Genomic DNA, 243,793 nt, shown 5'->3' with positions numbered 1-243,793 from the left:
GAGCGGTATACACAGGTTTCCATTTGGGATTTAAGTGGGAGGTTGCTATTTATGGAACTTAAAAATTGTAGACAGATTTTAGCTTTAAAACTGAGGAAAATCAGAGTGGTGATATCAAGTGAATTTGAGCAGAAATGGAGCATTTTAAAAAGATTGTTTTTTGCACAACGGAGAAGAAAAAAATACCCAGTTTTCCCTGGCTGTAGCCCCTTAAGGACTCACAGAGAGTGTTTTTCTAGCCCTTCCTTACTGCCTATGCAGACTAGTAAGGGAATGATTTCTTTCCAAAAACTATAACCAGGGGAGGGGGCTGGGAAGATGGCTCAGTGGTTAAGAATGCACTTGTGGTACAGTCATGAGAACCGGAGTTCAGATCCCAAGAAACCCACATATATGTTAGGTAGGCGTGGTAACCTACGTATTAGTCTAGTTCCTAAAGGCAGACACACGGAACTCCCAGGGCAAGCTGAGCTATCAAGACTAGCCATCTCCATGAGTTCTGGGTTTGACTGGCACACCCTGCCTCAGGGTGTAGGCTTTGATTTTTTTTAAAAACCTACTTTAATAAGGGTTCTCAAATGCTTCTATGCCCTATTCTAGCCCATTATCCAAAGGTAGGGGAGAAAAGATGGTGAACAGGACAAGGGGATGTGGACCTGTTTGGAACTAATTCCTTCTGGCAATTCCAATCCCTGTCAGAATACCAACAGTCCAGTTCAAAATTGTCACCAAATATGAATCAGCAACTGGGGGGGTGGGGGGAGACAACAATCCAGCAGAAACTGCCAGGCCTCTGCAGAATCTGCTTGAGTGAGTGGGAGTGGGAGCGACCAGGACCAGCTGGGATGCTAGGAGACGTTCTCTGCCATGCCTCTCTCACTGAAGTGAAGATCAGCAAAGATGCTAGACCAAGGAAGAGTCGCATAGCTATACAAGCGCCCTATCATTGTCTATTGAGTCCTATTTATACTTTCTCCAAACATCACGTGTCCTCCTACACGTCTTGCCTCATCACTATGTGAGTCTGCATCACATGACATGACTTCCACTTCATCAGTGAAAAAGAGAGTCATTTGAAGGTATTCTGGGCAACAATTTTGGGCTTCCATATGCACACACTCCCAGGTACAAGCAAAAATGTGCATATACACATACACATCACACATATAAAAATAGGAAAAAATATACAGGATGTATTTATAAAAACTTACAACTGCATTTTCTTAAGTAGCCTTCTGACTAGAGTAAGTGGCACTTTTGACTGTAAAGACCTTACTTTTTTTTTTTTTTTTTTTTTTTTTGCCCACACACATCTGTTTTAGAAGTACTTAAACACAGAAAATAAAAGAAATTGATTGCAAAACAATAGCAGCTTTTATAAATAATTAAGAGTGAGGCACTGCAAAGAGAAGGCAGCCTGTAAGCAACGGCTGGAGACAGAAATGGCCAGGAGCATGTGAATGAAACCACCAACCTTTGTTGATCAAAAGTGCCCCCAGCACTCAGGGCCAGAATAATTGCTCAGCAGTTAATAGTACTTGTGGTTCTTCCAGAGGCCCTGGGTTTAGTTCTCAGCACCCAACTTACCCAGCTCGAAACTGTCTGTCACTCCATTTTTAGGAGATCTGATGCCCTCTTCTGGCCTTTGTGGGTACTAGGTACAAAAGTGCAACACATACATACATACATACATACATACATACATACATACATGCAGACAAACACATACATAAAATAGTACCTTAAGTAAGTGGGGTCAGCTGCAGATAGTCTGAGATTCTCGCTTACGTATAGAAAATGTAGGTACATGTTTTGTGACAATTTATGTACTTAGAGCAATGTAGAGTCCAGTTAGTCCAGTTAGAGTTACCTCCCTGTCTCCTCCAGAGCTTTTTACTTCTCTCATACAGGGCATTTACCAGACCTGGCCCACCCTCATTTTCCTAAACCATTGCCTATATCTGTGTATTTGTTGGTTCATTTGAGACAGACCCGTAGGACGTCATCCAGGCTATCCTCATACCCAAAGGCTCAACCGCTCCTGTGTTCTCTGTCTCCTGAGCAGCTGAGACTACAGATACACATCTGGCAACCTGCCTCCAGGTAGTACTTACTTTTTCATATTGGTGTTAAAAAAATCTCAGGAGATTTCTGTGGGGAAAAAAATCTCGCAGGCGGGGGTGGGGGGGTGGGGGGGGAAGTCCGGCGGCAGGGTCCCAAGGCGGTCCGGCATCAGGGTCCCAGGCGGGCTTCCCGCGGAGCCAGCGGAGGATCCCACATTCACGCAGCTGTCGGTGGGCAGGCCAGCAGCTGCATCGGCAAGGTTCCAGGGTTCCAAAAGCTGGGAATCAGGCGGAGAGACCATGGACACGTGGAGTCCGGTTTTCCAAAGCTTTTATTGTTCATGGCATGGTGAATAGATGCAAGTGGTAAGCGCTTCCCCCTCCCCTCCCCCCAAAAGCCAGGGGAGACCAATCTTATAGGGAAGGGAGAAAGGGGAGGGAATAACTTAATTAGCTACGCCCCTGGCCTTTTGATAATTCATTAATATTTAAATCTCTGGAGGTGGAGACTTGTTAGTCACACCCTCTACCTGTCCTACGTGACTGAAAGTAACAGGTTAAATGGAGTTACCTCGTCCAAGGCCCAACAGATTTCCAGGCCAATGAGACAGCTCTGTGGTTAAAGACATTGCAGGTAAGCCAGGCTACCTGACTGGTGGGAGGGGAGAGACTATCCCTGCAAGTTGTCCTCTGACCTCCACATACATCTCATGATATGAATACCTTTTCACATCCCCCCTCCCAGAAATAGACTAATAATTCTAAAAAGCTTCTGAGTCTTAACCATATTTTGAAAAACACTTATTAGACAAAAATAATCTCATTAGTAAATTTGCAAAAAGACGACACATGTGTAGGGCAATTAAAAAGTTCTAAACTACTAATATTTCTAAATCAAAGCAAGTGGCAAGATGCATGCTGACAAACTGTTCTTTGAGTGACAGGGTTGTCTGGTATTACTGACAGGTTCAGTGGCTCAGCTCTCAGATACCAAGCTCAGGTGTAGGATATCGAGGGTGGGTGAAAGTTCCTGGGGATCACTGTAGGGAAAGGAAACAAACCTACCTTCTAGGTGGTGATGGAGACTCAGGCTGTGGGGAGATGAAAAAAATTCAGCCCAGTAGACTTACCACTTGGTACAAAACCATAATGGTAAATAAACAGGCATTGGTTCACAGGCATGGGAGGCTACACAGGGAAGGAATCCACTCTGAAGCAATAGGTAGTAGGACTCCATTTATTTTAACTCAGGATGCCATGAGCCTGGCCATATTTCAGAGAGAGTTTTGTGTATACATAAACACATGCATAAGCGCATGCACGCATGCACGCATGCACGTGTGTGAGCATGCACACACACACACACACACACTCAGGTTACAAGAAAACTGTAGTGGATGCTGGGTGGAACACAAGCAGTTGAAAACTAACACAGATATTTATCTAGAGACTCAAGGTCATGGCTCCAGTGATAGCAACTTGAATTAGTTTTCAATGTTGCACGAGGAACTATTAGCAGAAAGCAATATAAATTATTATTTCCACAAGCAAAATGGAACTAGGCTGCTTCTCCAGGCCTCACATGGCTGAAATCAAAGTGGTGGATGGGCTGTGACCTTATCTGAGGCTTAAAATCCTTTACAACCTGATACGGGTTGGCATCGATAGCAGGGACGGAGGGAGGTACATCTCCAACCTGTCACTGGCAGCACCCCAAGGAGTTCCTATCATCCTTCAGGGGTCTGAACCCAGATAAATCAAGATTAATCACTTTGCCACACAAAATAATTTTAAGACCAACCAGTACGGAGTAGAGTTGAAGTTTATTAAAGATGCTTTTATAAGCGCCAGCGTTAAAAGAAAGAAAGATGCTTGGGAAGAGAAGCAGTCACAGTTAAGGGTCTTGACTGTTGCCATTACTGAGGTTTGGGTAGCTTCTGAAGCTGCATGTTGAAGGTGTTGGAAGGAAGCAGAATGAGATCACAGGAGGGTCCTGTGTGACTAGAATTGCAGCTCACAAGGTAAAAACACCCTAGGACACAGGTATGGGGCAGGGGGTTAAGATGTTTTTAGTATACACAGAATCTTAGTGTTGTTTGTGAGTGTCCAAGAAAACATCTGTGAAAGAAAAAGGTCATATCGTGGAAGGACAGAGAGACAGGAGCATGCGTGAAGGGGAGAGCATGAGAAAGAAGACCAACCACTGGTCCTGCTGACGATGCTGGGAATTCAAGGCTCCACTGATTAAGCCAGAGTTGCCTGTGGAGAGAGTATGTTCCCAGAAGACATCTGGTCAAGGACAGTAAGAAAACTGCACTTCTTAGGGCCCAAATGGTGTAGAACTTCATGTGGATGCTTCAATCCTTCTTAGAAGGGGAAACACAATACTCACAGGCAGTAGAGGGTGGGAGGGACTTGGGAGGAAGAGAGGAGGGGGAGGGGAAAAGGGCGGCAGGATCAGGTAGAGGAGACAGGGATGATATACAGATGGTCATGAATTTGAACAGAGATGTATAGCAGTGGGGGATGGGTAACTGGGGATAGCCACCAGCAGTCCCAAGAGGCTCCCAGGACCCAATGAGGATAAGATTAGCCAAAATGCCCAACAAAGGGGAGGGAGAACCTGTAAAGACAGTTAGGGAGAACCTCCTTCCAGAGGTTAGGGAAGGGCCCCCTGGTTGGGAGATGGGGCCACCCACTCATCTCCAAATTTTTAACCCAGAATTTCTCCTGTCTAAAGGAAATACAGGGACAAAGTGTGGAGCAAAGCCTGAAGAAAAGGCTATCCAGAGACTGCCCCACCTGGGGATCCATCCCATATACAGACACCAAACCCAGACACTATTGCAGATGCCAAGAAGTGCTTGTTGACAGGAGCCTGATATAGCTGTCTCCTGAGAGGCTCTGCCAGAGCCTGACAAATACAGAGGCAGATGCTTGCAACCAACCATGGGACTGAGCATGGGGTCCCCAATGGAGGAGTTAAAGAAAGGACTGAAGGAGCTGAAGGGATTTTCAATCCCATAGGAAGAACAACAATATCAACCAACCAGACCTCCAGAGCTCCCAGGGACTAAACCACCAACCAAAGTGTACACATGGAGGGACCCATGGCTCCATCTGCATATGTAGCAGAGGATGGCCTTGTTGGGCATCAATGGGAGGATCGGCCCTTCATCCTGTGAAGGTTCGATGCCCTATTGTAGAGGAATGCCAGGGTGATGAGGTGGGTGGGTAGGAGAACACCCTCATAGAAGCAGGGGGAGGGAGAGATGGGATAGGGGGTTTCCAGAGGGGAAATCAGGAAAGAGGATAACACTTGAAATGTAAATAAATAAAATATCCAAGGGGAAAAAAAAAGAACTTCGACTTTCTGGCACCCACACCCCCATAAATCCACCTTACAATGTGCTTACAGAAAAGGATTCTTTAGTTTTTTTTTTGTTTTTGTTTTTGTTTTTTTTTTTTTCTAGAGACAGGGTTTCTCTGTGTAGCTCTGTCTGTCCTAGAACTCACTCTATAGACCAGACTGGTCTCAAATCTTAGATCTGCCTGCTTTTGCCTCTCATGTGCAGCATTCTTTGACTTTTAACCTTGCTATAACATGGACTCTGCAAGTTGAGGAAAGGGAGAGGAGAGACAGTCATTAGAAACCTGTAGTTTATTTTCCTACTACTTGACCAATCAGAATGGTTAAATGGCTGGTGTCACTCTTGTCCTGTACTTGCAAAATTCCAGTCCTACTATAAAGTTATCTATCCTTCAGATGCTGGCAAACTATTAGTAATTGCTATCACAAAGTTTTCTCTCCCTGTAAACTAGTCATTAAAAAAAAAAAAAAAAAAAAAAAAAAAACCCTCGTTAGCAGTACAATATAGTGTAGCGTAGCGCAGTCAGTCTTTAGTTGTAGTGTGTGTGCCTGCACATGTATCCCATGATGCACTAAAGGTCAGAGGACAACTTTGTGGAGTCAATTCTTTCTTCTTTCACATGGATTCTGAGGTTTGCACTCTGGTCGTCACATTTACATGCTTTTACTTCTTAAGCCATCTCACCAGCCCTACACCAACCTTTTCATCTGACAAACATTTACCTTTTACTAAGAGAACATGGTTTGAGATTTGTCGTTACAAGTTCGATAATAGGCACTATTATATTCTGGCCCCTGGTCAGCCTAGCAACAGATTTCAAAATAAACAAAAACACTGGGCAAAATTCAGTTCAGTAGAAGTAGTAAATATGAAGATACCCAGGTTCATGCCTTAAACCTAAAATACTGGCTTACGACTGTATAGAGATCTTGCAAGAAATCTGAAATTACTTAAATTATGATTATGCTACAAGTGGCCACACGCTTTGTGCTACATTTTTTGACTGACTATTATAAATTTTTCTTTGTAATTTACTCATGTTAATTTGGGTTCTCTAAGAAACAGATAGCAAGACAGGATCAAAACTGAAAGAGTTTTATTGGGGGAAACATCTGTGAACTATCAAGATGGGGGTGGGGGGAGACAAGTTGTAGGGGTCTCTGTAATTTCCAGTCAGCAAGCGATGACTGAGCCATGGGAGGGTGAAGGCAGTTCAGTCCATCATATTCAGTGGCTGGTGTTGATTCAAACTTCTGACTCTGACCTTGAGTGGTTTATTTGAGGCATATTTGAGCCCAGCAAATTTTGATGAATTTTTCTAGTGATAATGAATTCAATCCCATGTGCCCAATAAAGCATACGTAAAGCTCTCTGAGGAACAAAGCAAGCTAAATAAGAATCAGACATGACGACAGGGAAACGCTTTGTAGAGTACATGTGGCTGCTTAAAGATAGGGTCTACAGATGGACGACATCTGACAGCTCCCATAAATATGGGTTCTATAGATTGACTGAGGAAAAAAACAAGCTTATGATAAGGTTCTGGGTTTCAGTGAGGTTTCCAGAGCCACATGGCACAAATGTCACTAGGGTAGAATGCTTGTCCACTCCCAGCCCTCTGGGTGGATGACAGGTATAGAATTCCTTCCCTTGAAGGGACAAGCCTGTGTGCTAACGTTCCCATAGTTCTCTGGTGCTTATCTGTGAGCACAAGGACCTTCATTTCTCCCATACCAGGTGTGGCCTGACTTCAGTGAAACAGAAGTAAAGGCACAGAAGATTGGATACACAGGGCCTCAGACAGGAGCACAGTACAAACTTCCGGGCAGTCAATGGTATAGCCTAACAAGGCTTCTGTTAGAGGGTAGAAGAGAAGGCTACATGAATAGCCCCGTGTATTCGCCACTTTTCCCAGTGAGGTGGTAAGATACTGATAAAAGCAACGTCAGGGAGAAAATATTTAGGCTCATAATTTCATAGTCCATTGTGGTAGAAATCACAGCAACAGAAGCACGGGGCAGCCGGTCACACTGAATCCAGTCGGGAGGCAGGAGACTTAAAAGGATGAATGCCCGTTGTATTGGCTAGGTTTGTCAACTGCATGTAAGCTAGAACCGTCTGAAAGGAGGAAGCCTCAGCTGCGAAAATGCCTCCATGATACTGGGCTGTAGGCAACCCTGCTGGATATTTTCTTAATTAGTGATGGATGGCATCCAGTCTATGGTGAGTGGCGTCATCCCTGGGCTGGTGATCCTGGGTTCTAACATGGGTGCTCCCATAAGCAAGCCATGGGGAGCATGCCAGTAAGCAGCACCCCTCCATGGCTTCTGCATCAGCTCCTGCCTCCAGGTTTCTGCCCTGCCTGAGTTCTTGTCCTGACTTCCTTTGAAGATGGACTGTGGTGTGGAAACAGAAGTTGAATAGATACTTTGAGCCCCAAGTTTTTTGCTCAGGTTGTTTCGTCACAGCATCAGTAAACCTAACTAAGACACCCATGTTCAACAAGTTTCCTTTTTAGGCAGTCAGGACCCAAGCATAGTGATGGGGCTGCCCTCCTTCAGGGCGGGTCTTCTATCTCAGTTGACTTAATCTAAGTGATCCCACACAGGTGTGCCTGAGAGCATGTTTCCTAGGTGATCCAGATCCTGTCAGGATGATCATCCACATAACATCATCCTGCCATATTCATCTATGGCTGGAAAGCAGGAAGGCAATGGCGGATCACGAGGAGCGGAAGAGGGGGAGCCAAGTCAACTCCACTTCCGGTTGGGTACTGAGCGCAGTTATTTTCACATCGAACTGATAGTCTTTAAGTTTTCTCATTAATGTTTGATGGGTGTGAATACAAGCATTGCCATGCCATTAATATTACCCGATAACTGACATAAGATATATTAGTTTAAAAAGAACTTTTATATTCATTTTTCTTGTGTGTCCCTATGGAGGTCAGAGGACACACAATCTGAGGGAGTCGGTTCTCTCCTTTCACCATGTGGGTCCAGGGAATTGAACTAGGGTCATTAGGCTTGGTGACAAGTGTCTTTACCTGCTGAGCCATCTCACTGTCCTAAAATATGGTATTATTAGCAAAGGTTTTCATTATCTTATATTTTGCTTACTGCATGTGTGAGTGTGCACAAGAGCATCTGTGTTTGTTTTCCTAAGACAGGATCTCTCCACATAGCCCTAGTTGTCCTGGAACTTATAATATATACAAGGCCAGCCTCGAATTCACAGAAACACAACGGCCTCTGCCTCGCATAAGCTGGGATAAATGGAATGACCCTCACTTATTGTATTTTTGAAGTATATAAACTCTTTATCACATATTGTGATAATTAGTATAGACCAGCACAGTTTGGATTTCTTATGGTCTTTTACTAACAATTCAAAAATAATTTAACATAGTATTTTTCAAAATGTTAATTTAGTAAATGTTCACTAATTTGGTGGACTAAATTACAGAATATTTTCAAAATATTTTTACTTACCAGAAATGACAAGAATAAGAACAAATGTTGTTCATGGCTCACAAACATTTGTAACTCCAGTTCCTGGAGCTCTGCCACCCTATTCTGTTCTCCAAGGCCACTGCACACACATAGTGCCCCTGGACACATGCAGGTAATGGTGATATACATAAAATAAAAATATCTTTTTTAAGAAAGGAACTTATATTGACTCATAGGTGACAAAGGCAAATTTAGTTTAATTAACATGCAAATTAGCTTCTGGTTACAGTTAAGAATGTTCATCCATCGGCCGGAGAGTTGGCTCAGAAGTTAAGAGCAACTGTTGATCTTGCAGAGGACCCAGGTTTGATTCTTGGCACCCACATGGCAGCTCAAAATCATCTATAACTCCAGTTTCAGGGAATCCAGTGCCTTTTTCTGACCTCTTCAGGCACCAGGCATATATACATGCAGGCAAAATACTCACACACATAAAATAAAATAAAATAAAATAAAATAAAATAAAATAAAATAAAATAAAAATAAATACATCTAAAAACTTTAAAAAGTTTACCCTCTTCAATGGTTTCAGCTATACTCATATCAAATTGCACTTACAATTCACATCATTTAATGATCAGCCCACTCACTGTCTGTCTGTCTGCAGTGTTTATCAACTCTGCACACCCATTTTTTTCTAAGCAATTAACATAGCCAGGGGTCTGAAGGCCCAGCCTCAGCACCAGAGGACACAGAGAAAAGATGCTTGAGGTGTGCAGTGCACCTGACCCAGCTATCCCATGGGATAGGAGCTGTTATCAAGATGAACTGAACAAAACTTCTACCCCCCACTTTTCTAGTCTGATGTCTTCTAATACATATTTCATTCCACCCACCCAAATGATCGCTGCTTTCAACTAATGATTCTTTCATGTGAATATATCAAAGTATTTTAATGCAAATAGTTCAAATTTTGCTTTTCCTGATCATTCCCACAGAAGGCCTAGAGATCTGGAAAAATCCATTCAGGGTTCAGAATAGTGAACACAAGGAAAGCCATGTCTCCTGCTCTGCTGTGAATGGCACACACGTACACTGCGACTGCCTGTGGACATCCATCTACGAGTGCCTCAGAAAGGAATTCTTGCTTTTTTGCTGTTTTTGTTCAGTTTTTCGTTTGTTTGCTTGAAAGGGAGTAGGTTCTTACTATGTTGTCCTGGCTCTTTTTCAGATTCTATCTCAAGGTTAGTGAGATGGCTCAGCGGCTAAAGGCACTTGTTGCTAAAAGCACGACGACCTAAGTTCCATCCCCGGAATCTACATGGTGGAGAAAGGACCTATTCCTGTATTTGTTCTTCATAACCTGTCCATGTGCATGTGCGCGCACACACACATAGCAGGATACTTCTTCTGCTACGTTGTACTTGCAGTGGTGTTCCCTGGTTAGGCAGAAGAAAAGGAAGTGGAGCTGGGAGAGAAAGAGAGGAAGGGGAGGAGAAGAAGGAGAACCATGGATGGGTCAAAAGCTGTCCTGAGTAGCAACTTCTATCACAAGGTTAGATATTGGGTAACAACTCTAATTGTGTGGGCATCTTGTTGATTGAGCATTTCTAAATATAGAAATCCTTTAGATAATCATTAAGCTTTAAGAGTCTCATTTCTACCGGGTACTGTGAGGATGGCAGATATTGTCTGGGGTTCAGCCGAGCTTTGTGGATGCAGCGTGGTGGGTTGGCAGAGCCATCCACCACATTGGTGTCTCATGGGTGCCAGGGCCTGCTCATTTAGCTAGCCGGAGCCCTGGTCAGAGAGGAAGAGCAGCAGAAACATGGTGGCTGCCTGGGAACAAGCTGGACTGGGCGCCATTTTCGAAATATCACCCCTACACACACACACACACACACACACACACACACACACACACACACACACACACGTATGTACGCACATGCAAACAGCCCCTCCCCTCCTCCCCATGGTTTCGTTTCTCTCAGGAACTCTAATATGCATGGATTCATTTATTTAATTTACTCAACTGTCCTGTCCACCACTATCATCGCCCATTTACACAAAAGGATACAGATGTACAAGGACATTTAATAACATGTTCAGGATTACATAGACATTAAGGAGTGGGGCCAGGACTGGATTTAGCTCATTTAGCTCCAAATTATGTATTCTGTATCATTATGGTGGCCTGCATGAACTCTACTGTATTATTTAACCTACATTTTAAAAGTCACTATCAGGCCTGGGAGGTGGCTTACTGGGCAAAAGGCTCACTGCACAAACTTGATGACCTCAGCTCTTCATTCCTGGAACCTAGGCCAGGAGGGGAACTAACCTCCTCAGTTGCCCTCTGACCTCCATACATATGCTCACATACTCGCTTTCTTTCTTGCATACATGCATGCACGCATGTGCATACACAATTCATAAAAGCTACTATTCTAGTGTCCTAATTTGGCTCCTGTTGCTTTAATAAAACACTTACTAGAAGCCATTTGGGGAGGAAAGGGTTTATTCCGTCTCATGGATTACACAGATGTAAAAGTCTGTCACAAAGGGAAAAAAATCAAGGCGGAAGTAAAGGCAGTTCCTGGAGGCAGGAACTGAAGCAGAGGAAAGCCGTTTAGTGCTCCCTAAGGCTAATTCAGCTTGCTTTTGTATATAATCCAGGACCACCTGCCCAATGGTGGCACTGCCCACAGTAAGCTGGGCCCTCGCACCTCAGTCATTCATCAAGAAAGTGCTCCACAGACTTACCTACAGGCCAGTCTGATAGAAGCATTTTATTAACTGGGGTTCCTTCTTCTAAGATGCCTCTAGCTTACGTAAAGTTGACCCAAACTTACCAGCACACCTAGTCATAGCAACAATTGTGTAAAAGCCACTTGACTGGGGCTGAGAAGAGAGAGAATGGCTTTACAGAGGACCTGAGCTTGGCTCCTGGCAACCCAGTGCAGGAAGGAGACTCACACCAGCCTGTAAATCCAGCCCCAGAAAAATCTAACACCCTTTTCTGGCTTGTGAGGGCAACTGCAGTCACATGTGTGCATATACAGACATACGTATGTAAACATAGTTAAAAGTAACAATACCAGCTCTTAGGGGAGGGAGAGATGGCACAGAGGTTTGGTGCACTTGTTGCTCTTGCAGAAGTCCTGGCAACCAGATGGTGGCTCACAACCATCCACAACTCCAGTGGGGGAGGGTGTGATGCCCTCTTCTGGCTTTCATGGGCTCCAATCACATACTTACATACAGAAAAAAAAAAAAAAAAAAAAAAAAAACTCATGCTTATAAAAATAAAATAATGACTCTAAAGAAAATCTTAAAAAGGTATTTATTTACATGTATATTTTATAAGCAACTGATTAAATAAATTTTAAAAAAATCATAGCAAAGGCTTGTAGCCCTCGTCACAGGCTCTCTGCCCTGACACACTTAAGCTGAAGTTAACACACTAATGGAAAAGTGTTTCCACGTTCTGTCTACAGCAGTATTTACCCCTCAAAGCTATCACATGCATTTTAAAACATAAGATGGAAATTACACACTTAAAGGACACAGAAAAAGAAAACAACATGAAGTAAATGATTCGGGAAGTGACTCTGCAGTCGTGAGACTGCGAGACTTAAAAGTCAATACAGCGTCCTTTCCGTTCCCAGTCTCCGTAGCGGGTAGGCTCTGGGCCCCTGGGTCCACCTTTTTCCTTGGTGACTGGATTAACATCATCTGGAAACTCTACGGAAGACAGAGATATGAAGAAGGCAGTCAGCAGAGCTGGAAGGAAACGACGTGGTCAGTTTTGAGGACAGGACTGCGTAAGGTAAGTGTGAGCGCCTGGGTTATCAGTCTCCCAGGGAACTGTAACGTGGCTCCACCCTTTCTGCCCCCAGAACTTGAGTAACGGGTTTTTCACATTCAATCAGCTTTACTACTAACACTAACGACTCCCAACTCTTGGCATGCTTTCAAGTCTAGAAACTACTAGACAGGAGCTTCCTAAGTGGTGCTGGACCCAACAGGAGGGAAGGAGCGAGAACGGACTGCAGCTTCACCGGCCTTGGAAGGTTTAGAAACCAGATCAGCATCTCCATTTTCTTTCCAATAAGATGTGTGTGCTGGGGAATGGGGGGGGGGGGGGGGGGGGGGGAGGACCTCACTTGCCTTATAGTGTTGAACAGAACAAGGCATGCATGTAAAGGGTCTAGCCTAGTGATAGGAACAGAACAAGGCATGCATGTAAAGGGTCTAGCCTAGTGACAGGTGTGTACTGGTACTGACAGATTCTATTTGTGAGCATCCCTGCTGTTTAACCGGATGTTGGCTTCAGCAGATGGTTTTAGAAATATCAGGTACGGTCATTGGTCCTAACACTGTGTGTTCATGGAGCGGGGACACAGCTCAGTAATGGAATGCTTGTTTTCACACATGCATGTATGCGTGCACAGACACAGGCATGCACTGCATGTTCCTGATGGAAGTCCTCAATGTAAGTCCAGCCAAATTCTGAGAATTTTAATTTTTTTCTTTTTCTTTCTTTTCTTTTTTAAAAAAAAAATAGGGTCGGAGCAGGAAGACAGAGTATGAATGATATGGGATCCCATACCCGGCATGGGCAGTCTGCAGAAAGCGGGCCCCATGGACTCCCAGAGGGGGCTCTCCGCACCCCACTCCCTCACGCCCCCAACCGCAGCCTTGGAGCAGTGGCGGTGGGAGGAGTCTTTGAGTTTGAGGGAGCCAGAAGAGGAGGAACCTGGAAGCCCTCCCAGAATCAGCGTTCAATTCTGGAATGGGAACCTAAGAAACATTTTTTTTTTTTTCTTTTTTGAGACAGGGTTTCTCTGTGTGGACCTAGGTGTTCTGGAACTCACTCCACAGACTGGGCTGGCTTTTAACTCACAGAGCTCTGCCTGCCTCTGCCTCACAAGTGCTGGGATTTGCCACCAAACCCAGGCAAGGATTTTAACGTTTGATTAATCAGTCAATTTGGTATTATTACTGTCTGGCGTTAGAAGTCATTAATACTGCCCAGGTTAGTGTTAAATGTTGGGGTCAAACAATTCCTTCTGTTACAACCTGATTCTGGGCTTTCAGTTCTCAGCTTTTTAGACACAGTAACTCACTCACTCCACAGAATAACCACACAAGACAGGAAACAATACTGTCCCCATGGCACAGGTGTACAAAGTCGTTCAGTGTCACACAGTGACTGAATGCTGAGACCCAGCCTGAAGGCAACCCACACGCCATATTGTTTTGTGTGCAGAAAGAACAGATGAAAAACCAGCCTCCGATCTTAAGTGGTATATTTTTAGAAAACTAAAAGATCACTCCCCCTAAATTATGCAGCCCCTCTGCAGACAAACCAAAGAAAATACCGAATCTCACCTTGAAACTTTCCAAAGGTTTTGTCCATTTTTGCTGCACCACGACTAACTTTCCCTGCCCTTGGCATTATTCTATTCTTTGGAAATCATCTGTGATGTCCCCGTGAATCCCTGTAGTGGAAGCTTGTCTGTGTCCCCCATTTCTGGGGCTCTCTGAGTATGATAGCTGGGAATGCTGAGGCAAAATACACAGCCTGTGAGAGGCCTCTTCCTGACCTGTGGATTGTCCCTTCTTTCTGGGTCATCCCAGGGAAGGAGGGAGACAGTGAGGTTCCCAGTGTCTCTCAGAAGGGTCCTGGCCTCACCACAAGGTCCTCACCCATATGATCTGAACCTAATTATCTCCAAATGCCCTCACATTTGGGGGTCAGGGCTTTAACAGCGCTGGGAGAGAAAAAAAAAAAAAGACTAAGCTGAGGTGGGTTTAGTGTGTGCTTGCAGCCCAGCTATTCAGGAAATGAAGACGGGAAATTCTTGAGCCTAGTAATACCAGGTTAGTCTAGACTGAGACCCTTACCACACACACACACACACACACACACACACACACACACACGCACGCGCGCACACACACACACACACACACACACACACACACACACACACAGACACAGAGGAATTGTGATACCCCTTCTCATTGCTGACCTCTACCACCAAACCTTGACAGCTTCTCTTCTGCTGGATCTCACACCACGTGTCTGCCCAATGCTTGCCTTTAGTGTGGAGCAACTCAGACTTTTCTATCTTTGCTCTAAAGATGAATATCAGGACTATGCCTTCATCCACCGCTCCCACAGCCCCACTCCTTTTTGTTTGTTTGTTTGTTTGTTTTGTTTGTTTGTTTGTTTGAGACAGGGTTTCTCTGTATAGTCTGGGCTGTCCTGTAACTCACTCTGTAGACCAGGCTGGCCTCGAACTCAGAAATCTGCCTGCCTCTGCCTCCCAAGTGCTGGGATTAAAGGCGTGCGCCACCACCGCCCGGCAGCCCCACTCTTCATCAACATCCACACCAGGGACCATCACACACTAAGGCAATGGAGGGTCACGTCACTTTGACTGCCACTGGACTTTCTTATCCCCCGAATGTTTCTTCTTTGAATCTCCTGCACTTTAGTTTTCTCCTCTATGAGCACACTTTTCCCTTTTCTCATCTCTGCAATTGTTTAATTTCTGTGCTTGTTATACCCAGAAGTTTCCTGAATTTTCCTTCTACTACCACCTGCCTGCTGTCGTAATTTGCTAATCCACCTGTTTTCTACCTCTGCTATCTCCAGCACACAGGCACAGAAGCTAAAGTATCTTTCTAAAGCAGGCGGCGCTCTTGCACAGTAGACTGAGTGAAAGGCGCCAGACACAAAAGACTATATATTCTCTCATTTATCTAATCCTACAAAGAGCAAAGTGACAGGGGTTGGGGACAGATCAATGGGTCTGGTATAGGAAGAGGCAGGGATAAAGTTGATTAAAAAGACACAAAAGATCACCCTGTCATGTTAGCCTCATGCTACATCTACATACTACATCTACATGCTACATAGATGACTGCAAACATCTGGGAAAACTCATGGACCTGCATACATAAATCTCACTTTAATAAAAATGGTTAACTAATCCCCAGCCCACTGTATTTTTAAAAATGTCACCACCACATGTGGTGGCGCACGCCTTTAATCCCGAACACAGGAGGCAGAGTCAGGAAGATCCCTGTGAGCTGGAGGCCAGCCTGGGCTACACAGGGAGCTTCAGGTCAGCTAGCCAGGGAGACTCTAACCAAAATAAACAAACAATTCACCAAGAAGTCGTTCTTTCCTCCCTGAGGCAGGATGTCATGTAGCTCAGACTACATGCCTTCGACTTGCGACTCTGTTTCCATCTTCCTTCTGTTTGCATCAGAGGCCTGTGCCGTGATGTCATGCATGTGCTTGGAAGGAGGCCGGGCCTCTCCCAATGACTTACCCCCACCTCCAAAGCCTTAGCACTTTCCTCTCCGACCACGCCCAGATTTAAAGTGCTTTAATTACATTGATTGCCTATGCTTGTGTATATGTGTGTTGTGTTTTGTGGGTATGCGTGCACGCATGCTATAGTGTGAGTGTGGAGGTCAGAGGATGATACTCAGGAACTGGTTCTCTCCTTCTACAGTGGAGTCCCTGGGACTGAATTTTCCAGGCTTGGTAGGATGTAAGTATCTTTATCCACTGAGATATCTTGCCGGCCCCTCCCCTCAGATTTGACATGAAAAGGCCTGACATTCTATTGATCTAGCGCTGCTTATACTGTATGCTGAAGCCAAATAGGTCAATTAGCCATGTCTGGCGTGTGCCATGTTCTGTGGTCTCTGTGCATGGCCATGCCTTCCTCTCTCTCAAGCACCTTCCAGCTCATCTATTTGTCAAGGTTTTATTTTTCCTTTAAATTTCACCGCCCCACCCTTTTCTGATCTATTAAGTCGGCCATGCTAATTACCACCAGATGTTCATAAATAGCTAAAATCTCATCTTCTATTTACTTTATTTATTTATTTATTTATTTATTTATTTATTATCATGAGACAGAGTCTGGTGATGTGTCCTATGTTGACCCAACAATCCCTATACCACACTGGCAGCCTTCTGGGTGCCTGATTCCGTGTGTAAGCCATCATGCCTGGCTCTTTATCGTCCCAGTAGTGACACACACATATGCTCTGCAACAGGACAGACTAAAAATTTGCCTTAGTAGGAAACCAAAACTTGAAGGAACTAAGTTAGATATAGCTTGCCTTGGGGCTCTACTGGGAAGGAGTCTGAGGAGAGTCAAGGGAGAATCAAAGAGATTTGGCTTATTACTGGCTATAGGAAACAGCGGGGGCACTAATGACTGACCCTGGACATTAGGTTTCTATGAACTGGTGTTGAGAACCGCACTAGTCCCTGTTCGGGCGCCAAAAAATGTCGCGGCCCAAGCAAAATGTTGAAGACCCACGTTTGGGCGGCCACTGTATCCCGGCCCAAGCTGCCGCTCCGGTCAGCGGGTCGGGGTTCAGCAAGATCGAGAGTGAGGACGGACTCGAAGAATGCAGACCAGACAGAGTGTAATTCAATCCCGTTTATTCTTCAGTCTAAGTCCTAAGTCTTGAGTTCCTAGTGCCTAGTCCCTAGCTCCTAGTCCCTCCAAGTTCCAAGTTGCTTCTTCCAAGTTCTCTTCCAAGTGCCTGCTACCTGTCTTCTCTCTGCTGTGTCTGGTTTCTCCTCTGTGTCTCCCTAATGTCTGAAGTGTCTACTGTCTGCCTCTGCTTTTTATATGTCTTACTTCTAAGCCACGCCTCTAAGTTACACCTTTAATCATGCCCTTAGGTCTTGTCTCTAAATCTGATCTCTACACTTCTAAGTCATACTCTTAAATCACACACCTTTAATCTCACGCACCTTTAATCTCAAGGTATCTAAACCAAGATTATCGGAGTGTGCTCAGCTCTTGTAGGCTATTGTAATCCAAGTCTCATATCAGGGTATATGGCTCAAGATGGCTGCAAAGCTGATAGCCGCTTTCTGCTAAAAATTGGCCCCCAACAAACTGGAAGACGGAGTCTACTGCAGAGAGAGCAGAAGGAAACAGGCTGGTGGAGGAATAAAGGCAGGGTGAAAGCACGGGCACAGGGTACGTTTAATTTTAGAAGCAGTCATTTTGAGATGTTTGGAACACGCACACATCAGACAGGACAACTGAGAAGCACACAGGAGATATTTAAAGTCGTCTGAGGAAAACACGGGGTCTTCTGAGAAACGCTTAGGGCAGATGTGGATGGAGGCCTTGCAAAACCCACATCCAGGTGTTGGCTTGATACAAATGAGTTTGCAAACAGCCCCAGAAGAAACAGCAGCAGCAGTGGAGAAGATGAGAAACTGAACTAGAAATTTCCAGAAGCAGTGGGTGGCACTGCTTAAGGTTGTTGACTGTTCAAGGAAGGCTGAAAGGTTGTCTACTGGCACTGAGTGTTCGCCATTTTCTAAGGAATGGTGGTTTGAATGGGTTCACCAGGCACTAATGAATGAAGATGTGCATATATGGACACATACTGCCTCGTGTTTGCACGGGCAGTCCTATCTCCTGACCCCTTTCTGACGCGTAAAACTTGATGCCTGGATGCCAGCACTCGGCTTTTCACATCTCAGCTCCAGACTGTAAGCCAAAAACGAACTTCTTTCCTGCTTTTCATTTGCTCATATTTCTGTAAGCAGCCTCATGGGACATTTAATCTCAACTGTCAAAATGACAAGATGTAAAGTGGCCCAGGGGACACATCGATGGGTGTTTCTACTGGAGAGATCGACCCCAGATTTCCACCCCATACCATGGCCGAGATCCTGAGGAGCGAAAAAGCTGAGCACTGGCATCTGCCTCTCTGTTTCCTGACAACAGACGCAGTGTGACTGTCAACTCACGCTCCTGCCAGCACGTCTTCCATCACAACAGGCTGCACCCTCTCTTAGGTGTGAGCCTAAACACACCCTTACTTCCTTTAGTGGCTTTTGTCAAGAATTCCTTTCTAGTGATAAGAGAAAGCAACCACTACACTCCTGTCCCATGCTTCTCCCGCCAATCCCAAACCATTCATTGACAAGTCAATTACACAGAAGCATTTCATTGATCTATTGGTCTATTGAGGTGGACTGAGTTCTTAAAATGTCTCCCCATGAGAAGCCTCCCAACACAATCAAAGAACAACAGGGCTGGAGCGATGGCTGGGAGAACCACAGTTTGCTTTCTAGGTGACCCACGACTATTTTGACTCCAGCTCCAGGGAATCCATGGTTCTGGCTACATGCACATACCCAGACAGAAAGAGATGTGCATGTACATATATGCATAATTAAAGTCATAAAATTTAAAAAAAGAAAAACAATGACAAATTATGTTTAGTCTAGTATTACACTTAAAAAAGCTCTTTATTTTGTTGTTTTTGTTTGTTTTGTTTTGTTTGAGACAGTGTAGCCCTGCCTGGCCTGTAACTTGCTGTGTAGACCAGGCTAGCCTTGAATTTAAGAGATTCACCCTGAGTGCTGCCTCCTGAGTGCTGGGATTAAAGGTGTGCATGAACTCTCCTTTGCAAAACTATTTATTCTTAAAACTACCCTGCCTCTGTCCTTAGCTACAATGTCACAATGAGATCAATCCTGTTCAGGTGTTTCCCATCTAAATGGTCACTCTGAAGGATTCAGCTGTGGATATCTGAGCTGAGCTTGCTTAAAGGCTTTCTCCTGGGGACAGGGAGCTTAGAATCAGAAGTGAGAGGCGGAGCCCCAGTGTGGCTGTTCTGGAATGACAGTAGCTAAGAAATGCTCCTTTCTTTCCAGCGGACAGATGACTGGGTATGAAGGAAGGTTATTAGAGTTAAGACAATGAGAGATGTCTTCCCTTGAATATGCAGTTCCCTGTCGTTTTCTGAGGCCCAGCTTCTGAACTGTACCCTAATGCCTCGGCTTTACCCTGTACAGTAATGATGATCCTACTGCTGCTGATTCGTTTTCTTAACAGCTGACAGTTTTCTCAACAAATGTAGATTTGTTATTTGTATCAAAGAAGAGATCATCTTATATGCTTTACCTTTTGAATAATAAAAGCATAGTAAAGATAAATAAATAAAATAAGCAACCCCTCCTCCACCCAAAACCAAGTCAGTACAAAAAACTTAGAAGCCCTTTCTTTGAGACAGTCAATGCTGTCTCAGGGCTGGCCTCACATTCCTGATTCTCTGGCATCTGCTTCCTGAGCGCTGGTATTGCAGACATGCGCCACCATTTCTAGCTCTAGAAAGACGATTTTTGGGAGGTTATATATGTACATGTGTATGTACATGTGTATGGATGTTTGATGTGTGTGTGCTCTTGTGTGTGTACACCCATGTGCTTGTATGCATGTGCATGCTGAAATCAGAGACTGACTTCAGGTGTTTCCCTTCACTGTTCTCGACCTTAGACATTGAAGCAAGGTCTCTCATTTGAGCCAAGAGATGGTCAATTTAGCTAGTCTAGGTAGCCAACCTGCCACAGGAATCCTCTATATCTTCGGAGTATGAAATTACAGTGGGTTGTCATAGCCCCCAGCACAAGGGTGATGGGATCTGAACTCTGGCTCTCATGCATGTTCTGTAAGTACTTCATGCACTGTGGCATCTCACCAATCCAAAATGTTTTTTTAAAGAAGTAACAACCATCCATATGGATAGTCCGTATGGTATTTTTACTCACTAAATATCCTTTACATCTGTTAATAACAATTATGAGCATATTTTGCTTCTTTTCCCTTTTCCAGTAATGAACATTGACCTTGCCAAGTTAAGCACTGACAGCAGTTTACTAACCACTACTCACTCTGCAGTGGGTCTCTCTCCTCAGACGAGTCCTCTGGTGAGTCAAAACGACCGACTGGCAACTTTGACTTCTTGAGGGCTTGCTTCGCAGGCTCAGGCTTTCCTTCTTGATAACTCATCTTCCTCAACGAATGATTCAGAAGAGATGATCCTAATGGAGAAAGGACAAAGGCATACAGTGAAAGCTCTTCTCTGCACCCCTACATTCTACATGGATAGGATGTTTCCCTTCCTTGGAGATAACCAATGTTACAAGTTTACAAGAAGAGCTATAAAGCAACGAGACAGGCAAGCATAGGGGATAGTTTAGTAACCTCGGACTCCACCTGTTTTGGAATAATCACAGGGTCTTCTAATAATGCGCTTGGCAACTTAGTTTCCTTACTTGTATATACTTGCACACACACCTCTCTCCAAGAGATGCACCTAACCTCTTAGTGACATAAGACACCCCAAAACACCAGGATGCATGTTCATCCCTCTTCAAACAATTGGATTTTTCTCCTTTCTCAATAACAACAAACGTAGACAGACTCTATTTAGTTGCACTCTCCTCATGTTCTAATACAGAGCCAGAAAGGCACATCTGGTCTACACTGGGTTTGGGTGCTTACTCAGTAATGTAAATTAAGATAAAAAGTGTATTTTTTTAAAGGAAACTCTTTTATTTACCATCTTATGCCTATTTTGGCAGGTGTATGATTGAAGTCAGATGCATTATGAGAAGGAACATACACAGAAAATAATAATGCTGCCTAAAATATCCATCAAAACGAGAACCACCCAAGCTATGCACCTTACTGACCATCCTTCTCTTCCTGTAGACTTCATAAAAGACCCGAGGCAACGAATTTAGGCCTTCTTCATTGTGGCCTACTAATTTCCTGTAGTGCAAGGATTTAAATAAGTGTCCTCTTTACTTTATAATTAGTGTGGGATTTTCTTTCAACTCCTTGATTAAGGAAACACCAGGTTTGCCCCAACCCTGACACCAGAATCCATAAAACAGCAGCCATTAGGGACTCACATCTTGTGCTGTGGCATGGAGAAACACACCAGCAGGTGTAGCAGCCTCTGCTGGTGTTTCTAGAATTGTCCAAGTATCCACAAGGAGGATGAGAATGTATCACATACGGGTGAAAGGTAAGGCCTCACATTTCAGTGTGGGGTGATCTTGAACTATGAGTGGTTAGAAAAAGCAATGAATACAAACAGTATCAAATCATTACCATGAAGAAAACAGCATACAGGCACTTCATGGAAATGGCCTATCACATTGGAAAACGGGTTCATTAATGTTTCTTTTGTTTAAAAACAGTGGAATGCTGGATAAGCAGTAATAAGGTTTTGGAGCGAGCCTTTCGGTTTCTATAATTCCCACAGATTACTTAAGATTTTAACAGACAACAGGTAATGAGTATTTGAAGGGGAATTCACTAAAAAGTAAAATAAAAATCAGGTCACTTGTTACGAAAGCAGTAATTCTGTCTTCAGTTTACATAACTTCTCAGGGTTATCAATTAAACTCGCATTCTGCGTGCTCTTTGGGATGATAATTGAGGGATATATTGAGGGAAAAAATGCAATAGTTTTGAAAACGTCAGTTTCTACAGAAAGACGAGGGCATCTCTTCTAACAGTTCTTGGCTTTGTGCAATTTTCATTTTATGTTCTTCGCACTACGTTTGCACTTCCCGAACATTTGGACCAGGCTGACCTTGAACTCAGGGATCCTCATGCCTCTGCCAGCCTAGTGCTGGGTCTATAGGCATGCGCCCCCTGCCCTGGTACAAATTATTCTTGATGTAAACAAACAAGTAAATTAATGACACCAATCTTTCCCATACTTTTCTAGCCGCATCTAAGAGCGAGGTGCTTCTTGAAAACCACCCGCCAAGCCCCGTGAATGCTTCTGCAGCCATGGCGGCCGGGTCTCCGCGCCTGCGCTCTCGCATTTCGGAACTCGGTTTCCCCCGCGGGCTCCCCACTCTCCGGACCCCGGGCAGATTGCCTTACTTGTTACTCTCCATACGAGAGCCATCCGTGACGCGGAAAGAGCCGTAGAGACCATAGCGGCGGCTCCCACAGCGTCCGCGCACGCGCACCCAGGTGGGCGGGGCTAGCGCCGCTCCACACAGCGCACCCGCGCCGTCTGAGCAAGCGTCAACGAGGGCAGAGTAGGGCGGAGCTTCGCTGTGTCCCTGGCTACCCTGGTCAACAGTTCAACTGCCTTGGGTAATCCTGCAATGGCCACTCCTCAACCTGGGGAACGCTCTTAGCCATTCAGATGGACTTAAAAGACAAACCCGAAAGCCTGCACGAAAGTAATAAACTCTAGCGTTCACACCACCCTACTGTATGGTGTCTGGAGGATTAAAGGAGGGAAGTTCAAAGTCCAACACAGAGATGAAAACTTTGAATCACCCTAATTTGATCATTACGGACATGTATTAATACCGTGTGTGTGTGTGTGTGTGTGTGTGTTTACTAAATACTAGTGATCGTTAAAATTTTGGCACATTTCATAGGCGTGCCAAAGAATTGCTCCATAAACCTTTAGTTAAAATACCAAATATAAAACATTTAATTACATTGAAGATTCCCAGATTTTGAAAACAAATTTTTAGCAATTTCAAAATATTCAGTCATGTGAATTGATTGTTGAGACTTTTCCATGACAGGGATCTCTGTTAGAAATGAATTGAAAACACTGAGGGGCTGGAGAGATGGCTTCTCTTTCAGAGGACCTGTGTTTTATTCCTAGCACCCACATGGCAACTACTAAGTTTCTAACTCCAGTTCCTGAATGTCTGACACATTCTTCTGAATTTTGTTGGCAGTAGGCATGCATATGACATGCGAACAAGCAAGCAAGCATACAAACATACAAACGTTGCAAACATACATATGCCATGCCAGCAAAACACTCAAACAAAATACAAATAAATCTTTTTTTTTTTTTTTTTTTAAGTTTTTTTGTTTTTGTTTTTTTTCGAGACAGGGTTTCTCTGTGTAGTTCTGGCTGTCTTTGAACTCAGAAATCCACCTGCCTCTGCCTCCCAAGTGCTGGGATTAAAGGCGTGCGACACCACTGTCCGGCAAAAATAAATCTTTTAAAAATATTGAGCTTAAAACCTTTTAAATATGACAAAAACTTCCCCCATTACTAGAAAACAAAACAAACCCATAGCTGGTTGAGTAATCTATTAAATCCTCATCTTGCAGTCAAAAGTGCTGACCACCAAGAACAGCTTGATCACCACACCTTCCTCTTAGCACAGCTGTGTTCCTCAGTGGATCCACTAATACAACAGCCATAGTGGTAAGAAGAAAGACACCTATGACATTTAACTGTCTTTCTCCTCCTAGGACTGACTGACTGGCTAGCACCACTACTTAGCAATTCTAATGACTAACTTGACCTGTGCCTTTATTTGCTTTTTTGTCTTTTTTTGTTTGTTTTGGTGGTTGGTTTTTTTTTTTTTTTTTTTTTTTTTATTATGTAGGAGTGCTGTCTACATGTACACCTGCATGCCAGAAGAGAGCATCCAATCCCTTTATAGACAGTCCTGAGCCACCATGTGGTTACTAGGAACTGAACTCAGGTCCCCTGGAAGAGCAGCCAGTGCTCCTAACTGCTGAGCCGTCTCACCAGCCCCCAATCTGCACTATAGTCTTAAGCAGCCTGGGAGACAGGTCTGACTTCAAGAGAATCAATTCGATTATCCAATTATGAAGAAGGCAGCAATTTGCTTTTAAATAATTATGTTTAAGCTGTGTTAGTTTACAGGAGATTCCACTAGACTCCTCCCAGGGACCTAGCAACAACTTGTCTTCACCTGCTGCTACCAGGTTCCCAGCTCTCTGTTCCCACGTTATCCGCTGGTCTCTTTCCACTTTCTGTCCTTCTCTGAGCCCCATCTTCTTTTCTGCCCTCATGGCTCTGCTCCTAGTCTGTCTGCCTGTCTACACATCTATTCTTCTGCCTCTACCAGGTCCTCACTCCCCTCCTCTACCCTAAATAAACCCACTTTATAGGAGATCTGTTGTAAGGTATAAATTCTCAGGTGCACACCTTAGCATGTGCCCACCAGGTATGCCTTTACTGCATTATATTTCATAACAAACTGTTTTCTTGATTTATCTTTCATTTCATACAGTTCATCTGTGGCCTTAATGGACACTTTGTACTATATAAAGTGTCCCACACAACACTGTTTATCAAAAGAACTTTTTCCTGTAGATGTAAGTCAGGGGACTGCTATCGAGAGGATGCACAGATCTTATCAATTATTCCATCTTCCTGACACTGGCCTTACAGGATGATGGACAGTTCTACAGGCTGGGTTTTGGAACCAGTAGTGTTAGTTAGTGGACTGTTTTGGGAGTGATTAGGAGGTGTAGCTTTTTTGAAGGAGGCTGTCACTGGGAGTGGCCTTTGAGATTTCAAAAGCCAATGCCAGGCTCAGTGCCACTCTCTGTCTATGGATCAGGATGTAAAAATAAATAAATGTTCTTTTTGAGTTTGAGAAGCGATAAAGCACCTGGAAATGCCATGTGGGAGCCAAGCCCTGTACTCATGCAGATAAAACCCTAAAAGCCCTAATTCAAAATGGAATAAAACAAACACCTTTGTATCCCACTCAGTAAGCTCCCAACTCTTGAAAAGGAACAAAAGCGAAGTTTAAGCAACAAAGAAAATCATCAATGAAAAGTTTATGCAAATATAATTCAAGGAGGGGCCAGGTTCCAGCAACAAAAAGCAGAACTTGGCAATTTGGGTCCTGTGGTTCTGGAATTGGCATCCAGAGGATACAGAAAAAGGATTATTGTATCTTCCTCCACAATTAAAAGGCTATGCTTGTAGCAGGGGAGTCTGGGTATGGAGAAACCAGAGACCAGCCATTTTGGGAAGCTGTGAAGGGGAACCTGGATCGCCTGCCTTGGAGATCCCAGAGCTGTGGACTACCTGTCAAGAAAGCTATAGAATCAGCCCAAGAAAATATACTGCAGTCAGCAAGGATAGAGGGGAACAAGAGTCATCTAAGTCCTTTGCCATAGGACACAGGCTATGGAGTGTGCTCTGCCTCCTTACTGTCTGTCTTGCCCCCTGTAGAATGGGAATGTATATTGTGTGCCACTGTATGCTGGAGTATGATTTGCTTTTATATGGCGGTTAAGAGATTTCCTTGAGACTCAAGAGAAATTGATTTTGAAACAGTATTGAAACGGAAAGACTATGGAGACTTAAAATTGGGCAGAATACTTTTTTCATTATATGGCTATAAGCCTACAGGGGTCAGCGAGTGAACCATGGTGATTTGAATGAGAATGGCCCCATCCACAGGCTCGTACATCCGAATGTCTAGTCCCTAGGTGGTAGAGCTGTTTTGGGAAGGATTGCAATGTGTGTTCTTGCCCAAGGAGGTGTTACTGGGGGTGGGCTCTGATTCAAAAGCTCATGCCAGATTCAGTACCATGCCTGTCTGCATCCTGCCGTGATAATCACAGACTAGCTAACCCTTTAAAACTGTTAAGTTCCCAAGTAAATGCTTTCTTTTTAAGTAATGCTTTGGCCATGGTGTCTTGTCAAAGCAAAAGAAGAGTAACTAAGAAACTGTTATTGTATACAGAAGAGATGGTTCTGATCCTAATTGTTAGACTAATCACTAAAGAAGCAAACGCTACCCATAGTGAATGGCAGAGATCAAGGGAGGACACACTTTACATGCTTAACTGGTTTGGGTTTGGTACACAATTGGTATCATTCTGTCTTTTCTTAGAGATGAGGTCTAAATGACTGTTTTAAATCAAAGAATTTGTCCAAGATCCTACATCTACAGAGAGGTCAGTTTATGCTAGAACTCAGGATCAACCTGTTTTGAAAGTTTAAACACCCTCCCTGGACTAAACCACTCAAGCAGTACCTATGGAACTTCTAGGCGTTAAAAAGTGGGACGAGCAGCATGATTCTTTTTAGATTTGCCCATTTCCTACTTTGGAAACCCAGGGTCAGATACATTTGATGTCTTCCATGACCCTAGCATGTGACTACAAAACATCACCCTGGTCAGCTGGGCATTACCACCAGACTCTGAAATCTGAGGGAGTATTTGAAAGCCAGTCTCCACAGGTTCTCTGCCAGCAAGTACATGCATCTTCCTTCACTCTTCTCATGGTCAGATGACATCGGAATAGCATTTTCCTTTGGCTGTTGTCCTCCAATCCTGTTCTCTAGCTTTTCATCCATTCCTTGACAGACCTGCTAGTCTTCCAATACATTCTTTTATTCTGCATAAGTTAATCATAACTATTCACTGTTTCCAACCAAGAATTGTTACTAGTATATACTGATGGGGTTCATTCTAAGAGCAATTGTACCATGTAAGATAATCATATTCCCTCTCTTTCAGAATGTCACTTTATGGAGGTAATTGATATATGATGATTTTTCTAATAAATCAGAAATTAAGCATTAGATTTTAAACCACAATCACTTAAAACAATATCGGAATGAACAAGACCCAGTTAACTACGATCCTAAGAGCTTTCCTTAGGAATGGCTTATATTAAGAGGCCTGTCAAGTCAGAAGATGTTTAAATGTAAAAGATCAACTATCCAACCTATCCAAACATAAAAAATAGGTAGCAAAACTATATGGTTGATAATGAATGCATTGATGTTTTCCAGCTACAATTTGGTAAATTTATTGCTTAGTTCAGTTCATAAAAATCTTGAATAATCTTTAAAAAGTAAACAATTATAAAAAAATCATCAATGAAACTCTTTAAAAACTTGGAATATATTACAATATCTAGTTATGGATGAAGTCATAGGCAGCCATTTTTTCACTTAATGATGAGAGCACATTCTAAGAAGAGATCTGGGTGCTGGGCAGCATCAGGATGTGCTCACACACTTACAACACACTAGTCCATGACTCCCTGAGGCAAGATGGCTATGCCACTGTAGACTGATCCATCACGGACAGAATGGTATTCAGGCCACGGCATTCCAGGAGCAAGCAAGCATTACAAATGTCATTGCTATCCCTCCAGAAAGGCATTTGCTCATTTATTAACACCAGAGGCAATTAACACGATACTAAAAATAAACATGCACCAATTGTACATGACACAGACTCAACAACTCTTTGCCCACAACAACCGGTGAGTGGAAACAGACCTTCCCACCCACCCGCAGTGCATTACTGTTTTCACAAGTAAAACAGGAGGAAAAATAGTGAATTTAATGCTAATAAGCACCTTTTGTAAAGACTCAATATCTCCATATATCAAAAACATCTGCATCTGTACTACCAAACACATAAAGTTAATCATCTCTCAATTTTATACTGAATATTCGATTTACATGATTTTTTAGCCTGATAAATTTTAATAGTATCTAAAAATTATCTAAATTCATAAAAGTACTTCATAAATTTCAACATTTAATTATTATATACAAGGAACTCTATGAAATGGGTTACAGAGCTGCTGTGAGAAAGTTCAAGCAACATTACTAAGTTTAACAAAATTCCAACCAAATCAAGGCAGCGGGCATTCAAAAATCTGTATAAGCTCGTAATGAACAAGAAAAGTTCCAGTAATAAAAGTCAATATGAGAAATAATGTTGAAATTACCAGTAAAAATATATTTTAATAAGCATGACACATGTTTAATAGCAACAATATGATTTTATAGAAAACCTTTAAAACATTGGCATGTATGAACCACCTGGTTTGATCAAATGTAAATTTAATATCTTAGGATTAAACAAGTTGATTTCAAAAATACATTCTAGCAGCCATTATTTTACTTCCAGTTAAAACAGAATTAAGTGTTAAAAGAAAAATTTATTGTCTACTAAAAGCCCCACATTAGAGAATTTAAAATACTATTCTATTCTAGCAATGGCAGCCATTAATGTGATACAGTCTGAATAAGGATCGTGGAAGCCAATAATAAATGATCAGACACACACCGGCACAAGGGTCACTGAAACACTTAGGTAGCAAAATATATGAAAAATAGAAAAGTAAAAAGATAAAATTAAAAAAATATTGCACAGCCACATTACCTAGAAAGTAAAGTTGATGTTTAAAAGGCTCTACACATGGATGATATAAATTATCTTCCATATAAAAAGGTATAAATATGTGATAAACTTAGCATCTACACAACTATAATACATTATTTAAATCATTGCTGAATGAGGTAATTGGTAAGTCTCTAATGATGCTTCAGTCCTATTGAAAATATTTGAGGGCAGCAACCAGGAAAAACTTCTCTAAAAATATCTCAGAATCAAGAACAGCTATGTGTGCAGCTCTCCCAATGAGCGAATCGGCCGTGTTGGGCAGTGCATTAATGACATTGTATCGAACCAAATTACAGCCTTTGCTTTGTAGAACTGGGCGAAGCAAATTGTGGATCATCTCGGAATAGATTTGTCCTATGAAACAGACAAAACGAAAAATTATTTGCAAAACTTAAAAAAAGTCTATGTCAACTTTTCTCTAATTTATACAATTTATATTATTCCCACATAAAGCAGAAAAGTATCAAATTTGTACTTCAGCTATTATTTTGAGAATGTTTAACAAGGAATATTTACAGAAATATTAATAATAATAATACCTTACCTGGCCAGTTCAAATTTATTATACACTATTTTTGTCAATTTTTAAACTCAGAACAAAGCATGTGAAACAGTTTCTTTGAATGTAGTCAATTATAATTTGCTAAACAAGGAAAATAAGCTGACCATGATAATGTTTTCATTAGATAAAATACTTTATAGCCTACTGAGGACTTTTTGACAAAGCACAGCACCTTCCTCTGACCGGTCAGAGTACGAGCTGGCTTGCAGAGTTGGCTTTTGTGGTCTGAGAGGTTTTAGCACTTTTCATGCTCTCCACCATGTATTTAAGTTTGAAGTTTAATTTGAAGTTTGATTCTTTCACCCATCATTAAAGGAAAGCACGGCGTTTTTCTTTTTGAGCCAGGCTTATTTCATTTAACATGGTGATATCAGATTTATCCATTTCACATGGATGCCATGATTTCGTTCTCTTTTATAACTGAATATGCACCACACTTTCAGAGGTCAGAAAAGAAGGAAAGAAACAAGAATAATAAAATATGTACTTCATAGAAGCAGAACAGAAGAGGAAGGGGATCAGGAAGGGCGAGGAAGGGTGAGAGAGGGAACATGGGAAAGACAACATCACAACAGATCCCTTTTCTCTGTAGACAACACAGACAAACCCCCGAATCTGCTTGAATTTAAAGTTGTACTCCTGCTCCCTGCTCCTTTTTAAGTTAATTCATACAAGGGGTTTAGCAAGTCATGTTAAGTAAAAGAGATAAAGATTAGATACAGCATGTTTGTGTGTAATAAGTATGGCTCTAAGGTGCTAACACATTGTTTATAGTGTGTATATACTACTTATCATCGATGGATAAGTAGCTAATGTTTCCAAGGGAGGAGCCAGTGTAAGCATGAGAGATTAGAAGCAGGATGCAGTCCTGAGGAATGACAAGAATGGAGTATATAGAAAAATAAAGTCAAAGAGACAAGCATTAGAAGGAGACTAACAACACATAAGTTAATCGCCCCCAATCCAAAACAATAAAACCCACAACCAACCAACCAACCAACCAACCAACCAACCAACCAACCAACCAATCAACCAGCCAGCCAGCCAACCAACCAACCAGCCAACCAACCAGCCAACCAAAACAGCTACAACAGCCCTTTTCATTCTCTTCCTTCCTCAGTTTTCAATGGGAGTCAAACTGGCTTTGTAAGTCCACGGTATTCCTAAAAGTATGTTTAAAAAGGAACACTTTTTGTTGTTACTGTTAGGTAATACAGGAAGCAGTCCTGCAGCTCGGAATCTCACTGTTAAAAGACATTCATTTTCTTTTGTCTGCCCATGAACATCTTTTGTACTTCCCCTATGTAGGCTCTAGTTATTTGGATGTCACAACAAATGTGAGACGAACCAAGTACCACACTAGGCTCTGCCAATGCACACATGTATTAAAAGCCCCTGCTGTAAGGAGCTGTTTGCTGTCATGTTATGCACTGAGAAAAGGATCAAGTGTTTAAAAAGGGAACAGAGACAGCACTAAAGGGAGAAGACCTGGATCCTTGACTTAGTCCTGTATTTGTCAGTATCTTTGAGCTTTAGTGACTAAATGAGCAACTAAGACTCAGGTTCCCTCGAAGCTTCAACTAGCTATGAGTTAAATGTTACCAAGCAGCAAAGGAAGCAGGAGCGCTCAGGGCATTATACAGGGTGCAGTCCTTGCTGCCTTCTCCACCTAAGCGTGTACAGAAAGTGTGAAGCACAAACACTACGTAACAACCAAAGCCCAACAATGGAGGGAAGCCAAAGATCAGATTCCTTTCCAGAGAGCGGAATGCAGATGCATTACTTACACAAAAGACAGCTCACATATCAGGAAGGGAAACTGACATGGAGAACAGCTTTTGTCACAGGAGGGGAGGGGAGGGAAGGGAAAGAAGTGACTTCAAGGCGTATTGGGAGCAGTTCATTCACAGACAAAGCTGGTGGTGGTTCTGATCTACTTCATTACCTGACTGCTTGTCCTTTAAAGCTGTTTTACACATTTCGATGCGGGCAGAATGATAAGGAACATAGCGATCCTGCAGAGATCCGACCAGCACAACGTTCTTGAAATAATGAAGCCCTACAGGTAGAAAATAATGAATCACAATGCAAAACTTAACCAGATTTAAAACTTACTAATATCATAAAAATTAAATTTCCTCACCAGTATTTAGTTTTTGACTTTTAAAATAATTATGAATCTACTCTTCAAATTTTTACATACTCTTTAGAAAAAGCCTGTTTCAATGTATGCAATCTGCGATCTAGGACAAATCCACGTTTACACTGACAGCACAAGGACTCCGACATGGCAGACTTGAGGACTCAGATGTGGGCCTCTAGGGTTCTGTAGGAATATATGATGGCATTCTTACCTCCCAGAACATACTTCCTAACATTTATGGATACTCCCAAAGACACAAAGTCACATTCTTCATAAAAGCATACCATTCCACTTAAAAGTATTTAAAGCTTTTTCTTCTGTTTTCCCTCATAACACCTGTCTATCATCACTCACATATTCTGCTTATTTGACTAAGGACACATCCTTAGATTTTCTTAGTGGCAATAGTAATGGATTCTGTGACCTAGTCACACTTTTGTCAGCATACACACACCCTTTTTTTTTCTATAGAGGTGAGTTCAGATTATGGACAGGAGTTACCTGACGACTGAACTAACCCATGTAGTACTTAACCTTTTAGCATCATCAACATTAAAATTTGATGTTCGCCTTGATTAATAAATAAAAATTCTTGGGATTATTAAGTAAGATAATGGCAATCAATTAGAACTGAAGTATGTAGACATGGTGTTTTGTTCTAGAATGTTCCACAGTAAAATTTTGTTATTTTATGCTTGAGTCAGAATCTTAGGATAAGTTAACTGTGGGGATGACTGTTGATTCTGAATGAAGGACTTTGGAGTCATCTTTTTTCTTTTGTAACTCAAGGAGAGTGATTCTTAAAAGGCTGAACCTACAGAAAGACCAGTAAAGACTCGTAGCCACATATGCAGAAAATAAAGCCACTCTACACTTTTCCTCATGAAAAGCTAACAACTGTTCTGAATGACAAGCTGAAAACCACGATTCTCAAGCAGTAATAGAAACAATCGAATATCTATAAAGGAATTAATCATCTGCACACATACATAAACACAAATATTCCATAAAAATATCAAGAATAAATGATTGCCTTCTTCACAGTCACATTTGATAAATCCTATCTGTTCTCCCCTGGGCACACATGATAGGGCAGGTCCCAATCCATGCCCAGGCCTGCACACTGACTAGTCACTCCTTGGATAACCCAGTCTCTCTGGGCACAGAGGCATGCAGAGCACCATGGGCACTTATATTTCAACATTTTCTAACGATGATTTGTTTATTCCCACTTAAACAAAAGAATTTATCCATTTTATTTTCTCCGTGTAACTATTTTGCCCACATGTATATATGTATAAACTTGTGCCTGATGAGGCCCCCAGGGGCCAGAGGAGAGTATAAGATTCTCTGGAACTAGAGTCACAAATGTCTGTGAGCGGCTGTGCTGGTTCGAGGAATAGAACCTGGATCAGTAAGAACCCTTAACCCGGGAGGCATCTTTCCAGCCCCCTCATCGTCTTTTCCTACTCTATAAGGACAAGGCATTTCATCACTTTTACATGAATGTTCAACATCTTTAGCCAAAAGGGAAACAGAAATAAGTAGCCTTCTAATATACAAACGACCCACAAAGAAATCAAGCAAACAGTACTTTTCATAATAGCATAAAAAATAAACTATTGGGATCATTAACTAAACAAATAAAAGAATTTTATAATTAAAAACTTTAAGACACTAAAAAAATTTTGAGGAAAACACCAGAAGATGGAAAGATTTCCCATGTTCATGGATCAGTAGGATTAATGTAGTAAAGATGGCCATTCTACTGAAAGCAACCCACAGATCAAATGCAACCCACAGATCAAATGCAATCCACAGATCAAATGCAATCCACAGATCAAATGCAATCCACAGATCAAATGCAATCCACAGATCAAATGCAATCCACAGATCAAATGCAGTCCACAGATCAAATGCAATCCACAGATCAAATGCAATCCACAGATCAAATGCAATCCACAGATCAAATGCAATCCACAGATCAAATGCAATCCACAGATCAAATGCAATCCACAGATCAAATGCAGTCCCCATAAAGATTCCAACAGAATTCTTTTAGAGAAATTGAAAAGAAAAATTTAAGCTTCACAAAAAGCTTAGAATAGCTAAAACAACAACAACAACAACAACAACAACAACAACAACAACAACAACAACAACAACAATAATGATAAAAACAACAGCATCATGCTGGAAGTACCATAACCCCTGATTTAAGCTGTACTGCAGAGCTATAGTAACAGTTTACTAAGTATGATATCAGCATAAAAACAGACGCATTGATCAATTGGGATTGAATTAAAGATCCAGACATAGTCCACACACTTACGGAAACCTGATCTGTGAGACAGAAGTCAGAAATAGACACTGGAGAGGCCAGTAGCCAGTATCTTCAAATAGTGCTGACCAAATTGGATGGCTACACCTAAACGAATGCAAACGGATCCCTATCTATCATTTTGAGAAAAACTCAACAGTGAATTATCTGAGACCTCAGTATAAGAGCAGATACCCTGAATCGACCAGAAGAGGAAGTGGCGATTAGGCTTGAACCCACTGGCACCGGAAAGGATATTTTGAACAGAACACCAACATCACAGGCACTAAGACCAACAGTTAATCAACAGGATCTCATGAAACTGAAAAGCTGCCATATGGCAAAGAACATGATCTGGACAAAGCAACAGGCTATAGAACAGGAAAAAGATTTTTATCAACTACACATCTATAGCATGCTAATATCTAAAGTGTATAAGGAACTAAGAGAAGAACATCAAGAAAAGTAACTTAATTGAAAATGGGGTTCAGAACTAAAGAGAGAGTTCTGAAAAGAGGACACACAGATAGCTGAGAAATAGAAATGTTCAACACCAGTCAGCAGGGAGAGGCAAAGCGCAACTCCTGAGATTCCGTCTCACCCCACCGAGAATGGCCAAGAGCAATGAAACAAATGACAGCACATGGCGGTGAGGAGGTGGGAAATCACAACACTTATCCATTGCTTTTGAGAGTGAAAATGTGTGCAGCCCCTATGGAAATCAGTGCAGGCAGTATTCAGGAAGCTGGGAATAGATACACATCAAGATCTAGCTGTACCATTCTTGAATATACATCCAAGGATGCTTCATCCTACCAAAGAGTCATTTGCTTAACCATGATTATTGCTGGTCTCTTCATAAAAGCCAGAATTATATAAAGACCAGATATCCATCAGTGGATGAATGGATAAATAAAACATTTACACAATGAAATATTATTCAGTTCCTAAGAAAAATGAAATTCACAGGTAAATAAATGTAGCTATATATATTTAAAAAAAAATCATCCTGAGTGAAGTAACCCAGAACGTAAAAGACAAGCATTGTATGTTTTCTCTTCCATGTGAACATTAGCTTTTACGCTTCAATGTGTGCTGTAATCCATATAAACACAGAGGCCAGGTACTTAGTAAGGTATCAGGTAAGAGAAGATCCTCCAAGGAAGGGTCAATACAATGCAGTGTCATGAAGATAAAGGAGAAACTAGAATGCAGGGCTGAGGAGGAAGGGGATGCAAGAGAAGAGCAAAGGCTGGAATATGGGGAGGACCAGCACACACTGAAGACCATTTAAAAACCAAATGGAGACTTAAGTATATAAACATATAAACAATCTGGACTGAGTCACTGAGCAATACCCCAACTGTGTATCTTTTGCTACCAAGTAAAACTTCCAACATCAGAAATGGGTTAAGTCACTGACCAACTCCTACACATCACAGGCTATTGCCAGAGCTTTTGGATGCCCTCCATAACCTGATGGTAAAGCTCTATTATTAAGACAACACTTATGTATGTTATCAAACAGAGAATTTAACCTGGTGCCAACCTAGAAGCTTCACCTCTACTGACTAGCATTCGTGGTATTTTAAGGTATTCTGTATGCTACCAGAGAAAGAAAAGCATCAATGCCTCCCAGCTACAAAGTCTGCAACCCACAACAGCAACTTGCTACAAGATACACTTGTGCAATAATACACTTGTGCAAACAAATGTTAAGGGAGTAACCACCACTTTCTGTTTGAATTTAAGGCTCACTCCTTGTTAGAACCTATACCTCCCACTGCTAAAGTGGCTGAGATCCTGAGATTATATAGGTCATGAGACTCTGAGAAACCCGACACTATTATTCTGCAGACATTTTGCTATATGCATAGACTGGTACCTCACTCAAACCATATCAAAAATCTTCTTGCAGTAGAATTAACTTTTCTTCTTGCAAGGAATTAACACAGAGACCCACAACTGGACAATGTGCAAAGTGAAAAACTTTGGAGCACTAAGTCATAAATAAGATGTCTACATCAAACCCCATCCCTCAATATTGGCTCAGGGATCTATGTGGAAGAGAATGATTCTGTAAGTCAAAAGTAATGGATGACTTCAAGCAAACAGTATTTGTAAGACAGGACTGATGCACATAAGAAATCAGAGAGACAGTGGCAGCACGCACAAGGCCTGTGCAGAGACCCATTCCTGAGAGGACACAGTGGACACAGGCTCTTGCCTCTAATCTAGAGGCTATTTGTAATTGATACCTGCTGACAACAGGAAAATTTTTTTCTTCAGTGGAGACCCACTAGATGTATTAACCACAGTTCAGGGCAAGTCTTGGGCCCAGGAGTAGTTGGCCAAAACAAAACAATCGTAATTTTTTTTGTATTTATATTTTGGGTTTTGTGGGGTTTTACTGTCTCTTGCTTATTCTGATTTTCACTTCTGTGTTTCTGCTGGGTTTTTGTGTTTTGAAAGAAAGAGGGAAAAGAACACACAGTTGAGTGAGTAGGGAGACGGGAAGCATCTGGGAGGAGTTGGAGGAGAAAAAAACATGACTTTAAAAAAAGAAGAAAGATGAAATATTATAGCACTATCCCCAAAGAAAGTGCAATTCTTGACATTTTAAAAACATGTTTGAGAGCCAAGAAACAAGAAAGTAAAGTATTTGGAAGTTTATCAACAGGGCTGAAGGCTGTGGTGGGGGACAGCTAGAAGAACACAGAGATGGACAGAGATCGTGCTAGAAAATACTGACTAATAGAGACAGTACTAATAGACAGACTAATAGGTCAGGTAAAAGTGCTAGCTGATCCAGGCAGAGAACGGGAATTCAACCTCCAAACCCATATGGAGGTGGAAGGACACAATTCCACCATGTTGTCCTCTGACTTTCAAATGTGTGTTGTGGCATGCATGTGTCCACCACACACACACACACACACACACACACACACACACACACACACACACACACACACACACACACACACAATTTAATACAGCTTGTAAACAAACAATCATATCACAAAATTAAGAACTACTTTAATAGCTTAGCATTAGATTCTGCTATTTCTTTCTAAAATTATGCCAGAGTTCCATCATCAGAAAGACACCTGACAATCTGTTAGCCCACAAGCCTATCTTCTGAACTGTTGCTACATACTCACCTGCTTTATTACTAAGCTTATACAAAAATGTTTGGCGAGGATCTGAATGATCTCGACATGTCAGCTGTAAAAGAGAACCTGATTTTTTCCATTTCTGCATAAACCAGAGACCTAGAAAGTTGAATATGATATGTGAGCACATATGGGAAGCTAGAAATACATACTAAGATTATTAATGTTAATATATACTCTTTAAAAATAACATTTAATAATTAACATTCTGTTGGTTAATAAAAACTTATTTGCCAAGAACTTCTACTCCCTGATAAACATATTTACATGTATAGTTTAATGGTGGCTCATGGAGGTTTCTGTAGTAACAAAATATGTAATGGTATACAAACAGCAACTTTGGAATGATTGTATCTTTAGACATCCTACTTAAAACTATAAAACAGAGCTGGGCGGTGGTGGCACACGCCTTTAATCCCAACACTTGGGAGGCAGAGGCAGGTGGATTTCTGAGTTTGAGGCCAGCCTGGTCTACAGAGTGAGTTCCAGGACAGCCAAGGCTATACAGAGAAACCCTGCCTCGAAAAAAAGAAAAAAAAAAGTATAAAACAGAGAGAACAAAACTTTAACCACAGCAGGTCCAAATGTTTATGCACTGAACTTTCAGGGTAAAGGACATTAAAGAACAAACAGAAGACTAATTTAAACAGCACTTGGAATGAATGACTTATCAACATTTTCTTCTAGTGATAATCTGAAATCACTGGTTGGAAATGGGTACAAAAGAAACTGAAATGATTCACCAATGAAAATTTAAATGTATTTTTACAGTGGGAATCTGACTAAGCTATCATATTAGAAAAATCCAAGGAAAAAATTAACTCAACCTATAGGCAAAGTAAGGACCTGTCATATCTTAATAAACAATTTATATTGGTTTGGCATTATGCCACATAACCTTTAATCCTAAAGTTATGCTTCTTTAATTGTTTACATTTCTTTAGTTTTCTGAGTATGAACGTTTACCTGCATATAGGTATGTGCACCCCATACATGTGTGTTAGAAGTCCCTAGACCCGGAGTGAGAAACCACGTGGGTGTTGAGATTCAAACTTGGATTCTCTGCAAGAGCAACAAGTACCCTGAAGTGCCGAGCCATCTCTCCAGTCCCTCTGTTATGCTTTTATAGGTAAAGCTCAGAAAAGTGGCCAGCTAGCTAGTAGGGAAGATCCGTAAGGAACTACTATAACAATATTTTTATTAAATTACTTCATATACACAACAAGATAAAAAATGAGCTTTATTTTATATTTTATAAGACTTCAGGTACGTGACAAATTGCCTCTAAATATAAATAGCAAAAAATCTTAAAATTATCTGCCTATGTCACATTTTTTATACAGAACAACAAACCTTTCTACCTGTATTGACGAGAGCACTGCTGTTGTAGAGTGTACCGAGGTGAGGTCCAGAAAGAGAGAGGAAGGTATGAAGTTTGCTGAGGTAATACTTAAACCTTGGCCTTGTAAGCACTGAACGGATTATTAAATTGCCTAATGAATGTCCAATAAAGCTGTAAGAAAGAAACAGAAAAGTCTATTTACCACACAATATTCATTTTAAAGCAAGAGACAAACCAACAAAAACCCCATAAAAACCCTTGAGCCTGATACACAAGACATTATTTTGAAATATTAAGAATTGAGATTTTGTTTTTAAATTATAGTTTAATACTTGAAATACTTTAGCTTATAAAGAAAAAAATGTAAGAATTGGATCTCAATTATTATAAGAAATAGAATTTTATAACACCTATCATAATTAGTAACTGTGTAGAAATCAGTATATTTAAAAATATTTGGAAGAACTAGATAGATCATAGATGGCTCAGCAGTTAAAAATACTTGTTGCTCTTGCAGAGGACCCTGGTTCAGATCCTAGCAATTGTTCTAGAGCTTGCAAGTATTTGTAACTCCAGTTTTTGGAGATCTGATACTCTCCTCCAGCCTTCATGGCTATAGGCATACATAAGACATACATGCATTCATGAAGATAAAACATTTGTATACATGATGTAAATCTTTAAAAAAGTCATATAATAACTAGGTCATAATTTTTCCTCTTTAGGTACACATCCAAATTATTTACTTGTTAAGCCTCAAATCTAACAATGAAATTGTACATGTAGCCGGGCAGTGGTGGCGCATGCCTTTAATCCCAGCACTTGGGAGGCAGAGACAGGCGGATTTCTGAGTTCGAGGCCAGCCTGGTCTACTGAGTGAGTTCCAGGACAGCCAAGGTTACACAGAGAAACTCTGTCTCAAAAAACTAAAAAAAAAAAAAAAAAAAAAAAAGAATATGTGCTAAAAAAAAAAAAGAAATTGTACATGTAAAAGACAACTTTTAAGAAATTATCTATTTGCTGCTCTTATGCTGTTGCCAGTTTAAAAGTAATGGAATGGAGAGACAGTGTAGTTGCCGAAATGCTTGCCTAGGAAGCGTGAGGACTGGAGTCCAACCAGCAAACGCACATCTAAAAACAATGCTAGGAATATAATCCCTTGGAAGCCACATGATGGAAAGGGAAAACTGAACCTGGCTAATTGTCCTGCAGTCACCATATATCCTTCCCTCCCCCCAAAAAAACTCCACAGAGTAAATACATTTTATTAAAAAAAAAAGAAAGAAAGAAAAGAAAAAGATATGCGTTTGGGTGCTTCCTTGCAATCCCAGTGCTGGAGAGGTAGGGACAGGTGGACTACTGGTGTCTGCCAGCTAACCACTCTGGTCTACTTGGTGAGGTTACAGATAGGGAAAAAGCCTGTCTAAAACACAGGTAGACAGTGCCTGAGGATTGACACCCATGTCTGTCTTCTGGTCTCCATGTGTGTGTGAATATACATACATGTGCATGCACATATATACCCCCAAAACTTTAAGGAAAAACAATTTAAAATGTTAACCGACATGTATTACTATGTATCTGAAGGTTACAATGTATTGGTTCAAAACATGTATGTAATGTATCATCACCAAGTCAGGGTAGTCAGCATTTGCATCTCCTCAAACAACCATCATTTCAATCTGTTGGAAGCTTCTAGCTCTCCTGGTTATTGTCTATGAAATTAGACTGTTTTCAAGGCACAGGGATAATATCTGCTACTACTGAGCTAGTTTCTGTCCCTAAAGTTTATTCTGAACACTTTATACAATAAAATAATATAACCTTTCCTCAATGTTGAGTGGCTGTGTGTATGTTTCTGTGCATATACATACAGGTACATATATATGCATGCACGTGTTAAAGTCAGGGATTGACATCAATTATCTTATTGTTTTCCATTTTGTTTCTTGAGACAGGGTCTCTCAATGAACCCAGAGCTCACAAACTGACTAGATAGACTGGCCAGTGAGTTCCAGGATCCACTTACTTGTCTCTGGTCACCAGCACTAGACTGACAGCTGTGCACCACCATGCCTGGCTTTTACATGGTGTTGGGGATCTGAACTTAGATCCTCATTTTTTGCATAGCAAGAAACAAAGCAATTTACTAACTGAGACAATCTTCCTAGCTCTAAAATATAGTTATATATTTTTACATTTGACTACACTAACATAAATTATTTTGTGTGTGTGTGTGTGTGTGTGTGTGTGTGTATGTACATACGTGTGTGCCGCAGCTGTGAATGTGGAAGTCAGAGGAAAACGCATGGATGTCGGCTCTCTCCACTGTACCACTTGGCTGTAGGCCTTGTTATCAGCTCAGTTACCTTTCAAGACCCAGTTCCTAGACTACAGATTAGGTTAATAGTACTACAGATTGTTTTGTTCTTTAAGTCACAAAAACAAAAATAGACATTGTAGTAATATAAGTTACCTTATTTTTGAGACTGTTAAACTATATATCTGAATATACTGTATGATCTCATCCAAAAGGCGGTCAGTCATGCAGTCAAAATCAGCAAAAGTATCATTCTAAACAAGAGGAAAATATATTATATACAAATATATGTACCACAACATGAAAAACTGAATACAATCATATATTTTTAAAATTCAGGTATTATCAATATAATTGAGTTCATTTTTAGGCAAGTTCATGATGGTAGCATTCATTATATTAAAATGAACATTGATATTTCTAGGGAAAGGAGTCTCAGTATCTATAAAAGCATTGCTTTGCTTAGCTAGGTCTTAGGCCTCATATAATGGCTTAATTAACAAAATTTTTGTACAGAAATGTAAACTCTAAAATGTTTTAAGCACGAAGAGAACTCTTAAGTCAGAATGTATGTCCTTTGTATATGAACTAATGGTAAATTTCACAGAAGTCAGAAGTGTTTGCAGGACCACAGGCATTCTGTAGAAAGCAAAATGTAGGAAATGGCACAAGAATCTTTGATGCCACTGAAAATACTGCCTTATTGTACCTGGTTTCTCTCAGACATAAGAAAATCAACTCTTCCCCCAGGCAGTCCAAGTTCAATGTATGTTTTTACTAGTCGGAGATCTGCACTGTTTCCTAGAAAATGAAGAGTGATGTTTAAAGTCGACGAGGAGGAAAAGGTGTCACATACACTATTATGCATTTTCATGATTTTTGGAAACAGAAAGTTCATGTCTTAATATACTTGCTGATAGACAATATGTTGTGTAAAAGAGTTTCCAGCGGATATTCTTTAGCAGTTGAGTTCTTAAGAAGTTTGGTTCACTATCTACCAAGCAGCACAGCCCATTAGAGACTGACTGGAAACCACAGCAGTCAACGAATGACTTGCTCTCTCTCTATCACTGCCCTAGGTGACTGTGTAACAAATCTTGAATGCAATTTAGATTTAGATTTAGTCTGTTGACTTTCCTTTGGTGGCTACAGTTTAATAATCATTAAATAAACACACATCAGTAGGTATAGTTAAAAAGAGAGATAAAATATACAGATATAAAATATGGAACATCTTTAAAACTAGTAGATTTTTCTGATTCCTTTGGTTTGCTAGGAATACGTACACATTATTATCAGGTGTTCAATTTTACTTTACCCTTCTAATATTTACTGCTTGGTATTTCATAATCAATGTGTAGGCATGTTATGATTTTTTATTTCTAATTTTAAAATGAACACCTCTAACTTTCACTATTAAGTGTAAGTCCTACATGGCTTAGAAACATCCAAGTCATCACAACTATGGGCTAGAGAGTAGTTCCACCTACAGCCTAATGTCTGCTTCACAGCTCACAGTCACTGGGAATGGTCCTTGTATCTCATCAATTATGCATAGTAATTTACTTATGTACTGTACTTTAATCTGTTTAGGGGATTGTTGGTATGATGCTGTTAGCAGATTTGGTGCCATAGTTGGAATAACCAAAGAATGGGCTGCACTCCATCTTTTTTCTATTATTCTGAACCAATTTATGTGACATAAGGACAGTCTGTGTTGTGAAATTTTCAATAAAGGAAATCTGCCAAAAAATTCTGTCAAAAAATCTTGTTTTGCAGATAATTCTTTGACATGACATTATTTGAAAATAGGGTTAAAAGATTGATATTGAGGATGTTTTACTTCTTAAAGAATCTTTTAAAAAGATCTTTAATATTTTTTATATCCCACAATATAGTTTGTTGTAGAATTATAGTAATATGCCATATTAATCTAGAAATAGTTGTTCTTTTCTATTAGCTTCTCAAACTAGAAAGGAAAATCTGCTGAGTAACCATGGCTGCTGTGAAGCTATAGCATGATTTTAGTGATGCCTAAAATTAGTAAGGATACCACTTTTTCCTCTAACCTGTAAGGTGTAAGAAGCAAGGTAAAAGGGAATAGAAAACTATTAAGGGACAGTCCTGAGGTTATAGGTTACAGTTGATAAAACCATCAAAATTAAAACATTTACACAAGTGTCAGATCATCATTCATATATATATATATACATATATATATGTATATATATATATACATATACATATATATATATATCATTGGCAAATTTACTTAAAAAAGAACAAAAATCAAAATCTAATATTACATTTAGTAAAGTAAAGCACATTTCTGTTTCAAAATGTAATATTTAATTAATTTAGATTACAGAAAACTGAATGTTCTATTAGGAAAAGATACTGAGTTGCCATGGTGGGCATCAATGGCTGCCACATACCATCTAGACCATGGACACAGACGATGAGATGCACGCCATCCTCAGAACCATCCTCTTCTTCCATGCTGAAGTATGGGGCTGAGGACGCCAGCAGAGGAACGTCACTGTACATGAAGCCAGGCAGTTTAAGCTGCTTCAACTCTTCTTTTGCCTGGAGGAAGCTGAAGTGAAGTATTATAGAAAACAGTCTTTACTAAAGATCGGTTGATTTTGTTTTTAGAAACAAAAAGAGAACATAATGAATTTGGAGAAGTGCAGGAAAAGAACAGCAGCAATGTTTGTAAAGATCAGGAAACTACACGGGTCGTCTAAATTATTTTATCAAAGGATAACTGTTTTGGTTCTTTTAGTACATATTTTAATTAAATACAATGAACACTTTAAGCCTGAAGTAACTTTAAATAGTCTTTTAAACTTGAAACTAAGAAAATGTTAGGAATGGTTTATGCTTTCTCTAAAATTTACTATTACATGCATAGAATAACTAAAAGTACTGGGAAAATGGCAACTGATATTTATCATGTAGTCAAACTCTTTCTTCTTTGTTCTCATACAATTTTTAAAAAACAAGAAAGAAAGAAGCTATCATGTAAAGCACAGTTGTGAGCATGGTATTCAAGCAGGGTGGGTTATTCGAATTTTTCTCTACTAGACCACTAAGGAGCAGCACCACGAGAGGTGCACGACTCTAACAGGCAGCATACAGTACTGGTGTGATAATACATCTAATCTGAAGACTATGAACACAACTGCTATTTAACATGACACCCATTTGGCTGAAACCAAGTGGAAAGGAAGGCGTGGACGAAGAGCAGCCTCTGGAGTACACACTGGGTGACGACACAGAGACTTTGCCTTCTGATGCCTCAGAGAGACTGAGAAGAACCCAAAGGTGCCACCAGTTTTTGTTTGTTCCTGAGACAGGGTCTATGTGGCCATGGTTGTCCCTGGGAGGGCAGGCTGGCCTTAAGCTCATAAAGATCTGCCTGACTCACTCCTGAGTGTGGGATTAAAAACATATGCTATTACGTCAAGCTAGTATGTAAGTTTTCAAACCAATGACTGTTACCACATTATTGCTTTAGGTTTTATATAGAATCCAGAGTAATCTGTTACTTTAAAAATCTACTGTACACATGTCCAACTCCTCACCTCACAGATCATAGTTTGATCTAGGTTGAAATAGACAATCTTAGGAACCCGTGCACACAGATCAATCTGCTACTGGAAACAACTTACTTAAGCAAGGGACTGACAATGGTCCAGTAGGTTTAAGGAGGCCCTACAGATGTGTCATTCATTTCCTTACTATTACCCATATGTCTCACCTGTACTCATCACAGCCCAGCTCTTCCCTGAGGTTATGAGGGAGAACTGATGTACTGACAAAAGCAGAGTTTTAATCTTAGCTACTGTACACTTCTAACATAAAACTGCTGAAAAGCAGATCTAACCTACGACAGGACCATTTGTGAGCAGACTTTCAAAGGTATACTGTGCCCATTTCACCATTTTACAATCAAGGAAACATATTCTGTTAGAGGAAACAACAAAGGAGTCCACCTTGTGGCACTATACTGATGTTGCAGATACGCGCTTAGCACAGAATATTGAGTGCCGTTACTTACGCGTGTATTTGAGGTTTTGGTGAATTTTCATACCAGGAGGTTGAAGAGGTGAAGCTGTAAGAAATGCTGCTTGGCTGCTTTGTAATGGCATCAACTTTACTTCTAGAAGAATATTTAACACAAGGAGACTCTCGCGGAGCAGATGGGAAGGACAAACAACCAGACGTACAAACAGCAGGAACAGTTACACCAGCCCTCAGATAGCCACTGCTTAGTTTTTCAGACTGTTCATGTCTTTCTTCTCCTAGCTCATCTCCACTTAGACAGTGAACATTTACTGTTCCATCCATAACTGAAAACTCTGTTTCTTCATGATACCCATTTTGAACCATTTCTTGATCCTCCTCCTCCTCTTTGCCCTGACCCTGATGAAGATCACTAGTCCCTTTGTCACAGGTTTCCTGAGAGCGAACTGGGCTGTGGGAGGTAACAGCACATACATCAGAAACATCTGTACTGCTCTGAGATCCAAAGTAATTTTCCACCAGCCCTTGTTTTACCACGTCAGTACTACTGGAAAGAGAGTCACCTGTACTCAGAGGGTCACTGCCAACAACAGGGGCTTCTGAACACATCTGTTTGTAACTTAATGGCTCACTGCTTTTTCCTTCCACAGCTCTATCCTCACTGAGCTCTGCATCAGAGCAAACAGAACCTGAAACCACACAAGAAGAACCTAAGCAAATCAGTTTTGGATTTAGTGTTGGCACTGTGTCCGTGGGGCTGTTACTAGAGGAACCATGGCTCTGGGAGCCTGTCAAGACGGTGTCCAAATGAGGCTTGGAGCCCCAGTTATTTCTCACACCACTGGAAGCATCTTCACCCGATAAAACAAGCTGCAAAGGGTTCTCACTGCTTAAATCTAAGGAATGCACTGCTGATGTATCATCGTCCAAATGCCCTGAAAAAACAACACATTGTTGTTGCAAAATAATACTTGACTTTTTAGTATCGTCGTACTTTGGCAGGTCCATTGTTCCTAGATTGAATACAGTTTTACTATCACTTAGATGACAGTCAGGTACAGCAGGTTTCTTACAGTTATCATCAGGTGACAGTTCATCATCAGAAGGCAGGGAGTTTATTGACGTCAAAGATGACTGTATTTCACTTAATGCACTTGTGCTCTCAGTGCAATGACTTCCTAATGAAAATTTTACATTGTGATCAGGCTTCATCAAAAGCTGAGGAAATAATCTTTCATTATTGCAAGGACCTGGTCCTTGGAGCGTTTCAAAGGCTATTTCTGGATTTGGGTGTGTTGCAAAAGAACTTGGTTCACTTTCAACACCTGAATCTGAAAATCTAGAGGAGGCATACATGGCATTAGTATCTGGTAATTTAATTGTGTCGCTACTTACTACAACATGATATTCTTTTGTAGAAGGAGCAGGTAGATTACTTTTGAATGTAGTTAATGATTCTTCAGTAGAATGACATTTTGCTTCCTGTAAAGCATCCTTTTCAAGTGGTATATCTATAGACTTGGATTTATCATTAGAGTCTAAGGCCTCAAAACTGGGCAGTAAATTATCCACAAATAGTTCATCTTCTCGAAGCTCTGTCCAAGGTCCTATTTCAACATTTATTTTCTCTCTACTGAAAGACTCTTTACTGCTGGACTTGACTTCAAGTGCTCTAACTCCTGACGACGGGGTTGTCTGATAGTCATGGCAATCATCTGATGGACTTCTAGATGCCAGATTTTGTTCCGTATCTGGGATATCACTATCGTCATGGGAAATAGCAAGTTTACCTGAAATGGACAAATTTGCACAAAGATTTAGGCTGCCAGAGTTCAAGAGATCAAACTGGTCTGGTTGCATATTTTCAGTATCTGGAGACTTGTGTTCAGTTCTGTCTGTATTAGCTGACAAAGAGCTAGCTTCCTTTTGACTTGGCTGTCTGATGTAGCTCTTTGGGTCAAAATTATCTCTACACATTGTGGGATCCAGACTTTCCTTCTGACTATGTGAAGGATTGCCTTCAAAGCATTTAGTGAGATCACTTGATGCTGTAGTTTTCAAACATTTGTAGCTTACTAAAACCACAGAATCTTTAGAGTTCTGTTTTATTAACTTTTTTGTGTTTTCTGGTTTCATTGTTTTCATGAGCTTAGTGACCTTAACCTTGGATTTATTTGATTCTTCATTCTTTCCTTTCAGAGATTTTGTTAGCTGCTTTTCACCTTCTGTATAGCAATTACTGGAGGCAACAGCAGGTCTGACCTTCAACTCTGGGCTAGAAAGTCCTGCTACAGAGCTTTCTTCAGTCTCATGTTTATCCATTTTACTGGCCTCTGATATCTGAAGACTTTGAATTCCCATCCAGGGCGCATCTAAGTCTTTTATTCAAAGAAAAAAGATTCAAGTTTACAAGTCTGAGAACTCAAAGGATCAAAACTACTTTTTCTAACTATAACTTTTCTACTTTCCTCAAAAGCAAATGAAACTAGAGGGGAAAATGATTTACTATTAGGGGATGATTTCATGTATATTTGGAAGAATATACCGAAATTGAAATACAGAGCTTATGTATTTTAGTTAGATTATACTTACCTTCAATAACTGAATCTAAATACCTATCTTCAAAGATTATAGGTAATGAATTGAGATCTCCATCTAATTCACTACATTCAATAGGTAGGGGTGGAAGAGAGCTGCAGAAGGAAGTGTTTTTGATAGCGGTGCACATCTGTAGATGACTCTGAGCACTGAAAAATATCCTGAAGTCAGATGGTAGTGAAAAATCATTACACCCACCTCCACTTTAAACTCTATCCTGTTCTCTTCCCCCGCCAGTTCTAGTTTCTTTCAAGATACTATATCCTTGGGAACATTTTCTTTGTCAGAGATAAAAACAGGTAAAATGAAAATTAAGGTTTACTGATACTAAATTATTGTCATAAAATTATAGTTTGTTGACAAACTAATTCTTAATGTATTGTATCATTTCCTATATTATTTCAAGGTGAATGTCAATGCATACTGGTTGAAGGGTCAAATTTGCTGTAAATAGCACATAGAAGTAGTACCAAAAGTTCAATGCTTACTAATTATATAAAGAAAACACAGGAAAAATGTGTTCTCCACATGGCTGCTTTATTAATACATACTGACAAGTACATTGAACAGCTATTTAAAAGAAGATATATAAATTTCTAAAACAAGATAATGATCAGAAAAATGTTCTAGGGGACTAGAAGATGGATGACGCAGTGATTAAAAGCACTCACTGTTCTAGCAAAAGGCCCCGTTTGAATCCCAGCACTCACATGGTGGCTCACAACCATCTGTAACTATGGTTCCAGGAGATCTGAATTCCTTTTCTGATCACCAATAGCACCAGGCACACACATGGTGAACATATACACACATTCAGGAAAAAATATCAGACACATGGAAAATCCAAAAAATTTTAATAAAAAAATTCAAAAAGTCAAAAGTGTATAATAAAAACTCCATTTAATTATTGCCCAGTCCGCACAACTAACACTTGCCCTAGTTTTATAATGTACTACTGACTACCCTTGATGCCGTTATTGTTATAGGTGCTTTGAGGAGGTAAGACTAAAATATATCCTAAGATTTGACAAACACATATGCAACACAGAGTATTTCCATCTACTCAGTGTCACTCCACCACCCCCATTTCCCTATTTTCCCGCCCAAGTCAACCCCAAGAGGACCACTGTTTGGACTTTCCTCACCTTAAAGTTTTGCTTGTTCAAAAGTTCATATATATAAAATTATACATAATTCATTACTTTGTGTGTGTTTTACTTTTTTTCAAGTAAAATTACCTCAAACAACTCTTTTAAGACAAAGAAAATGAGACCTAACAAATATTCAGTAAAAAAGATGAAAGGCATTTTTTTTGGATTTTTGTTTTGTTTTTCAAGACATGGTTCCTCTGTGTAGCCCTGGCTGTTCTGGAAATCCTATGTAGACTAGGGTGGCCTCAAACACAGAGATGCACCTGCCTCTGACTCCTCACTGCTGGGACTAAAATGTGTGCCACCACTGTCCAGCTATTTTGGTTATTTTAACTGTATCACTTATGTCATGGAGGGCAGTGCCACTCACATTCAGACTGCGAAGGTGCTACAAGAAAATGACGAATGTGAGCTGTTCTGACCCGAGAGAGGAAAAGCACACGACAGCGGCACTGGGAAAAGCACAGGTCTATGGCACTATCAAAGGTGTGGCAAAGCTTGCCTCAAGGGACACAGTGCAAGTCCATTATGCTTTTATTTGATCAGAGAGGGACTTTCAAGAGAAAATTCCTAGAATTAAACCTAATGTGATTCGAGCTCTAACTCTGAAATTGCTTCATTTTCTTCTGCTTTAAACACAATGAAGTCAGTCATTATGTTTAAGATATCATATGTAAAACGATATAAAATAGAATTATCTGCATTTTGAATTTGTGCTACTTACTGGAGTTCTTGGTAGGCAATGGCAGCTTCTCTTGGATGTTCAAAACAGAAGAATGCCTCCGAAAATCTGCGAACCTAAAGAAGTTAAAAAAGGAGCCTTGATCACGTGGCAGCTCGAGTCAGTCTAACAGAGAATACGGGCAGAGATGCCGACTCCACCAGGCACCCAAAGCCAGGCCTGTCAGAACTCAACGTCTTCCTTTCGTGCTGCTACATCACTGCATTTCTAGGTTGTGTGGACTAAAGAAACAAAAGAACTCAGTGAGAAGAGTTTACATTTTCTCTCTCACGTCTCCTCCTTAAAGGTGAAGATGGTACTTGCCTTATTTGCTTCGTCTAGAGTTTCTGAAACACTTCCTGACACTTGGGGGATGATGCCCCCTATGACAGACATTAATGTACATGACCATGAACTGACTGACCTATTAACACTGTGACTTTGGGCATTTGACCTCTGAACTTCAGGAGATGCACTTTCAAATAATAATCAATACTTGTGCACATGGCATTGTGAAGAATGAAGAATATGTGCCACAGGAGTTTCAATGTGGACAGTCTATACAAACACAGGCTTTTGAGCTGCTGTTCTAATGCTCGCTCACTGCATCCTGCCTTAACATAACTATGCACAAATCACAGCCCTTTCTAGTAATAAGGTCTTCTTCAGAACAGGAACTAGGTTTTGTATTTTGCTTTTTAAGATCGGGTCTAACTGTTTAGGTCTGTTTAGTCTGGATCTTGCAATGTAGACCAGGCTGGCCTTGAACTCACTGAGATCTACTTACCTCTGCTTCCCCAATGCCAGGATCAAAGGTGTTCGCCATGATGGCTGAAGAAGCTGTGTTTTGATAACTTTTGTGCCTGCTCATGTATTTTGGCATGCTATAGAGGAATGTACTTGGTAAATATATATTGAATTTGCTATTTCCTCCATTGCATTTGTATTTTGACATTTATTTTTAGTTATAAAAAGGGAGGGTTTTTGTTTTGATTTTTTGGTACTAGAGTACTAGGAAGGCAACTGAGAGAGGGAAAGATGTCTTGCTCGGGTATATAGAGGGAGGAGAAATAGTCACATGCTCAAGTAATACTATGCTAAAGATTTTTTTGGTGTGTGTGTACACGTTTACTTGGTATAAAAAATATAAAAAGTATAAAGTATAATTGTGTATTTTTATTACATTAAGTGAATGAAGACAGAAGTTTTGTTATATTTCTTTAATACTATACACTTTTCCTGAACTCCTTTCTTCCTCCTTTGGCTGTTCCTCAGAGGACTCCGTTTTCATTTCACGCAGCCTTCCTTTCCTTTAGCCTCCACTGCATTTCTAGGGTCAGTGAGCTGCTTCCTCTTTCTCCTTAGCTGCCCTGATTCCTACAGCAAGCCTGTCACTATGGAGATATCTTTGTTAGTAAGTGAGGAAGCTACTGCAAAAAGAGCAAAGGAAGTGAGAGGCTTGGCCTTTAAAGTACCCATTGGGAAACTCCAAATCTGTGATCTAAAAGGTCTTATCTTTTTGTCTTTCTACACCAAGGCTTTGTTACAGAAATACTGCCTTGCCTTAAGTACTCAAATGAAGCTCCTTCCCCAAATTCTCTGAGTTATTAGCACACTGAGATAAAAATATGCAATGAATGAGTCTATTGTGTGATGATAACTGTGATATGACTGCCACCTGATGGCAACACATAATACTAAAATTTGTTAGATTTGCTAATTTAAATTTAAGGAAGACAACACCCCCTCCCCCCATATTATTGCTTTGTTATACCTGCTTAAAAAAAAGTGAGTTTGGTTTTATACTCTAATTTATAAATAATTTGCTTGGCAATATCACAACTATTCAAACTTGAACAAATAAAAAAAGCTGAACTTTGGCTTTAAAGAGCTAAATGTTCTTTTTCTGGTTTCACTCTACTATTTTGTTCAAACTGTTAAGGTTATTTTTTTATGCTAAGTTTATAAGCCTAACACTAAGTGTGCAGGGTCTCCATGTCATAGATTATAATGTTTACATTAACCTGAAAAATAAAGGCGCTTTACAAATGTTTATTTGATTGCATGTCCTTTGCTCTTTGTGTTATAGAATACCATAATACAAACTATTATACAAAATATATTTCTATATTTTTACAAAATAAAAATAAATTATTTTTACAAAATAAAAAATGGTATATCTTTTATTATATAAAAGAATACCATTATACAAACTATTTCACATTTAATATTAGATACAATTCTAACTTATTTAAATGAATTAATTTCTCTATCCACATCTCTTCCAAAAGAGTAAATTAAAAAAGAAAACTTTTATTTTTGTCCATATGACAGGCCATTTTATTTTAAGCCTTTCTGCTCTTCCTGGTGCTGGGATCTGAACCCAGCACACATGTGAGGCAGTGCCTGCCCAGAAAACTGTATCTGTAGCTCAGCATTTTCTGGTTCTATGGAGGGACATCTGAGTTATGGTATTACACATTAAAGTGCAATTTGATGAATTCTGACATGAAAGCATCATTGTACTAATGACATGAATATATTCGTCAGAGAAAACATGACGATTTGCACAGAGAACTGCACATAACTAGTCAGATGACACTGTGAGAACCATTGCTTGCTTGCTTTCTCTTCTCTTTTCTTTTTTGAGACAAGGTCTTACTCTGTAGCCTTGTCCTCGCTATGTAGTTCATGTTGATCAGAAGCTCATGGCAATCCTGACTCTGTTATTCACGCACAGGGATTACACACATGAACTACCATGCCCAGCTATAATAACCTGATATGGAAAAATCCACCGTGGGCATGGTAGCACATGCCTTTACTATCAGTACTTGAAAGGCAGAAGTGGATCTCTGTGAGTACAAGGCCAGCATGGTCTACATGCTGAGTTCCAGGACAGTTAGAGCAGCATAGTAAGACTCTGTCTCAAAACAAAAAACAAAACCCAAAACCCAAAAACAAACAAAAAACCTGACTAACCTAACCTGCTAACTAACTAGCTAACCACTTAAAAAAAATAATCCTTCTCAATTGAAGAAACTCAAATGGCCGAGAAACACCTAAAGAAATGTTCAACATTCTTAGTCATCAGGGAAATGCAAATCAAAACAACCCTGAGATTCCACCTCACACCAGTCAGAATGACTAAGATCAAAATCTCAGGTGATAGTAGATGCTGGCGAGGATGCGGAGAAAGAGGAACACTCCTCCATTGCTGGTGGGATTGCAAGCTGATGCAACCACTCCGGAAATCAGTCTGGCGGTTCCTCAGAAAACTGGACATAGTATTACCTGACGATCCAGCTATACCACTCCTGGGCATATACCCAGAAGATGCTCCAACATATAACAAGGACATATGCACCACTATGTTCATAGTAGCCTTATTTATAATAGCCAGAAGCTGGAAAGAACCCAGATGTCCTTCAACAAAGGAATGGATACAAAAAAAAGTGGTACATTTATACAATGGAGTACTTACTACTCAGCTATAAAAAACAATGAAATCGAGAAATTCTTAGAAATGTATGGAACTAGAAAATATCATCCTGAGTGAGGTAACTCAATCACAAAAGAGCACACATGGTATGCACTCATTGATAAGTGGATATTAGCCCAAAAGCTCCCAATACCCAAGATACAACTCACAGACCATGTGAAGCTCATGAAGAAGGAAGACCAAAGTGTGGGTGCTCTGGTCCTTCTTGGAGTAACAAAATCCTCATGGGAGCAAATGAAGAGACAAAGTGTAGGACAGAAACTGAAGGAGGGGCCATCCGGAGACTGCTCCACCAGGGTATCCATCCCATGTGCAGTCACCAAAGGCAGATGCTGATGTGGATGCCAGGAAGTGCATGCTGACAGGAGCCTGATATAGCTGTCTCCTTAGAGGTCTGCCAGAGCCTGACATATTCAGATGGAGACGCTCACAGCTAACCATTGAACTAATCATGGGGTTCCCAATGGAGGAGTTAGAGAGAAGACTGAAGAAGCTGAAAGGGTTTGAGGTCCCATGGGGAGAACAATAATACCAACCAACTAGAGCTCCCAGGGTCTAAACTACCAGCCGGGGAACTCATGCGGACGGACCCATGGCTCCAGCTGTATATGTAGGAGAGGATGGCCTTGTCGGGGATAGGTGGGAGAGGAGGTTCTTGGTCCCTTGAAGGCTGGATACCCCAGTGTGGGGAAATTCGAGGGCGGGGAGCTGGATGGATGGGTGCAAATCCTCATAGAATCAAGAGGAGGGAGTATGGGATAGGCAGTTTCTGGGTGGGGGGGGCGAAATGGGGAAAGGAATAACATCTGAAATGTAAATAAAATATCCAATAAAAAGAAAAGAAAAGAAAGAAAATCTCAAGGAGCAAAAAGTTAAAAACAAAAAAAAAAAAAACAAAAAAAAAAGAAGAGAAACCTTTTGGTAAAGAAAATAAAATAATAACCCTCTTCCAAAAATCTTTGTAAATAAAGAATAAAAAATTAATAATAATAAAAAATACAACTTGGAACCTTTTAACATAGGATCTAATATTCCAATGATTTTGGTAGAATAGGATGCCAGTATATTCAAGTTGAGAATATTATGTAAACTTTATAATAATTCCATCATTAGGAAAAGGGTAAATTACAGGTATTACACTCTACTAAAGAAAGTGAAAAACCATGAATCATAAATTTTCCAAGTAAAAATTAAAATAGTTTAAAAGAAAAAAATGCCTTAGAAAGTACATTATTAGCAATTAAAGTTTACTTTGGATAGATATATTTAGGAAAATGCTCTATATGTTTTTGAATGCTTACATATAAAAGTTATTTATAATGACAGTAAAGATAAAAGTCTGTTCAAACCTTGTAAAAATAAAAAAACCTCTTTATCTAGAAAATATTCCTTAATATCTTAGCATTCATATTCACAGTTGTTTTAAAAGAATATTAGATTAAATAGATGAATATAGCTTTAAAAATGCAATGAAAACTTTTTACATCACTGTAAAGAGGTAAAAATGGAAACGTGGCTATTTCAAACTCCTCCTAGAATATACAGTGTACCCACACTGCTGAAAATATTCATTTATTTACTGATTCATTCACTTATTCACATTTATTCATTTATTTTTGGTGTCTTGGGTCAAACTCAGAGCCTTGTACAAGCTAGGCAAGTGATTTACCACTGAGTTGTAACATCAAGCAGCCAACGTTTTCTTTTCTTTCTTTTTTTTTTAAATCTTAAATCTTGGTTAAAGCTTTTCATAGTTCCCTGGCCCACTGTGCTTACTGGAAAGCAGTATCTACACGTCAGAATGAGGGTTAGTCAATTTGGTAGTCTTAAGTGCCAAGGTAAATCTGTGCTTTCCCCACAGTCAGAACTGTATTCAAAGGAGGACATGCCAACGTCCATCTCCCACTCTTCCTGTAAGAATGGTGTTCATTCAGGCAACAGTAGATAATAACTTGGCGAACGTAAAAACATGTACCTCACTCTGGACCTCAATCATTATTTATTTATTTATTTTTAAATGTTCCTTAGCCAGGCTTGAAAATTTCTATTTTAATTTCTACTTTAATTTCATTACTGAATAACTGATTTAGAACCCAGGATATAATTAAAATAAATACAAAACTCGACAAAACACATCAAAGAACAGTAGCAAGAATTGACCCATCATATAATTAAAATAAGCTATAAAACTGGACAATACATCAAAAACCAGTATCAAGAACTGAAGAAGAATGCATTAACATTCAAAGAAGCAGGAGGATGTAAGGCACAGTTAGGAAGTAAATGCAGTTCTTAAAGATGACTTCAAGATAACATAAATGTTATGTAAGTAGCGGTTCTCTTTTTAAAACCTTTTAGAGAAAGTTTAGCTTTATGAAAAGAAGCCAATAAGCAAACAAACACCCTCAAATACCAGGTCCTGGTTCCATCCCTGGTCAAACAGGCAAGCAAACAAATGAATCAGCTTCCACTGAAACACAATGACAACTGACATGGGGTAATTTAGATGGGAAAGTGATGGGAAAACATCACTTCCAAAAACAGTAAAATTATTTCCAAAACAAATTTAATATAATACAAATAAGAGGAGCTATGGGCACCCCCATGTCCATGCATACTATATACGCACATACATACCCAACAGACTACAGAGAATACATGCGTACTATATACACACATACATACCCAACAGACTACAGATAATAAGTGCCGGCACAGATTTGCAGAAGTCACAGAATCCTTCTGCATTGCTAGTAGGAATGTAAAATTGTACAAATGCCGTGTAAAAAAGTTTACACAGTGGTTCCCAGAAAACTAAACAGAGAATTACTGTATGACGCACTAATTCTATTCCTGGATATATTGTCAACAGAAACGACAACAGGTAGTCATGCAAATATTTTCAGACAAATTTCATAGCATCACTACTCATGGTAGTCAGAGGCAAAAGAATTCCATTACGTTTTGTCAATGTGACAGAAGTATTGTAAGGAGAGATGCTTACTTTAACTCACAATCTCAGAGGGGACTGTCCAAAATGGCAGGCACAGCATGCTTGCTGTTGCCTTGGTTCAGAACCACAAGATAGACTCTGAAGGCATGACCACCTTTTGCCAAATAGGCCAGTCTCAAATGTTGCATAACCCTCTACAAGGGTGTCACCATGGGTTCCCGAATACAGGAGTCTATGATGAGTAATTCCCACTTACAGCATACTAGTGGTTTATCTATCCAATGGAATTTGGCCGTAAGATGAAGTACTAACATATGCAGTAACAGGATGAACTCAGAACAGTGTACTGAAAGGAGGCAAGCACAATAGCTAGGGTTGTGCCCACCGATATAAACTGTAAGTGAGACCAGTGACCACAGAAGAGGGAGGGAGGGAAGGGAAGAACGGCAGGTTCCCCTCTGGGTAAAGGTCCTGGATGAAGGTAAAGGTGACAACTGCATAACACTGTAAGTACAACAAATGCTACATATATATATATGTATGTATGTATGTATGTATGTATGTATGTATATATGTATATATATATGTATATATGTATGTATGTATATATGTATGTATATATCTTTAACTTGTTATATATGTTTTTCTAATCACAAAAAAAAAGAAAGAAAAAAGTTTTGGGAAACAGCTACCTGTTACCTATTGCACTGACTGTAGAAGTCTTATCAATACATATTTTGATTTCCTAGCCATTAGGCTATCAGTGGGATGTTTAATACTTTAAGTCATCAATTCCATTAAATACATGCAAATGAAGTATGTTCTTATCAGTTCATATTCAAACAACTGAAAATTCAAATCCATATCTTTTATTGCCATGGTGATCACAGAAAATATAACTGAGATTATATGTCACCTTATGTGCAACACACAAATGGCACAGCAGGCAAGAATCAGAATGCAAGGTTTGCTACGGTGCCCTGGACTATAGTTTATTCTACGGGAACATACTTCATTGAGCACACTTCCTCTCAGACCTCCCTTCTCCCTCTTGTCCGTCCTCTAGACAGCTTTACTTCTTCTTTCCTGTCATGTATACACTAATGATTTTGTGTATTCAGAAAAAACCTAGGAGTCGCAAATAATAAAAACAAACTAACAACATATAATCCTCTCCCACCAGCAGTGTCAGGGTTCCCTCTTATCCACGTGAAGTCTGGTGGCGGTGTTGCTATCTGTTTGTAAGACAAAGTCTTACCAAGCCCAGGTTGCTCCTAAGTTTTTAAGTTTCTCATAGCCTCCTGAGTACTGAGGTTATAGACATGTTCCAACAAGTTTAGGTGTTTAAAGTCTAATTATAATCCTTGCCCCAGTTCTAGCCCCAGGTTCTACCCTTCCTCTTTCCTTTTGAAAAGTTTTGCTGCAATGACGATCAAACAACCCAGAGCCCGTGCACACTAGGTAAGGACTCTCCCCCTGCTAAGTTATGGAACAATGGAACACCATATGAAACTGGAGTTTCTTTGTTGTTGGTTAGAATTACAAAATTATAAGCCCAGTAAGACCAAATGTTTGCCACAGGCTCCATATAAAGTAAATGGACTCAAAATTAGTTTTCTGAATTGTGTTTTCTGCAGCACACATACTTGATTTAAAGATACAAAGACAAAGATAAGTTCTTTGATACTTTAGTATGCAATTACATAGGAATACATTGGATATGCTTATTTCTATATGGATATAGACCTATTATATGCTATTTATTTGAAATACAAATATAACTAGGCATTCTGACAATGTTATATTGACATAAATGTCATTTCAAACATCAGACACAACACAGCTAATAGTTTACACAGGTTGGGGGATAACTCATCCTTATATGTCAAAAAGTTTGACCATCAGCCCTAAAAAGGAATTGTCCAGTTCAACTGAGACTGACATGAGTCAAAGAGACTAAAATAAGTCAGCACTAGTAAGAATATGCACAAAGTTCAGCATTGCAAGTCTTCAAACTACACACAGTGATCTGTTTAGTACTGGATTAATAATATTCTGGGTATAAGCTATAATATTTAATATTAACATTAAATAATTGATAAGTAACATTAAATATAAATCTCTGGTTAAATATAAATCTCTGGTCATCTTACAATACAAACATTGTAATACAAGAGATGTCACTAGGAACTGTTCATGCAACTCTGTGGGAGAACACTTGCCACTCAAGGCTCTGGGCTCAATACCCAGAACCAGAGTAAGTGTAAGAACAGGGGAGCAAGGAAGGAAGCCACAGAAAGAGCAAGAGACTCCTTATCAAAGTTCACCTCTGTGACCTAGTACAATGTTGTTACTAGTGAATACATCATAAAACCATGCCCTTTCCTATGCTGGCTTTCCCTGAACAGATATTGTACAACTTTTGGGCTACTTTGGTTATCATAGGCCTTTCAGAATGTCAAGGTAGTTTAGTAAGTTCATGCTGAATTGAATACATGGAAACCAGAAGTCAATCAAAGCTATAACTGCCACAGGTTTGTGATACACTACAAAGCGAGGCACTACAGCATTTCTCATTGTATTTTTTTTCCTTTAGAAGTTAAAATATAGGCTATTTTGGTATTAGAAAGGGCATGGAAAAGGAAGCTAGAGTATAATGTTCAAAGTTATCTTTGTCATTTAATGAATGTCAAGTGTAAGAAGATATTCTGCCTTCCTCTATTGCTCCCTTGAAAAATGGTCTCTTACTGAATGGGAAATTTGCCATTTTAGCTAGGCTGCCTGATCCAAGAGATTTTCAAGTTCCATCTGATTTCATCCTATATTGTGGTTTGCATATACTTGGCCCAGGAAATGGCACTATTAGAATGTGTGGTCTTTTTAGAGTAGGTGTGGCCTTGTTATTACAAGTGTATCACTGTGGGCCTGGGCTTTAAGACCCTCCTCTAATCACGTGGGAGCCAGTCTTCTCCTAGCTGCCTTCAGAGGAAGATGTAAAACTCTCAGTTCCTCCTGCACCATGCCTGTTTGGACGCTGCCATGCTCCCACCTTGATGATAATGGACTGAACCTCTGAACCTGTAAGCCAGCCCCAATTAAATGTCCTTATAAGAGTTGCCTTGGTCATGGTGTTTGTTCACAGCAGTAAAACCCTAAGACACCCTCCAATGCTGGGATTGCAGGCATACATAGCCATGTCTGACATTTTCTATGGTGTTGTGCTTTTGAAGACAGATCCTTGTGCTTGCACAAGTGTTCTTACCCACCTCTCTAGCTCCTAGCATTTAGTTTTCTACAAATCTGATCTCTGTCTCCCTTTTTTTATTCCTTCTCAAAGTGTGTTCACCAGCCGATTTTTATATTTATATTTTTGTTTCTATTCAAGACAGCTTGACCTCCACAAAGTAGGTTATGAAGTTGTTTCCAATCTTTACTATCATTTTCTTTCCACAAACTATACTAGGGCTCAGAAGGTAGTAACAGCCATTTGTCAAAACGATTGAACTTTTCTCTATTAAAAAGTTTTAAATATATTTTGAAGAGTATCCTCTGTATGCTAAACCATTTGTGAGCTTTATAAAGAGTAACATTCAAATAGACTTGTTTCCTATCAACTTGTATTAAGAATTACTTATCTTCTTAGCCTTGCCTAGGATCAGGGGGTTTTTGTGTTGTTTTTCCTCTTAAGTAATAAAATATTTAAGGATGGCACACAGAGCAATGTCATCAGAGCTTTCACACATGCATGCCATCTCCCGATCCTCCCCTCATTAGATAACTCCCACTTATGTTTCCCCTACCCACACTTTTCCCACCACTCCCTTAAAATCTCTTCCATCTCACCCTCACTGCTCTCCCTATGCCCACTCCCACGATTGAAAATCTATGTTTTGCACATGAAAGAAAACGTAGCAGCTTCTGAGTCTACATCAACCAATCAGTGAACGGCCTAGTGAACTATTTGAAAACAAAGTTCTCAAAAGTCAATAAACATGTGGTGGCTTTGTGATTTCATCACATTCCAGTCAGAATGGCTATCAAGAAAACCATGACAAGGATGCAGTGACATCCCTGAGGCAGAAGGCTGGCACTCAAGTCCTCATTTCCAAAGAGCAGCAGGAGAAAGGCTTTAATTCATTAGAGTTAGTACCATACCACACCACACCACATCACACCACACCACACACACACACACCACACCACACACACCACACCACACACACCACACACACCACACCACACACCACACACACCACACCACACACACCACACCACACACACCACACACACCACACCACACACCACACACACCACACCACACACACCACACACCACACACACACCACACCACACCACATCACACCACACCACACCACACACACACACCACACCACACACACCACACCACACCCACCACACCACACACACCACACACACCACACCACACACACCACACCACACACACACACACCACACCACACACACCACACCACACACACCACACCACACACACCACACCACACACACCACACACACCACACCACACACCACACATACCACACCACACACACCACACCACACACACCACACACCACACACACCACACCACACACCACACACACCACACCACACACACCACACACACACCACACCACACCACATCACACCACACCACACCACACACACACCACACCACACACACCACACCACACACACCACACCACACACACCACACACACCACACCACACACCACACACACCACACCACACACACCACACCACACCACACACACCACACCACACCACACCACACCACACCACACCACACCACACCACAGGGAGCTGGGTGCATTTCTACTAAAACTCATCACTGCTCAAGGTCTTGGTGGTGAAAAATGTTAATGAAAATTGCTTGGAAGAAACACGCTGCATTTATTGAGCTATTCATTTTAAATTACTACACTAAGTTAAAGATCATTAGTAAGGTGACTACTGCAACTACACTATTTTATCCACTGTGAAATCTCATGTTAAGTCTTTTAGAAATGACTACTCTTTATTAAAGAACTTCTAAGGAAGACCCCTAAAAAGGTTCCAGAATGACAATCCTACTTACTAAAATATAGTAACAAGAGCAAGACAGAAAACAAAACACAACAAAGAGAGAAATAACAACATGAAAAAATAATCCACTAAAAATACTAATAAAATGAGAGACTTTCTCTTTAAGGCCAATTCTGAGAAAGATAAGAGTATAAAAATATTAGTCATGAATGGTGGAAAACACTACAGAACTTGTAGATATTAAAAAGGGGGGAATTCTGTTATTTGGTAATAGTAAATTTAAAATTTAAAAATATAGACAGAATAGAAAAACTCCTTAGAAAAATATCATTTATCAAACTATGAGAAAGAAATGAAATACAACATCCCTACTTACGTTGTGTCATTTTACTCTATTTACTAGAAAGAAAAGACCAAACTGAGGATACTCTATGCAACCCCTGGCCAATACTCTGCAAAACACAATCAGTCACAAAAGGTAAAAACATAAGGATAATTACACATTAAATAAATTTAAAGGGCCGTTAAAACTGAATGTGATGCGTGAATCTGAGTTTGATCCTAAAAATAGGGGCAGAAGTCAGGCTGTCAAATAGGACATGACAATTGGTCAAATTTACATATGGGCCGAGTTGCAGCTTGAGTGTGAAATGTCCCCTGTAGCTCATATGCTTGAACACATGGCCACTAGATGGTGATACTGTTGGAAGGTCATGGACCCTTTAGAAAATGAAGCCTTGCGGTTTCTGGTCTGGCCCTACTTAGTGCTCCTCTCTTTCCTCTCTTCTCTCTCTCTCTGCCTCCGGACTGCTAACGCAATGTAAGTGGTAGGCCTCATATTCCTAATACCATGCTTTCCTGGCCATGGTAGACTGAACCCTCTCTGGAACCTTAAGTCAAAATAAACCTTTTCTTTCTTATGAGACCTCTCTCTGGATACTTTTTTTTTACTTTATAATACCAACAAAAATTTAATTAAGACAGTCCATATACAAAACATTATTATTATATCAGTATAAAAATGTCTAAAGTTGGTTACTATGATGGATTAAGTGTTGCGAATCTTGGGAAATACATACTGCACTATATGAAGAAGGGATAAAAGTTCCCTTCAGGGAAACTGTTTTTGGATTGTAACAGTTACAAAACAAAGGAGAAAGTTAAATGTCTATCAACAGAACAAATTATATATGTGTGTGTACATATATATAATTTGTTCTGTTGATAGACATTTAACTTCCTCCTTTGTTTTGTAATTATATATGCATGAATGGTGCATATTAAAGAGAAAAACAACTGGTAGCTAAAAAAAAGGTAGCATACAAGAGTATATACACACAGTACAGGATGTGATTTATACAGAATTTAATAACAAGTATATGCTGTATAATAAAATAGTTTTATAAACTTTATGAATAAGGTCCATAGTAGATCTATAGCAAATATATCTATATTTTCTTTACCTTGCAAAATTCCTAATGCATATTCTTATGAAAGGCTAGAAGAGGAAATGTAAAACCAAGGTGGAAATAAAAGAAAGGCCTTCAGAAATGACTGATCTCTACCTCCTGCTTTTGGGTTCCAGGAGCTATCTCATGTCATATATTCATGTTTTATTTACTTTTAGGTGGTTTTCTTAGTAGCAGAGTTTCTTAGTTGGCTTTAGAATCAAACAATAACACAATGAAGTCTCTCTTCTGACTTATGTACATTATTATATAAGGAATTCCTAAACATACATAATACTAAAAGTACCACATTTCTTTACTTACCCTCAAAGTATGGTGTTCCTGTGCTAATAGCACTCTTAATTCTTCATGCAGGGTTATAGCTTCCAGAAACTGTCCCCATAAAGCCATGAGAAGGGAGCAAAGCTGTGCAAGGTTCATGTTGATCAGTTCTGCCAGTTCATCGGGGTTTTCTACTTTCTAAATGGAAAAGGACAAAGAGCTTCACTGCTTGCCGAGAATTACTGACTCGTGTCTCATCACAACACTACTGAGAACACTGGCATGAAGGTAACTGTGTACTGAGAACAGCTCAGAGAGAATAGCTGAATAATGATTTCTTATTTAACTCATAGATAGTGACACAATTTCAGTGAGCTAGCCCATAACATATATATAAAAACAAAACATTAAAATTGTAAAAAGAAAACACAGGGCTTTCCACCATGGAAATGGAGTCTGCTAAGCTGGAATGGACAGTGAGTGGAGGGAGAGTGAAGGAGACCTACCAGGAGCTGACTGACATGGACCGTATTCAGTGTATACTGGAACATAAGATGCAGACTAGTCATCCTGACTCTGCAAGAGAGCTAACTCTGCTGCCTGAAGAAGGAACAGTTGTGACAGCACAATGAAAATCTCCCATGTCAGATTTACAGAGAAGTGGGATTTAAAAGGAGGTTCAGCACCACGTCCCGTTAGGGCTTGAGGTTGAGAGGAGGGACTCAGGGGAGGTAAGACAGATGGAGGTTCTCCTTGAATGAAATGTGAGGCAAATATAAGGGCAGCTGTAATATGAATAAAAATCAGCCAAAAGGATGGAATGGGAATGAAGAGATTTAAATACTAAAAGACCAAGACCTAAGGAAACCAAACTAACCCAACCCTTTAATCTCCAAAAGACTACATTTCTTTTTTTTTAATATTGAGTGCAATTTTTTTTTATAATTGTTTTAAAATGAATATTGTCCTTTGGCTAACTATTAAAGAACAACTGTTATATATCTGTTTGTAATCTAAACCTTCATTTTATGTAGACGAGTGTTTTTGCCTGCACATATATGTACACATGAGTTCAGCGCCCATGGAGGTCAGAAGAGGGTATTAGATCCCTCAGGACTGGAGTCACAGATCGATGTAAATTGCTCTGTGGGTGCTGGGAACAGAACCTCCGTCCTTGGGAGGAACAGACAGTTCTAAACTACTCATCCACCTCTTCAGCCCTACACTGAAAACTTTGTAAAGAAAATGGTCACCTGAATTATAAAGAAGCCTTGTGATACTACATAAAATTACATCGTGCACACTTAGAATTATTAAAGAGATCACTCTCAAAGAGAATCTAGTTTTCACTGAAACATAGACATAGGCTCCAAACCTACTGTAAAGTTTCATGTGACTCATGGCTTTGAGTTTTCCCACTGACACAGCTGGTGAGGAGTGGATTTACAGTGAGCCTGACAGTTAGGGCATTTAGGTATCCAATGTGATTGTAAGAATGAGCTAGAGAAGAGGCCTGAGGTATAACTAGTCTGTTGTAGGAAACTGTCATTTTAAAGCACTGTCATAGGGCAGTGTGGGAAAGGGGGCAGGTGAGGGCCAAATGAAGAAGTGTTTTAAGAGTGTCACAGGAAACTTACTTCTTTACATATTAACTAAAAGTCATCAGATGGAAAAAATTATGTTACAAAACTACACAAGTGTTTTAAAAACCTGTCCAGAAATAACTTAAATAAAACCACAGAAGAAAACGTATACATTTGATCAGCTAATTGTTCTTTATGTACAAAATAAACTTTTCAAAGCAAAAGTTATCTTTATATTGAGGCTTTTGACCATCTGTGGTTTTACCATGAATACCCAATTTATCTTTGCATTTTAAAAAAAGGATAAGTAATTAGATTTTCTTAGACAAATATTAAGAATAGAAATCACTCAAAGAATGAGTATTAACAAAAAGAAGCTACAAATACCTTAACTTCTTCACACAGTTCAGTAAGACGAGCTTCTACATCCATTTCCTCTGAAAGGGGTAAAAACTAATTAGAGGAAAGATTTCAATGTTAGCTCTGAAAACTACCTTTGATATTATATGAAGGATAAAATCTTTTGCAATAAAAAGTTAATCCCTAATTTAACAGGATATTAGTTACAAGTAAGGTGACTTTTGGTCATATAATTATGATTTACTTAAGTACATGCTAAACATGTTAAGAAATGTATAATTAAAATGGTAATATCAACAGGGGAATACTGAAACTAACAACATAAAGATTAGTTATTTTTAAATGAAGAGAATTACATTAACAGCTCAAATATAACCTTTAAATATTTTTAATTTTTAACCTAGAAAGACATAACTAAAATGAACTTTAAAAAAAATCATTCTCACACACAAAGGAAAGATACATCCTATGATATGCTGCAATGAAGTCATTAGCTCAGATTTCACAACTAATTTCACTGTCAGAAACATCAGTGGCTTCTGATGTTAACAAAACCCCAGCAGCAAACCCTGCATAAGTTTCATATGCCAATATTTACTTTTAGACTGCTCATCATCTTTCCCTACCACAGAAGAAAAAAATCATTAAAATTAGAATAAATAATTAGATTTATTCATCCCATCATCCCATTTCAGAAGATAAACATAAAAATTGGACACTCTTTTATAATGTTTCTATCTGAGAGTCCAAATATCTATTATAGCTCGTGAGCTACTTCAGGGAAACATTCTTTTTTTTTAATTTTATTTTATATTTTATTTACATTTCAGATGCCATCTCAGGGAAACATTCTTATGTGTAAAAAAAAAAAAAGGGTCAATGCTGGACTGTCTTCCTGATCTTGCTTGCCACATTATTCTTTGCAACAGTCTCTCACTGAATCAGAGCTCACTGTTTTAGGTAACTGGCTTGGCAGCACACCCCAGGGGTTCTTCAGTCCCCATACCCACACTGCTTGGGATATAGTCAAGCAGTTGCCCCTGGCTTTGACTTCAGTGATAGGAATCCTAACTCAGGTTCTCATACTTTTGTAGCAAGCACTTTAACCACTGAGTCATCTCCTCTACCCACAAACATCTTTAACAAGTAGTGAAAGCAGAATTCAACTGCTAAACTTAATTACAATGGTTTCAAAATCACTTAAGGTGAGAGTTTTATCTCACCTTAAAAATTAGTTTTAATTATATTTCTTTCTAAATGCTATGACATAGCAATTAATAGAAATGTAAAATTATACCCATTATTTTATTTAATTATCTTGATGACATCTGTTTCTCCTACTGTCCCAAGTTATAATCTAGAACATATTCTTCTGTGTTTTTGAAATAATGAACACATGCATATATGAGGTTTAGAGTTAATGGTTTATAACAATGGAATTCTATTTTATACAGTCTATGAATTTTGTGTTGTTTTTTAAGCAGTTATTCAGTGAAATCTGCCACCCAGCTTAAGCACTTTTAATAAAGCTACTTTTCCTTCTTTGATGTAAATACAAAAAAATTTTCCCTATTTCACTCTTTGGCCAAATATTGGTGAAAATAATGTAATAAACTTACACGTACATGTCTCTTTAAAACATTTCTTTTCAAAAAAAAAAAAAAACAAAAAACAAAAAACAAAAAAGAACCCCACTCACCACAAAAAACAAAAGAGCCCATATTATTTTTGTAATCAGAATTGGGCTATAACATTAGAGATATATTCAAGTAACAGGCATTTTCTAGATCTGACTGTTTACACACTCAAATGTTATTTACAACTGACTTTTGTATGTTTTAGGGGGGTTTTGTTTTGTTTATTTTGTTTGAAACAGGGCTTCTCTGTGTATCACTGGCTGTCCTGGAATCTGCTTTCTAGACCAGGCTGGCCTCACGGTCAGAGATCTGCTTGCCTCTGCCTTCTTAGGGCTGGAATTAAAGGTGTGTGCCACCACCCCCTCACTCCCCGAGTTTATGCTTTAGTTTTAGTCAAGGCTTTCCCCAACAAATAAAAAATCCATCCCCCCCTTTTAAGAGAAGCCTTAATTAATTAAGCAGCATTTTATAAAACTAGACTGTTCACAAGCTAAGCAGAAAGACTGGCAGTACACTAATTAAACCTGAAGCATATTTAAACACTATACAGAATGCTAACATATGCTGCAAATGGCCATTATTTCATACTATAAATTGTTGAAGTAACTTCATATGAGAATGTAACACTATGATTAAGATTTCAACCTTGATTCTTTCCATCGTGATAAACGCCTGACTTTTTGGAATAGGTGTAGTGACAGTTAAGCATCTTAAGCCCCAGACAGCACTCATCTGACTGACACTATCTTCTTCATTTCATTCATTTCATTAATCACTCATCTGACACACTGAAAATATAACTGTATTTCATTTGAAAATTTCAACAGCTAGCCATAAATTTAAAAGCTGTAACCATTATAGAATACCACATAAAACCTTCCAATATATTTACAGAAAGTTAGTAAACTAGGTACTATTGCTATGCAGAACAAGGCTAAAATGTAGGCCGTGCATGGTGCTTCACACCTTGAATCCCAGCACTTGAAAAGTAGAGGCAGTTGGATTTCTGTGATCCAAAAATTATACATAAATAATATGAAAAGTACAAAGAAAAACAGATAACCAGATCTCCTCCTTTAATATAATAACATTTAGATAGCAGATATTTAATATCATTTTCTTAAGCCTAGGATGATGAAAAACATGCAAATTGATTACAGCCATGAAACCAATCCTGAGGGTTTATTCCTCCAACTCACAAAACCAGCTTCAGTCACTACGCCTCACATCACTAAGGATTAGGTCCATTCAAAGATGAAATTACTTTAAGGACTTTCATGGAAATTTTTATTCAATAAGCACATTTTGGTGGTGTAGTAGATGGTCTTGAAAAAGCTAAAATATGTGGAAAGCCAAAGAGATCTTCATACTATCATTTTCACTTCTAAATAAAAACCTCAACATTAAAAATCAATTAAATTACTCCAAATTTATCTGCAAACCAAATTGATTATATACATTAGCTCTTAAATAAAAATGCTGGGAATATACTCTGCTGTTTACAAACTTTAATTGAAAGAGATTATTTAATTAACCTATTTGTAAACATACCTAGACACGTGTCGTTCTGAGTTCTTGGCTGTGTTCTTCTGAGGAGGCGCTCATATAGGACCTGCATGCTGGCCTTGGCTAGTCATAAGGGTTGCACACAGCACTAGTTACTACACTCCTTTTACAATAAAACTTATTTGAATTTTCCAATTTGTTAATAATAGACTTAGTATTGATAGGGCAATTGGTTACTTAGCTTATTAGAATTACAAATGATGTACATTTAAGTTTAAATTATTTTCTTTTTAATATTCATATTATGCTGATAAATATTTCTTATTCCGTTATATTCTGTTTAGTTTCATAGATCGAAAATTTTAGTGGGGGCAAGAGTCTCAGAGACCAGCCAGCTCAACTCTCCACTCGTGCAAAGGTAGGCGTTAGGCTCAGACAGGCTAGTGACCTGTCAAAACCCAGACTCCACAGTCCTGACTCCTGTTTTATGAGCTTCTTTAGAGTGGAGTTCTTTTAATCCAACCAATATTTAATGCTACATCCTCAAAACACAATGTACATCATTTATCTAGGAGAGAAGAAGAGGTCAAAAGAGCAGAAAGGAGTGTAAAGTATTATTTTAAAAGAGGGAAGAGTTTATATTAGTTCTTCAAAGCATGGTGCTTAAAAAATTTAACTCTATGCTTATTTGAAACATTAAAAAATATTAAATAATAGAAAATATAATATATTCTCTAATCAGGAGCTACTTTATATCCCCTTATTAAAACTAGTGATCATAATGTTTAACAAATAAGTAGCACATTATACACCATGAAAGTATATTAGTGTCCACAATTCAACTTTACTAGAACTAAAACAATGTTGATAAGCTCAGAATGCAAAACATTTTTACTTTAAGCAGTTCTTATTATTTTTAGATATTCCCTAGAGGATGTATTCAAGAGTAAACTAATCTACAATCAAGAGAAAGACAATATAAGTAGTAAAGTTTAAAGACATACAGAATTACTAATAAATATTTATTGAAGATGAGTCTTAATTTAAAAAAAAAATCCCTAGGAAACTATTATAAGCTACATTGACTGGCTAGACTTTTCAAGTAACATAATAGAAACCATATTTTCCTATTTTTATTAATTAAGTAATTCAATAAATATATTCTCAGTAAGTATAAATAATAGACTCTAATCTTATTTTCTAATACTTTTATTTCTAAAACTGAAGTGTAGGCTTAGTTTAGAATTTTGTTTTATAATATTTTAAAGTAAGTAATTTGGAATAACTTTAATAACTAACTGCCAAATATAAATAAGAACTTTTTAAATGTGAAATTTAATAAAATGTACTTATAAGCCCAAAGTTATACAACATAAATAAGAAATTTGGGAATATTATAACTAAATACATTATTAAGCTAAGTTAGACTAATAAAATAAAAATAGTGCTAGCACTGTCTAAGCTATTTGACAAAAAATTGTTTTTGTTCGGCTACCAGTTAAACACTTGGCCAACAAACATGTTTCTTAGCTTTTGAGAAATGCTTCTCCTCACTGAAAATGTGGCTCGTGTGTCTTTTCTTTTGTAAATATTATATGTTAAATCTACTCGAACACTGTATGCTGACAGACATCTTCACACTGATCCTTTAGATCACTCCACACTGAGAGACAAAGTCATCTATGAAAATCAAAAGTCACCGAGTGTTGCTGGGTGACTCTTTCCTGTCCACCCTAGCAAAATGCTGCTAGGAGAGTTATTTAAGACTCAGACTGGTCCTTTCACCTGCAACCTATGGGTGTGCCTGACACTGCAGCTGCTTTAAAATCCAATGAAATTACCCTAAGAAGTGTCCCTGCTGCTACAACTTTACACCTTTGACTCTTGAGTATTCTTACCCTGAGTTTTTTATCTCCATGCACAGCAGTGATTTCCTTATCTGGAGAGTACAAACTAGCTGGCGTTTATAGAAGCTAAGTGAAAGACACACCTTCAAATGTACACTCAAGCACAGAAGATAAACAAAGCCTCTCTTAATTCTAATACAGTATTTCACATAGATTCGATTATTTCTCATGGAAATGCCATCATCACACAAAGTTGAATTTTTAATCTTGTGCTGTACTGAGGACACATCCAAGGGCTCACACATACCAGGCAAGCACTTTAGTACTGGGCCATGCACCCAGCTGCCTGTACATTTTAGGTCACTGCTTTTCACAAATCCTCTATTGTGGGACACAGTGCCCTTCAACAACACTGTGGTTTCAGAATTTTGTGTTCTAGTCGATAACCCTAATCAAATTTATAATTTCCTTGCAAAAATATTTTGAGTATCAAGTTACATATTTAGGACATAATTTTGTTTTTATCTTTTTAAAAGATGAACAAAATTAGCTCTATAAAAGATGCTTTCATTCCTAACATAGAACTTCATTTCTGTCTGAGGCAGCAGTTTCCTATACAATCTTCCTAAGGGAGGCAGAGGCATCTAAATACTTGAAATAGCCAGAACAAAAGGGAATTTCAGAGAACAAGGATCAAAAGCCTCCCTTTGCATACTACCATGCTTGCTTTGAGGAGGACTGTGTAGTCAGTGTATCTTCCCACTAAGAGAGCAGGCAAGCGTATTTTCCTCGTGATTGTTATCCCTCGAGGTTCTAGAATCAAATCAACAGTTCACTTAGTGATAGCTGTCTTTTGTCAAGTGAAGAAGAGTGAACTCAACTGACGTTCATCAAGTCCAACCTTCTAAGAAGCAGTACACTGCTAAGCATCCTCTCATAACTAAACTAAAGTGAATTACAAGGACTTAAGATTTCTTGTAATGTTTTTGAAAATTTTCTTCCCTTATTTTTATTTTATGCACATGGGCATTTTGCCTGCACATATGTATTCACATCACATGTGTGCATTGCCTGAAAAGGCCAGAGGAGGTTGACAGATCTTGTGTGACTGGAGGTATGATGGCGAACCACAAAGTGGGTGCTGGAAATTGAACTTGGGTCCTTAGGAGAAATAGCCAGTGCTCTGAATCAGCGAGCCGTCTCTCCAGCCCCTCTGCAACGTTTTAGAACCTCAAGGTCACAAGTAAAACAAAACAAATAAACCTTCACTTAGTCTCAAATCCAAAAAATATTTAAAATAAGTTACCATCTTAGAGAATGTATTGTTATTGTTAAAATACTTTCCTTGAGGTACAAAAAAATACATGAAGAATAGTAGTTAAGTAAAAATGTCAAAAATCCCTAACTTATTTAAATAAATGATGAAAACAACTCATTCTCTCAAGAAAATTAAATGAGGGTTTTATGAGCTAATATCTAAAAATTGAAGCTTATAAACTAGCCATGAAGCTGGGTGGTGGTGGCATAAACCTTTAAGCCCAGCGCTCAGGAGGGAGAGGCAAGTGAATTTCGGTGTACTCGAAGCCAGCCTGGTCTACAGCAGGTCTATCAAAACAACTAGAGCTACACAGAGAAACCCTGTTTTGAAAAACCAACTAACAATTAGATAAATAGAAGATAAACTAACCATGAAACATCTGAGAAAAACTGAAGCTTGATTTAAGTAATTTTTGAAATGTTAAAATACTGAACACTGTTATTATTTTTAAAATTAATTTCTGAGAAAGAGAGCCCTGGGATAATTATAGCCAACTATGTACAAAAGTGTCTAAGTGTCTGTACTACGCAGGCTGCTGCTATGAGCATTTCACTTACCTTCCTAAGACTGCAGACAATCATATTTGATTTCTAGTATCCTTTTAAATTAATGTATGACTTGTTATTTTAAAAATCTACTAAGACTCATTTCAATCTTAGCACCAAGAAATTATTTCTGCACATTCTAAGAAAAAGTTTCAAATTTCAAAATGTGATTATCAAGGGTAGAAAAAGTCAGAATTGAGAGAGAAGTGAAGCATCTAATGCAGGAAAGCTGGCCACTAGCCAGAACGTGGAGAGAAGGACTAGGAGGGGTCTGGCCGCTTTTAACATACCCAGGTCTAGTTTCTGACAAGAGGGAATCTCTTCTGTTACCGTAATGAAGTAGCTGTGCAATCCCTTGAAGGCTAGCAGCAAAGTAGCACAAAGTGTGTAATGAAAACGATAGGCGTGGTGTAGGAAGGACTCTGCAATGAGGAACTTACAGCCCTAGAAAGGAACACATTTACAAGAGAAAATGTTAGTAAGCAAACATCAAAACATGTCACACTTGAAACCTTGAAAAACTAATAAAAAAAAACCCAAAACCCACAACCAAACTATTGCCATTCATTTAGTTATTCTAAAAGGTGTAAGAAATTCATCAGTATCTTGCTCCTCCTGTAAGTAATTGAAATGTATACAATGTGATCATAGCAATTTCAGTCACCATGGGCTGCTATAAACACACCGATGAAGCTCTGGCTTTGTTAAGATGAGGTTCCTATTACAGTTCTTTTGGAGACATCGCTTTCGGGCTTTAGTGGTATTTTTCCCTTCCTGTTCTACTCACTCTGACTCAACACTTATGTCCATCATTCTTCTTTTTTTTTGGTTTTTGTTTTTGTTTGTTTGTTTTTGTTTTTAGAGACAAGGTTTCTCTGTGTAGCCCTGGCTGTCCTGGAACTCACTCTGTAGACCAGGCTGGCCTCAAACTCAGAAATCCACCTGCCTCTGCCTCCCAAGTGCTGGGATTAAAGGCATGCGCCACCACTGCCCAGCATGTCCACTGACTCTTACACACACACACACACACACACACACACACACACACACACAGACACACATACACATCAGTATGTCATGCCATTTGGTGGCATTTTACCTACAGTAAATTAGAAAAAAATAAAATATGAGTAAAAGTTTATACATATATTTAATGCTTACATCTGGTGATAACTGTTTTGTGTAGTTAATACCAAAGACTACACTTTCCAGAGTAGGAATCGCTGAGTCTTTACTTTGTGCTGGTGCATTTCTATTTAACCAAGTAGTCTTCACAGGACGAGGAAAGCTGGGGGAACAGTCAGCACATCATTACTGTCTTAACAGTCTGCTTTCATGTAGGATATGTACAAAAGAAAATACTACAAAATGAAAAGCAAAGGTTTTACAACATTCTAAGTTCTATAGTATTCTTAGATTTTCTTTTAATACTTTGAATTTATGAAAAAAAGCACAACGAACATTAAGGCTAGACATTTGAGATTGCTTCTCTCTGAGATATGGAGGACTGAACCAAGGACCTTACACAGGCCGGCAAGCACTGAGTATACCAGGCAAGTGCACCAGCAAATTCTGAGGGCAATTCTACAACTCACCTACTTAGCTGGTAAGTCAGATTTTTATAATTAAATATAGTACTTATGCATCACCCCCCTAACAGCTATTATAATCAGATTTGTGTTAGAAATTATAGACAGCACAGAAATCAAATCTATGGAGTATTTTTATGTAAAGTTATTGATTTCAGAGTTCCAATTACTGCCTACATTACATAAGACTTCTATTTTATAATCTACAGAACATGATTGTGTCTTACACTGATGAAACATAATTTTCCTCCCCACAGAAGTAGTTAGAAAAAATAATTACCCAATAAATTTGTTATCTAACATATTACATATTTTTAAAGATGTATCTTCACTTATTTTACTTATGTGCAGGTACAGGAAAAGGGATGTGCAAAAGAGTGCATATCCTCCTAGAGGGCTCAAAGCTCCCTGGAGCTGGAGCTACAGGTGGTTATGAGTCACCTGGTAAAGGTTCTGAGAATAAAACATGCATCCTCTGAAAGGGTATTATGTACACTTGAGCCATCTCTGAACCCCAATATTACACAATTCCAAGTTAAAATAGTATTATGAAATAATATAAAATGTTAATAAAATTTATAAAATTGTTTAAAACTTTAAAAAGCAGTAACTTCGGTATGAAATAGAGGATCTAGGAAAGAGACAAAGAAATAAAGCTAAGAATACATTCATATCTTCTTTCACAGAATAAGTATATTACATACATGCATGCCCACACAAACCAAAATAAATTAAAAATTAAACTGAAGACTAAACAATGTTGCATGATTATTTCTGTCTTGCATTCTTTTACTTAGTTACATAACTGAATTATATAAAAAAAATCACTCCTTACTACCTATTTTTATAATAAAAACATTGATAACAATGGTCCCTTGCTCTTAAATTATGTCATATTATTATGTTAGCATAAAATGAAAATATATCAATAATTATTTTACTACTTCAGTTACTTTTGTCAGAGTATGTTTTCAGCATAAAACAGAAAGGCATTACATTAATAAGTAGTAGAATCTGACTTCACCTTATTAGTGGCTGGTGTAGTGCAACCAATGATGCGTGGACTGTAACGGACACCACAGAAAGGTGGAAATAATCAAACATGACATTCGCGTGGTGATGAAGGCCTCTACAGATGCTATAGTGCAGCTTCAGTGTCCGACTGCTTATTAGTTGTAAGGCATTCAGATCATCTGCCCTACAGAAATCAACGTATTTTCATGTAATTATGAGGTATTTAGTAAAGGCTAATATTTAAATCAGTTGTAACTATTCCTTAAAGGCTTCATTATTTCAGCTTCAAATGAGAGGGATTTTGCAAGCATCAGTGTGATGTGGCAGCAGTGTGAGAACAGCCAGATTCCTTCCTAACAGTATACAGTATGGGCTGCTTTAACATGCCTATAAAAATGCGTTCTTTTTGATAGCCCAATGATTAATATCCATCTTAAATTTTATTCGAAGGAGAATAATGTTTCTTACAAGGTCAAATAAGTACTCCAAAGTATATCAAATTATTTTTACTGCACAAAATTTTCATAAGTGCTGCTTAGACACCTTGAACATTTATTAAATATCTCATAAGCAAACCACTTCTTATTCGCAATGATATTGTTATACAGTCTGTCATTACATTTACACACACACAAACCCTGAAAAAAGATTATTAAAATTGTATCCAGATAACCTTAAAGGCCATGCATATATCATAACTACCTACAGCTACTGAGGTACCTACTTACTTCTGCTTCCTTTATATTTTAAATGAATACAAGCACAGTGTGCCTCTACCCCATGTGACTATGAGCAAGAGTGGAGGCAAGCTCAGGATAACGGGATCTCAGAAATTAACAAACTGGAAACACCTGTTGAGTATCATCAGTCTTGAGCATTCTGAATACTCAAAGTCACACCTAAAGAAGCTATAACTTATGCCATGAAAAATTCACCAAAGACCAATGGAAGACAGGTCAGTTAAGTACTTTATGGTATTGTTTCTCTAGCAACCATACAATTTTTAGAGTCTAGGAAACTATTTTATAATTTTTCACCTAATCTGATCTCACTGCCCTGCATGGGCATGGAAGAGTAGTCCCTACCTTCTCAACAGTCTTTCCCAGAAAAATTAGATGCACTTTAGAATAAAAAAGAACATAAGAGGTTCCAAACCTCCAAAAGAACATAAGGGGTTCACACAAGTAAACCATGAGTTGGCTACAGATGTTTACAAGCCAGCCTACTTACGAATAGTCTCCATCTGTGAAATGTAGATCCAAGGATAACAAAAAACTTATTTCTTCAAGGGTTTCTTCAATCTAAAGATAAATTTATAAGATGCTTAATATTTATAAGTGTTATAAATATGCACTGAAGTTTCACAGTAGATTGATAGGAAGAGATGTTTACCTTTCTTTCATCCAACAGCATTTTAACTTTGAAGATCATGACATCATTTAAAACAACTTCTTCATTTTTATATAGGATCTGAAATGTTTTGCTGCAAACTAGAGCATCATGAACTGAAGCTGGAAAGGCTAACGTCATGCCTAAAGCAGATGAGAAACACAACTGACGAGTGAAAGATGAACAGCACAAGAAATGAAATACTATTTTAAATGCTGTAATTTGATATCACTACACTGTCATTATCATTATATACAGAAGTGTTAAAAATATTTCTGAAAACTTACTAATTTCTGATAAAAAAAAGCAGGTAAGTACACCATAATCATCATGAAAATTCCTGTACAGACTCTTCTTCACTTGAAATAAAAGTGAGGAAATACGCGTAGATATTTTAGAGTGAAACTTACCTAACTCAGAAAAGGGGCAACTTAGATCTCCATTGCTCAAGAACAAAGAGATGCAGCTGGCTCTTTGCCTTTGCTGCTGAGACAGAAGACTCTAAATTTGTGTCCTCAGATTTCTTAGGTTAGCTAAGAGGATCTAGAACAGGGCTACCACAACATGAGGACAAAGCATGTCATTTGAGAACTGGCTTTCACCACAGGAAATAAGGTTACTTAGGCAGGGGAAAAGACTGGGGATCTGAATTTATATTGGGGATAATCCAATCTTGTGTGCACCTAGTAACACATCAATAAAACTCTGGACACAGAACTTTGGGTGAGCTTCTCTGGCTTATAATACTGCAAATTCCTATCTAGATTGGTTGGACATGTGAGTGATGGCAATACACCCTGGTTTTATGGGAAGAAGAGAATGGAAGCTTACATATAGGGCTTTACATATTCAGTCCTACATATTTCTTACATTTTTCTCATTAAGGTTGTTTTAGTGAGTCTCAAAATTCTGTAACAGATACTTGGTCAAGTTATTTCCATAAAAAATACTGATTTTGAAAAACAATAACTGAAAACTACCCCCCCCCAATACAAACACACGCGCGCGCGCGCACACACACACACACACTCTCTCATACCATTCTCCCTACTTTCTAAAGGCTTTACAATGCATTGTTACCAATAATCAGTCTTTTACTACTAAACTTAAGTGACCAACTGAGACAAACCATTCTTAGACTGCTCTTCCACCACTGATTTAAGACTGGTGTGGGAGGCGTTAGGGATACACATTTAGCCTTTTGGTCAGACTCAGTATAGCCTAGAACATGTGAAGGGATGACCAAAGATAAAATAAACTATGGATCACAGGAATAAGATTTCTACAAGAGAAACTGTGTGTGCAGTCTGACAAGTTCCTCACTATTGTAGGTTGGCACAGCAGTAATGCTTTCTTTGTAAGAAATGGTCTTGGGCTGTGGCAAGATGGCCCAGTGGTCACAGCTCTTGCTGCACAAGCCTGATAACTTGAGTTCCATCCTTGGGGCCCAATGTAGGAGAAAATTAACTCCTGCAAGTTGTCCTGAGTCCACATGTGCTGTGGTGTGTGAGGGACTGCATAGACATACATGATTGCAAATGACATATTATTAAAAGTAGTCTTTATAATATATTTACAACTTCTCTGTAAGTTTGAGATATTTCAGAATATACAAAACTGAATAGCTCAAAAATTCCATTCTGAATGTGTGAGAACTGAGATAGGGAAAGAAATTTCCCTTAATACAATATAGATTCTGTGTAAAGCCCTCAGACAATGCTAATTAGAATTTGTTTCCTCAGGAAGCAAAGGCTTTTCCTACTGCTCATCCCATGAATTCTTTTTCTCAAATGTGCTCTTTTCCCCTCCCATATGTTCCTTTGTATGTGTGTATTTGTTGTGACAGTGTGCGTACAGGGGTAAGAATCAGGCGTGTGTACAAGAACTCAAGTTGCTCGTAGGTGTTTTTCTCAATTGCTTTTTACCTTATGTTTAGGCAAAAGGGCCTCTGATGGGATCGAGGACTCACACATTCAGCTAGACTGCTTGCCAGTGAGCCCTGGGAATTCTCTTGGTTTTTTCCCTGGTGCTAAGATTACAGTGAGGGCTGCCATGCCCACCGGTTTTTTTGTGGATACTGAGATCCACACTCAAGCCTTCATGCTCGAATGGTGTGTAGTTTTCAATGTGAGGCCCTTCCTACACTTGCCACCAGGGCTGGAACATCCTTGTTTCTTAGCTTTCAGATACCATCTCCCCTTAACATCACCACTATTAATAATGCTGAGTTTCCGGGTCATTAGGCTACATAACCCACTGACCACCTCATTCATTCTTGCAGGTTCCTCAAGATTCTAATTTCCTTTTGAAATTTTAACTAATTTACTTTACATTCCAACTGCAGTTTTCCCTCCTAGTCCTTCCCCAAGATCCTAATTTTTTAAAGATTTTATTTCTTAATTCAGAATTATTCCTTTCAAAACTAACTTCTATATTACTGCTGATGTATAGCAAAACAGGCTGCATCCCAACTGTTGAGGTGCGTTTTCTCTCCGTGTGTTCCTGCCCCATAGTCCTCCTTAGCTCTTCCTTCCTATGGTCATTTCCTAGATCTTTACTTTACTTTTGACTGCAACTCCTCTGCAGTGTAGGTTGACTTCCTGTTACAACCACACCTATTTTCCCAGCTTACTCTCCAGGTAACAAGGTCTAACAATCCGCTGGCCCATTTAGGACTAATTCTGTGGCTCTAGTCCTCTTCTGCTTTCTCCATTTCCGGTCACATTTCCATTTTCCTTCTTAGCACATCTTAAATTCTGATATATCACAATCACACCCCCTTACATTCATACACCCCACTAAGAGAGTCCAGGACCAGTACCATGCGATAAGAATACCCATGTCTTTCAAGGCTGACACAGAAAGACTGATAGTTCCAGTCTAGCGTGGGTAGCTCAATGAGACTCTTATCTCAAAACACAGAAAACAAACCAACCACCAAACATCCTATCATCCGTATGTATGTATGTATGTATGTATGTACGTATGTATGTATATAGTGTGTTCATTGTATGTTTGTGTGTCTGTGCTTGTGTGTGAGTATTTACTAGTTTTGTTTGATGTAATTGCTTGTATAGCTCAAGCGTGCTAAATCCAGCTCTCTGCCAAATCCATACAAGCGAGATGTGCCTGGGGAACAATATACAACTTTTTGGTCTGGCTATGCTTTACAGTCATGACCACTTATCGCAGGGGGGCCCTTAGTGCCTGTCAATCATGCTGACTTCTGAACGTGTTTGTAACTCACATTTCTAGGTGACAACTTCACAGTGAATTGTCTCTCCCCAATCATGGCCTTCTATGATAACTTTGGTTCTTATGTAATCACACAGTCACATCATCATCATCTGAGAAATTCTATAAGCTCCACTACTGTATCTACCTACAGATAACCCTAGACAAAGTTATTGGTTCTGTTTCCTTTTCTGGAACACAGCTCAAGTTCTTGGCATTTAGTATGTTTATTTAATTCATATACCCTCCTTCTCTCTCAGTCTATTTTGTTATTGCCAGAATTTTAGATGGTCCATTGATTCTTACCTCCTTACATCCTTATGGTGTTCATACCCTTGTATAATTTCTTTCCACAATGGATTAATGTTTGTGAATAAAGCAAAAGTAATGGTATAATTTGTGCATACACAGCAGAAGTAATTGACTTTAACTTGTGAGAGACTCTGAGCCAGAGGCATAGGGTTAAATTCCTGACACACAGAAGCTGTGATAATGTGGTATTTAAAAGTAAGTTGGGTGGCAAAGTTTTATGCAGCAAGAATTAATTCACATTCCATCTAGTCTCTGATCCATGCAATTGCGCATCAAGACCAATGAATTCTGCACTGTTGAATCAGCAGCTAAACCTTATCTATGTCTGTGTGTCTACCTACCTACCTACTCAACTAGATCAGCACTCAAATAACTAGACCTGCCTTAATTTTCTTCTAGAAACTTAAACTTTTTTTTCTTTTGATCTGGATACTCATTTCAATTTAATAAATTTGTGGGTTTTTTATGCAGTAACTTAAACTTTTTTTTCTTTTGAGCTGGATACTCATTTCAATTTAATAAATCTGTAGGTTTTTTATGCAGTAACAAAAAAATTGAACACTGTTAACAGGTTTTCAACCTATAATTACAAACAAAAGAACATGTATCTACAGTCATATGAATCAGGAAGAAGTGGGAAGGTAAAAGGAATAGAACACTTGAAAAAGGCAGTAAGAATCTATCCTAGAATATATTCTCTATATACTAACTGAACTTTTAGTTACTTGTCTTCATTTAGATGAGATGTCTATCAGAGGAGCTGAGGAGACTGCTCAGCAGTTAAGAGCTGGCTTTCTTCCTGCTACGAAACACAGCTTCTGCTCCAATTCTCAGGACATAAATTGCTCTCAAAGGTCCAGAAGGGTCAAATGGTACACCGTTTACATCATTCCTAACGACTACAGCCTGAGACCCCAACACGATCCATAATTCTGATTTACTGTCAACCAAGAGACCATTACTATTTTTGATTAGGGACAAAGGGTCCTCTTGGCAGGAAAATACAGACTATAATAATACAGACTATAATAAAGGAGCAGTCAGCGAGTCTCTCATAGCCCATGAGAGGAGGGAAGAGACCAAGAGCCACTGGTTAATCATGGTAATTTATTTCTCATTCTCCTCCTAGTCCCCAGCTTACCATCAGCAAGTAAGAGTAGAGAAATGTTTTACAAAGTTTAGGTCAACATTACTTATAGAAAGAGAAGTTATAACTATCATAATGCAATTTCCAACAAAACACATCAACCAGATGCATCACATTGGCTTCTATCTTCTAGATCACTCTAAATACATAAGAGTTTGCTTTCAAATAACAGCTGTCCACTTGTCAATGGCTCTACTGTCTATTAGCTCTGGCTTGGTAACCTTTCTTAGAATTATTCTGTAATACTAAAGATGACTACGATTTCTAGTCCTCCCAGGTAATTATTTATTTAGAACCTAAGAAAACTAAGGTAAAAGTAATTCTTTGAATTAGTAAAAAATTTTTAATTGTAATAGAAGCTTTTATCTCTTAGATATGAAATTGCTCCCCCCCCATATACCAAACATGAACAAAGCTATTTCTGCTGCATACAGTAAGACTATGAACTAAACATAATGAATTTGTTCTTTCCAGAATATTCCATTCTGGCCTTTCACACAGTCATTTGCTAAGAATCTACAACTTATCCAGTTTTGTATACATTCTATCATTTCTCTTTCTATTATATCAAATCTCTTTCTAGAATTCTTATCTCTTTCCTTACCCACAATTAGAATTTTCTGGATTAGCTAAATGATCTTACACTTAAACATCTAAAAAGCAATGTTTTTTAAATTAATTCCAAATTAAAATGGTTAAAAACAAAAATGTTCGCTTCAGCATAAATTAATTCAGTCTTAAAACAAAATGAAACAAAAACCCCCTCAAGTCCTTATGAGAAAAACAAACTATAAAAAATATTTACAATTTTCAGTTAGGCAGTGGTGGCATACACCTTTAATCCCCAGCACTGAGGAGGCAGAGACCAATGGATCTCTTGAGTTTGAAGCCAGCCTGGTCTACAGAGCATTTTCCAGAATAGCCAGGGTTACACAGAGAAACACTGTCTCAAAAAAACAAAAACAAACAATTTTTACATGTAAATGTTATATTGATATATATTGATACAGTTATATATAACAATATAGTAATATAAATGATATAAAATGTTACTTATATATTTATACATTAATATATTATTATTTATATCTATTAATATATTATGTTGACTTTTTAGATTAGTTTTTGAGATTATGAGTACCATATCTATATCTTTTTTATCCCATACACTCCCCCCAATTTGTCTTGTGTTCCCCAACTCCCTCTGAATTTCATAATTTCTTCTTCAATTATTATTGTGATTGATATATTACACACACAAACACACATACACAATATAAATACAAAATGTGCCTTTAATTCTCTCCAAATTTCATTACTATAAAGTAATTTTATTTAGGAAATGCAATACTAAAAAGCAGCTAACTTAGTCTTTTTGATTTTACAAAGACTATACTGACATCTGCAAAAGTATTTCATAAACCGAAGTTTGAAGTTGGCAACTTCAAGAGATAACAGGCAAAACCATCCACCTGCTAGATTTAGGGAGTACAGAGAGGAGTGCCAAGTCTATTTTGAAACTGCTGGTGCTTTACTACCTCTGTTTCTGGACATTTGGTTGTGAGTCTAGTCTTTAACAGCGGAATCATCTCTCCAGCCCCCTCTCTGTTTCTCGAGGGTGGACTTACAGAAGCCTTTATTATGATAGTAGGTACATATCTGAGATACATGCTAAGCAAGAAGAAAATTTTTTGTTTTCCCTTTTTAAGCAACTAAAACTATTTGTGTATGTGTGTGATCTTAATAGGTTCCCTGACTATTTTGATGGTATTGGAAAGATAAACTCCTATTAAATATAATTCATCAAATATAACATGAACAGCATGTTAGTAGCTACAGTGTGATTTTAAAAAACACAACTCTACACAATTCTAATTTCCAGTAAATTTCTCTGAATTCAAAAAAAAAAAAAAAAAAAAAAGGTCTGTTTGTGCTCAGTCAAACTTTAGGTTTGGTGTGCTATTATATTTTTACAGTACTTTGAAAACCATAATACCAGGTTTATATGATAACTTCCTTATATTTTTGGTTGTGAGCCTAGCTTTAACAGCTGACCCATCTCTCCAGCCCTGATCTCACTTCCTAACTACATGGAATAAACACACACACAAGTTGAGTATTTCTTATCCAGAATGCTTGGGATTAGAAATGCTTAAGGTTTTTAATCTGTTTGAGATTGTGGACTATCCAGACAGATACACAGTACCTTCTAGCTTATATGTGTATATAATGATGTACTGGGGGTAAGACTCAAGACTAAAGGGAAAATTTTATCTTTCTTATACATGAAGGATGGAAATAATTTTATACAGAAATTTTATTGTATTTCTATAGCTGGGCATGGTGACATGCAGCTGAAATCCCAGTATTCAAGAAGCCGAATCACAAAAATGTAGAATTTAAAAGCATATTGTAAAATTTTAAGTCAAGTATGTATGGACCTTTACTGCATACCTTTTTAAACCTCAATTTATATGACACATTTTTTTCCATGTGTTTTTAATAAGCCAAATTAAGCCCGTTTTACTGATTTCTTAAAAGGGATATCATAGCAATCCTATTTGCTAATTCAGGGTTATAAAATGTTACCACTACTGCTACTTCAAATTTTTATTTTTAACTTGAAAATGTTTCTTGACTTACCTGTTGCACATAACAAACTGGCTTCTACTCTGTGGGGAATTCTTGGTGGTATTTTCATCGATGCACGTATTTGGTAAAAACTAAAAACACAATAAATAAGTTATTTTAAAACATATATTCCATCTCTATATTTTGAATCTATTAAAATAAAATTCTGGCCCAATTCTACCAGTTTCTATAGTTCTACCAGTTCCCTGTAACATTTCCCATATCCACCTATGAAATATTAGCACAGCATGAAACCAAAAGCAAAATTTGGCACATGTAAAGGTGAACAATAGAAACTTAAACAAATATACACAGTACCTTTACTTTATAGCAGTGACTGTGATACTAATCTATGGAATTGGAAAGTTATCCAAGAACTTCATCATGTAACTTATTTTTGTTTAAAAGATAATGAAATTGGGCTGGCAAACTTGCTGCCACTCCTGATATCATAAGTTAAATGCTTGCAACCTTCATGGAAGGACAGAACTGATTCACACATATGTCTGCCTGTCTGTCTGCCTGCCTCTCTCTCTCTCTCTCTCATACACACACACACACACACACACACACACACACAAGTAAAAAAAAAAAAAAAAGAAAAAAAGAAAAAGAAAAAGAAAAGAAAATGTTCCTGATTGTGAGTTTGAGAAAGACATCAAATTAATTTAAAATAGCGTTTAAAAACTGGTTTTACACGTCTTCAATTCTAGTTTGCGGAAATCAGAAAGCTGGAGCAGAAAGAGTTTAAGTTTGAAGGCAGCTCGGCTTTGTAGGGCCCTGTCTTAGAAAAACAAACAATAAAAACCCTTCATCTGATAAGCTAGAAGGTACTATGTATAGGTATTATGAGAAGAGAAATAAACAGTCAGATCCAGCCATGAGCCCTGAAAGCATCAAAAATGACTTGTAGGAGATGGAGTTAGCTAGAATCCTAGAATGAACAGTGAGGCACTCATGGAGTTTCACCTACCGCTAACAGTTGTTGGCAACTGACGCTTGCGGGGAAAGGGAGAGTATCAGTTTCCACCAGAGACAGAACCTCTGACAGGTTTCCCTTGTTCTAATGGAATAGAAGTAAATATACAGCTTGGCCTTAGGAATACATTGGGAGCACTGAGTAGACTAATCAGTGGATAAAAAACAAAAACAAAACAAACAGCACATGGAGTTGAAAGAAAAAGTGGTAGTGGGAGAGGTAGAGGAGGAGTCAGGGAGGAGATGAACTGATTGAGGCACACTGTTCACATGCATGAAAGAAATCAATTTTAAAAACTAATACATTTTTACTTTTTTGTTTTAAGACATTTTATCAGTCACTGTAATCATTTTAAATAAGATAAAAGGTATAAAATAAAAAATTTCTATTAACACAAGATTTCTCAAAGCAAGTCAAACATTAAAACCCAAGGATAAGCTTGGTATGGTGGCACACAACTGCAATCCCAGCACTCAGGATGCAGAGGCGGAGAGAAGCAGGTAGATTTCTGTGAGTTTGAGGCCAGCCAAGGATGTATCCTTCCTTCCCCTCCTTCCCCCCGCCCCCCCCCCCCCCAAAAAAAAAAAAAAACAGAAAAAAGAAAAGGCAGGGACACCGAAGGTAACAACACTGAAATGGATCATGCCATGCCCTCAGTGACCACAGAAAACAAAAGCCTGGTTCACTTATGAATGTCCTTCTTAAGCAACACAGTCATTCCTGGGTTTGATAGCTCTTCAGATTTATTTATTATGTATGTAAATGACATGCAGATGGGAGTGAGCATGTGGTCACACCACAGGGCAGAATTAGCCCTAGCGAATAGAAGTGTAAAGTGCCCTAAATGGACACAGCAAACTCCATGGAGGTAGAGTAGCAGGACTGATAAGATTATACACTCTGTTGGCAAGCAAAGAGGGTTGCCTTTATCCCAGCACTTGGGAGGCAGAGGCAGGTGGATTTCTGAGTTCGAGGCCAGCCTGGTCTACAGAGTGAGTTCCAGGACAGCCAAGGCTACACAGAGAAACGCTGTCTACAGACTAAGTTCCAGGACAGCCAAGGCTACACAGAGAAACGCTGTCTCGTAAAAACAAAGAGAGAGAGAGAGAGAGAGAGAGAGAGAGAGAGAGAGAGAGAGAGAGAGAGAGAGAGACAGAGAGAGAGAGAGACAGAGACAGAGAGAGAGACAGAGACAGAGACAGAGACAGAGAGAGAGAGACAGAGACAGAGACAGAGAGACAGACAGAGAGAAACTAAAACCAAAGCAGGAGAAACCTTCAAACCAAAGAGAAAGGTTTTCAAGGAGCTCTTCAACCTCCCATGTGAAGAACATGGTTAGATATTAAGTATTGTAATTCTTAAGCATAAGTATATGACATAAAAGCTTATGAAGACTAAACAAATACTAGGTGATTTTTAAACCACTGAAGCAGTTAACTGTCTAACCATAATCTCGTATTTGACAGTTTACATAAAAATGAGCATTTGATATATTCTGGCTAGAAAACAAAGAAACCCCACAAGTCTAAACTACATAACTATCCCCTCACCATCACAGAATGGCAAATATCAAAAGAAACAGGGTTGGTAAGGCAGGGTGGTAAGGCCCATGGCTGGTGGGAATACACACTAGTACAGCCATCATGGAGAACAATACAGTAGCTAGCCAAAAAACTAAGACAACATGATCATATGAGCCAGCAACTGAAATTCCTATGTGAACCCCACATAGGAATACAAAACTTCAATTACAAAAGAAAATTAAATCTCCATGAGATTGCATATGATAGTAACCACATATAATAATGTATTGTATATTTCAAAATTTCAAAGGAATCTTAAATATTCTTACCACCACAAAGAGTTAAGTAGATGAGGCAATGGCTAAGCTCACTACCTTGAACAGCTCCAAAATCTTCTAAATCAAAATATTACATTGTATCCTATAGGATACAATGATTACAATTTTTCTAAAACTATGAAAATGTCCAGATTAGACTACATTACAAACAACCTATTAGATAGTTGTAAAGAATGAGGCATTACCTAAATATTCTTCATCAAAGATGAGTGAACTTCAAGGCCTGGTAATACGTATCTCTTTAACTATGGGCTACACATTCTGTTTTGACTACTCTTTCCTGTGCTTAGGAAAAGCAGCCTGGATGCAGTGAGCCAATGGATAGGTCTAGATTAGCTCAGGACTACAGTTTCCTGCCCTGTTTATCTCTCCTATAATTAGCAGTATGGTATACTGTAATAGCATTTAACGTAGTACTATATAAAATACTACCTTAGTTAACAAATATGAATTGAGTGTTTTTACGTATTTGGGATTTTTTCATAATAACTACAATTATCACCAGAAAAGTAGAGATTAATATGGAAGAAAAAATAAAGTAAAATACTGTTAGAAAAGCCAACTCCAAAGTGTGTCCTATAAACAATGTGAATAGACTGTGTATGTGAAGCCACATGAAATGAGGGGTGCTCCATGAGTGTAAAAGAGAAAAATGAGGCAGTATCATTAAACACGCTAAGAAATCTGTGAGGTCACTCTGCCACTGAAGACAACTTGACTATAATGCAAAGGGACCAGGACACAAGACTGTATCCTGAAAGTAACTGAACAGGAAGAAGAACAAAACCTATGCCCTCCACAGGCTGCACTGCACAGCAACCAAACAGCTAATGAAGTAATGGTCCGCCAATTAGAGAAATGCCACTGCTCTGAAACTTGTAGTAAAATAATCACCCTGGGCAAAGACCTTCAAAGGACACTCTGATTAGGTTATAGAAAGCTTTATAAAGGTCCACCAGGTTGATAACACTTGAAATTAATCTTATCACAAAAGAAATAGCCAGACGCTGTATGTTCTGTAATGTATCCAAAAGAACACAACACCACTTGAACATCCTTCTAAAACCTCTACTGGAATATAAGACTTTCGATTACATCACCAAGCATAGCCATAAAACAAAGTCAGACATATAATAAGATGTAACCTGTGAATGTTAATTTTTGAATAGAATAAAAAATTAAATCTAGCGGTCAAAAGAATGTTGTATTTCTATGATATTTTTCTTAAATTCTCTAGACAGAATTGCATGAGGTAAAGGTGTTTAAAACAAGGAGCAGGTGGTAGTGATCACTCAGTGGTTTAAGCTGGCTTGCTCCCGAGCCTGGCGGCCCGAGCCGGATAGCTGGAGACCACAGGTGGAAACAGAGAACTGATCCCTGCAGGCTGCCCTCTGATCTCTGTGCGCATGCTGTAGCACATGTGTCCTACATGCAGGCAGACACACCCATGTACCACATCATGAAAATGCCATTAAAGAAAGTATGTATGGCATTAAAATGTTATTACATTTATGTGTGTGTGTGTGTGTGTGTTCATGCTTCTGTATGCCTCTGGCCAATTCTAAGTGCTAAGAGGTCTCTTTGAATGGCTTCTTTTTCTCTTTGGATCCTTGCCTACCCTGTGAGAACAAGACGTAGAATGAAAATCTGTAAAGGAGAGGTGTGTCTGCCCAGTTGAGGCCATTCCACAACAGCTAGTAGTCAGCCACGCTGTCAGCTGACTGGATTGATGAATGAACCCAGCAAAGAGTAGCCAGGCTTAGAGAGCTTAACAGAACTATTTAGCTAATACAGCTTTAGGAGCAGAAATACATGTTTGATGTAATGCTCTTGTAAGCTCTGCACTTGTTATTAACTGTTTACAGATATATTACCATAGCAATAAATAATACACAAATCAACACCTAGGATTGGTACTTGCTATAACAAAATTTTAAAACACAATGACTTTATGAACAATTTAAATGTTAATTATAAGAAGTAGAAAAATAATGAGGAAATTACAGATTAGAAAAATAGTAACTCTTGTTAATGGGATGATAAAATATGCTATTTATAAGAACTTAGGAAGAAATTAGACAATGTCCTAAGAAACTTTTGGAGATGAAAAAGCATTCCTAAATGGTTGCTACTAGCTAAGCACTGTAAGATGAAACAGGAGAGAAAAAGCTGAAGAATTAGTCACTGTACAGCAGGATCCAGGGACCTCAGAGGGACTAGGACTTGCGAGTTGGAAAATAAAAATGTTTTGTTTCTGATCTCCTAAAAGATGTTCAACATAAGATGACTCAATGATTATATCAAGAATGTAAGTGTACATTTTTCTTCAAAATTCACTGAAAGAATTAAGGTAAAAAAAAAAAAAAAAAAAAAAAAAAAAAAAAAAAAAAAAAGAATTCCCTGAAAGAATTAAGGTAGGCTGTAAGCAGGCATTCTTAGATTGACAAAACGCTTTTTACGAAGTTTAGAGGCAGGATCCCACAGAATTCTGATGCCCAAGTGTTAGTGATTACATCTGCAGAGCAAGCGTGTTTCAAAAACAGTTACAGGTATGGGCTTTTAAAATGTGGAGTAGGCCATGGCTATCAGACATAAGTGTGTCTGGCCCGTATGTTGAGTCCAAAAATGTTACTGGCTATGTTCTGTAACTTTCTTAACCAGCAGACTACAGTGGAAGAAATACAGTGGAAGAAATTCAAGGAGCCTTGTACCGTGGGTAAAATTAATTTTGAGTTTTGTTGTATGAACCAAGTTAGGCTAGCCTACTGATGAATGAGAGGCTACACAAAGCACACTGAGGAGACAAAAGCATAGCAGGCTATTTTCATTTTTTAAAAATTAATATGGCAAAATTAAGCTAAATCCTCAGAAAAACAACTCCTTAAACCTAGAAAATCTTTCTATACTTAGTTATGGGACACCCACCACTGTAAGGCTAGGCTAGACCTAGACCTGGTGACAGAGGATATGATCTAAATTCTATACAAAGGTATCTGTAGCCCTCACGTCAGTCATGAACCATCCAACACAACTGTGCCACCCTAATTCCACCCTCCCTTTGCCTTTGCAAGCAGGCTGATCTTAAAGCAAATTTCCAAAGAAAAGATAAGAAAGATTCCTGCCCCACGTCCATCCAAAGGGATAAAAGGACAACCAACTCTATGACCCTGCAAAGGTGTGGATCTTAAACCCACATTACATAAAATCCAAAAGTTTTTCTTCAAATAATGGGGACCTCTCAGAATATGTGACTCCTTTTCCTTAGGTTTTAAATTCAATTAAAAAATGGACTCCTGAGGAAGCAAAGAAAGCCAGCAACCTGCAGCCCAGCAGCCTCTTCCCCAGGAAAGGATCTGCTGGTCAAACTGTCTGACAACTGATCTACACATCTTCTGAACTCTGTCTCACGGGTTTTTATAAATGGCTACGATGCCACGGGAACAGTCTTTTTCCTTACTGTTGAGTTAGACTAGTGATAGATCCAGTTACTTTTTACCCGATTTGGTTCCTTACTTCTTTTGGAATACAGGAAGCGAGTCAGCAGGTTATGGACCCAGCACGGGACAGCACATCACATCACATCACATCACAATGCACACACAGTCCTTCGACATGCCGTAGATGCCTCTGAACTGCTTGCTGAGCTCATTTCTTTTTGCCTTCTTTTTCTTTTGAAAAGTGTTTCCTATGTAGTGCAGGCTAGCCTGAAACAGTTACATAACCCAGACTAGCCTTTTGTGCTTGTTTCTTAAAAGCTAGGAATTACAGACACGAACCACCATTCTAGACTAGACTTCTATTTCTTCCATGCAAACATCAATTTTACCATATGAGGTGGTTTGTATGAAGGTGGCCTCCAGAGGCTCATTTGTTTGAAATCTCAGTCTTCCAAATGGTGGAACCATTTGGAAAGACTTAGGAGGTGTGGCCTCATTGGAAGAGGGCTTTGAGGTTTCAAAAGACTAGGACCAATTCCCAGACTGTGTATTTCTCTCTCTCTTTGCCTCCAGACTGAGGATCAAGATGTTTGTTCAGCTATTTCTGCTGCCATGCCTTTGCTCTGTCACCACAGACTCTGGTTCTCTTAAACTATAAAGCCCAAGTTAAATGGTTTCTTTTATAATGACATTTACTAATGGCATTTTATCAAAGCAATAGAATAACTAACATACCACATTAACAGGTGCTGGTAGTAACAGTGATAATAATTCTATTCTCACTGGGAAATGACTCATTGTAGAATTTTTCCTCAATTTTCTCCCAATTACTTTAAATATTAATATAACAAGATGCCTGTGATTGGACAGGGAAAAGAAAGGCAGAACTAAGAGTTTCAAGGACAGAGACAGGGAGAGGAAGAGAAGGAAGGAAGGATGATGGAGGAAGAGAGAGATGATCCAGATTCCACATGGCTTTAAATAGCCACAGGTAGCTATAAATATCTTATAAGGGATGGATAATTATAGGACAATTTGTCTTATCTAGGGGGGCAATTTATATCAATATCAATTGGCTCTGAAATTATTGTGTGGGCATCTTGTGAACTGAGAATTTATTGACATATAAATCTGACTGATAATTATAAGCTTCTAGAGTTTTGATTTACTGGGTTAAGGGGATTTGTGACCACTAGCCGCAGGGCGTGGATGGCTGGGAAGGTACAAGCAGCTCAGAGGCAGGCAAACCAGACCTGGGAAGACTGCTGCCTGCGGCTAGCGCATGGAGGCTGCAAGCTGAGACCTCTGAAGCAGAGAGTAGCTGGGTATAGTGCGGTTTGGAGGCATTTTTAAAATTTCCTGCAACAACTCACTGAATCCTAAAGCCAAACTATCAACGCATCTCCAGACACTAAAGACTATCACAAACAGTTCTGCCTTTCCACGACCTTTCTTCTAGAATTTGAAAAATCCTTAAAAAATAACATATTCATGTGGTAGTTCATATCCAGCACTTGAAAGACTGATGAACAAGAACTTTTATGAATTTAAGGTCAGCCAGGACTACGTAACAAGACCCTATCTCAAAAATTACAAAATAAATCAACTGAATAAATATATATTCATATTTCTAAGATTTGGTTCTTTCATTTCGCCCTTTGCCTATTTAAGTCTTATCTGAATGTTAATCCTATCTCTGACGTAGGATAAACAGATAGGAAAAAAAGGAAGGGGTACAAACGGAGGAAGAATTCCCTCACCCTAGGATCTAGATAGTTTTCCCTGCTGAAAGTCAAGAAATGTCAGTATAAAGCCAAAACTGCCATAAAGATAATGCCAGTTTTCCTAAGGCCTTTCAAATAAAAATGCTAAAACCAAACAAGCTAGAGAGATAGCTCCATGGTTAAGAGTAGGTAGTGCTCTTACAGAGGACCCAAGTTTACTTCCCAACTCTTACGTCAGGGGCCCACAACCACAGGTAACTTCAGCTCCAGGGGATCTGAAGCCATCTTCTGACCTCTATGGGCCCTGCGTCATGCATACAGACAGACAAACGCACACACACACAAACAAATCTTAAACAACAAAAACCCCATGGTTACGCAGGCAAGGGTCTTGGTAACACTGAAGCCCACCTTCTTAGCACTTCTTTCACACCACTGAACCTAAACAATACTCCTTGAAAACCACCGTACACTTTCGTTTACAAAAGGAAATTCATTATGACAACAAAAAGTAAACGAGCTCATACAATTTTCCTTAATTTTTAAGTTAAATTTTAAACCTTGCTTAGTCTTTAAGCCATGTTCTCTATTACATGCCATGCTTTCCACCTATGACTGACACACAGACTCTAATGGCACTGAAATGAGATGTTCTCTTGAGAAGCACACACCCAGGTCTTGAATATGGACTGCAATTTTCCTTAACAATTCTTTGTTTCTCTTAAATGCTGACTCTTGAGAGTATACTCTTCCTTGTCTTAATAAGCTTTATCCTGGCTCACCATGAAATACTTTTCTTCAAAGCACCAAGGAGCTGGCTTTCTCTGAATGGAGATATTTAAGTGGGAAAGGAAATTTCTCTGGCTACACAGCAGTGTTGGGCTGTTTTCCTATTGCTGCTAATATCACTGTAATGATTTTACTTACAGAAAAATGCCCTGCTTGATTTTTATTGAATCTTCATTATATATGCTTGATATTTCTACTTAGTTATTTCTTTGTAAATAACTTTCCTCCATTATATAATATGCCTATAAACAGTAAAAATGAAATAATACATTTTCATTAAAGGACTCCCTCAATGATCAATACAAAGTCTCAAATACATAAATATAGTCAGCATTATCACTAAATCCATATGCATAATCTCCAAATATCTAGTTATATGAAATTACTTAGACTATAATCACTTGAAAACAACTTTTTTTTTTACATATATGCTGGAATAAAACCTGTAATCAAATTCTTACTATAAAATGCATACCCTCTTTGGAATAAGTCCACGTTGTAGAACTTGTTTAGCTCCACGGAGAATTCTACCATTGCTTGTACTTCAGTCATTTTTAATTTATACTCAGAGAACAAATCTGGTAACAGCACCTTAGTTAAAAAATGGGAGAGGTCATGAGAAGTACAACAGAAATGCCAACTTAGAAGCTACCTTAGCTTAATCCAACTAAGCAGGACCAGCATCCAGAGATTACTAATTAGAAGTCCTCTATAGGACGTGTTGGTTATGAAGCTTCTCCAACATTTGTTTCCCCCGATTACATCCATATGATAATCCATGAATATTTTTGTTAAATGAAGAAAACATTTCTTAAAGAACAAAGCACCTTTGAATTAAAAAAAATCCTTCTCATTATAAAAACCTAAGGCATTCATTCTCATAGAAGTTAAAGTAAAAGGTGCACAAGCAAGTGAAAATTAAGACATTCACATACACACTGAAAAATAGTTTTGTATGTGTGTATTAGCACACACACACACACACACACACACACATGTAAAACTGGTATCAATGGCTCGTATGTTTTTCTAATCTGCTTATTTCGATCAGCTTCTGAAGAACATTTAAGCCAGTAAGTGTAAATGACGTTATTTTAACTGTAACTATTATCCTGTGGGCATGGTGTAGTTTAAAGGGCTACCTCATATTAGTGCTTCAGCGGTTTCTATCTTCACTATTTAGAGAGCTAACAAAAATCCATACCAAGAGCACATATTTTGAAGAGCAAGTTAGAGAAGATAAATGTTTGGAAATAATCCTCTACTGATTTCTCGTATCTCTACACCTCTTACTAAGGCAAGGACTCTAACAGCCTTTGTTCCAGGCTATCTCTTCATGGTCATCTTGAAAGCCAGCAACAGTGTCTCACGCTAGAGAAGGGAGTAGATTCTACTCTTTGCTCTACACAATAAAGACTTTATTCTACACAACAAAGTTTTCCCAAACAGAAACAGGCGGGTAGACTGTCCATTATCAAAGTTCCAGGATTCTTTAGCTTAGAGTTCCCCTCCTCTCCTCTCCTCTACTTCGTTGCTATGTGATGCTACCTGGCCCTCTAGCCCAACTGCTGTGAGTATAGCCCATCTTTGTCTCTGATTGTTGAGTCCAATATCTTCCCCCAACATTTTGGCACCATAGCAAGTAACTCAATAGCAAGCATAGTAAAATCTCTAAGCCTACACAGCTCTTGAAAAACTACTTCCCTGAAATTCAGCAACCATTCTAACCTATGATGAAGTGCAAAAGAAATGCCATATGCTTACCTCTGCTGATCAGATCTTCATTTTACATTATTAAATAACGAACCTTGTATTTCCAGTTACTGATTCTTGTTGTTAAAAATATATTGTGCCCCCTATGAGAAAGAAACAATAAAATAAAACCACAGATACAAAATCTATCTTTAAAATATCCATGTTTCATTATTTAACATTCACAATTTACACACAGGACTTAGATCCTCCATAAGGCTTGGGGATACATTATAATAACTTCATCATTAACTATTCTGTATTTCTATTAAGGAGTCACTTATGTAGACTACACAATACAATATAGAGTATTTTCTTAGTTCAGTGGTTCAAAAACACTTCTCAATGAACACCTAAAACATTGGAGACCTATCATAATTTTTAAGATACAGAACTCTTCATTTAAAATAACTAAGTAGTGAGTTTAAAATTTCATGTATTTCATACAGACATGTATATATAAAATATACTATTTAAAATAATGACAAAACACTGCCTGACTATGCTATAGTTTTTCTTACAGTTCAAATATTTAGATGAAAAAACTTCTGACTTGAATGTAACTGTGTTAGGTTTCAAAAACATTAAAATGAGGACCATGTTCACTCTTCATTGTTTTTCTTCTGTCATGAAGATATAGACTATGCCAAGTCCTAAGGCTACTACTTTAGTTACCTCATCAATTATGATAAGGGTTAATATAGGTCACATTAAACTATCTTTAGATAAGAGACTCCCCATTTCATAGAAATGAGATCAGTTCTGGGTGCCAGTGGGCCCAGTAATCACAAGAAAAGCAGGAAGCACATATAGTATAGTACAAAGGTACAGTAAGTCTTTAGGACTTCAGTCCCAAGATGTTGTCTTCTTTTCCTTTAAAACATAGATAGCACTCATCTCATAGCAAACAGTAATAGGCCCACTACAGGGGCAAGAGATAAATTCTGATCTCTTTTAAGCTCCTTTCATTTTGGGGTCCCTATTGAGCATTTCTTATGTAAAGCATTGGGAAGTAGGTACAGTTTTAATAGAACCTTAAAACATGAACCAATATATACCAAAAGTAGGATGCATTTGCAACAAAATCTTAAGATGCATGACATTAGCTTACATACCAGGCAACAAAGACACATACTACAAAATACTGAGAGTCTCTTACACAGAGCTAACTGATAAAAAGTTTACCTCCAGAACTAGGTATCCCTCTAAATGCAGAGCCCCAGAAAAGGAGCTGAAAACAATCACAACACTGGTTGTGTTGGTGGCTCTCTTTGGTTACTTTGTAAGCAAAGACGGAAGGAAACAGAATGGCAGAAACTAAGGACTTGCACTCAAGTACTTTAATATACCATATCAGAATTCCTTTCTCAAAGGAATTCTAAAGATTCTTGACATAACAAGTTAACATTAGCTAAGGGTGTTGCCATCCTACAAACTGCCTGTTATTACATATGATTTAAAAATAATGGCCACTCAAATGAGACATAAAGTTGAATCTCACTGAAATAAAGCTATTAAAATGAAGTAAGTGTATCTGAAGCACAAGCATTTAAGCCACATCCACAAAAGAAGTTCAGCAAGCCACTGACACAGAAAATATAACAGGAAAAAAAAACCCCACAAAATCCTATTTTTTTAATTAACAAAACAACATTTACCAAAGAAATGGCCTGTAAAAACCTGTGACTTTGTAACTTGCAAGCTATAGAATCTACAACAGTAGGAAGTTGTAGATGGTATGAAAACTGTATCTTTCAAAGGGGCAAGCTTTCAACTTGAGTGTTAATGTGGCTCTAAGGAGGTTAATACAAGGAAGGAGGATCCACAGAGCCATTAGAGGGCTCCTAATGCAATGAACCTACGTGTTCCCATCTGAAACCAGAACTGCGGCATCCCTGCACTGCCAGGACATGGTAACGCCATCATTCCAGTCCAGCATTGCTCTCAGCTACAAAGTGTTTTCTACTGTTTCTTTTCCCAATTGGGAGTCCTTCTACTATTTTATTTCTGATTTCACTGGCAAGTGCAGGAGGGACAGGGGTGGAACAGACAGGTGTTTGATTTTTAGGTTATCTGGCCTTGCAGAGCTCTCGGTGACTTAGGATCAATGCAACACATAGAAGGCTCTTATTTTCTTTTTGGTTTTTCTTTATAGGAAAGGAGGTCATGTTTTTGATAGGTTACACATGTGAATGCTAGAATAGCAGACACATGTCATTTCTTTTTTCCTTCCCAAGCCAAATGGTCACCAAGCCTGAGACTATTTCTCAATCTCTCTTGATGCCAAGTTACCCTGTCCATGGAATGTGGTCAACTGACTGCACTCATGGAATATAAATCGATATGAAGCATGCAGCAATGATCTAATTTGTTTAAAAGGAAATTCTCTGCCCTTAAGTTTACTTTCCATCACTTTTCTAGGCAAGAATACCTTCTTGACAGTGGTCTAGTTTTGATCACACAGATTAGGACAAAACTCTTTAAAGACTGGCCAAAGAAGAGAAAGATTCTGGGCTCCTGAGTGTCTTAGCTGCTTAGACACTGCTCAGTCCTTTCGTCTTATGATTCTTCAGTACAGTAATAGACTTAATCTATACCCTTGTATGTGGATCTTTCATAACTTCTCTGACCTCATCTCTTAGCAACCCGCCCACTCTAGTCATACTTAATTCCTTTCTATTTCCCAAACACAGCTGATGGCCCCCAAGTCCTCGTGTTCATTTTTCTCTGGCGCTCTCCTCCATCCAGCTATGGACATGACTCACTCTTTTACCTTCTCTTGGGCTAGACTTAAATACCAACTTCTCAACTAGGCCTGCCCTGGCCACATTATCTACCTGCTTCAGCCACACCCTATCTGTTCCTAAGCACTTATGTCCCTTTAAAATGTTGAAGACTTTACCCACTACCTTTTAAAAACTAGGTTGCTACATAGCCCAAGCTGGTCCTAAATTCACAATCTCTCTACTTCTTCCTCCAAATAATGCGGTTGTAAACATTAGCTATTAATTACCCTTTCTTATATCTTAAATATAAACCTCTGTAAAAGTAGGAAGTTCTGGTAACTCTATTTACTGGTTCATACTTGTATAGCCAGACACATGGGAGGAACTCAAATTTTAATTTTAGAGAATATTTAAGACATTAACATTAACTATTTCATAAATAGAAACCATTATTTTTCTTTTGTTTAAAATAAACCAATTTGGAGGAAGGTGATAAGATATGGATATGTTGAAGACAGGCACTGACAAATAAGTTACTTTATTAGTGTATGTTCAGAACCCCCATCTGCTCCAGTTCCTATACCCTACTATGCTTTTTGCTACATTGTTGCTGTCTCTGTCTTAAATCCTTTCCTTTTCATTGAGAAACCTTAAAGAGAAATATACATATATATGTACAAATGTAAATGATGCTTACAAAATCACTGTGACTTTCACAGTCACCCTCAAATGCACAGGTGTTTTTACTTTTATGAATTGTTTAGGAAAAAAATAACAAAAGAACTAAGGAAAAGGTAAAGGGTGAAAGAAGAAAGAAAACTGAGGATTCTCAGGGTTAGTGAGCATGATTGTGATTCTCTTGTCTTTTCCCATCTATGAAATGCTGCATGGCTCCATCAATCCTCGCTGGCTCTCTGCAAGAGGAATCAGACATTTTCTGTCATCTCCAGTCCACCCCTTGGTAGCAATCACTGATGGCTCAAAATTCCCAAAATGAAGCTGGAAGATTTTCCCCCACTTAAGGTGAAATCATACTTTTAAATGCTATTAACTCACTAAAAATCAAGATCAAAAACTTGTGTACTGTAAACCAAATTCAAAATGTATAAGTTCATTCTATGGACTAACATACTGACTTCTAATTTATTCAGATTTTTTACATGACTCACAAGAAAAATCCTGGTCTGTCCTTTCTCAAGAACTAACAAAACTGTCAGAAAAGACGTCTTTCCTTGTACCACAGTTATGTAACAGGGAATTCTCCATTGCAACCATTCTGCAGTCACAAGCCATGAGCTTCACTGCCTTTTCAATAGTCTAGGGCTGGCTCAGAGTTCATGGATTTAACTATGGCTTCTGACATTATCAGAATTAGCTGACTTATGTGAGACTAAATGGTTTACCCTTGTAGCCCTGGCAAAACAATATAAAACTCAATAATCTGGAGGCCAATCAAACAGAAATCCGTTCTGCTCCACTTCCTAAATCACCATCAGATAATTCAGCTAAGCTATCTACAAATCCCAATGCAGACATGGAGATGACTGATGCTCAGTGAGACATCAATGCTGAAAGGCCCATCCCTACCAAGCAAAGCTAATAAGCAGAGGAAAAATTACCTTGTAATACCTCAGGAAAAGTTAGTTTTCTCCAAAAGAAAAAAAAAATCAGTGATGAATCTGAAAGTCATCCTTGTTCTTTCTGAAATGCTGTGTCCAACATGGACACCACAACAAAAACTATCTTAGTGTGATTGAGGAACTGATTTCTTAATTAAATTTCAATCTAACACAGAAGCCATGTAAAATATTTCCCTACTAAGCACAGCTTTACTGTGCTGACAGAAGTACTATTTTAAATATTCTATGTAGAGCATTAAAAACATTAGTCCTGGGCATAGTGATGTACACCTTTAATCCCAACACTCAGGAGACAGGGCAGGAGATCTCTCAATTGAACTCAAACAGGACAGGACCTGAGGCAGGAGTTGATACAGAGACCATGGAAGGGTGCTGCTTACTGGCTTTCCATGAATTACTCAGCCTGCTTTCTTACAGAACCTGGGACAACCAGCTTAGGGATGACCACATCCACAATGGCCTGCGTCCTCCCTCATTAATCCCTAATTAAGAAATACCTTCTTATGAAGGCGTTGTTTTTTTCCTCCAATTAAGGTTTCCTCCTTAAGATAACTCTAACTTGTGCCAAGTTGACATAAAACTATCAATCACAATATGTCTTTTTAAAAATATTTAAAACTTTTGATTTATATGTATTTATGGGTATGTGTAGGGGTGCCCACAGGGGCCAGATTTCCTAGTGGCTGTGAGCTGCCTGATATGGGTGCTGGCAACCAAACACTAGTCCTCTGCAAGAATAGCAAGTATTCCTAACCACCAAGCCATCTCTCCAGAACTTATATTATTTCAAGTAGCATTTTGAACATTAATAAATTAATTTTACCTGTTTCCCCACTTTTTTCAGAATTTATATTTATTTAATCTTCAGGGGCACACAGTGACAGCATGCATGAGAAGGTCATAGCACAACTTGCAGGGGTAGATTCTTTCCTTTTACTGTGTGGGTTTTAGGTCAACAGATTAGGAGCAAGTATCTTCATCTGCTGAACCATCTCAACAGTCCTCAAAACTAATTTCATTTGTGTTTATGATACATGGTTACTAGAACATTTTAAATTACATGCCCTCACAAACTTCTACTGTACATCAGTCTATTCATACTAAGCTGTCTCTTTCAGTGGCTACTGTGTATACACAAACTGCCCCAGAAGTAGTATTAACATAGCACATGGTACTGCCATGCATAGCTTTTAAGGATACAAAGATAGCAACTGTCCATTAAAGCAGCTGAGACAGCTATTAGCAATAAATAAATGCCAAGGATGGACCTTGGAAAAATGCAAGAAATGCTCCTACATCATCCACACTGATCCTAAAATACCCTCAACTCAACAGTCCTCAGTGCTTTAGAATATCATAAATGTGGAAGCACCTGAAAGTACAAGGCAAGCTCAGAGTTCCCCAAGATGAACTGAGACCACAGAATGAACTGCTCTCACAGAAATCAAGAAGTACCCTTAACTCTTCTGCTGTAGGATAACAGACACCCTTGGGATGTTCTGTTTACTAAGGCAGATGGAAAAGTAGTTGAACAAATTAGAGATGCCATACTCCTTGTCAGCCAAGGAATATAGGGGCCACCTTCCGCTAAAGAGGGAGCTAACACCTTCTACTTATAATTTAGGAACTATAAGACAAATGGGATCAGAACCCGTAATAGTTACAGTTCAACAATGACACCCAAATGATATCACCTACAGAAAACAAACAAACAAACAAGCAAACAAGCAAACAACTTCTTAAAAGGCTCCTTGTTAGTATGTAGTATTCATTTTCTCATAAAACAAGAAACACTTCTCTGTGGCAGGATATTTTCCTGCCCATCATATTTGCAGTAAAGCTCTGTGACTGGGCAGTAGAAGAGGTAGGCGGAGTGAGGAGTTGGGAGAAGAAAAGAAGAGGTAGGAAAGAGAAAGAGGAGGAGAAGCAAGATGGAGGAAGATGTACGGGTCTCTAGCAGTAACTAAACATATCAGAAGGTTAGATATTGAGTAACAATTCTAATTGTGTGGGCATCTTGTATATTGAGTATTTGCTTGTATATTGAGTATGGATATATATATGTATATGTACCCATCCACTGGATAATCTTTAAGCTTTAAGAGTCTCATTTCTACTGGGTACTAGAATTGTTATATCTACTGCACGGGGGTGGTGGGTATTCCCTTGGTTTGGGGTATGGACTCCACATAGCTGATGGGCGGAGCTAGGGCCATGCCGTTTTATCCTACACCTCCTGCAACACTTTTCCCTCCAGTACTGTCTAAACGTTCATTTTTTTCCCTAGCTCAATACTGTTAAACATAGTTAAACATCACTTTAAGGAGCCATACTGCTATTAGATCTTCTTATTCACCATAGTAAGAGGCTCACATTATGACAGACATGGAAACTGATATCAAAGGAAAGAACAGCAGATTCATTCACTGTAATAGATAACTGGGGACGGAGATTAACATTTGGGAATTACAACCAACAATAGAAGACTATCTAAAATGCAGCTAAATTTAAGTATGTCAGTTAGAAATATGATAGAGATTTTTAAAATGAGGTTAGAATGGGGTTACCTCAATGCATATAATAGCAGTAAATATAAAAGCCATGTCAATTTCCTTGGGTTTCTCTAAAGAAATAAATAGGAGGCCTTAAATAGGAGGAAGCCAACAAGACTTCAGAATGCTGTTTCTTGTAACACTAAGTTCTTTTTAATAATCCTGTTTGTATCCCACCAGGAAGTAGAAAGATGGTCCTCATGGTGAAAGGAATGCTTAGCTTTCCTAAACTTCAATCTAAAGTCAGAACTCTACATTTACATAGCTGCTTAAGCTAATCCTGACCAAGACATAACCACAGTATTTATACTAAAGACAATCAGCTGGTGACATCTGGATTTTCAGGGTTTGTATCAAGTCTGCTATCGGGTGTAAATTCTAGTCATGTGATTAAGTATGCACTGGCTGGCTGATTGTGAATATCTGAGCAAGTCTTTATTTCTTAGGTTTATATGCAGTTCCTTTTCTGGGTGGCTGAGGCCATGACACCCTACCCATCTTTATTAGTTCTTGCTGGGTGACCCATGCTCAGTACTGGATCATAGCCTGCTCTAAATGGCCCAGCCACCTGGCAAGTACCAGCCTCTAAGGATCACCACCACCTAGAAAGCTTTTAACTCTTTACTCAGAATCATTTGCATGGACATACCCTCAACAGGAACGCCACTCACTGAAAAAAAGCGGCTCACCCGAGCTTATTTGAGTTGTCCCATTAAATAGAACAAGTTAAGCAGGGAAAATTGTCTATCTAGAATTATTTGCTGGCATTCCTCACTTCTCAAAGTAAACTCTAAATTTAGCATTTTACCAGGCACTTGCATACTGCATGAATTACACAAAATTAAAAATAGAGAATTAGACTCTCTTCTTTGGGAAAGGGAGCGAGGACAGACCTTTGAGAGGAAAGGGAAGAATAATTTGACAGACATATGTTTCTGGAAAGCTTTGTTCTCCATCGTTGGGTGATATCAAATAGAGAGCAAACCGCAGAGTGAAATAAAAGCAAATACAGGCACTTATGACTTGTGCAGCAACTCCTACGCTAGCCGCTTTAATTATGCTATTTGATTTATTTCTCCTATAAGTCTGAAAATTAAGTTTTCCAGGAACACAGAATGTTCCTGTAACTATTCCAAGCCCAAACAGAAAGGAATTAATGAAAAAAGACAAAGACTGTGTTCATCCCCACTGCCTGTATTTGCACTTACAATACTCTAAAATCCACACTCGTAAATAACAATTAATGATCATGAAGCCACAGATAAATGTGCCCACCAGAGGAAAAAACGGGAAGAAACACTAATGGGAAAAACTACACTTACTAAATTAACTATGTTCAGTCTCCCATGTACTCAACAGTATTTCCTATGAAAACTTTAAAGTGCTCACATCTACAGTTACAAACAACAGCATACTTTGAAGAGATTGTCCCTTCTGGTTTCTTTAAAGCTTGTGTTTATACAGCTGACTATTAAAAAGAAAATGTATCATTACCAATATTAGAACTGACATTTATATAGGTAGGCATTCTTTTTAAAAATCAACAAAAGGAACACTTTTTTGTTGATATTAGAAAACTGTCAATAGCATAAAAAAGGACAAATAAAAACCAGTAGGAAGCATTAGTTATCCTGAGAGTCTGTCCATGTTTCCTTCTGTACATGAGAATGGAGTGAACAATGAGCTTTTTATATGACAATGGAAAACCCTACTATCATTTGGATAATAACTATCATTTGGATAATAGGAACATGGGATTTATTAAAACCAGTTCATACAAACTTTTTAAGGATACATTAAAGTACAGAAATTCTAATCCAGCAACATGGCTGCTGTAGCAAGGGGTCACATCTAAAGGTATGATCTGGCCAGATTGCAATCACGCCCTGGATTACAGTCTGTCTGATTTGGCTGGAACACAGACATGCCCTTAGTACACACCTTTAATCCCTAACAGTGAAGGTAAGGTTAGTTTGTAGAAGGAAGCAGCCATGTTTGAAAGTGATGTCTAATAGAGGGGGGGCAAAGTGATACATCAGAGAAGATTTGTCAGAAGGGGATGTGCACAATTCACACAGGAACAGAGAGGAACCACAGGCTACTGAAGAGCAGTGAGGGAGAGAGAATTACCCTAACAGCACAGGACAGATGCTGTTCAATATGTCACTCCACTATAAACCTTTAAGACTTCAGAAGGACTGAAGTTACAAAAGTCTACAGATTCACAGTTCAATGATCTGTTTAACAGTGCTTGAAAGAAAACCAAATTGTTTTTTTTTTTGTTTTTTTTTTTTTGTTTTTTTTTTTTTTTTTATCTCAACAGAAAACAAGACTCAGAACCAGAGTAAAGAAAACTATTGTAAGAAATATTGTCTTCTTGACATCCTACACTTCCTTGTAGTTACTATTCCACGACCAACTTTGGTATCAGACCTGGATTCTAATTCGGACTTAAATCTGTTTTCTCAAGGGGAAATCATTTTCTAATGCCTATCTGAGAAACTAATGCTCACAAAGGAATGCACACAAAGCACTAAATGTGGTATTTGGTGTATGATACACAATAAATAGCTAACAGTGGAACTTTTATTATAATTTTTAAATATTGTTTGAGAAAACATCTACTCCAAACAATATAGATCAAGTAAAACTAGTTATAATTTTCAAGTATACAGCCTGACAATATCTTCACTTATAGGACACATGACTTTAAATGGAGAATGATTAAGTCCAATTAAAATCCAATGAAAATTTTTGAAAAGGCTGAGGGAAATAAACAACGGAAGATTTCAATTACAAACTTAAAGAATTTTTTTTAATTGCTTTCACTTCTAACATTTTCCCCTGCTCACCTGTATGAGGGCTATTTCAGAACTCTCCTACAAGCATTATATTACTATATGGCAAAGTAGTCATGAATTTTACATAAAGGATCTGGGGAAAGCCTGCATTCTAACTCTGTCCACCTGAATTGGGCACTCCTTTTATGTCTTAAAGCTAAGTAAGGATAAGGACAGTGTGAAAATCTGGAGCTGTCAATTCCATAAGATAAAAGGGACAGAGCACAAAGCTTCCATGGTCTTACCCCGGTGATGATCCCTGACTTTGTTCCTTAGACATGAAGAGGGAGTAACTTCCAAGTCTATAACTTACTGCCCCTTGTACACATCATGATCACGACGTGTGACCGTCACCAATGTTCTAACAATAATGAGGAATGATTCACTTGCTTTCTATAGTATAACCTGCAGATGATTCAATGGGGAACACCAGTTCTAGGGCAATCTAAACTAACTGTTGCTTAAAGATGTGAGTAAGACTTAACAGAAATGTTCTAAATGCCTACTGAGAACCCACTGCATTTGGTCAAACCCAGACTTCTATATTCACAAGATACTTTAGAAATAATTTCTGTATTATGGTTGGTGTGATAGAACTCTATAAAAATACACACTATAATTTTCTTAGAACTCTTTCTTGGTTGAGAGATAATTCACAAAGTTGGCTTCATAAAAACATGAACTGGGTAAGAATTTTATTTAAATAGGAGATACCCTTTAATGACACAGTATACCTGGCACCTTTGTATTTCTATATTTCTATTAAAGAAGTTAAATTTTACATTTAGTATACCCTCAATAACTGGACACATAGGTGCATGTTAAAAACTGAAAATCCTTAAAATATGCAACCACGGTAGAGGTGCCTAACTAAACTCTTGAAAACATGCAGCCTACAAACATGTACACTGTAACTTTTTTGAAATCTTCTGGATCCAGTAAGAATGCTCTCTGTATCACAACTCTGCATCTGGTTCCTACTCATTCCCTAACTTCTTCCTGACACTCAGAACAAACTGACCTACTCACTTTAAAGCTCTATGCTTTATCTCCACTCACTTAAACAAACACATGTACACATCACAAAGTTCACTAAGTAGTTTTTTTCCTCAATACCTCAATACAAAAACAAAGGAAGTCCTTGCCTTTTATATCTCCTAAACAATCTCTTGTGACCCCTGAGTCCCAAGGGGCTCTAGTTTATATAAACTAAAGTGAACATAAAAGACAACAGAAAACTAGAGAGTCACTAAAGATAGAACTAACTCTTACAGTTCCTTTCAGGACTGACTCCTGGCAAACAAAGTGTCCGTCTCTGTCACGTATTGAATGGTCCAATGCCTGCTCATTGTGTCTGAACATTAACTAATCTAAGCTCGCTCATAGTCCACTACTATTCTACTAGATATAGTACACAGAAATATGATATTAAAAAAAGACATCAATCTGTTTAGCTTGATCTTAAAGGATTTAAGTACTAGTAACTTTATTGTTGCTAGTCTATAATTAAACAAACAAAAATTATGTATTTATGTGGTAATTTTTGTCTGTGGTGGCCCTAAACATGTTTAAGTGAGGGGTGATCACAGCTAGATTACTGGGTTGCCAGCATTACTCCTACAGTTTACAGGTGGAGACACTGAGGGAGAGGTTAAATGGCTTCTTCAGACTACTACTAAGTTATGCTCTGGGTTCCAATCTTTCCACATTTACTCGTGAGCCTGCTGTATAACATAGATCTCTTATTTCATTTCAAAAAACATAAAAGTAGCTGACTATAACACTAAGAATTTGTAGATGGTGACCTTCTAATGGATTTTTCCCTACAAGAGACTGGTTTTTAAAGGAGAGCAAACATCTTTGAGAAATAGCAGTAATTTATTTGCATTTGAAAAAGCATTTAAAATGGAAACTATAGGAAAAGTTCATTTCATCACACATGCTAGCGCTTTTCAGAGAAATGTAGTTTAATAGCACTGGATTCTTCTACTTTTTACTTGTAAGTCACTTTGAACAAGAAACTACATCTTTTTTTCCCTGCTTTGGTATTTTTCTTCTTGAAACAGAAATAGAAAAAAATGTAAGTCCTACCTGGCATAGATAACACAAGGAAGAACTTATTGTTTGTAGGCTGCTGTGAGATTCCAGAATGAAATACATAATCCAGTTGGTCTTCAACCCTAAAATAAAGGCAAACTTTACTGAAAATAATTACCTCAGCAGATGCCTCCAGAATATGATACTACATCATTATTAACAGAAACATCAGTTTCATTTAAATTAGACTTAACTCAAAATGGAGGGATACTCCCAAATGTATTGTTCTTTTGCCCAAATCAAGATTGATACTTATTTCTCCGTTCTTCCTCAATGAGTAGGTATCCTACTCTTGTTAGTAGAAACTGTATGAATTTATTAAATAGAACAGGCTCAAAATGATATAACCAACCGTAATCGTGATAGAGCAAAAGACCAAATCAATACATTTTATATAGCAATTTTTGTTAGATTTCATTTCAGATTTGTTCCTGGACAACTGTTACTAAGTCTTTATAAATGGCCAGATTGTTTCTCACAACATGACTGGTACATGTAATTCTTAAAGATCCAATAAAGTGAACTGCCATTCTTTAGATAATTTCTGGTGAAGAAAGATGAAGAAACTGATTGCTCTGGAAGCTTCCCTAGGAATACGAGGCATACCCCTAGCTTATGTTGAAAGCAGAAGGGACAAGAGGTTGTTACAACTCTTTAGGGATGTAATAAAAAGTAAAACACGGACTGAATGAAGAGGCTCCAACCATACCAATAGGAAAAGGGAGTTTTATGGATTCAAAAACAAAACATCCACATTAAAGAACTGAAATCGGTTCGGTATGAAGGTTAGGAGCTACTGGACAGAAAGCAAGGGGAAGTACCAAAAGAGAGGTAAGAGATCGAGGGCCTCTGACGCAAAGCTGAACACAAACACAGAAAGAACACTAGAGCAAAGGGATGCTTGAGCCCAACAAAAACAAAACGAGCAAAAAGCCAAAAAGCCCACCCTCCCACAAGTCAGTAACTAACAAAAGAGCTAGAATGATGTGCCAAAGGGGGAAAAATTGTGCTAAAAGCGAGAAAACTGGTCAGCGAGGGCCGAGAGGTTATCGACTGGGGATGCACACTCGAGGGAAGCAACCAGCGTAGAGCTGGACCGACATCGAGGGACCACCGGGGCCGAAGGGCACACGGGCGCGGTGGAAGCGAATGAGGGTCGAAGGGCCAGGCGGCGACGATGGAGCGGGACGGAGAGCGGGCTGGACACCGGGCGCGACGTGCGGCAAGGGCCGGCCGGGAGTACCCGCCTGCGCGCCGCGCCCCTCGCGTCCCCGCCGACCTTCAGCGGGCCCAGGACCGGGCTCCGACTGAGGCCAGGGCGCCAGAGGCGGACGAGGCAAGGAGGCCGCTTCCTGTCCGGCCCCTCGGGGGAGATGGACCTGGCCCGGGTCGCGGGGCCGGGAGTCGCACGGGCAGCGAAGGGCTCACCTCTCAACCCGCACGGCCTCGGTTGGCGCCTGTATGAGGGAGGAGCTCGGCGTCCGGCTGGAAGGCGTCCTTACCCAGGTCCGCACCATCCCGCCCCGGGCCCGCTCACATCGCCATCGCAGCACCCGCAACCACCGCGAAGCCCGGAGCCGGTTCGTCACCGGCGCTCGGCTCCCGGCCCAGAGCTGCCGGCGAGCATGCGCAGTCGCCTGGTCCCGAGGGAGCCCGGCCGGGGAAAAGCTACCTGCGTTCAACAGGTCCCAGCCCGCGGCCCCGCCCCTTGGTGCTCTCCCCTCCCCCTCCCGCAACGTCCCGCCCTCTCCGAGGCGAGGACACGCCCCCTTAGGCTCCAAGTCCCGCCCCCCACCCCCCTATGAGCCACAACTGCTGCGGCCCCGCGGGCGCCAACCGAGATTTCAAGATTTGTTCTCCCTCTCCGGCTCGCCGCTCCCGAGTTCCCGCGAGAACGGGAGGCTTGCGTCAATAAAAAGCGCGAGCCCAGCCGGTGGTGGGAGGTCGGGGGTTGTGTGGACCGCTAGTCAGGAGTTGGACGGGCCCAAGAGGCACGAAAGGACAGTTGAAGACTGAGCTTTCCCTTGAAGTCATCCTTTCTCCCCCACTTCTCTCCTTCATGGCTAGAGCCGAGCCCTGCGCCTCTGTTAGGGCAGTGGGGTCGTGCTGTCCCCAGCAGTCGCTGATGGGGGCCCACAGTGGCCATGCGAGCATACTGATCCATTAGCTTCTTGATTGATGATATCTTAAGTAGACGCTTTCAGATCTTAAGTTCCATTAACTTTAGAAGCCCAAGTAAAATAGCCCTCCATTGATTAACTTCATTTTCTTCTTTCCCACTGTCCCACTAGAACATTTTTTAATTTATTTACTTTGCATCCTGCTCAATGCCCCCCTCCAGATCATCCCCTCCCACAATCCTTCCCCCACCCCCTCTATCCTCGAAACAGGTGGAGGCCTCCCTGGAGGTCCCCCCCCCACCCTAAAACATCTGGAGTCTGTGAGGCTAGGCACTTCCTCTCCTACTGAGGCAGGACAAGGCAGCCCAGCTAGTCAAACATATCCCACATAAAGAGAACAGCTTTTGGGATAGCAGCCTCCATCTCCCTCCAGTTGTTTGAGACCCACATGAAGACCAAGCTGCACATCGGCTACACATGTTGAAGGAAGGGGGGCTAGGTCCTTCCTGTGTATGCTCTTTGGTTGGTGTTTCAGAGCTCCAACGGTCCAGGCTTGTTGGTCCTCCTGTGGAGTTCCTATCCCCTTCAGGATTGCAATCTTTCCTCCTGTTCTTCCATAAGAGTCCCCAAGCTCCAACCTCTGTTTGGCTGCAGGTCTCTGCTTCTGTCTGAGTCATCTGTTGGGTGAAGCCTCTCAGAGGACAGCCATGCTAGACTCCTGTCGGCAAGCATAACAGACTATCCTTAATAGTGTCAGGGACTGGTGCTTGCCTGGGGATGGGTCTCAAGTTGGGCCACCAGCAGGGCATTTTATAGCTTGCTAAAGCTTCTGTGTGTGACTCAAGCAAAGTTGGGAATTTCGGCAACAGTAACACTTCAGTAACACTTTTACACGGCTCAAGATAAAATGAGTGGGGAGGAGAGACCACAGCTTGTGATAAAAATGAATTGGGAGGAGAGTGGTGTCTCTTAAATATAATGTAAGGGAACGTGATGCCACTGATAATGTGCTTTCAGATAGTTAAAAATGGCAAATATTGTGTGTATTTTGCTAGAATAAATATGAATGAAACCTTTCTGTCCACTTGGCAGTGGTGATGTGGCCTTGTACCTTAGGTCCTTTGAAACCAAGTGTTAAATGTGATTTAATCATTGGCTTTCCTTCAGTTTTTGGACAAAATTTAAACAGGATCGGGATGCCTGTGTTACCTTATGATAACATTTACATATTATCACTCTTGTCTTTTATAGACAGAGTCATACCTACTAAGATGGGTGTCCACAGTGCACAGTGGCAAGCTAATTTGGGAAGTTATATATCTTTAACAGCAAACCTGAGACTGAGGACAGTAAAGTTTAAGAATATGCACTTCCTTTAGGGATACAACAGCTATGGGTCCAAAGGGAAAATCCTCAATGTTGTGATGTTATTCCATGACTTAATGGCTGTGGTCTTTCTGTGAAAAAAAAAATGGTATAAGATAGTGACCATGCCAATCTTCCAGTTAAAAAGAAAGCACTCAACTGTGTTTCAAGGCTTTCAGCTGTAATTGCTACACTAGACAGGCTGAGGCTAGCCTGGGCTACAATGTGATAACTTGTCTCAGTAAGTATATGAGTGAATTTATTTTAAGCTAATAATGCTACTTGCATCTGGCTGTTGAACGAGATAGGTGAGGAGTGAGAAGACTTTGCTACTTGATCTTAGTGAATGTACTGAAGAAGAAGATTGGGATCTATAGAAAATAAAGGCAGTTTTATAATGCATGTGCATAGTCTTTAATAATATATTACCAAGGAAACCTTGATACTTCACAATTGAAACTGTGGAGTGCTTTTTACAATCCGGTATGAAAAGGTTCAAGCAGTTACTTCTGGATTGCAACTCAATTATTTGGGTTTTCTAAGTGACAAAGCATTCGCTGGGATCAGAAGTTGTCAGACAGGAGACGCCCCTCCCACCACCACACTTCTGAATCACTCCTGTAGAGTGTAATTATGTAGTATCGAGTGACAGCAATGACATGACTTCATGACTTATTCTCCTCTTCATGTGCCTAGAGCTCACTGTGGCGTTCTGGAATGTGGTATTTATGCTAATTGCCACCAGCTTTGCAATAGCAAATGAACCAGAGAGACTATCTCATAGGTCTTATGATTCAAGCCTTATTTCTAGACAGTTCCAACCATGAATCTGTGGCTCACATCAGACTGCTTTTCATAGGTAGCGTGATGAACCGCCTTCTTCACCATAGCTCAAACAGACTCCTGCCCACTTCCCCTTTCCCTTGGTGCAGAGATCTGACTCTCATCATCTAGGTTCTGGCTGCGTCTCCTCCGGATGCACTGACCAAGCCTAGAACTCCCCAGTCCTATTGAATGCTTTCGTGAGTCTCTTGTCTATTTCATTTCCATGTGCTGATTGCATTTCCAAATACTTCTCTATTTCAAAATGATATTCAATAACAAGGAAAAGTCAGACTTGGACAAAAAAGAACATTACTTCTAGTGAAACTAGACAGAGGGATTCAAAATATACTATTAACGGAAATGAAGTTTGTCAACTTTACATTATTTGATGCATGACAATATTTGTGAATATTATCTAAATAGTCATGCAACAAGTAATTTAAAGTTACTATTTAAACATTAACTTACTATAAATTAAAATCTGCCTGAAAGAAAACATTCTTGCCTGTATCAAATAAAACTATTGTAGTTGGTATGTGTATCAATTTTCATGTTTGTTTAACATCAAAATTCAGTGTTCTTGCCTTTTTCAGTTGTAGAGTTTTTTGAAGTTGTGTACTTTTCTGTCATTTCATAAATTCATTACTTAATTTAAAAAGTTGAAATGTGTTCTAAGATCTGTGACCTTATAAAATGTTTACAGCTTTCTGATCTATAAACTGAAGAGGCTGCTTCATGTGTGTGTTTGGAAAGCTTATTTTTGTAAAGAGCTTTTTACAAAAGAAAAGGCCCATACTTCTGAATATTTCTTTCCCAAAGTAGATAGAGTTTTTAGGACAATATTTATAACTGTTGCTTGCAGTCTCTTAAAAATGCATACAACTCTAAACTCAAATGTCCATATAGAATGCAAAATTAAACATTTAAAATTATTTTCTATAGAAAAGTTCCTTACAGTTCTAGGTTTTACATTGGAGCCACCATTATGAACACAGTAGCCAGAATGCCACAGCCATCAATCAAATCACACTGTTATACTCCAGCTATCACTGGCTTGATTTCCTTTGTTGCCAGCTACAAGTTTGTTTATCCTTATGGGTTTTGTTTTGGGTTTTTTTTTTTTTTTGTATTTTTGAAATGTATTATGAGTTGCCAAATTTATTATCTAGGGTGCAGAGAAAGAAAAACATACAGTATCATGAAAAACAGGAATTTAGTTTTTAAAATTTTCCAGTCAAATCCTAAAAGGCCCTGGCCATGCTTAGCTTCCATGTCGGTCAAAGTTCAGGGTGGCATGGCTGTTGAATAAAATTCAGTTATGTCTTGAAAGGCTATTTAAATTACTTTTCTAATTTATTCTGTCAAAAATGCAATTTGAACTAATCTAGGTCAGGAGCAAATTGTCAGCTTCTGGGTGATTCTATTTGTAGAAACATCTTGAAGAGGAAGTTTGCCACATGCTTGCTTTTGCAGGTTAAGAGAAAGTATTCTTGTTGATAAGCTTTCTTTTTTGTATCATCTCCAGAGAATATAAAACTAAGCAACTAGAGGTATGTGAGTGTGTGTGTGTGTGTGTACGTGCTACAGTATTCACCCTTAAACATAGAACTTGGGAATCAGAAGCAGGTAGATCTTTGTGAGTTCAGGGTCAGTATGGTCTACATAGTAGGTTCCAGACCAGCCAGATCTACATAGAGACCCTGTATTTAAAGAGGGGGTATGGGACAGAATTAACCATAATGAATTTGCTGTCCATTTAAAAGTGTTTTCCACTCCTTCCAATGTTGTTTTAAACACGATTCTATAAACACTACTGTTGTGACTTAGATGTATAGATAGGTCATTTTTACAGGTGCCAGGTTACCATATCTCTCTGTTTTACCGAATCAGTCCCAGAACTCCAATGTGCCACGGTAACTACAGGTAATAATAATTAATATGCTATAATAATAATTAATATACTAGAACCTTTCTGAGATTACATCATCAGTGTTTTCATCATATACAAAATATTCTATGTGAAATGCTGGATATGTAGATAACGTAGCCACAGTCATTTTACTATATGTTTAAATATCACATTTTATATCATGAATGTGTATGTGACTTTTGTATGTCAATCATACTCAAATAGAACTCCTTGCTTTTTTTCTTGATTTTATTCTCTGGGTCCCTCCAACCCTTTTTTGTGGCCCCTCCCTCTTGTTCCTTGTATTTACTATGAGTATCAGATTTATATCAACTCTGTCAAATAAATTAGGATTTTGTTTAGTTATATCACATAGTAAGTATATAAAATAATTTGCTGCTTTACCAGTATAGGTCTAATCATCTTTTATTTCTCTGTGCTATCATAACAGTTGTTCTTAGGTCTCCTTATATTTATTAGTTCAGACATAGAGCATACATTTATAAAGAGAATAGTCAAAATAAAAATTATGGCAAAAAGTTCTACACAGACAATAATCTGATTAATTTTTAATGAATACATTTATATATGTGTGTATATATATAGGTATCTGCACATTGAAAGCCCTCCAACCATCTGTGTCCAATCTGAAAACATTATTTTTTCTCATTATAACTTTTAACAACATCACTCACTACTGTGCCATTGAATCTTGATACTGCTTAGATTATAAATTTTACTGTTTTGATGGAATTCTTTATTTCTCATGGTTTTGAAATGTTGCTTTTGTACCATTTTTGAAACTTTTGTACTATTTTGTTTCAAGAATGGTAAACAACTGTGTCAAACAATTGTTGACGTCTGTATGTTTTTTCTATATGTACAAACCAAGCCGGTCATAAGTTTTTTATGCAGGGCACATGCTAGTAGTAATAATTTTCTTTTTAAAAAAAATGCTGTGGAGAGATGGCTCAGGGTTAGGAGCCTTTGTTGCTCTTAGGGAGGACCTGAGTTCAATTCTTAGCACCCACATGGTGTCCCAGCACCTCAGCCATCCATAACTCCAGTTTCAGGGGAATCTAATGCCTTCTTCTGACCTCTAACGGCACCAGGCATGTGCTTGATGCACATACAAATATTCAGGCAAATACCCATGCACATAAGAGAAATAAATCTTAAAAGAGTTACTGTATCTCCAACAAAATATACTTAACCAGTAGTTTTATCTCTTCTTGACAAATGCAATATGGTAATTCTTCAGAACAAATTATCTCCATCTAAGTTTTGGCTCAGCCCTGGGCAAAATCACAGTCTAAAAGCTTGGCTATAAGATGAAATATTGGCAACATTATAGAAATTTTGTGAGCATCATCATACACAGAACATACAAGTTGTCTTTGGCTTAACATTTATCATGCTAAAAGAATTCGATAGAAAATTAACTATCATTTGATTTTAGGAGAACCGTTTTTCCTAAAATAAATTTCCGTGTGTCTTGACCTTGAGGAAAGTCAACTATGTTTGAGTTTTTATAATTTAGCAGAGTCCTTACCTCTCAAGCAAGCAAGAATTTGTTATGATTTCTTCTGTATAATAGGGGAGGTACCTAATCTGTTGTTCCTCCCCAGCCCCACCCCACCCCACCCTCCACCCTGCTTCCAAGTTCTTCTCTGTATGCATGTTTGGTGGAAGAAGGGTGATGAAAAGTCTGCCACTCGGCATGCTTGCACAACCAGCTGCCAGAAAGAAAACGAGCCAGTGAGTCAAGCCTTTTTAGACAGAGAGGCGCGTGGTCACGGTGCTCACGTCACGGTACTCACGACTTGTCTACCAGGAGCGAAGGAACAGCTCATTTTTCAGTCTTGTTTCATTATAACCTGTCACTTTGGCTTTCTCACTTCCAGACTCTCAAAGTCAGGAGGCGGCTTTGTGCTTGTCAAGCCGTCACAGCTTCAGCAAGACTGAGGCAAGCCAACGTGACCTTTTATAATCTCGGGAGCCGATGTGGCACAAAAGAGAAACATACAAACAATGGTACTGTAGCAAACAACGTATCGTTCTGTGTGGGAGGCACTCAGCCTTTGAAGTGTTGGAAACCTGAAGACAGATTTTTCAGGATGTTCAGCCTGTAGCTGCAGCACCCAAGGCAGATTACTGGTTGCTCAAATATGAACATAAAAACACCTGACTCACCAAATTATTTCCTAGAATAGTTAGCTGGGTGGAGGCTCAGCAAGTTAATAACTAAACCCAACCCTCAAGTCTGTTGGCCAAGGGCACATTTAAGCTTAATGATGCCGTATCCACCCAGAAAGATAAACGAGCCTTTGATATCCTGCTCTGGCCACTAGGAAGGAGAACATGACTCATTAGACACCTGGGACACAGAATGAGTGGCCCGCGCTGGAGATATTTTGAAAGGTGAGTTGAAGAGCTAAACCAGTCTTCCAGAGACAGCTCTAAGTAAAGCCCCGGGCAGATGATGATTCAAAAGATGAGACTGTCAAAAATTGTGCAAGAGAATCATGAGAGTGAGCCAGTTAACCTTTCCATTATGAATATGCAAACCAAGTGGTATGCAGGCTTGGGAAAAGAAAAACTAGTTAAACACGTCCTCAAAGGTTTTCTGTCTGAATGCTCTTATGTTAAATCACCTGAAGTGTGCTAGTGACTGCCTCAGTGTCTGGCAAGGACATGCCATTCACATTTCTCCCTTCACCCATTGTCTTATTTGCTATGGAGTACTCTAAGATAGTATTTTGATAGAAATTCATACTAGTTTATAGTTCTGAGGGGTCAGTGTGTCACATCTAAGTCTCCGTGTTGGTTTTTGCTATTAATAATTAACAAGCATGACAGCAAGGTTAGCCATCTGCACCAAATTTCTGCCATATGGTACAGAATTATTTGGAGGCGTGGAGCACTTCAGAGTATAGCGAATCTCTCACTTTGACAGAGCCACTATAGTATTGCTAAAGCAAAAGCTACCTGTACATAGCGAGAATAAAAATTTATAAAATATTACTGGTAAGTGAATGCAGCTATAATATATACTTTTAAATATTAAACTGATGGTGTTGACATTTTAAATTTGGAGCAGAAGTTGTGTGTGGTGGCATATGCATGTAATTTCACTCAGCACTCAAAGCAAAAGGATCAGAAATTCAAAGTCATCATTGGTTCAATGGTGAGTTTGAGGCTAGTTTGGGATGTGTGACATTCTATCTCAAAAGGAAAAAAAAATGGAGAGAACTTTCCGGTCCTATTACTGAGAAAATAAATGATGCATTGATATTAATAAACCAGAATCAATTTCCAGCCCTTCCATAATAAATTGTTCCTCGGTACAGAAGAAATAAGCCCACAAGTATTATTTAAAGTAATTCTTTCAGAATCAGGGTAGCATACATTCTAAATATATATATATATATATATATATATATATATATATATATATATAGTATTAGAATATATATATATGCATATATATAATATGTAAATATACACACGTATGATGAATGAACTATCTTGCATATCTGGGTGTCTCAACCCCACCTAGTCACTTAGTTCCTGTTTATGCAGGCTCTGGGTGGAATTAGTCAACACTTCACTAGACATAAATACAAGGTAACCCCAACATCTCCTTAGAAGCATTTGATTATGCATCTCTCTCTTCATGCTTTTCTGGAATGAAAATCCCCATTTCTAGAACAAGCTAGAATCTCATAGATCAAAATGTGGGTAAAATCTCTGAGGTTTTACTCAGCTGAGTGTACATGCCCTTTGGATAGGTTACAGTCTTATACTTTTGATACTGTAGTTTCTGTCCTTTCCCTCTCCTCCAACAAACACCCTTTTGGGCAAGTTTAACACAATAGATATAACCCAGTAGTTGGGCCAGTTCAGTTACAGACAGGATGTAACTTGTAAGGAGAGGTCTGTTGTGTTCAAGAGACTGGCTGCCAACTGAGGCGCATGTCTGCCTCTTGCCGTGGCTTTTCTATGTATGCCTGCAAAAACAGGCCACTATAATACAGGACCTCCAGAAGCTGTGGCTATACCGGCATCTCTGTAAGAAAGAGATGCAGGTACTCTGTAAGGGACAAGGTGTAGGACAATTGAAGGATGCTCCCAATAGACAGGAAAAGGATAGTCAAAAGAACTCAAAGACTTGGAAACTGTGTTTTCTTAGGCAGAGAGACAGTGTGCTTGTATGTAGGTTCGTGTGTGAATGCCTACAGAGGAAGGAACTGCATTGTAAAATAGCTCAAGTGCTGCCTGTCATTCTGTGAAAGACAACAACTAAAAACAAAACCAAACAAAAACTATGTTAAATAACTCAATAACAGGAAACAACACAATAGAAACTAGAGAATTATGATGTGGAAAAAAAAACCTAGGACAAAAGCGCCTGAAAAATTGGTTAAAATCACGTGTAATTCAAATTGAGAATACAAGGAAAGTTTTAGCCATTTAGAAAATAGAAGAATCAACCACTTGCTAGATTTTCAAAAATGTCTATAAATTTTTAGTATTTTCATCTTTAACTATATATAATCTTTATATTGCAACTTTTAATCTTTTAAGGGTTGTTTTGTTTTTTATTTTTTGTTGTTGTTTTGCTTTTTTTGTTGTTGTTGTTGTTTTGTTTGAGGCACGGTCTCTCTATGTAACCTTAGCTGTCCTAGAATTCACTATGTAGCCCAGGCTGGCTTCAGAGAAATCCACCAACCTCTGCCTCCTGAGTGCCAGGATCAAGGCATGCACCACCATGCCTGGCTGTATTGAAACTTTCTTAAAGTCAAATAATAGCATCAAGGTTTCAGAGAATCAAACCTGACAACAGGCTTCAGAGAATCAAAGTGTTACTGGTTAAACAAACAAACAAACAAACAAACAAAAAACAAAAAACCCTAAAGAGTACAGGTGAGCTATGCTACAGGATAAAGGATATGTGCATCATGTTTTACTTTAGTCAAGTCAGAAAAGGAGTTTATTACTATTGTGAGGGAGAGATGCCATGCACATGATGAGATATCAGAGAGGTATTGATTTATTTTAATATAATATTTAGTAAGAACACTTCTGAAAATCATTTGTACCTGCATTTAACCTAGGTAAAGACTAGGAAGAGGCTACTGAAGTGATAATTTTCACACAAGATGAGCCCCAGTGGAAAGTGTTAAGAGCAAGAATAAGGTTCTTTGCCTCATAGTGTCTAATTTATCATAAAAATTTTATAATATAAAATACGTGGAGTGCATTTCCTTCTTTTTTTTTTTTTTCTTTTTTTTGCTTTAGATTCAAAACAGCTCCATGGTCTTATCATGAGGTCACTCTCTTTTTCTGCCTGTCTTTCCTTTTAGCTGCTGAAGAAAGGCATTTAGTGTGTGTGTGTGTGTGTGTATGTGTGCGTGTGTGTGTAAAACACACACTGCAGACATACAGAGAAAGACTTTCTGCAAAGCAGAGGTGGTGCCTGGGAAGTCAAAACTCCTCAAGAGTCCCTTCTTAAGAGCTGGGTATTTTAAAGTTGCTGAGGAGTTTTCCTCCCTTACTTTAGGGCTGGTCTGTTAGAAGACAGACAAGATTGGTGATTGTCTCACAAATGTTGTGTGACAAGTCCTGAGCAGGCCTTCAACTTTTTGACCATCAGTAGGGATGGGGAGGTGCCAGTGGGAAACAAAAGCCTCTGAAGCCTTTGTTTAAAGCTGCCAGGCTTTTGTCTCAGGTCAGGAAGTTGAGGAAGAAGCTGGCCTTCCTGGAAATGTGCCACCTTTATTATCTAGCCAAGGCCCCTCTCCCTTTCTGCCAAGCAGAGGCGTGAGATTATTACAGAGGCAGCTGTAGAGAGATGGAAGACCTGGTCTGACCCTGGGCAGGACCAAATCAAATATATTCATAGTGATGGAGCATCTTATCACCCACCTATGTGGATGGCCAAAATGCCTGCTTACAAGGGAAGCTGTCCCTTATAAGAGTGCAAATGGTAAGTTTTGTATAATGACTTCCTTAGTTCACAAGGCAAGCTAGGAAGTGTGGTCCTTCACCAGGAAACTATTAGGGACTCTGTCTAACTGACTCTTACTCTCCCATTCCTCCTCTCTCAGAGGTCATGCTAAACTGCTATTAGGGGACTCGGGGGTAATGACTGCTCTTAGCTGCCTTGAGCTGACAAGGGGTTGGTGACAAAGGGGCTGCAGTCAGAATGTCTAAAAAGAAAGTCTCCCTAAGGGGCCAAGATGAAACATAACTGGTGGTGCTGATCCAGAGCATAAGACAGCCATTTGGTGATGCTGTGTATCTTTGGAACTTATCATAGAGTGGGGTAGCATCTGTAACGTATAGAAAGTGGGATGGCCAGCCGTCCTATGATTCCTACTGGAAGGGTAGTTAGAAAACTGGTGGGGGTAGTTTTGCTCTTATTAGAGGAAGAGAGTGGGCAAGAAAAGAAAAAAAACTTCTGCAGGCTTTGTCCTAGGAAATTGGAGATTTTACCATTGTCTACCATTATGGAAGATGCTATTTGTCTAGGTCAAGAGTTTAGGGAGTCTTTCACCTGTCAATTTAAGTTGAGAAGCCGGCCATTGGGTTTCTTTTACTGTAACCTTATGGAAGACAAGGTTAATCAGGAAAGTTCCCTGAAATCATGGTTAGTATGAGTTTTGTTTAATAAAGGGAGGCATACTTTTATAGCTGACTGGATTGTGTACCAGGAAAGTTGTCTTTTTTTCTTTTTAATTAGAATCCTATAGATGTTCTATTGGGAAGGACCTTACCAGCAAGAGATGCCTCTGTCCATGTACTAGCTGTAATGTCCAGTACTGTACATTATAGGACAACATCTGAATGAAACCTAAGTCTCATTTGTTGACATTACTACTGGAAATCAGCATCTGTAAGTTTGACGACTCAGTTTCTGGCAGCCTCCTTTGGTGTATCGTGTACTTATACAGGATGATGTGGATTCTAAGAGATAGAACCTTTTTACATTTTTTTTTTCTTTTCCAGAATCTAAATAACGACCTGAGCTTTTTTTGTTTTGTTTTGTTTTTTTGTTTTTGTTTTTTTTTTTTGGTTAATTTGCTTTATTTGTTTTTTGTTTTGTAAAATATAATGTTAAGCAATATCTATCTCTTGCCTCTGCAGGTCATCTCTAGGACTTGAAACCTTCTTGTATCTCAAAGAGTAGCTTGAACACCCTCCACACCCACCAGCAGTTCTGCCTCAGGGTCCCCTGATTGCATGTGCATCCTTTTTCTTAAGAATTTTCAATGCCATTAAATTAGGAGAGCCACTATATAAATTGGGGATAAGACTGTAATCTAGGATAGTTAAACACAGAAAACAAAGCAGAACAGAACAACCTTTAAAAGAACTCAGAAGGTGATCATGTTAGGTATTCTTATTGTTGTTGACCCTTGTTACTGCAACTGAAGGGCTCAAAATTAAAACCAAGCTGAACATAAAATAAAATATCCTGGCAGACTGGTGTTGCCTCCTTAGTCAAAACAAAACAAAACAAACAAACAACCCCCCCCCAAAACAAACAACAACAACAAAAACCAAACAACAAAAACCCAGAGATGTAACAATGACCAGAGGGCTAGGACAGGAAATTCAATGGGTACTGTCATAATTGGTTATGTCATGTGGTTATATTAACCAAGATGGAGGTAAAGTCAGATGTTGCTTCCATGTTGATGAGGCCATCTGCCAAGATGCCAGCAAGCCACATGGTTTCTTTTTCTCTGACAAAGTGAGCCCATCTCCATGGTAAAGTGAGCTCATCTTTCCTCAGTCACAAGTCCCCATGGGGTCCACACATCTCACAGGTTAAATGTAGATCTTTACATCTGTTTTGAAAACAAGACACTTTAGTTAATTAGCAGGGACAAAACAGGAAGCAGTTTTATGGCCTCAGCAGGAAGGCCCTGTACTGGCTGGTTTTGTGTGTCAACTAGACACAAACTAGAATCACCACAGAGCACATCCTGGGTTCTATGGGAAAGGAGGCTGAGCAAGCCAAGGGGAGCAGGCCAGTAAGGGACATCCCACTATGGCTTCCTCATCAGCCCCTGCTTCCAGGTTCCAACCCTGCTTGAGTTCCTGTCCTGTCTTCCTCCAGTGATAGACTGTGATCTGGAAGTGTGAGCCAGATAAAGCCTTTCCTCCCCAACTTGCTTCTGGATTATTATGTTTCATCAAAGTGATAGAAACCCTAAGACAGGCTCCGTTTAACAAAATAAAGAAACAGAGAAATTTCGTAATCTCATCTCAGAATAGCTATGAATTTTTTTTTTTTGAGGTCTTTTAGATAGCTTTTAGGGAGAGAGAAGAAATTTAATCACTGTTTAATTTTAAGTTAAAACAGGTGTTGGCTTGTCTCCAAGTGTTATAGAAGAAACAGGCTAAGAGATACAGATGCTTTGGGAAACCCGAAGTTACAAACACTTGAAATTTTCTAAATTTTCCTGAAATGTTGCTCCTTCAGGCACTCTGGTCAGGTTTCACCCTAAACAGAATGAGATACATAACCAGGCCTTAGGTTAACAGTACAGTTTAGTACCTATCTACGGATCTCTAGTCACCAAACATCTTCATTGGCCTCTTAGTGTACACAGACATCAGAGTTAGGACCTCTGAGTGGACCTTCCTTGATTGAGAGAAGAACATAAAAGTATCAGCCCCATCCCAGGATGAGGGAAAGGTACTAGCAGTTCAGCATAGACACTTTCCTGACCTGATTTCTTACCTTGATGGGTTGGTGGTCCTCAAAAGAAATCCCAATGAGGTCCCCAAAAGTTACCATCTTCACAAGAAATTTGAAGACAAACTCCCAGAGTGATACAATCCAGGAGTCTGGAACACTTACGGGTTCATTTTTCACTGCCATACCAGGAGAGAAGTCCAGAGGGCCAGGAGAATGAATAGAAATATGTAGCAGGGGGTAGGTGGAGGAACCACTAGAAAGTCCCAGATGCCAAGGATGTGAGAAGCTCCCAAGACCCAATTGGGATGACATTAGTGGAAATACCCAACAGCGGGGAGATAGAAATTGCAGAGACCACCTCCAGTAGATAGACATGGCCCCCAGTTGAGGGATGGTGTCATCCACTCATTTCAAAATTTCTAATTTTGTTCCTGTCTAAAGGAAATGCAGGGACAAAAAGTGGAGCAGAAACTGAAGGAAAGGCCATCCAGAGATTGCCCCACCTTGAGATTCATCCCATCTGCAGACACCAAACTTGGACACTGTTGCTGAGGCCAAAAAGTGCTTGCTGACAGGAGCCTGGTATGGCTGTCCTCTGAGAGGATCTGCCAGCTCCTGAACAATACAGATGCAGATACAGCCAACCATTGGACTGAGCCCATGGCTTCCAATGGAAGAGTTAGAGAAAGGACTGAAGGAGCTGAAGGGCTTTGCAATCCTATAAGAAGAACAACTATATCAATTAACCAGTTCCCTCAGAGCTCCCAGGGACTAAACCACCAACCGAAGAGTGTACATGGAGGGACCCATGGCTCCAGCTGCATATGTAGCAGAGGATGGCCTTATCTGGCATCAGTGGGAGGGGAGGCCCTTGGTCCTGTGAAGGCTTAATGCCCCAGCATAGGGTGAAGCAGAAGTGGGTGAGTGGGTGAAGGAGCACCCTCATAGAGGCAAAGGGGAGAGGGGATGGGGAATGGAATGAAGGATTTGTGGAGGGGAAACCAGGAAGGGAGATATCATTTGAAATGTAAATGAATACAATGATCAATAAAAAAAAAAAAAAAAAAGAAAAAAATCACTCGCTGTTTTGTTGTTGTTTTTCTGAAGAGGATTTTCAAAGGAAGAAGCGGGTAACAAGATTTTAAGATGTTCTGCTTAAAAACAAAACCTTTACCTATTTCCTAGCTTTGTCTGGTAGAGATCTGGTGACTACCAGCCTTCTTTCCATGGCTAGGGAAGGAAGGTCCCATAGCACCATTCTCTAGGCCCCCTACTATGGATTTGTTTATTCTGAAGAATTTGTCTCCAAAATTTTATCTATAAATTCCACCTTAGAATTTCAATGTTCTTATCATTTTCTTTTTCTTTGTCCCTACTTACTCTTATGCTCCAAGTTCATTGTCTCTCCTCCCATTCATTAACCATTTATTGAAACTTTTTGTTGTGCTGGACATCGAATCTAGGGCCTTATACTAGGCAAGCACTTTATAACTGAGAGACAAGCCCCTCTAGGGAGTTTTACTCTTAACCCTACAATGTTTGAGGAATAAGGATTCAAGTTTAAATGGTCCCTAAAGAGATTACTTGTTTATATGTAAAACAGTTTACTGCCAAGTGTTTGTTGTTAGAGTTTATTGAAAAGAACTGTGTTTCTTTGTACAAAGTTGTCCTGGGAAGCCTTACAATGTTCTTTAAGTTAGTGGTAGCATGCTGTAAGAGTTTTAGGTCACAAGCTTTTATACTAAGTGTGAAGGCTCGGGTGGCAGACTGACTTTTCATGGATCCAGCCTGGTACTTTATATAGCTTGTTATGCAATTGGTTATCTAATCTTTTAGAGTAGCCAAAAGAAAGGTTGTTAAAACAATGATCTTTCAACCTTGCTTTCTTTTTCCAAAAACAAACGTACAGGTTAATCAGCGTATCCAAAGTTTCCTTCTCATTAATTGTTTTTAAATTCTAGGAAATGTGATTTAGTACATGCCGATTGAGATTTTATTTTAGGATTAAATTCTTTCTTTCCTGCTTTCTGATACTCATCTATTTAAACATACTTTTTTTTTGAGATTGTCCTACAACATGGAATATTTTGCTCTCCCCCCCTTCAGTTTTCCTCCCCTCGCCAACTCTTTTTCAAATGTATGACCTCTTCTTTAACCATTGTTACATATATACACATGTATATATAAGTACAGCATGCTGAGTCTGTTTAGTGGTTCCCCTCTATGTTTAGGGATGTCTGGGTTTGGATAATTTGTAGGGAGCTCATTCTTAGAGGAGACTGATCTTCCTTCTCTTATTAGCCAGCAATTGCTCTTTATCTAGGACAGTGGTTTGGTTCTTAATCTGTGGGTCTCAACCCCTTTAGAGGGTTACCTAAGACCATTGGAAAAGACAGGTTTTTATATTAGGATTCATAACAGTAGTAACATTTGGAAAAGACAGGTATTTACATTAGGATTCATAACAGTAGCAAGATTACAGATATGAAGTAGCAACAAAAATAATTTTATGGTTGAGGGTCATCAGAACATAAGGAACTGTATCAAAGGGTCGCATCATTAGAAAGGTTGAGAGCCACTGATTTAGGAGTAGGCTTTTGTGAGATTTCTGTCACTCATAGTGACATTCCTTCGGTGTTGTGTGGGTTTTATTTACGCAACCATATTTTGAGATTTCATGGGTGCAGCTTTCCTGACATGAAAGACTCTAGTTCGGTGGAGATGTCCTGGTGTTTTGTCTCTTACAATATTTCTGCTCCCTCTTCCTTGGTAGTCTATGAGCCTTAGAGGTCGGAATTATGTTGTAAAGGTATCAGTTAGAGTGGTGCAGAGCACAGTCAGTTGTTCCATGCAGCTGGACCAATTGTGGATTTTGTGACAGTCTCTGTTTACTACAAAAAGAAGCTTCTTTGGTGAGGTTTGAAAGTCACACTTAACTATGAATATAGGATAATTATTTGAATGCAGCAAGACATTATATGAGTTTAAGAAAGGGGGAATTGTAGGTTCTCATGTAGATCTATGACTTTGCCAGCCATGGATAATTGACTAGGTTTATAGCACCAGGAATGAATTCTCTCCTATTGAATAGGCCTTATGTCCAATTGGATGGCTATTGGTAACCCCTATGATATAAATGCTACTATAGCATCTTTGAATATATCTTGCCATGCTGCTTATTGTGTGGCTGATCTGCTTTGCGGCTGGGGAGGACTATTGGTTGCTTTTCTTGTTTGGTATCTGGTATAGCATCTTTTGGACACTAGGAGAAGTGTTTTTCAGAGAGGAGGCTTTGAGGTCAGATCCAGCTTTATTCCTCTGAGTCCTGTGTCTGCAGACTGGAGTCTTCAGCAATAGGGTCAAACCTTCAAATTCTGGGAGGCACCCAAGGAAAATGGCAATAGTTTGTATTATTTTGGGGAGTCTTTGATTCTCTTAGCAACTTGGAAGAAGGTTCCTGACAGGTTTGTTTTTGTTGTTATCTGTTTTGTTTTGTTTTCAGATAATCTATGGCTTTTGTGGAGATTGTTATCACTTCAAGTGGCACAACTTCTTCCAATGTACATTACATATTTTAAGTAAACAGAAGATAAGTTCCCCTATGCACTTTTGAACATTCTTCATGTTTTTTATCCCTCCTCCTTCTCCTTTCCAGGTATGTCCCTCCCACCCATTGTCCCCTTCCTAGCCTCCTATCCTACTATCCCCCCTTTAGAGTGCCACCGCCCTTACCTAATTACCTTTTATTTTCCTGGCTTTTGCTGTGACACCAGCACAGCTAAAGATTCAAACCTATGATCTACAAACAAGAAAGAACACGAGCATTTGCCTTTCTGGAACCTTAGATAATCAAAGCAGTGGTTTGACTAAGCAGTTTATATGTGTTATATGATGCAGCTCCTGAACATTTCTCCAAAGGAAATAAAGTTAGTATATAAAATGATGTCCACATGTCCATGTTTATGAGACGCTATGCATAATCAGGTGTCCCCAGTGGGTGAATGGGTAAAGAAAATTTAATATATACACAATAAAATTTCAGTCTTCCACAAACGAGAATCGTGCTGTATCATGGCAAACCTGCAAGAGAAAGTTTGGTCTTCTTAAGGAGAAAGGGGATCAGTGGTTTTGGTTATGATCACATTCTTAAGCTATGAGGCAGGTGAATTAGTAATAGGTGGATGATGATGTATGAATGTGGTGTGTGTGTATTTGTGTGCATGTATGTACACACCTTGGGTGTGATTCTCAGGAATGTCATCCACTTATTTTGAGACATGTGATCCCAAAGGCTTGGAACTCACCTCTCAGGGTAGACCAGCAGGCCAATGAGTTCAAGGGTCTTCTGATTTCAGCCTCTCCAGGGCTAGAATTACAAGCATTTTTCAGGGGCTCTAGGGATTGAATCAGGGCTTTGGCTTGCACATGCTTTGCTGAATAAGCCAACTCTCGCATCTGTTCACTGTTATTATTGTTGTTATAAAAATTTCTATAAATTATGCTCTCATTAAAGTTAATCCAATTATCAATTTAAATACAGCACATTGTATTACATTTCTATCCTCGTGTCAGAAAACAGTCACAGGAAGTGGGAACTATTTAGAGAATTCAGTTGTATAAAGCACTTGTCTTCAACTCTGATACCAATTTAAAAACCTTTAAGAACATGGTGGCACACACCTAATCCCAGCACTCAGAAGGCAGAGGCAGGCTGATCTCTGAGTTTGATGCTAGCCTGGTCTACAAAGCAAGTTCCAGGATGGCCAGGGATACACAGAGGAAACTCTGTCTTGAAAAACTCAAACAAACAGACAACAAAAACAAACAAACTTTAGGGATGGAGAGGCGGCTCAGTGGTTAATAAGCACTTACGGTCTTCCAGGGGATCCATGTTCAATGCCCAGCACCCACATGGGAGCTCATAGGTGTCTGTAACTCTAGTTCCAGGGGACATGACACTTTCGCACAGATGTACATGCAGCCAAAACACAAGGACAGAGAAATTTAAAAAACAGAAGTATTTTTTAAAAATAATATGCATAGTCATTAAAAAATATTTAGGTTCATGATTGTTCTATAACTTTGTTGGTGTTACACATACATACCCATCACTGAGAAATTTCTCTTGGTGTCAAAGGAGCACTAGTCAGTTCCAATAATGGATGATAAATCATGATTGTTTTTATTTTTAATACTTCGGTTAACATTTTAATTTGGTCCCTGGATCAAACACAAATAATGAAAAACTGAGAGATATTCTCCTAAGTGACAAAATGACAAGTTCTTACCCCTGTGGGGAAAAAAAATCAAAAAATCACGTCTCTTTCTTTTCAGGAAGTATATTGTTGCTCTATTTGTGGTTAGGGAACCATAGAAACAATATCTGGAAACATTGCTGGAACTAGAAAACTTAACTATTTTGGGACTGATGATTTCAACTCCAACCAGAGCTGAACCTGTCAGTCATCTGGAACTAGGGTGATGATATATTTAGCGTTGAATGGATCCTGGCAACTTGTGATCAAATGACTCCCAATTAGATTTCACAACAGCCTCAGGGTGTGAGTCCTCTGGGACAGGACAAGGGTAAATATTTACACAGACCTGATGCACAGCTGCATTCTATTAGTTTACTAGTCCATGTGGAGAGACCATGCTCATGTCTAAATTGGGAATGCCTGATAATTATATCTTTGGATTTAATATACTAAATTTATCTCTTAAAGACATTTATTTTTTTTTAATTATGCATTTGTGTATACATCTCTGTGTGGATATGTGCACATGATTCCTGTGCCCACAGAGATTTGAAGCACCAGATTCCCTGGAGATGGAGTTACAGACAGTTGTGAGCTCTCTAATGTGTTTATTTAAGTATGCAATCCACATTCAGGTCACCTGGAAGAACAGTATGTGCACTTAACCACTGAGCCCTCTCTAGAGCCCTTAATATACATAGAGATCTTTATTATGAAATATAATGTGTACATTGAAATCTGAAAAGAGGGACAAAACATTTTATTTTTATATTTAATCTGAAATGTTTAGATGAGAAACATAACCTTCATCCAAATGCAGGGGGCACAATGTGCCCAGCACCCTAGTGGGGACAGCTTGCTCTTCCTGTCAGCCCCTTCTTTACCTCTCAGAGGGAACATCACTAGCCCAGGATTTTTGTCCATTGATTTGTAATTTTGTCTCCTATCTATGCATTCCCAAGCAAAGCCATTCACTATTTCCTCCCCTCCTTCATCTCAGGTTTCTTCCTGCTCCTCTTCTTTCCGCTGCTCTTCTTGCTTCTCCTCCTCTTGATTTTTTTTCCTCTCTAATCCAATACTGAGGATTGACCCTAGGGCTCTGTACATGCTGGACAGATGTACAGCCACTGAAATTTTATCTTTGTTGTTGTTGTGTTTTTAATCTTTCTTCAATGGTATCCTTTCACCACATAGTATTATTTAAATATTAGTGTTTATGGCATATCTACCATATGGTAATACTGGGAAAGCACTGATCATATAAGTTGGCAGTAGTCAAACACAATGCTACAGTTTGTAGGGTTCTTCTACTCTTGTTGCATATAATAACTGAAATTTGCATGTATGAGCAAGTTCAGGGTGTAGCCTTTCTGAGCCCTGAGCTGGGGATTTGATGTTTTTAAAAATTATCTTAAAGCTGTGTTAGTTGTGTTGACCAAATGAGAAAATGAGGTTTTATAGTAATCTGCCATAATCATAACCTCCTCTTGGTGTTCTGTTTAATGTTCCATTAGTCCGTGTGAAGGTGAGAAACTCAAATGCAGAAAGACAAATGGACTAGCCTGTCCTCTGCACCCCATGTCCTGTCAGTTTCGTCGTCATATTTCCTGTGTGTGGTGCACATCAAATACTGTCTTTGGTCTTCCTTCTTATTGTCCCTGGGTGTACCAGAGAAGTGACTGGCTTGTAGGGATCCCGGAGGACAGTCTGAACCACCAGGGGCTCAAAGTGTGAACACAAAATGAAAGGACTGCATCGTTTCTACCCCTGATTGTCATCATTTAGTTGGCTGGAGTCGGATATGTCATTTACCTTCTCCGAGGCTGTGTTCTGTAACATGACATAAGGGTTCTGATTGGTAATTTTTCACTGGAAGTTCAAGGAGTATCCTCAGTTCTTATTTTTCAATGAAAAATCTTAAGCCTCGTTGGACCCAGCAAGCCTGAGAGCTTACATGTTTATCAGACTCCCATGTCTGAAACCCGTGAGCCAGGTGATAACTTAAGTCCCCTTTTCGTGGAAAATTATGGGATAAAAGTGGATTTTTTTTTAGAACTTAAACATCTTTTATCACAGCTAATGATATCTTTGTTTCAGGCTTCTATAATTTTAATCAATAAAAGTAAAGGTATAGACATTCTAATTCAAGATTCTAAATCTATATTGGCTACCATTGCTATGAGAAGGCAGTGACACAGGTCTAAAGAACCAGTTATCAACAGAGCTTGCAATTATTCGGTGTGCAGAAATAGAATTAAAAATATTGCCCCAGTGAAGTTGTATTTATGTTATTAAAAACTGTTAACACAGGATTGTAGCAAAAAGGGGCCTAGCTTTTCTACAGGACCCAGCATTGTAAGCATGGTGCCAGCAGACAGATAACATGTAGAGAGCTATGTAGTCTTATTAGGAAAGCCAAGTAGTTGTTTATACAACTCAAAACAACCTTAGCACTCAGCTCATTTAATTATAAAATATGCTAAATATAACACCCAACAGATTGGAGACAGTCTGCTGCTTAGTTTATTTTTACTTTGATACTGCATTCCTTTTTATGTTTTTCGAATTCTTTTGGGACTACTGAGGGGGCGGGGAACCATGGAGCTCCTTAGAACGTTCAATACCTCTCTAGGGAATTGTTTTTCTCATTTTGAAAACATTATTCTTTTTAAAGCAATGGCTTTATCTATATGGCATTTTCATATATATGTGACTTAATATTTTGCTGTTATTTACCCCTCAACCCCTGGTCTTACACTTTTCTTTCCACCCAAATAGCCCCCTCTGCTATTTTCACGTAACATGCATTCCAATCTTCTTGGCTTCAGGATGTAATACAAACATCCTGTGGCAGGAATTTTTCTGCCCACTGTGTTTGCAGTGGAGCTTGGTGATTGGGCAGTAGAAGAGTTAGGTGGAGCTGGGAGTTGGGAGGAGGAAAGAGGAAGGAGAGGAGAAGAGGAAGGAGAGGAAAAATGGCAGAAGATGTTCATGTCTCTAGCAATCTCGGGTAGTTATTCATATCAAAAGATTAGATATTGGGATAACAATTTTATTTGTGTGGGCATCTTGTGTATTGAGTGTTGCTGATATATAAATCTATTGGATAATCTTTAAGCATTAAGAGTCTTATTTCTACCCGGTGCCGCTAAGATGGTGATTATTGTCTGCTCTGAGGGTGACAAAGCTGGCCCAAGGGCCATGCTTACCTGGCTAGCCAGTGCCACGGTCAGAGCAGGAACTTAGAGCCAGAACATGGCAGCGCTGCTACAGCATCCCATTGTGGCAATCAGAGAATGAGCTAACTTTAACTGACTTCTCTTAAAATATCTCACAATATTGCTCAAGTAATTGGCTTCTCCTCCATGCACACGAGAAGACCATAGGAACCCCATGCTTCCCTACCTGACTTTGGTCATGTATTTCCGTGGTGGTTTGAACAAGAATGGCTCCCATAGGCTCATGGGTGTGAACAGTGGACTCTTAGTTGGTAGAAGTGTTTATGAAGGATTAGGAGGCATAGCCTTGTTGGAGGAGGTGTGTCCGTTATTGGGGGTGGGCTTTGACTTTTTTTGTTTTGTTTTGTTTTTTTGCTATCCCCAGTGTGCCTCTCTCTGCCTCTTACTTGTGGAACAAGATGTAAGCTCTCAGCTGTTCCTGTCTGTATGCCTTTCTCCAGCATCGTGGACTCTAACCCTCTGAAATGGTAAGCTTTCTTTTATAAGCTTCCTCAATGCCAGGAGTGGTGGCACATGCTTTTGATCCCAGCACTCTCTAGGAAGAGACAAGCAGATTTCTGAGCTGAGGATAGCTTGGTTTACAGAGTGAGTTCCAGGACAGCCAGGGCTACACAGAGAAACCCTGTCCCAACAAACAAACAGTTGCTTTGATCATGATGTTTTGTCATAGAAATAGAAAAGTAACTAAGGCAACTGTTTGTTTCTTCTATAGCTGAAGAAACTACACCACTTTCCCCCCCTTAAGACATAGACATTTTCCAAGAATTCAGGTTGAAGGGGATTGATTCACATCAATTGGACTTGCGGCATCACAATAAATGTGACTGAGGCAGTGTATTAATACATAGTGAAAATGTTCAATGTGGCAACTAATTTTTGATAGCAAAATCTCCAGGGGAAGTTAATTACATGCAAATTATTAATTGAGCAAGGAGTCTAAATTAGTTGGCCTTAATGGCTGTTGCCATTCCTAACATAAAAGCCTGGCTGATTCAGACTTCTATAATATTGAGTAAATGAATCTACTTTTTCTTTACTCTTTTCATGAAAATGGATATGTTTAGCTTGCTCTCTTTTTTAAAGGAGAAACAGGAGGAGTATATCTAGAAGAGAGGGGAGATGGGGAGTACTGGAAAGAGCGGAAGTAGGGAAAACAGTAGTCAAGATATAATGTATGTAAAGAATAAAGATGAAAATTAAAAAATAAAGTAACAAGACATACAGCTATCTTTTTATTAGGAGGAATTCTATGCTATTGACCAGTTCTGTATATACATTAAAGCATTCCAGATAAAAAGAACTAATAGGGCATACATTGGCTCCTGTCTGCTTGTGCTTGTCGGCTGCCACAATCGCATGAGCTGGTCAGCTGGCATTTCCTGAAATGCTTAGCAGGCTGAGGAGCAAAGAAGAGCCCCTATTTGAGGTTGATTACAGATTGGAAACAATTTCCTCTTCCTCTGGCAGACTGTTCAGTCTGTTCTCAGAAGATCTTCAACTAACTTGCTGAGACTTACCATCTTTGTAGAAGACGGTCTGGTTGACTCTGGGCCTACTGTAAGGCTTAAGTTTTAAATCATCATAACTTAAAAATAACCTCTAAGAAACCTACAGATTGGTGTTTGATTTAGTCCTGGATATTGTGTTATAGTGATTTGTCAATAATTTAGCCATCAAGGTTTCTTCCTCATGGTTAGTCTGGCTCTTTCATTCATCTGAGACCTACTCAGATATCCATTGTTCATGCAGCCCAGCATTGCTGGGAGTTCATGTTGAGTACTGTTGCTTGCTTTTATTTTTTTCATAGTCAGCACATACAGGAACTAGTGATTAACCTCCTTATCACTTATGAACTGATTTCCTTTCACAACTTAATCCTTTATCACCATTACGTTATTATAGCAATTAATTTTTAACTTGCAAGATTTTACGTAATGTTTTTGCTATAGATTAACTTCCAAATGATTTTTAAAAAAAATATCCCTAGGGAAAAGCTTGTATTTAAAAGGACTTTCAAAAGTATTTCACCAACAAGTATTGGAAGTTTAAAACAATAATATAGTTACTTTAAATATGATTTAAGAATAGGCACTTACTGTCTATTCTATTATTTTCTGTCTAAGTTTCCAATAATATACATTTAATTGTCAACTCATTGCTATTCTTCAACATTATTTTTACTTGAGGAAATATTGGTTGCTTCTTAAACTGTTGTTGTAGCTTAGCGGAGGCCAAGGTCGTGTGTTCAGTTCATGTGTCGTTCAATTAGCTCCACTTGCCCAGGGGCCTGTGGCACCACTTCCAACTGTCTCTAGCCATTGTGCAAATGGATGTTATTGGACCCATGAGGCACAGTCTAAAAAATGGATGTGTGCACATCTGTAGTTATTAATGGAAAATCAATCAGCAGTCCATCCACCCTGTTAGCAGTCACTCAAGAATGTACACAAAAGCACCCTGAGAAAAAGAGTGCTTGCTCTTTAGGCTGGCATCTTTAATTATTTATCTGTGTTTTCCCTTTAAAGATAGAAGAAATAAGAATTCCATGAGAAACTTCCCTTTATGTCTTTCCTCATAAATAATCTGAAGGTTTTTTTTTTTCCCTACGTATTCATGTGTTTTTCAGAATGAATGACATTTTTATTTTTGCACCATAGCAGCCTCAAAGTTTGCCTCTGGTTCTCTGTCCTGTTTGACAGACAACCATGTTCTCTCACTTGGTGCTAGCTGTGTCTGAGACATGGTGACAAAGGCCAGACTTGACCGTATTGGGCACCTGATCACCAAGGGTGCCCTGGTGCATCAGTGCTTGGTCTGACTTGCTGTTTGGGAGAAAAGCACTGAACATTAACATGACATCAAGAGGTAGTGAGGCAGGCTTTGTAGGGGTCACTAAGAACCAACCTGCCTCTTGTGACATTGATAGCAACACCCAACTCCTTTGCCTTTCATGCTGGAGCTTGAGTTGCCTTCAGTGATCAGTTTGTCAACTTTTACTTCCTGATATGATGATGATGAGTTTGGCTACTTCATAGCCCCCATGGTCTCTCAAGAACAAAACCATCTTGGGCTGGTGGCCTCATCAAGAGCACAAGAAGAAGAGAGGTCCTTATGCCAGAGAGTCTCTTGTTTCAGCTCAATCTTCCCACCACACTGAGACTCTCTGGAGAGGAGGAAGAACTTGAGTCCTGATATTGCTTGTGTCATTAGTAAATTCTATTGTCCTTAGCACATACCCCCACTTTTCACCCCACCAGAGTACCTTCCAAGAGATCTCTGTAAGTCACAGGGAAACAAATATAATCTTATCTTTTGCCTTTGGAACATTTTAGATTAGGTCATGATTTGGAAAGCCTTGAGAGACTTGGCACATAAACAAGTGACTTTCTCATTATTCTTTTCCCCCCTTATCTTACCTTTAAAAATGTTTGAAAATGTGATTAGTATGGGAAAATTTTTTAGTGTAGCGTTAGCAATTCCATGTAGTGAAGAGTATCTCAAGGGTTAGGATTAGAGTTAAGGTTAGGATTAGGGTTGGAGTGAAGTAATTAAGAAATAACAAGAAGGAAAGTATTTGAAAGATGTATTTATTTCTAATTAAAATCATGTGTATATCTCTGTGAGCATGTGTGTTCGTGAATAATGGCACAGGGACCTTTTATTAATTATGAAAGCTTGGCCTTAGCTAGCTTGTTCCCAACTAGCTGGTATGACTTAAATTAACCCATTTATACTAATCTATGTTTCGCCATGGGCCTCGTTAACTCTCCTCAATATTGGCATCTGTTTCTTCCTCTGAGTGTTTATGGTGATTCCTTACTTCTGACTCTTTCCCAGAGTTCCTCGCTCTGCGGGATGTCACGCCTATCCTATCCTATCCTATCCTATCCTATCCTATCCTATCCTATCCTATCCTGTCTAGCTATTGGCAGGTCAGCTCTTCGTTAAACCAATTAGAAGGTGCTGTAGGCAGGTGAGGAAGGGAAGGGATTCATTTTCACACCTTGTACAAATAGATTCTCCCAACATATGTGTATGTCCATGAGGTCAGAACAAGGGGGATCCCTGGAGCTAGAGCTACAGGGGATTATGACCCCCTGAAGATCCAGGAGCTGAGAACTTGGCTCCTCTGGAAGAGCAGCACCTGCTTTTGTGTATGGAGCCAGTCTTTTTAGCACTGTAAAAGTTTGAGTATTTTAATTTTTGGCTGTGGTTTAACAGACCATCTGTCATTTGATTTTTCATGTTTGTTCACAGAGAATTAATTTCATTTGCTTCACCCAAGACCAGAAGTCCACAAACCAGAATCCCATAGCATTATCTTTGTTTCTGCTTACTCTCTCAACAGCTTTCTGACAGAAAAGTCATTTCAGGTTTTATTGATGCTGGAGGGGAAAGCTTAGCATGTTCTGTTTTTGTTTTGTTTGTTTGGCTGAGAATTGAACTCCAAAGAAATTCTGACTTCAGTTAGATTTGTTTCATGGCTTCTCATCTTAATGCACCACTGGTATTACTTGCAAAAGCACTGTATCAGAACTTGGTAGTATAAATTTCCAAGCTTTAATTCATTCCTCCCATACTTCACAAGCTGTCTAACAGTATACATTGTATCCTTGCTTTCCCCAGATTATTGTACTTTCAAGTTATTATTAACATAGTTTTCGACATAATTATGAAGTCTTGGTCTACTTTTGTTTCTATAACTGAATATGACAGACTGTATACTTTATAAAAAAACTGAAGTCTACCAAGCCTGTGGTTTTGGGGGCTGGGAAGTCCAAGACTATGGCATTGACTGAGGGCCTTGTTCTTGCATCAGAACGTAGAGGAGGGTATTGCATGATGGCACAGAACAAAGAAGCCAGAAGAAGCTGGGTTCTATAACAAAGCCACTCCCAGGAGAACTCATTAATCCATGAATGGCTTAGTCCATTCCTATGGGCTTTGCCATGATGATGTAATCACTTCCCAAAGGTCTGAGCTCTCAAAAACCATTGACTTCCGTAATGAGCTTTCTGACATATGAGTTAGGGAATACTTTCAAACGATGGCAATTGTGTAACTTATTCATGAATGTGTTCCCACTGTTAAAAAGAAAATAAAGCCCGAGTTTTCTCTGACCAATTACCTCCTCTGGTGGCTTCTCTAGAAGCAAGTAGCTTTTAGTAATGTGGCTTTTAACAGCCCTTTCTATGCACTCATGGCCATGAATATGTGGCATACACATATTGCTATAGAATGTGTGAATACGCAGCTTAGCATGCATTGTATTATTTATCTTTATTTTATATTTATTTATATTTTATTTATTTATTTTCATTTTAGATATTTTTCTCACTCAAAAAAAAAAATGTATTCTGCCTCATTCAGTTACACTTCTCTGTGAATTTGGTCCCGCTTCAGATTCCCTTTCATTTAGCAGGTTCTGATGCATTTTTGGTGATAGACCTTTCTATTTCTCCAAAATTAAAAGGAGATAGAAAGAATGAAAAGATATGCCATGGAACAAGAAAGATATTTGTAAATCATATACTGGTCAGACACACACACACACACACACACACACACACACACACACACACACACACATATTAATTTTGGACCCACAGTAGAACACAGTGTGTTAAACATGCAGAACCCTTACTTCTCGTCAAAGAACATATTCTAGTCTCAGCGAGGAAATTGGCGATGCGTCAGATCAAACTGGCCGGGGAAATTGTCTTTTCTCTTGATTTTCATTCTCAGTTTGGTGGACACCATTGGAGTTTCAGGTGTCAAAGGAAACCACCTAGCGGTTTTGTTGTTGTTATTTTAAGAACATAAGGTGTAATATTTTAACTCTCTTTCCTTTTATCAGTTCTTTATTTTAAAAAAGATTTATTTATTATTTTTGCTTATGTGTATTCCTTCTGCAAAAAAACAGTAAGCCCTCTCAACTGCTGAGCCATCTATTAAGGTTCTTTCTTTCCTTTCTTAAAGTTACAGAAGACTGACAAGAAAATAGGGAAAAGAAAAACCAGAAGACTTTGGGTTAAATGCTCTTTTCTTATATTTGACATCCAAAGTAAAAGTGCCAAATGAAGAATGGAAAATAAAACTGTATTTTAAAAGGTTTTAATTTTTAATTGAAAAGATAATTAATTTTTAATTATCTTATATATATATATGCATATGCATATATCTGCAGACACATACATACACATACACATTTTGAGACAGGGTCTTACTATATGGTCTTAGCTGGCTTGGAACTTGCTATGTAGACCTGTCTGGCCTGGACCTCAAAGAGTTCTACCTGCTTCTGCCTCCTGATTGCTGGGATTGAGGGCATGTACCACCACAACAGGCTAATTAGTATTTCTGCATGTTTTTTGTGTGTATACTCGCATTAATGTATTGCACATTCGTGGTCAGGTGTATGCATCTGTATATTTGTGGAAGCCAGAAAAGGGTATCAGATCCCTCAGGGCTGGAGTCACAGGCATTTGTAGGTCACTTGGCTTGTTACATGGATGCTGGGATCTGATTTTGAAAAACAAACAAACAAACAAACAACGATAACATCCAAACACACAAAAAGAAATGAAAAGATATGCCATGGAACAAGAAAGATATTTGTAAATCATATACTGGTCAGACACATATAAAAATATATAGAGGACTATGTAATAATAAGACAATGCAATAGTAAGTGAGCAAAGGCTTTCAATAGGCACGTATGCTCAGAAAATGGACAAATAGTGCATATAAAAAGAGGATTGACATCATCTGCTATTAAGGATATGAAGATTAAAGACTTAGCGTCATACAGTCATACACTAGTGGTGTCCATGAGGTGTATTAGGAGGAACTTGTTATGAGCTAATTTTGTTGCACAAACATTGCAGTGTGTTTATATAAATACAGATAGTAAGGGCCAGCCTCACAACATGGCTTCTTGATACAACTGAGAACTCGGGAAACCAGACTGGTATGAGGTTGCTGCTATTATTGTACTATTACGATTTCGGCTTTGCTATGATAAAGACTGGTTGCTTCCAGTGACCACACCATAGACCCAGGTGATACTATGTGACCTTGTTCCCCCAAGTTATCCCTGATTAGTGACTAAAGATGCTGACAGCCAATAGCTGGGCAGAAGAGATATTGATGAAGTTTAGGGTTCCCTGGAATCAGAGAAAAACCATAAGGGGGAAGAAAAAGGAAGGTAGAAAGAGGAGAAGCCGCCATGGGGTAAGAATCTTAAAATAATGACCACATGGGCAGGCTAATTGGTGTTAAGAGAAGCCAAGATGAAACATGGCAAATTATAGAGTGGGATTGATTATTGACTGGGAAATAGACATAATAGCATAGATAATAGATAGCTGCCCAGCTGTTGTGCTGATTAAGGCTTACGATAAATATAAAGGCTGTGTGTGTGTGTGTTTTATCTGGTAACTAAATGGTCAACTGTGGGGTAGAAACCCCAGATTGAGATGAAATACTTTTACAACATTATCCAGCATATTGGTTGTTTCCCAATAACTGAAATAGAAGGAGTACACTCTTCACTAACATGAAAAGTAGAGCATACAAAACACATAAACCAGCAACAGAATTGTTCGTTAGCATTATCAGGTATACTGTGTGTGATTGTATACAGTTTTTCAGACAGGCAGCAGAGTGGGTTCATTCATGTGAGTAGTGCATTGCCCCGAGCTGTTAAAAATTCCTAAGGCACGACTAAATGCTAGTGTTGAGCTTTGTTCTAATTTTACAGGGCCACCAATGCATGTGGTGTCTATTGTTAGTCTAAATGCTATGATTCTTAGTGTGGGATTGCATTTCACATCATTTACGTTGGTTACAAGGAAACAAACACACACTGAGTGTGGTGGAACACAGTTTTAATCCTCGCACTCACACTGAGGAGGTGGCTGCAGGTTGGCCTGGGATTTCAAGGCCATCTTGGTCTACATAATGAGTTCAAGACCAGCTAACACCACAGAGTGAGATCCTTTCTCAAGACAAACAAATAAACATCCCCAAACTCCAGAAACAAACAAACAAACAAACAAACAAACAAACCCACTTCGTCCCAGAAAACTGCTGTTGGCACCACTGGTTAGAACATAGCATTATGGAGTGCCTACAAAGGCCTACAAAGTTCCTTACAACTTAAAGATAGAATTCCCAAGAATCCATGCTTGTAGGCATATATTCTGAAATTGGAAACAGAGACCTAAACAGAATGACCTGTCCCCACCAAACTAAATAATAGCATTTAGCCCAACAATAGATACTACATGTGTTGGTGACCACATAAAATTATAACAAAGCTAAATGCTATCATCTTAGTCATGCCTTAGCCATTTTAACAGCCCAGGGCAATGCAGACGCATGAGCTTCCAGTATTACTCAAATAAACGAACCTACTGCACTGCCCGTCTGTCAAACTGTATACAATGTCATTTCCCTGGGACAGGGCCAGCAGATATGGGTCTCCACGAGTGATGATGACTGCCATGGGCATAAGGCTTGCTTTTATAATAATGTACATACTTTACATTCCTCCTTTAGGGAATGTTCTCCCTCTTAACTTTTATAGACTGTGTGAAAATTGGACAGCACGAATCCAGGAAGTGAAGGTGTGGCTAATGTCTCAGCAAAATGGTAAGTGCTGGGACATTCAGGACAGCCCTTAAGGCTGTGGAAAAGGGTTCTAAAAACATAAGTTCTCAATATATATAATTTCTCAACTATGCAAAGAATAAGGATGCAATATGAATTATGATGGGCTTCATGAATCTAAAAGAAAAAAAAAAAAAGCAGCAGTAATGAGCCAGCTGGTCAGAAAGATACAAAGGCAGTCAGATACAAAGGCAGGCAGATTCCCGAATTCAAGGTCAGCCTGAGACACAGCTTGTCCAGGCCAGAAGTAAAAGTGGTAATTTCAGGACTGGGTCCTACTCAGCTGCGTTTATCCTCTGAGTTTAACAGAGGCAGGCAGATCTCTGTATTCTTTTACAATGTTAAAAGGAAATGTGTGATTGCTGTCTCCTAAGAATTAAGGGACAGGTGTCACGGAATGCTGATTCTTAGGATAATCAAAAAGAAACCTTAAGTAAATGACTAGATTGATATGTAAATAAGAAACTGAGCTTTTGCTCTGCATGATAACAGTTCTTTAGAATTTTCTCTATCAAGAGCTTATCTGTCTGAAAATCTCTAGAGAGCAAACAGTGCTTCAAGAAATTTTTCTTAATAAGATTTCTGACCTGGTCGGAAGATCCAGTAATTTTTTTTTTTTTTAGCATGTTTTCTGACTTTGGTCAGAAAACCCATGAGCTATCCAGATAGCTTTTAGAGTTTTTACTAGCAGAAAGAGAGATGTCTCAACCAGAGACGAGAGAGATGTCTCAATCAAAGACGTTTTAGAATAGCAAGAAAATGTTGTCTTAGCATAGCAGAGCACACAGAGAGCATGCAATCTGAAAAGCCATCTCCCCAGAACCTAGGCCTCCAGCTTGGACCCACGGTTTGACCTTAAATTGTTTCTTTTTTTTTTTTTCTGCTCCCAAACACTCCCTTTTTTAGGAACCTCTCTCCAAACCAAGGTTGGTCCTTGGCAAACAGGTAACTCAATGCCAGTGTTCGTGCCAGCATAGTTCACAATACCAAAAGGGTAGAAGCAGCCTAAATGTCCGTTAACTGTTGAATGCATCATAAAGGTATGCTGGAATGTTTTTGTAAGACCCCAAAAGGGGACTCTCACCCAAGTCCGGACCTGTACGAACCCAAGGACACACGAGAAACCTTCTTGATGCAATTGCAGAGGAGGTTTAATGACGAGGGCCCTCGGGCCGGAATATATCTCACGCAGGAGATAGGGATTCCGACCCTCTAGCCCCGGAAACTTGGGATATTTATGGGTAGGGGTTGGGGAGAGCGGGAAAGTTTGGCGCGGTTACATATGATTGGATATCTCAAACATCCGTTCCCAAGCCTGGTTTCCATCTAGCCCCCATCCCAATTACCCTAATTTACATCTGTATCTTGCTCCTGGGAGAATTCCTTTCAAGTGACTTCCGTTTACCCAGGTATTTTATTGCCTCTATCTTGGGTCTTTTGTGCCTTTGAAATGTTTATTTAAGCCCTTGGAATGCACCCCAGGGGCAGCTAACACTTGAGTGTAAATTGAAACTCTGAACCTAAGAAACCTATGTAAATTGAAACTCTGAACCTAAGAAACCTAATTTTGAGACCTAAAATTTCATTTTTACAATTTATTCTTTCATTTTCACCTATGAAAAGGTGTGAGGTGGTCACTTGACACAATGTAGGTAAACCTGGAGAACGTGCTGATCGAATGAAGCCAGTCACAAAAGACCATGCATTATATGCTTTCATTTATGTGAGATCTCCATAATAGAAAAAAAAGAACATTGATTTACAAAGTAAGTGAATGGCTGTTTTAAGGCTGTGGGTATGTGTGTGTGTGTGTGTGGGGGGGGGGGTAGATAGTGAAGGTGAAAGAATACAGACTTCTTTTAAGGTGATTAGAAATATTCTAAAATTAAAACGTGGTCACAGGCTTACAACCTGCTCTCTGTTAGAAAACTTTGCATTGAGGAGTTTCAGTGGTGGAATAATATGTAGGTTTTTTTTTTTTTTTCCCTCAATAAAGCTGTTTCTATGTTTGCAGTGAAAATTAGTATGGTGATTTATAACTTACTAAATTTAAAGGCATTTTAATTGTTTAAATGGTGTTCACATGTTTTCTTTCTTTTTTCAGCTTTTTAACGGAGAGAAAACTATTCCTTTAATATCAGCAATGACCTTGCTTACCAGCCCAGGGAAGAGCTAGTGACTGTAGAGGGAAGATGCCGGAGCTTTCTTTCCCTAACCAGCCTGGACCTGAACAACAGAACCCTGTTAGAAATCGTGTGTGTCTCTCGGTGAAGAGGAGGGGAGGGGTGGCTTTAAACGGAAAAATGACTGGTAGTGAGAGGGGCCTCTAGAGCTGAGGAACCATAGCGTAGTTCGTCAGCATTGAACATGCCTTTGATTCTGTGCTGGATGGAGTCGGCTGCTGAGTCTCAGGGATGTTTGTTGGATGGGATCCAGTGTTGTGGTGCTGGGCATCAAGGGCATACCGAACCCTCTCTGTGATGTGCTGGCTGAGGAGAACGATGCCGATGTCATTCTGCCCTAGAAACTTTCTGAAAATGCCTTTGAACTCACTGATGGTCGGATCCTTCTCACCACCACTGGCCAGGCAGAGCGCTCCCCAAGCACCTTGTTTACATGTTTTCAACTTATGTCTTACTAACCTGTAGGTGTATTCTTTATAGTTGCATGCATTTGAAATTTATGCATACATATATATAATTCTAAAGGGCTACCATGGGTTTTAGTATTTATAGTTCTTCCTATTACTATTCTGTTGTAAAATTTATTATATACTAGATATTATATACTATACATTACAGTAAAATAGATACATTTAAGAGAAACCATTTTATTTTTACCATGAATTTTCTGCTTTATTCCCATATATGCTAAATTATAAAATTCTATCATCCTGAATTTTCTTGTGGGAAACCTAAATCTGGGATAAGGAAACATTTCTTATTAATTCTTATTTTCTTTGACTCAAGGTATTATACATTTTTTTTCATGTCTACCATGCCCATAGAGTTTTGTGTCTGGTTTAACATTACTTTTAAAAAACTTCTTTTATGTTTTCATTATAATAAACTAAATCATCTCCCCTTCCCTCCTTTCAAACCTTCCCATATACTCTCCTCTCTCTATCTAATTCATAGTTTGTTTATTAACTGTTATGTACACACATGTATAATTATATACATATATATTCCTACATGCATAAATACTGCTTGCTCATTCTGTATAATGTTACTTGTATGGATGTTTTCAGGGCTGACTATTTGGTATTGGATAACCAGTCAGTGTGTTCTTCTCTGGAGAAGACATTTCTCCCCTCTCAGTGTTGCTCCTTTCTTGGCTGCAGTTCTTTGTGTAGGGTTGAGGCCTCCTGAGCTGCACCATTTAACACGTGTTTAGGTCGGTGAGTGGCCAAGTCTATGCCATCTAGTGGTCACTCTGGAGAATTTCATGTAACACTGGCAGATGTCTAAGAAATATTAAGACCCATCAATAAATTAATGATTAAACTTTATGAATGATGTGCTTAAATAGAACTTTTATGAATTTCTCAACCATATTTTAATGTTAGCTGTCTGAAATACAAAATGAGGGAATGCAAGACACATTGATTTATTACTAGTTCCAAACTGCTTATAACTATAACTGCTTCTACTATAGACAGAAGACAACTCAAGAGTCTGATAATTTTTTTCAGTAATAATCCCAATATTCAATTTTGAGTCCCTATGCATACATATAAAATGGTAGTTACAGTCACTGTTTTAAATTAAGTTTTAGTGAGTTAAAGACATTTTTGAACAGTGATAGGTCTTTCTGTACCATGTTTTTGTTTATGTGATGGATGATATTCTGTCACATTCAAAGTTGAGCAGAGCCTGTCTCCTTCCTTCGGGTATGTAAAACCCAATGTTATTAATGTCTTTACTGGCAGCATTCTAGTGGCACTGTTTTAAAATTCTGTTAAAGTAAGAATGTTATATTTTGCAATAAGCTACACTTAACTTCAGCGCAATCTACTTTGATAAAATTGACAATGTAAAATTTGATGCAGTCAGCTAGTTTAATTCAGTGACAGAAAAAAACCTGCTTTATTAAAAATGGGTAATTAGTATAATCTTCAGTTTCTCCTGTTTCCTCCTTCCAGTCGCACTGACGTAAATGTTGATGGAGGAACAAACCACTGTGTGTGAGAGTTGGTGTTCCTCTGACTCCCCAGCTCCCAGGCATCTAGCGCCTTGTCTTTAGGCTGTCCTCTATCATCTGTATGACAAGCATGACGAGAAACTCCCTGGTCAGGTTTTTGACCATGGTTTCAGACCCTCCCTTACACCCTTCCATGTACTTTCCGGTGGTATATTAATAGATTAAAATGATACTAAACAAAGTTATAAAAGTCTGTTTTTATTCAAACATTAAAACCAAACTAAAGGTAGCAGACATATAAAAAATGACAAATGTCATTTAATATTGAGGGATGAACTTTAAAATAAGAGTGAAATATCACTTCCAACAATCAAGGTGGGAACGTGCAATTTATAGGGTAAAATCAGATACAATTGTTTAAAAGAGAAACGAGGGGATTTTGCTTTTTTTTTCTGGTGGACTCGTTTTATCTCACTTCTTAGTAGAAGTTAACTTACCTTTAGGAAAATTTTAGCGATGGGGGTGGGGGGTGGGCAGCCTCTTCAGTAATAACCCAGGTGCGGATTTTAATAAGCCAACTTTTGGATACCCAGTTGCTGGGTTTGTATTCGAATGAACCAAAAAATGTTATTATTAATGGATGAACTTAGAAAGGACAAGCTTAAAATTAATCCTGAGGACATTGTCTGGATGGCAAGGGCAGTGGCCAACTGTGAAGCTCTTCTTCACGGCATTAAACAGACAGATGCCCAGGTGTGTGTTCATAAGCCATTAGGCTGTTTATTCTTAGTAGGGCTCTATGATGATGGGGGATGAACCAGGGTCAAATTCTACCATGTTTACCAAAGAAAGTAAACAAGTTTGTCCTCTTTATTTCTGGGACAGTTTATTCCTGGACATTCTGAAGGAAAAAAATCTCCCCTCCCCTTTGTTTTTTTCTTAGCAAATTTCTACTTGTGGCCACATGATTTAGGGTGAAGGCTACTATTGCAACCCCCTTGCCAACATCCATACCCAGACACTCTGCCTTCCTTTACTATTATCTCAGCTCGTGTGCATATTTGCACATCTTAAATGTTACTAAATAGAGTTTTTCCAGTTTGTGATGAATTTTCATCAGAACAGCTCTGGCTATTTACATTGGGAAATCACAGTTTGCCTTTAGCTCCAGCAGTCCCGTGTCCCTCCCAATGTCCCCACATCTTGGAAAGCAAAGCAGAGAGCACACCAGGACTGCTGAGAAAGTGAAATGCCACACCTTGTACTAAGAAACTTACACGTTCCCTGGAGACTTAAAAAAAAAAAAAACCTTAATGGTATGGTTTTCTGGTAATTAGTCTAAAGAGAAAGAGAGCAGATTTTTAAAGTTGTCTTTGAGCGTGTTCGTTTTTCATGAGATGAAAAAAAGAGATTTGTAAGAATTCCCAAGTGCTGACTAAGGAGTTATGAGCAAATCGAGGAGAGCACGTGATTTCTGCCACAAAACCAAAGCACTCAGCCGGAAAAGGTGTCTGCATTTCAAAGAAAGTCTCAGGCTGGAAGTGAAAGAACCAAGTCATGGGTTTTGTGTTAAGACTTTCACAGTAACCCAGGATTGATTCCTGCCCCAAAGACAGAGCTGCTACGGTAGTTACAGGCTAGTAACAGAAGGGGGCAGCAGAGAGCTTCTGGTGTACATGATCGAGGGGCTGGTAGGAAAGTCAGTGAAGGTAATTAAGGTAGAGAGAGGCTAAGTTAGTGACTTTGACCTTCAGGAGGCATGACTAGAGTTCTTGTCCTAAACGCTCATCCAAAGCAGTGTTAGTGTGGCTGGGCAGAGAACGGCTCAGGTCCTACGAGACACAGCAGGATTTCCATTTTTCCTCACTAGACTTTTATACCTATTCAATGACACGAAGGCTGCACTCTTCTCGGTTACGTGTGCAGTGACGAGCAAGCCTTTGCCTTTCCACCGGTTGCACGTGTGCACTGCTCTTTCAACGTTGTCTATCTGTAAGTGTCCTGCCTGGCATTGATTTCCGAGTGACTGCTTGTGGACTTCCACTTGGTATAAATACAGCTCCGGGAGAACACTGGGCAATTTGAGTACTCTGAATGAAGCTTTCCCATTGCCTCTGGCTAACGTTTTTGTCACCCTTGTTCCGGGATGTGTGATGGATGGGCAAGAGCATCACAGACCAAGAACAGGTCCAAGCTAGTGGGCTAAGGCAGGGCTAGCTAAGAAGTAAACGGTGCTACAGTGCTAGGAAGAGAGGACTTAGTCTTGTAGATTTTAGTACTTCCTAGCTAGGTAGATCCGTGGTTTAACTTTGCCTGCCGGAAGTATGCTTGAAATCAAAGGAAAGCCAAATCCATGTAGGCGGTAGCTGATTGGTTGTTGAATGCTCTTATTTTATTGTTTATCCAGGTCTACTAACGGTGGTGGTCTTGGACCAGTTTTAGTATCTCCGTAGTTGATTGTAAACATCTTTATTACTTTACATTGGTAGCTTCAGATAGGACATAAAGGAAATATACCACAGAAACTGGTCCTAAAAATAACTAAGCTGTATATGTTCTCTCTGTCCCTGAGTAATGGCGGTTAAACATTTGCCAGCACATCCCTGACAACACACACACACACACACACACACACACACACACACACACACACAACTAAACATAGCTCCTATAGTTTGTCACCTGTGTTGATGTGAATGTTAGGTAATAACACTCCCTCAACCACTGGCATGTCTCCTCTCATTGTAGTCCTTGGTAGAGTCTCCAAGGCTGTTAAGAATTATAAATTAAACTTTAATTAAAGAGGAATTATAAATTAAAGAATTAAAAATGAAAACTTAACTATTTTCTTATCTGCCTTTTGACTTTCTGGGTGTTTGCTCCCCTGCAAGTGGAGTTCCCAGAGAAGCCACACGCTCTCCATCAGAGATCCCAGTTAGAGCTGGCTGTGTTTCCCAGAGGTCTTGGTCAGGGCTGTAACTAAGCAAAGTGAGCAAGCCAGGAGGAACAACCCACTAAGCAGCATTCCTTCCATGGTCTCTACTTCAGTTATTGCCTCCAAGTCCATGCCCTGATGTCTCTCAGGGGCGAATTGTGCCTGGAGTTGTAAGATGAAATAAATCCTTTTTCCTACAAGTCATGTTTGGTCATAGTGCTTATCACAGCAGTAGGTACCTAAGAAAGGCAATGTCCCAGGTACCTTTATTGTGGCTTGAGGTCTTGGCATCTGTATTCCACTAGAATAGCTGGAGGCTATACAAGGAGAATCTTGTCCTAATTATGAGAACTCCATAGACTTTCTAGGCTTCATCTCTTGTCTTAAGTCTATTTGGCCTATCTATCTTAGTTGAACTTTGAAGTCTAAGGCTGCTTGCTTTTCACTTCTTGCCCACCACCTCCCGTTGGATCTGATGAATTAGAAGCCCTCTTTGGGAGTTGTCACTTGTAAGTGTCTGTTGTTTTTGATGTCCAATGTCCCTTTCTCACACTCTATCATAATACTTTTCTTCAGTTCCCTAATTATCAAGTTTTTAAAGCTTTAAACTTGGAGTAAACAAGATGAAGATAATACCTGAGAGATGATGGTTTACCATAGCCCGTGATGGGCAGATATAAACCTGAGAGCTGGTTTATCATAGCCCGTGATGGGCAGATATAAACCTGAGAGCTGGTTTACCATAGCCCGTGATGGGCAGATATAAACCTGAGAGCTGGTTTACCATAGCCCGTGATGGGCAGATATAAACATATTTTAAAGGAAGAACAGAAGGGCCTAATTAATTACCAAATGCATGGAGAGCCAGCTGATTATTGTTTGGGATTATTTATTCATTTTATATCCATCACTGAACTCCCTCCTCCCCCTCCTCCTGGTCCTCATCCCCAGACACACAGTCCTTCTCCCACCCCTTCCCCTTCTCCTCTGAAATTCAGTTGCCTTAAAGCAACACTTGAAGATGCTAAAATCTAGCCAGCTGACAGGTCAAACCACGTCAGAGAGCAGCCTCCTTTTAAAGATTGATATATAAAGTAAATTGATATTTGTATGTTTGTATATTGATTAAATTTTCAATAACATTAAACTTGCATGTTTGCATATCTTCTAATTTGGTAATTACAGTCTAAAAATTTGGTGAGAGGGAAAAGAGACAGGAGGAAGAGATTTTACAACTTAACAAAATTCTGGAGCTGGTGCCCTTCTGCGTATTCCGTTTGTCTGTTTTCCACTTTCTACTTCCTTAATGCAAAGAAAGCAGTGAGCCCACTTTGCTGAAAGCTATATCTTTTCAACTATTTTTCTTTCAAATTCTTTGTGTTTTTTTTTCCCCCTTCCACTTGATGCTCTGCTCAAACAAATCATCTTTCTGGAAAACCCTGTGAATAATGCTGGTGGATTTCTATCAGTTGAGGTTGGGGAGCTCTCCCAAACCACCACAGTTCCTGGTCTGAGTTTGCAATATCGCTAGTGTGCAGGGAGCGTGAAGAACTTTGCCTGAGATTGCATTAAAAGCATGTAAGATTTAGAATATGTCAGGCTCACCCCAAATTAAGAATAGGTATTATGTGCTCTCTGTGGGGGATAAAACTGCATAAATTTAAGCGTGCGAGAGAAGATTAATAGAAACTCAGTCGCTTGGAAATTCCTTTGATTACACCTCTGTTAGGAAGCAGGCAAAAAATGGTCTGTGTTTCTTAATTTAATAGGTTTCCTGCAACTTTTCATAATTTCTCTAATTATCCTCTCAGATTTTGTCATATGCTCTCGTCTGTGAGCAAGGGTTCCTTCAAAAACATGTTTTTTTTTTTCATTTCCCCAGTTAATCTCAACCTTTCATCTCTACATAGAAACAGACCCATTTTCTCCCATTCTTTCCCTCGCCAAGGCTCATTCCTAGTTCCTTCTCACTCAGTTACATGAAAGTCCATACGAGGTCATCATACACTCATGCAACCAGTCTATCCTCCTCCTGTTCTCTGGCCAGAGGTTTCCAGTGTAGCCTGATTTTTCTCTTCTCTGCCCCATCTCCTAGGCTTATTGCACAAACTACGATGGAACAGATTAAACTGTAATAGCAGGTGAATAGTGTAATAGCTGCGTCCCAGTGGCTTAGCAGAGGCCTCATGTGTTTATGTCACTGTTAGGTGGCCCGGTGGCTTTCTTTGGCTGATCCTGGGAGCCGTGGGACTCCAGGACTGCGAGCTCAGTACTCCAATGCAGAGGTGAGCGTTCTGCTTCCAGCTTGACAGTCATGGTGAATGTGTAAGATAGACGCCCCACTTGATTTCAGCTGCCCAGACCAGACCAGACTCGACACCTGGATTGTGTTTCCACTCATTTGCTTGAGGACTAGTTGTCTCTCTCCTCTGAGGGTCCTGGGGGCCTAGAAAACGCATATACTTCATATCTTCAGTGGAATCTGTTCTCATACCTTTGAAGGAATGAAAGAGTAGCCAGTCTGTCAAGGGCACCTTCCAAATCCTTCGGTCTGTGTGTGCCTAGTGCTTTTTGCAAGATGAAGACTTGAGCACTGAGTTGAACACAGGACCTGAGGTAACAAATTGGCCTAGGCTGGCCCAGATTTTTAAAATATTCAAAGGAACCCAGAGAGCTATGAGAAGTGCCTGAGATGGTTAGAAAAGGACATTTAAGAGTGTTCAAAAGATACTGGGAAAAAAGTAAAGCCAATTCCTTTATCTCCTCTACTGTGTTCAAAGGTATCCAAGAAAGTCTCATTATTTTTATATCATTGGATATAAATAAAATTATGTAACATTTGATAGTTTTTGAAATTTAAGCTACTCAGGGAGACAAGAATAAAGAAAGTCGTTTTTGGGTAAACTTAAAATGACTTTGTTTATAAAATAGGAGAGACAAAAAAAGAGACAAAAGAAGAAAAAAAAAGGACAAAAGAAAAATAAAATCAATAAGAAAAAAGAAATTCCAAAACAAAACAAATTGAGAGACCTTGGGGGAGATAATAAAATCAAAATACGTTGTATGAAAAAATTCAAATACAAATTTAAAAAATGGGAAAGGGAATTTTACCACACTTTAAATTCAACTTGAAGGCTGAACTTCTGAAATTGAGGTTTGGTAAATGTCTGCTAGGAGTTCTGTGAACATCATAATCAGGTTAATATGTTTATTCCATTTGGAGCCTTGCAGTGAGTATGAATGAGCCCAGTAAGAAAGTGTATCACATCTACAGAAAGCGCCTTTAATGCGCCCTCAATGACCTACCAAGCGAAAATTTCAAATTCTTATAAGTTTTCCTCTGTACTTTCAACCTCTAGGGACTTGAGCATGAGTTATGGTTCAAAGATAAGAGTTTGCTGAATAATATATGCCCATGGATAATTAAAAGCAGCTCTTCCTTATGGAAGAAATGTTTTAGATATGAAGAAAATGTCTGATACAATGTAGCGATCTGGAATGTGCCTGAGATTTCACCTGAACATTCATCTTCCTCGAGTCATCTCCTGCCCCAGGGAAGCTGCTTTGTTTTAATAGAACCTCTGGAGAAAACCATTTCGAGGGTTCACGATTTAACCATCTTCCCGACCACAATTAGACCTGGGCAGTGTTAATCACATCGAACAGTCTTCATTTTATTATTACTCCATTTTCTTGTCTCTCTCTCTCTGTCTCTCTCTCTCTCTCTCTCTCTCTCTCTCTCTCTCTCTCTCTCTCCCTCTCTCCCTCCCTCTCTCTCTCCTTATGCATAAAACATCAATGTTATAAACATCAATTTGATCCTGATGCTTTAATACATGTAGATGCAGCATTGGGTTTAAACTTGGATATAAAATGTTCCCCACTGCTTCATGTGTTTGAAGGTCTTGTCCCCAGCTGGTGACACTGTTTTGGGAAGGTGTGGAACCTTTTGGAATGGGGTCTACCTGGCGAACGCCGGATTATAGGTGTGGGGCTTGAGAGCATCAGATTGGCTTGTCTCTGGCCTCACCCTTTGCTTTCTGGCCATTACTGTGTAATAAGCAGCTGCCAAGCAAGTCAGCCATTGTTGTCAAAACTTACCCAGCAGCTGCTCCTTCACCGCCGCTGAGAACAGTGAGCCAAAATCAACTCTAATCTGTTGCTGTCAGGTATTCTTCCGCAGCAAAGAGGCAGGTACTTGATAGGGAAAATTGGTGCCACGAAATTGGGTCATTTTTGTGAAAAACTTGACCTTGTGGTTTGTAGCAACTGGATTGTGGAAGGAAGGTGGGAGGGTTTGGGCTGTAAGCTGAATGCTAACACAAGCCACTTGTGGGAACGAAGACATTCAGAAGTCCCAGGGAAATATGAGCAATTAAGGCAGTCTCACCAGGCTTCATAGGGAAAGAAGCGCACTTTCGGGGCTTTAGAGAGGGGCTGCACATGTTACTTTTCCTCTTCCGGGAAAGAATGTGTCTGTGTACTACCCGTGTCTTTAAACTTCAAGGGGGGCTGAATTTTAAAATAATGGACTAACGTATTTGGTGTAAGAAATTTTAAGACAATATGGCGGCGTTTAGGCTGTGGCACGGTTATCGTTCACTGATTGCAGCAACGATTAGTGCGAGAATTCTGGGTAGAAGGTCGAGTACGGAGATGTGGAAAAGAGCATGGATGACTTTAATATTGCAGACGAGGTAAGTGTAGACAATGCTGCTGAAACTGCTAAACAGATTAGCAGCATTAAACACAAACTCGGGACTTTGTGCTGGATCATAGGGAAGATCCCTTGAGGACCATATTCTATTCATCAAAGTGTTTGGTGTGTGAAAGAAAATGCAGATCTATTTGAAGAATTATATTCTTCAAAAAGGACAATGCTTGAGAAAGGAGTGTCCAACTACAGAGTGGCCCTGTAGGGTACCCTGCCCTACAAGGCTGCCCATGGTTCAGCCATGTAGGCTCTTAGAAGCTGCTGCCACCGTTATTCAGCGAGGCAGGCTACGTCTTGAGCTGACAGAAGAACTGATCATTGTCCATTTGATTGTAGATTTGAATGTATAAAGACCTGTAACTGTTAAGGGGTCATAGCGGCCTGCACCCAGCTTCTGAAGAAAAGCTAGAAGCCGAGGAAGCGTGCAGCCGATAAAATTCTACTGAGAGGCCGTGTGACGCCGTGAAGATGAAGTCTAAGTTACAAAGGCCACAGTAGGATATTGAAAATGACAGGGTTGGGGAAAGTCTGTTGTGCAGGGAGAATAAATAAAACTCAGTGGACAGTGATGGGCTCTGGCATAGCTAGCCCCGCGACGCTTCTTGGTCTCACGCCTTTGTCTTCTCTGATCTTTGCTTTGTTGACAGAGGCACAGCAGAGAACTTCTCCTGGCATTGCTGTTTTGGTCCTGGTCACTCCTGCCAACTCGTGACAATTCAGTGGAGGCCTGGCTGTCTGTCCCTGCTAGGTCATGCCACTGCTGCTGATTTGTGTTTGCTATCCTGGCACTACGGAACTGAACTGCTGGTGTATTTGTGAAGTGTTTGAGAGTGCATTAAGCTGCCACTGCTGCCATTCCTGGGAACTGAACTGCCGATTTCCTGACAACGTAGATTGGATTAGCTCCAATAAACAATTTTTAAACAGGTCCACTTCCCCCGTATCTTAATACGCTTTCTTTTCCTGGTAGATGGTGGGCTAGAAGGGAGGTTAAAGCATTTAAGAACCATTATTAAAAATAGGGTTTGAAAATCAAAGCTTATAGAAAAGTGTCAGGGAGTAAGTGGAGCTCCCCTAACAGGGAACCTATGTGTGTTTTAGCTAGCAGAGATGTAGAAGAAGGGCTACCCAAGCCTATTGGAATCCAGATGATGCCATCATGAGTCCCAGAGGCTGGGCACGGAGCTTTGAGAATTGGTGTTTGTCCTGGCCAGTTTTGTTCTTTTTTCAGGTTATTCTTCCCTTGCTGTCCTCCAATCCTTCACTTTGGGATTTCACAGTGGGAGTGTTGTGATCTGGACATTGAGCCGACAGCTTGCCGTTAGCCATCCCACCATGCTGGTAGAGACCAAGCTGCTTCTGCACTAGCATACTGTATCCCTGAGTTACCACGTTTGATCACCATGTTAAGTAAATGCCAATGTACTATTTAATACTTTCAGCTCTTTTTTTCCTGTACTGGAATCTAGGCCTTGCATACACTGCTGCAAGCACCCAGCCGTGGAGCTTTGCCGGGATAGCAAAAACGAGTCAATCCTTCTTTAGCTTTTATAGTTTGAGACTGCATCTCATGTTGCCCAGGCTGCCCTTTAATAACTTGATTAATACTCCAGGCAGTTCCATAAAGGTGACACTCTTGGAGCCTTAGTCTCTCCTAAGTAGCCAGGATCTTCAGTCTGCGCTACCTACCTCCATTCAAATCCTGTGAATCTATTTACTTCAAGAATCTCTTTTTTCTCTCTTTGTCTCATGCTGCAGAGAACTCTGTCATAAGCAAATCTGTCCATCAATGTCGAAAATTCTGCTGCTAGGAAGTGACATATCTACCCCATCTGCTAGCGTCCACACTCTAGTCAGTCAGCAGCCAACATTGAGGCAGAACTCTCCCTCAGCAGAGCAGACATTGTGAAGGCTCAGACTGTGGTTGCCATTTTTAGCAATGAAGACTTTTGAGTGACATACCTCACCAGATGTGTCATCTGCCACCCCATTGACCATTTGGGTTGATCCAACTGCTCTGAATGACTGATACAAGTATCTCCTTCTTTGTGTGGTAGTTTAAATTAGGACTGTCCTCCAAAACCTCACATATTTAAACATACAGTCTCCAGTTGATGGCACTGGGTGGTGTTGGTGGTGGGGTGTGTATATGTGCATGCGATATGTGAAGTAAAGCCTTGGTGGAAGGATATATTACTGAGGGCAGGCATTGAGAGTCTATAACCTCACAGCACTTTTCAGTTTTATCCTCTTTGCTTTGTGTTTGGAGTTGAAGATGTAAGCTCTCAGCTTCCTGGTCCTGTCACCATGCCTGCCTCTTGTCACCATGCCTACCCACCATAATAGTAATGGATTCCTCCTTTCTGAACTGTAAGTCCAAATAAACTCATTCTTCCATTAAAACAAAAACAAAATGAAAACCAGAGAAAGCAAAACAAACAAACAAACAAACAAAAAACAAAACAAAACAAAAACCCAAGAATTTCTTTCAGAGGATTAGATAAGCTTTACCTGATTAGGGTGGAGCCATAAAGGCTACCTTCGCTTATTACAGTAACGTGTAGTAACTGACTAGAAATTTTCTCACAATGGAATCTTTGGCCTGGATTATATGAGTCACAGGCACTAACCAGGCAACTTGATTGTGGTAGCAGATGTAGAAATGTAACTCATATTAAAATCAGTGTTTAAATAAGAGCATTCTGGATCCCGGAAGACTATGTTGGAATCTATATGAAGATTCTATCATTTCCATCTGTGTAATTTTAATCAAACTGCCAGCGTGGTAGTTAAATTTCCTGTACCAGAGAATTAATCAAAGAACCTCCTTCGTTTCGGCTTACTTTTCTGTGGGGCGGGCTCACAGGAAGAGAAACCGGATGACCCACCTTATTCAGCTTTGCACTTAATTCAAGGTTACGAGGTTCTCTTAAGGAGATATAGTGTCTTCCCCCTGTGTAAATGCTTTTTTCTTTGCCCTTGTGGCTTGCTTCTAAATGGGATCATTGCTAATTCTCTTCCATGAGGGAAACTGAAAGTATTTTGAGAATTCAAAACAAACCAGTGTTTAGACTGTAATGAGGAAGCTGCATCTTACATTTTAAAATGGCATTCCAGTTATAAAGAAACAGATTTTAGGTCACAGTAAGGGCTTTTCCTCTCCCTTCCCTTCCCCTCCCCACCTCTCCTCTCCACCTCTCCTTTCCTCTACCCTCCCTTCTCCTCCCCTCCCCTTCCTTCCCCTTTCCTCCCCTCCCTTCCATTTCCCTTCCCTTCCCTACCCTTCCCTCCTCTCCCTTACTCTTCCCTCCCCTCCCCTCCCTCTCCTTCTTTCCCCTCCCTTCCTTTCCCCTCCCCTCTCCTCTCTTCTCCCCTCCCCATCCAGTTTTTCTTGGAGGTGAAATGTAGATTGTGTTTACGCAGGTTTTTTTTTTTTTTTATTCATTTCTTCACACGCTTTCCTCATTAAGAGTATATACGCATTTCTGTGTTGGCCGTCTTCTTTCTTACTACATCTTCTCTACCTTCATAATACTTAATCGCACGTGTGTTGCTACTTCTCGGAACATTTTATTTGATCTCTGCACTTGAACATCATTCTGTCTTACATGGAGCTGACCTCTTTCTTCTCTTCGTGCTGTGGCAGGGTGGGTGGACCACGGCAGTAGACGAGTCCTACCTAAACTCACCGCCATTTGATCTTATTTGTTATGGTTTCTAATGGGTGGTGTTCTCATAATGATATTTTTTCATTTTTTTATATTAAAAATTTAAATTTATATGCAGGCCTGTGTGCCTGCGTGTCTGTATGTCCACCACATGCATGTAGCTCCCAGGGAATCCCAAAGAGTGTGTCCCCTGGAGCGGGAGTTACGGGTGGTTGAGACACCTGAAGTGGGTCCTAGAAACCAAGCTTTGGTCCTTGCAAGAACAGCAAGTGCTCGTAACTGCCAACTCATCTTTCCAGGTCCCCATTCGAATCATTTATTTTAACAATCTTGTTTTATGCCACAAAAGTCTGGCGCTCTATTCCAAGGCGAAGTTTAAGACACAGCTCTGTAGCTTTAAGACTCTGGACTACTGTTCAGAACTCAGTGGATGTCAAATAGTCTAGCCTGGGTACACCTGCCATCTGCCTCTTTGCTCGTGGCAGGGGTCTTCCCTGATGGCGTCCTCTAGTCTCCTCAGTACCATAGGACCACCTCACCTTGCAGCAGGAGCCAGAGACCTTTGACCATAGATCTTTGAAGTTGTGCAATGATGTGAGAGGTGACTCTCTAGTTTTCTCAAGCAAGAAAACTTGTTGGTTTTGCTTATTCCCTGTAAGGAAGCTTTGTGATTACACAGTGGAGAAAAGCTATGTTCAGAGAGGCAGGACCCAAAGCAGCAAGGATGTTGCCATGATTAACTGAAGATCAGCAAAGCCCTGGGATAGGTTTTGGACTTTGACAGTTCAGGATGATTTTATCTAGCACCCAAGGAGTGGGGTCCTGCCTGTTACCATCTTGGTTATACATAATAAAGTACGGTAAAGATGCTGAGACACTGGCATTGGTCTAAAGTTCAGATCAATAGCAGCATCTTCTCTGGCAGTTTGTATTTGTTCTCTGTCCTTTTGACACTTTTGGCAGACAGCTCTCCATCCAACCTATCTGTGATAGCTCAGCAAAGTCCTCTTTCAGGTCCTCTTCCTGTTATCTTTAAATCAAATTCTAACCTTAGACCATCTCTTGCCTTCCTTCTTTCCAAATGCTAAATTCTTACCCAGTGTGTACTTGAAAAGAAAACACTGAAAGCCAAATCACATTCTCTGCCAGTGTCGGATTATCAAGTACAACTAGCTGGTCACTCAAGGAGGTTTTTTGAAACATACTGGGAATTTAATACACAATATTTCAAGGAATTTGCATTGGATTTGGTAGGGAAAGAAAAAAAGTGAAATAAGAAATCTCAAAGTGGAATGGGAAGAGACTGTGAGGGTTGAAATTGGAGAGGGAGGGACAGGGAAGAGTTGCAGAGGGTGTGAATACATTTAAAATACATTGTATGAAATTCTCAAAGAATTAATACTTAAAAAAAAAAAAAGAAATCTCACTGTAGACACAGTGGAGGTTTGTTGCTTCTTGGAATCTCTGAGCATCCAGCCCACAGCAAGGCTTTTGCTAGCTTGTTTACTTTTAAGCAACGGTACAGCAGAAACTACTTTCAAGTATAAAGGAGGTTCTGACTTTTAAAAGGTTCATTGAAAGACAAGCTTTGGCTTCTTGTTCTGACCTATTTAGACTTTACCGGGCAGACACCGTTGGGAAAAAATAAGAGCTGTCCTTGTCTGCTGTTAAGATGCCAGAAAAATGCTAGCGGAGCACACCAGCTCCATTTATAAAATAAAAAGGTTTAAAGCCAGCGCCGACACCGTTCCACCTCAGAGGTGTCGGATTTTATGGATTTCTGTAAATTTACAGAAACATACTTCTCCCTGTTAAACAAGCTTCTCCTGACTCTTGGAGTCTAAAATTTTACTGTTTGGTATTGGATTTAAGAATTTAGAAGTATACAGGAGCTACTGGTTTATTTGAATATCACACGAGTCTTTTGAGATGTATAAAATTGTGGCTATGTATGCATTGTGTCTAGAGGGAGGTGTGCCCCTGATGGACTCTCTACAACCTGCATTAATTGGAAATAGGATTTCCTGCAGAGAACATTTTGTTTTACCTGACTTGTCTGCACTACTAGGAACCCAAGACAAGATTAATGCATATTCTTAAAGATTGCCTTTTCCTAATAAGGTTTGCTATTGAGAAAAAAGTTGGCAGATTGTGTTATGGAGAATGCCACGTGTCTTATAAGTATTGGTGAGATCACTGAGTTAAAAGTCTTGAACTTAAAAAAATATATATAATAGTAACATAGTGAAGGGGGAAAAAGTCTTGAACTTGTTTATGTGTGTATGTGTGTATGAATATTTAAATGCTCTCCAAAATTTGGGACTCTTCCAATAAATAGATTTTAGGTTTTAGATCACTCACACAATTTGTGTGAGTGTGTGTGTGTGTTTGTGTGTGTCTGTGTGTATGTCTATGTGTGTGTATGCATGTGTGGTGCGTGTGGAACCCAGAGGAGGATATTTGGTATTTTCCCTTGTTACTTTCTGCCTTATTGCCACAGGGTCCATCACTGAACTGGAAGTTCACCACTTTGGCTAGTTGCCTGGCCAGTGAGCTCTGGGATCCATCTGTCTTTGTCCTGGAGTGTGGGGATTACAGGCATGCACAGCCATGGCTTTTTATGTGGTGTTACAGATTTGAAATCACCTTTTTGTGTTTGAAATGGAGTAGTCTTGGCCAGTGTGCCTTAGTTTCAAAGCACTTAAATTATCCCAGAGAACAATCTGAATTTGACTTGAGATTGTTGGCTCACTCAGTATAAATTGTTACAAGCCGGCTATCTTTTCTACAATCGACAACAATTTTATTAAACTATTTCTATGATAATAATTAAGGATAACATCTAACATGCATTGAGTACCTCCTTATGGCAGGCAAATGATAAGCCATCAACACATTTCGTATATCATTTGACACCACCATTCCAGAGAGTGTTATCACTAGGAGATGTAATTTGACCTGAGGTTAGGTGACTTGACAATCTGTGTCACTGGGATATGCTACCAACTCTCTATGGTTTATACGGCAAATACTGTAACACACTGAGTCTTCACATCCACTCTACAATAGTAAAGGCGAGAATCAGATGATAAGTAGTGCAGTTATCTAGGATTTCCTGGTGGGAGTCCAACTGCGTGAAACCTGTTAAAGACTGCTGTTGAATATGGAAACTGCTAGCCACACCTAGCGTGCTAATCAATGCTTTTAAAAAGGCACAGCTGTCATTCACTAGCTCCATTCAGGGACTCAGTAGCTGTTTGTGACTGGCTGGTACCATACTGGACAGCACAGATTACAGGGCATTTCTATTACCACAGATCACTATATTAAGTAAGGCTTCTCTCCCTTTAATTTTTACCTAGTTTCTGGCAAAATTTCAGTAACAAAATCTCAGGGCTCACCAGGGAGATCCCTGAGAGACACCCATCACACCTTAACAGAACATCATTTCAGATGGGTCCATTTTCCTGATAACTCACTTCATTGTTTTTTTTTAAAATTATTTTTATTATATAAATTCTGAGAAAAAAAGCAGTCCCAATACTGTCCTCAAATTATGGGGGTCCTTCTTACTTGGGACATGTGATTCATTTTATATACATTCTGTAACTGATGATATCTCCACATGTAGGAACATTAGGTGCTTAAAATACTTTCAGAGACAAGGGGTATGAGAATATTTAAATGCTCTCCAAAATTTGGGACTCTTCCAATAAATAGATTTTAGGTTTCTCTGCTAAGGAGAATAGTGCTGTTTAAATGATCAGTTTTCCTTCACGTTGAATTCCTATTATTGTCTAGTCATTTGAAAAATGACCTTGTCTTTTGGAGATGGTGCATATCACTCTATTTTAGTGCTGTTTCATGAATAAAATAAATAAGAAGCAGTGGGTCTTCCTTGAACATCTTTTTACTCTTACGTATTGATCGGTAGGGATAATCACTTCTCACTTTTCAACTTTGAAATTATCGAATAAAAGGAGAAAATTCGGCTTATCATCTCTATGATGACATTATGGGTAGCCACTGGATTTATTCTAATTTGGAAAGGTGTGTAGAATGATAATTTCAGAACGGATGGAATGTATTCCAGATGGAAACCCGTTTCTATGGCAACACTGGGTACAGCATCAACTAAAATTGCCTATGAACAAGATGATTTCCCTTCTCTAGAAAACTCATGTTAAACAAAAAGCAAAAAAGGGGCCAAACTCAATCCTGGTTCTTTAAAAGTGATTATCTATGTGGGTTGTGTTAAATGTCCTTAGAATCGACCAGTTTCATAACCAACATGTGCTCTCTAAGGGTCACCTTATCAGGTCAATGTTAGAGAACCTAAACACCATGACCACAAGCAACTTGGGCAGGAAAGGATTTATTTCGGTTTACAGCTTGTATTCTATCACTGAGGTGAAGCCTGGGCAGGAACATGAGGTAGGAACCTGGAGGCGGGGACTGAAGAAGAAGCAGCAGAAGCAGAAGCAGAAGCAGAAGCAGAAGCAGAAGCAGAAGCAGAAGCAGAAGCAGAAGCAGAAGCAGAAGCAGAAGCAGAAGCAGAAGCAGAAGCAGAAGCAGAAGCAGAAGCAGAAGCAGAAGCAGAAGCAGAAGCAGAAGCAGAAGCAGAAGCAGAAGCAGAAGCAGAAGCAGAAGCAGAAGCAGAAGCAGAAGCAGAAGCAGAAGCAGAAGCAGAAGCAGAAGCAGAAGCAGAAGCAGAAGCAGAAGCCATGGAGGAATGCTACTTACCGGCTTGATGCTCAGGTGGGGTGTTTGTTTGTTTGTTTACTTTTGTTTTTAATTATTCAGTTTACATGCCACTCATTAATCCGTTCCCACAATCATTTCTCCCTTCCCTCTCCCCTTCTCCTCTGAGCTGGTGGGGGGACTCCTTGGGTAACAACTCTCCCTCCCCTACACCACACACACACACACACACACACACACACACACACACACACACACACACCAAGTCTGTATGTGGCTAGGCACTTTGTCTCACACTGAGGCCAGACAAAGCAGCCCAGCTAGTAGAACATATCCCGCTTACAGGCAACAGCTTTTGGATAGCCCCCGTTAGAGTTGTTTAGGACCCACATGGAAACAAAGCCGTCCATCTGCTACGTATGTGCGGAAAGGCTTAAGTCCAGCCCATCTATACGGTCTTTGGTTGGTGTTCCAGTCTCTGAGGGCCTCAAGGGTCCAGGTTAGTTGTTGGCCTCCCTGTGGAGTTCATATCCCCTTTGGGATCCATAATCTTTCCTCCTATTCTTCCACAAGAGTCCCTAAGCTCCATCTGCTGTTTGGCTTTGGGTGTCTGTATTTGTCTTGAGTTAGTTGTTGGGTGGAGCCTCTCAGAGGACAACATGGTCCTGTCTGTATGCTTCCGCTGCTTATGGTGTTTTGATAGCACCCATGATCACCTGCCCACAGCGAAGTGTGCCTTCCCACATCCATAATCAATTTATCAAAAAATAATCCCTATAAGTTTGCCTTCAGGCCAATCAGGTGGGAAAATTTCCTAATTAAACTTCCCTCTCCTGAAATGACTCTGGCTGGTGTCAAGTTCACTTACAAACAGCAGATGGAGCTTGAGGACTCTTGTGGAAAAATAGGAGAAAAGATTATGGACCCCACAGGGGACAGGGACTCCACAGGAAGACCAACAGAGTCAACTAACTGGACCCTTGGGGCTCTCAGAGTGATAGGTTGTCTGTGAGAGTGTCTTCCCAGAGTATGGAAGACACATGACTTGGGTGGTGGTGGTGAACTTGGGGCTTGGGAGTGAGTACTTCTGACCTTGAAGCAAGAAGAGTGAAGGGAAGGATGAGACAGAAGATGGAAAAACAGGGATGGAGAAAGAGGAGAACACGGGAAGTTTGAGATGATGAGTGGAGAATCTTGAGAGAGACTCAGAAAGAGCTGTGCTGCGTTAGGCAACTTGGAAACTTCTTAAAGAAACAATCACAAGCTATAGACAATATCTGAGAGTGGAGGTTCACTGCACGGCCAGTGCCGGGAGCTAATTCCTTATGAGTATTTTAAGTTCATGCTCAACTTGTGAGCAGAGGCACAAATGGTCTTCAAAACAGCTTATCTTTTCAAAGATGCCTCTGTAATGAGCAGCCTTGAAAATACAGCTAGGTCTTTAAATGGAGCACAGTGAAATCTGATGGCTCCTCAGTATGATAAACATAACTGCATCCAGAGGACCGTCAGACAGGTTTCTTGCCTGCTGATAAACATTTGGGGTTCTGAAGCTGTTTTTCTGAAAGCCCCACTTCCTGTGCACTTCCTGTCATTGGCCTCTCCTTACATCCCACTGTGGTGATGGAGGCTCAAAATATTGGTGTTTATACTCAGGCTGTAGCTAACACTAGGAATTATAAGCTGTCCCTTATCTCTGACCCAAGAATCTTGTGTCATCTGCCAGCATCTGTGAGTATGTGGCATCCTTCTATCAACGGGCTCCTTTACAATTCTCAACAGTTACTCTGGCTTGGAAACATTTTCTCTTTATTTGATTAAGCCCTATAGTCTCTAAAAAAAAATGATACAATTAGGTTTCTGTTTCTTTGAGCTCCTGGCAGTGTCTGGAGTTTGCTGGTGGCTGATGGACTGGTTGACTCTTGTCATTAGGTGTCTGGCAGTTCTTATCTGTTTCCCAATATATGTAACTTAAAGGATGTAGAGACATAATTTCTTTTTTTAAATTTTTTATTGGATATTTTATTTACATTTCAGATGCCATCCCCTTTCCCCATTTTCCCTCCCTAGAAAACCCCTATCCCATACCCCCTTCTCCTTTTTGCTTTTATACAATTTTTTAAATGTCAACCAAAGGATTTATAAGTTTGGTAATGCTCAATATCAATCAGAAGCATAACCTAATACCCAATCTAGATATATCAACTATCTTTGACTGGCAGAGACATGTGAATATTCGCCTCCATATCTGGCCCCCCTCTCTCTTTCTCTCTAATCACCTAGCTCCTCCTCTCCTCCTCTTCCTCTCCTTACTCTTCCTCTCAGTACTCCTCCCACCTTAGCTCCTCCAACATATCACCCTTCCTGTTAAAATAAAACTTTTCTCTCAAAATACAGTTAGAGCATAACTATACTAATTTATGTCAGTAAGGTGCAAGATAGACCTAATACCCAGTCCATCATTTTGTTGACTAAGCAGAACCTCTATCATCTCTCCTAAATAAAAGACTTAGTTCTGAACCTGGCTTTTTTTTCTTGGCTTTAGAATAAATGTAGAGACATAATTTCACCTGTTCATTAGTAATGTTGCCTAGTTTTAATCTTTTATGATATAGATATAATAGTGTAAGGTTTTATATAGTAAATTTGTTTAACTGGATTAATTTTTTATCATCAGTAGATTGTATTTTACCAAATGAACCTTGATACCTGCTCAGTAGGGTTAAAATTTCCTGCTTTTCCCTAGTTTTTGCTGCTGTAGACTCTTACTCAGTACGTGTTCTGTGACTTGCCCGAATGTGATAATGTCTTGATAAGAGCATCCTAGGAGAGTCAGACGATTTGTTAATATTCAGGACATAGAGAAGATATTATGTATCAATCAAAAAAGAGCCAAACTTTAACTATGAAGTCAAAACTGTCTAAGAATACAAGAGAAAAGAGACCTTATTAAATTCTAATATTATTACCATTTTGTCCTCTTGCAGAGAAACAAAATACATCTGATTTCTTCTAGCAGATAAAAATTTCAACCTGTTTTCCATTGGTGAGAACTTCATAGGATATGATCTAAGATTCCTCCAGCCTCTTCCCCTCTCCTCCAATTCCAGTCTATGACAGAGAAGAAGAAGAAGGAGAAGGAGGAAAAGAAGAGGAGGAGGAGGAGGAGGAGGAAGAGGAGAAGAAGAAGAGGAAGAGAAGGAGGAGGAGGAGGAAGAAAAGAAGATCATCATCATCATCATCATCATCATCATCAGCAGCAGCAGCAGCAGCAGCAGCAGCATGGCCACTATCACCACTACCACCAATAGCAACAACAAAAACTAAATGGTGATAAAATTTTCTGCAAAGAGCAACTTCTCCACTAAACAGTTGTAGAGTTACTTCCATTCTCTTCTCTTGCAAGTTCCTGTGGAACAATGTGACCTTTTGGAAGAAACACACACATTAGGGTTTTAATTTGCAATTTTATTCACACTCTAGAAATACGGGGATTCTAATGCATGGGCAATTAACTTGTCAATTTGTGCCCAATCTTGTCTTGCTAATGTGCAATGATTGGTGTGAAAAAAGAAAGTAGCCTAGGTAAATAGGAAACGTGACCTATAATTTATAATTATACATGTGCATTGACTTGCATTGAAATTATATTTTGAAATTCTCTCCAGCTTTTAACCCTTTGAACTAGGTTTTTGGGTAAAAGCTGTCTCTTATTTTGTTATTTCATTTTGGAGCTTTTCCCTGTTTATATGGCTTAATTTGTATCACTACTCAGAATGCCCATCTGTTCTTTATGAGTTCTGGGAATAGAGTGCAGATTGTACATATTTTTTTTTCATAGAGGATGAAGCAGAATACAGTTAAAATCAGAACACATCTGCATATTTATGAGCCAAATAAAAACAACACAGCCATTAAAAATTTTCAGAAGTTTACAGGTATTACAATTACCAAAATCGGTTTGCTTTTTTTGAGATTAATTTTCTTTCAGTTTTTTTCTCTGATAGAACAGATGAAGCAGTTATATGAGTATTAATGTCTGAAGACTCACGGATTGTGTTAATTCAAAAAAAAATACCCAATTTAAACTAATAGAAACTATTTTTTTTCTCCCTATCTTTGATTGTTTTGTTTGTCATCAGCTGACTGAGTGAACATTTCCCAGTTTTGACTGTTCTTGCCAACAAACATGCTGAGAGCTCGTTTAATTTACATACAAAGTTCATGGAAACTCGTCTTTGCTACTAGGACTCTTTCATCCAAGGTGGTCAAATTTTTTCCATCATATCTTTCATGGCTAGGTGAAATCTGCTGAGGAATCCACACCTGGTCTTTCTTGAAATAATATTTCAATGGTCCCTTATCTTCATACTAAGATAAAATGTGTGTGGAATTTCCTTAGAAAAACACAAATTTCTAAAATCTGCGGTGTCTAGATCTTCTATCCAAGAACAACGTTTTACAGATAAAAACATAGGGTTTTTCTGTGTAGCTCTGGCTATCCTGGAACTTGCTCTGTAAACCAGGCTGGCCTTGAACTCACAGAGATCTGCCTGCCTCTGCCTCCTGAGAGCTAGGGCTAAAGGCGTGTGCCATCACCACCCTGCTAAAAATGATTTATCTTAAGGACATTTTTTTTTTCACAGAAAATTTTCAGAGTTTAATGGTAAAGTCAGTATTAGGCCTTGGGTATAATTAAGAGGCAGTCAAGTTAGAACTGGTTGGTGAGTCTGTCACTGGTTAGTCTGAGAGATAACCACTTCTGAGAATGTTTAACATTTACAAAAAAGACTGACAGTCTCAAGATGGAATGAAGACTATGTTGAAAAAGAAAGTGTAATCTTAGGTCTACCCACAGCATCTGCTACTCTATTGTCTATCTGGGAGCCTGCCCTTAGCTGCCATGTGTTGTCATGCTTCCCTTCCCAGTCACTCTCAGAGTTGCCTCCCTTTCACAATGCGCTTTGGCTCACACCTCTCCAAGGAGTCATAAAAAGTAGTGCTTAACAGGACTGGTGCGTAGCAAGACATTAGTAGCATTTGAGAACATCTTTGACATTGTGTGACTCCAGAAATACATGCTGATTTAAATGTATGGGAGAGCCAATCTGCCTAGTTAGGATTTAAAACATAAACCAATAATTTAATCACACTTTTCAGTAAGTACTTGTGTAGTAACTGTATGATCTGATTTGTTTTGTTCATACATGTAAGACAAATAAAAACCAAAATATTTACATTAGGCACTATTACTCATTCTGACTAGAAATATACACATGAATAGAAGACCATTTTTTTAAAAAAAATTTAAAGTGCAATTTTGCTTGAATACTTGAAAGTTATAAAGAATCCCATGAATTTTATGTTAAGCGCTTTCCCATCCATCAGTTAGCTTCTAGGCATCTTATTTCTGCCCTATATTTAATTAAGTTATTTAGATGTTTTATTCATATTCTTCTTTTCTCTCCCTCTCCCTCCCCCTCCCCTCCTCCTTTCCCCCTCCCCCTCTCCCCCTCCCGTCATATAATTTCCGTCATGTAAGTTGTCTTCAAGTTGGTTGTGGTTAATGGACTTTAGAATGTAGACCATGAGGTAGACTGAGCACTATGAAGTCTGGTAGAACCGAGGCTGGACCTCAGCTTGAGTCCTTACCAACGCTGTAGTCTTAAGGAAGTCGCTCTGTCAGAGGCCAGCGCTCCCTACTACGATATAGTGGATCAAGAGCAGTTACTTTCCATGAGGACGAATCTGAAGCATGGAGCGACGACCACTCACAAAATGTCTGGCGGTGTCAATCTGCTCCTCTTTGGCCTAAATTATTTATCAAGTGAAAGTCCAGTCTTTGGAAACAAATTCCAAACTCTTCCTAGCAAACCGTTCTTGATCGTTTAGACCAGAGGCTCTGAACCTTCCTAATGCTACAGCCTCTTGGTACAATTAATTCATTGCGTTGTGGTGACCCCCAACCATCAAATTATTTTTGTTGCTACTTTATAACTGTAATTTTGCTACTGTTATAAATCATAATGTAAATATCGGTGTTTATGATAGATGGTCTTAGGCAACCCCTATGAAAGGGTCATTTAACCCCTGTAGGGTCACGACCCACAGGTTGAGAACCGCTGATCTAGCCCAATTTTTCCTGTGTATGTTTCTGTCAATTTAGGTAATTCCCAGTAATCACTTTATCTCTAGAGGTTAGCGCTCTTAGCTGTCATTGCTGTGTGTCTTTCCTCCCTGAACAGTATCCTCCAAGAGCCAATTTCACAGAGATTTGTCAAACTGACTCAGAGTCTTGGGGATATTTTTAAGTTACTTACTATTTGCTGTCTTGTGTTTCAACTATCAACACATAAATCAACACGTTAGATTCTTGTCTAATATTGTAAGGGTCTTGACACTTGGGAAATTGCTTTTGTTAGATTTGGCTGCTATAAACTGTTCAAATCTGGGTCCTGCATGTAAAAGTAATAGATCTTTACTCAACACCGCAGAAACAATATTTATCTTTGCAGAGTAGAATGCTTTATGCCCTGTAAAGCTCACCTATTAGTAATAATTCATTGAGTCTCATAATGAACCTTTATGGAAAGTCCCCATTTTGCAGAAAAAAAAAGTTTCAGTCATGTTATAACATCACCAAAGAGAAGCACACAGATTGAATAACTCACTCCAGGTCTGTGATGGGTTGACCTAATGCTACTTGTATTCTAATGCTAATTCGGAGCCCTAAAGACTGTTTTCCCCAAAGATGAGAGAATCCACACAGAAAACACCAAGTGACTCTGCCCTCAGTTGATTGTGATTGGTGAATAAAGATGCCAACAGTCAATAGCTGGAGAGAAGAGAAATAGGTGGACTTGAGTTTGGGTGGGTTTAGAGGCAGGTCAGAGGGGAGAAAAGAAGAAAGCCACCATGGAAGAAGAGGAATGTGCAGGAGGGAAAGCCACCATGGGGTAGGAATAAAGAAAATGTGGCCATGCAGGCTGGTCAATTGGAGCTAAGGGCAGCCTAGGTGAAATATAGTGAGTAGTACGTAAGAATTTGGTGCTCTCCATAGGGAAATGGGTTCTAACAGCATGGAGGGTAGACAGATGCCCAGCTATTGTGCTGCACAAGGCATATTTAAAATATAAAGGCTGTGCATATGTCTTTCATCTGGCAACATAAATGACCTAAGGTGGAAAGAAATCCCATGTCAAGATTTTAAAAATATTACAACACAAATCCTCTGAGTTTGGATGCTCCCATATGCTCGTTTATACTGTCCTGTCTCTGAGAGAAAAGGTAGCATCATTTCATCTGTGTGAGCACACAGAATGGAGAGCCTATGACTGGAGGTTCTGGGTCACTGTTATGTGCCATAATTCTTTTGGAATATTTTAAAGCCTTCTAATGAGATAAGGTGGGGCTTCAGCACGTAGAGACAGATCCTGTATTAGGTTTAGTTTTACTATTTTTCGTTTGAGAAAATGTACTGCTCAGATTCATCAGAAAAGTGCTTAATTTTAAGGCAAAACCATGACTTACTATGGCCCAATTTCCAGTTGGTTCTGCAGTTAGTGTAACTCTGGACGCAGAGTAATACAAATGAGTATGGTGGGTGCTTGTAGGCAACACTGTAAACCCCTGAGGCTCTTAAAGAAGGTTTCAATTTCTTTGAAAACACCCTTTTTATGATGATCTACAGTGTAACAAAGGCCAACCAATTTTTCTTTCTTTTGAAACTACTCCCAGTAACATACCTAGGACCTATCATTTAGCTCCTGGATATAATATAAAAGTTATTTTTTCTCATCTTCTGTGCTTATTGGACATATTTATGGACAAATTTATTATGGTACAAATCTGTAGCCAAGTGCCATTCCCTAATACTGCACCAAGAGACAGATATTTCCTGGTTCCTTTGTAATTCTTGCACTGACATTTCACACGTTAAACAACGTTCTATCAGATAACAAAGCAAAAAGGAACATCTACCTTGGAAAAAACCTCATGTGGCTGTGATTTTTCTCCATCTGCTTCTGAACCAATCCTATGTAGCAGGTTATGCTTAACAAGGCCAATAATTCTGGTTACTTATTCTTTCATTGCTTCTTTGATACATTGTTATACTTGATTGTAGCAGGTTTGGGATGTACACTGTGGGCATGCTGATTTCCTTTTGAGGACATCCGTCTCCTCTCCACGTTTCTCCCGGTCTCCCTTTTGAGCTCCATTAGAGAGCTCATCTCAGCAGAGAGGGTGACTTCTATTTCAGACCTTTCCCCTGCACATCTCCTATTCTTGATCCCATGCCGTCTGAAGCCATGTAGTCTGAAGCCATTACCAAGTCTGTATAGAAGATTCTCTTGGATTTTTCATTTCTTTTTCACATTTTACCCCCAAATCTTCTGATACTAACACACACACACTCTAAATAAAGAGATAAAAAAAATCACATCTTATAATCAAATCTTCTGATGCTAACCCTTGAATAAAGTAATATAAGGTTATTGGGAATCTTTTAAAAAATTCATTTTGTTTGAATATTCACAATTGTTTTGGTTGGATTGTCAACACAGTGTTCATAGGACAGGATGCATTATAAAATACGTAAAATTCTTTAGAGTATTTTACTCCAAAGAATTTCTATAGATGAATATCGTAGGTACTTTCTTTTCATAAACAATGTATCATAATATATGCTCAAAGTTCCTTCCTGTTCTTTATTACTTGGTACTTACTACTCTCTAGACATTTCTATTTTTAATCCTAATTTATATGCCAGGTTTACATGATTTATCCTAAAGTCCAGAAATATTACACATATTACTACACACATTTTCACTGATTTTCTTAATGAACAGCTTAAAAGAATTATAGAAAACTTCTCTAAAATTTGTTTTCTTAAGGTAATCTGTATCTCTATGTACCCTTGAGTTTTTCTTAAGGATAGAAAAGTTTTCCAATCTTCCTGCTCTGTTGACTCTTCCTGGTACCCAGCTTTAGGAGGGTTTAGAAGTGTTTGAATGGGAGAAAAAGACTGATAATCTAGGCACTGACAAACCATTTATCTTATTCTCAGGAAGAAGTCTTCTCTCCTTCCCCTTAGGAATAAGGGGAAGTGTCATAAGGACACTTGGTATTCCTTATGTCCTATCCTTATAGAATTTTCAAACTAATACTACTTTGTAGACAATAATAATGCCCTCCCCAAACTATCTCAGTCGGTAATTGATGCCTTTTTATTCAGATTTTTTTTATGGTAGCAAATGTCATTGAATGTTAATGATAAGATATTAACACCTAACATGATATAACTCTTTCTTTTTTGATGGCAAATGCATAAACAAGAAACTGAGCTGAGTAGAATCGTGCCCCAAAGCTACCACTCTCTTCATTTGCTTAATTCCCTTAAATGTAGGGTTGAGATTCATTGCACTTTCTACTGCCCAGTTTTTCCTTGAACCATACATTTCATATTTTTCATTTCTATGCTTGCTGTGCTTGATCAAAACACTCTTCATGAGAGAAAACCAGAGGACAAGGTTATGATGGGCTTTTCTCAGACTTCCTTTGTCAATGCAATTAATAGAAATCTCTTTCCCTTAGCCTCAGCCAGACTCTTCAGACAGGGCAAAAAGGAGCCACATTCTTCAAAACATTATCTGCCTACAGCAAAAATAAAATTTTAAAATAAAATAAAATAAAATAAAATAATAAAATACAAAAAATAATCTGCCTACAACATACTAAAATTTCTTTTCTCTGAAACCTCTAAAGCCAGGCTTAGTTCAAATCATCTTCAGCAACAAAGTCTTACATATTCCTACTAGGATAGCCCATTTATCCTCACTTAAAGCATTCCACTGCTTTCCAAATCCAAAATTCCCAAATCTACATTCTTTCCAACAAAAGCATGGTCAGGCCTGTCACACCAATACTGCAGTTTCTGGTACCAACACCTGTCTTAGTTAGGGTTTCCATTGCTATGAAGAGACACCATGACAAAGGCAACTCTTTCAAGGGTAACATTTAATTGGGGCTGGCTTACAGGTTTAGAGGTTCAGTCCATTATCATCAAGGTGGGAACATGACAGCATCCAGACAGGCATGGCTTGGGAGGAACTGAGAGTTCTACATCTTGATCTGAAGGCTGCTAGGAGAAGAGTGACTCTTTCACATTGGGTAGAACTTCAAAGCCCACCCCCACAGTGATGCACTTCCTTCAACAAGGCCACACCTACTCCAACAAGGCACACCTCCTAATAGCGCCACTTCCCATGGGTCAAGCATATTCAAATCACCACAGTAGTCTAATATTAAAAAAAAAATCATAAATGTTGTCAGCTGTTATTTATTTACCAAAGAAACTCTAATAATATTCACTGAATCCTTACATAAAGAATGATACACAAATGATATTTTCAGAAGATAAGTCACGCCTTATCCCAAATCAAAGGCTGCACATACATTTTAATACCTCTAAGTTTTGCTCAAGTTATTTAAACCTTCTACCTGCTTTGCCATGTAGTATACGGTTCATGTCTCATCACTAAACTAAAGTGTCAAACCTTTTATGAGATGCTCTTGAATCCCTCTGGACAGAACCAGTTACGCCTATCTTTCTGTAGCTAGACTACTTTGCTAATGAGTGGCTCTGTCCCTTTTTTGGGGGTCCTTTTAGGTGAGTTAAAATATGTCCAGGTTTTCGATTTAAGTATCTATTCATCCCTGAGAACAGAGAAGGCATTGGTATGCACTGAATGTGAAGCTGGTTGGAATATTGATTGCTTAGGAACAATGATAACGATTGGCTGCAGCCTGTAATGAATGAGGTATTCATGAGATTATAGATGATCAGGACCCCTAGCCTGTGATACTTCAAAATCCAACACAAAATGTGATGTGGACAGAGCCACAAAGCATTATAGGATAAAATACCAAAATTACACAAATATATGAGTCTTTTTAGAATTTCATATAATGTGCATGTGCGCATTTACCCACAACTTTCCCAAGATCCATGCTCATTTCCCTGGTCACCTGACTTTGTGCTCACAAACCAAACCAAACCAAACCATCCACCAAGTCCAATTTGAACCATTCAAATATTCTGGGATATTCATGTGGCCTCCTTTCTCTGAAACATGCTCAACTTACCAGGGGCTACACTCTTATAGAGAAAACTGACATTAAAATTTAACCAAGGCTCTTGATAAACCAAGTTAAAGAAAGAATTTAGAGTAGAAGCCCTGAAACAGGACCGGTCCCAATCTGTTTGATGTCTTGCACGGGACATGTTAATGACTTCCACTGGTTGTTTTGTCAATGCACTATTGTGATAAACCCTTGAGCATACCTCCATCACAGCATTGATTTGGTAACCAGTAAAACAGACACATTATTATTATTATTTTATTATTATTATTAAACATTTGAAATAGTTTAGGAGTAAATGGAGAGAGGAGAATAAGAGTCGACAATTAGGTGCAGAAGGGAATGGTAAGCCCGCTTCGGCATTGTACGCATGCACATGTGCTTATGGGTACAATCGTAGGTAGGCAAAACTTCTCATCAGAGAAACCTGAGATTGGTATGGCTTGCTGTATGACATTTTCTTTAGCAACTCATTTAATATTTTGAGCCTCACCTCACTTGTAAAATGGCAATGTTGATGAACTATGTATTATGTTAAAAGAGAAAAAAGTTTGTGTGTAGTTTTTGGTAGCAAGGAAGTGTGCATTCTTCTGTCATTCTCGAAGGAATCCCACAGAAAGCCCTCAGCCCGCATAGACCAAGAAAACACGCTTGATCCCTACTCTCCTCTGTCGCCATCCTCCCAAGTCCTGTGCACTCTGATTTCTCTGCAGGTACTCTGTGAGCTGTCTAATCCTGGAACCACTGTGTTGATGTTGGCACCCTGTCAGCTCCTAACGGCTCTAAGCTCAGTCGTTAATAATGAAGACTCTTTATCACCTGTCCAGGTGCCAGTTGCTGCTGCTATTCCTGGCATCAGCCATGGTTTCAGAGAGATTTGGAGTGAAAGGAGGTAATAGAAAGAAGGACTCCTGCGGGTGCCCTTAGGAACCACCGGAATGTCTGTGCATGCATTTGTGGCTTTCTGGTTAGCTGTTTGCCTGTTAGCTTACAATCCACGTGGCTCTAGGTGAGAAAAAAAATGAGTTTCTGGCAGCAGAGTTTCCCCGCTGTTACTCAAATGCCTCTTGTATAGATGTTTTCTCTCTCAAGGTTGTCGAAGTCTACATTAAAAGCTGTAACTTTTTAAGTTACACCTCAAGTAAGAGGTTTGTACCCTTGGACTTTGCTATGTGGTGAAGTATGTGTTCTATGACTGAGTTACATCCCCAGTGAGAATTTGATATGTTGTACGTGACATATGATTGCATTAAGATTTTGGAAAAGCAAACGCATGTGTTAAGTGATGTGCATTTAAAGAGACAGGAAAGTTTTGCTATATGTCCACCATGTCCACAGGTTATGTGCTGACAAGAAACTCAAGAATGCATGCTAGTGTGGAGAGGGTGCATCTTCCCTAGGTAGGGAAACCAGGAGTGGTGGTTTTATTTCCTGTTGCTATATTTTCTAAAATATTTGCATTGCATTCCAAAGCAAAGAAGCCCTGTGTATGCACAGGAATGGATACAGACATTTGTGCACATATGTATGAAAACAGTTACATGTATATGTAAAGTTACATGTGTATGTATAAAAACAAAGTCAGGGCATTGAGCATCATGAATGGAAGTGTCAAGTGTTTTCTTGGCACCTATGACTGGATCCTCAGTGGTTGTTAGGATGACCTTTTCTGTACCTACTTACAACTCAGTAGACTAAGGTATTTTCTTCATCCCTAACTGAACTCACACAGGTGTCTTCAACATAGTTTCTTTGCCAAGAAAGCTGGGTGGCTGCATCTGTTTCATTGGATTGTTATAAAGCACAAAAGAGATCATGATGAGAAAGATTCTTGAAAAATCACAGAGTATTGTGTTCAGGAAGGTGCTGAAAGAGAGCTGAGCTTGGAGGATGAGTTTACGGCAGTTCTGTGGGAAGAAGAATGGAAGTGTAGTGCAAGCTTATAGAGTATGAAAAGGAAGGGAGACGGGCTATCAGTTGGCTTACCTTGACGGCTCTAGGTGAAGTTCTTGAGTAGCTGTGTATTGGCTAGGTATATTTGTAGCATGTAGCCACACTTTATTTCTCAAGATCTAAATGAACCATGACTTACAGAAGCAGAGTCAGAGTCGGGTGAGGAATAAAGGGCAGAGAAAAATGTGTTCCAATAAGCAAAATAAATCAAACTAAAAGACTTGCTTGCCAGGGTATGTATTAAGTTCTAACTTAATTCTTAAAGTGTGTCCATAAAGGGAACACTTTTATTATTTTATTACTATATTATATTATTTTATTAGTAGCTTACAAATAAATAAACTGAGTCAGGGAGGTTAATTTCTCTTGCTGCTACAAAGCAAAGTTTCTAGCAAGCTAAAAAGTAGGTGTGTGCCTTCCAAGAGTAGGTGTGCTCACTCTAAGGGTTGGCTTTGGTAGCTAGAAGGCTCGCCTTGGTGGTGGTTACTGAGCAGAATATACATGGCTTACGTGCTGGGGCAGACTTGATTTTACTTGTTCATTTGTTGGTCTTTGACAGGCTTTTGCGAACAATCAGAGTGCATTGTTATTTGCACATCTATCTTGAGAGCAGCCCTAGAATGGAATCAATTATAACACTTTACTTTCTACACACAGAAAATAACGAAGAACGGGACATTTGCATAAAATCAGTTTTTACTAAGTAGATCCGGGAATGGGAAATCAAGTTCTCTGATTTGATTCCTTAGCTAAGGTTTCAGATTTCAGGATCACACTGCCACCTAGTGGAGAGAGAGAGAGAGAGAGAGAGAGAGAGAGCGAGAGAGAGAGAGAGAGAGAGAGAGAGAGAGAGACTCTTCTCACCAAGCAGAAAGTACTGAAATGGGTGTGATGCCATGGGATGCAACATACAGGAGTGTGTTTAAGGTTTCTCCTAAAGAGGGAGGAATTTCAGGATTAATGGTTGTTCAGTTTTATTAATGAAGGTTGGTGTGTAGGAGCTCAATTTTACTATTAATAGCATTGAGTTGGTGAATGATGATAGCATAAAGAGGAGACAGGAATCTCTACTTATCCTGCCATATATATATATATATATATATATATATATATATATATATATATATATATAATGTATGTGTATATATATCACTAATTAGTTTATTTATTATGCCCTTACTGCTTCTATATTATTTGTATTCATTCATTCATTCATTCATTCATTCACTTTACATCCTGATCGCAGCTTCCCCCTCTCCTCCCAGTGCCTCTCTCACACAGCCTCTCTCTCTCTCTCTCTCTCCTCCTTGGAGAAGGGGGAGACCCTCCTGGGTACCAACTCTACCCTGACACATCAAGTCAGTGCAAGACTAGGCACATTCTCTCCCACTGAGGTCAGACGAGGTGGTCCAGTTATGGGAATAGGATCCAAAGGAAGACAACAGAGTCAGGGACAGTCACTGCTCCAATTTTTAGGAGACCCACATGAAGACCAAGCTGCACATCTGCTGCATATGTGCAGGAAGCCTATGTCCAGCCCATGCTTACTCTTTAGTGGTTCAGTCTCTGGGGGCCCCCAAGGTTCCAGGTTAGCTGACTGTTGGAGTTAGCCTATCCCCTCTCTGACAGGTACATTTAAAAAATAGATGTCTTGTAAGGAATGTATTGCATGTGGTTTTTCATTATCTCTAAGGGTCTCGGGAAGTCTTATTGGTTAAACTGATAATTATTCAAAAATCTTATTTAGCAATTAATTATTGTACACTCACAGTCTGCAAGTCAGTACCGGTGGCAACAAAGGGCTTAAAGGAGTTGTAAACATGACTCTGAATAAGCAGCCTTTTTCAGTGGGCCACCACCACCACCATTACCAGGAACAGCAGCAGAAACAACAGTTTGGAGCCTGTTAGAATGCAAATTTTTGGACCTGCCTTAAATCTTCTGGGGCTGGAGTCCAGTAATCTGTTTTAAGCATCCTGGTGGTTGATTCAAATGTAGCTTTTGGCTCCACTGTTAGACAAGAAGCCCTGCCAGTGCATAGAGAACCATGCTGATGGCCCAGCATGCATGGTTTGGAGGAAGGCAAATGAGTCTTAGGACACGAACCAGCTGCTGTAAACTTGGAGACCCACAGGCAGCAAATACAGCAACAGCTCCCTGAAGCATGTGTGCTCTGGTGGGTGGCGGATTGATTTTTCTCTTCCTTGGAAAACTGGAAATGATCATATTTTAGAGGAAGCAAAAATAATACCCTGAAAAGCTTTGGGGGCTGGCAAGGTCAGCGTTGCTGTGTCTTTGGCATTACTCTTTCACAATGAGAGCACATTTATTTGTGAGCGATTGCACAGAGAGCTGAGTATACCACGGGACTCTGTTTGCTGGCTCTGAGTCTAGATGATTAGGTTACAATTACGTGCACAGGACCAAAATAAGCAGATTTAAAATAGAGCTTTGATCAGGGTGGGATTTCTTTACAGTAAAACTGAACCTAAGGCAGGACAGTGGGAGTCTTAGTTTTTGCAACTCTCTGATTGTTAATCAGCATCTCAGCCAGAGAGAGTTTTTATAAGTTTCAGGCTATACCTGTGGCTAATTTACAGGACCCTCACACAACTCACACTGCTGTCAGGCACTCTGGATCCTTTACACTGAAAGCAGAGGCAGATGAATAAAGCTTCAAACTCAATTCCATTAAGAAGCTGGTTATTCTTTATTCGAAAACTACAACATAATTAAATGCGGTGGTCACAACGTCTTTAATTATTGTCATCAGGTTATCATTACTCCATTCAAAATCACATTTAAAAGAAAAACAGATACTCACGTGGAAACAAAGGAACTTGCTCCACTATTCGGTGAGTTTGGTGTGATGCGCCAAGTCCTGTGTCAGGAGGCAAGAGGCATTGTGTCTACTGTGTTCTAATCCAGTGTTTTTTTCTAACCATGCCTTGCAACTCATTACTGGTTTTGACATCAATATATCGAGCTGTTCATATTTATTAGAGAAGGAAATAGGAAATGAATTGAAAAATAGAGTATAGCACGTTTGCATGCATAAGTGCTGTTTCCTGAAGCCTTTGTTTTAGTTATGTGCACTTGTATAAGTTGTTCAAATGGCTCTCTCCCGTCCTTCAAGCAACATCAGAATCCTTCCCAAAGACATGCCTGAAAGTGTCACTGGGTACCCAAAGACCCATGGGTAGTCTCCATGACAACCAGAACGAAGTCTAAACTCCCTAATATCATTCAGGGTCCCTCACCACGTTCCTCCTATTGGATATTTCATAAAATTTCCCGTATATTTACTTGTTCAAGTTCAAAACCAGAGATATATTTCCTCTGTGCTCTCCATCCCTCCACCCCTCCATCCCTCCACCCCTCCATCCTTCCACCCCTCTACCCCTCCATCCCTCCATCCCTCCACCCCTCCATCCCTCCACCCCCATTCCCCCATCCCTCGACCCCTTCATCCCCCCATCCCTCCACCCCTCCATCCCTTCACCCCTCCATCCCTCCACCCCTCCATCCCTCCATCCCTTCACCCCTCCATCCCCCCACCCCTCCATCCCTTCACCCCTCCATCCCCCCATCCCCCATCCCTCCATCCCTCCATCCCTCTCCTTCCAACTACTTTATCAATCTTATCTCTTCATTTTCATTCAGTCTCCATTAACATTGATTCCCTCAGAGCAGCCTTCCCTGGCCCCCTCTGTTTAGACCAGTCTCCACACTTCTCGCTAGCAAACATTTCCCTAATAGTTTTAATTAAAGTTCTGACTGAAATTGTTTTATAAAGTGTTGAGGCCCACATTCTGCCTCAACACTTTGCCTCAACACTTTTGGGGCTAAGTGCTCTGGTCAAGAGAGAGTGTGGCTCTTGGGGCAAGAGACTCGAAGAATGGAGACAAGACCTGGTGTGATTCAGTCTCTCTTCTATTTTCTCATGTCTCCCTCAAGTCTCTCTTATTGAAGGGAATTCTGAGGTATTTATATACACAAGCAGGAGAACACAGGTGAAAACATTTTACCACGTGCACCATACAGCTGAGGTCACTAAACAGCAAAACAAGCTATGTGGGATAAACAATATATTTATCAGAGTGTGCTTCAGCTGTTAGAGGCTTTTGAAAACCAAGTCTTTCATCAGGGTATATGGTTCCAGATGGCTGCAAAGTTGATCTAGCTGCTTTCTACTAAAGTCGGCTCCCAACAATAAAGGTGTTCGGTGTCTGTCTCCCCATCCACGTGAAAGCTATGTGGGGCAGAGAACTGGTCAGTCTATGTTCTAACTGTAGAGTTGGGTTTAGGGTTTGAAGTAAGATGGCCATGGCTGACTAAGTACCAAGTTGTCTTTAAGCTCAGCCGGTCATTCTCCATATGTAGTTTCTTCCCTCTATAATATAGTCTGCTTTCTCTGCACTGGTCTTCCCTAGTCTTTTGGTAGGCTTCTAGTCATCTTTTCAGATTTCATCTCCTGGATGAAAGATTTTCCTGTGCCCTTGGAGTGAGTTCATCCTTGTTGACAGTCATTTTTATTCTCAGCACTGTAAGTCACTTTTCTTCCCCTTCTACACTGTGATTTTCCTCAGGGCAGGCATGTGGTTATTTGTGCTTTTTGTCTTCTCAACTCCTAGTATGTATTTGGTGATACAGTTACTCGATAAATATGTATTGAATGCTTGAACAAACAAATGAAAGAAAACAGATGTTCAAGAAAGATGACTGTGACCGTGATCCCTAATTTAAGTTATAAGGAATAAATCATTTTGATTTATAGACAAGGAAAGATAGTGTGCATACATACACTATCGGATCTTTGTGTACATGATGGAGTGTTAAGAAGTGTGCATAAATAATTATTCTATATAAAATTGATTACTTGAAATGTCATGTTTTCTTAATGAATTTGTGATCTGTCATGAATGACAAGTTTTCCTTTGCATTGGCCTTTCAGGGAAGAATAGTTAGGTAAAGTGTGGGGGTAGGAACAGTGTTAGCGACAAAAATGAAAACAAAAACAAACCAAAACTAAGTCTGGCGAGATGGCTCAGTGGTTAAGAGTACTTACCACTTTCACAGAGGTCCTGAGTTCAGTCCCCGAGCACCTGTTTGTTGGATCACAGCTGCCTGAAACTCCAACTCCAAGGGGCACGATGCTCTCTTCTCTTCTGGCCTCTGCAGGTAACTTCAGTCACATGAAAAATCCACACATGTACACATAATTTTAAAAAAAGACAAAAAAATCTTAAGTCCCTTGACTTCAGTGTACAGCTTGATCCAAACAAGGATAGAGCGTGGAGTTTGATCCATCTTCCTATGAGAATTCAATGTCACATTAGGAAATACAATCAGTGACAGCTAAGATGGATGGAGCAGACACAAGTGTCTCTAAAGGTTGTATATGGCTTTGTTTTCTCAGGAGTTACATTTTTGTTTTAATAGAACCGCTAGCTTGTTATTCACTATGTAAAATAAAGAGCCAGCCTGGCCAGAAGCCTCATCATTTATGAGCTTAATTTCCTCTCGATTCTCTTATCTTTTATTTGAAGGCCCATTCACCTGCTTTCTTATTTTACTTGTAAAGAATTCTTCAAAGTGGCTTGGGAAGGGGCAAGCATAAAGGTAAGTTCTCTCAAACCCTTTGAAGGATTTCTGAAACAGCTACGTACACAGGAAAATTGCCTCTGTTTTTTTTTTTTTTTTTCTTTCTTCTTACAGATCCACAAAACACAGAGCTTGTATAGAAAGAAATTCCTTTTGGAAAATGCCTTTCTCTCTGCAGATCTAAGGCTGGCTTGTTTTCCATAATTTCAGGCCATTAGGAAGCTCCCCAGAGGCACATTTTTTTTTCATTTTACATAAACTTCAACTAGCTTAAACAAATAAGCAGGTCTCAGGCCATTCATGTTACTAGCCAGGGCAATTGCCTCAGAGAGTTGGAATTTTGATAGAGAGCAGGCCTTGTGGACAGCACCACACAATAAGAAGAAATGAATGTCCCTCTCTGGGAAGGAGAGGGGACATCCCCCTTCCCCATAATGTGTACACCAGAGGAACAAAGTCATAGAAGGAAAGCCAGAACAGTAGGACTTGCCTGGTCAAGGTCCAACCAGAGACTCTCCAGCAAGCTGAGAACGCCAAAGTAAGAAAGACTATAGAAACAACAAACAGGTAAGGGATGAGGGGATGGTTCGGTGGGTAACGCTTTTTGCCTCACAAGTCTGAGGACCAGAGTTTGGATCCTGGAACTTCCTATTAGAGAGGCAGACCTCGTAGCTACCTGTAGTCTCAGCATGAGGGACAGATCCCCAGTGAGCTCCGGGTTCAGTAAGAGACCATGCATCCTTAAATAAAGTGGCGAATTATGGAAGAAGACACTCAGCGTCAATTTTGAGCCCCTTCAGGGTCATATATACATACATATGTATGTATATCTGTATGTGTGTGTGCCCTATCCCCCAACACATGTAAAAACATGTATACGTATACAGACACCAAAAATAAAATAAAATAAAATAAATAAAATAAAATAAAATAAAAATGTAATGAGTCAAAAACGTAAAAATAACTCAAGGAAGCAAACCTCAAAACTATTCTGCACCACGATTTACAGAGATGATTGGCCCACCTGACTCTGAGTGCCGGTGTTCCTTCGACATTTGTATCTTCCGAGATGGAACCGGAAGTAAGGCATCCTGTGCTTGCCGGACAGGGCCAGGAGTCCTGTTGCTTCTAAAGAGTGCTCAGGTTCAGGAGGAGGCCTGTGCACGTGTGACAGTGGTGTGCGCACACTCCTGTCTGGGTCTGTGATCCTGGTAATACACTCTCTAGTTGTTTATGGAAGACAATGTGTTGGTCTATTCAATACCATACTATCAATCTCAGAGATTGAGAGCAATTAAAAGGCTTGAGGTAATATCTTATCAGAATTTCCCACGGCAAGTTAGAGCGCTGACTCACAATGAATAGCATCAATGGTGTTAACGATGTGTAGTCTAACTTCACGGGTGATTGTGAGACTGGTATGCTACAAGGCTGCAGGCGTGGACCAGAGAGAGAAACACACAATGACTTGTTATTAGGATAAGGATGCCAGGGGATGACTTTGGCATAAGATCCTTCATCTTTGCCAATCTCATTTGATTCCCTCAGGAACTGCTGTTAAGGAATTGCTTTCGCACCGTTTTATAGATAAGGTAGTTAAATATGAGGAGGCTGATTACATTCATATAACCGCTAAGGCAGAAGAAGCAGGTTTAAACCTAGGTTGACTGGGCGGCAAGGCTCCAGTGAGCTCCCACACCTATGGCTCAGAATAGACAGCTTCTTTGCTGGATCTGTGGCCACTAAAAGCCTCTACTGTGCCCTTACAACAGCTCTCAAAGCCTCCACTGTGTCCCATAGCTGCTCTAAAAGCCTGCACTGTATTCCTATAGCAGCTTGCTGCATTTCTCTGGTGAAATTCCCGACATCCTGGTTTTTTTTTTTTTTTTTTTCTCTCCTCAGCAAGGTTTTTCCCATCCAATCCCTCCTTCAGTGTAACCTTGTTAGCTTTGGGCCAGGCACACCCCTGGCTGGGCCTGGGCTTACAGGCTGCCTCTCTCCACCCCTTTCCTTTGCTTCAGCTTAAAGAGTCATTACATGCCCCCCATTCACTCTTTTTGCTTTTAGCCCTGAGAGGGGCGAGAAGGAGCAAGCTTGGGAACAAAACTCAGAGTCCTAGAAGAAGAGAGAAAGGGGTCTTGGGGAGTAGGGACTCCCCTTGAATCCCTTTATGGTGACTCTTATAAAGCAAAGAGAACCTACTGGGAAAATGAAGAACTTCTGGTAAGCCCATGCCTCTGGAGGGAGAGGGGTGAGGATTTTTTTTTTTTTTCAGTATTGGTAGCATAAGGGGAGGTGAGAGACAGTGAGAACCAGGGGAGAGACAGAGGTAGAGACAGATAAGATTGTATAGCAAGTATGTAAGCACTTGAAATAGAAAAAAAAAAAAAAAAAAAAAGAGAGAGACAGCTACAGAAAGAGAGGCAAAAACCCAAAGATAAAAGAAATTATCCTCAGAAAAATGAAAATAAAGGCAGTAGTATGCCCTGGGATTTGGTTGTCTCCATCAGCCAGATTTGGCAGGTATGAAATATGAAAGTAGTTCCATATGAAGAGATTCCTGTTTGGGTCATTTCCCCCCCTCTTTCCTCTTTAGGAAAATTCCAGTTTTCTTCTTTGTGTGCAGTTTCCTGGGACCCTGGGTATCTGCAACTCCGAAGCGTCGTGCAAGTAAGAGCCATGGTTTATGGAGTGTGTGAAGTATCTCTTGCCACCAGAAGCAGGCAGGACTGTGATGAGGCAGGGCTGTGGTAGAGTGAACACTGTGCTTCCAACGGTCCTTCAGGCTTTCTCTCTTTGATTTGCATGGGGGGTGGGGGAGAATATTTGGATGGTTGGTTCCATGCTCAATGTTGAGCCTGGAAAGGGTGTCTCAATTGTAAGCTGGTAGGCAGGAAGGATAGCTCTGCTTTTTTCTAGAGCTGGACGTGGTGCTTCTTTCACATGATGAAGGTAAATATTGAGTGACTATGTGGATGTATGGCTGGGTAGATGGATGGATTTCCCCAAAAGACTGGGGTCAGGAGGATAAAAAGGAAATATTTGATGTAATTTAATGGGTAGGGCAAAACTCAGCTATGTACTGAAGCTGTGTGTGTGTGTGTGTGTGTGTGTGTGTGTGTACATGTGTGTGAAGTCTAAGAGTCTTATCAAGGCAGGAGAGGGTCTGGTAGTTATAAGAACTTGTCTCTGATGACAATTTCCCAAGAACTGCACTTGTCTGGGAGCCCCATGGAACTGGCTCAAGGCTGACACTGTGATGTCATTGTAGAGTTAGAGTTGGTGGTATTTAAGGAGTATTTCTAGCCCAAACCACCAGACGTTTTCCAAACAGGCTTCTGACCCCATGCCATCTAGGACACTGTGCAGCTCTGCCTCCAAATGGAACAAATCCCCAACTGCTCCAGGAAGGAATGGAACATTTCTCCATCATAAATCAGGTCTCTAGTTCCATGCCTTGCATCCCTTCCTGGAGAAGCTGAAGGTGAATGGATACTGACCACTGAGGCATTGGGTTCAAGACAAATAAATAGCTCGTGAGCAAGCTTGTGTGACATTGTGCTTTCAGCAGTTGCTTGGTTATCGGTATTATTTTAATATGATTTAATATCAGATTAATGAATCGTTATCCTGTAGTGGATAGATTGGATGACAAGGTATTGCTTTTGCAGGATTTCCTGCCAATTCCATTTCTAATGGTGGAAGTGAACTCTGTCCCAAGATCAGGATTGGCCAAGATGATTTGCCAGGCGAGTAGCACTGGATCATACTGGAAATGCAAGCTTTCCAGATATAGTTTATTTGGGAAAGGGATAGAACCAGTCGCATTTTCGACTTTTCCTTTTCTATTCTCTTTCCGTAGGGTTTGACCTGATTTCTCAGTTCCAAATTGAGAAGGCTGCATCACGGAGGACTATCCAGAGAGTGGTGGGGTCCACAGCATTACAAGTAGCTTACAAGCTGGGAAGTAATGTAGACTTCAGGATTCCAACAAGGTAACCTATCAGTAAGACTCTAATTACCGCCCTTAAGTACTTTTAGACGTCTTTACAGCTATTCAATATTAGAAGGATTTTTTCAACTGTTCGGTATTTCTTGGATTATTTTGTTTTAAGATAAAGGCCTTGGGGTACAGCTCAGTGGTAGATCACTTACCTCAAATGCATTAGCCAATGAATTAAGTCACCAGAACTGCTAAAATAAAATAATAAAACAAAAACAAAAAGAATGTGTTCACCTATCGGTCATTAGCACCTGAATACCTCTCTTCATGTTAGGTTTGCAATGTGCTTTCCATTCCAGGAATAAAAACACCCCGGAGACTGTTATACATCAACCCAGGACAGGTTCTTAGAATTTTGCTTTCTGTTTTTCTGTAATTTGTCTGGGTTTGACTGAAAGGACTCTCTGTGAGCAGCACCAGAAATGAAACATAAATTTAACTCGAAGCCGCAGTGTGGTTTGAAGGCTCACAGTGGAGCTGTTCAAGTGTCGTGGTGCTGAAAGGGAGCCACACATGCGGTCTTAGGTCCTGGATGACGCCAAGCAAACAAAACACGCCTTCTCATTAATGAATCCTTTCTATTTATTTTGAAACCTGTGTTTTAAGGAGCATTGCTTTTTTTCTTTATATCATTTTCCTTTTCTTCTCCCACTAACTCACCCTGTTTCTTCCCTTCTCCCTCTCAAAATCATGTGATCTTATTCTTCATTATGTATACACACACACACACACACACACATGCACGCATGCACCCACACAAACATACATACACGCACACACACACACACACACACACACATACACACACACGCACGCACGCATGCACACACACACACACACACACACACACACGGGCTTGCTACTTGGTAGTAAACTCATCCTTGGGAAAGGTTGGTTCTCCCTCTCTCCATAGTCTGTAATTGTCTATAGCTCTTCATCTAGTATGGGGCCTTGTGAGATTTCTCCTATTCACTCAGTCGAGTGGCACCGCCAATGGTCTTGTTTAGGCAACCATACTGCTGGGATGTCACGGGTGCAGCTTTCTTGTTGTTTAGAAGACACATCTCTTGGCAGTTATCCTGGTCCTCTGGCTCTTAGGATGTTCCCAGCCCCTCTTCTGTGAGGCCTGCAGAACCTTCCATGAAGGGTTGCTTTATAGACGTATCCATTTTGTGTACTCCACAGCTAGCTGTTTGCATTTTGACTAGTTGTGAATTTCTGTTATGGCCTCTGCTTCAAAAAAATAGGCTTCTTTGATGACAAATGAGAGCTACATTCATCTGTGGGTAGAAGGATATGTATTTTTTTTTTTTTTCAGAATGAAAACATCTTTTTATTTTTAACTTTTTTGGAACATTTTTCCAATTGAATATTTTATTTATTTACATTTCAAATGTTATCCCCTTTCCTGGTTTCCCCACTGCAACCCCTCTATCCCATCTCCCCTTACCCTGCTTCTATGATGGTGCTCCCCCCTCCACCTACTCCCACCTCTCCATCCTAGCATTCCTCTACACTGGGGTATCGAGCCTCCACAGGACCAAGGACCTCTATTCCCATTGATGCCAGATAAGGCCCCTTCAGTTCCTTCAGTCCTTTCCCTAACTCCTCCATTCGGGTCCCTGTGCTCAGTACAATGGTTGGCTGTGAGCATCTGCATCTGTATTGGTTCCTGTCAGCATGCACTTCCTGGCCTCCAGAATAGTGTCTGGGTTTGGTGTCTGTGTGTGGGCTGGATCCCCAGGTGGGACAGTCTCTGGATGGCCTTTCCTTCAGTTTCTGCTCCACACTTTGTCCCTGTATTTCCTTTAGACAGGAACAATTCTGGGTTAAAATTTTGGAGATGGGAAGGTGGCCCCATCCCTCTACTGAGGGGCCATGCCTAGTCTCTGGATATGGTCTCGACAGGTTCTCCTTCCCCTTTGTGGGGTATTTCAGATAATGTCATCCCTGTGGGGTCCTGGAAAGCGCTTGCTTTCCTGGCATCTGTGACTTTCTGGTTGCTACTCCTAAAGGATAGGTATTATGAATGCAGTTAGAACATGTCCTGGTTTAGGAAAGCGTCATAATAAGTTCTCTTTAAGGGTCCATGACATCACCAGCCATGGCTGGCTGGCTTGGTTTGCAGTACCAGGCGTAAATCCCCTCAAACTAAGCAGGCCTTAAATCCAGTTAGATGGTAATTGGTTGCTGCCAATATATAGTGCCATTATTGCACTTTTGAAATATTTTGCTGTGGTGGTCATTATTGTGATTCATAGGCATCACACCTATGCAGGACCAAACTGCTTTTCTCCAAGGCAGCTTGCAGAGGATGTTGGAATACTGCAAGAGCCTGTCCCCAAGTCAGACACAGCTTGAGTCTCCAAGTTCCGTGTCTAACATGTGTGGTGTCTTCGGCCATAGAGACTGGCCTCCAAATTCTTGAATGAAACTGAGAGCACTGGTAATATCTATATTGTTTAGAAAGTCTCCTAACTCCCCTAGCCAATGACTCAAAGTAAGTTTCTCATGACTTTCACTAATTCTCTCTCTCCATCTGCCTTTTATAACTTTTATTCACCCTTCTAACCGAGATTCAAGCATCCTCACTGTGCCTTCCTTCTTGCTTAGCTTCTTTGGGTCTGAGGAGTGTGGCATGGATATCCTGTATTTTATGGCTAATATCCACTTATCAGTGAGTATGTACCATGCATGTCCTTTTGGTTCTGGGTTACCTCACTCAGGATGGTATTCTCAAGATCCATCCATTTGCCTGCAAAATTCATGATGTCTTTCTTTTTAATAACTGAATAGCATTCCATTGTGTACATGTACCACATTTTCTGTATCCATTCTTCAGTTGAGGGACATCTAGGTTATTTGCAGTTTCTGGCTATTATGAAGAAAGCTGCTATGAACAGCATTGAGCAAGTGTCTTTGTGGCATGGTGGAACATCTATTGGGTATATGCCTAGGGGTGGTTATAGCTGGTCTTGAGGTAGAACTATTCCCAGTTTTATGCAAGTATATTTTTATGTAATTTTAAGTAAAAATAATGTAATATGATTCTCTATAATGTGATTCTTTGTTTTTTAAAGACATCTTTAGTGTTATTTATTCCTTCCACATTTTCCTATTCCTCTATACAGATATCCTCCATGTTTTCCCAGTTCCCCTTCATATCACCTGTATTATGCCATCTCCATCTACCAGGAGACCCTTCTCACCCCTCCATCACCATGGTTCCTTCTTACTGAGATTCAGAGTTAGGAACCACAAATAAGAGACCTGAGGCCTTAGTTTTTCTGGGTCTGAGTCACCTCACTCACAATATTGTCTAGTATCATGATTTACCTGGGGATTTTATTTTTTTTCTTAAATAAACTAAGGATAGATCTGCTATATGACTAACACAGCTGTACCACTCCTTAGTATATGTCCAAAGGATAGAGTCTCGCTCATCAGTGTTTGCTGCCACACTATTCACTATAGCCAGGAAAGAGAAACAATCCTTGGTTTGGGAATGTCCTTCAACTGAGGTATGGATAATGAAAATGTGGTCCATATATACTGTGGAGTTTGATTTCTTTCTTTTAAATTACTCATGCAAAAGCTAGATGACAAGGAAAGAAGGGTTAGACTCATTCTCGGGAACAGAAACACTTGGTTTTCAATGAGTCTTTTTGTACTATAGAATATAGACCCCGAGACAGTGACAAAATGCATAGGCTCTTCATGGGAGAAAAATATACTACAAAAAAAAACCCCCAATGCTAGATGATCATAACTTTTACTCATTAATTTTCATAAATATGAAGAATTAAGAGTCATGATTATGCTTTATTTTAATCTATTTAAGAGGCATAATAGCCTTACATTCTTAACTACCATTTACAAACGTGTTATGCTGGCTTTGTTTTGCAACACAGACCATAGCTTTCTCAGTATTAAGGTCATAAACAAATATTTCAAGGTTCAAAGATTTTTGAATCTTTTATTCAAATCCATATGGTTCTCCACTTACGGTGCTTCATGAAGATTGGGATACAATAAATCATTTATAGACACAACTTTTCTGTTAAATTATGTATGTGCTCAGGTTTGCTTATTGATAGGCATAGCATATTTTCAAGAATGGAATCTTAGGTGTTTAATAATATATTGGGCTGCCTGTTCTGTGGATTAGGTTTCAGAGACATTTAACAGTCTTTGGTACACACAAATCTGTATATTTTATTCATATGAACAATGAGGCATTTTTCTTTCTTAATCTGTTAACATACTTGTCTACTCTAAAAGATTAACATATTAGTCATAGTTACACTTTTACACATATACATATGATCTTCATATGTGTAGAGAGATCCACACATAGGTACTCTTGGTGTAACAGTGCATTTAAGAATGATGTATTCTGTGAGTATTCCAAATGAGTGTATCTATAAGTGAGAACTTTAGTTTCTTTTTTAGAGAGATTATTTTTGGAATTAATAGGGTTCTAAAAACCATAAAAATCAAAAGAAGTGTGGCAAATCATTTAGAAACTAAAAGTATATTTAAAACAAATATGTGATGATGTGCTTAGTTCTATTGTGAAAAAGGAGGACTTTAGGTAGTTTCGTTCCCTTGTTTCTTACAACATTCTGTATGCTTTTTACAAAAATTTGTGTGCATATGTGTGCATATATACTATGGTTCAATACACTAAATGTCATCTATGAAATCAATACTCATTAAGACCTTTCTTCTTGTCTCCCTTTTCTTCATTATTTGTAAGAAGGGAACTAAATTCAAAAGTTTGACTTGAAGGAAGGTGGTTTGGAACTCTGGGTCTTTCTTAGTGCCTAATAGTTTTCAACTTTCTTATTTAGCAAATACATCTGACTGACATTTACTTTTCCTAGCATTCATTTTTTTTTGCTGAGGAATTTTCTTATGTTTAGAAGAAGATGTAAAGAAATAACTTTGAAGACTTTGAAAAGCTGACATTCCCTAAGAACTTGCTTCAAGACAAGATCCCCGGATAAGGAGGGATAGACAAGGCAGAGCTCTATAAACAAGGGTTGTCTTAGGAACTGCATTCCATTTACTGCAGAGAAGAGGTAGCAATGCTGTAACCCTTACTTGGTAGACCGAACGTGATGGAGCTGGAGTAGAGGAGGAAACGTTGCTTGTGCCCTGCTCCTTATACATCCAGGAGCAAACACAAAGCGACCAGCTGCTACTTTACTACCATACTTCAAAATCCTCAAAAAAGACATCCTTAGGGGAAGACACCCTTACATAAATTTGGTGCAGTTGGTTACCAATTTTCAAAATGTTTCTGTGGGTCTAGAATACAATTCTCGAGAGTAACCTTGAAACTATAAAAATAGCAAATAATTTTAACATATGTAAAAGAAATAAAACCCCACTTTAATTAAGTGGGTTTTTTTTATAAGCTAGTAGAGTCAATTTAGACTTTAAATAATACCCTCTTTCATTTATGAAGGAAATGTCGCCCAGAATATTGCAAGAGTGTGGTTGTTTTGGCTGAGATGGCATTGATGAATGGTGGCTCTTTGGGTAGAATAAATGATAATACTGTTGATAACCTTCATTAGCTACAAGGGAGGTGCTTTTAAAATGCATATTTTAAAGGTGGAGCTTTAATGTATATGAATGATTGAACTGGGGAAGGTTCATATAAGATGTCATCAAAGAACAAATGCTGCATAGTTTTTTTTTTCTTCACATTTTAGTCTTTCTGCAGGACTAGAATTCCAAATAACATAAACACAGAAAAAAATGGTAAATATGTATAAGTACAGAAAACAAAGTTTATATTTTCAAACTCTTCTCAGGCATTTGTATCCCAGTGGACTGCCTGAAGAATATTCCTTTTTAACTACTTTCCGGATGACTGGAAGCACACTCGAAAAGCACTGGAACATTTGGCAGATCCAAGATTCCTCAGGGAGGGAGCAAGTTGGCGTGAAGATAAATGGCCAAACAAAGTCTGTCGCATTTTCATACAAGGGACTGGATGGCAGTCTCCAAACGGCAGCCTTCTTGAATTTACCATCCTTGTTTGACTCCCGGTGGCATAAGCTCATGATTGGTGTGGAAAGAACAAGTGCCACTCTTTTTATTGACTGCATCAGGATTGAATCCTTACCTATAAAGCCGAGAGGCCAGATTGATGCTGATGGCTTTGCTGTGCTGGGAAAACTTGTGGACAACCCTCAGGTCTCTGTTCCCGTAAGTATAAAATCACAAGGTACCACCACAATAGTAACTAAAAACAAACCTGCATGGCTAATGATCAGCACCCAAGACATCTTTGACCATTAGCTATAGTGCATACAATAAATGAAGTATATACAGTGGATATAGTATATACAATGAATATAGCATATACAATAAATACAGTGCACACAATGGATATAGTGTATATGATGGATATAGAGTATACAATGGGTATAGTGCATACAATGGGTATAGTGCATACAATGAATATAGTGTATACAATGAATATAGTATATATAATGGATATAGTGTATACAATATATATAGTATATAGAATGGATAGATATAGTGTATACAATATATATATAGTGTACAGAATGGATATAGTGCATACAATGGATATACTACATACAATGGATACAGTGTATACAATGGACATAGTGTACACAATGGATATATTGCATACAATGGATATAGTGTGTACAATGGATTATACTACATAAAATGGATATAGTGTATACAATAGATATAGTGCATAAAATGGATACAGTGTATACAACAGATATAGTGTACAGAATGGATATAGTGCACACAATGGATATAGTGTATATGATGGATATAGAGTATACAATGGGTATAGTGCATACAATGGATATAGTGCATACAATGGATATAGCGTATACAATGGATATAGTGCATACAATGGATATAGTGCATACAATGGATATAGTGCATACAATGGATATAGTGCATACAATGGATATATTGCATACAATAAATATAGTGCATACAATGAATACAATGTATACAATAGATATAGTGTACAGAATGGATATAGTGCATACAATGGACATAATGCACTCAATGTATATAGTGCACACAATGTATATAGTGCATATAATGGCTAGTTACTCAGTTTGTAAAGTTTATTAAATACTTCAATCATTCAAAAAGCTTTCACTAGCAGTTTTGAGTGCTGTGTGGAATGCAGAGTTTTAGTTAAACAGATAATATTAAAGTCAAGGTCAACTTGGAAGGTGATCTACAGCCACCTGAAGCATCCATAAGTCATCAAGACAACTTACAAGGAAACCCGCACTAGTGCCGCATGTATCATGTGTTTACAATTAATTACAAATTTTAAAGTAAAATTAGAGATAAATCATGAATACAGTTAGTCAAGAGTCCATGATTTTTGGAAGCAGTAAATTTTTAAAAGGGAAGAATTTGAATTGTCAAAAGAAGGAAAGATAGTATAAAAGATGACTAAGCAAATGAATAGGGTGTCTTCAACAGTCTAGAGACTAGTTGATTTCAGTAATATGTGTAAATGTAAATGGAGAGTTTGTAGGAGGCAGGTGAAGAATTATAACTGAAGATGGTTAAAAGTAAAGTCAAGAAGTCATATGTGTTTGAGGAACAAAAATAAAAATTACATAGGTGATGTGATATGTATTCATTTAGAACTAGGCTTTATGCAATAAGGTAGAAGAAAACTTTAAAATGATTTTTATTTTTAGTTTTGTGTATTTGTGTCTGTGCAGATGAGGGTAGTGTTCTTAGATACCAGACGAGGACATTGGATCCCCTTGTGCAAGAGTTACAGATGATTGTGAGTCACTTGATGTGGGTGCTGGGGACCAAATTTCCGTCCTCAGCAAAAGTACAGGCCTTTAACCATTGAACCATTTTTCTTGCCTGAAGTGAAGAATTTTAGAGGTCTATTCATTATTTCTCTGTAGAAATCCATTGATATGAAAGTAAAGAATTTTGTAATGACATCATTATTGTGTCAAATAGTACCTTCTAGTAATTCTTGAAGAATATTTTATAGCATTTGGACAGTAATTTAAAACTACAACCTTGGAGGTCAAGGATTTTTTTTTTTTTTAAGGAAACAGAAGGGGATAAAATTCAATGTAAATAAACTATTTATTCTAATACATCTCTCCTACTGTGTGGAGCTATAACATTCCAGTCACAAAGCCTAGGTCATAGACGGTGGCAAAGGTGATACAGTGGTTTTGAATTGTTTCTGTGGACTTTTCTGGGGGGAAAAAAAGGTTATCGGGGACCTTGGTAATGGAAATTGTATTGTTCAAATAACTTGTTTTTACAGGAAGAGTTATGATTAGTGTGAAAGTTGGTGTGAAATTTCTATATTCTGTGATAGGCAGGAAGCCATTTGTAGCTGCCACATTACTGCTCTGGCTTGTAGACTCTCGAGAAAACATTTCTTCCTCTAATGAGTCATGGCACTTCAAGTGGCTGGGCTAGAAAGCTGATGTAGCCACTGTTGTGAAATGCTCAAATTCTGTGGAGCAGGACCTTTGCAATGACCCTGGAATGGCTTTCAGAGAACACAGCCTCCAGAATGCCAGTGCCATTTCTGGACACAGGCAAGGGAGAGGAGTTCTTAGCCCCTTGAAAATGTGCTGAGTTGTTTGAAAAAGGGATTCATTGACCTTAAAAACCCTTCAAGACCATATAATTCTGCTTTCTGGGTGCTAGTGAAGATGTTTTGTTTCCAGAGAGACAAACTCTCAATATTACTGTACCATATATGCGGCAGCTGGTTATAGATGTTCTGATAAACACAATCTCACAGCCAATGCAGACAAGTTTGTGCCATTTCTTCATGTAGGGAAGCAGCCATAATGTAGCATCTAGTTTTACGCTGTGGTTCTAGTATGGTAAGGAGATTTTCTAAGTCATCATGTTGTCACTAGTGTTAAAAGGATCTTGTATAGGCATGGACAATTCTTTTCACTACCAGAATCAATTCTAGCCTCTTGACCCCTTCCTGAAAACAAATAAGATCTGAGCCCAAATCTCCATAAAGTTCAATACTGGATGGTGGTCAGGTGGTGTGATGCCATGGATAGCATTGATAACAGATGAAAGCTATAGGCCAGAAAAATCCTTCCTCCATTCAAAACATCGCCGTGACAATATCAGATTCAATTTTTGCTGATGTAGCCCTCTTCCCTTGCCTCCCCTTCCAGCTTCTCCTCTGCTTCCCTTTTACCCTCCTCTTCTTCCTCTTCTTCTCTAAAAGTAGAAAGGAGAAGCCCATTTATTGTTTAAAAAAATAATCTTAGTGCCTTTAATATAACAATTTGAAATTTTCCAAATCCCTTGCATCTAATTTTCTGATCTTTAGAACACCTTTGTTCAGACAACCCATTTCCACTTACTTATTCAGTAAAATAAACTATCTCAACTGGGTTTACTGGTTTGGAAGAAACAGCATTAGAATTTAAACAGCATTAAATTTGTAATTTACTTTATCTTCTTGAATTCCAGCCAGCTTTCTTTTGGGGGGAAACATGCCTTTTACAGGTATGGTAGTTTATCTGAGAGACAGAGGCAGGGGGATATCTGTGAGTTTGAGATTAGACTCGTCTATATAGTAAGTTAGTTACAGGCCAGCCATGGCTATACTGTGAGACTCAGTATCAAAAAATAAATAAATAAATAAAAGAAAGAAAGAAGGAAGGAAGAAAGAAAGGAAGTTAGGAAGGTACATGTTAGGACACCCCTTTCCTTGTATTTGATCTCATTATTCTTAATTTATAAGGCATTTATGGTTTGTATGTTTTTTCCCAGAATTTATTCTTCAGCACAAATAAAATATATGTTAAGAAATAAAAGAAGACAGAGGAGTATAAATGGTGTCCCTAAACACTAATCCCGCTTGTTGACTTATCTAGTAAAGTTTCCTTGAGTGCTTATATGCTAAGAATACAAAGTCAAGGAAATCATCTGTCTCTGCCTCTCAAGTGAAACACCACAGCCATAAAATGTGTGCCTCCCCTCCCACCCCCCCAAAAAAAGCTGTTGCCTCCTCTAGGCCATGGAGAATGTGGATCCATACAATAAAACAATGAAGTCGAACCTGAACAGAGCCATGGGATTGGAGAAATGTGACATGCAAGCCCCTCAGTCAGATCAGGGTAGAAGGGTTAGGGGGGAGGATCAAGGAGACTTATGTAGGGAGATGGTGTCCGAGAGGGATCTTGGAGGGGAGAAGGAATGGTATTCAAGATAGATGAATTCTCATTTGGAAATTGTACATATATATGTATACGCATATGTATACATATACATAGAATCAATTCAATTCATTCCTTTCCAGACTCTTAAAGACTTCTTATATTACCCCTTGTTCTTCAAAACTAAGCAACGAGCACAAGTCTTTAAAGTTCAACTGCCCACGCTTTGACCCAGACCCCTGTTTTTTACCTCATAGCTTGTCTCTTTGGCTTTTTCATCAATTTGCCTAGAAAACTGAACTCGTTGGGAATTATGGAAGCCTACCACCACCTAGGTCTTAAAGGGTAATGGCTACTCATAAGCATATATCATGAGCCGCAGAAAAGCCTTGCCATCAGGAAACCTATCCTTCAGTTTGAAGACAGCAGATTCTCTGTGTCACCTTCTAAGAAATTTTAGGTAAAACAAAAAACAAACAAACAAACAAACAAACAAACAAACAAACACCCCATGAAATAGTCCAAAACCAGAAAGGGATGCACATTGTCTAAAAGTATTTTCTGAATATGATTTTGTTAACTCTAATCTTCCACACTTTCTATTGATGAGATATTTGTTTCAGGGTCAACACTTGCTTTTCTTTAGTAAGTCAACAAAAAGCAAAGTGTCCTTTCTGCAGGCATTATTAGCCGCCAGAGTTAGGTATGAGAACTGCATAAGAAAAACAAAGCCTAGGCATTTGATGGATCACCAATGCTGAAAGACTCACACTGTGGCCGTTCGTGCCTTTGCCCATCTATCCTATCTTGTGTTCCTTCCTTTCTAAATTGGAAAAAGGAACCAATTCCAAGAAGCCGTCGTGGGTGCTCATGTGATCCACAATTCAAGCACATTCTCATCATTTGTAGTTATTTACTGGGCGCAGAGCATTTTAAATTTTTTTCCCTACACATGTCTTTAAGTTTCTTACTTGCGATTTTAAAGCAATAAATTTCTCTTTTCCCATTCTCCTCATGCCTGTATTTTAGGACGCCATTTGTCCCGCTGCAAAGCGTGGTTTCCTGGCAGCTTACCACACAAGCGTTGTTATTTTCTGACAGCTTCTTTAGTGTTTGTTGTCAGCCTGATTGCCTAGGAGACTTATTTGGTACAGTCTTATTTCTTATTCTATTAGAAATCAAAGTTAGCCTTTCTCCCCTTTCAGGAATGCACGTTGGGAGTTTGGTCTTGTTTGAGGGAGGATGAAAGCTTATATGACTTTCTCCATGTATAACTCAAATCCTTCCTCTCTACCTGTGTATACCGCAATAAATCAACATAGAACATGACAGATTTGATGCCTTGAGGAGTATACCTCTGATGCCTTGCTCTGATTTCTTTTCATCAGATTCAGAGAAAAATGCCAGAGCTGGCAGAACTGTTGAGGGAAGAGCTATCTGTCTTCTTCTTTACTCTGTAGCACTGAGGCACGTCGACCTACAAATGTGAACACAATGCACGTATCGTGCACAATAACCTGGGAAAATAAGTTTGGATGCCGTGATCGGCATTTCTGGTAGTTGAGTAATGTAAGAAGTTATGGTTTTAGTGATTTAAGCAGTGTGTAGTTCTTGTGTTCTGTCTTTAATATTCAACAACTAGTTTAAGTTACAGGCATACCTTAGGTGACTAGGAAACACAAAAACTAATGCCCACATGGAGCTTACACTCTGGGGAGAGGCAAAGGAGGAGCTGAACAGTTAGCAGTATACCAGGAAATCATAAATGTTCCCAGGGGAAATGAAGTGGGGAGTTGAAGTGGGGCTCATTCAGAAGTAAACACTTTTGAGATAGCTTGAAGGAATTGAACTGGGAGATATCTTAGAGAGGATGATTCCAGAAAGAGAGAACATGAGTAACAATGGACAGGTGTTGGTGTTGCCGGATATTTGAGGGTCCCTTGCAAAGTAGGATGACTAGAAGAAGAAACGTGTGATAGCTGATGAGGTTGCAAAGACAACATCATTGGGCATCTAAGAGAAGATGCTGGCCAGGCAGTTAGGTGTGAGCTCTTGGGAGTTTAAGAGGCAGGGTCATCCAGGAACTGAACTCTGGAAGTTGTGAAGATTTATATATAATGAAAATCATTAAGTCAAGTCCTAAGTGAGGTACTGAAGGCTTACTTCTGAGGGAGCAAGGATTATCGCCACAATGAGGAAGATTTATTTAAAAAGGAAGAGTGTATGACTGATGAGTGAAACAAGGGATTTTTTGTGCCTTAAGAGCCGAGGGAAAAGACTTCTTTAATGTGGATAAAACAGGAATTGTTTCAAAGCCTGAATAGGTCACATGAGGGTGAGACTGTTGGTTTGAGAGACCAGTGAGTGAATCAAGGAGCCGCTAGCTGGTTGGAATGAAATCTGTTAAACAGGATTCAAGAGAAAGTGAGGAGAGGAATTGGAGGCTGAGTTTTGAGTTGTGTGTAAAGAGGAGTAGAAAATAGCACAACAGTTGGAGACGTTGTGGATGGAAAAGAGGAATTTAGTTTCATTGGGCAGAAACCTCAGGGTGCATTGTCATAGCTAAGCATGTAATACTTCTTCAAGCCCATTATAATAGCTCCCTGCCTGAAATATTAGGCCTGTGTGCTCAACCGAATCTTCGTGAAATAAGCTTCCAAATCTGCCCACTTCCCACCATATCTATCCACAGAAGAAAAGTCTTTGATAATCACACTCAAGTGTTAAAATTTCTGAGTCCATACTGAGAAAAGTCCTGCTGTGTATTCTGTCCCAACTAATGTGAAACCACTTCTGCATAGGTCTTACCCCTGTGTTTGTCCCCTTCCCTCTCTCTAAAACCCTCTCTATCCTCTCATCTCTGTGTGTGAAAATATCAATTGCTGTTTGGACCCATTCACATATTACGTGTTACATAATGGCTTCAGCCAGAAAAACATATTACCATTTCAAGTGCTTTAGTGCTTATTGCTAAATGCGTTTTTAAAAACCACATATGTGGTCCTAAGTAATATTTTTGTGTCCGTCATACTTATCTCCAAGCACACAATTTAACAAATGAGTATGTTCTCAGTGTGCCAACTCCTTGTTGGCCACTTTCTCTTGATTCTGAGGCAGTGCAGAGCTTCCTGCTCCGTTCCCAGCAAGTGTCATCTGGAGAGATTTCTTGATGATAGGAAAAGCCAACAACTTATCAAAAGTGGCAAATCAGGATAAGATCTGAGACCTCTGCATTTGTTGTTGTTGTTATTGACTAGATAGAAAAATAAGTATTTTTACTTTTTACTGGTCATAAATATGCTGTTTTAGTCATTGACTAGACAGCTTAAGAAGATTCAAGCTTGTGAGCAAAAAATAGCCTAGGTGCTTAATATTAACAAATTTTAAAAATAACTCAGTTTATAAAAATCAAAACTTGCACCATTCTAATAACCTGGAGATGTGTTCAAATACTTAATCTTTCTCAATGGCCTGGCAAAATAAAGTTGAGTGTTGGAATCTGGGTTCCAACACTAATATCATTCTCTGAGTCTTAACCTACCTTCAGAAATGAACTTGGCTTAAGGTTTGTAGAGATGGAATATTTGGACAATGCCAAATCTGGGCAGATATGAGGACTCCCCACTCATGACACTTCATTTTCCTTGAGAGAGGGAGGTAGAAAAAAATGGCGTTTCCTATTGTGTTCTAGTAAGCACATGCTCTGCTTAGTAGATTTCTAGAAGACTCTGTCTCTCTATTCACATTTTTTTCTCCCCTTGCAGACTGTGATCTGTTTGTGGAGAAGGGAATATCTGGCTTTCATAGACCATTTCTGCAGTGCTTGCTTTATCCTGGGACTTTTTTTTTTTTTTTAAATGTTGACTGAAGGACTAAATTAAAATATTTGTCACGTATATTTTGCCAGTGACTATCCAAAGAGCGAAGAGAAGCCCAGGTATGAAAATGAGAAATGTGGAAATCAGCATTTTAGCTCTATAATGGAAGTGACTTTTACAAAAGCACCCTGCCAATCTTCCTTCAAAATAATTAGCATGCAAATTGAAATTCACATTGCATGCCAAAAAATGGTTGTTGTATAGATGATTATTAGCGCGGAGGTGGTGTTTATGGGAACATGCAGATGTGTTCGGAAACCCTTGATCTGTGTGGCACTTTGAACAGCCCAGCTTGTATTCACAGATGAAATACATTTCACTTCCCCATTTTTTGGTGCCACAATTGCATTTTCTGCATATTTAATAGGATGTACCAATTTATTCAGAGAGCATTACTTTTTTTTTTCTTTCTCTCTCTTTTTTTTTTTTTTTTTGCGATGACAGCTTAATGAAGTACTTCACATTTGTAATAAGTAACGCTGATGAACTATCTAAACAAAGGATTTAGGTTTCCTGGATAGCCATACAATTAATGTTTTTATCAAGGGGCATCACTTTTCAAAACAAAAATCTCATGCACCCGTAGTGAATACCTAGTCTGAACGACCAGTTCACCCAAGATTTAGTGAATAAAATTGAGTGGGGTCGTCTTTATTTTGAAGATTGGGCATGAGGAATATATTTTTTCAGATTCTGGTTAAATTCTTATGTGGTTATTGGGGAAAAGGGATGAGAATTCTCTTTTCCATGTGCTATCTTGTCGCGCACGTGAATCTGTGACTGCATAGAGGCATGGCTGTTGATTTTTGGAGGGTGTTCCTGGGTGTGTTTCTATAAGGAGCACACAAGATGGACACGGTTTTGAATCCTGATGAAAGTTTCTTCGTCTGGTTCTGGAGGTTCTAGAAGATGGTAGAAAAAGTGAGTGTACAAAGTTTTAAACCCCCCTTTTCTTCTTCTATCCCTCTTTAACATAGATGCTCAGTTGACAAATTGGTGACTTGTATTCAGAAATATTACACACTATGGAGATTAGTGTGCATTCTTCAGAAATGTTGGGAGGTGTGGTAGACAAATTATTAATCAGGAAAACTTAGAAATCCTCTGCCCCTTCCTAGCTATGTGACCCGCTGCAATGAGTTAGCTTCTCTTGTCGCTCCCTTGTCTCACTGTATCTGTCACCAGCCCTAGGTGACATGTATTCCACTGTCATTAAGTAAAAAATTATTCCTATTCTGCTTTCCATCTTCCTTTTAAAACTTCTACTGCAATTTAAAATGAAACTCAAATAGTTCTTTTCTTTCCAGTAAACAAGATGACTCTGGGAAAAGTAGTGTTCAACTGAAGTGATTTAACTCTAAGACGCTGTGTAGCTGGGCAAGTCTGTTGAGGGATGTCTGCGTTCTTCTGTAAAGTCAGCACAGTGCAGTGCTCCCACAGCCTATAGATAATTTTCCATCTTAAAGTAAGTCCTGAGAACAGCTCAGGGTTCTTATTTCACTTGACTTCTTGTCATTCCCCTTCTCTTTATAAGACACACGTTCACTTTTGGCTTGACTCTTCCTGCGTTTATTGGAAACGAAGAACTTTGCTTTGCTTAGCTTCTGTTTTCTCCCCAGTGCCAACTCTGCAGGTGTCTGCAGCAGTGGCAAAGAATGTATCTCATATCTTTCTAGAGTTGGTCCATTTGGCAGGTAGGAAGGAATGGAAATCACTATGGGTTGAAAGAAAGCAGTAGTATTTAGATTTGAGGCCTGGTCACCTAACCTCCTGCTAGGGCCAATAGAATTTACTGACAAAAAAAAAAAAAAAAAAAAAAAAAAAAAAAAAAAAAAAAAAAATCAGGACCTAATTTCAATTACATAACAAGGAATCTGCGTTTCTAGAAGATGGTTCAGCATAGCTTTTGGCTTCTGGTGGGATTTGCAGGCTTTCTTTGCCTTGTCATTCAAAGGTTTCGTCAGATTTCAACCTGGCAACTCTTGGCTTCCTCTATTTCTTTCTTGCTCTAATTTTCCTCCCTTAACACCTTACTGAGAGTATTAGCTGTTGTTTGCACTGGATTTTAAGTCTTTAGAGGTTTATCTCTGTTCAAATAATGAACAGTAGTATCCAATATTTAAATAACTTGAGTACCCCCTCTCACCACCATCCAGTTCTAGATTTCTCTACTGCTACATGGTGGATGTTTCCTTCAAGACTAAATTTTCTTTCTTCCATTTGTGCTCTCTGCAGTGACCTCTTGCCATGTCTCTAACCTCCCAGGTGAAGTTTTAGCATGAGTATTTCCCAGGGAGGGAGTAGGCCTGCTTCCCAGAGCACGCTCTGACAGTTCCTGGCTTGTGTTTTGGACACTTCCTTGTTCTCTGTGTACCATGTTTTAATAGTATCGACTTCTGGAGGTTGCGGTGAGAATAGAAGCAGGTAGCAATCAGTGCCAGTGGCCACTGTTTCCAGGTCAAGGCTACTATGGAGTGAGTCGAAATGAAGACATCTCCTGTCAATGCAGAGGAATTTGGAAAGGCTTCCGGCCATCCCCGTTAGAAACTGTGTTCAGGGAAAAGCCAGGGCCGTGTTTCACTGAGCTAAGTTCAAAGAGCTTCTGCTCTATTTAGGATTGTAAAATATATTAAACAACAACGTCAACACTCCTTTGCTCTCCGTTGCTTTTCACCAGTTCGAACTCCAGTGGATGCTGATCCATTGTGACCCCCTGAGACCCAGGAGAGAAACGTGTCATGAGCTGCCAGTCAGAATCACAGTGAGTCCTCGAACCACCTGCAAAAGCTGCTTTCCCCCATGTCACTGTCTAGTAAATACCAGTATCTCTGTGTCTGTCTCCTCCCCTGGAGTAGTGCATCACTGAACTAACTAGCTGGGAATTAAAGAAACACAGGTCTTTCTTGCACCTTGGCTGTAAGAACCATCACTGGCAGACCTGTGTCCGGTACTCCCTTTGGCGGCTTACCATCACCATTCAGAAGTGTCCCTGCAAGAGCATTGGGGGGAGGGGCCTGGCAGGCTCTGGGGACAACCAGAGGCTACATTGAGGAGGGTGGGGCGAAGGAACAACTGTATATTTAGGTTTTGGTGCAGCTGCCAGGAAAGGGTTAACTGGGACTGTTGTCATTCTATCCCTCCTCCCAGGCCTGTTAGCTCTCCTCCAATCCCCAGGACCCTCTCCAGGGCCATTCATAAAGAGAAGGAACCCAGGTCCCCTTGGCCAGGGACCTTTGCAACCACTACCTTGGGTGGATTTGGAGGTCCAGGTGCCACTTTATGTGCTCGGCAGGGTCTAGAAGTCTAAGAGGGCATCAGGCTGCAGAGCCAGGCCAGAGGATTGGCAGAGAGCAACAGGGATGGCCTGGACTGCTTGGGGACAAGGAGCACTTGGGTTGTCACTGATGCTGTCTGGGCTCTGCTTATGTGCTGCTCAAGTAAGTTGTGTGCGAGTTTGCCCGGCACCTTATTTCTCTCCATCTTTTTTGTCCACAGACCAGCCAGACCACTGATAAGGTAAGCTGGGGGGAAAAAAATGAAAATGCTCTGTTTCCCAAGCATGTGAGAAAAGTAGGTGGTGGTGAACCTGTCCTTGGTTGTGAGAAACCACGGAGCAACCTCAGAGCTCTCAGGCCAGCTGCCCTGCAGCCTGAAGCACTTCCAGCGTGGAGGCTCTGACTGGGCGCCGCTGATGATCCGTTGATGTGGGAAAAATGGGCTATTTCTCAACTTGGACTGTAACACTAAAGGCACAGTGCTGAGGGTAACCCATGATTCAAGACTGGGGCTTACATTTTTGCTGTGTATTCTTGTTGCTTACCTCTTCCCTCAACCGGGGGTTACACTAAAAAATTCAGGAGCGCTTTCTTTAGCTTCTGCTGCTGTAGAAAACCCACTAAACCTCACGATCCTGCTAATGATTTAGGACTGAAGCCTGGCAGCCCTGGATTCCAACAGAACTCCAGCAACTTCTCCCTAGACTGCCCGCCCCCCTCTTCCCCTGGCTCCTGGCAAGGGAGAGTACAGCAGCCAGGCAGGGAGGCCAGGGGAGGTTTGAGGTTTCACTTACAGAGACCCCATTGTAACCTGTCTGGTCCTTGGAGTTCAGGAAAACAAAGTCTTTCCTGATTAAAGCAGCCTTTCCTTCTCCCTCTCTCCCCTTTCCCCTCCTTCCTCTAGAAGCGGGGGTGGGGTGGGGGTGGGGGAAATGTTCCCTAAAGCAACAAGTTTATACTGTTTCAGGCGCCACTATTCCCTGTAGACCTGTCAAAACAGCTGTCTGCCGGGGACACAAGGGCTCACAAGCTAGGGGTCTGTTTAAAATTTGTGTAGCTTTTGAAGCGAGGTGCAAAGACCTCTTGTCAGGGAGCGTCACTGCTGGTGGAAGTGAAATGGGGTCAGGCTCCCGAATGCAAGGCTCTTCTACTCCGTACCTCCCAAATCTACCCCCCACCCCACCCCCTGCTCCCAGTCTAGTGGACAAAGAACGGCTTGCAGTGGTAAAGTAACTGTTTGTCCTGGAGCAGCTTTAGTCTTACCTGCTCCATTTCAGACAAATGACTGATCGGCAGTGGAGGTGTCAAATGACCCTAGTACTTATTACTTAACTCCCTTTGGACGAAAGTGGACATTAGATATCCCCTTCTTTTTAATGTATTCTGAGTAGGTGAGGCCCAGTGAACTCCCCTTCCATTTAAAGACATCACTTCTACCCCACCTTGGACAGTTTACCTAGTAAAACATGGAAACACTATGTTTTGGTTCAAAAAACGTATCTACCATAGAGATGCATCCTTGCCGGGTGTGTGTGTGTGTGTGTGTGTGTGTGTGTGTGTGTGTGTAATGGTGGGTGGTGGTAGGTAATAAGGAACCTGCATCGTTGCTCTGGGTGCACATTCTTTTCCACTAACCCCTGTGCGTTGTTTTTGGCAGAGAGGTCCTCCCGGTGAGCAGGGGCCTCCCGGGCCTCCCGGGCCTCCTGGGGTTCCAGGCATAGATGGCATTGATGTAAGTTTCTCTGTACCCTGTTCTCTAACCACCTCTTTTCCCTCACTTCTTCAGCTTTGGATGAGGTGTTAGAAAGGAAAAGAAAGTGGCCCTAAGACTCAAGGTAGAGAAAGTTCTGGGTTTGATACCGTAGCCTGGGGATTGTTAGAGAAGAGACTGGTTCTGTACCTGTAGATCCTTGGGGCAGCAACTTCCATCTTTAGACCCTCACCCTGGCTCCTGCCAGCATCTTCATGGTGTGCATGCCCGAGACTCTCCCGTGGAACCCCTGCTACTCTTACTCATGAATAACTTTTACCTTTTTCTCTGTCTCCAGGGTGACCGAGGTCCAAAGGGTCCTCCCGGACCTCCGGTAAGTTGATTGGCATTATGGCGCCAGACTTCCTTCCTCAAGATGTGTTTTGTAGACTTGCGTGTGTGTTTGAAGAGTCTCAACTTTGCTTCATTTTCTCTCCTTGCTGCTCAGGGCCCCCCTGGAGACCCAGGCAAGCCAGGAGCACCAGGCAAGCCAGGCACACCGGGTGCTGATGTGAGTATAGAGTGAGAGAGAGAAAGAGAGAGAGAGAGAGAGAGAGAGAGAGAGAGAGAGAGAGAGAGAGAGAGAGAGAGAGAGAGAGAGAGGAGTCATGTAGGTGCTGGTGAGTAAATGGTTAGTTCTTATAGCTAGTAAGCTTTGTTTTCCTCAGGTACTCCCTGGATTAATTACAAAATGTAAGAGTAGTTGGCGTGAGGGAAGAGCGCTGGCACTGCTCTTCCTGAGGACCAGGGTTCAATCCCTAGTACCCATAGGGCAGCTCACAACCATTCCAGGAGACCCGAGGCTCTCTTTTGATCTCTGGGAAACTGAACAAACATGGCGCACAGGGACACATGTAGGCAAAATACCCAATACACACAAAATAAGAAAACAGTTTAAACACTGAACAAAAACCAACACCACTAGAAAACAGGGTGGGTGTAGACGAAAGAACAAAGTATTCCAATTCCCAGTAATATATTAAAAAATAATGAAAATTTGCTCAAAGTGAGTGTCGGGGTGTGTTTGGATATAGCAGGGGCAGGAAACGCTTAGCACAGATAAACAAGACATGAAAAATCAGCCTGGGAAGACATTCAGATGCCCGGCTTTATGGTAAATGGTGTTTCTCCAGAGTGAAGTAAGTTCGGCTTTCTCAGCATCTCCTCTCTCTGTGCACACTGCTCATAGTTTGGTCCTTCCTCAGAACCTGATTTTTGTCTCTGGGTTGCAAAGAGATGGCATTTGTTTTCCAGGGTTCCTTAAAGTTACCCTCCCAACCAACCATCGCTTGTTTTGCAAACCTAGAGGCTTTTCTAAAGAAAGAGATCACCCCAAACCTAAACTTGTCATTTTCAAGTTTTTAAAAAGTTCCGTTGTTCTGAGAGAAAAAAACCAGCTGCATTTTAGCTGTTACTCAGACATGCCTTTTCTGCTGCGATTAACTTGGTGAGGGTGTGTATTTCTGTATTATTTAGTGTTTCAGGAGACAGACTTTCCTTAAAAAGACTTAAGCTTCTAGTTTAACTTTTGTTTCTTCTTTTCTTTTTTTTCTTTTCTTTCTTTCTTTCTTTTTTTTTTTTTTTTGTGGATTTCAGATGACAGTGCATAAGCACCTGTAAATTAATGTGTAGATAATATCAACTCACGTTTGGATACTACAAATGAGATTATGTAACTTATTGGCCTTTGAGATTGAATTGTTTGACACTGTCAGCTCATAGGAAGAATGTCTGATAAATACAGGCCGCTAGTTAAGTTACTAATGTAATATAAGTTGACTTTCTAGTTTTCTTTGGAACTTCACCCAGCCTTTTGTTTTGGAGGAAGAGAAAATTTCTGATTAAAATTTTAGAAATGTAGTTGAAACATAAACCATCCATCTAAAATCTTGTCTTCCTGTTGAACTTTAACTTAATTTCGGACAGAATGTTGGACTTCACTGTCCCTCAGTCTGTCTGTTTGTTTATGTATATAAGATCTTGCTGTGTAGCCCAGCTGTGCCTGGGCCTCAAAATCTTGCCTCAAGTGCTAGAATTATAGGCATGAACCACGGGGCCTAGCTAGTTCCTCAGTTCAATGGCGCTTTTGTAACTTGCTTAACCACTCTTTTTTTTTTTTTTTTTTAAATATGAAGTCATAAGAAATCTTTTTTTTTTCTTTCTTAACATTATGTTCCTATTTGGATAAACACATGAATGCACTCTGAATTTTGTAGTAGAACGGAAAAGCAGTTACAAGGTTCTTCTTTGTCTTTATTGATAGCCCTGTAGTGCAAAAAAGACATCACAATATCAGAAGCTGTACAAGCTTCTTAGATCTAGATCATCACCTTTGACCCTGAAACGGTCCATAAGAAGAAACTTAGGGCAGAAGAAGGAAGCAAAAGACAGGGGAAGAGAGGTTGGAAAAGGAAAAAAAATCCCATGCATGTGCCAGCCTTTTAGCATTCCTCAGATGTCAGAGAACTTAGCTGTGGCCTTTTCATATGCTTGGAGTATTTCCCTCAAGCACTGCCTCAGATATTACTCCCTTTGGCTTTACCATAACCTAGAAAGTAGATCATTTTAATGTTATTTTCCCATAAAAAGGAAAATGAAAAAATTATAAGGACAAATAATTTTTTCGGAGATCCAGAGTTATGTAGCTTCTAGGACCGCAGAGACTTTTGTATTTATTGAATTCATTTTAGGCAACTCAGGCCTACCCTCCAGGAGATACCAATGAGGTTCTTAATCCATCTATGGTCATAGCACCCGATGTGCTGGGTTTCGTCTTCTTAATAGATGGGTGGTTGGGAAGAATAGAAGAAAAGAGTGATAGTGGATGGTTTAGTCCCCATGTTACCAACTAGGAAGAATGATACATAATACAGTAAGTGTTGAAAATCGCTTACAATTAACATTCAATGATTGTGTGTATGTACTTTCATGTATTCAACCTTTGAATCAAAGCCACTTGTGACTTCTGCAGCTGGGGAGTTTCCTTACTCCCCTCTCATTGAGTTGATGTTAACGCCTTTCACTGTAACTGAGAAAGGTCATTTTGAGAACAGTGCTTAGTAACCTCCTCAGAGTGTACCGCCCTCTCTGCCCAGAGCCCGGGGAGGAAAACACATAGGAAAGCCTTGAAGAGCTGTTTTGACAGTGAACCCAGGGACCCTGATCTCCAAATCTCTCTGTCTTCTGCTCTTAGTTCCTCTGGGAAACTTATCTTTTTGGTGATGTTTAATAAAATGGCTGTTGGAGGAGTTGTTTGTCAGAATCCGAGGGAGGGACCACATTTCCCATGTGCGATGGATGTTTGGTAGATTTGTATTACAGCAATGCTCCTAGTGGTGTGCCTTGTCTTCAGCTGGGCTGCTGGGCTGCTGGGCTGCTGGCAGGAAACAAGATACTGCGGCAAGGACGGGTATTCCCTGACAAACGGAGGTGCGAAGGCTCAAAGCGCAGCTCTGTCTGCATAAACATTCATATGAAGGCAATTCTCCCTGCCAATGGAGAGACTTCTGCTCTGTAATATCTTTGAAATTAGATTTAGAGAGTTTTATTGCAAATTGGATTTTGAAAATTGTGCATGCTGTGTGTGCTCGCCTATCTCCAGACACTCCTAGCTCCACCTATCAAAGCTGAATCTTCTTTTCTTTTTGTGGTCATACAGAATAGAGATGCCAGAGCCTGCCTATAACCTTGTACCCACTGGGCAATGATGTTACTATTATGGATAATAATCAATAGAGGGATGATTGCAGGTGCTGTTTGCTTCAGGATGATCAGAAAGCTCTGCAAATAGTATTTTATTCTTACAGGACCCAAATAAGACAGGGGAAGTGGTGCAATTATGTATAGGGGTTGTTGTTAAACTATGTGATGTCATACAGGCATATGTTAAATACTTTTTATTCTTTGAATGGACAAAACCTATACCCCTCAGAGGTGTTTCACAACAGAAGTAGTTGATTAAGACATTATTCTGAAAGGTCAATGTTCATGAAAATGGCCAGGCACTGAAGAAATCTGAGGAGGCAAAGAAGTGTCTCGCAGTGGTTAATATCCAGATTTGGTTTGTTATCAGGGCTCCATATCTGCCTTTTATTGAAGAAGATGATGAAATGAGTATCGATAGAAATGATAAAATGGATATAAAATACATTTAATGCATCTTAGCATGAGATATGATGGCAGATATATATGCTAGGCTTAAGCAATGCATAGCAGGCAGTACACATTGTTACATGTTTTTGCTAAGGACAATGCATGCTTTCAAGGAGTTTTTTAACTTAAAAGTTAATATTCTTCACTAAGTTATTGCATTGCTAGAAAATGGCTGGAGGGTTTAAAATTATTTGTATCTATTTCACATTAAGAAAACACTGCATTAGCTTTCTAGACATTGTTGCCCCATATCCAGAAAGACACACAATGTTTTCATTTTATAGTCGAAGTAAAGTAGGTACACAAATCTGGCAAATGGGTGGAGCCAATGTCCATCAGACTCAACTGGAGAGCACTGTAACTGTTACATTGTATTTTTTTTATCAAAGCAGAGATTTAAAATCCCACTAAATTGCTGAACCCGTGACAGTGCAGTTATCAAATTGTCAAATTTTCAACAGAAGAGAAGTCAAAGCACAGCCCATGGTAAATGTTTTAAAAGAAGGATCTATCAAAAGGTATTACTTTACAAATACTTGTATTATCCACGGGTGACCAACCTACATATAACTGCTAAAATAAAAACTTTCTGCCCAGTGGTTTTTCTAGGGCCATAACAATAACGCTGACACCATTTTCTTGTTTCATTAGGGCTTAACAGGACCTGATGGATCCCCTGGCTCTGTTGGACCAAGGGGACAAAAAGTAAGTTCGCCACCTGGTGTTACTTATATAGTGTTCTCAAATACCAACAAAAGTATCCCCAAAGAAAGTATCCTCAAAATCAACCAAAACACTGAGCATCAGGTGGGCGGTATTAATGATATTTGTCTGTATTTGATACCTATTCAATTTGCATATATCTGTATTTGTGCCAGAAAACTACATATGCTACAAATACTCCAGTGAAGCCATTTTTATTTATTTTTAGGGAGAACCTGGTGTTCCCGGGTCTCGTGGATTTCCAGTAAGTATTACAAGCAGTAAAGCAGCAAAACTGAAAATCCATCTTTAGGTAAAATTCTGCCATTGTGAAGAAAAATGTAATGCAGTTTTCTACATAATACACACATGGCAAAGGGCATATGACCCATCTGGTATGTAAGTATATATTATTAGGTATATATATATATATATATATATATATATATATATATATATATATGTGTGTGTGTGTGTGTGTGTGTGTGTGTGTGTGTGTGTGTGTGTGTACCTATTGTGAGTAGAAAAGTTTAAATGTATGGGATGAAATACATACCCATATTGGGTGAGATTTCTTAATGTAGTTTAATTTTGAGACCGAAAGAGTCATATCCTCTAGCCCAGGCTGACCTATAGTTTACCATGTAGTCCAGGATGGGTTCAGTCTCACAATTATCCTTCTGCCTCAGCCTCCTGAGGGCTGTGATTACAGATGTGAGCCATATTGCCTAGCTGCAGCTGCTGGTGCTGTCTCAAGAAAACATACCTTGAGCAAGAATAGCAACCATCCAAGTGTGATCTAATAATTTAAAATCTCAGTCAGTCACGCATCATGCCACTCATAGCTGTATATCTGATCAAACTTCAACCAATGAGCTATCTCACTACTCACCTCGACTCTGCGTCTCTCAACAAGGAAGTGTAGTGTTATCTGTGTATGTATAAGTGTGTGTGTGTGTGTGTGTGTGTGTGTGTGCTTTCTAGCCTTGCTTCTCCTTTCTTGCTTACTCTTGGTCCTCCTTGCTGTCGTCATTAGTCTGTGTCCCCTCTTGACTTGTTGTTTTGGTTCCTATCACCCACCCTTTCCTTTCTATTGGCTCTCGAGAAAGTTATGATTCTGCTTTTAGATCATGTACACAAACATGATTGCATGGATCTATATAAAATCTAGGATTCATTGCTTAAAAACAAAACAAAAAAACCCTAATGTTTGTTTTTCTGTACTGGCTGGTTTTCTGTGTCAACTTGACACAAGCTAGAGCCATCAGAGAGAAAGGAGCCTCAGTTGAAGAAATGCCTCCATGAGATCCAGCTGTAAGGCATTTTTTTTCAATTAGTGATCAATAGGGAAGGTCCAGCTCATGGTGGGTGCTGCCATCCCTGGGCTGGTTGCCCTGCTTTCTATAAGAAAGCAGGCTGAGCAAACCAAGAGAAGCAAGCTAGTAAGCAGCACCCCTCCATGGCTTCTGCATCAGTTCCTGCCCTCCCTTTTTTTCCTTGTTTGAGTTTCTGTTCTCATGTCTTTTGTTGATGAACAGCAATGTGGGATTGTGCTGAATAAATCCTTTCCTCCCTAACTTGCTTTTTTGGTTTAGGTGTTCTGTCTCAGTACTAGATACCCTAACTAAAACACTTTCTGACATTGACTTCATTTACCATATCAGTTATACCTGTTTCCCTGCTTGTTGGAGTTTGTTGTGTACTACTCTCTGTGTTGGGACTTGAGATGGGATGGATAAGCAAGATGTGGCTTCAACTCTGTAATTGTGTATATTCTGTTAAGAACATGGGATATTCACTGGACAACGACAGGAGGACTGGAGGCATTACAAGGTCCCCTTTAATTACTGGAGATCAGGCCTCTATCCCCGCCTTTGCAAGATTAGAATCGCCACGTCCCTTTTACACTTGGAGAAGGGAGGAGATGTCAGGGGCAGCCCTGCTTATACACTGAAGCCCTAAAATCGGTCATAGGCCTAAAATCAACAATAGGCCTGACATACATGCCTGCTAACACAAAGTCTTGGGTCTCTGTGGAAAAACACTGAAACGGATGGCTATAAGCTATTGTAAATAGGCAGCTTTGGTGGAAATCTACCAGCCTGAGTAGTCATAGACCTTGTAGATAGGAAGCCTTGGTGGATAGTACCAACTTAGATAAGGACAAGTGAATCATAGGCAGAGTCATAGTGACTTGTCCCCTGAACCTTCACCCAGCTGATACCCTGTTCTGGAAGATATCTGTACTCCTCCTGAACATCATCCTGCCTTTTTGTGTTTATAATCCCTGTGTGAAAAAGTAGAAATTATGATTTGATAAAAAAAAAAAAAGAACATGGGGTATAAAGGACAAAGGAAAAGGAGCTTACATAAAATGAGGGGTTTTAAAACTAAATGGCACATTCCATAAAGATCCCATCAGAAGTTATTTCAGGAATGATACCAAGTTAATAAATATCTATTATACTTATCATGTGGAAATATAACCATACCTGTTAAAAAGAGAAATACATTTATTTTAATAATTTACTTTTATTTATGCATGCAAGAGCCTGCATGAGTTCATGTGTTTTATGCACATGCAAGTGGATGTCAGAGCTTCGTATTCCCTGGGGTTTCATTGCAGGTGGTGTAAGCCACTTGATGTCAGTGCTGGAAACAGAGCCCATGTCCTCTCTAGAGGCACTCAGCATTTGTAACCAAAGAGCCATCTCTCTAGTCCAAAGAGGAGATATCTCTGAAAAAGAAAAATTACCTCTTTGCCTCTCTGTGCCTATAACTTGTTCGGGCAATATCTAAATATCATTTATTACAAGCCATCAAGCTGTGTTGTCTTTAATGTAGTTTTCTTACACAGATGAAGAGAATCTTTTAATGATGTGGTTGCGGTGTGTCTCACTGAGTGAGGCTGAGCACAAACAGCTTCTTCTGTGCACATATGAGTTCTATTACTTGGTATTTCTGTTTCAAATCCTTAGCAAAATGGTACTGAGCAGCATAGGATCAAAGAAAGGCTTGAGGACCAGAAACGCACTTCTGGCTCCATCTGAGCCAGAGTGACGTTGCTTCCTCCATCCAAGGTTTTCTTTCCATGAGCACCAGAGTCTACTTACACAGTGGGAGAGTGTCAGATCCTGTGAACTGAGCCATGCCTCTGACTATGTTTCTATGACATTTAAACCACAAGTCATAACTATTCTTATTTTGATCTTTTAGGGCCGTGGTATTCCAGGACCCCCTGTAAGTATTGTTTCATTGTTTATTTTTACAAATTCTAGAAAAGATTCTATTTCTAAAAGTCTGACTCAACCCTGTATCTGCTACTTTAACCAGTAGTCCTTATAGACTTGTCTATATGATGTTACATAGCTCCCAACGACAAGACTCCTATTCTGCCAAATATGGACACAAAACAGGAAGATCACAAATTTAGGAAATTTATGTTTCCGGTTAAATAATAAAAAATTTCGTTAAATGAATTATTGTCTCACTGCAAGCCAAACACTAGCAAAGATAGATAATTCTATGATTTATCACCTTTAATAGCATTTATGATAGACTGTAAACGTATGAGTAAATCAGTTTGTCTCTTTGATTTATTGACTTCAGGGTCCTCCTGGGACCACAGGACTTCCTGGAGAACTTGGCCGTGTAGGCCCTATTGTGAGTACCCTGGTGCATTTGATTGACATTTGCTAATTTGAAAGAAGGTGCGAGTGGTGAAGGCAGATCATCCCACTGGCCACCTCCTCTGGAAATTCCGAAGAGTGTAGATGACTTTTATTTCAGTTAAGCATTGCTTCCTAACTTCCAGGTTGAGTTTCAAATTAAGGAATGTCATCCATTGTTATACCCTCATCTAGGATTGGGATCCAGTGGCTTTTGTGTTAAAATATTTGTATGAAATTAAACAATAGCGCTCAGTTATCACTATGCACATTTAAAGTAGATGCATTAAATTATAATCAGAATTTAATTATAATTAGGAAGAAAGTGAACTTGATTGAGAAAATTGTCGATAACAGGTGTTTCATGTGATATTCTGTAAACACTTAAATATGTTGAAGCCCTGATGTTCTGATAAGGTACGAGATTAAAAGCTCATTGAGGAAAGGGGTCAGATCACAGGTATCTTTCTTCCGTATGCGTCCTGTTGCAAAGTTACTTACATATATGTTATAAATGAACGAATACAGATGATTGTATATTTAGAATAATTATGATGTTCCTGATTTTTTTATGTAGAATAGTAAGAAGGAAAAAGTGTCAATAGTAAACCCAGAGTAACTTGAACCCGCTTTCATCTGAATGGCTTATTTGAATTTAGCTATCTTTGCTTTACTGTCCATTGCAAGCATCCAGTGACAGATCAGAGTAGGTGGACTGCAGAAGCGAGACACTGATTTGTAGAGATAGATCCTCCATTCTCCAGGCTGAACACAAGCTCTCTTTTGCTTTAGCTGTCTGAACAACGCTAGTAACACTGGCTAGTCTAGTTCATCTGTAGACCAACTGGAACAGCACATGGGGTTTCCGGTTTGTGTTTCAAGTGGGTAGAGTTATTATCCTATTGAGAGTTTATGTTTTCCCCTGTGTCTTTTTGGGTTTGTTTTCTACCTTGGTGAGGTCAGAATTCCTCCATTTGGGTTTGGTGGCAGGTCGATGACTGCGTGAGTTCTGCTACACTTTTGAGTAATACCATTTTCTCATTGGTTTAATGTTCTGTGTTCTGAACCTTGTGTAACTACTATGTCTCTAAATGACCTAGGGAGACCCTGGGAAAAGAGGACCACCTGGCCCTCCTGGGCCCCCAGGACCTAGTGTAAGTAATTTTCAGTTTAAATTTCTTTTGTATTGAATGGGTGCTGAAGAAACCACAGAAACAAATGTGGAAGTGTCTAATAATTGAATAATTGCTTTCCAGTTCCAAAATGGCTACTGCTCTTTTCTATTCTTTGTTTCTTTGTTTCTTTCTTCCTTCTTTCCTTCTCTCTTTTCTTTCCTTTTCTTTTCTTATCCACTCAGAGCCTAGTTCATTTTAGAATCAATAGAGGAACCACAGTAATCTAAAAGATGGTTTTCCCAAAAGACACCTTATTTGTTTGCAGCTTTTTAATAGTTGCGAATTTTATGTTCTCAAAACTTTGACATGCAGAAGAAGCATTTTTGGACAAATTAGTTCTTGCTAAGTTTTTTGTGGTAGAAATAAGAAAAACAGTTGAAGTGTATGATGCTCTATATTTTTATTTACCTGTCAGAGTGTCCTACTTTGTCTGTATTGGCAGTCATGTAGCCTCTGAAATCAGATAACCAGCTACCTAAGGATCTTTGAAGGTATTACTTATCAATCAAGTCTTCAAACATTAACATATATGTTTCTATTTTTCCCTTGTACCTTATAAAACTAATATTTTGTTTTGTTTTTCGAGACAGGGTTTCTCTGGATAGCCCTGGCTGTCCTGGAGCTCACTCTGTAGACCAGGCTGGCCTCGAACTCAGAAATCCACCTGTCTCTGTCTCCCAAGTGCTGGGATTATAGGCGTGCGCCACCATTGCCTGGCTAAAACTATTATTCTTATTATAGTTTCGAACACTGAAAATTTCTATTGTTCATAAGGTAGAATAAATCACCTACTTTCTTCTTAACTTTAGTGTTTCACTTACTTTAGGGAACAATTGGATTTCATGATGGAGACCCATTGGTAAGATTTTTCTTATTAATACATATATGGCTTGCAATTCTTTCTTATTAGCATATATTAATATGAAACAATGGGTTTAATCATGATGCTTTACACATGTGTACAAGACACCAGTTCTAACTTAAAGACCATATAGTCTTCAGATGATCTCTCTTTAAAATGATCCGACTGGAATATACTAGACTTCCACGTTTCACTTTACCTTACCCTGCAGAGCCACGTGGGGCTTGAGGACGGATGGCTTATGTAATCTCAGGCTGTGTTAGGGTTCTTACTAGAGAAGGATCTTTCTTTTTCATCCTTTGGCTTTATGCCTGTGGTATGATTTTTCACTGGAGTGTTCCGGTTTTGAGAAATGCTTTATGTTTAGCCGAGTAGTCAAATGTTGGTTGGTGGTAAACGGCTCTGACGTAATTTTGGTCCCCAGGGTGAAAGGCTGTGACCTTAGGATGGGGCTGTTTCAATGTTGAAGGAAGAAATCAGACAAGGCCATGGTATAATCCACCGTTAAGAATTTCATTTCTTTTATTAAATCTGAGATAAATATGACAAAATATTAACAGGTAACATGTGGAAGACGAGCACAAGGCAGGGTATCTACCGAGTGCTTTGCACTTTTCTATATTTAAAAGAAAAACAAAGGAAAGAGATATTTAGGGTTACTTAATGATTATTATTGATTTGGGGTTTTATAGTTGGACTCCTTGAAAATAGAAATCCCATCTTGTCACAAAATAGGTGCTCTAGTTTACCTCTCTCTCTCCTCCCTCCTCTCTCTCAGTGCCCCAATTCCTGCCCACCGGGTCGATCTGGATATCCAGGCCTACCAGGCATGAGGGTAAGAATAGTTTTGTTATTCTGTCCTCACGAGGGTTATAAGCAGAGAAAGAGAGGAGCATCTAATTACTGACCTTAGATGGATTAATCAAGTCTGTCTTTGCTTTCTCTGTCTGTGGTATAAATTCAGCCTGGAGATTCTAACTAGTGCCCCCCCTCCTCCCCATGGGCCCCTACTGAGGTGCATGTGCGTAGTTACAGAATGTCTGTGGTTCAGGAAGGAAATGCCGGTAGAATGCACTAGGTCAGGAAACCTAAACATGAGGTCCAGGGCCAGATGCTTGCCTTTTATGGGGAAGATAGTGGTGGTAGGGATGTGGAGTGAGACTGTGTATATACACTTTGTGAATTTGACAAAGTTCTGGTAAAAAAAAAAAAAATCTGTATAGAATAGATTTTCCTGAAGGTGTTTTCTCCCAATTTGCCACTATGATACTTCAAAATAGTTTATTTGGGGGGGGGACCCAAATAGAAAAAAAAAATCCTGGAGATCAATTGCTTTCCCTACCAGTCTCTGAGTCTAAAGCACTCTGAGAAATTCCAGATCCTTCTGTTTGAAGGCCCTGAGGCAAACGGGTTTTCCAAAATGTTTTCTTTAACTGCATTTTGGTGGGTTCCCTGACTATAGGAGGTTTAGGCCTGCATTAGAGACTTATTTTTTACAAAAGACCAGAGAGAGGCCAAAGTTGTAGCTACGCTGATTTGGAAACCTGGTCTCACAGACTGCCTGTTGTTACTATTCCCAGCCTCCAGTGCCATTGGCACAGGTGGGGACCAGGAAGGAGCTGGCTGCTGGCTACAGAGGCAGTGGTGGGGGTCGGGGTGGGGGGAGTGGGGAGTTTCAAAGTGGTCACCAGAGAGCAAGGGATAGTTGTTGGGTCAGCTTCTGAAAAGGATTAAGTTACTGGTGCTGAGGAAGACTGAAGGCATTGAATTTAACCCTGGGCAGACAGCAGGGTCAAGGGGAGAGAAGGCAGGTACCAGTGCACGGTGTTGCTGAGCTGGATAGTGGAGCAGCTGTTGGTCTAGAAGAAAATTCTCCTCTTACCATAAACATCAGTCACATAGTGTACACGGCGCTATAAAGCCACCAAGGCAGCACTGAGCTTTGTGACATAATATCTTTTGTAGTATTTTAACACAGATTTAGGGAGGCAGAACAATTTTACGAGCCTTCTGGCCATTTTTGGTGTCAAGCCCAGAGCAGCTTCATTTATTTGTATCTATTTTTATATTTGTTAGGGCCATAAAGGGGCGAAAGGAGACATTGGTGAGCCAGGAAGACAAGGACACAAGGTAAGGAAAGAACATTTAGTAGGTCAATTGCGATTAAGGCCGAGTGATTATTTTCACTATAAGGAATTATAAGAAACAGGAAAGTGTGATATTTTACTCTTTGGCAAGTAAATGCTTGGTGTACTCTAAGGTTAATACTCTAAGCTATTGAGTTATTGAAATGATAAAGAAAATACTAGAATTTTTTTCTATTTGCTCCCATATTGACTACATTTTCTTTCTACATGTCTCAAGTATATCACATTTAAAAAATTTTTTTAAATCGAGGCTGGCGACAAACATTATGTCACTAGTTGCTTTAATTCTCTAAGGGTTAAGATAATTATACAGTTTTCACAAGTGTTTTGAGAGTAGGAAACACAAGATCTGGTAGATAACTGGTTTGGATGTGAAGTAATTCTCAAGATGCAAACTAACTTGTCTGTTAATTTCTGACCTTATTTCACTGTAACTTAGGTTTGAAGTAGCTGGAACTTACTGATACAATGTTATTATCTAGATAGAAATGTGGAATCTGTATAGCACCGGGGATGACAGGCCCTGCCAAAACAGGTGGAAACTTACTTAAAGCAAGGTGACGTGGTTGCCATTTCTTCACATTATAAATATATAATAATTTTACTTTCTGTATAGTAGACTTTCTTAGTAAATTTTATAACATTTAACAAGGTCACACCACTTTTATTAGTGCAGGCCTGCTAACTTGTTAACTATGTCTGTTCATTTATCTTTACTTCCCCTGCTCCCCACAGTAATGAGTTGGAGAGGCAATTTATTTTTTGAGTAAAATATTAATATTGAGTATTAATGTCCTTAAACTCATCAGCCAAAATCAGTCTGTTGAAGAATCTCACTTGTATAATCATGATAAATAGGCCAGTTTCTGTGCTCTATTACAGTTTGCCAATTATTTTTGGTCTTTTACCACAAAGGCTGTGAATAGTAAAGGCATTTTATTTATCTGGAATGATATATCTAGGTTTCTGATGTCAAACTTGAATAAAATGGAAAAGGAGAACTCCCTGTTCCCCTGCATGCCCGTTCTTCCACTCAACTTTTAAATCTGTAATTTTGAAAATTCAGTTAATATTTATCAAGGACCTGCTCTGTGCCGTGGCTTATTCCAAGTTCTGAAAGTTCAGAAGTGAACAAAATTAATGATCAATCACAGGGGAATGACTAAATTAAACATGACATATTAATATATGAGAACACTAGCTCACCACAAAAACAGGCAAGCAAGAACATCCAATTAGACTCAGAACTACTTTTGAGATGCGTGTGATGAAGCGGAGAGTAGACTTTCATTCATCTCAATGCCTTGATCCATCTTTCCATGTGCTGTTAACCCCCTTGTTTTGGAGAGCTGTCTCTAACCCACGTGACTTAGGGATAGAGCTGTCAATCAGAGTATTTCTCCCCTATGCCCATGAAAATACTATTTTTTTGGTGCCACAGATTAGTTATATGGAACCTAAAATTTGCTTTTGATCTTCGAGTGGGAAACTTTCATTTTTCAAATATGCAATTAAACAGATGTCCACTGATGCTGAACACTCCTTTTGTTCATTTGACATTTTTTTTTACCTCCCTAAACTTTAAGTAGTGACTTTCAAAATTAATATGAGGAGGCAGGAAGACAGTAGGCCATTGACGACTAAACCACAAAAGGACTCAGCCTGAACGGACAATGGCGTGTTGAAGAAGGGCTTGGTCTCCCATTCCCATTCAGACCCATAGCCTGGCTTTGAATGTTTCCTATTCATTAACTAAGGAAGATTTGAAAACTTCCCTAGGCATACAAGAGTGACTTGTGAAATCCTAACAAGATGGCGGTCTTGGCATTATTATTATGCTGCACTTCAATCTCCATTCAAAATTCAGTAAAAATGATAATAAATAACTTCTCCCAAACCTGTCCTTTAAAATTTGCAGTTATTGATTAGGTGGGAGCTTTTCGTCTGCAGGAGAAATGTTTAATTCAAAACATTTAATTCATTGCTCCAAGTTTTATGGAAAAATCTATGAGAACTATGCCATACCCTGATAAGGAAATTTGCAGGGGACTATCAATCAGTGCTGTTCGTGCAGTGACTTGATAGCTCTGCCAGACAAACAAGCAGCATGTATTTAATTATACTCATGAGGGACAAGAGAGATGTTAACTCTGTCAGCAGTTAGTACCAGCTGCTCTTACAGAGAGGACCCTGGTTCAGGTCCCTGCATTCACATGGCACTTCAATCCAGTTCTTGGGAACTTGGTGTCCTCTTGTGGCCTACAGATAGCATGTCTTCATCATATAAACAACTAATAATTTTACTTCCTACATAGTCTCTCAGGAAATTTTATAAGATTTTACAGTCTTATCATTTTCACTAGTGTAGGCCTGCTAACTTGTTGACTGTGTCTGTTCACATCTTTATGAGGTTGATACACATAAAAGAAAATAAATAAATCACTGATAATACCCAACTAATGATTATCCACTCTGTGAACTAGTAATCTCATTAGCTTTTTGGCTTGGGCCTTCCTCTTTTCAGTGTCTAAGTTCTAGTAGAATCTGAATTTAATTATGCTATTAAAACCAGTAAAATTTTCCTAATTCACTTCAATCTTAAGCTCCAGGGCCCATGGGTTGGCTCAGTGGATAAAGATGGTTGGCATGAAGCCTACCACAGTTTGGTTCCCAGAATCCTTCTGCTTGCAGGAAAGAACCAAATCCTCTAAGTTGTTCTTTGACTTCCACAGATGCATGTGGTATGCCCATGCCCCCTCTGAATAAATAAGTGCAAAAAATAAAGTGAAACACAATCTAGTTTTTTGTACTAAATGCTTAAATGTTATCTATTAATACTGCTGTTAAATTTTCTGGGTGTACTTGTGTTTATTGTATGTGGAAAAAAACTCGTAAACATAAGGTGGATTCTATGGAAATTATCATAAAAATATATTATATTTATATAAATAATATATTAAATGTAATATAAAATTATAAGCAAGAAAATGAGCCAATAAACTATATATATATATATATATATATATATTTAAATGACAATTGTTAATATGTAATATAAGTAAGGAATTTTTCTCATGAATAATCTCACAGTGAAAGAACTGTTGAAAAGTATATTTTCTTCTTAATCTGTAGAGTTGTCTTTCTGTAAGAGAAAGATTGTAGATCAGTCTGTAGAAGTCAGATTTTAACACCCCCCCCCCCCCCCAGTGCTGGACATTAGAACTCAGAGCTTTGGCATGCCCAACAAGTGACTTACCATTGGGCTATATCCACAGCCTCAGAAGCGATTTCTTTTATAGAACATTTTAACATTTTAAAGTATATCAAAATTTATAAAATAGCAAAAATTCTAAACAACAATTAGGTAAATAGGAGAGAAGATCCCAGAGACAATTAAAAATAAATCTGGCAAACACACATCACACACGTGAGACATAACACATCAGATGAGCAGACTCTAAAACCAGAGGTTATCAGCTGAGGCACATTTTTCAGCCTACATAAAAAGTATTTGTTATTCAATACATAATATTGAAAGTGTCTAATCACCACAGCAAAGATATATTTTAATCAAAAAATAAATGATTGGTAAATATTCTTTACATAAAATTAAACTATGGAAGGACTCAAAGGAAATATATATGAATACTCGAATTTTTATGAAATGCTGAAAATGGTCATTCTCTGAGAGCTATCCTCAGTATAACCTATGAAGGAATCGATTTGAACACATCACAATTATAAATGGTATAAAATTATGATAAAAAAGCCAGAGTGTAAATTGTAATATAGTATTTTTCAGAAGTATTCCTGATGTAGTTCTGTTGTCCCAGTAACAGTCTGACACAGGAACTTGCAGCTTAATCTACACACCTTTGTCTCAGGCTCTCCTTCTCTTCTCTCTCTTTAGAAAACTTTGAAAGAAAGGCTTCCAAGTAGTATGTTTTTCATTGTCTCTTTGTGTACTTACCTCTGTTCTCTGAATATTATGCAATTAACATGGGCTTTCTGTATAAATAAACAAGACACAGTAGAACACTCTGGGGTATGTCAAATGTACTTAGCTGTACTGAGCAAGACTCAGCTGATTCCTAGATTTCTTTGTTAGAGTAAAAATCCACTGTGATTCTCTCCGTTCCATTTCAGGGTGAAGAGGGTGACCAGGGGGAACTGGGAGAAGTTGGAGCTCAAGGACCTCCAGTAATGTATTTTTTAAAAATTGTTTACCTAGGATAAGCAAATCTTTTAAATGATTAGGTATTAACTAACCTCTTTTAGCATCTGGATTAATAACGGTACATGATACGAATTCAACACTTCCTGTTTCCACCCAGAAAGCAGTAGGCAGTCACTACTTTTAAAACAAGAGAGTCTCTATTGCACCTTTGAGACTTTTGTTTGTTTGTTTGTTTTTTAAACAGAAAAGTTCTATGTAAAATTATATGTAGACTCCAGGACTTCATAACCTGAAGGCAAGCGTCAAGCAGAAGAGGATGCTCCATTTCAATTTCAGCAGTGCTGTGGAGGGACAGAAGGAAACATCTTATATGCATTGAACATGCAGTGGGTCTATAATCCACGGGACGACTGTAGTTAGTTCCAGAAAGACATCACTATCTAGAATGTTCTTAGAGGTTTGATACCATGTCTCTTAGTACACAGTCCCGTAACTGCTAAGATATTAAGTAAGACAATTGGACATGAGAATACTTCAATTTAAGATGTTTGCTCGATTGGAATTAATGTTAGTTATGCACCAAGTGAAAGCACAGTTGTTACTTTTTGTCTAAATTATAGAAATAATAACTGTTGAAGATTCCTTAAATGCTTGAAGCTTGCGGAAGTATGGCCTACTTAAAGGCCAAAGAGACAAAAAAGACAAAGTCAGATCTCTTTACCTGCACTGCTCTTGCCCTCAGGACTAGTCTTTCTTAAAAAATTATTTATTTACTTTATGCCTATGAGTGTTTTGCCTACATGTGTGTATGGTACCATGTGTATACACAGTTGTGAGGTATCGTGTGTGGGTGCTGAGAACTGAATTCAGGTCCTCTGAAAGAGTAGCCAGTGCTCTTACCCACTGAGCCATGGCTCCAGCTCCCAGGACTAGTCTTTAAGAGGAGTTAGTGGGGGTTCCACAACTCAGTGTTTACCCAGAGTTTAAGTCTAAAAGGCATGGTTATGATCATCTAAAAATGGTTTCTTCTTCTGGGCCATATGAAACTTCAGGAGGACTTCAGGAGGACTTTGTGTCCAATTATCTGCTCCAGAATCTTGCCTTCCCTGAGCCTTTGCTAGAAACATGGGTATAGTACCCAGTAGTGTAGTTTATATGCTTTTGATTTGTTAGATCTGATGAAAATCAGGTGTGCATTTATATATTTTCAAAGCAATCCATTCTCAAAGATTATGTATTTATGTTGTGTAGCTCAAAGTCCATTGAGAGTTGCTGTCAGTGTCTGCTGACATCAGTTTGGGAGGAAATATGTCCAAAAGTTTCTGAAAATTCACAATTTTTTACATTTTAATATACAAGCACAATTATAAAGCAGCATATAGATTTATAAAAATAAAGTTTCTATTATCTATTTGTATAAGGAGTAGTCATTGTAAGGGCTTATTCATGGAGTTCCTGTATCACCAGTACTTGTCATTACTTTATTGTGTATACAGGAATTACCTACAGAGCTAACAAATTAACTACATAAGCAAAGTGGCTTTAACCAATGTGGCCATATTTTGCTTGAAAAGCTAGGTTGTTAATTTAGGCTGGCTCATACTGTACTTGGGAGTTTCAGACCATTTCTGATTGACCTACAGAGAATTTGTGACTGAATTAGATAAAGGAAGGCTGGTCCTGGAATTATGTCATCTTTTCCAAGCGTGAAGATGAACACTATAACCACTCTAAAGCACCTTTATGTTAAGCCATTTTTGGAAGGTGACAGATGTATAATAGTAGCTAACTACCCATGAAGCACCCACTCACAGCCACACCCCAGAAAACCTTTACCAGGTGGTTCATGAAAAAATTCTCCTCCACTGGACTAGCAACATTTCAGTACTGAAAGAGATGTGGAAACCCATGCTACTCCTCATGTTTGTGCTTATTCACTCCTGTGTGTGATGAGTTCTTACTACATCAGGTTGGAATCCAGAACACCCTTTGTCATAGCCTGGAATAGCATAATAAATCCCGGTGACAAGAGGTTGATGGACAGCCAGGCTCTATTTCTGCCATATAAACGTTTATGAGCTCGACTGGAACTGCCTTCCTTTGATAGTATAGATTTGTAGGTAGCTATTATTTTAAGGGTTACAACAGTGTTAACCCTAACATACCTTAAAGTGGGTGGAAATGGTAGTTTGGGTTCTGGCAGTGAGTTAAAAATGTCAAAAACATTGTCTCATGTGGGCCGTTGGCTGGGAATGCTGAGAGTTCTTCCACAGGAAAGTTAGGTGCTGCGTATGTGGCTCATTAAAGACCTTCTCCACGATTCCTCACAGCGCGATCCCAAAGACACGAGAAAGTCCACGGGTTTTTGCAGGCTTTAATTTCATGGCCCAATGGTGGTTGGATCTGGATCTGCACCTCCCTGAAACTCAGGGCAGTCCTGAGTTAAATAGGAAGGCAGAGAGGGTGGAGGGGCTGGAGAAAAATGCTTAATTGGCTCCACCCTCTGGCCTTCAGGTACCTTATTAGTATGTAAATCTCTCTAGGGCCTGAGGCCTGTTCCCCCTGACTGTTGGCCATAGACCTCTCTGTGGGAAGGGCTGTGGAGGGTTAAAGCTAAATGAAAAGAACCAGGGCAGGGGAACAGAGCTGAACTCCTCTTCCAGTCCAATAACGGTCTGGGGTTCCAGGCTTATGCTCATGACCAAGCACCCAGCTGCTTCTCACAGGCCACCGCCCCAAAGTCTCAGTTGTTCCTATTTATTTACCATTTTGGCTATCTAACATTGTGCCAGCTCAATTCACATAGAGTTGTGTAGACTTTTACCAAAGGGCTTAAAGCATTAGAATTTTACTTGGACTTTTCTTTGCAAACCAGAAGTATTTGCCCCTGGGCTATGGACATTTCCTGTTGTCTCCTTTCATTATGATGACACACTTCTTCTGGATTAGTATCTACAAAAAGACTTTTAAGAAATGTGTGCTTTCTTCTCTCTTTTCACTTTTCCAGGGAGCTCAAGGTCTGAGAGGCATCACTGGCATAGTCGGAGACAAAGGAGAAAAAGTAAGACATCTATTATAAAGTCATAGTATAATAAAAGTGGTCTTACCTCCATTTCTGTTGCTTGTTAGTTTATAATCTACATGCTTATTTATGTTTGTCATTCTTCACAAAGCATATTTTGTAAATATTGACAATGACAAGAAAACTCTGTGTAATTGTTAACTACAGAGGCATTTCCCCCCAAATATTTTTGGTGGAATTCATGGTGTAGAACTCATGGGCAGAGGGGAGTACTGTCTTAGGTAAATTAGAGTAAGTGGGGGTATAATATTGGGGCTTTGTCAGTAATTGTAGCTAGTACTCATAGCACTGCTACAATGATGGCAGAGCTTCTGGTCCAGCAAGGCAAAGATATGCAGAGATGGAAAGGTAGAAGTGAGGGAAAACATTGTATCTAAGACCTGGGACCATGTTAATCGCCCTGCCTCTAACCATACAGTTGTGGCCCACAGTCACTAGCCTGTCTTTGACTACTTTTAGAAGTCAGGATTTCCTGGCTTTTCTGATGCAAGGAGTCTGCAAGCTCAGGATCAGGTTTACATTAATCGTATTTCTTACTTGGGAGGCAGGTTAGTAAATATTCGACTATAACACAATCAAGAAAGACACACAGCTGCAGTCAGGCAGGACAAGGAATCTCTGTGCAAAGCAGGGGCTTAATCTTGATGTGACATCTGGGAGAGCCCATGGCAAAGCTGATTTCGGAAAGTCATGAGGATGAGGTGCAGTTGATGATGAAGGACGAAGACATGTGATGCTTGGTGGAGTGCCTATTCTAAGGAGAAACAGTGGAAACCATTCACAGTATTCTCATCGATATTGCTTTGTGTGTGTGTGCATGCGTGTGGCACGTGTGTGGTGGAGGGATTGTGTCTAGTGTTGGAGCAAAAATTGTCACCATTTTTAGAAAGTATATTTAGAAAGCCAGTTTATGAATGTTATAGTTACGGAATGTTTAAACATTTTTGCCCATCAACAATTTGGACCCTGGCTTTGCTCTCTTCAGAGCTAGCTTTGCTACTTTATGTCAGTTCCACACAGCACAGTGATCTTTAGTTAAAATTAGTAACAGTAAGTTTTCATTGTTGATACAGTAGACCTAAGCCCCTGTTAGAAGAGCTACTCATCCTGTGACTTGTGGGCCTGGTTTGTCTACCACAGTTTCTTCTATCTCTCTTCACACACTCAATCTCTTCTAAAAAATTTTCTACCTATTTTCTTTTTCTATTTCCTCTAAGGTATTTCTGAAAACAAACAAACAAACAAATAAACAACTACTAAAAAACCCAACACTGAAATTTCATATATTTTTACATCCATACCACTTTAAGTATTGTTCTATGTTACTCTCGGTTATTAAGTAATAAAGCCCATTTATTTCAGTGCAGCGGACACCCAGGCTATCATTTTCCTCCAGATTTAACTCACCCCATAAAATAGACGACCTCTCCTTGAAACCCAAATTGCTGTTCTTGATGTGTTCTTAATTTGATATATTTCTCTATTTGATAGTTCTCAAAAATTTTCATTTCTCTTCATTTCTGTCAAATTGCTTAAAAAAAAAAAAAAAAAAAAAAAAGGCAGCTCTTCTTGTGAACACAGATGTGGAGTGGTTACCTAGTAACAGCACTTCCGGTCTGAGCATATGCTGGACTGCAAAAAGGTAGAGAGAGCTCTCTCATAAGCCAGAGTGCATCAAAGCCGTTTCTATCATGCAAAGGCTGTGGTGCGCTCTCTTGCAATACAGGGTGAATGAGGAATTCAAGGTCTGTTTCAGGTCTTCGAAATCCTTTCTTTTTTGGCGAATGGAGGATATCTCTGCTCTGTTCTTGTTTTTAGGGATCAAAGAATTGCAGGGCTCTGTGGTCCCTCTGCTTCCATAGCGGTTTCTTTTCTCTTTGAGTCCACCAGCGTCTGAACTTTCTATCAAAGGATTTCTAGGTTTTCATTGTTATTATCTGTGAGGTCTACCTGCTTCAGCTGGACTGACATTCATCCGATGGTCTTCAGCTCCTTTTGGCTTGGTTTGATCACCTCCTTATCCTTGTGCTTTCTTATTTACTTCGTAGAGGAGAAGAATATTTCAAGACGGAGCCCGTGTTTTGTTGAGGACACTATGTAATGAGCACAAAAGCCATGGTAGTTTTGTTTTTAAAACAAAGCCATCTTTTGATTCTAATGAAGAAAATAAGATGGTATCTACTCTGTTGCTGTGTCAGAGATCATTTCTAGATGATTAGATTTGAATAAACAAAACAAAACAAAAAGCCCAAACCACTTAGATCAGCGATTGCCAACCTACAGATCGTAACCCCTTTGGGTCAGTTTGTAACAATGAAAATAAATCCTGCATGTCAGATATTTGCACTATGATTCATAACAGTAGCGAACTGACAGTAATGAAGTAGCAATGAGATAATTTTATTGTTCCGGGTCAGCACAACATGAGAAAGTATATTAAAGGGTCACAGCATTAAGATTAACAACCATTGATCCAGCTAGTTCCTTTGCTATCACGTTGTAAGTTGGATCTATCTGGAGAAAGTAGGTTGATTACTATATATAAAGTGAATATAATTTACGAATATATGTTAGATTCTTCTAACAGTCTTAATAGTTCACTCTTCTGAATCACATAGTCATGTGACTTTTATTTTTCGATCAGGGGCTGGGTGGTGGTTTCTAGAGTCATAGAAGTCCTTCTCAAATCTGTGGCACTGTAGAATCCAGCGAAGCTGAATTCATACTCACCCGGAGGCTCTCAGCCCTCTAGCATTAATGAACTCCCATAGGTATCCTGAAACTTTTGGAGACTGGCCACTAAATCTTATGCAATAGACCTGCTAAGTCCTCTGAATAAGTCCTAGTTTTCAGCTCCTGTCAGCAGTTGAAAATAGATCCACTGTTAACTTAAAATATCCAGAGTCTTATCAACGACTGTGAGTCCTGAGTGCTGTTAGCACGACAGCTAACACTAGTGGTTTCATGTGTGGAGTGTCTAATGGCTTACTCTTCCGTGGTGTTCATTCACAAATACAGTGCATATTAACATACAATGCCTCCTTTTATTCTGGCCGGTATACTTTAGAAAGATGAAGATGCTCTGTAGCATGCATGACTGATCTGAATTTTCTTTCTTTGTCTCTTTTTTTTCAGGGTGCTCGGGGATTTGATGGAGAGCCTGGACCTCAGGGCATTCCAGGTGCAGCTGTAAGTAGTTTCTGTTTTATAAACAAACAAACAAACAACAAAATACAAATAAAACAGCATCAAAGAAACAAAATAGTGACTTTTTAAAAGCAGGGATACTTTTCCCTTTCCTCTCCTCTAATCCCCTCTCCCCACAACCACGCCATATATAGCAAGTATCATGAGGTGGATAATTTTTACAGAAACTATTACTATTGAAGTGGGAAATAATAGTAAAAAGAAAATTCAGGTGTCTAATCCACACCTCAGCCTAACATAACAGTCAACGAGAGTAGCTTAGTTGTGGATATACTTTGCAATGTTGTTGCCTAGTTTACATGTATGGCAAGATAGCACAGAACCATTATGTATCTAAAATGAATACAAAAGGCACTCAACCTCAGTTATCCCTATGACAACATCAGTGATCAAGACTATAATTTTTAAAAGATGTGTTTGTTTTTTTAACTGAGCATTTTTCAGAGAGTTACTGTAGACGAAGAGCAATAGGAACAGCAGCCAGAGAGGTGGCTTGGTGGTTTAGAACACTGGTTCACTCCCAACACCCATACGACAGCTCACAACCATCTCTAACTCCAGTTCTAAGAGATCTGATACAAGCTTCTGGCCTCTCAGACACCAGGCACATACGAGGTGTACAGACATACATGGCAAAACTTCTATACACATAAAAAAAAAAAAAACAAGTTAGTAATCTTTCAATGTCTATGATGCTTTTTAACCTTAAAACACTCCGAAGTAAGTAACTTTTGTTCACATTGGGAACTTCTGCATTTGTACAGGGTGACCAAGGACAGCGAGGACCTCCAGGAGAAACAGGTCCTAAGGGAGACAGAGTGAGTACAAACTTAGTCTGTGTCCTTGCAGAGCATTCTGCTCTTCCGTGTTATCTGTTGGTTTTGCATATTTGGCATGGCCTGGGCATTGTAATTGAAGATGTCTTATTTCTTTTCTCTCTTCTGCCCTACAGGGCATTCAAGGTTCCCGAGGAATTCCTGGATCCCCTGGGCCAAAAGGAGACACGGTAATGTCCCGAGCTGTAGGTGTCAGCTATAGTTAGTTCCCAGGATAATTACTGACTTGCAGTGGAACCTCAGGAAATAACATAGAGAAGACTACGGCTTTTTCTAAGACACAGTGTGATCTTTGTGTGTCCTTATAGGGCTTGCCAGGTGTCGATGGTCGAGACGGAATACCAGGAATGCCCGGAACAAAGGTAGATCTGTGGGCTGAGTTTTCGAATGAATGGGGATCTCTTTGCCCTGGACAACTATGCTTGGCATTCCCTTTATAACATTACCAGGTTTGCTGAGAGAGCTCTGCCGTATTTTTCTCTCTCTTTCAATTTTAAACTGAAGTGTCAACTAAAAATTCTTATTAAAATAGCATACTTATTTGCTTGGCTTAGGAACTCATTGATGAGTCTAGGCTGAAGAAAATTCTATGTTTGAATGTGTGTTCTTTGTCCCACTGACCCCACCACCCTGACCTAAGTAGTTTAAAAGTGTGCCTAAGGTTAGCTGCTGGGAAAATATTTTACCTAAAATGCATGTAGTCCTTGTTCGTAGAAGAACACACCAGTTCATGAAGGTGTAACTGTGTGATTGTAAACTTGCTTTTAGGGTGAAGCAGGGAAGACTGGACCTCCTGGTGATGTGGGATTGCAGGGTTTACCAGTACGTGCTAATCTTTTGTTTCTAACATGTTCATGTTCAATGTGTGTGACAAAAACAAAGATGAATTTGGAGGAATAGATACATTATGCAATTTGTTAAGTTCCAAGGAAAATATGATAGTTTCTCTTTCTCTTTTTTAGTTCTCTTATTTTAATGCTCTTTTTTATAAATAAATAAATAAATAAATAAATAAAGAAAGAAAGAAAGAAAGAAAGAAAGAAAGAAATTATCCTCTGTGATTAGTTAGCTGGTCATTTACCAAAAAAAAAAAAAAAAAAAAAAAAAAGGTTACCACGATCCTGTCTGCCTTTCCTCAGATGGTGAGTTTGGCATTTGTTGGCTCCTTGAATGAGGTTATTAAACTCAGAATCCGTATTCCTTTAGGGTGTGCCTGGAATTCCTGGTGCAAAAGGTGTTGCCGGCGAAAAGGTAAAAATCAAATCGAACTTGCAGCTACCATTTTGCTTTATGCCTTTGTAAGTTTATTTTTGTTATAAATTTTAATATACCCAGCCTGGGATTTTATTTTATATTTGACTCCAGGGAGAAATCAGAGAGTAAAACCTTTAACGTGTCCATGTGCTAACCTTTTTCCCAACTGCAGAAAATGGCTGATGAGACTTTCTTCCTGAAATTGTCTTTTTTTTTTTTTTTTTTTTTTTTTTCTAATATAAGACAGACAGCTTCATGGTTTCTGACTATTTAAAATAAGGAAGGTATGATTAAGCTATAGAATTTATGGCATGTTATGTTCTATAGAGAATTAAAGAGCAAGTCATTTAAAACAACAGGTGAATGAAAAAAGCCAAACACGGACTTTCCTTTAGAAGAAACTTGATAAAGTAGAACTTGAGGCTGAGGAGGTGGTGCAGTCTGGGAAATGGATCCCTAGAATCTCTGTAAAAAGGCCAGGTGTAGTAGTGTGCGCCTACAACCCTAGAAGGATGGCTTCACTTCAGTGAACAGCAGCTTAGCCTACAGGATGAGGTTGACAAATTCCAAGCCAATGAGATAGTCTGTCTCAATAAGAACCAGTGTGGAGGGATAAACTCTGGCCTTCACATACATGCAGGAGCATTCACATCCACACACATAGCTATACATGCACATACATGTGCACATGTGATCACATGTGCACACGAACACACATATAAGAAAGAAATGCTGTATTCTCCCAGATTCTCGACGTGCAGCCGGGAGAGGAATGCTATTTAACTAGAAGCAATGGCAGGTGTGGGTCAGGAATGCTGATTACTGTACCACTGTCTGAGTGACTCTAAATGCTGTCTTTTGTCTTTAGGGTAACACAGGTGCTCCGGGGAAGCCTGGTCAGTTGGGAAGTTCAGGAAAACCAGTAAGGCTATGTTTATGCTTTTCTTTCGATTAAGATCCATAGCCCCCAGGAATCGTTGGCAAATTGTTTCTCTGCTTTCCTTTCCACAGGGTCAACAAGGGCCTCCGGGAGAGGTTGGACCTCGGGGACCCAGGGGCCTTCCAGTGAGTAGTCTTCTCCTGTGCCTTCCTTCTGAGGATGTTGCTGAATGTCCCTACCTTATGACTGCACGAATAGTTGTTAATGTTCAAGCAGGTGCATGCCAGAGAGACAACAAGATAAGGATGCATATATATATATATATATATATATATATATATATTGTATCTCCTTTTCCAAAACTGGTACCAAAATGATGTATTTAAAAGAAGCATAAAGGGGTTTTTATTTTCTTCTCAAGCTGAAAGCATTATAGTGTGGCTAAAAACCTAGAGTAAGATGTCATTCACATGCTACGTGAATTAACCACTTAATATGCACAACTTACTAATTTTTTGGCACATTCACAAAATTATGTAGCCACTATGACGATTAGTTTCAGAATATTTTTATCACCCACTAAAGAAGCCCTGTTCTTACACTCAGACATTCAGCTCTCAACCTTTGTTCTATGTAATCCCGGGTCCCCTTTCTGTCACTATGGCTTCGCTGGTTCTGAAAGTTTTATATGAAGGGATCTGTACACTAAGGCCTTCTGCCTTGGTTTACTCTATACACTATGCCTTGGTGTAATGTTTTCACCCACCCATCAGGTATAGGCAATTGGATTGTCTCCACTTTTGGCTGCTACGAACATATGTATTCACACTTCTTCTGTGAATGCTTTTTGATTCTCTTGAGTTCTTACTTAGGAGTGATTCCGCATTTATGCTCTGGGACTCTTCCCTATTTCTTAAGTGTGAATATGCGTCCTCGTCTACAAGGATGAGTGAACGTACCCATGTGTTTTACAGACAACACAGCAATGTGCATTGTCCTACTAGAAGGTATATTTTTATTCTTAGAGAGAAACTGATCAAAAAAAAAATTACACAAGCACTAAAGAGATGGCTCAGGGTTTAAAACATTGGTTCCTCTAGAGGACAGCTCGTAACTGCTTGTAGCTAACTCCTGTCCCAAGGGATTTTTTTTTTTTTTTTTGGCATCTTTGGGTACTGCATAATACAACAAAATACTCCTACACATAAAATAATAAAATGATTTCAAAAATCCACATTATGCATTTAAATCTAACTTCACACACACACAAAAAATTCTCTCTGGCCTTCATTTTCAAGTTCTTAGTTTCTGTCTTTTGCATGATAAAAACAAGTAAATAGATAAACACTCCAAGTGGGAACATGGACGCAGCTCTAAATACATTTCTTTAAAAAGCCTTTTTAGAGTGTGAGGAATGAGGACTTTTAGGCTTGAGAGAGTCAGAGTTGTCAGTTGTTATCCGGTAGTAGATGGGCATTTTTCTGCTTCTTGCAGACATCTATAACTGACAGGCGTCAGGCAGTTTTCTAGGCTTTCTCAGCAGCCAAAGGACCCAGCACCTTCTCTAGCCACGCCCTCTGCTCGATCATTGTTCTGGAGCCTGTAAATGTCTAACGGAAACACTTGCCATGACTATTTGCAAGGCACCGAGGTTAAAGCCAGATCACAGTTCTTAAGCAGTAAAAATGCCGAATGACTGACTGACCCAGGGAGATGTACACGAACTGGGGTATTAGTATTTTGAGACTGTTGACTGTTAAATCCACTTTTTTTTTTTTTTTTTTTTTTTAGCAGAAAGCTGTGTATGGTTGAATGAACATTGTCTGTGCACCTATTGTTTATCAGGAAATGCTCTGAAAACACACAAACACACCCACCCACACCCACACAGTCACACATACATGCATATCCACACCCACCCAACCACCACATACTCATGCACACACATACACACACTTACACACACATACATACATACACTCTCACACACACATACCCACACCCACACATTCACACACATCCACACATCTACAGAGTCACACATATATGCATACCCACACCCACCCAACCACACATACTCATACACACACTTGTGTACTCACATACATGCATACATACACTTTCATACACACATACCCACACCTACACATACACAGACATACCCATACTCACATACACACACACACACACACACACACACACATATATATATATATATATATATATATACCCATACTCATCCAACCATACACACTCTCACACACACATACTCACACCCACCCAACCACACATACACACACCCATGCACACTCACACATGCACACATACCCACACATACACATACCCATATCCACATATACACATATACATACTCACACACACATATACCCACACCCACCAACCACATACACACACACACTCACATATACCCACCTATACATACACACACTCCCATACCCACATACCCATATATATACTCCACATACCCACATACACACTTCCTCACCCACCCAAAACTCACACACACAGATATACCCCTCACACACACACACACATATATACTCACACACTCATACCCACACACACTCACACACACACCTCATATAGGGAACACTTACCGTTAGCAGCTAATCAACAGGGACACAACTAATAAATATCTGGAGGTGCACCATCAGAAGGATGCAGAAAGAGTAGAATATCACAGGTGTGTTGAGTTGGACTCCAGGAAGTTAAGTGGTGGGCCTGAATGTCAGGTTTGGTTTTGCACATTTCTTATGAGTCTAATTTCATCCCTTTGTCCTTGTCACTGAGCCTCAAAGCACCACCCTCCTGCCACCGTATTTCCTGTCTCTAACAGGGTTCATAGATTCTGTCTTTTTTCTGCTCCTTTATGTTGACTTTCTTTCTGGCTTCCTGTTTTGTTCTTCCTGGCTTGACTCAGCACCCTCTTGGTTAACTGCAACACCTTCTGATTTGCGTTCTTTCCTGCACCCTGTGAGTTGTCTCAATAGGACACCACTGAGATTTTGATACCTTCTGTTTTCTGGACTCTTGCCAGTTGCGTGGCATGTCATTTCCATGGTGACCATCCTAGAGTTCTAGGGGAGTAGTTCCAAAAACAATTCTAAAGACCCCAAGAAAAATAGTAGGACCTCCAGTCTGCAAATATCATATCTGTCTTCCCAAAGTACTGTTTCCATCAGAATAGGAAAAAACAGATTAAAAAGGAAAGGAAAAGGCATGACTTCTCCTAGGCATGGTGGAGGAGAAAATTTATTATCGATAAGAAGGAGATCATAGTCAGAGGCAGACACATCTGGGAGAGTCCAGAATCATCATGACCCTGAGCCTTGCGAGAAGTGGGAGGGGGAAGAGAGAGGATAGAGGGGGGACCCACTACAGCAGCCTGGAGGTCAAAGGACAGAAAGGGCAGCTAACTAAAATGTCTATGTAGGGAAGAAGCTCCGGGGGGAAAGGGCAGCCCAGCCCATTGGTGGGTTTAGAGTAGAGGGCTGGGGTATATCAACCATACCCTGTAACAGATAGGGACTGAGGGATGCTGGGAGAGCCTGGAGGCCAGCTCCCCTTTGTCCTGGATTTGAAACTTAACAGCATCCTACCTTTTCCTCCCCATTTAAAGTCTCTTATGGCTGGGCATGCTGACTTTTAACCCCAGTCCCCCTGAGTCACCTCTGTGAGTTCAAGTCTGATCAGCTCTACATAGCAAGTTCCAGGCAAGCCACGGCTACGTCGTGAGCCCTTATCTTAAACATCAACAATGCTGCAGAAGAAAAAGAAACAAAAATAGTTTATGAATTTATACTAACAAGAGAAAGTCTAAAATCTACGTATGGAAATTCAAGATGGCCGACAGAAATCCTTATCTATGGAGTAAGAGTCCCTCCGGATAGGATTACAAACTGCTCTGTGGAGTTCACTGGTTTTTCTCAGGTTTAGCTGCAGCTCTTCTCCACTTCTAAGTCATCAGCCCACATGGAGTTATTCTGAAGCCCAAAGCCCTTGATCCCTTTGTGTCCCCTGTTGTGCCATGCAGAGAGGTCAAAGGATGCCCAATTGATCTCTGTGCTTCTTCCAACTCTCTACTTAGGGCCTGACAGAAGGCAGCAGTCATTGAATGTTTCTTGGAATAAATTAGATTGGAGGCATAATAACTCCTGCCATGCTGCTTTCATTGCTAATAACTGACTTCTCACCTGCTACATTTTTTTTTCAGAAAAAAAAAAAGTCATGATGTAAGTGTTCTAGCTCTGGATCGAGGTTTTAACACCTAAGGGCTCTCCTGGAGGGTGCATTTACACTTCCATTTGTGTCTTTGAGTTCCATTTTGTAGGTAGAGTCACACTTTTCTATCTATGGATGGCAAGTGTGATCAGATTTCTCTGTAAATTTACCTCAAGTTGAACTGAATAGAAGAAATAAGAACATATGTCTAATGTATCCTAGATGCATATCTTTGCAATTATTTTTTTGCTGATTTGATTGTAAGAAGGATTAGTTCTTTTGTTTTTGGATTTTTTTTTTTTTTTTTTGACTCCCTAGTGATGGAAACCACTTTGTCACACTTTCTCTGCTTGGTTTATTATTGGTCTGAGTGCTTCCTGGCCTCTGGTATGGTACAATATTTTAGTGGCTCCTAACCAACCACCCTCGGGCTTCTCAGAGCTTGCCAGGCTTTTGGATGAGTTGGGTTAAGTTTGCTCTGCTCTCTTGCCTCTGACTGGGAATAGCACCATGCTGGTTTACCTCCTTTTGAACATCATATGCTCCCATTGTACTTTTCCTGGAGACCTTCACTCCACCCCAGCACAACAGCCTCAAGCAGAGAGGTCTCCATATGGGGACCATATGGTGTGTTGTTGAATATTCTAAGCTGCTCCCCATCCTGCCCAGCCCAGCAATAGTGTGTGAGGCTGGAATGGGTGATAGTAAGCATTCAGATAGACTTTTCTCTGCCTATATATAAAGGAATATTTAAATCCGCCCAAGATAACACGAGTCTATCATATCACAAAATTGAATCCTTTAAAAAATTTTTTTTTATAACAAACTGAAAGTTATTCCTGGAGGTAGACCTCATGTGATTTTTTCCCAATTTAATAAGAAAATAAATTGATTAAAAAACACTCTAGAGAAATCAGAATTGATCTTGTGGCTTAAACCGGCATCTTTCCTTTTTGTTATTGCCAGAGAGAAACACTTAGTATACAGAACAGGCTGAACATAACGATGTATAATTTCTCATTTCTGAAACACAGCTAACATGCACCAAAGATGTTTTTTATGCTTCAGCCGGTTAGCTAGGTAATTTTTGGAAACCTGTGAAATATGAGAGCCATGACAAGTTAAACCAATGGAATAGAGTCAATTCTTCTGGAAAACAATGCTGGTAACATTTAGTCTAACTAAATGTAATGATATTTGTTGTGATCTTTATAATTGTCTAGTAGCTCCTTTATAAGGAAAGAAGCATTAACTTGAATTATTTGCTGTCCGTTTCTCTCTGTACTCTCATGCCAATACTGCCACGGCATGGCTTGAAGTTGGAACTTGTTTGCCAAATCCTCCTGGCACAAGAGAATCAGAATCAAAGGTGACGAGGACTGAGGAGGAACAGGGAATATGGGAATATGGAGCAAAGTGACACCCAGGCAACGCAGACCTAAAGGTCTCGGTGGGGTTATCTGTAGCCATAGCTGGGACAGAGGTTCTGCATCTTCTCTAAAGCCTTGGATGGCTCTTACAGATGCATCAGCAGATGGGCCTGAAGTTCTCAGAGATGCGTGTGGAAGCACAGGGACCCTGAGAGAAACAAAGGGCCTTTTAGTACATTCTCACATATCAGCTGGCAGAATTCCGTCTCCATCCGGGTTCCTTTTGATTCTCTTCTTATAAATAGAAACTCTTATCATTATGGGGTGTGTGAATATCAGCCACTGGAAGGGGCATTTCTGTCCCTGCTTCCATTGGCCACACGGAGGGTGGTGACCACAGACGCTGGAGTACAAGGCTCTGTCATCTATTTAGCACACAGTCTCAGTTGACAGGGGCTTGCCTAGTTATTGTTAGAATGTGGCTAAGCTCCAGTCTTAGAATGGCTATTTATATCTTGCTTCCTCATCTTTTTCTTCTGATGTAAATGTCCAGGATTTACATGAGTATATGTGGTTGTGATTGTGTATGTGTGTTACAAAAACCATGAAAATGGCTATCAGAAAACTTGTCTTTAGCATTTCGGTTGTCACTCCACTGGGTACCTGTTATGAAAATGAACAGGGTGGACTTTCCCTGTAAGGATATTTCTCTAGAAACATATATATTCAGAGTAGCCTGAAGCTTGTAACATGGGACTGCAGAAGAACAGAGAACCTACCTGTTTATGCAGTAGCAGACACATCTACATGTCACAGGTCTTCTCCGGGTCCTACATAGACACTGACTCCCCCCGGGTACATCCATCCACCAGTGCAGGTGTTGACAGCGGCTCTGAGTCACCCATGGGCACTCAGCCACAGCCTGGCCAGGGGTTTGGAAGGACTTGTGGAACAAACAGTAAGAGCTTCGAAAGATGGAAGAAAATAAGATTTCGGCAGAGAAAATCCTTGTTTTTGACTCTTGTGATAGTTAATTCTTCCAAGCATAAACTAAAGTCTCGATAGTCTTAATATTGGAATTTCTCCATTTGGTTCATGGAAAAGAGCTATACTAACCATCCTTAATTTGATACAGTAGCATGCGTCTTTTATTTAGGAGGGGATGCGTGAGACTAAGTGAATGTACGAGTTAGGAACTAAGCTTTATTCTGATATTTCTTTTCCGTCATCAGTAATATCCGTTTTTTTAAGATTAAAGTCTTGTTAGACCAACATCATTGAGAGTCTGTATCACAATGCAGCTGGGAACTATTTGAGAATGCCAGTGATACACACACACACTGATGAGAAGCCATCTTGGAAGATCTATTTCAAATTAGTTGGAGCAGAAGCCACATTTCCCCCTTGTTGCAGTTTTTAAAAAATTAAACATATTCATTGGCGACGTCATTCATGTGTCTAATGCACTACGACTACATATACTCCGCACGCCTTTTCCTCCTCTCCATTCCTCTGTACAAGACCCTCCTCTTCCATTGTTTTCTTGTTTTGTCTTTGTTTAGTGACTTGATGAGTTTTACCAGGGTGATCTGCTTGAGCATAGGTGTAATGCAGTCCCCTGGAACATGGGAGACCGACCACTGCCTATGCTGTGGAAGATGACGACTGTCCTTTTCCCAGAATTCTTCCTTAGTCAATAGTTCCCAAGGGAAGGGTGGGCCCATGAGCCTCCCTTGTGGTGGGTATCTGGGGAGAGGGCAGAAGACGATCGTGACTGATGAACAGAAAAAAAGAACTGTTGCAGTGGCCACTTTCCATCTAGATTTACATCCTCGTGGGGCACTGCCTCTGGGCTTCCGAGTCACCCATGGGATTAAGGACCAATGTATTATTCCAAATGCTTAACCTGACAGGTTGTTAATGTGAAAATTATTGAAAAGTACTTACGAGCATTGAGTTTCAATCACTTGTAAGTCATTTGAAATGGCCATAATGAAATTATAGCCCACAGCCAGAGACTGTTGTAATGTGGTAACCTTCAGGGAAATCGAAAATCCAGAAGGTTTATGGATCTTGATACCGTGTCCAACCTACAGATATAGGCCGGAATAATATAACCTCACCCAAAGCCATTAGAATCATGAATTATTAAAATGGAGCTATTAGAATGGTTTAAAGGAAAACTAACTCAAATTAGTCTTTGCAGTTTTATGATACACCTAGCCAGAAATGCGATTTTTATCTGCATTCTACTGAGCTGATCACAGCATTAGGTATATAACAGACTTTAGTCAGATTGTATGAAACTATGTTGAGTTCTCAAGGAAAGAAGTACAAGTCACGAAGCTCCTTTTCTCAAAAACTTCTTTTCTTTAAAGTTCAGGGTTTCTAGTAGAATAGAATTGTGGGCCCTCCAGATGTAATGTTAGCATTGCCGTTATCGGATCTACATGGTGAGTCACACTTTTTAAAGCCTGCAATCTTTGGAGACATATTTAGATCTAGAATGAATGAAACAAGAAATTTTATCTCAGAAAGTTTATAAATGTCTACCATCTGTGTCTTCTTGAGGTTACAGTAATCATTTAAAGGCAAGCATCTCTGCCTTGTGTTTCCCTTTTATGTTTTTCGGAGGTACGCAATCATTTGCCAGCTGTTTCTTTAAGGCGTCTCTAGACCCAAGAGCTTACACAGACACTGCAGCGTGCCCAATGAGTGGGTATGGAATACCCTAAGAACACGCCTAAGTGAAAGCATAAAATGTGTATATATGAATAGCCATAATGTAAAATAGGGTGTGACTTGCATGCTGAAAATTAATGTGTACAGGCATGTACATTGTGTATACAGGCAGTGGATATTTCCAGTGTTCTGGCCCAGCATCCAGTGAACAGCATAAGCAGTTTCCATGAACAGTGCACGGAGGGTGATTGGTTAGACTCTTGAGAGGATGGTTTGAGACTGCAGTTGGAGTGATGGAAGATTTTGGCAACACCTATATTTTAACAAAAGCCTGGATGAAATGTTAATTTTTTCATGTAACAATGAAGCATTTGACTCTGGGCTGAACATCCAGCTGATGACGTGTGTGTTTTCACAGGGCAGTAGAGGCCCCGTAGGACCAGAAGGGTCTCCAGGCATACCAGGGAAACTGGTAAGTGAAGTTTCCAATCTCACATGTTTGATTTCTGCAAAGCAGATTTTTTTTTTTTTTTTTAAACAGGAAAGGAGAAAAAAATTGCAAAAGATCATCTAATTAACTGTATATGGCTTTTATAGTTGCTGTATGAGTATGTGAAACTGTCAATATGGAATTTCAAATTGTATCTATGATAATCTCCATGAGGATTTTAATCAGTGTGGTTTGTAGAATGCATTTGAAAACCCACAGAGGTATGAAGTGCCATGGCTGGCATCTGCCTCTTAGTGGAATGGAAGGAATGAATGCTAGCCTTTGCTGCTTGCGTAGCTTCTGTTTACACAGCAGGAGAAGCAACAGCCTGCTGCTGGGCATTGGCTGAAAGAGCCCACTGTTGCTGAGTTCTGCAGAGGAAATTCAGAGGTGGGGTGGAAGGTGGGAGGCCACCCACCCCTCTTCTCCTGGGATGCAGGAGCGAGGCAGCACTAAACCAACCACACATTAACTTTATACAAGAGTTGATACCCCAGGGCCCTTGTCTGGCTTGTCAACTTTGAGCATCAAGGACACAGTGACTCTGATTTCCTGTTTGTTTTCCAGGGATCTGTTGGCAGCCCTGGCCTTCCTGGCTTGCCTGGGCCCCCTGGACTTCCTGGAATGAAAGGAGACAGGGTAAGATACCCAGCACTTTACATGGTTTTGTGTGCCCCCTCCCCCCCCCTTTAAATCTGCCACGTGACTCCTTTGTGGAGAAATCAAGGTTGCTTTACCCAGTGAAGACTTTCTCTATGGATTATCATGAAGAAACATAGTGAAAGGGGTGTTAAATTACTGAGAGTTGACATTCCAAACAAAACAAAACTAACTTTCCAGAAGGAAGAAAAGTAAAGGCTGAAGAGGAAAAAAAAAAAAGTACCAGTTGTAGTTATAGTTTTTACTTAGTTCTAAATTTCTGTTCCTACCAAGTGAAAGGGAACAATTGTGTGGAGACCAGGTCTCCTCTGGTCTTCAGTTAAGTGGTGAGAATTGGGAGCTTTCTCCCATCATATTATCCATCAGCTCCTTCAAGGATATTGGCTCTTCTGTAATGATGCACGCAACTCCAAATGCTGAAAAATGTTAAATTTTATTCACTCCAGGGTGTCTCCGGTGAACCAGGTCCCAAGGGTGAACAGGTAAGCGTTGTGTGCAATTAGAGGTGTTGGGTATTTGCCACTTTACAAGGATGGGGCTGGCTGGCTGGCTTGTGGGTGTGGTGTACCGATGAAGGCTCACAGCTTTTCTCAGTGTGCTTTCTGGTGAGTGAAAACCATAGTGGAGTTTGGTGTGCAGCCAGACTGTTTTTATACGCTGGCACTAGTGGCTGTTCCCTGGACTGCACAGTGTGTTTCCTCTGAAGCGGGTGGCCCTGTCTCTCTAGCTTGCTGAGTTTTATTCAGATGACACAGACTTTTGAAGCCACAGAAGAGCATCTAATCAAGATGCCTTTTGAGCAAGACTTCAGCAAATAAAATGTGTAAATGGAGTCGGCCTGCATCTGGATTCCTCTTTCTACTGTAGAATGCCACTTTCAAGGGTTATTGAATTTCAAAATTGATAGATAGAATTGTTAATCTAATTAAATGATTTAAACTTAATTAGGTGAAATCTGCCTGGCCTCTCTGGCTTCTCTTGTCTACTCGGTTCACTTAGGATTAGCCTGTTGTCATGAAGTGAGAGCTGCATGATCCTTGGGGCATTTGGCGCTTATAAATGCTTATCAGTGTTGGCTGGTTAAAGTTGAACCATGAACGGAGACCCGGAAACCAAGTGACATTTTATCTTAAAATTTTAGGGTGCCTCTGGTGAAGAAGGTGAAGCAGGAGCAAGGGGTGACCTTGTAAGACATTTTTTTTTTTTTAAATTAGTTAATATAAAACTTTAAAATTGTTGAAAAAAAATACGACACTTCTTTCTGACACTGTTCTTTATCTTAAAGGCTAAATGGGCTTTCCGCTATTTTTATCTAGTGATTCCCAATACTTGAAGGCAAAGCCTAAGAAAGCAGATAGGTAGACCTAGCTTTAGATTTCTGTAAAATTCCCTGAGAGATGATGAATTCTCCTGTGGTCTTACATTGAGACATTTAAGCGCTTGGGATAGTACTGCAGAATACAAAGGACTAGGGAATAGCAGGGAAACAGTATTGAAGTGGTTTTAGAGTCAGGGAGCTGTGGCTCATAAATATTACTGAGGGCATTCTCTTTGCCCTGAAAATGTCTGAAGGAATGACCTCCATGTCCAAAGGATGGGACTGGTGAGTCTCCAGAAAAGGGGGAAGCACAGAGCTTGCTGTCTGTCTGCAGAGGCGCAAGATCTGCTTGCTGTCTCATCACAATGGCTTTGGCAGGAGTGACCAGACCTACCATAGAAATGGATGAGTCCTATTTCAGCCAGTACGGCCTTTCCTAGGAAATAACCTTATGGTGCTTTAAGAGCAGAGAGACAATCTGCTAATATTTATTCAGACTTAACAGGGTTTAGAATAAATATAAATGAAATGTCTAAACTGGGCAAAGTCACCAGATTTTTTTCCCCCAAATTTCTGAGATGATTGTGTCTTAGTTTCTGTAGAGGCTGCTCATTTTATGAGCTAAGGGGGTGTTTTAAAATTTAAATCAGTCCTGTCTTGTAGTGGAGATATGCTAACTCAAATGCTAAGACTTGACTGAACTCATCTAAAATTAATGATGGGAAGATCTCCTGGTGTGTCTGTTTGTTTGTTTAAAGCCTAAAAGCATGCATATTTTATTTGGTGGATTTTAGGGAATGAGCTAAAAAAAAAATAAAAAATACAAAAGTGAAATTTCAATAAGTAGTTCTAGATGTCTATCATGTTCATCAAGGAAAAGCTATTTTATTTTCTCTTATTATTTATTTTATTATGTACACGTTCCTGGTACTGCATGCTGTAGATCTGGGTGAACCCCACAGAGCCCTGATTGCAGCCTATTAGTTAATGGATCAGTTAGCCAGGGTCAGGGAGAGGGCCTTGCTAACACAGGAACACAGAGTTGGGAAGCTAACCTGCAATGACAGCCCACATTTTGAGTCAAACACATTTTCTGCAGTTCTGCGTTCTATCTGCACATGGTTTTCTGTATTTTAGCAGTGCAATACCATTGGTAAAATGTTTTAGGAAACTATGTAAAGTGAATATATTGCACTAATATAATTTTGTCTTACTGATTTAGGGAGATATGGGACAACCTGGCCCGAAGGGATCTGTAAGTATGATGAACAGTAACAGTACAAAAAATTAAGAACATCAATAAAACCGTAGGAAATGCAACCTTCTCCTTCAGGAAATCATTGTATAAAGTTAGATCCTTGAAGGACTTCAAGGAAATACATGTCTAAATAAAGGTGTAAATAATGGGTTTGTCCAGTAGGAAGAAATCCCCAACTGTGGAAATGGATCTAGATTTTGAACTAACCACTTTAAAGAAAGGTTTTTGTTTCGGTATTATAAACGGCTCAGTGAGTGTTACACTATGATGCTCTAATATCCTGCCCAAATGAGCCATCTCAAAGAGCTGGCGAATGCTCTGCAGCTAGGAGGAAAACTGAATTTCCATGGCAGGTATGCTACTGCAAAATATTTCAATAACTTTCCTGATCTCCTGTGTGTTCTAGTCGAGGGAATGGAGAGAGAAGCAGAGAACATAAGAAAACATGACAGAATCCTCAGAACCATAAAACGATGAGCTTCTTTAATTTTGTTATTTTACAGAGACTAAACCTTTGTCCTTAGAGTAGATGAATTCCAAATTAAAGATCGAATCCATAGGAAACCTGGGGCATCTTGCTTTCATGCACACCAACACAATTAGGAACTTGGATGTCGACAAAAAAGGTGAAGCTCAGATGGTAATCTCAAAGGCCAGACTACTAGCTTCTAGTGAATTCTTAAATTCTATTTCTGGAATGTTGCGAATTCCTCTCTTTAGCCAACAAATTATCTCCACGGCAGCTAATATAACCTTACAAAAGAAAAAGAACCCACGATATTTCTCTTTCCCTTTGAATACTTACAGGATAACTTTTAAAAGTGGTAACTATTGTAGAATAAAAATCAGACTTTGAGCAAAGAAGGCCAAATCTGGCTGGAAGAGTTCTTGATTCACCCATTTTTGTCTTCTGGATAGCTGGAACTATCCATTTTTGGGACTTCTGCATACTATGTCATTTAACACTTTAGAACAGACTTTGTTTCTTTGTGAGAATTACTATCTCCTACTTCTATCTCCTATTTATGCATTTATCCAATCCTCTACCTTACCTTCTCCAGGGGCACCCACCCAAACCTGGCTTCAGTGCCCAGATTCAGGCTGTCTGTAGGCTGTCTGCATACTCGCACATGGGTGGGACTGCAGTATGTTAACTTCTCTACCTTTAAGCATCAAGTCTCAAGTGATGTTTATGTCCAACAATACTTGAAAGGAATGGTTTAAAGTTGCGCCAAATATGAAGAATAAGCCCTCATGTGTTTGATGAGGGAAATCTTATGTTACTATCTGGACAAATCTGACAGTGTTCCAGGGAAAGAATTCAAATTGTAAAAGAAAAATTGATTATAACGTAGTGACATGCCCTGCATCTACTTTGAATATGTTAAGAATTAGCTGTTAATTCAGGAACTCTCTCTATCTCCCACTGATGTGACACACTGTCCATGTCATGCTGAGGAAATTGAACTGTACTCTTTCAGAGTCCAGAAAACTATTAACTAACATAGGAGCTTTCATTGATCTGTCTTGTGTCAGCACAGATGAACTTGCTAGGCTGGAACTGTCTGGAGCCGGATGTCTGTTCCAGTGCACAGTTTCACTGAAGAACTCTTTCTCAGTGATCTGGGGTCCTGTGGCATCCTGATCTTTCCATCCAAGAGTACCGGTTCTTTTATATAATAGCAGTGGTAGCCATTGCCACGAAGAGAAGGCAGAATTCAACGTGGCCAGTACTTGAGTGCATTTCTCAGTTCACTTGGGTGCCTCTTTGGGTTGTTCGAGAAGTCGTTAGTTTTTCTCTCTGGGGACCTGACAGTTTTCCAGCCGTGTTAGCGTTTCTTAAGGTCTTCTTATTGATGCTTCTTTCATGTTGTAATTTCTGTGTTGAAGCAATCTTGTCCAGCTGACTTGGATGAATGTCATGTTTTGTTTTTTTTTTCATCATAAAGCAAGATTGAGAAAGCTGTCGGAGCCTTGTGTGGCAGTGTGTGGTGGAATTGTTGCTTTACTTTTCTTGGTCTGAAAATATTTGAATATTTGAAAGAGGTAGCTTTCCACAGATAGATGCCGCCCGGGAGAAAAAGAGGCAGGATAAAGCCATCTGATGAACATTCTCCATTCCAGAAAGACTACCATTCCCCAACTTCCTCCTGTCTTTGTACAGTCTTATTCTGAACAACGGTACATTGTGGCTGCTTTGCTATAAAATTGCGACAAATTCCAGTCTCACAAAAGAGTGACTTAATGCAGTCTCCTTTTAAAAGCATTTATTATATATGATGACTTTAAAAATGCTTTTAGCGGTCTGCTTTTAGGGAAAGAAAACACCTAGTTTGTCTTGTGGGCACGCTTTGTGCTGAGGAAGCAAGCGGCTTATTGGTTAACTTCTTTAATGTTTAGGTTTTAATTCCCTTTATTACTTTAAACTCTAAAGTTGCCTTTTTAAAAAAATGCGTCACTTTCAAGGCAGTATGTTGAATGTGCTGGCTTAGTCTGTGTTAGCTTTTTGTAATTCCTGGTTATTATTAGCATCCTCAAGTTCACCAAAAACATCTTATAAAAGCTGAATAACTTATATTCGTGACCTGTTGCATTTTCATCCTCAAATTGCATATCTTGGAGGAAATCTTTTACTTGGAGAAAGTTTTTTTATTGCCAGAAAATGTTACCAATCCTCCCCCCCCCCCCCGCCCCACAAAAGAACATTTTACACTCAAGAAAGGCTACATTCAATGACAAGCTGGAAAGACAGCTCAGGGGCTGAAAGGACTTGCTACGAAAATGACATGATCTCAGATCAGACCTCCAAAAGTCATGTAAAAGCTGGCTGTAGCAATGCAAGTGTTTGTAATCCCAGCATGCCAATGGGAAAAAGAAGGCAGAAACAGCAGACTCTCTAGAAACTCATGGGCCAGATAACTTAGCTTATGAAGCAGTAAAAAGATCCTTTCTCAAAGAGAAAAATGTGAGAGCTAACCCCTAAAGCGGAGATTCTCAACCTGTCCATCACGACCCCTTTGGGGCGTTACATATCAGATAGCCCGCATATCAGATATTTACATTATGATTCAGAACAATAACAAATTACTGTTATGAAGTAGTAATGGACATTATTTTTTGGTTAGAGGTCACCACAGCATGAGGAACTATATTAAAATGTTGTAGCATTAGGAAGGTTAATAACACTCCCCTACAGGGTTGTCCTCTGACTCTGTGTGTGTTCCTAAACACACACACACACAAACACACACCAAACAAAACGAACAATCAACTTGCTTGCTTGGACTGGGCTATAGCTTGGTGGTAGAGCATGCACTCAGGGTGGGCCAGTCCCAAAATCAGAACGATAAAACCCAAACCACTGACTTGTTCTTACAAAATGGCTTACAGTATAGCAAATGAGACCTTAAGTATATCTAATCTCAATGGAGACTTTGAAATAATAAAAAAAATATAAGTTTACTTACATTAGAATTCTAAGTGGCTGGTGACTGGTTCAATGGTAATATGTGTTAACCCTTGAGGTAACTTCTGAACAAACACCAGTGAGGGACATAAGTTGTAGGAAACCTAAAATTCCACCTAAATATTTATATTGATGCTAAGCGGAACATTGTGATGTCTAGTCCTGGTTTTATAGTGTACTCTTTGTTCTAGGTGGGTAACCCTGGCGAGCCAGGCCTGAGGGGGCCTGAAGGAATCAGAGGGCTTCCTGGAGTAGAAGGCCCAAGAGGACCACCTGGACCCCGGGGCGTGCAGGGAGAACAGGGTGCCACTGGACTGCCTGGTATCCAGGGCTCTCCGGTGAGTGGGCAGACACGTCCTGTGGTTTCCTATTGGTAGCCCCAACAATCTCAGCCAAGCGTCAAACTGTCTCATCGACTGAGCCACCTGGTTTTTGTGACATCTGTCTTTATATTTCAACGATGTCCTCTTTAAACTCACAAGTATAACCTGCCTTTTACTTTCTCGTCCCAGGGCAGAGCACCGACGGACCAGCACATCAAGCAGGTTTGCATGAGAGTCATGCAAGGTAAATAAATCACAGGGGTTTAAACATTTCCACCATCTTGCCTTTTAAGCTTTTATTTCTGTAGCTGCTCAAGGGTAAGTGACGGTTGCTTTAAAGGTGGGAGATGTTGAGTAATGTTAATACCAGTTCTGTTTCACGCAAGTGTGGATGCCTACAGCCTTACAATAAAACATTGCCTTTCTGTCTTAGCCTTCTCTCTACTTCCCGCCCAGGCTCTGTCTCTATGTCTTACCCACCCCATTCCAACAGGTAGGGTAACTTACAGAAAAAAAATGCATATGCAGACATCATATTTTTTTTGCAGCACAAATTTTCAGGTGTCTCTCTTCCTTAAATTGCTACCATTTAGTGTATATCTGGCATTGTCCTCCAGTCCCTCTAAATCATGTGAGAACAAAGTGACAGCCACATGCCCACGAGTGGGGTAAGGACAGTATTTATACCTGTGTAGTAGGTATGTATGTTTTAAAAAAACAACACCTAGCAGTTTTCCAGAAGTGGGGATATTTTCCCTCATTTGTTAATCTCTTTCCAAATTTATCTGCAACTATGGAAGTCACTATTCATCTCAGTTTGCCTAGTTATAAAACCACACGAAAATGAACATGCACAAAATATTCCCAACCTGAGGAGACACTGTAACATCATCACCTTCAACAGAAAACCCTCTTATGACGGTAAAACTGCATCTTGAAGCAATGCTTGTCTGTCACTTGCCAGTAGATAGTCCCGTTTGTCCAGTAGACCTGTAGAATTTTCTAGAACTGGATGAGAATGAAATGAATGTTTCTATATTTGGAAACCAATATAAATCTCCTCACTGCACACATTTTATGTTGGCTCTCTATTTGAGTTTTGAGCGTTACTAACATATCTGCAAATTTATAATTTTATGTTTATTAAGTTAAGGAATTCAAATATTTAAATATTTTTAATATTTAAATAATTTTTAACCATTGTATAGAAATTTGTTTCCCAATCAGGTTCTTTTTCATACCCTAAAGCTTAAAAACAACCAAACCAAACCAAACCAAACCAAACCAAACCAAACCAAACCAAACCAATATTGCACTACAGTACTTGCCTCAGAGTATTTTAATGGGATGGATTTTCTTGCCTTCCACAGCTTTAGCTGCTGATTCTTAATGTATGTGAGAAACCCCCAGAGTTATTAAAATTTTAAGACAAACTGTGACCATTCCCAAGGAAGGTTATTTTTTTTAATGATTGTTATCTGTTCCAAGCATGAAAATAAACGGGAGGGGAAGAGTTTATTAGAAACCACGAATTCTCGTGGTATTTCAGGTTATAAAATTGCTTTTAGTTTTGATGCTTGATCTCAAAGAGTGTCTGAACCCTAACTTTGAACAATGCTTTGGGTTTTGAAAAGGACCAAGACAACACTTCCACCTATGATAAGAAACTCATTTTCTTCTTATCCGATGGGTTTCATTTAGTACCAGATAGGATTCAGGGGGCTCCCAAGTTTCTCAAAACTCATCTCAAAGCCCTGGAGTTTAACACTCATCCTACTGTGTCTCAACACAGCAGGGCCAGATAGATCCAGGGCAAGCTCAGAAGACACTCTGACGAAGCTTCCTGATTGGAAGCTGGTGGAACACACTAAGCTCCTTTCTTGCTTGGTGCCACATTGATATAAAGGCTACTGCGGATGTCGTTTTCTTCATCCAAGCCACTGCTGTGTTTGTGACTTACATTTTTTGTTTTTTTGTCTTGCAGAGCATTTTGCAGAAATGGCAGCTAGCCTCAAGAGACCAGACACAGGAGCCTCTGGTCTTCCTGGGAGGCCCGGTCCCCCTGGGCCTCCAGGTCCCCCTGGAGCGAACGGCTTCCCGGGTCAGATGGGAATCCGTGGCCTTCCAGGCATTAAGGGTCCCCCTGGTGCTCTGGGTTTAAGGGGACCTAAAGGTAAGGTGTTTTCTTTTCTAAAGTTTTCTTTTATTTTCAATTATGTGTATATGTGTATGCATGTGGGTTCCCGTGGAGTCCAGCAGAGGGCATCAGGCCCCGCCCGCTGGAGTTGTGCATAAGTTTGTGGGTGATAGAACTTAAATTCAGGTCTTTTGCAACAGAGTATTCTCTTTTTAACCATGAAATCATCTCTCCGGCCCAAAGGTGAGCTATTTTGTCAGGTACAAGACAAGCATACGTTGCTGGTTTTCTTTAGTTGTGTGATCTGCACCCAAGCTCACAGAATCGTGGAAAATTCTGAGACTCTAAAAGTTATTGTAGGGCTTTTTCTTAAAACAGCAGCTAATGATGTTTGTGTCTGTGAAACTCGTGCAGGCACAGGACACGTGACTGCTCACTATGTCAGGGATGGGCACGGCCCTCCTTCTCTTTCAAAAGTGAGCCTCGTAGTCTTAATTTTAATGGACGTTTATTTTCAGGCCCAAGGTGCAAACTAACTTAACTCCTTCTTTCATTTGGGAGTCTGTTCATTTAAAACAAGCAAGTGCCGTATGCAGGAAAGTTTGCAAAGCCAAAACAGGTTTGTGGGTGAGCGTAGAAGACATTCTGCAGGCCTGACTTGTCTGGCATTTGCCAGCTGAGGTGAGTATGTCAGTGGAGGTGTGTATAATTTATGGAGAATTAAGGTAAGTGAGCGATTTCTGTGTCGTTATGAGTTACTGACAGCTCTCTGGGAAC

General features: G+C 39.6%; 3 protein-coding genes and 1 long non-coding RNA gene across 16 annotated transcripts in view; 2 read left to right on the top strand and 2 right to left on the bottom strand.

The window, feature by feature from the left end:
• Positions 1-12,215: 12,215 nt before the first annotated feature.
• On the bottom strand, positions 12,216-22,800 carry Sdhaf4 (succinate dehydrogenase complex assembly factor 4). The gene is made up of 3 exons (XM_034521656.2): positions 22,650-22,800; positions 20,636-20,785; positions 12,216-12,633 (listed from the first exon to the last, which is right to left on the bottom strand). The coding sequence occupies exons 1-3, from the start codon at positions 22,702-22,704 to the stop codon at positions 12,524-12,526; spliced, it is 315 nt and encodes a 104-aa protein (XP_034377547.1). The 5' UTR covers positions 22,705-22,800; the 3' UTR covers positions 12,216-12,523.
• A 4,877-nt stretch (positions 22,801-27,677) lies between these two features.
• Fam135a (family with sequence similarity 135 member A) lies at positions 27,678-106,546 on the bottom strand. Of its 12 annotated transcripts, none has more exons than XM_076915137.1 (21): positions 93,013-93,106; positions 91,724-91,839; positions 82,471-82,550; positions 75,138-75,277; positions 74,976-75,046; positions 73,756-73,929; positions 72,304-72,430; positions 71,433-71,586; positions 67,478-67,555; positions 64,317-64,366; positions 62,389-62,544; positions 49,101-49,174; positions 47,220-47,386; positions 44,662-47,005; positions 43,034-43,194; positions 41,308-41,399; positions 40,755-40,852; positions 38,298-38,449; positions 36,925-37,035; positions 31,243-31,356; positions 27,678-29,089 (listed from the first exon to the last, which is right to left on the bottom strand). In XM_076915137.1, the coding sequence occupies exons 2-21, from the start codon at positions 91,798-91,800 to the stop codon at positions 28,884-28,886; spliced, it is 4,626 nt and encodes a 1,541-aa protein (XP_076771252.1). In that variant the 5' UTR covers positions 91,801-91,839; positions 93,013-93,106; the 3' UTR covers positions 27,678-28,883. The 12 variants fall into 12 exon arrangements, with proteins under 12 accessions (XP_076771252.1, XP_076771255.1, XP_034377212.1 ...); XM_076915140.1 differs by having other exon boundaries at positions 44,662-46,417; XM_034521321.2 differs by having other exon boundaries at positions 47,220-47,374.
• A 6,831-nt stretch (positions 106,547-113,377) lies between these two features.
• LOC143434851 (uncharacterized) lies at positions 113,378-141,300 on the top strand. 2 transcript variants are annotated; one of them, XR_013104662.1, is made up of 5 exons: positions 113,378-113,495; positions 128,649-128,751; positions 136,847-136,939; positions 137,864-138,723; positions 139,062-141,300. It is a non-coding gene; the product is annotated as an uncharacterized LOC143434851 (long non-coding RNA). The 2 variants fall into 2 exon arrangements; XR_013104661.1 differs by lacking the exon at positions 113,378-113,495 and adding an exon at positions 127,977-128,055.
• A 36,581-nt stretch (positions 141,301-177,881) lies between these two features.
• Col9a1 (collagen type IX alpha 1 chain) overlaps positions 177,882-243,793 on the top strand; it is a 77,647-nt gene continuing 11,735 nt past the window's right edge. Inside the window, exons 1-36 of the mRNA XM_034521317.2 lie at positions 177,882-178,040; positions 178,414-178,487; positions 179,489-179,566; positions 179,680-179,812; positions 185,646-186,042; positions 196,581-196,664; positions 197,399-197,419; positions 198,836-198,910; positions 199,227-199,262; positions 199,377-199,439; positions 203,732-203,785; positions 204,012-204,047; positions 206,999-207,022; positions 207,392-207,445; positions 208,551-208,604; positions 209,452-209,484; positions 210,266-210,322; positions 211,564-211,617; positions 215,781-215,834; positions 218,819-218,872; positions 222,029-222,082; positions 222,865-222,918; positions 223,053-223,106; positions 223,245-223,298; positions 223,705-223,758; positions 224,143-224,187; positions 225,059-225,112; positions 225,202-225,255; positions 233,783-233,836; positions 234,422-234,493; positions 234,961-234,996; positions 235,656-235,700; positions 237,055-237,087; positions 240,748-240,894; positions 241,069-241,123; positions 242,864-243,052. Coding sequence (XP_034377208.1) covers positions 177,988-178,040; positions 178,414-178,487; positions 179,489-179,566; positions 179,680-179,812; positions 185,646-186,042; positions 196,581-196,664; positions 197,399-197,419; positions 198,836-198,910; positions 199,227-199,262; positions 199,377-199,439; positions 203,732-203,785; positions 204,012-204,047; positions 206,999-207,022; positions 207,392-207,445; positions 208,551-208,604; positions 209,452-209,484; positions 210,266-210,322; positions 211,564-211,617; positions 215,781-215,834; positions 218,819-218,872; positions 222,029-222,082; positions 222,865-222,918; positions 223,053-223,106; positions 223,245-223,298; positions 223,705-223,758; positions 224,143-224,187; positions 225,059-225,112; positions 225,202-225,255; positions 233,783-233,836; positions 234,422-234,493; positions 234,961-234,996; positions 235,656-235,700; positions 237,055-237,087; positions 240,748-240,894; positions 241,069-241,123; positions 242,864-243,052 — 2,542 coding nt within the window. The 5' untranslated portion in view covers positions 177,882-177,987. The remainder of the gene's footprint in view (positions 178,041-178,413; positions 178,488-179,488; positions 179,567-179,679; positions 179,813-185,645; positions 186,043-196,580; positions 196,665-197,398; positions 197,420-198,835; positions 198,911-199,226; positions 199,263-199,376; positions 199,440-203,731; positions 203,786-204,011; positions 204,048-206,998; positions 207,023-207,391; positions 207,446-208,550; positions 208,605-209,451; positions 209,485-210,265; positions 210,323-211,563; positions 211,618-215,780; positions 215,835-218,818; positions 218,873-222,028; positions 222,083-222,864; positions 222,919-223,052; positions 223,107-223,244; positions 223,299-223,704; positions 223,759-224,142; positions 224,188-225,058; positions 225,113-225,201; positions 225,256-233,782; positions 233,837-234,421; positions 234,494-234,960; positions 234,997-235,655; positions 235,701-237,054; positions 237,088-240,747; positions 240,895-241,068; positions 241,124-242,863; positions 243,053-243,793) is intronic.

This window comes from Arvicanthis niloticus, chromosome 17 (genome assembly GCF_011762505.2).
Source record: "Arvicanthis niloticus isolate mArvNil1 chromosome 17, mArvNil1.pat.X, whole genome shotgun sequence".
NCBI classification, from domain to species: domain Eukaryota; kingdom Metazoa; phylum Chordata; class Mammalia; order Rodentia; family Muridae; genus Arvicanthis; species Arvicanthis niloticus.
The sequence above is the reverse complement of the archived record's forward strand: the minus strand, read 5'-3'. Positions and strand labels throughout refer to the sequence as shown.

Bases quoted from the DNA above. Each gene is read 5' to 3' on its own strand.
- Sdhaf4 (XM_034521656.2), bottom strand. From the start codon at position 22,704: ATGGTCTCTACGGCTCTTTCCGCGTCACGGATGGCTCTCGTATGGAGA. The intron at 20,786-22,649 runs GTAAGGCAATCT...TTTCTCCATTAG, and splicing joins TCTCGTATGGAGAGTAACAA to GATCATCTCTTCTGAATCAT. The intron at 12,634-20,635 runs GTGAGTAGTGGT...TGTCTTCCGTAG, and splicing joins GGAGAGAGACCCACTGCAGA to AGTTTCCAGATGATGTTAAT.
- Fam135a (XM_076915144.1), bottom strand. From the start codon at position 106,372: ATGGTGCGGACCTGGGTAAGGACGCCTTCCAGCCGGACGCCGAGCTCC. The intron at 73,930-74,975 runs GTAAGTAGGCTG...TGATTTCTGTAG, and splicing joins TTCACAGATGGAGACTATTC to GGCAGATGATCTGAATGCCT. The intron at 72,431-73,755 runs GTGAAGTCAGAT...CTGTTCCCCCAG, and splicing joins CTACACCAGCCACTAATAAG to CTTTCCTCGTCCTGTGAAGA.